This window comes from Pelodiscus sinensis, chromosome 2 (genome assembly GCF_052426305.1).
Source record: "Pelodiscus sinensis isolate ZL-2025 chromosome 2, ASM5242630v1, whole genome shotgun sequence".
Taxonomy (NCBI): Eukaryota; Metazoa; Chordata; order Testudines; family Trionychidae; genus Pelodiscus; species Pelodiscus sinensis.
The window spans coordinates 163,340,999-163,594,846 of record NC_143053.1 but is presented as its reverse complement, the minus strand read 5'-3'; the positions used below and the strand labels follow the sequence as shown (position 1 = coordinate 163,594,846).

At 42.5% G+C, this 253,848-nt stretch overlaps 2 protein-coding genes and 1 long non-coding RNA gene across 12 annotated transcripts; 1 reads left to right on the top strand and 2 right to left on the bottom strand.

The window, feature by feature from the left end:
- Positions 1 to 41,496: 41,496 nt before the first annotated feature.
- On the top strand, positions 41,497 to 135,885 carry CUL1 (cullin 1). 2 transcript variants are annotated; one of them, XM_075921712.2, is made up of 22 exons: positions 41,497 to 41,647; positions 77,101 to 77,385; positions 89,665 to 89,839; positions 91,428 to 91,595; positions 94,478 to 94,528; positions 95,469 to 95,559; positions 100,970 to 101,133; positions 107,298 to 107,460; positions 112,349 to 112,479; positions 115,321 to 115,428; positions 115,517 to 115,623; positions 117,451 to 117,499; positions 117,941 to 118,072; positions 119,084 to 119,201; positions 120,524 to 120,600; positions 122,895 to 123,026; positions 125,751 to 125,843; positions 127,330 to 127,377; positions 127,466 to 127,548; positions 132,996 to 133,101; positions 134,584 to 134,697; positions 135,343 to 135,885. In XM_075921712.2, exons 2-22 carry the CDS (start codon positions 77,246 to 77,248, stop codon positions 135,421 to 135,423), a joined length of 2,331 nt encoding a protein of 776 aa, XP_075777827.1. In that variant the 5' UTR covers positions 41,497 to 41,647; positions 77,101 to 77,245; the 3' UTR covers positions 135,424 to 135,885. The 2 variants fall into 2 exon arrangements, with proteins under 2 accessions (XP_075777827.1, XP_075777826.1); XM_075921711.2 differs by lacking the exon at positions 41,497 to 41,647 and adding an exon at positions 57,706 to 57,825.
- On the bottom strand, positions 123,588 to 124,314 carry LOC149525367 (uncharacterized). Its single transcript, XR_016348918.1, has 2 exons — positions 123,847 to 124,314; positions 123,588 to 123,752 (listed from the first exon to the last, which is right to left on the bottom strand). It is a non-coding gene; the product is annotated as an uncharacterized LOC149525367 (long non-coding RNA).
- A 3,373-nt stretch (positions 135,886 to 139,258) lies between the features above and the next one.
- EZH2 (enhancer of zeste 2 polycomb repressive complex 2 subunit) lies at positions 139,259 to 212,785 on the bottom strand. Of its 9 annotated transcripts, none has more exons than XM_075921706.2 (21): positions 212,214 to 212,773; positions 210,559 to 210,624; positions 194,317 to 194,440; positions 192,149 to 192,277; positions 185,649 to 185,765; positions 179,271 to 179,391; positions 171,390 to 171,533; positions 167,272 to 167,374; positions 166,197 to 166,360; positions 158,143 to 158,234; positions 156,609 to 156,849; positions 156,041 to 156,210; positions 155,568 to 155,662; positions 150,379 to 150,419; positions 148,729 to 148,854; positions 146,128 to 146,306; positions 145,404 to 145,499; positions 141,942 to 142,023; positions 140,612 to 140,692; positions 140,344 to 140,428; positions 139,259 to 139,569 (listed from the first exon to the last, which is right to left on the bottom strand). In XM_075921706.2, exons 1-21 carry the CDS (start codon positions 212,522 to 212,524, stop codon positions 139,509 to 139,511), a joined length of 2,628 nt encoding a protein of 875 aa, XP_075777821.2. In that variant the 5' UTR covers positions 212,525 to 212,773; the 3' UTR covers positions 139,259 to 139,508. The 9 variants fall into 9 exon arrangements, 8 of the variants coding, with proteins under 8 accessions (XP_075777821.2, XP_089632627.1, XP_089632628.1 ...); XM_089776501.1 differs by having other exon boundaries at positions 192,176 to 192,277; positions 212,214 to 212,770; XM_089776502.1 differs by lacking the exon at positions 148,729 to 148,854 and having other exon boundaries at positions 212,214 to 212,778.
- Positions 212,786 to 253,848: the final 41,063 nt, after the last annotated feature.

Below are 253,848 nucleotides of genomic sequence, written 5' to 3'. Positions count from 1 at the left end.
GAATCAGGACACCTGGGGCAGAGCAGATGGGGTGCTGCTGGGTTGGTCCAGTAGCACCGAGGAGCGGCGCTACTGGAGCAACCCAGCAGCACCCCAGCTGCTCTGCCCCAGGCGTCCCCAAGTCAGCTTCTGCTGAAACTGACCAGCGCTGACTACAGGAAGCCCGAGGCAGAGTTGCTCTGCCCCGGGCTTCCTGGAATCAGCTGCTGATCAGTTTCAGCAGCAGCTGACTTGGGGACGCTTGGGGTTCTTAAGTTGAATCTGTATGTAAGTCAGAACTGGCGGTCAGTTTCAGCAGCGGCTGAATCTGGACGCCAGTTCCGACTTACATACAGATTCAACTTAAGAACAAACCTACAGTCCCTATCTTGTACATAACCCGGGGACTGCCTGTATATAATGTGTAATTTCAATATTGCAAAAGCGGAAGGATTATACTTGAAACTATATGGGCAGACAAGGCCAACAATGCGAAGTTTCAAGTGTCTGATCTCCAGAAACCAGGAAAATAGAGGATGAAATTAGAGCTAGGATAGGAAACATCTGGCTCAGATGGGGAGAGGCAAGTGGTCTAGTATGTGACAGGAGAATGTCAATAAGATTAAAAGGGAAAGTATGTAAACTAATGGGCTGGCTAGTTTCAAAATATGATGCTACGTGTTGGGCAGCAAAGAAGAATCCTGAGCAAATTATCAGTTCCACAGAAATGGGACTGCTGAGGTGGATGAAAGCTATAATCAAGAAAGACCACGGGAGGTGTGTGTATATATCAGGGACATGCTCAAAAAGAGAAAAATGAGGGAATGCAGGGTCAGAGAAATTTCACATGGAACCAAAAACTATGTCTATCTACCCCCAAAAAACACCTCTGTTGCTTAATAGCAATGGTTACCACATAGATAACATACCTACCAACACCACAAAAAGCAAGAAGATGAAGAGTTACCGTGTATACATAGTGTTCATTCTCTACGTTCCTTACTACTGCCAAAACTATCATATACCACCTAGTCTTAACTCTGTCCCCCAAGGGATGTGAGCTTCCCAGCACCACTTTTTGCCAAAGCAGCAGCATAGCTGAGAATTGAATCAGGCTCTTGCTTATTAGTATCTGTATTACTGTACAAGTGCCATTTTCCATTAAAGAAATGAGAGTTCTGGGGTCTCAACATGTCAAAAGGGTAGAGTCAGCTCCAGCCCAGCAAATAATAATGACTTCTCGAGTCTGGTTAGAAACCCCACTAGTAAGTAAATAGAGCATACAAGTGTCAATGGCACAATGTACATTATACAAAAGTAGAAAGCAGCATTCTGGGACTACTTTTAATAAAGCAAATGTTTCAATGAGTCTCCTATTGTTGCCTTTCAGTTCCAATAAAGGGCTAGTACAAAGAAATAAATGTCTGAAACTCCTTTCATATGCCTCCCCGATTTACTGACATTAATAAGCTCCACATGGATATCAGTTAGCTCTACACAGGAAAAAGAACGCAGAATCTGATGTAGCAAAATAAATTGCATTGATTATTTTTTATATTTGGTTGCAATTGATTTCAGAACCTAACACACACTAACAATCCCCAAGATATCACCATAGCAGTTGAATTACCTTTTGAGTGAGAGTAAAAATTATAAATGATTTGATCTTGCCCAGGCAACACTGATGTTCTCAGCCCTGCATAGGGAAAGAATGGAAGTCTTGCTTGGTTCTATAAATTAGGCTGCACTAAAGTCATTGATGCATTGAGATTGCTGGATTCTTTTCACCTCTTCTTTTTATTATTATGACATTTATTACTGAACTTTGACATTTGCACATTGCTTTGGAGAGTTTAAAATAGGACAGACCTAAGAGCTTACACTCTCAGGGCCAGATTCTGCCTCTCCTATTCATATTGAATAATACCTCATTCCGCTAGTAGATTCCATTTATTTCCATTCACACAGAGGAGGAACTAACAAGTCAGCATGAATAAGGGTTTCAAAACTGGACCCCCAAATTAGACACAACTAGAAAGATGAGATAACAGAAAAAGGAAGGGTTTGCAGTACAAAGAAGGCTGTTGTGAGTCACACTAGCAGGCTACGTCTACACTGGCACCCTTTTCCGGAAATGCTTAAAACGGAACAGTTTTCCGTTATAAGTATTTCCGGAAAAAGCACGTCCACATTGGCAGGATGCTTTTCTGGAAAAGCACTTTTTCCGGAAAAACGTCTGTGGCCAATGTAGACACACTTTTCCGGAAAAAAGTCCGAGCGTCATTTTCGCAATCGGGCCTTTTTTGCGGAAAAGACTACTGTGCTGTCTACACTAGCCCTTTTCCGAAACAGTTTTTCCGGAAAAGGACTTTTGCCCGAACGGGAGCGGCATAGTTTTTCCAGAAAAACACTGACAATTTTACAGTAGATCGTCATTGCTTTTCCGGAAAAGCAAGTGGCCAGTGTAGACAGCTGGCAAGTTATTCCCGAAAAGCGGCTGCTTTTCCGGAATAAATGGCCCAGTGTAGACACAGCCGCAATGTTTATTGTGTGTTTTATAAATTCTGGATTCTTTTTAACCAGGGATAGGGCAAGAAGAGAGGCTCAGGTAATAGAGGTCTAGCAGGCATTGTGGCAAAATGAGAAAGGGCTTGAAAGTGGAGAGTAAATCTGCCTTGTGCACAAGAAGTGGGACTTTGTTTTGGATGTAAGGATCAGCATGGAGGAAAAAAAGAAGGCAGAAGGCAGCAAACACAGAAGCAACTTCTTGGACATATCTTTAGTAGATGTAAATTGTCATTATGCCAGGGATCTCAGTGGACTGGCTAAGAATTCAATCCATAACTATAAAATCTATTTCTTAGCTAAGGGGTCATTGAGACACCCAAAAACTTAACAGATCATTTCCTGTGAAAAGAAATTGCCGATGATGGAAAATTGTGGCATTGGACTATTTCTGCATCATGAGCTCTATACATGGAGTTGATGGCAAAGCACAGTTGACTAGAAATGAACACTGAGTTGGGAGCTGGGAAGGATAGAAAGTGATGAATCTAATCATTTTCTTCTGCTATCAGAACGAGCCTTTACACTTGACAGGTACTGTAAGAGAAAATGGCTTTGGATTCTAATCAACTTCCTTTTGCTGTCTGTCTGTCATATGTAAAAGGTTACTGACCCTGTGGATATCATAAAGTTGAGTAGGGAAAGGCTTAAATAGAGTACAAGATATAGGAGAGGGCACAAGTAGAAAAGATAGGATTTGCTGCGATAAAAAGAGAAAATTAGGAGATGAGTGGAGAGAGAGAGAGAGAGAATAGAACAGAATAATCAAAAGAGATAGAAATTGGCTTTGAATGTGCTCTGGGGTGAGTTCAGAGGAGCCTAGAGAATATTTAGAAACTAATGGAGCTGTTTTGCAGCACCAAATCACCTTCACACCTCTGGTACTAACGTATCAAGAGACAGGTCTTCTCACCAGACTTATCCTCAGCGTGTTCAGCTCTGTCAGTCCAAATATTTCTGTTAGTCCCTCCATTTGTAGCACAGAATGTTCCTAAGATCTGAAGTGGCATAGCAATACCATTTCTGAGAGGAACTGTAGTTGAATGATGAATTCTAAGGCAAGTTTAGTGTGGGAATAATTAGCACTAAGAAGCTTAAATGAAAAACTTCCTGTAAATTAAAAACCATCAAATATCACTCAAAAAGTGACTGTCTCCAGTATCTACTGCATGGGTTCTCAACCTTTTTCTTTATGAGCCCCCTGTCCCCTTCCCCCCCCTCCCCCCCCATTCACACACACATGCTATAAAACCTCCATGGACCACCTCTGCCACAATAGATTTCCTGCAAATAAAAGACACGGCCAGATTTAAAGAGTAGCAAGCAGGACAATTGCCTGGGGCCCCAAACAACAAGGGGCCCTGCAAAGCTAAGATGCTCAGGCTTTGGCTTCAGTACTCATTGGTGGGCCTTGGAACTCTGGGTCTCAGTCCCATGTGGTGGGCTAACGTGGCTGTAACGTGCCCCGTCAGGGGAGGGGGGGGCAGGCTGCTGGTTGAGAACCACAGATCTACTATGTGCTAAGGATCTTGGGTAAATTCCTAGCCCCACTAATCTAATGTTAGTTTTTCCATTTATTTCACTCCTTGGCTACGTCTACACTGGCCCCTCTTCCGGAAGGGGCATGTAAATTTCAGCAGTCGTCGTAGGGAAATCCGCGGGGGATTTAAATATCCCCCGCGGCATTTAAATAAAAATGTCCGCCGCTTTTTTCCGGCTTTTAAAAAAGCCGGAAAAGAGCGTCTAGACTGGTCCCGATCCTCCGGAAAAAGTGCCCTTTTCCGGAGGCTCTTATTCTTACTTCAAAGTAAGAATAAGAGCCTCCGGAAAAGGGCACTTTTTCCGGAGGATCGGGACCAGTCTAGATGCTCTTTTCCGGCTTTTTTAAAAGCCGGAAAAAAGCGGCGGACATTTTTATTTAAATGCCGCGGGGGATATTTAAATCCCCCGCGGATTTCCCTACGACGACTGCTGAAATTTACATGCCCCTTCCGGAAGAGGGGCCAGTGTAGACGTAGCCCCTTGTGTATAAAATACATAGACCGAATACTGTCTCAGTTACATGTCAATAAACCCAGAGTTAAATGGAATGAATTTACACTCACCTCGATGAGAGCAGCTCTGGGCCCTAATCTGTGCTTTAAAGCAGCTATTGTAATTTATATTTCAGCACTTTGCTTGTCTTTTAGCAAAGTAAGAGCAAAAAGATCTGAGTCTCATTTCATTTACCTCTAACTTCACAGACCTGGGTGTGAGTGAAATCAAAACAAAGCCATATTCCTTCAGAACAATTACAATACTAATATAGTCTTGCTCGCAGTAAGCACTGCGTTGCTAATCACTGATGACTGTACTAAATCATGGAACAATAACACTTTGGTTGGAGTAAACTTATGATATACAATATCATTGACGTGCTCTGATCTGCATGCAAGATTTTCTGTAGTAACAGAGATATCAGGTTATTGTTCCACAAGCCATTGATTTCCTGAATTATGTTTTAAAAACATTACATCTCTGCATCATTGTGTGGCAGTGCAGAGATAAAATGCACAGTTTCAAATAAGAAAAATAATTTTGGTGGGCCCATCTGCTTTCCTTATTTGCTAGGAATTACCCACAGCACACCAAGGTATTCACAGCACAGCAGGTGCTTTTGCATGAAAGGCAGAATGAGAAAACTGTGACATGGTAAGTGGATGCAACAAGCTGTCTGCCATGTTGGAGATCCAGAAGGTCACCAAAGAATCTCTAAAAGAAATGATCAGAAAAGTCGCATTAGGAAAAATCAGTATATTATTCAAACTGCACTGTGATACCCTCACCTCAGGTGGGTTGCTGCCCATAGGCACTGCTCTGGGCACATACCTCTGCTAACCAAGACTGTTGCTGATTCAGCACTCTCTATATGTGGCACAGCTACCACTACTGTGGAACAAAGTGCCACATTGAACAGATGTGTGTTTCTGCAGCACCTTAGGATGCTTTAGGAGCCATATCCAATTGCTATACCCCATAAGCTGAACTGAAGAAACACTCACAGTCCATATCACAGGGTGTGCTATCCCTTTAAGAACAGGTTTGGGCCTGCATATGTCTGCTTCAGTGTCTAACCCTTTAAGTACTGGCATCTTGAGAATTTATCATTGTGTGATTGTAAGCTGCTGCAGGGCATTCTGGGAACGAGTACCAGGAAATAAAAGGAACAGCCTGACATCTATCCAAGAAGAGATTCAAGTTCTTTATGAAGCATGCAGGGGAAATGCTCACTCACAGAACAACTACTGGAATACACCTGTGAGGATATGGGATATGGAAGGACCTAAGAAAGGTGTAGAAGAAAGGGGGTGGGGCATCATAGTTTTGGTGTGAGCTTTAAGCCTGGTGTTGGAACCTGGTCATGCTTAGGAATCCCGGGCTACGTCTAGACTGCAGGTTTCTTTGGAAGAAACTTTTCCAGAAGAGATCTTTCAAAGAAACGTCTTCCGAAAGAGAGTGTCCACACTGCCAAAGTGCATTGAAAAAGCAATCTGCGTTTTCAAAAGATAGTGTCCACACTGAATGGACGCTATCTTGCATTTAAGCTAGGATTTCTATGGACGGGGTGGCCACCAGGGCACCTGTGCTTTTTCCTCTTTCCTCTTCTTTCAAAAGAACTCCCTCTTCCCCGTCCACACACGCCTTTTTCTGAAAGAGCTCTTTCGTCAGGAAAAGGCTTCTTCCTTGTAGAAAGAGGTTTATCAATGTCGGGAAAAACCCTCTATTCTTTCTATTTTTGTTTTCAAACGAACGCAATTGCAGTATGGATGTAAGTGAATTTGTGTCAGAAAAAACGGCTGTTTTCCTGAAAAACTTTATAGTGTAGACATACCCCCCAGTCTGTAGCTTTCAAAGGCCGTGTCCAGACTCAGGGGGTTTTTCGGGAAAAGTAGCCTTTTCCCGAAAAAACTTCCCCTGCATCCAGACTCAAGCCGCGTTCTTTCGAAATTATTTCGAAAGAACGCGGCTTTTCTTTCGATGGCGGTAAACCTCAATTTACGAGGAAGAACGCCTTCTTTCGAAAGTTCCTCTTTCGAAAGAAGGCATTCTTCAATGTAAAGAGGCCGTCTTCGAAAGAGAGCATCCAGACTCGCTGGGTGCTCTCTTTCGAAAAAGCGGATTTCTCTTTCGAAAGATCCGCCTGCAGTCTAGACGCGATCTTTCGAAAGAAGCCTGCAGTCTAGACATAGCCAAAGAGGCTAGAAGGAAGCTGATAGCCCTCTCAACACCCAGCTGACAAGATTGCCCTGCCAGTCTAGCAAGACCATCTTTGAGGAAAAACAGAAAGCAGATGCAGCTCCATGTTAGAGAGGTAAGAGGGAGGGAAGGGGTGAGAAAGAGGGATGGAGGCAAAATGACAAAAACTCCAAAAAACTCTTTTCCTTTGTGTCATTTAAAAAAATAGTAAAAAAAGCTTTTGGAACAATCACAAAGTTATTTCTCCCACTCCCCCGCCTCCCCCAACCTGAAACACAGCATGTCTCTGTCAGCTTTGCTGTGTATATAATGAGGTAGCTAATCTAAAGGGTGCCATCTACTGGCACAAGAAAACAAGTAGTAGCATTTACAAGGTTCAATGAGACCATTACATGGAAAAGCTCCCTGGATGCAGCCAAGGCTTGCCTTAGGGGTGGGTGACTGCCCAGGGCACTGTGGTCAGAGGGGGCATCATGGCTTGTGCAGTATCCCAGGCTGGCAGAGGGGCCAGGTGGGTCAGGTCGGCTCCCAGCCAAGGCAGGGACTGAAGTTGCAGGGGGCACAGTGGCCTGCATGGCAGAGGGGGCAGGTGGCCTGGGCCACTTCCTAGATGGGGGGGAGGGGACACTGACATTGCTTGGTTTCACCCACTTTCCCTAAAGCCAGACCTGGATACAGCTCTCACCACTGTGTCAGAAAGAAAAATGCTTTGTCCTGCTCTAATTCATCCATGTGGCTGACCAGAGTTGCTGCTACAAATGTTGGGGGCAATATTTTACTCCCTTTTGTGATACAAAAAAAGGGGTTACATCTATGAAAGGTGCAGCTTCTTCAGTATGGCATGAACTAACTCCGACCCTAACTCATGCCCCGTGCAGTGCAGCAATGATGCTTATCCAAAATGTGCTTTGTAAGGTACCACCTGAAAAACGAATACCACACTGGTCATTAATTTTAGGCTACGTCTAGACTGGCATGATTTTCCGGAAATGCTTTTAACGGAAAAGTTTTCCGTTAAAAGCATTTTCAGAACAGAGCGGCTAGATTGGCACGGACGCTTTTCTGCAAAAGCACTTTTTGCGGAAAAGCTTCCGTGGCCAATCTAGACACGCTTTTCTGCAAAAAAAACCCAATCGCCATTTTCGCAATTGGGGATTTTTTGCGGAAAACAAATCTCAGCTGTCTACACTGGCCCTTTTGCGCAAAAGTTTTGTGCAAAAGGGACTTTTGCCCGAACGGGAGCAGCATAGTATTTCCACAAAAAGCACTGATTTCTTACAGTAGGAAGTCAGTGCTTTTGTGGAAATTCAAGTGGCCAGTGTAGACAGCTGGCAAGTTTTTCCGGAAAAGCAGCTGATTTTCCGGAAAAACTGGCCAGTCTAGACACAGCCTTATTGTATGTGGAAGTGTTAACTTCATATGTGAAGGTAAGAATTTCCTCTTTATAACATTACTAGCACATGTATAAGAAGACAGCCTAGCCTAGAAAAAGTGGTAAAGTGTGTCCTAGATAAAGGCATATAGGTTTATCTCAATTCATATATTAAAGCTATCAAGCAAAACACTGGGTATTGTCTTGAGCCTGAACATGAGACAGAGAATTAACATGAAGTTGTGGAATCTCCATCACTGGATATTTTTAAGAGTGAGTTAGACAAATACCTGGCAGGGATGATCTGCTGGTGCTTCCTCCTGCCATAAGTACAGGGGACTGGACTTGGTGACCTCTTGAGGTTCATTCCAGTGCTATGATTCTATGTCTGCTGAACACCAGAGAGATATAAGTGACTGAATTCCCAGGGTTTTTTCCTAACTTTAAGACCAAAAAAATTATTTGAGAATATAAGAAACAAAAGTTGCAGTCAAGTGAAAAGGCCATCAGTAGTCTCTATGGCCCTAGCAATCTTAACTAGTCACTAACATCCGTGAAGCTCATCACAAGCCATACTATTCTACATCAGCTTCTGTTTCTTAGGAGCCTGGCCCTCTCAGTGCATTCTAATATATATATTTTCTCTGGGAATCTCCAGTACATCTGGAACTACATTATTTGAATATAATAAGGAGGCGTACGAGATGTGCAAACATATGCATTACAAATATCAATTTACTTGTTAAACCATGTTATCATCATTCATGTGTAGTGTATTAGATGAAATTCTTCCCTGTGTTGAGGGCCAGTACAATGTCATTGTGACTGAATGTACCCCTGTGTCCATACCCTACACACTATTGTAATAATATTCATACAAACTATGCCTTGTCAGGTATCATTTAAAAACTCATATGCCCATGTAACCCTTCTTCCAGGTAGCGCCAGCACCAGCCAGGGCCAGGTTCAATATCAAGGGGTTCCTCTTCATCCATCCAACACAGAACTGGCTCAAGCACTGACCCAGTAGCGTGGGACATTCACACAACACCCCTGGGCGCCTGTGAGAGGCAATGCTTCCCCACTCACAAGCAGAGTCTGAATGTAGGAAAAGAAAGGAGAGGGAAATAACGTGGCATTAATTTGGGAAAACACAACAAACAGTTCATGGCCCCCTCAAGTAGGTTGGGCAGTGTCTTTTTCCTCTCAGGTTCTTAAGTCCATCAGTGTAAATGTCCCCTTCATAGGTCCAACTCTTCTCTGCACCCCACTCTAAGTTGATGCCCTTGGTCAGGGCAGGCCCAGAGTTCAGAGATGCATCTGTGGAGTTCACCTCCCATCCAGAGTGGGGGGGGGGAGGGTAAGGAGGCATCTTACTCGCTCGGCTGGTCATTTGCCCTCCACTGCTCACTGCTGCCTGGTGCCACACTGCTGGACATTCATCTCACTTCTCCAGCCTGGCTGGCTGCTCGTTACACCTTTCCACCACTGCTCTGCTGGCTGTGCGTCACAGCTCTCTGCCAGCTCTCAGTCACCATCCACTCACTGCTTCTTCTGGCTTGTGGTGGACTTGGTTCTGGGCCAAACGTAATGATTTCAGTTCTCAGTGATCTCAGCTCTTGGCCCAAAACTCAGTCCAGCCACTAGGAATTCCAGCATCCACTGGAGTAAATGTAAATAATAGACGAGACTCCTTATGGAGCCTTTCTTTAGCTCTAGCATTGAAACAGTGGGGAGAAACAGGTTGAGCCAGTGTTACAACTCACATTGGTAGGGCATGCAGCCTGCTGACTCAGAGTCCTGCCCTCCCCATCTTAATCTCACAGGACTCTGGAAGAGGAGCCTCTGTCCATCCAAGTGTATTTATGCTGAGAGCGTCTCTCTCTCGTGCCATGTTAAGCACAGACTTTCTTCTTTTGTAGTCCACAATAATTATAGACATTCCAATTAGCATTAACACAATTTGTGACCCAACACCAGCCACGTTAATTACAATGAGCAAAACACTATCCCATCAAATGAATATCTAACACATCTAAGCAAAGCAGGGGGAAACCTTATTTTCATAGGGATAGCGTACAATGCCTCCTCCCTCTCTCCCCCGGGTTCAGAGCAGAGAGGAGCTAGCCTTTAAAGCAGCTATGGCTGCCTTGTGCTAAGGGTCCTGCCAAGGGACCCGTGGGCCAGATCTGGCTGCTTGGCATGGCAGATGCACCCCGCTGACTGCCTCTTGCCCCCCTCTGCTCTAGCATTATTGTACTAAGGACACAAAAACACTATGTTATCTAGCTGACTAGTAACCAGAGTTACTCAAATATCACCACATGTGTTCTTTTTATGTGTACAACCTATGTAATTATCATATTGCAGCCTCCATGTTGTCAGCCTAATTAACATGCTGCCTTGTCACACTTCAGAGAAACTGCACCTGTATTTACCCTCGATGGTCCACCAAGGACACTCCTGAGATTTCACTCAGATCAGAGGCTCAGACTCTCTCTCTCTCTCTCTCTTTTTCCCCTTATGAGATTTTTCCAGCCTGCAGGGGTCCCTGTCTATGCTGTGATTTCTGCAGGATATTCAGCTGCCTAAGAAGGCCTGCTTTGCTTTCTCCTCAGACATCATAAACAGCATAATTGCCCAAGCAGCTCTTTCTAAGCAAACACACTTCTTCTGAAGGTGAAAACATTTCAGAGCAAACATTAAAACAATGAAAGAATATATATACAAGCTAATAAGCCTTCCTGGGATCACCCAGGACCAGCTAGGGCTCCAACAGGTGTCAGGCCTTCAAATCCCAAGGGCTTTTCTGCAATACCCAGTGTACCAGCTTTTACTCAGAATAAGTATCCCCCTGTAGCTGAGAGTCACCACTTTATACAGTGTGGTCCCCTGGCCAACAGGCAAGGGTCACCTTCTCAGAGTGAAGCTTCAAAAGGCTAAGGTTAGCATGGGGGGCGGGGCATGTTTGCAGAAACATTGCCCAAGAGATTTCCTGGGAAACACACAATTGTAAACCATTTATACTTGTCTAGCCCTTTGTTTCAGATAGTTCTTTGAAGCGCACACATTAGTTATGTCTCCTTTGCCCAGAGAAGTGATGCACAATAATACATACTCATACTACAATTCCACAAATAACACATTCACTTTCCATTTACAATACAATGAATGCTCAAGCTACTTACATTTAATTCAGTATGGCGTGTCCAGGAAATTGCCATATATTGCTGCAGCTGTCATACATCTTATATTTTGACTCAATAGCTGTAAGTCTGTCTACACTTACAGACACATAGAGCGTACACACAGAGCACATGTCCCTACTATAGTATAAATGGCAGTGTAGATTGTGAGGCATGTAAAGACATGTCAGAACCTTAGAGTATGTGCCCTCTCCACCCACTCAAGTAGTGCCTTCCCTGCCTACACTGGTGGTTTCAGCAGTACAGGCAGTCCCCGGGTTACATGGATCCGACTTACATCAGATCCCTAATTACAAACGGGGTGAGGCAACCCTGCACTAGCTGCTTCCCCCCAGCAGACCAGGGAGACGCGAAGCTAGCGCCCCTCCCGCCCCCCCCCCCCCCCCCCCCAGCAGACCAGGGAGACGCGGAGCGGCTTTTTTCAGCAGATACCTCAGCTTGAGAATAAAGGACTGAGGGAAGTGAGGTGTGGGAGAATAAAACTGAGCTCTGGAGAAATGTTTGGCTAGAGTTTCCCCTACAATATGTACCAGTTCCGACTTACATACAAATTCAACTTAAGAACAAACCTACAGTCCCTATCTTATACGTAACCCTGGGACTGCCTGTATAGCGATTTATTGCCAGAGCCTCTACCTATCATGGGGAAAGGCTCTCTGGTGGGTAGGGAGGCAGCCAGGAAAGGCTCCAATGACTCTCTCTTGATGAAGCCTTTCACAGCCTTATGTAACTACACACTGAAGTGTTTTCTATTAAATGGCACATTAACTCTCAATGGAGCATGTTAGCCATGTGCAGCTCAGAAAGTGAATGAGACCAGAGATTCAGAACATCTCTGGGCAGACTGTGTTTGCAGTGGTCCTGTGGAGCTCTATGCATGAGCTATGGCTATGTCCTCTCCTGGAATTTTCCGGGGAGCAGCACATTGCCTGCCCATCCTCTTGACTTGACATTTTCTTCTAAAATTACATTTTTGGCAATTTACACCCCCCTGTGTCTGTGGTAATAAATCCTATCCTGGTGGCAGAAACGTAATCTCTCACTAAGTGTGTAGTAACTAGAGATGAGCAAATAATTGTGGGGTTTGAGAGTGTGGTTCAGTGGCTGAATAAAAAGATAGTTTGCCTCAAATCAGAACTAATTGTATTTGTTTTGTTTTTTTCCAGGTTCCTGCCAAAATGAAAAAATAATCTTCTAGTCAAAGCGAATATTTCAAACTTCAATTTGAGTCAATATTTTATTTCTGAACAATTTTGTTTGCCAATGTCAAAATACAAAGTTTTGACATTTCAGAAAAAGGGGGGGGGGGGATTGGACAAAACTACTTGCTGAATTCAACTGAACTTTGACAATGGTTTCCATGCCCCCCAAAATATATATTTCAACAAACTTACTATTAGACCTCCCCCTCAAAAAATCCCTATTAGTAGTGATGTAAGGGTATGTCACTTGGTGTAATTTTCTGTGCTGAATGGGCTGAGAGAAGCTATTACCTATTCAAAGTTAGAAAAACCTCTGAATATGCCCTAAGGTTTGAAGTAGAAGGAAAGTTTAGAAGTTTTTGGTAACGGCACAGAAAGAAGAGGAGTGTGTCTAGTTAAATGCTGACCAGTTACGGTCCCTAAAATGCCTGAAATATCACCTGGAGTGATGGCATGACAGTTATTCTGGAAAGATGCTGCAGTGTAGACATACCCTTAGCTTCCCAAGGGTTTTCCACAGATATCAAAATGTGGGATCCATTCTCATTGGCAGTCTCTCAGAGGTTAGGAATGTTGTGGAGTCTTCACTTGCCTGTGAGCCTTGATGTTGATCAATATATACTGGGCTAATCACATTACCAATATATATTATTCACACCACATATTAATAGCAAAATACAGGACTATGTAGCACTTTAAAGACTAACAAGATGGTTTATTAGATGATGAGCTTTCGTGGGCCAGACCCACTTCCTCAGATCAAGTAGTGGAAGAAAATATTCACAACCATATACAGGTAGTCCCCGGGTTACGTACAAGATAGGGACTGTAGGTTTGTTCTTAAGTTGAATCTGTATGTAAGTCGGAACTGGCGTCCAGATTCAGCCACTGCTGAAACTGACCGCCAGTTCTGACTTACATACAGAATCAACTTAAGAACCCCAGGCATCCCCAAGTCAGCTGCTGCTGAAACTGATCAGCAGCTGATTCCAGGAAGCCCGGGGCAGAGCAACTCTGCCTCGGGCTTCCTGTAGTCAGCGCTGGTCAGTTTCAGCAGAAGCTGACTTGGGGACGCCTGGGGCAGAGCAGCTGGGGTGCTGCTGGGTTGCTCCAGTAGCGCCGCTCCTTGGCGCTACTGGACCAACCCAGCAGCACCCCATCTGCTCTGCCCCAGGCGTCCTGATTTCAGCCTGATTCAGCTGAAACTGACCAGCAGTGGCTGAATCAGGACGCCTGGGGCAGAGCAGCTGGGGTGCTGCCGGGTTGGTCCAGTAGCGCCCAGAGTGGCACTGCGGGACCAACCGGCAGCACCCCAGCTGCTCTGCCACAGGCGTCTGGAGAAAAGCCTAGTCTGCTGGGGGTGGGGGGCTGTCACATTACTGAGTTGGAGGGAAGCAGCCAGATCGCTGCTGCACCCCTAGGTGGGGGTGTTAGCCCCAGAAATTGGTGTGGGGGGAGCCATGTGGGGTATTGAATGAGAGATTATTGTTTGTTGATCGTATGTACGCTATTTATGTGAGTGTATAATGTCTATGTGTGTAGGTAGGAATCTAATCTATGTGGAAGCTGAATATTTCTGTGAATGTGGTTAAGCATTGCTATGGACAGGCTGAGTAGTGAAGCCCTGTGGAACAATGACCCTTGATGGCCCAAAGACACACCTAAAGCAGGAGGGCGGAGACCCAAGAGCTGCCAGCAGAGAGGCTGAGGACCAGGTGACCTGCTACATACTAGAAGAGGCCAGGAAGGAGTATAAAGAGGCCATGTGGTCGATGCCATTTTGGTTCTCAGCTCAGCACTTCATCCCAGAGGCAGCACTGCAGGGATTGAAGAGCCCGGAAGACCTGTGAACCCATCCTGATCGTAGGATGTGCAATAAGAACTTTTAAACCAGCAGCTGCAACATCTCTGCTAGAGCCTGCATCGAGAACTGGGAGATTCGGTGCATGTAACGTACTGTACTTTAATAACCTTACTCTCAGGCTTTTCTTTCTTGTGACAATAAACCTTTAGATATAGATTCTAAAGGATTGGCCCAGCGTGATTTGTGGTAAGGTCCAGAGGGTAAATTGACCAGGGATCTGTGGCTGGTTTCTTGGAACCGGACAGAACTTGTTCGGGGTAGGTGGGATTGGGTGCTAGGACCCCCCACCTGTGTATAGGCCCGGGGCCATCTGGGGCACGGATATTGCTGGGGTGTCGGAGGGGTTTTGCTCAGGAGGCTTCAGGCAGGCTGCTGAAGCGCTCTGTGAGACTGGTTTGTGGCCTGTTTGGAGAGGTCGCCAGTCAGGGGGACTGTAAGGAGCCCCGGATTCGAGCAATTCGCCCTGAGCGGACGCCCTCAGCTGTGCCCAGAGACGGCCCGGTCCGTCACAGGGGCATACTAGCTGCGCTCCCCCACCCCAGCAGACCAAGAAGACGCGGGCGGCGGACCGAGACGCACCGCGGTCCCGCCACCTGGGTCCTCCGCGGCTTTGCTCCCAGTCTCCCTGGTCTGCCAGGGAGACGGGGAGCAAAGCCTCTGAGGACGCCAGCAGTGGGACAGCCTCGCTGCCCGAGCCCCCCTGCGGGGAAGCCAGCAGCGGAGCAGCCCAGGCGCGCCTGGGCTGCCTCGCTGCCCGAGCCCCCCCGCGGCTTTGCAAAGCCTCGGGGAAGCCAGCAGCGGAGCAGCCCAGGCGCGCCTGGGCTGCCTTGCTGCCCGAGCCCCCCCGTGGCTTTGCTCCGCGTCTTCCTGGTCTGCAGACCAGGGAGACGCGGAGAAAGCCACGGAGTACACGGGCGGCAGGACCGCGAGGTCCCGCAGTCCGTGTCCTCCGGGGGAGCCCCGTTCGTAACTGCGGATCCGACTTAAGTCGGATCCGTGTAAGTCGGGGACTGCCTGTATACCAAAGGATACACAAAAGCTCATCATCTAATAAACCATCTTGTTAGTCTTTAAAGTGCTACATAGTCCTGTATTTTGCTTCAGCTACACCAGACTAACACGACTACATTTCTATTACTATTTCACATATTAATAGGCATTAAGTACATAGTATCAATACAAAAGTTTGTGTGTGTATACACAAAGACTTCTAGTGGATACATGGCCTGAATTATTCTATATCTTTCTATAATCCTGTTTATTTATGCGAACACTTTGAAAAACTAGAATCACATTTAAAGCAAACGTGTCAAAAGAAAAATACATTAATGTTCTGCCCAACTACAATCTGGGGAGGTTTGCTCATGGACCAGTACCTGGAAAGCTAGTATCCAAAGCCAAGATAAGGAAGGTACAGAGCAGCAGTTTAAGGAACTGGTACAAATTGATAGGTTAGATTTTAATGACATGGAAAGAGTTTTTAAACTTGTAAAATCACCCTATAAATATTCTTAGGAAGCACACCTTCTGTGTACAGTGAATTTAACAAGTCTGCATGAGACAGCTTCCTGGAAACTTGTATCATATTGAAACTTTTGTCCTGTATTATGCTCCTATTGACTTTTAGCAATAAATCTGATATTGGTTATTTAATCTCTTGAGTATATTTCACGCTGGACCAAAGTATGGTCAAGCAATTGACTAAACAATTTATTAACATAGATAAGCAGAGTTTTCAACTTAGAAGGGGTGTCCCTTCCACTCTGAGGCTACATCTAGACTGCAAGCTTCTTTCGGAAGGAGTTTTTCCTGAAGAGATCTTCCAGAAAATTTGTTTTTGAAAGAGAGCATCTACACAGCAAAAGCGCAACAAAAAAGCGATTTGCTTTTTTGAAAGATAGAGTCCACATTGATTGGACGCTATCTCACGTTTCAGTTATGATTACGGAGTGGCCACCAGGGCACTTGTGCTTTTTTCTGGAGGCTTCTTCTTTCGAACAAACACTCTCTTCCACGTCCACACACGCCTTTTTCAGAAAAAGCTTTTTCGGAAAAAGGCTTCTTCCTCGTAGAAAGAGGTTTACCGATGTCAGAAAAACCCCTCTGTTCTTTTGACTTTCTGTTGAAAGAATGCAATAGTAATGTGGATGAAAGTGTAGTTTTTCCGGAAAAAATGGCCGTTTTTCCAGAAAAGCTCTTCACTGTAGACATACCCTGACTTGGCTAGAAGATGTCGGATACAATGTGGGTGGAAGATGGCAAACCTGAGGGGACATGGAATCTAAGGGAAGCAAAGAAAAATAAACCCTAATACGTAAGAATTGTAAGCACTATATTTGAAGGAAACCCTGGGACCAATCAGAGGATCAATAAAATCCTTGATAACAGAAACAAACTGTAAGGTGATAAGAAAATATAATCTAAAAGACTACTTATTTATTTATTTCCCAGATGTGATCCCCGGCATTAAATCACGTGCAGTCTGACTTATATGTATAATTAGTAGTTTTTCTCTGACTATTCTAATTTTTAAAGCAATTTAGTGTACAAAACAAGAATTGCAATTTTGAGTTTAAGCTACTTTCACTTAATATGAATTTAAAACTATTTTTATTGTATTTGATTTCTAGTAAAGCTAAAGAAAGCTGATCTTTTGAGATGCCGTATTATGGTAGCAATTATATGGTACATCACCAACCACAAACTTTAATTGATTTGTATCACTTCGTCATCCTGGCGAATCCCAAAGGGCCTCTCTTCCAATCAAGTGCCACCCAGATAAATGTCTGGCTAGGCCCTTAACATGGCCTACCTGAATATTTAGTTTATGCATGGGTGGTGGGTGAACCTAGGGCTGCGGGAGGCAAGCCCAAGGTGCTGTCCCTGCCACCCAGAACCCCGTGGGAGCCAAGCACCCCTACCCCAGTATAGGGTCAGGCCACCACTGCCCCAGCAGATGGTGTGGGGCCCAACCCTGGCCAGAGCCAAACCCTCATTCTGTTAATTTTGTTTGTATATTATATCATTTTCCTCCATCTTTGGCTGTCTTGTCCATGAAGATTGCAATCTTTTTTAGAAGGAAATGATCTATTAATATATTTGTACTGTACCTTACACTACAGAGACCTCAGGCCTAGGTGCTACTGTAACAGAACTAATGATACTTTATTGGGCTTCTCAATATCTTGTCTCTTCATCAATACTCATTCACACAGAATGTAAGTGATTCTCAGATTTTAACTAGGGCTTGGATACTGTGGTGATGGATGTGATAGATACAGGCAGTGGATACATTAAGCTAGCAAGCCAGATGTGATACTCCTCACCAAACTCTTACTAAAGACTTCAATTACTTTGTGCTGAAAAGACCAAAATGATTCCATGTACAGAAACTATATGGATGCTAAACAGGTCTCACTGTGATATCTGCTACAAACCAATTCAAATAAAATACAATCAAGACTAAGAAAATAGTAAGATGCTGTAATATGAATCTTAAAATAAATGCCAGACCCCAGCCCTTTTTTAAAAAAGGTATTATTTTATTGAAGAGCAGTTGTTATTTTTAGTCCCTATCAACCTATTTATTTGCAATGATAGATTAACCCTTTCCAAGCCCTTAAGAAATACTGATCAGTGGGTGCTTGGATTCCAGTTCATCTAGCGAGGAAAGAGGTCAGTAAGAGATAAACACACTTTTTCCTGTAATCAGTGGAACCTAGGTAACTACACGGAGTGGTATTTATGGAGAGGAGAGTTTCTTTTTCAGAGTTTGGCTACACATTGCTTAGAAACTGAAGGTTACATTATCAAGTCAAACTAGACTCTTCTTACACTGTCAATTTTGTAGACATAAATAATAGTAAGAACTGTACTTCAGTCATAAGCACAATATGTGACGTATAAGAATGATCAAATTTTGGGTACGTCTAGACTACATGCCTCTGTCGCCAGAGGCATGTAGATTAGGCTACCAGACATAGGAAAATGAAGCGGCAATTTAAATAATTGCCGCTTCATTTAAACTTACATGGTTGCCGCGCTGAGCCGACAAACAGCTGATCAACTGTTTGTCGGCTCAGCGCGATAGTCTGGACGCGCGGGTGTCGACATCAAAGATATTTGTCGACCACCCAGGTATACCTCATCCCAGGAGGCTTACCTGGGTGGTCGACAAATACCTTTGATGTCGACACCCATGCGTCCAGACTACCGCGCTGAGCCGACAAACAGCTGATTAGCTGTTTGTCGGCTCAGCGCAGCAGCCATGTAAATTTAAATGAAGCGGCGATTATTTAAATCACCGCTTCATTTTCCTATGTCTGGTAGCCTAATCTACATGCCTCTGGCAACAGAGGCATGTAGTCTAGATGTACCCTATGTAGGCATCTAAATGACATAACTTGCCTTCACAGTTACTTCTTTTCTTAAACCAAGAGAGTGCTCTTGTGGCTAGTTACACTGATTTTACACCTAATTTGCACCACCAGAACAGAGAGAGAATCTGGCCCAAAGTGCAGCTTTATTCTGTTTGTAACTACATGGAAACAAACCCTTCTTACTTATCAGTTCTGCTCTCAGACTCTACTCAATCATATTTGCTGACATTAGTGACAAAAATGATTGCTACTTCTGTTAGCACTGTAAGATGGATTCTAATTCCTTCTAGATAGATCAACTCTGTCTTGAAGCTTTTTCCCTGAGTTAAGAACAGCCATTTAAGATAAGAATCTACATGTAACAAGTTTCTTAGTGGAGTAGAACTAGCCAGCATTTTTTGTTCATTTTTATTTAGAAACTTACTTTGATCTGTCTGTTTTCACTTGCAACCAGTTAAATCCTACTTTTTATGCTTACTGAAAACATTTTCGTTTAATATAAAACCCAGTATAAATAACTGTTACCTTACAGAGGAGCATCCACTGTGCATATCTCTCTTTCATTGATAAAGTGGACTGGCCTTATAAGATTTCTCTGTGTAACACTTTTACAGAATAAGATGGATTTATTTGGGGGTTTGATCCCTTTTGTGGGTTGGTTTCCTGAGTGCTGACCATTATAGCCGAGCCCTCACAGAGCTGGTTCAGTGCCTGTGTTACTCTAAAGCAGTGTTTCCCAAATGGTATTTCGCAGAACCCTGGGTTCCACGAAAAAATTCTGCTCCCCCACCCCCTGCAGAATCCGTAGGCAACTCCCATTGGGGCTTTGCTGGCAAGGACTGGCTTCTGGGGATGCATGGCTTTGGCCACTCCACCACCCACTACAGCTGCCCCACCCCTGAACATGGCACAGCCCCCTCCTTGCCCTGCACAACTGCCCTATCTCGGTGCCTTGTGTGCAGGCGGCAGCTTTTACAGTGGCGGCGGTGGCGGCAGCGGCGGCGGCTGCTGCTGCTGCTGCTGGGAGGGGGAGGGTAAGGAGTGGCCTGGGCCAAGGAGCCACTTTCAGACCTCGGCATGTTTTTTACCGCCTGCATGGAACCCAGCTTGGACTCTGCTGCTCCCCCCTTGAGGTGCGCTCAGGCTCGCTGCCCCCATGTGCTGCTGCTCTCTCTCTCTCTGCACCCCTCCCCAGCCTGCTGAGGAAGTGGCAGAGTTTGATCTGGCGGGGAAGGTTGGGGTTTCTACACTCTCCCTCCCCTCTCGCCCTCGCCCTCGCCCTGCCAGTGGGAAGTATGGCCTGTCAATGGAAAACCTGGGGATTCCAAGCTGTAAGCAACTGCATCTTGTGTCTTAGGAATCTTCAGCCTGCTTGTATCATCACTTAGGCTATATCTAGACTGCAGGCTTCTTCCGAAAGAGAGCATCTACACAGCAAAAGCACATCAGAAAAGCCATCTGCTTTTTTTGAAAGACAGTGTCCATACTGAATGGACACTACCTCACATTTAAGCTGTGCTTACTATGGCAGGAGTGGCCAACAGGGCACCAGTGCTTTTTCCTCTTCTTTCGAAAGAGCTCTTTTGGAAAAAGGCTTCTTCCTTGTAGAAAGAGGTTTACCCATGTCAGAAAAACTGCTCTGTTCGTTCAATTTTTTTTTTTTTTTTGAAAGAATGCGATTGAGGTGTGAACATAAGTGACTTTTTTTGGAAAAATGGCTGTTTTTCTGAAAAAACTCTGCAGTGTAGACATACCCTCTGGATGAGAATTTGCTATTCATAGCCAATCTCTTTAGTACATTAAGTTTAGTTTGTGTTATTTGCTAGGTAATCTGCTTTTATTTGATTTGTTTGCTCTTCCTTAAAATATATTGTTTGTAGTTAATAAACTTGCTTTTATTTTGTCTAAAACCACTGTGTGAAAGTCATAACCAGTGTTCCCTAGGCAGGGCTGATTAATCACCTGTGAAGCTGTGCTGCCCGCACAGCTTCCCAGCATCACTGGTCATAACTCAGGCAGAAAGCTGTTATATATTACACTCCACATTGAGGGGGAGGTGAATTTCAGGAGCTTATACTGTACAATTCCCTGCACAAGACAGTGTAATTTGGGGTTCACGCTAGGGATAGTGTGCCTGCCTGAGTACCTTGGACATTCCTTAACAAGAGCTTGATGCATAGCCATGCGCACGGGGTGTGCCGGGTGTGCCCAGGCACACCCTAATGTCTCGGGCCTGCTAGCCCAATCCATTTTTGCGCCCTGGGCCCCACCCTGCCCAGCAGCACCGCGTGGCCCAGCAGCAGGACGCAGCGCCCCTGAGGTGCCTGGGAACACCCCCACCCAGCACAGCAGCATGGCACGGTGCCTTGGAGGTGCCTGGGAGCACCCCTTCTCAGCACAGCAGTATGGTGCAGCACCCCTGAAGCTCCCGGGAGCGCCCCCGCCCAGTCTAGCAGTACGGTGTGGTGCTCCTGAGGCACCCTGGGCCAGGGCCCAGCCAGCCTGTATCTTGGGCTGGCTCTAACTCCAGCCCTGCAACTAGGAAGGAAGAAGCCGAAGGTAAGGTAACGGAGGGGATGGGAGAGGAAGGGGGAAAAATAAGAGGAAGGGGTGGGAGAGGAAGGGGCTTGTGCTGAGGGGAGGGGGCAGGTCAGGGGAAGAAAGGGGAAGGCAAGGGACAGGGTAAAGAAGAGACAAATGCCAGGGGGCCAAGTGGAGATAATGAGGAAAAGGGCAGGAGGGGAGGTGTCAGTAGGGAGGGGGATAGGGTGATGCTGGGAGAGGAGAGGGTAAGGGCACTGAGGGCTAGAGGGGGAAGGGAGAGGTGCTGGGAGAAGGCTTGAAAGAAGGAGTGGGCATGAGGAAGGCAGGGATGGAGCAAGACGTGTGAGGGCACGGGCATGAGGGGAATGTGGGCACCAGGGAAAAAGGGGGCAGGGGCAGTGAGGGAAGGGGGAGGCACCAGGAGGATGCAGGGCTAAGGGAAGGTGCCAGGGGATTCTGGGGGTGAAGCAGAAGGGCAGACACCTGCAGGGGAGGGACCAGTACCAGAGGAGAGAAGCAGGGCAGGTGTGTAGAGGGAGGTGTTAGGAGAGGGGATGAGGCGGGGTAGCTCACATGATCAGAGTGGGGCTACTGGAAGAGTGGGCACAGGGGGGCAGAGAAGGGCTGATGGAGGGGGGCAGGTCTCAGGAGGGCTGAGGACAGTGAGAAGGGCAGGAGTCAGTACAGCAGAGGCGGGTGAGGGGTTGGGAGGCAGCAGGCACCAGGGGAGCTGATGAAGCAAGGGGAGGAGACATGGCAGCAGAGGGAAAAGGTAGAGGTTTATGAGATATTTATTAATAACTTGGGTGCCACAGTGGCACATCCAAACAAGCCACATGCACTCACTACTGGTGCACAACACAAAATACATTCTGCTCATGGGAGGAAACTCTGAGGGAACACTTCCCCCAGCCTCTCCACCCCTGAGTTAATGTCACACATGCTGGGTTAATGCAACTGCAGGATAGTTGCATGAGGGGGGGTTGGTGAGGGCCAAATTAATCCCTGTTGGTAGGAGGATGGTGGGAAAAGTCCTTAGAGGGGGGGGTCACATGACACCTTTTACTTCTGGTTATGTGCTCATCTTGCCCCCAGAGTGTTACCTCCAGAGGTGTGGCCAATGGGGGTCAGGGGCGTGGTTAACAGGGGTCAGGGGTGTGGCTAATGGGGGTCAAAGTACAGTTAAAAAACATTCTTTGGGTGCACACCCTAATGAAATGTGCTACGCACGCCTATGGCTTGATCATGCAGTGCTGAGCACGGCATCTGCATGTAACTGCAACTGGGTGTGTTCCTACATGTATGTGTGCTGATGAAAGTACAGGCTAGTCATAGTACAGTGTAAGGGAATTCAGGGTGGTAGGTGAAGGAGACTCAGTGGTACCAGTTTCAACTGGCATCTCAGTGGGGGGAACTTTTCACAATTACTACTTTCAGGGTGACCCCAACAATGCCTACCCTCCTGTCCAGCCCTCTGCATGAGCCAAAAAGAACAAGGTTTGAATCCAGATTCCAGGTTGAGTTTATAGAATTGGTAGTTAAGAAAAATCCTTATTTATATTTGTCAATGGAGCAGATTCTCTGTGGAAAGAGGTGAGAAAATAAACAGGGTACTCCATATTGCTAAGTGTAATTGCTTTTCAGAGAACTACAGCTTTACGGTTTTATCCCATTTACAATTTAGTTTGCTGCTAGTAGCATCGCTACATCTGTTATTTCACTTGCATGTCCTGAAGCAGTTTGCCCCCAACCTTTCTAGGCCTCTGTAACCTTTCAGGTCTCTGATTTGTCTTCTCTACCTCCGAGTTCCGCCTTGCTTAAAAAGGCTATGTCTACAAAATCAGACACAAAAATACAAAAGTGTCATACCTAATAATACCGAAAAATTGCTTTATTTCTCATTTTACTATATAATTATAAAATACATCAATTGGAATATAATAGTATATTTCAGTGTATAAAGCAGTATGAACAAGTCACTGTATGAAAGTTTAGGTTGTACTGACATCTCTGGTGTTTTTATATATTCTGTCCTCGTAAAATTAGGCAAATATCTGGAGTTGATGTACTCCCTGGAAGACCTTTGTAAACCCATGGTTGACAAACACTGTACTGGAGAGGAAGGTAATGTGCACAAACATGGAAGTAGAAAGAGCCAGATCCTGTGCAGACAACACCGTGTAGGCATAGAAATAATTTTAAAATTTATCAAGTATTTATTCCAAAAGGTCAAAGATCCTGAAGCACAGGTTATATTGGTTTAAACAAATGCAACATGCTGCATGGTAGTAACAAGAACAACATTGCTATTAGTCATGGATTTAAGGTGTTGCTGTGATATAGAAGAGACATGCGGGTGTACTTAATGAGCTAAAACTTTAGCATTTATAATAGGTGGATTATTATTCTTATTTAACAAACAATAGTTTTGAGTCTGTCTTCAATTAGCTTTAATTACTTTCCTTGCAGCTTTCAATTAATGTTGGCTTTTAAAGGAGGAGCCCTTTTGTTACATTTAAGTTACCTTCCCTCTGCCTTGCAAGATAAAGGAAGACCTTTATAAAAGATAACTAGTAAACAGGGTTGGCTTTTAAACAAACAGAAAGTGGCTTAAAATTTCACACAGATAGCACCTACTAAGGGTTTGTTTTACATCTCCTCTGCAGACTTTCATCATTGCATGCCATTGATTTTTCAATTAACCTAGTGATTCATATAGGTAAGAGTAGAATTAAACCTCTATTTAGTGATAATTTTTTGTTCATTGAAGTTGCACAGCCAAATGTCTGCATTCTGCTTCGAAAATTGAGGGTTAAATAAAAGAAACCTTTCACAATTGCAGGTGTTGCTATGAGAGGATTGAATGTGACTTGAGTTATGTGTCCAAAGGTAAACTTTCAACAGTTATTTCAGAGTAATGTCCTCACGAATGGAATTGAAACCCTGTGGATCCCATTTAAAAAAACATGTTAAGAGTCTGTCTACACTTGGAAATTCATCTAAATAGCTATTTGGAACCAGCTGTGTTAAATTTTTAATGTTCTGATTGGATGCTTGACACCCCCCTCACACACACACACTCTCTCCCAAGCCCTTCCTGCACTCCATCCCTACCACCAAATCTCCACTCTCATAGAATCATAGAACTGGAAGAGACCTCAGAAGGTCATCAAGTCCAGCCCCCTGCTCTAGGCAGGACCAATTCCAACTAAATCAACCCGGCCAGGGCTTTGTCAAGCCGAGACTTAAACACCGCTAGGGATGGAGACTCCACTGCTTCCCTATGTAACCCATTCCAGTGCTTCACCACCCTCCTAGTGAAATAGTTTTTCCCAATATCCAACCTGGACCTCTCCCACCACAACTTGAGACCATTGCTCCTTGTTCTGCCATCTGTCACTACTGAGAACAGCCTCTCTCCATCCTCTTTGGAACCTCCCTTCAGGAAGTTGAAGGCTGCTATCAAATCCCCCCTCACTCTTCGCTTCTGCAGACTAAACAGACCCAAGTCCCTCAGCCTCTCCTCATAAGTCATATGCTCCAGCCCCCTAATCATTTTGGTTGCCCTCCGCTGGACCCTCTCCAATGCGTCCACATCCTTTTTGTAGTGGGGGGCCCAGAACTGGACACAATACTCCAGATGCGGCCTCACCAAAGCCGAATAAAGCGGAATGATGACATCTCTGGATCTGCTGGCAATGCTCCTCTTAATGCAACCTAATATGCCATTAGCCTTCTTGGCTACAAGGGCACACTGTTGACTCATATCTAGCTTCTCATCCACTGTAACCCCCAGGTCCTTTTCTGCAGAACTACTACTTAACCGGTTGGTCCCCAGCTTGTAACTATGCTTGGGATTCTTCCGTCCCAAGTGCAGGACTCTACACTTGTCCTTGTTGAACCTCATCAGATTTCTTGTGGCCCAATCCTCCAATATGTCTAAGTCATTCTGTACCCGTTTAGCTTTTCTAAATAGTTTCTAACCTGTTCTTTACCCACCACGGGCTGTCCATCTTCATCCCATCTTGCGTCACTTGGTGCAGAAGTCCAGGAGCCGACCTTGTCCATGAATACAGAGGCAAAGAAAGCATTGAGTACTTCAGCTTTCCCCACATCATCTGTCACTAGGTTACCTCCTTCATCCATTAGGGGCCCCACACCCTCTCTGATCACCTTCTTGTTAACATGCCTGTAGAAACCTTTCTTGTTATCCTTCACATCCTTAGCCAGTCGCAATTCCATTTGCGCTTTCACCTTCCTGATAACCCCCCGGCATTCTCGAGCTATACCTTTAAATTCCTCCCTGGTCATTTGTCCAAGTTTCCACTCTTTGTAAGCTTCCTTTTTGTGCTTAAGTTCACCAAGGATTTCCCCTGTAAGCCAGTCCGGTCTCCTACCATGTTTTCTTCTCTTGCTACACATCGGGATGGTTTCTTTCTGTGCCTTCAATAAGGCTTCTTTAAAATACTGCCAGCTGTCCTGGCCTCCTTTCCCCTTCATGTTAACATGCCAGGGGATTCTGCCCATCAGGTCTCTGAGGGAGTCAAAATCTGCTTTTTTGAAGTCCAAGGTGTGTACTTTACTACTCTCTTTTCTTCCTTTGGTCAGGATCCTGAAAGCTACCATCTCATGATCACTGCTTCCCAGGTTGTCACCCACCTCCACTTCCCCTATTAGTTCCTCCCTGTTTGTGAGCAGAAGGTCAAGCTGCACATGGCCCCTGGTCGGATTTCACCCCCTCCCACAAACACACCACTTCTGTCCTTCTTCCCGATATGTATGCTGCTGAACCACTGATTGCAGTGGTCAGGAAGTGCTGGAGTGGGAGTTGCTTATCGGAGGGGCTGCTAGTAGGTGCTTAGCACCCACCATTTTTTTCCTGTGGGTGCTCCAACCTCAGAGCACCCAGGGTATGTCTACACTAGAAAGTTAGTTCGAACTAACGGACGTTAGTTCGAACTAACTTTCCTATGCGCTACACTAGCGCTCCGTTAGTTCGAACTTAATTCGAACTAACGGAGCGCTTAGTTCGAACTAGGTAAACCTCATTTTACGAGGACTAACGCCTAGTTCGAACTAGCTAGTTCGAACTAAGGGCTGTGTAGCCCTTTAGTTCGAACTAGTGGGAGGCTAAGGCTTCCCAGGTTTCCCTGGTGGCCACTCTGGCCAACACCAGGGAAACTCTATTGCCCCCCTCCCGGCCCCGGAGCCCTTAAAGGGCCACGGGCTGGCTACTCACTTTGTGCCAGTTGCAAGGCTGCAAGCACCCGTGCCTGCACAGCCTGCACCTGCCACACTATGAGCCAGCCATCCGAGGGCTCCCAGCCCTCCACTGCTCCCCACGACCAGCCTGGCGGCTCCCGGGAGCCTGCCCGGGGGCGCAAAAGGCGGGCGCCCGCCTGGTCAAGTGCGGAGATCGTGGACCTCATCGAGGTTTGGGGGGAAGCCTCAAATGTCCACGATCTCCGCACTAGCCACCGGAACGCGGCCGTCTACGGCCGCATGGCTGCCAGCCTGGCCGCCAGGGGCCACCAGCGCAGCCGGGAGCAGGTGCGCTGCAAGATTAAAGACTTGCGGCAGTCCTACTCCCGGGCCTGCCTGCCAGGGGCTGACCCGGAGGCCTGCCCCCACTTCCATGCCCTGGACCGCATCCTGGGGCCTCATGCCGTCCCTGCCCCCCGGGACGTGATTGACCCCGGGGCAGAGGGACCGCTCCTGGACACCGAGGAGGAGGAAGAGGGCTCTGAGAGCCAGGAGCCTGCTGCCAGCCTTCCCAGGACCCGGGACCCCCGAGGCACCCCACAGAGCCGCTCGCCTGCATCATCAGAGGCCGGGGAGGCGTCCACCTGTGAGTACCCTCGTGTTCCCCTTATGTGTACGGGGGGCTGGGGCGAGAGGGAGCCCCGGGACCGTGCGCCTGGGCCTTGCCCACTACGGAGCAGCAGCTGGGGATCCTGCAGGGGCCCTGGCCTTGCAGAGGGGAGCTGGGTTTCACACACCTGGGCCCCTGGGGTAATTGACCGCTGGTCTTCTTGCACCACAGCTGCAGCACCGGGGACTGCAGGGCGCACCACCCCGCCTGCAGCAGCCGCCCGCGCCCGGGCAAGCAGGACAGCCAGGAACCAGGAGGACTACCAGAGGCGGCATCTCCGGTTCCTGGACCGACAGCTCCGTCTCCAGGACCACTGGGTCCAGGAGGACCTCAGGCTGCGCCAGAGGAGTCTGGAGGCCCTGGAGGAGCAGGGCCGTGCCCTGCGAGGCCACCTCCAGAGCCTGCTAGACCGCTTCCCATTTCCTCCTCCCCCTGCTCCCCCTCTTGCTCCCCCTCTTGCTCCCCCTGCTCCCCCTCTTGCTCCCCCTCTTGCTCCCCCTGCTCCCCCTCTTGCTCCCCCTCTTGCTCCCCCTGCTCCTCCTGCTCCTCCTGCTTCCGCTCCTGCTTCCTCCACACCCCCTGTCCTCTCTGCCCCCCCCTCCACAACCATTCCCCACCGACGCCCCCGGACCCGCAGTGTGGCGAGACGGGAGAGGCACCCAGACTCCCACCCCTGAGCTTTCCTTTCCCTTCCTCCCTTCCCTCCCCTCCCCTTCCAGCTCCCTCGTCCCAGGTTTCCCCCTCCCTTCTCCCACCTTCATTCCTCCCTCCCCCACCCCAGTTCTGTGAAATAAACAGACGTTTTTGTTGGAAAAACAGGTGTCTTTATTGTACAGTAGGTAGGGAGGGGAAAGGGGAAGGGGGGGGGGGGTAGGGTGGAAGAAGGCCCCGGTGGGGCATGCAGGGAGAGGTCAGTCCTCCTCCTCCTCCACCTGGAAGCTCTCCCGCAGGGCTTCCCGGATCCGGATGGCCCCCCGCTGGGCTTCCCGGACGGCGGCGGTGCGGGGCTGACCGTAGTGTCCAGCCATGCGGTCAGCCTCAGCCATCCAGGCTGGCAAGAAAGCCTCCCCCTTCCGCTCACACAAATTGTGGAGCACACAACATGCCGCCACCACGGGAGGGATGTTGTGCTCGGCCAGGTCCAGACGGGTGAGGAGGCATCGAAAGCGGGCTTTCAGTCGCCCGAAGGCCCCCTCCACCACGATGCGGGCCCTGCTCAGCCTGTTATTGAAGGCCTGGCGGGAGGGATTGAGGTGTCCCGTGTAGGGCTTCATGAGCCAGGGCTGCAGTGGGTAGGCGGCATCCCCCACCAGGCACACGGGCATGTCCACGTCCCCGACCCTGATGTGGCGGTCGGGGAAGAAGGTCCCGTCCTGCAGCCGCTGGCACACGGAGGAGTTCCGGTACACCCGGGCGTCGTGTGCTTTGCCGGACCAGCCCACATTTATGTCCGTCAACTGTCCCCGGTGGTCACATACGGCCTGCAGGATGACGGAGAAGTACCCCTTGCGGTTCACGTACCGGGACGCCTGGTGTTCCGGGGCACGGATGGGGATGTGCGTCCCGTCGATGGCCCCCCCGCAGTTGGGGAAGCCGAGGGCGCCGAATCCCCGGATGACGGCATCCGGGTTGGCGAGGCGGACCACCCTGCGGAGCAGCACCCGGTTGATGGCCTTGACCACCTGCGGAGAGAGACACAGCAAAGCGTCAATCAGTGGGGCGCCCGGGTGGCTGGGAGCGTGCGTGCCCTGGCAGTGCCCCGCGCCCCACTCCCGGAAGCAACCCCCCTGGCGGCGTGTAGTACGGCCGGGACAGCCCGACCCCTCCGGTGCGGGGCGCTTTCGCCTCCTCCCGCCCCCCCCTTTGTCCCTGGGGCGGCCCATCCCCTCCTCGCAGCCCCCCTCCCCCCCGGCTCGGTGGCCGACGAGCGCCGTACCTGCATGAGCACTGCTCCGACAGTGGATCTCCCCACGCCGAACTGGTTCCCGACGGATCGGTAGCTGTCCGGCGTGGAGAGCTTCCAGAGGGCGATGGCCACCCGCTTCTGGAGGGGGATGGCGGGCCTCATGCGAGTGTCCCTTCTTTGCAGGGCAGGGGCGAGCCACTCGCAGAGCTCCAGGAAGGTGTCCCTCCTCATCCTAAAGTTCTGGGTCCACTGTCGGTCGTCCCAGCGCTCCAGGACGATGCGGTCCCACCAGTCGCTGCTGGTGTCCAGACGCCAGATGCGGCGGGGCACGCCGGTGCCGGGGCGCCGCCGCGGCTCCTCCACGGCCCCCAGGGCGGCCAGGCGGAGAGGCAGGGGGCTGACGTTCCCCAGGTGGTGCCAGGCAGCCTCGAGCCATTGCTGGCAGGCTTGCAGCAGCAAGTCCAGAACGTGCACCAGAAGGTGCAGGGCGAGCCGTGGCTCCATGTTGCCACCTGCGGCGGCCCCCCCGAAGGGAAGCACCGACACAGACGGGCACAGAGACCGACGCTTTGCTGTCCCTCGGCGAGGTTGGCAAGCAAGCAGGAAAAGCTGAGAACCGGCTGTCCAGGGGGGGTCCCTTTAAGCACGAGCCTCAGATAGCCTCAGACAGCAGCCACACAAAGCAACTGCTGACCTGATGCCCTGCCAGAACCGGTTTCAGCTGCCCTTAAATGCCCCCCTGCGTCCAATCAGTGTGGACGCGCTAGTTCGAACTAGCAAAACGCTAGTTCGAACTAGTTTTTAGTTCTAGATGCGCTAGTTCGAACTAGCTTAGTTCGAATTAACTAATTCGAACTAAGTTAGTTCGAACTAGCGCTGTAGTGTAGACGTACCCCCCCTGAGTCAACATCTATTACTTTTCCAGAATGATTATTCTGTTTAATAATTGTTTGCTTTCGTGTAGAATTCTTCAGAAGAAAGCTCCTTCTACTATTTTACAGTGGGAATCAGTTGCAAGGGAAAGCAGAAAGCAATGGAATTAAGAGACTAAAGACTGCAAGCAAGTTACTACTGTGCTTTAAAGAGATTTATAAGGATAATGCATCCTGATTATATAATCTAACTGGGAATGCTTTTCTCTTTCAGCAATTAAGTAAAGGAAAATTACATGTAAATGGCTACTTTTAGGTTGAAAAGACAGGTTAGTACCAGGCAGCATGTCTAAATTGCTATAGTGAGCAAAAAGAGTACCATAAACCAGTCTCTCTATGAATGATATTTAAGGGCTAGTCTGCATGCGAAGCATTACAGATGCACCGTGTGTCCACTGATGGGAGAGAGCTGGTACAATAAAGCCACCTCTGTGAAAGGTGACACATAAATTAAATAAAGCCACCTCACCTGCAAACATAGCACTGTCCACACCAATGCTTAGGGAAGTGTAACTTCAGGGAAAAGTCTTGTTCAGCCCTGATAATAGAGATGGAGTCTTTGGAGATTCCAGCTGTGAGGCTCTAAGGAACGTGTGCAAACTGTTATTTTTCAAAGGCTTATAACTTGGCCAGATTTAGGTGCATTTTCACATGAATGGCAAAAGGAACATCTCTGACAAAAAGGTCACCTCCCTGCCAAAATCCAAGTCCCTTCTCTAAAGCAAAGCCTTTTAGAGCTTTTCAAAATGAAATGAAATTAAAATAAAATAAAAAAGTGTCTGGAATTTTTTAGCACAGGCAAAAGATTTTTTCCCTAGACTCATTCACAGGAATGTCTGAACTGTGAAATGGGCTTGACTGAACTTTTTTTTAAATCAATCAGCATGAAGCAGACAACCAGGCATGGAAATTGCAGCATACATGGCTGCATTTGACTACGTTTCATAAGTCTCAGACAAGTAGCCGTGTTAGTCTGTAATTGAAAAAACTTAAAAATAACAATTGGTCCTGCAGCACCTTAGAGACTAACAAAACATGTAGATGGTATCATGAGCCTTTGTGGGCACAACCCACTTCTTCAGAAGTATGAAGCAAAGAGTCCAGGGGTACAAATAAATAGCCGAAAAAGAGGGGATGGGGAAGAAAAAGAAGAAAAAAATGTGTGTTGGTTATAGTTTCCATGCTAAATGAGGCTAATAGAGTGGGCCTAAGTGTCCGATACTTCATTTTTGATGTCTTTAGGGTGTTGAATGTAGCAGTCTATCCAGTTCAAGTCTTTGTTCAAACCATAATTAAAGGTGTCAAATTTGCAAATGAAAGCAAGTTCCGCAGCTTCTCTCTCCAGCTGGTTTTAAAAATTGCTTTGTAATAGTATAATCATGTTTAGATCCATTTATGAGTACCCAGGAAAGTTAATATGCTAGGAGTAAGTTATCAGGTACATAGGTTCCAAAAACCTGATCATCCCAATTAGGAAAGGAGCATACTCTACGCCTCTATGCCACCCTTCCTTGTAAAACCAAACGTATGGAGCCATCCCGCTCGTCTTTTATTCAATCAATATGAAGTGCAGTTCACTGACTACTATATTCTTTGAAGAACATGTGTATTAAACATTATACCACTAGATGGTGTCTCTCCACACTTTTCGATCATTCCGTCTCTTTAGTCTCTGGCTTTATTACTGGGTGGAACCATCTTATCCGGTTTTTACAAAGTAAAACACGGGTAGAAAGCTGAATTGAGCAAACTGATGTTCAGGTACTGAAGATGAGTTGGTTCTGTGTAACTGCTCTTGCTTTTGAAAAACAGTTCTGTGCTCCTGTGAAAGATAAAAATTACATTTACCAGAAAACATTTTCCTGGGAGGGAGGAATGCATCATCGTGCCTCAGTTCTGACAGATACTATGTATGTGATGAGACAATAATTTAGTCTTCAACTCCATTTAATCCTTGTCCAGTTTCAGCTAGCTACAAGGGTGGTAATGTAAACTTCAGTTTGCTATAAAACTGACATTCAGTTTACATAACATAGACCATCACAGCCATTGGCTCACATAGTAATACATTGACAAACTACAGTTTGAACCTTCCAGATCTGGCACCCTCGGGACTGGAGTGGTCCCAAACAAGGGACTATGCCAGACCAGGGGAGGTCAGGCTTCCAGGCTTTCCTAGGGCTCCCCTCCTGGCTGCTGCCCTGGGAGAACCTGCAGGCCTGATCTCCTCCGGCCCACTCCCAATGCTCTGCTCCCAACCCCACATGGAGCAGCAACTGCTCCCAGGGTTCCCCGCCCCCAGCCCTTGGTGCAGCAGCAGCAGCTGCTTCTGGAGTTCCTCGGCCCATAACTGCTCCCAGGATTTCCGAGACCCCGGCCCCGTGCACGTGACAACAGCGGCTCCCAGGGCTCTCTACCCCCAGGGGCACTGCCCCTGCAGGCTACCACCAACCAGACCAGCTCTACTCCCAGATGCTCTCAACCTCTGCAGCCGGAACTCTCTTGTCTAACAACATTTTTGCTCCTGCCAGACCACGGATGTTGCTGGACCAGGGAATCCTGGACAAGAGAGGTTCAACTGTATCAGCATTTTAATAGAACACTTCCACAAAAATTCCCACCTCTTAATTTCTGACATCTCCCCAACCCTTCTCAGGGGCCCGGACTTGATGATCTCTTGAGGTCCCTTCCAGTTTCTATGATTCTATAATCACACACAGGAGACAAGAGGGCCTGGAGAATCTATTCATTTGCTTGTCCATTTAAAACAAATCATAACCAGGAGAGGGCGTTTGTGTAATGGGAAGTCTGAAAGGGAGAGTGAAGCATGTTCTCCTCCACTGTTTCGTGGAAATGGTTTTGAAAATGCCTGACACACTGATGTGGTTTATTTCATTCTAAAGGGTTTCAGAAATATTTTCAGGTGTACCAGGAATTAGAGAAGACCTCATCTGGACCTCTCTGGAGCACAACCTGACCAGAGAGTGTCCAGTCATTTTTAAAACTGATCTGACTCCAACACTTCTCCCTACAACTTCTGTCAGTGCTGTCCCCACCTTATCCGAGGGGCTTTGTCCTGATGAGGATTTGCTGTTCTCACGCCCCATGCCTGGGATCTGTCTTCAGTCACCTCCACTTGGCCAGCTCCCTCTGGGCACCACAACCTTCCTGAGCTCTGTACACTGTCGAGTAAGAGGCACTAAGACTTGCTGGCACACATGGCTTAGTGAGGTTGCAGCCGCAGCTGACAGGAGCAAAGCACGAAGCTGCCACTGCCTACACCAACCCTGTGGGTAGGAGGAGGTGTTCAGCGATGACCCAACGCAAGTCTGAGAGTACAGGGCTGTTTTCAGATCTGAGCTGATCAGACGCAGATACTTGAGTCCCATTGGGTGAGGTTGCAAGGCTTTACCAGGGATAAGTCCCACGGACAGATATCATTTAGCAGTAACCAGGGTGATGAATTCTAGCTTACTACACCTAGCAGTGCATCCTGTGTAGTATGTGGTATAATACAATTAATAACTAAGAAATGTGGTAGGGTAGTCTCTGCAAAACAATATTTTACACTACGCCAAGAATTTTGGGGGAGGGGTCTCCACGCTTTAGCCAAAAGTAAAGTGGTGAGTCACCTCAGAAGAAAGCAATGCAGAGCAGGGCCAACAGACTGGCGTATGCCTAGGAAAGATGGAGGGGCCTGGCTCCACACGCATGGAAGGGGCAGGGCCCTGGGCAGAAGGGACAGGACTGGGGGCAACCAACCCTTAGTGCCTCCCTGACCGTGTTCCGCTGGCCCCCTGCACCTTCCAGCCATCCCTGAAAGCCACCTGGAGCGTGCTGCATGGTGCGACAGTGGCAATTTAAAGGGCCCAGAGGTTCAGCTGCTGCTGTGTCTGTAGTAGCAGTGGTGGCAGCTGGGGCTACGTCTAGACTGCAGTTTTCGCTGGAAAAAGATATGCAAATTGCCACTGTCGCACCATGCAGCACGCTCCAGGTGGCTTTCAGGGATGGCTGGAAGGTGCAGGGGGCCAGCGGAACATGGTCTGGGAGGCATTAAGGGTTGGTTGCCCCCAGTCCTGTCCCTTCTGCCCAAGGCCCTGCCTCTTCCATGAGTGTGGAGCCAGGCCCCTCAATCTTTCCTACGCATACACAAGTCTGTTGGCCCTGCTGTGCATTGCCTTCTTCTGAGGTGACTCACCACTTTTGGCTAGAGCGTGGAGACCCCTCCCCCAAAATTTGCATACCTTTTTCTGCTTTTTTTTCGGAAGAGGCTTTTCCGAAATTTGGCCCATCTACACAGGGTAAAATTTTAGAAAACTCTCCTCTTTTGGAACATCCCTTATTCCTCTCAGCAAGAGGAATACAGGGATGCCGAAAGAACGCGCCCGCTTTTTCAGAAACTGTTCTGAAAAAGTAGACATGTTCCCTTGATGTGGCAGCATTTTTCCTGGATACCTCTGATATCCCAGAAAAACTCTGAAGTATAGACACAGCCTGGGAGCCCCAGGACCTTTTGAATCACTAGGCTCCAAAGCAACTGTCCCCAGCTATTGGGAAGCCTGTCAATGAACATAATTTGGAAGCTAGGAATTTTCAAAAGAACAAAAAAAAAAAAAAATCCCCAAGGAAGCAGCAGTTATCCTCTACCAAACATGAACGATTGAGAGTAAATCTGCTCTGTTTTGACAACAGCAACATGAATGATGGCCCCTTAGGTGTGTAGTGAGCATGGTGAGTTATAAAATTACTCAGAACTTCCAGTCACAGATTATTTGTGCTTTAGATTGCCACTGAAACAAAAATGGTAGAAGTAAAAGCCAAGTACATGGACTAAATAATGTCTCTGAAAATGGTGATGCAATATGGAAGACAACAGATTACAAGTCTTAGCAAGGCCACCCACCAAAGTATGCTGAAAGTACACTTTTTTTGACAAATTTTTCACTGCAATGGATTCATTTTATACCTGTCTCCGTGCCAACAGGAGGACTTTAGCCTATTATTTTCACCACTACACTTCCAAGTGTTTCCCCTCACTGGACGACTCAAGAAAATGAGACAAACTAAAAAGAATGTCAGCAGAAGTACATAGAGCGAGACTTTCTGCAAAAATGAATTTTAGGTTTCTTTACCTTCCATGTTATTAACTGGCTTTTTTTTTAAATGGTGAATTAATCAGCTTTATTTTAAAAGTTATCTAAATTGCACGTTTTAACAGCCCTTCACTAACTTTTAGTTAAGGAACTTTACAACATTTTTAAGTTTGATTTATTTATTATTAGTTTCCAGAAAGCTGTGAGAGAACTTGTCTGTACTTCAGGTCACATGGGCGATACTGTGAGAAGGTACTGAGGGACTATCAGATTGAAGTGGTTTAATCTGTGTCCTCACTTCAAAGTGGGCAGGTTACCAGCTCACATATTAGCAGTTCTTGAACTTTAGCCGGTAGGGCAGGCCACCTACCCTCACATTTCTGCCAAGCAGTTGAGGGGCAACATCTGTATAAGAGCCTGCATTAAATCCTCAATGAAAACACGGCCCAGGGGTGGCCCGTGCCTATAGGCAAACTTGGCAGCCACCTAGGGTGCCAAGTTAAATGGGGTGCCAAATTCTTTGCCACGTCCCCTTCCCCTTCTCGTAATGCCTGGCGTCGGCCCCGGAGGAGGAGTGCGGCGACTTCCCTGCACTGCAGGAGGGGTGAGTCAGCCCTGGAGGAGGAGCGCGAGGAGTTGGCCTCAGGGAAGCACGTGCCAGCTTCCCCTGCGCCGCGGGAGGGGGGGTCAGCCCCGGGAGAAGCGGTGTGGGGGGGTTTCCCCATGCCACGGGAAGGGGGGGTGTTGGCCCCAGGAGAGGCGCACACGGGGGTTCCCTGCACCTTCGGGGGGGGGGGTGTTGGCCCTGGGAGAGGTGCGCGCTGGCCTCCCTCTGTGGGGGGGGGGGGAATCCTGGGAGAAGATGGGTTCAGGGGACTCTCCCCCCCCACTGGCATCCTGTTCCCTCTCCCATCTCCCCATGCTCCTCTCCCCAGCCACAGAACTCTATCCCCAGCCCCCCTCTCTCCAGCGATGTGGTAGTAATGGCAGTTAAAGCAGAATAGCGTAATGGATTATTTTGGATTTGTAATAATAAACATTATAATTAACATTTGTAATGCATTTTTATTTGAAATCATACTGAAATATTGTCTACCTGTCGTGTACAAATCTATTCTGAAAATTTCTTGTCTCTATTTTAATCTGATCTCAGAAACATTGGTTGGACGGACAAACCGAATAATTATGCCTGTTTAAATAAATATGCTTAAAAAACATTAAATGGAAAATAGGGGCAAAATGTTTCCCAGTTTACCAAAAACCTCAGCCTATATCTGCCCTTGGGGTTTGGGGGGGGAACGGATGTCGCCGATTGCATGGTTTGCCTAGGGCGCCAGTTGCTGGCAGCTAGTCTAGGGCCACCCCTGACAAGGCCTATGTATAACAAAATCCAAGCACTTATTAGAAGGAGTCTGTAATAGAGTGTTCTCAACAGCAGACCCAAAGCTGTGAAACGCCTTGTCTAAAGAGAGTTCAGGAAGAGTTATGAAATATTCTCAGTTGATACTACAAAAATTACCCTCTCATCACAGCATTTCTGAAGCAATGGAATGTTAGATAAACTTGATCACACTCAAAGCAAGCAGCTCACAACTAACCAAGAGTAGGGTGCAGAACTATCATTTTGCCCAGTTTATTTTAAACTAATCCATGTACAGGGCCCAGACACTACTACTGTGGTTGACACTTTAGAATTATAAATTAATTAAATTGGATAGATCTGAGACCAAAAAGCCAATACGTTGTGGGCTTTACCTGGGTCATCAATATAAACTAATTTCATAGCTCATGCATCAGGCCAGGGGAGAAGTCATAAGCTATACTGAAGTCAATATTTTATTAAAGAATGACCATTTGAACTCTTCTCCTAATTTGATGATCCCACATGCGGTGAGCGATCTTTTATATTAAAAAAATATATTATACCAATAGCATTTATTATATTGAAATCATACTTAGATTGCTGGAATCTTACCAGAAAAGTTTCAGGTGGTAAAATTGGTAAGCTATAAAGAAAAAATATACTTGATAAAACCTTAAAATGTGTGCTCATTCAAATGTAACTATAGATCTGTAGGAAAACAATAAAGAATAGGTGTGCAAAGGCTTGACTATTATAGAGGGAATCAAAATTGGCAGCAATCTATAAGGGAGGACACAGCAGAAAGTAGTTATTTTCTTTTTCCTTTTTGCTAAAACACAAATGCTGAATGTACTGAAATAAAAGATTGTTTCATAATACCATAAGAAAAATAGATGAATTAGATCCCCTAATTTATTATACATAATCTATTATTTTGTTTTAGTTTGAATTTTAAATCTTGCTGTGAAAAGATATCTGACTTTCTTGATGTACTCATTCTCCAAGGATGGCTAAATGAGATTTTAGAGTAGCAGGACTAATGGGCTTCACATGAATTTGCTTGTAGCTTTTTGTTCTGAATTATCAATGTTCCCAATAGAGAAACATAAATAAAAATACAGCAGTTAGCAAAGTAACCACAAGTAAATCCTGGCAAAATGTAAAGGCATAATCTAATCATTCATCAAACAAGCTGGTCTCACTGGCCCATATTTTACTGAAGCTGGAAAGTAGCCCAAGTACAGTTTTGATTTATCCATGGCCAATAAGATATTCCTTGCTGCCTCTGAAGGGTTGTAATAGTCCCCTGCTCTGTGTTGCTTGGGAATTCTTGCAGTCCAAACTCTCTGGCTGCTCTGGCATGCTTAAATCTTCAGACTATTCCTACCAACAAAAACAAGCCCTCCATCTTGGTTATCAATCTACATTTATGTATGTAGCTGACAAGTCACTCTGGGTACGTCTACACTACAGCGTTAATATGAGTTAATTTAATTCGAAATAGTTAATTTGAATTAAGCTAATTCGAATTAACGCATCAACACACAAAACATATTTCGAAATAGCGTTTTGCTATTTTGAAATAGCGCTTGGACCCTGAACCGAAGTTAAGGCTGGTTGCAACCAGTGCTGGCAGAGCATCAGGTTAGGACTGAGTGTGTGGGGTTGCTGCCTGAGGTTAACTGAGCTCCGTGCTTAAAGGGACCCTACCCTCACCCTGGACAGACAGTTCTCAGGGTTCCCCACTTGCTTGTCTACCTCGATGAGGGACAGCAAAGCAGTCCTGTCTTGGAGTGCCCTGAGTGCCCGCACTAGGGACAACACAGCACTTGGCCACATGGAGCCAGAGCTGCCCCTGGACACGCCAGTGCATCTCGTGGGGTCATTGCCATCAGCCCGGCTGCACTTGCTGCAGGCTGCCATCCGGGGGAGCCCATCGGTGGGGGGGGGGCTGTCAGGATCCAGGAGGCCCTGAGGGAGAGTGTCCACCCCTCAGAGCCCTCAGAGCCACCCCAGTCCTCCCCACCAGGGGCTTGTGCCCCATTCCTCCCTCACGTCCTTCCACTTACCCCTCCCTAGCCCTTCTTCGTGATGTTAAACAAAAGACACGTACATTCAAAAATAGAAACTGGGTTTATTGAACAAAACTGGGGGGGGGGGGGCAGATGAACCTCTGGGGAGACTGGGAAAAGGAGGTGGGAGGGGGAAAAGAGAGGGTGGAAGAGGGGAGGGAGAAACCTGGGAGGAGGGAGCTGGAAGGGGGAAGCAAGGGGAAGGAGGGGAAGGGAAAGCTCAGGGCCCAGGGTTGGGAGTCTTGCCAGACCAACTTGATTTTCATGCAAACCTGCTCCTGGGTTCGCATGTGGCCTTTGGTAGCCAGGCTGGAAGCTATCCTGCCATAGACGGCCACATTCCTCTATCTAGTGCAGAGATCATGGACATTGGGGGCTCCTCCCCCAAACCTGAATATGGTCCATGATCTCTACCCTGGACCAGGAATGTGCCTGTCTTCTCCAGCCCCTGTAGGCTCCTGGGAGCTCGCAGACTGCTCCTGGGGAGCAGTGGAGGGTCTGGTTGCCAGTGGCTTGCTGGCTTATGTTTTGGGACCGCTGGGTCAGGGGCAGTGACTGTTGGCTCTGGACTGGCAGGCTTGGAGCTGGCACAGGCACTGTGGCCAGGGTCTACCCCTTTAATGGCTCCATGGCTTGGGAAGAGGAGAGTAAGTTTTCTTGGTTGTACCCAAAGTGGCCACCAGGGCTCCCTGGGAAGGACTGGAGGCCACCTATTTTGAATTAAAGTGTCTACACAGCACTTAATTCAAAATAGCTATTTCGACTTTGGTATTACTCCTCATAGAATGAGGTTTACCAAATTCGAATTAATTTTGAAATAGCAGTTTGCATGTATAGATGCTATTAAAGTTAATTCGAAATAACGGCTGTTATTTCAAATTAACTTTGCAGTGTAGACATATCCTCTGAGCTCTTTCTAATGGTTATTTTAAATTATTCACACTATCAAATAAAACCCTCATTGTAACAAACTAAATGGACTAGTCATCATAAAGTTAAAAAAGTCAACATCTTGAACTATTTTTTAGATACTCAATATAAAAGTATTTTCCACTAGGGATGTAATAGTCCATTAACTGATTAGCAAAAGCTTATAGGTTAATGCTATAGACTACACACATTTTCCCATCCCTTGCCAGTAAATTTTTTAGCAGGCTGGCCAACAGCCCAGCTCAGTACCGTCTTGTGCCAGATCTGGGACCTACCCCTCCTTCGGTTCTGCATTTGAAGTGTATTAAGAGCCAGGCAGGCAAGCAGCCTGGATCAGTTCTGGCTCACGCTGAGTCCAGGAGCTCAGACCACACACACACATCCCAGAAAGGGGCTGCTGCCACCCTGAGCTGCTTCCTCTGTATCGGGACGACAGGCAGCTGGTCTGCGAGGAGAGCAGGTTTTTAAATTGGCTCCCCTCGTGGTCCAGCTCCCTCCTGGCACCCCACACTGCTGCCTCTGATACAGAGACAGCAGCACAGAGTGCAGGGGACTCCTCGGGAGTGGGCCGCCGGCCCCACCCCCGGGGACTATAGAATAGTCAAGTAACCAATAAGAATTTATGAGGTAAATCGACGAGTCAGTTAACTGAAATATAACATCCCTATTTTCCACACTTATTCTGCTTCTGTTGGCATAATTAGAAAGTAAATTTATAGTAAAAAAAGGTAAGATTCTGCCTACTCTTTCCTCATCTATGTATGTGGCTAAAGAGAGACCAGACAATGAATTGCAGGATACCCTGGATCCAGGCCCACCAACAGAGGGGTGGAGAGGCGACTGACCGGAGCCCACTGATTCAAAAAGGCCTGGAGCTCCTGCAGCTCCCAGCCCTTTAAATCACTGCTGGAGCTCCGGACAATGCTTTCTGGGCAATGCTGAGGGCTGGCTGCCCAGCTCCACTCCTCTGCCTAAGGTCCCACTTCTTCCAGGAGCAACAGACCTACCCCTCTCTCCCCTCCATCCCCCGCCTTTTCCAGGGGCCTGGGGCTACTGAGTCTGTCCGCTCTCCTGCTCTGATCCTCACTCTCCTGAAGCCTGATATTTTTAAGCTGAATAGGTTTTCCCCTTCCTTTGTTGTTTTACAAGGGCATTCCAAATTCAAGGTGAGATTAGGCACAGACTCCTTGATCCCTAGGGGTATGTCTACACTACCCTCCTAGTTCGAACTAGGAGGGTAATGTATGCATACCGCACTTGCTAATGAAGCCCGGGATTTGAATTTCCCGGGCTTCATTAGCATAAGCGGGGAGCCGCCATTTTTAAATCCCCGCTGCTTCGAACCCCGTGTAGCGCGGCTACACGGGGCTCGAACTAGGTAGTTCGGACTAGGGTGCCTATTCCGAACTACCGGTACTCCTCGTTTCACGAGGAGTAACGGTAGTTCGGAATAGGACCCTAGTCCGAACTACCTAGTTCGAGCCCCGTGTAGCCGCGCTACACGGGGTTCGAAGCAGCGGGGATTTAAAAATGGCGGCTCCCCGCTTATGCTAATGAAGCCCGGGAAATTCAAATCCCGGGCTTCATTAGCAAGTGCGGTATGCATACATTACCCCACTAGTTCGAACTAGCGGGGTAGTGTAGACATACCCTAGGTGAGTATCCTGCTGATGGACTGAACACCTCCTTTCCCCATTCAGATTGCTCCTGCTTCCATTTTTCTTCCTTCCCTCTCTTATAGACCTATGAAAAGCTTATTGTTGGATTATGATCTCAGAGGCAAAGCTCTCCCTTGTCCTTCACCCCATTCCTCCTCCTCCTCCTCCTCAGCTATGCTCGGCACGGGTCTTTGTTCAGTTATGGGATTCTGACATGCTTCCTCTGAGGTTATGACATCAAAGGTAAATCAGCCAATCCCTGCTCTTTCCCTCTTCTCTATCTCATCTCTCTTACTTCCCCTCAGTCTTTATTCATGTGCCTACAGCTCTCTTGCTGAGAGCCAGCATGACTAGTGGACCAAGCATCAGAGTGAATAAGTTCTCAATTCAATTTTCGATGCTAGTAACATCTCATCCTATGTTGTATACAGTGTAGATTTAGCCATGTTGGTCCCAGGATATCAGAGAGACAAGGTAGGTGAAGCAATATCTTTTATTGGACAAAATTCTGTTGGGGGGGGGGGGGGAGGCGAGAGAGAAAGAGACAAGCTTTCAAGCCACATGGAGCTCTTCCTCAGGTCAGCGAGAGAGATTTGAGTGTCACAGCTAAATGCTAGATGGAACAGACTGTTTAGCATAAGTAGCTAGCACATATTATAAGGGACCTTTCAAAGCTTTTTTATAGCTTATTACAACAATCTGTAACCCTGTAGCTTACTCTTTGTGTACTTTTGTAGAGGTGTTAATGGACCACTCTACTTTGAATGGTTCTTTAGAATAGCTTTATCTTGAATGGTTCTTTAGACCAGGTTTTCAATCTCAAACTTATTTGCTCCCACCCTGTGTCATTGTGTCTGTAGTGGTTTATGCCTCCTCTACCACACAGGTATAGATACAGATATATGTGGCAGCAGTGCTTCATTTGAATTAATATCTGCCGGGGCATAGCCACAGGTGGGCCTGACTGGGCCTTACCACCCAGGACCTCTGAACCTGCGTCTGGAGCTCTCGAATCAGAGGCGGAAATTCCCAAACCCAGCTTGGTGTCCATCAGTTCAGTCACATGACATGTCACTCTCCTACCAGTGCCACAGGATGCTTCCCTGGTCTCCTGCCCCAGTGCTAGTGCCATAGTGACTGTTCCTAGTGGGGGGCATGTCTAGACAGGGCTAGCACTGGATCACTCTGCGACTGACTCCATGACTGCTTTCACAGGATGTGGGTTGAATCCTCCATCCAAAGTTATAGCTACCCTACCTGGACAAATGGTTCTTCATGGCTCTGGGACCCAGAGATGACCTGTTCAGAAGCAGTTAAATGAATACTCTTGAATAGCAAATGTGATATAACTAGATGCATGAATCTGCACAAATGGACTACATTCCAATTCTGATGCACCGCCAATCATGTCAAGGCAATGAGCATTCCATTACCACTTCTTCTGGACTATATTGTACAACTTAAAAGATATGAGTTATCCACTGGCTCTGGGAACTTGGCAGCGATCATGGTCTTTCACCCTGTGATAGACATCTACTCTGTGTTCACCCACCAGTTCATGAAAAGATTCCTGAAAGGTCTCTAAAATCTTTACTTTCATATACAGGATCCCACTCCAGCATAGGACCCTAGCTTCATTCCATGTTTTCTTATTAAACCACCTTTTGAATCAAAGCCAGTGGGCTCTGATATGCATTATACATGAAAACAGAATTTCCTGTTGCTATTGTCTCGGCCCAATGAACTGGTGAAATTGGAGCACTCATGGCATACCCCAGTAAATGACTTTGCATGAAGAAAAGGTCATGTTATATCCATAGCCTACATTTTTACCTATGGTACCTTCCTCCTTTCCATCTCAACCAACCTATCCACCTACCTGCTTCTTTCCAAAGCCAAATAACAACCAATAGGAAGTGGCATTAAACACCCATGATGTCAGACAAGCATTATCTTTCAATCTGGATAGAACTAAACCTTCCAGACAATTATCACACTTATTCCTATCAATGGCTAAAAGATTGAAAGGCATGACCAATTCTAAGCAACGCCTTTCCAAGTGTATCTCAAAGTGTAAATACCTGTGCTACCAACAGCATAATCAACAACCTCCCCCAGGAACTTGAGCACATTCCACCAGCTCACTCACCTCTTCAATCGCCTTTCTCTATGATATCCTGATTGCTGACATTTCCAAAGCAATCACATGGGCATCCATAGACACTTTCAGCCATCACTATGCCATGACTCATGACACAGCATAGGTACTCTAGCAGGACATCCACATTACATGCTGTCCCAAAATCTCCCAGAGGAAAAAAGGGTAACCCTGAACAGTAACTGAGGTTCCTTGAGATGTTTCCCTATAGTACTCCACTACCTGCCCTCCTCCCCTCTGCTTCGGACCTGAAAGTTAAGTTTTGTGGCAAAGAAGGAACTGGTCCGATGGCCAGATAGGCACTGCCATTGAAGATCACTGATCCCAGGTGCACGGGGTACTGCCACACCCACTTACAGTGAGGCATCCAGGGGAACACACATCTTGAAAAACCTCAGTTACTGCACAGGGTGAGTAACGTTTTTTCCTTTGGGAGATTGAACTACTGGATGCAATAATTTGCAAAAACTGTACAAAATGATATGACATTCTAGGATAAAGTTGGGATGGAGGTATAGCTATGGATTAACAGAAGAAAGAGTTTCTCATGATGAATGCGCAGGACTGAGTGTCAGAAGCCCTGGGCAGGGCTGGATGGAGGCATGGGTGAGCTGGGAAGCTGCCCAGGGCTCCAACCCACGGGGGGCACCTGATGGCAGCTGTAAGGGGCGCACGGTGTCCCTTGGGGCTGCCATCAGGAGCTACGCGCCCAGCTCCCACAGTGCCGGCCCTGCGGCGCCGGACAGCAGCGCCCTTGCCCCTACGACTGCGGGCGCGTGCGCTAGCAACGCTGGCCGGGTTGAGCTGGGCAGTGCATGCACCGTGCGCCCCAGGGGTAGGCTCGCACTTCCAGGGGTGGGCAAGCCCACGCCCCACGGGCGGGCCTACACATGTGCCCTGCGCCCGGGGGTGGCACCACACGCCTGGGCCCAGGGCGCCAAAAGGGCTCGGGCTGGCCCTGGCCCTGGGTTGCATTCTATGTTCTTCTGGACTTTCCTTGTTACTTTGGATAAACCAGCAATGACAAAATTCATACATGTGGATGTTTAACTTTAGCCACATAAATAAAACGCATCCAATTTTCACAGATGTTAATTACCAACAGTTCCTGTTGATGTTTGCAGGAACTCTGAGTGCTCAACACCTCCAAAATCAGGCCAGTTTTACATAGGCTACTAAATATGAATTTACCCATCTTCCTTTAGGAACCCAACTTTGGAAATGTTGGTCTTACGGGTCTTACGAAAATCACCCTAGTATAAATGTCTGACAATCCTACTTCAGCACAGGGAAATTTGTGGTAATGCTATACTTAACAACATTTTATTTTCCATACCCCAGCTTTGATTGTGATACAAATACTTATCTGCCTCATCCAACATCTTGTGAAGCTTAATTCAATAATTTTTGTACAGCAGTTTGAGATCATCAAGTAGAAGATGATATATAACAGTAATGGCAAAACATCATTGTTATATTGAACATATGTGTGGACTTTAAGTTTCACATCAGTGCTATTTTATTTTGTATATTTTCAAAGAGCCCTCTTCCAACTTACATCATCCCTTGAAATTACATTGAACCTCCTGTCATGTTTGTGCTGTCTCATTAAGGCTTCTGAAAGGTAAATCTCAAAAGGTTCTGGGCCATAAAGGAGAGAGAGGAAGGATGAGGAGATAAGAGATAGTAAAGAGGAAGAGGGACATGGAAGACCAAAGGAAAGAGATGTGTTCCACAGGAAAGCGATACAATAACAAATCACGGAAGTTTCTTGAAGTGAAAGAATTGAAAGAAAAATATGTAGGGGCATTTTAGTTAGTATGGCATAAGTTTGTAAATTTTAATAAACAGTAAGGATGGAGACATTACAGTAGGAAAACAAGAAGAAAGATGAAAAAAGAAACATAAAAAGAGAAACAATGAAATACACACTCACCTTTATTTTCATGTGGTCCAATATACTTTAAGAAATAGAAAATTAAGTCTTGGATTTCAAATTTCTTGAGGGTCCTCTCCAAACACAAACCTATCTATCTCTGAAAAAATTTATCTTGCCTGATGTGTAAATATTGCCATATATGATACTGTTCCCAGGTAATGTTGTTTCTAGGATTATGGAGACCACCCATGTAAAACATCCTGAAAAAACTAATTTGTAAGTTATATGTAAGGTAGAGCTAGCTTGATAACCTAATGTTAGTATTGCCATCACTGAAGATAGGAAGATTGCAGGACTGAACACTTGGAGATTGGGGAAGGGCTAACAGTATAATTTGTTTTTTTCCAAGTCTGAAATAGGCTGAGACTGATTCAGAGGGCTTGAGTAGTTCAGGTAGCTGGACAACAAAGCAAGAGTACTTACACAGACTAAATATGGCCTTGCCAAGTATAGGTGCATCTAGATAGCACCCTTCTGTCGGAATAAGCTACGCAATAGCTTATTTTGGGAAATTTCAGGAAATAGCAGGTGCTTTTAAAGACATGGTGTTGCTATTTTGGGATACTTCCAGTATCCTGAAGGAGCCATGCAGTCTAGCTGTACCCTCCTTCTTGGCCTCAAATATTCAAAGAAGGAAAGCACTTACGTTAGAAATATGTGGCTGAGTCTCAGAATTCTGATAGGAATGCACTAGACTCCTATGGGGAAAGGATCTATCATAAACTTGCCAGTAATTGACGGCTATAAATGTGAAGTTAATAATGCATAGAAATGATTAACACACACAAGAGAAGCAATTTTAATAAATATTAAAATTGTGTCCCCTCTGAAGGTTATATATATATTTGGCAGTCTCGGTAGAGTATAAGGGGAATTAATTTATAAATATAGCCATGCTATCTTCCCATCAGCATTTGTAAGGTAAGGTAGAGAACTCACTCTAGCCATATGTGGAATTAAAAGCACAATGATTTTAGATTGTCGGACAACAAAATGAACTCTGCTTATTTCTGTCCAATAGGAGGCAGATTAAGATTGAGATAAAGAATGTTTCTTTCTTAATCAGTATTGTGCTTTATAAAAGCAAAGCTCCCATCTGCTGTTACATGGGCTGCTAATTAACTTAATACATTTCCCCAATGGTTCACTGTATTTCTCCAACTGTTTTCAGTAATGCCATTTTTTTTCTCTGCGCAAAATAAATCCTACAGAACTAGGGATGATTAAGATCAATTCCCGTGTCAAGTAAGCAAGGACTTTAGAACCTTCCTGTTTTGTATTTAAAAACACACACAGAGAACAAGTTCTGCAAGGATGCATAAGAGGCAACGAATCCTGATATTTGTGGATGACAACTGAACAGACCTAGCAGGGACTGCACAACAGACGCCCACTCTGTAGTTTATTAGCTATTGGTATGTTGATATACAATGTTTCATGCAAGCAAGACAGGGACAAACTGGCCTTTCCTGCTCCTACCATCTTAATCACAGCAGGAGTCTTCATAGTCAGGAGACAACTCAACCACGTTTTGACTTCTCACTTGGGGTGCACCTACACAGCATGCTACACTCAAAATAAGATACACAATTTGCGCTACTCAAATTGTGTATCTTATTTCGATTCTACTTCAAAATAGTTTATTTTGAAATGTGATGCATCAACACAGTACCAAATTTTGAAATAATGCACTATTTCAAGACATCCCTTAACCCTTGTGGAACAAGTGTTACAGGGATGCCGAAATAGCGTGACTGTTATTTAGAAAAATATTTTGAAATAATGGGAAGCTTGTTAAGACGCGGGGTAGCTATTTTGGAATACCTCCGGTGTCTTGAAATAGCCACGCAGTGTAGAGGTACCCTTGGAGTATTGTCTTGTAGCAGAATTTGAGAGACAGAGGCAAAGCAGGGATCCCAAATTAACTATATTGGCATTTGCATTAATAAGCATTACTAGATAAAATACCTAAGTCAGACTGTGGCAGTTAAATTGTGTACTACTTTGGGAGAAACACATTACCAATAGATGCCCAACTTTCCCAATGTTTGGATAATCCACCTTTAGAAAGGGTAATGCAAGGTAGAGCCAAGACTTTGCTGCCACTTTTGGAATGGCTTGCCCAGCCAAGCAAAATAAAGGGACGATGCGGTCAGTCCTTTTGGCAAATACATGGAAGAGAGGGAGTTCCTTGTGCTTCCTTGCCATGAACCCACAAAAATCCAGTCAAAATCCAAATATAAATTAAAAAAATGAACATGACTATGAGATAAATGCTTTGTGAACCACATAGTCCGACTTGCTTCTGGGCTCTGGGATGCTCCACAAGGTTGAGGGAATCAACTTTCCTCCCAAGTCGTACAATAAAATTGTCTGCATAGCACAATCCTCACAGTGCAGTATTGCCCATTCTCCTCCCACTGCTCTTCAGAGAACAATGGCCACTCAATATTGGTTATTAGTGGGAGATCTCCCATCCTCATTTTTTCTTCCCCAGGTTCCATCCATTTGTGCAACAGTACATGAAGAGCTACATGCTCTTTCCTGTAGTAAGCATGAAGTTTACATACTCTGTGGCCCAAAGTTTAACAAGAGGCTTCTCAGTATAATTGTACAGTGACAGGAACCCTCAAGTGGTACCTGGATGGATGGAGGATGGAATTGTCATAAATAGCAATAGACAATTGAAAAAATTCTTTTCCATCTTGAGGAGGAGGGTGGAGAAAGAGGGTGTGAATATAACTGTTCTCTCTTGAAAGAGGGTGTGAAATACCTATTCGTTTTATTCATTGCAACAGTTTCTAAAAAAAAGGTTTCCTTGTTTTAGTAAGAAAAATATTTTGTTTTTAAGTGTATTATTTATCTTAAAAGAATCAATGTCTATCACAAGAGAGAGGTAAAGGAGGGGAAATTAAATTAGTAATGACTAGTTTTATAGATTTCCTTTTATCAAAAAGCCTCAGAGTTCCAGACCAAAAATGAAAACATTCAACCTTGCACAGCCCCTGCAAAGTTCATAAGTGTTGTTATCAAAAAATAAAATCAGATGCATGAATCACTGAAAAGTAGTGTGTAGTCAGAATGGTTTTACTGTTTATTTCATCTGAGGTTTGGAGCAGTGTTAGACAAGCAGTTAACACATACGAATAAGATAACATCAAACGTTTTTTGGCTGTGCAGTTTAGTGACTGTGTACTTTATTTCCTCTTTACAATATTAATTTACAAAAGAAAAACTGCTCCTTAGACATTTATAACCATTAATATAAGTACCTCAAAATACAGGTACGATCAAATAGGTATGTATCAGGATCTAGTAAGATATTTCAGCTAGTATTTCAATACTTGGAATATTAAGCACAATGGGTATGTCTACACTTCAGGCTTCTTCCACAAAAGGTCTTGTGCAAGAGCGTGTCCACATTGCCATGTGCTTTTATGCAAGAGATGCTTGTGCAAGAGTGTCCATGGCAGTGTGGACGCTCTCTTGCGCAAGAAAGCTCTGATGGCCATTTTAGCCACGGCAGTTTCTTGCGCAAGAAACCCGTTGCCTATCCACACTGCCTTCTTGCACAAGAGTTCTTGCACAAGAGGGCTTATTCCTCGTGGGGAGAGGAATAACTCTTGCGCAAGTAGCCTTCTGTTCCAATACTTTATTATAAATTTTCTTGCACAAGAACCCGTGTGCAGTGTAGATGCTCCTCACGTTTTTGTGCAAGAACAACTGTTCTTGCACAAGAAGCCTGCAGTATAGACGTAGCCATTGAGTCTGCTGATAAAATATGCAATTGTTTTAAAGCTTCTGTGCTTACCGACCAGCTTTACTATGTGAGATATTTCATCTGTTACAACTTATCTATAGGGGAAAATTGCACTGTGTTAGACATGATAATCTACACACATTTTAAATACTAGATGTAGCTAAGTGCTTTCTTCTCCTAGCTTCTGAGTGGTTTCTCTCATTGAGGTTATGTCTTGATTGCATCCCTCCATCGACAGAGGGATGCAAATCAAGCACATCAAAATTGCTAATAAAGCAGGGATTTAAATATCCTGTGCTTCATTAGCATAAACATGGCCGCCGCTTTTTTTCAAAATGGAGTTTTTGTGAAAAAACGGCAGTCTAGACGCGGATCTGTCAAAAATAAAGCCTTTTTTGACAGATCCTGTATTTCTCAAAAAATGAGGTTTACAGGATCTGTCAAAAAAGGCTTTATTTTCCACAGATCTGCATCAAGACTGCCATTTTTTTCAAAAAAAACCTCAGTTTCGAAAAATACCAGCGACCATATTTATGCTAATGAAGCGCGGGATATTTAAATCCCTGGTTCATTAGCAATTTCGATGTGCCTAATCTACATCTCTCTGTCGACAGAGAAGTGTGGACTAGACACACCCTGTATGATCAGAAATAGAGGTTTGAGCAGAAAGTCCAGCATTATCATGTTTGAAACATGTTATCATGTTTGAAATAATTTGTTTCGATTACTGTGTTGCCAGCTCTCATAGCATTGACGCAGAGAGCATAATCAGGATGACAATTAGCAGTTAGAGCCAGATAAAAAATAAGGGTTAGACCCTGTTTAGCATCGGGTCCAGTTTCAGCCTGTATTTAATAAGTTGAGTTCAATCATTCAAGGTATGTGCTGTGACTGTGTGCAATACTGCGTAAGGTTTATTGACCTTGGTCTGTAGAAATATTTTTGGAAAGTGTTTTAATGTGATGTTCCTGAGTATTCTTAGGGGTTTATTGCATTGGGAATCCCTTTTGACTTAACATTTTCTATACTGGAGGTAGTGTGATATTGAAAAGGTATGGGGGGGGGGAGAATTACTTTTCAACTGTAAGATTTATTTAAGGGAATTAAGGGAATTGCCAACTACGTAAAAATATCAGTCATAACTCTCAAGTATACAACAGACTGTATCAAACTCTCAAATTTAGGTTCCATTTTTGCCTCTTCACCTGAAAATGAAGCTAACTCAGAGACTGGCAAGTGCTCTGAATGGACTTCAGTGGCCATAAATATGGTCTGATACAGGTTGGACCTCGCTGGTCCAGCACCCTTGGGACTCGACTGGTTCTAAACGAGGGGATTTGCTGGACTAGGGAAGGTCCCTCCCTTCCTGACTTGTGCAGAAAGACCGGTCATTCACTCTATAGAGTACGGGTTTGCTGATCTTTTTTCATGAGTCTATGAAAGCAGCAAATGTTGTCAAGCAATAGGACAGGTCCTTTGAGATTGGGATCCTATTTTCTGTCTCAATGGGAAAAGTTGACCAAGACAAGTCTTACAAATGATTAAAGACAGTTATGCTACAATAATTCATGAAACCTTTCCAGGTTTCTAGACTTTCCTTCAGATAACAACATTAGAGAAGACTGGCAATTCCCTTGTGATTCAGATTACTAAAAACCAACTGCTTTACATAGAAACTTTAGAGGCTGTGCAGCATAATGAGAAATTCCGGGGTTTTTATCAGTTCTATTTGTAATACTTTAACAAAGTAAATGAACTCAAAATGTCAGAAGAGATAACAACCTGCTCATAATACGTGTCTGCATCGTGCTGGGAAATTTCCTGACCTCTGCAAACAAGAAGTGTACCTGGATAAAGCAAGGTTTGTGTACAACTCACAACAGTACCGGTACAAAGCTCTCCCCCTTCAGGATGTCAGCCTGTCAGAGGATTAACCAAAGCATGCATATACAGACTATACATCCATTTTTAGACTGCATCCCTTAGCCTTTGCTATTGATCTGGCATCGTCCCTCATTCAAAAGCAGAATTATTAACTTTTGAGAAGAGTAATGTAATCTCTTCATAATCTATTATTTGCCTGAGAATGGTGAGAGTACAGTGCAGGGCAGAGGATCATTTACCACTGACGGACTTCATAGGCACAAGTGATAGATCTGTGTGTCAGCTAGAAGAACCACAATTAAAAATATTTCAATGGTTCCAAGGCCAGAAGGGACCATTGTGATCATCTTGTCCTACCTCCTATATAATACAGGCTATAGATCTTCCCCAACATAATTCCTAGAGCATATCTTTTAGAAAAACCTGACAATTTGATTTAAAATGGTCAGCGATGGAGAATCCAACATTAAATATTGGAACAATTTACCAAGGGGTCATTACTCTCACTGTTAAAATGTACGCCTTATTTCCAGTCTGAATTTGTATAGATTCAGTTCCAGCCATAGGATTGCATTTTACCTTTCTCTACGAGATTGAAGAGCCCTTCATTAAATATTTGTTCACATGCAGGTACTTATAGACTGTAACCAAATTACTCCTTAAAATCTCCTTGTTAAGCTAAATAGATGGAGCTATTTGAGTCTATCAGTATAAGACATGCATCTGAAAAAACTTTTTCTGAAAGACAGCATATACATGCAAAAGCGCATCGAAAAAACACAACTTTTTCTGAAAGAGAGCATCCAGACTGATTGGAAGCTTTCTTGCATAAAAGGCTCTAGTTTTCAAGATATGCTATTGGGTCAGTATATACGACCCTTGACTTGTGAATGGCGGAGGATAAGTGAGTTATAAAGGGAAGAGATCTCAATTTAAACCAGAAATGACTAAAATACATCTTTGACTGGATCTATGAATAAATCTATGACTGGATTTGGACAGTATTTGCTTTTTAGGCAAAACAATGAATGATGCAATCTGAAGTTGGTATTGCATCATACATTATATGAATTGCATCATGTTATTCTTAGACGTCATGGATGTTTTGCTGCATAATGGCAATGTTTTGCCATCAATTCCAGTTGGTCATGCAGTCCATATGAAGGAAACCTATGACAACATGAAACAACTTTTGAGGTGCATAAACTATGATCAACATCAGTGGCAGCTTTGTGGCAATTTGAAGGTTGTTGCTCTCTTGCTTGGTCTGCAGACTTGATACACAAAGAACTGCTGTTTTCTCTGCGAATGAGATAGTCATGCAAGAGATTCCCACTACATCAAGATAGATTGGCCACTCTGACAGTCTGGGAGGAAAAGTGTTCAGCATCCACCACTTGTTGAATCAAGGAAGATTTTGTTACCACCCTTACACATCATGCTGGGTCTGATGAAGAACTTTGTCAAGGCCATGGACAAAACAATTTATTCCCTTTTTATAGCCAAAGTCCAGATACAGGCCAGAGGCTGAAACCAGGTGATCTGAGTCTGAGAACAAGCCAAATTGATACTGTAACGCTAACAGACCATCTCAAATAAAAGCCATAGGTCAATTTACTTGTTAGAGTAGAACAAAGAGGGATGTCAGCACATTACAATTATATGGCATATGAACTGGTAATTACATTTAAACTAAAGTTACCTGTTGACTGCTATTGCTTTATATTATGCATATTCCTGTACTTAACTAAGCATTGATCAAAAGTGTGTGTCAATGTGTAAACTTCATGCAAACTAATGAAGGATTGTTTGAATTGCAGTAACTAAATGCATTGTGTATATCTCTGCAACTGGATTGCACATCAAATGCAATTGGAGCTTTGGAACTATAAATGAATAAGCATGTTAACTTCAAAGCAAGCATCATTATGCTCGATGATGGAAAATCTGCAGACCCATTTTGCATTTAGTCTAGAAAGGAAAAGCCCATGCTGTGACAGAAGCAATTGCCAGATTGCTTTCAGAGCAAACAGCTATATGGATCTAGGTGTGATCTTGTATCTCTAAGCTGTTTGGATACTTTCAGGGAGCATTCCAGATGCAAAACAGAGATCCCCAGAAAACCGGCAGATTACACTGGTCTACAATTTTTAGAAGTCGTCTGCTTCAGAGATAAAATGTGCTATTTATTAAGTATTTTGATGTGCTGAATTCAAATATGACAATTAAAACAACTGATTGACTACTGTTGCTCTGCCCCGGGCTTCCTGGAATCAGCCGCTGATCAGTTTCAACAGCAGCTGAATCTGGACTCCTGGGACGGAACAGCTGGGGCACTGCCAGGTAGGTCCCCGCAGGACCAACCCGGCAGCACCCCAGCTGCTCTACCCTAGGCGTCCCGCAACAAAAGCCTGGTCTGCTGGGGGGGTGGGGACGCACTAGCTGCGCCCCCTCCCCCCCCAGCAGACCAGGGAGACCCGAGCAAAGCCGCGGAGGGACAAAGGAGCAAAGGAGGCAAAGGAGCAAAGCCGCAGAGGCGGGGGATCCCGCCGCCTGTGCGGTTTTGCTCCGGGGCAAAGGAGCAAAGCCGCATGGGCAGCGGGGTCCGCCACCTGTGAGGCTTTGCTCGGGTCTCTCTGCTGTGCTGGGGAGTCCCCGCCCAGCACACCAGGGAGACCCGGAGCAGCTTTTCTCGCCCCGGAGGATGCGGTGGCGGGACCACTGCCCGCGAGCTCCGGGGCGAGAAAAGCCCTGTTCGCAAGTGCGGATCCGACATAAGTCGGATCCGCGTAAGTTGGGGACTGCCTGTACTCAGTTTGGCTTATCTATGGTCACTGATTTCAGTTCTGCTACTGGTCCAGATCTCGGTTCCAGCACTATCTCAGCACAGTCCCAACCCCCTGATTGGTTTCTAGCTCTACTCCAACCTCTGTAGGCATGACTATCAGAAGACGGAGCCTGATAGTAATGTGCACTTTTGCATGAAATTCCCTGCCTTTTTCTGTTATCATTGGTCCTGAAACCGGAATTCCTTCAGCATGTTTTTATTTGAAACGTATATGTAGCAACATCTAAATCCTCCAATGAAGATTTTTTCAGTCTTTCTCTTCAGTACACTGAGCATTCTATTAACATCATGATTAAAGTTATGAATCCATGATTTGTCCATGTTCAAGTCATACACAATTCACAAAAAACAATTATACACTAGTGACATTTTTTTCTTGCTGGAATACCGTGCTCAAATTTCTCTATGAACTCAAGTTTCTGTTAAAGGATTAAGAAAACTTTCTTTTTGTCATGCCATGGGACAAAAAAAAAAAAAAAATAGATGGTAATAGTTTGTCCATAATTCAGGCTTTTTCCTTTTTTTACTCCTTCAAAGATTTTACCCCCTTTTATATCTTAGGTATGGCGTGATCCTTTTCTTGGTTTAGCACTTGAAAACAATGCTGACTTTAACAGTGTAAGAATTTAATTAAATGCTGCTATAATATTACAAAATGCAGTTAAAACAAACCTCGAGAGACTTACCATTGTTGTCCTCATTTATCAATAATGTCCCTCATTGGTTTCCTCCTTCCTCTGATAATCTTTTTCCGGATTCTACCATGGAGACAGCGTGTTATTCATCATGTGCTTTAACTCCACCCCTAATATATAACTCCTACTCTGGCAAATGAAAAGTGTTATGTCATGCTTAGGGACAGAGATTATAAAGCAATTTCTTCATGGACAAATTTAGTGCATGATACAATCCTTCACAGTTGTCAAATAGGTTATGTCTAAACTGCAGTTTTTTTTGGAAAAAGGTACGCAAATTGCAAACTGCAATTTGCATACCTTTTTCCAATTCTTTTTTCGGAAGAGGCTTTTCCGACATTAGGCCCTGTCTACACGGGGCCAAATGTTGGAAAAACTTCCTCTTTTGGAAGAGCTCTTATTGCTTATAAAATGAGAAATACAGGGCTTCCAAAAGAACACGCCTGCTTTTTTGGAAACTGTTCTGAAAAAGCAGACACGTTCCCCGGATGTGGCAGAGTTTTTCTAGGATATCTGTACCAGGAAACTCTGTACTGTAGACATAGCCTACGGTCCATCACATCAACTGATCCTACTCCCAATGTGGTGCTTCTTGATTGCTATGCAGCACTGTTTTCTTAAGGGAGCTCTCTCAATGAATTTGATTATGTTCACTTCAGTGAATGGTTCTGGAGATTTTATTGTATAAGAAAATAATTCTGTCTTTGTTGTGGGGGCAACAACTAACTGTGGGGAGTTTAAACTGCCAAATTTTGAAAATGGTGCACAGCCTATGATGCCAAAATGTGAGCTGATACTTTCTGGGTGAAAAGGAATATGCTCTCCTAGCCTGTAATTCTACTTTTTGCGCAATTTGTACCATAATATACTCTTGAGTGTTGCACTCCCTGGGCTAGATTATGATGTCCTTTACACTGGTGTAAAAGCAGAGTAATTACATTGACTTCAGAGAAGTTACTCCAAATTTTCTTTCTCAGATCAGAATCTAGCCTGCTGTCTGGAGAGAAAAATGACCAGTGGATCTGTATTTGAACTGCTTGTAATGAAAAGGTGCAGAGGCCTCCCAAAGCCAAATTTTCAGGTGCACAGAAGAGTGTGGGTACCCTGAATCCCTAAATCCTGTTCCTTCTCCTTTTTCAGTGGAACCTCTTTAATTACACTGAATTATGGCCTTCAGTAGTTCATATCTCTGTTATTCTTCAGAAGAATGCATTTAATTATGCAAAATTATATAAACATAATTTTATATATCTGAGTTATATAAAAATTGTATCGTCTTGGTGTATGTAAAGTTATTTAATATATTTAAAGGTTTTTAATTGATTAACTCTAATTTTAAAGGCAATGTAGTCCACTTGATGGGACATAGAATTGGGAGCCAGAAGACCTGGTTTCTATTATCAGCTCTACCATTGATCTGCTATGTGTTCTTGGGCAAATTACTTTGCTAATCTATGCCTCTGGCATCCCATCCACCCTTTACCTGTCTTGACTGTTTAGATGATAAACTCTTTAGGAAAAGACTGTATCTTACTATAAGTGTGTATAGTGCTAAGGATAAAGAGCCTCTGAGCTCAGTCTCAGTAGGCTGTAGGTGCTTCTGTAACAGAAATAAGAATATTATTTTTCTATCGCCATTCATGGTACCAAGGAAGCTTGATTTCAAAGAAAGAGTAACAAAAATAGCATCACTACCATTTCCTCTCAAAAATATCCACACTCTCTATTTTATATAGTATGGAATAAACAAAATGCATGAGTTTGACAGTATAATATTTTATTGACATTCATTTTGGAGGAGCTATATTGCAGGGTTATGTAGCCTCCTCAAACTATGCTAGTGAGCATAGGTCAGTCACAGCAAGTAACAGGAAACAGTTTGGGACAGACGGTGAATATATGATACCCAACTGAAATGGTATGGGCGCTGCAGGCAGTCAGTATATTATCCAAACTGACACTTTCTCAGGGTGTTCTCAATTTTGCAAGATATGCTCTACAGTTATTAGTAACTGCAGAGGGGTTACTGTCTTGAGAAAGGCAGCATAATGCTATCAATGATGTGAGAGGGTATCATTTATAGGGAGCAAATGACAACTGCTGAATTAAGTATCCTCTTCAAACACTGCTCAGGTTCAATCCGACTTGCAATAACTGCAAACCTTACAGCCCAATGTCATATATCAACACCAGGCCTTCAACGTCTCCTCCAATAATTCCTGTAAGATGACTTCTACATTTCTACTTACCCAGTGAGGCAATACATTCCCCCTACCCCCATCACATCCTCTAGAGCTCACTTCACTGTCTGTAAACAACATACGGAGCTTCAGCATGTGCCCCAATCGACAGGACAGGAGAGAGTCTCTCTCAAACAAACCTGTGGCCACTACCGGACTTTCGCCACTTTGGCCCAACTCATCAGTTAATAAAGTAACAGGCCTGAGTTATAGCCACCTCCCCCCCGCCCCCCGCACCCCCAGTTTCTATGAATTTGTGGACACCGGCTATTCCCCACGAGTCATACTGATGGCAGATGCGATAGAATCATAGAATCATAGGACTGGAAGGGACCTCGAGAGGTCATCGAGTCCAGCCCCCCGCCCTCAAGGCAGGACCAAGCTCCGTCTACACCATCCCTGACAGATGTCTATCTAACCTGTTCTTAAATATCTCCAGAGAGGGAGATTCCACCACCTCCCTTGGCAATTTATTCCAATATTTGACCACCCTGACAGTTAGGAATTTTTTCCTAATGTCCAATCTAAACCTCCCCTGCTGCACTTTAAGCCCATTACTCCTTGTCCTGTGCTCAAAGGACAGGAAGGATGTTCCATCCACCCTTCACTGGAGGACTCTAGGACCAATATGACCGATTCACTGGGGGAAGGGTGGTTTAGCCAACTCCTGCCTCGTCTCTCAGGCTGGCTGGAGGGGAGGGGGGGAGTCAGTCTCCAGAGTGCGGTGTCTGGGCGGGAGTGCACTTGCTGAGTTAGTCCCCCCCCCCCCCACCTTCTCCCTCCCGCCTATTGCGATGGGGGGGGAGGGCTCCCCCCGCTCTGTCCACATCGGGGAGTGCGGCTCGGTCTCGCTCTGGGATGAGGGGTGAGCGCTGGGGGGGGGGGGGGTCGGCAGGTGGGTGCTGGCTGGGGGGAGGGGCGCCCCCCGCGGGTGCGGAGCGGGGCCGCGTCCCGCTCGCTGGGGCGGGACGAGCCCGGAGGCGCGTCTCCCAGCGGGGCGGGGCGCGTTGTGCGGCGGGGGCGGCGCTCGGGGAGGGAGGGAGGCGGCGGATCCGGGGCCTGGCGGAGGCGGAAGGGGCGGGCGGACGCGGCGCGGCCGGGCCTGACTCTGCGGGACGCGCGATGCTGGTGAGTGCCGAGGCCTCGGCGGCGCCGCGGTGTCGCAGTGAGGCCGGTGGCGGCGGGGCGGGCCGGGCGGCGGGGTCCTTCCGCAGCCGCTGCTCGCTGCGCTCTGCCGGCGCGTTTTGCGCCCCTGGCCCGGTAGGGCCGAGCCCGGGCCAAGATCCGGCTGCTCTGGCCCCGGCCCGGCCGCTGCTGAGAGGCCTGGAACTACGCACTGGAAATGCCTTTCCCCGGGCCGCCCCGCTTGCTCCCCCCTCCCGTATCGCCCCTGGGATCCCCGAGCCTGCCCCTTCTCCCCGCCCTGGCGGCCGCAGGAGCCTCCTGCTCAAGGGGGCAGGTGCCACAACGCCTCAGTATTGTTCCTGGAGCCTCCCCTCCCGCAGGGGCAACCTCAGTGGCTCCCTCCTCGCCCCCTGTGGGCAGGCCCTCTCACTCCCAACATTATCCCAGTCCCTCCAGAATATTCTCTTCCACAGCTCCTTCCTCAGCCCAGCCCTCAGTGACTGCCAGACCTCGGTATCAGCTCGATTATCTCTGACCCAAGTACCATCATCCCAGTTTTCTCCACCCTCCTTCCACTCCTAAAGCCCCCTTAAAGACTTTCCCCAAAGCCCCCGACTTTTCCTATATCCCCAGTGACTGACCTTTAATATTCTGCCACTAGCCAGTGGCTTTATCCTTACAGCCCTCTGTGTTCCTCACTGATAACCCTAAAAATGCTCTAGTTCACATTCTGCCACCCACTACCACCTCTGTATCACAGCCTTACAGTAATTTATTTTTCTTTAACTGGGATCCTTTCCCCTATCCCTTTAATCACTCTTTGCCCCTCAGTGTGAAGGAGTCATTCATAATTATTCCCCCCACAACTATTTCTTGCTCTGATCATCTTATTTACTTACTCTCATCTTTCCCTAAGATCCCTCATTATGGTCCCATTACATTTCTTCCTTCTTTCTGTAAAACTGTATGCCATCTTCCCCTATTTTGTACTTGTATTCTCTTGCCTTGCCTTTTTTAATGTTGGCTTAATTTAACACCTTTTTCTATCCAGTCTGTGCACACCAATTTCCCTGTCTTTTATATTTGGCCCAAACTATGTTTTTAGTTGTTTTATAATAATAACTAACTAGTTAACTAGTTTAACCATTCCTTCCAGTACTCTGAATCAATTTTTAGTTACTGCACATATCACTTTTCTCTTTTGTATCACTTTTTATCCGGAGATAATAATCTGGTCCATCTGGCACTTCTGTAAAAATCTGCTATTTTGGAGAAGGTGGGGGGGGGGGGGGAATAGTGAGAAAAATTGAGAGTTAGTATAAAATACCAACTCAGAAATTATTTCTATTACCGTATTGTGATTTTGGGGGAAGGAGAGATGTTCAGGAGAAAAAACTTGTTGGACTCTTTTCTTCTTCAAAAGCAAATGTGTAGTAAATTGGCCCACTTTCACTATCTTTAACCTGGGTATTTTTTGTAAAGAATGGGATTTCATAGAGTTGACCTGAGATGAACCTCTTACAAATTGGTTGCTTCTTTGATTTTGTGGTTCAAGAGATTCATAGATGATAAGACCAGAAGGAACCACTCTGATCATGTACTTTGACCTTCATTATATAGAACTTCCCTGAAATAATTCCTGTTTGGACTAGAGCATAGCTTCTAGAAAAACAGCCAAACTTGATTTTAAAATTGCCAATTGTTCCTCTCTGTAGTTGACCACTTTGCCTTGCTCCTCTTTTCACTGTTAGTTTCCTAATCTGTTAACCTTGATTGCTTTAGCCTTGTAACTTGAATATTGCAGACAGAATTAAGCATCATGCATGATTACATTAAAATACTGCGTGTGTGGATAATGTACAAAAAGACAATGGATGAACTTGCTATATAAAATACTAACAGAATTTTGCTGTTTTTATAATGTAATAATTAAGGAGATATTAAATATGTTTTATTAAATATTCATCAATTACATTTCTCTGGTGCTGGATTGTTAGTTTGAGTACATGAAACATAGGCATATTCTACTAAGGAATGATTCACTGGTGACGGTGGTTACCAGCATAGGGTCCGCCTGTACTTATCTCTGCTGGCACTGGATGTAATTTAACTGCTAGTCGACAAAATGACTTTTAACATGCCTCCTTTATACTCTCTCTAGTATTACTGAAAACATTTTGTTCTATGTGCACCAGCAATTCAATTATTTTCAACTAGTTTTAGAGGATGGGGGAAAGGGAGACATATCCATTGCTGACAACAAAGGGTAATTTTCCTGCCATAGATAGATATAAATGCCGTGTGCAACAAGTTTGAGGATTTTATAGTCAGTTGGTGGCAGGGATGTAAAATCCTGTACAATTGGTTAAATGGTGAAATGTGGCATTTTAACCGATTACAGGGAGCCTGGGTGGGGGAGGCCACTTGAGCCCCCTAGGATGGAGCAGTGCCACCCACCCACAGAGGCTGGACTGGAACATCTACCCCGCCCTTCCCCTCCTTCCCCTCCTCCCCCAGCTCCAGGCAGGGGCTGTTCCAGCCCAACTTTGTCCATGGATAACTGGAGCAGCCCCTGTCCAGTGAGAGTGCTCCCGTGCGGCTGGAGTAGCCCCCTGCCTGTGGCAGGTGGGAAACTGCTCTAGCCTCCACTAGTTAATGGTTAGCTACAACCAGTAAGCATCACCTATTAAGGGTGATGCTTATATCCCTAGTTTGTGCCACAGTCACATTACTGACGTTAGAAATAAAAGTTCTGTTTGTACCTGCACAGCTTTGCTCTATTGCAGCCATGATTGAGAGACTGTATTTACCACAATGTATACTCTTGTTTGTATCCATGAATTCTAGGAAAAATTTGGGGACGTGTCTTATTACCTCAGGAAGGGACACAGAGTCTGAAAGACATGCACACAGAACAATATCAGCGGCACGTGGGGTTGTGTATTTTTAGGGTTTTCCGCTGTAGTTTGAGTACATGAAACATGGAAAGGAACTAGTGAAACCAGTAATAAACTTAGTTATGGAGTTCCTGGCACCACAATAAAAATGTGTACATCAGTTGCAGAAAGACAACTATGTGCTAATCTAGGCCTCTGGTACGGGCAAAACATAGCTAATTGCCACAATTCATGAATTTCACAGATAAGGTAGATGAAAGCAAATGGCGACTTGAGCCAACTGTGCCAATAACTAGTACCAAGCTTTTTTAAAAGTTGTAGTCTTATATTAGATAGGTATTGCATAGGGTTTCTTTTTAATCCGTCACTGTGATCACTCTGTTTTTTTCCATTTATTAGCAAGAAATAAAAGGAAATAGCTTAAGAAATGAGAGAGAAAGCTGTTGAGTTAGTCTTTTACTAGCATTTTTTTGTAAAATGTTTCACTGTGATTGTCCACTGGGAGAACTAATACAGATTGGCTACTGGTGTGTGAACTGCTGTGCAGCCTAGACTTGTTGTGAGCAGGGTTAAATAACATGGAGGTGAAGTTGTCAAGGTCAGTCTGCTCTGGGGTTCCCGCTGGTGGAGCGACACTGGCACTAGTACAGGAGTAAAACAACATATCTGCATCAGGCTTTTCACAATACCATTTAATGTAGCATTATAAGATGTCTTGGCTATCTCCAGTGCTTGCGGGAGGAAATCTTGTTTCATGAGATGGAGTGGGGGCTGCCCCGTGAGGCCGAGAGCCCAGCAGAGGAGCTGTCCTTGCAGTGGCAGGGCTGCCACGGTGAGACCAGGAGCCCAGCATGTGGAAGGGCCAGCAGCAGGGGGAAGCTGGCCGGGAGGCTGGCAGCGAGGCCATGGTGGGAGGCTGGTGGCGAGGCGTGGGTGGGGTCTAGGCTTATCAGTTAATCCAAATGACTGCATGGAACTCCCCCCCCCCCCCGCCACCTGCTAGTAGCAGTGTGGGTGGCATGGGGCTCGCCGGGAGTGTACTGGCTGCAGGTCCCACCTCCGGGGAGTATTTTGGTAACTGTGTAACTGCTAAAAATTGTTGTGGCTACATGATTACTAAAATACATGGTATCTAGCATCCATAATTCTAATTCTAATTTAGATTTTACACTGACTTGTTAATATAATACATTCTGCATCCATGGTGTTTTATATTTGAGAACCGTGAAGGGTTTACAAGCCTGAATTACTTTTCCAACCTCTAAGTAATAGTATTAATCCTGTTTTACAGATTAGGAAACACTGGCACAGGACGTTTGTGGCAGAGCCACAGATATCTGATTGCTTGGTACATAGCATTGTACCAGCGCCACACATCCTTTCTCATGTGAATATCACAATTTTTATTTGCTATTTTCAGAATCTGGGACAAAATTACTGTAGTTTCCCCATCCCCTCATCTTCTACTTTGATTAGTCTGCTTTTGGAAGCATTGTCAGTCAGAAGGTTCAGTGTTAGATGGTCAAATGGAATTTGTGTAGTTTGATAAGTAGGGATGTCAATGTATAGTCGACAATTAACAAGCGTACGCTTGTTGGTTAATCTTGTTGACTACTCGCATTCTTCCCCTTGCTGCCTCTGATACAAAGCTGCTTTCCCCCAGCACTGGCTCCGTGGTCCTGCCCTCCCCCCCACCGTGCTGCAGTACAGAGGTGGTAGTGCGGGGGACGTGGAGAGGAGGTTTCTGTGAGGCCTGCCATGGGCAGAGGCTGCTTTGAGGTACCAGCCCCTGTTTGTGGGGGGTCCAAGCTTTACACGGACAGCGGCTGTTCCGCATCTCCCAGAGTAGCTTCTGTCTACGGTGAGCCTGGGCCCACTGTGAGCAGAGGCTGCTTCACGGTACCAGCCGTGAAGGTCCGTGGAGGGTCCGAACTTAGACCTCCCATGGATAGGGGCTGCTTCTGCCCTGCTCTGCTGCCTCTGTGTCTGAGGCAGCAGGCAGCTGGTGTGTGAGGGAGAGCCTTTTTTTGAACTGCCTCCCTTCGCGTACCCGTTCCCCCTGATACAGGCAGCAGTGCAGGGTGGCATGGGACTCCCCAGGAGTGGAGCCGGGAGCACACTGGCTGCCGGCCTTGCCCTGGGGACTATCAAATAGTCATGTAACCGCAAAGATTTCATGGGGTTACACAACTGTTCAAACACCTATTATCTAACACCCCTACTGATGACGTTTTAAAATCTCATACAAAAGGTAAAGGATTGGAACACATTTAATCTTTTGTAACATCTTTCAATTTGTACAAGGGATGTTAAATAGTGGTTAGTAAGCTAATTGAGTAGTCAATGGAATTTCCTTCAGCTACTCAATTAGTTGATAAAGAGGTTCACTGCAGCTCATGCCTGATCCCAGACGCTATGCCTGGTCCCAGATGCTGCACCTCTGCTTTTTAAATGTAGTAAGAGCCTGGTATAAAAGGCAAATCCTCAGTGGTCTGGGACTGGGCACAAGGCAGGACTCAGCTGTCCTGGCTCCGTGCCTCGTCCCAGAGCACTGTGGATCTGCCTGGCAGCTCTTACTTCATTTAAAAAGCAGAGGCATAGTGTCTGGGATCCAGTGTGAGCTGAGACTGCTCAGGGTCTGCCGCTGCACCTGTGCCTCCCCCTGCATGGAGACAGTGCTGGGGTGAACTGGCTTTTAAGCCAGCTCCCCAAAACACTGGCTCCTGCTCCTGATACGGGGTAGCTGCAGGGGAAAGTGACTAGTCAAGTCACTATATCCCTAATTTGTACACTTTATTCTAGAATTACTTGAAAATGTCACTATTGGATCTGCTTTTTAATTAAACTTATATATACCTGCAATAGTAATTTCTCTATATATAAAATAAATTTTCTGCGGGATGACAGAGTGATGTTATGATGTCACTCTGTGTCCCCCTGCTCCCTCAGCCACCCTGCCTCCTCTGTGCTGCAGGTTGGGAGCTATGTGCCCTCCCCCCAATCCTTCCCTGGGCAGCTGAAGCCGCGGGGCCTCCCCCTGATCCTGGGTTCCCCGCTGGGGACTTTTGTGCATTTGAAAGAAGGCACCTGTGTGCAGCCCAGACTTAGTGGGCCCTCCTGCTGGCCCCAAGCTGTACATGGAGTTCCGCATTCCTCCCAGCGGGGGCTCTTGTACATTTCAGAGGAGGAATGCGGAAGTGCCTATCAACTAGTCAAAAAACTATCTGATAAGCAAATGCACATGGGATAGTCGACTAGTCTTTAACTTCCTTAACATGTTTACATGTAGAGGGCCAGGCAGGAGTGGTACTCATGAGGAGCCAGCTTTTAATCCGTCTCCCCATGAGCAATGGCTCCCGCCTTCCTTCCCACCTCTGGGATGCAGTGCGGGCGAGGCAGCTCCTCAGGACCCCCACAGAGGCAGCAAGGGTGTGTGTGCATGTAACCATTAGAATTAATCAATGAGCCCAGGCTTATTGGTTAATCATGGAAATGGCTACATGTTGGCATCCCTAATATAGACCTCTTCATGACAAGAAACAACAGAAAGTACCATTAGTTCTGTTCTTTCCAGAACCAAAGTCCTGGCTCCATGGCATAAGTGTTCCACATATCATGGTGGAGCCATCTGATATGTGTGTTCCCACCCTTCCTCCAATACACGGGGTTTTCCTCAAGATCTTGAGGACGAGGTGGTGCTCATTTGCATAGCACTACATAGTCCTGGCAGCATTGGTTCACAATGTTGCTGAGCCTGTTGGTAGACAGGCCAATACCCCTCCATCTCCATTTTGATCTCATCACTGAAGACCACGGCCAGTTGCAGCACCCCAACCTGGAGTGTCTCCCCTCATGGCATAGAAACGTCATGGTTAAACCAGCTAGAACACCAGTGTTTGGACTTAGATATCCTGTGGGGCAGCAGGAAACCCTCCACCTGGGCAGCATGCATAGCAAAAGGGAAGAGTTTCTCATTTTGGTCCCTTCAGGAGGGCATTCGCCTACAAGAAACCACCTCCCACTGGTCTGGCATTTCAGGGGTAAAAGGTAAAGATGAGTGCTATTATCCATTAATTCCACTTACTGGCCAGACCTGTGGTCGTGGAGCCTTTAGATAAACAAAGTGAAAGAGGCCATTAGCAGCTCTTTCAGGCTTTGTCTACACTACAAACTTTTTGTGGAAGAGGCAATGCAAAGGCAGTGCTCATTAACAATTCGCACACTTCATTTGCATAGTCTCGTCCGATCTTTATTGCACAAGAGGTTTTTGCGTAAAAACAAGCAGTGTGGACGTGTCCGTTTTGTGCAAAACCCTCTTTTGGCGCAAGATCCTTATTCCTCTGTTTTACAGGCATAAGGATCTTGCATAAAAAGGCTTTTTTTGCGCAAAAAGGCTTTTTGTGGACATGTCCTCACTGCTTGTTTTTGCACAAAAACCTCTTGCGCAAAAAGGATCAGAAGAGACTATGCAAATGAAGCGCGCAAAGTTGCTAATGAGCACTGCATTTGCATTGCCTCTTCTGCCAAAAAAAGATAGTGTAGGCATAGCCCCAAAGCGGGCCTGCAGCCCCCTTTGAGAAACACTGGCATAGATGAAAGCACTATAAGTTGAAAGAACACCCTCAAAAAATAGAAAATATCAGTGATTTTCTTCAGGAGTCAGTACTGAGTCCTGTACTAAGGATGTTAACTATCGATTAATTTACTAGTCTAGTGGATGGAATTTCCTGGGATTAGCTCCATGCAGTGTTTCAAAGGGGCAGTACCACGCTGTGCAGTGCTGGTGCTTCGAAGTACCCTCCCTCTCCCCCCTCCTACACCCCATCTGATAGAGGCAGCAAGGGGAGGAGGGAGCGACTAGTCGACTTGATAATCCGATAAGCATTTGGTTATCGGATACTTGATTAGTCCTTTACATCCTTATTCTGTATGGTTACATATTTTCATTAATGTCTTGGATAATGATATGGAGAGTGTGCAGGTATCCCCAAGCTGGACAGGAATGCAAATGCTGTGAATTAGAATCATAATGACTTTGATGAACTAGAGCAGCATTTCCCAAAGTGTGGTCCACGGCCCAATGCCAATTCTTAGAAAAAAAAAAAAATACCCGTCCTCAGAAAAATGTTTGTGCATGATTCTTGGGTGAGAGCCCTCTGCCGGGGATGCTCCTGGAGGTGGGGCTAGATCAGGCAGGCGCTAGGACCCAGGGAGAAGGCCATGCGCCATGCACACTGATGCAGAATGTCTGGCGCTGAACGCAGCTGGGGGAGCTAGCACCGGCTGATATAGCGGCCGCGATTGGGGCCGGGGGACAACCCGCTGTGATTGGGGCCGGGGGGGGGGGGGGGACGGAACAACCCGCTGGACAGCTAGGGTGAGTGACACGCCTGGGGCAGGGTGCGGCCTGCGGTTTCACCCACAAATGCAGGCACGACTGGGGGAGAGGATACAGGGCTACTCACCTGACCTCCAGGGCCCATATAAGCCGAGTCACCGAGCAGACCTGAGAGGGACCTTCCAACCTTACTGATCCCAAATGGGGGTAAAGTAGATACCTCTGGGTTGGGATCGGGAAACCGCCCAGGGCAGTCAACTGGGCCTGCTCCTGTTGGCACTGTGGATTTGGGGAGGACCAGAAACAATTTCTTTGCATATTTATTATTTGCTTAATGAATATGCAAATAAATGTTACTGGTCCTCCTAAAGCTTGTGAATGGGTTTACTGATCCCCAGTATCAAAAAGGTTGGGAACCACTGAACTAGAGAATTGATGTGAATTCAAAAAGATGATATTCAGTAAAGATGGAGATGAAGTATTTTATTTGGTGCATACCTTCACTTAAAGCACAACAGCGGCACAGCTTCAATGTAGTAGCTGTGATGCGTTAGTGATTTAAGTGTAGATGATGCTCACGCCAAAGGGAGGAGTCACCTGTTGGGATAGGTAATCAGTGTTCCTGAGACGACATAGCAATCAATGTTGAAGGAAGAATTCTTCTGTCACCCTAGTGTTATCCCACTTGGGATTAGGTCAGTATAGGTGTGTGGATTTTTCACACCCCTGGGAGATTGAGGAATGCTGATGTAAGTTCCTAGTACCCTTATGAAGGAAAAATTAAATGTAGAACACAAAATTGGGAATAACTGGCTATATGGTAGTATTGCTAAAAAGGATCACAAAATGAATCCGCAGTCTGATGCAGATGCAAAAAAATACACCCCAGAATTATATAAGCCTTCACCTTTCTTGCCTTACATGACCCGAGTGAGTTGAAAGTCTCTCTGACTTTTGAAAGCATCCGAGTCATCTCTTGTGCCGTCCTTCCCTTTATGAGACAGTCGTCCAGATAAGGGAATATGATGTCTCCGAGACGACGAAGATGGGCGGCGATCTTCTGCTTTATTCAGCGCTAGTTAGCCTCAGCTGGAGTTTGTCCAGGTCCAGGTGCTACACTTTAGGAAATATATGAACAAATTGGAAAAAGTCTAGAGGGGAGAAACGAAAGTGATAAAAGGTTTAAAAACCTGACTTAAGTAAAGATTAAAAAAAAAAAAAACACCCAGGCATGTTTAATCTGTAGAAAAGTCTAAAGCAGGGCTACTCAACTTTGGAAGCCCCGGGGACCACAATGATACGGCACATGCCAAGGGCCGCAACTTAAGTGTGGTTGCATATATGACAGGCATAAATATAAAGTTTAAGGCAAGACTACACAACACACAGACCCCATTTAAGTTGGTTCGGCTGATATTAATAAAATGCAGTATTTACCCGATTTCCATCTATAAGACAGGACTTTTAATGAGCAATGACAGTCCAGGAATTCAACTACTAAAACACATATCAATAGAAGACCATTATATTGACTACTTTTTTGTTTTGGGTCCCACCCGCGGGCCACATGTTGAGCCCTGCATAAACCCAAAGCGTACTGCGGGCCACAAAGAAATGGCCCACCGGCCACATGTGGCCCACGTGTTGAGTAGCCCTGGACTGAAAGGTGTCTGATAAGTCTTCAGTATGTTAAGAGCTAGTATAAAGAAGATCATAATCAATTGTTCTTTGTTCACTGAAGGTAGGACAAGGCAGTATGGGCTTAATGTGTGGCAGGGGAGATTTAGGTTAGTTAGACATTAGGAAAAACTTTCTAACTATAAGAATGGTTTCTGGAAGAGTCTTCTAAGGGGAGTTGTGACATCTCCATCATTGGAAGTATTTTAAAACGTTGGACAAACTTCTGTCAGGGATGGTTTAGGTTTCCTTGATTCTGCCATGCTGCAGGATGTTGGATTTGGTCATGTCTCAAGGTCCTTTCAGCCCTACATTTCTATTATTCTGTATGCAACTGCTTCTGGTTTCAGTCTCTGCTGTTGATCTAAAAAAACCTAGCATGGGTCAGGGAGGCTTCCTAGAAGCTGAGAGCAGCAGATGAATTCAGTAGAATTCTTATCTGTAAAATTTACATAATGAAATTGTTCAGAAATTAGACTAAATAATACTGAAGTTCAGTTTCAGCTATAATTCAGCAAAATATAGAGAAACAGGTTGAACTAAGGACCTCCTGAGGTCTCTTCCAGCTCTGATTCTATGAAGGACACAATTTCAACCTTAACCGAACTCAAATTAACTTTTTTGTGCATTTAAGTTGTATTTAGTATACATTGGTGTAAAATGGATTTTTTAAATCTTTTGTGTTTGTGATGAAATAAGCTCTTAAGTGATGTTAATAGGACTTAGTATTGAGGCTACACTTCTGTGCTTTTAATGCACTATGTTTTGCTTGACTATTTAAATGTAGAATGTAAATTCATGAATAGCTCTGTGGTCTCATGTCAATGGAAAATGTCTACCAAAGGAAAGTGCCGTGGTTTGAGTTTAAAAAAATATATTGTGCTTTAATTCAGGAGACATTAACCTGAGGCAGTGGATATGGTTGGTTTAGGAATTTTATGGTTTTGCTTCCACACATTCTGAAAGTTCCTGTGTTGCTGCTCTTGCATTTAGTATTTACTGACTGGTACCATCAGGAGCAGCAAATGGAAATTGCAATTCTGCCCAATTTAGTAAAGCTGTGGGGAAGTGCTGTGTTATAGACCAGCTGCACAGATGTGGTTCTCTCTGGGAGAGAAGAGGTACCAAACACAAAATGTGGGCTATTGAGTGACATTAAATGTGCAAACTAAGTGATAGATGTGCAAGCCAAATGTGTTGGTAGTGGCTCAACTCATCCAGTTGTCTTTTGTAGATCATCAGAGTTCAATACAAGGCTTAGAACATTGCTGCTTCTATTAGCACAGGCTTGATATGCTGTTAAGGAAACCTACTCAACTTCTGAAGGAAAGATGTGCCTCATTTTCTGTCAAATACCTACCTGAGGGGAATTGAAGGAGCTTTGAAGGAAGTCATGGTTCAGGCCTCTTTACCAAGAAAGTTATTGAGATACATGAATTTTTGAGGTGGGGGGAAAAGGGAGACTTGAGAAGACAAAAGGATTTTTGGAAGATGCCTGAAAAAGCAAAGATTAGAAAAGAAGCCAAAACAGAGAGGGTGAAAGAGAAGAAAGGGGGACACATACAGTTAAGAAAAAGGAAAAAGATGACCAATTTCTGCAAAAACTAAATTATAGAAGTCTGGCTTTCTAAAGAGAACTTTAGAAACATTATCTTTCAAAAAACAATTCTTCTCTGTAATATGAAACCACTTTGGGGAAGATCTTGAAACACACACAAACAAAATTAAACACCTGAATAATCTTTGAGAATAAAAAATTCATGGTTCAGGATCCCTCATGGCTCTGTTGGAGTTGTTAGCAATAGTGAGAATAATTACATTAACACTTTAATTGAAGCAGGGAGCTGCATTTCTTAGCCCATTTTTATGTGCTAGTGATGTCATAAAAATACTTTCAGCTCATGTATTGTTAGGTAAGAAATGGGGCCACAGCTGAGCTTCTTCATTCAAAATACTCACCATTTTTAATCTGAACACAAATTACTCTTTATTACATGTATTTTTCCAAATTCCTTTCTTTTCTTTGCACATATGTCCCTGCTAAAATCCTTTTACTAGTATAACAAGTTTAATGCAAAAATGAACCTGTTTAAGTAAATCAATTTAAAAATCAATGTAGTTAATCTCTGGTGCAGGCTTAATTTACACTGTCTATACTACACAGCTTTTAGTGTAAACACAATTTGTGGGCACTTTTGCCAACAAAATACCTAAACCTCCTTCAGCCAGTGTTTGTGTTGTCAACAGGGGAACACTCCTGTATAGGAATGTAAATGACTAATCGACTAGCAAAAGCTTATCAGATAGTCAACACACTAGTCGACTAGTTGCTTCTCCTCTCCCCCCCCTCCCCATCAGAAAGAGGCAGCAAGGGGGGAATTTGATTAGTTGATTAATCTAATTTTAACATCCCTACTCCTGTAGACAACGTGCTGTTTGAAGTGCCACTTGCTGCTACAAAATTTTTTACCCTTTTTTTGAGGATGGGGTGGGGAATGAGGTGTGTAAACACCTGTGAACAATAACAATTTTGCTGTTTAATTGGCAATGTTGACAACATCTTAGTGACATAAACAGGGTTTAAGGGTGTCAATGTTGACAATTTGCTTTGATTTTTCTTATAAACTGTTTTAGTTAAAATGGTACACTTTTTTGGTATAGACAAAGTGTAGCAACAGTTAGGAGCAGTTGGAAGGCAAAGATACATTTTAAAAACAGCAAGAGTTGTTGGAAATAGTCATCTGATCTTATAGAACAAATGATATTTTTGTCAGATATACGTTCTGAGCCATGCAGAAAAGTTAAATTTGGTTTATTAAAATGTAGGGATGTAAGTGACTAGTCGATTAGTGACTCGACTAATCACTTCTCCCCCGGCCCCCCAGAACCTTTTCCGTGGGGAAAAAGGGTAGGGACGCAGCAGGGAACTGGCGGTGCTTCCACCTTTGAAATGTAGCTAGAGCAGGGCTCTTCCTACATTTTAAAAGCAGAAACGCTGTTGGGAGCCTGAGCCTGGCTGGGGACAGTCCCCCACTGGTCTCCTGCTCCTGGTGGAGCTTTGCTCTTGAAATGTACAAGAGCCCTTTTGGGGCTCTTGTACATTTCAGAAGCAGGGAGCATGGGGCCAGAGGGAGACTCAAACAGTCCCCCACTGGCCATGTTCCCTGCAGTGTTTCCACCTTTGAAATGTAGCAAGAGCCAGTAGGGCTCTTGCTACATTTCAAAGGTAGAGGTGCCCTTATTGACTAATTGAATAGTCAATGCAAATTACATTGACTATTCGATTAGTTGATTGATCTAAATTTAATGTTCTTATCACAATTAAGGTATCTGGCTTAAGCTGGAGGGAAATGCAATGTGTCAGTAATTTAAGGATTTAATGCCTTAGCATTGCTCTGTGTCAATAAATGTAATTGTGTGGCATATGTTTAAAACTGGAAACACTAATTTACCATCAAATATAGAATGGAATAAAAAGGGAAGTTAGTCAATGAGTGATCTTTTTTTTTTTTCATTTATAAGAAATTAACAATTGTATTCCTGTAAAACATGCTTCATTTCAAAACATTGCATCATTAACTTCTTTGGGTGGGCTGCATTAACTTATACTAGGAGCTGGCATGGGCATGGAAGGGAGTGGAAGTGGCAGCAGTGAGGCAGGGCAAAATTTAACTGTTTGGATTATTCCTACTTGAAGGAATAAGAGATCCTCCGGAATAGGGCTTTATTCCGGAGGATCGCGCCAGTCTGGACGCTCTTTTCCGGCTTTTCCCCAAGCCGGAGAAAAAGCGGCGGCCATGTTTATTTAAATCCCACGCGGATTTCCCTATTCCAAAGTTCGAAATTAGCATGCCTATTCCGAAGAAGGGGCCAGTCTAGACCTAGCCATAGATTAAAATGTATTTACCAGAAAAGATTACATGAAGATTGCCATCATTGCTCCCTTGCTTTATGTATAGTCATGGAAGGAAACTAACAGAGAAACATCATTAAATGTTTATTTTGTTTGTTCCAATATTTAAAACAGATTTTTGTCAGGTGGTGAGTATTGAGCCAAGCTGAAGTTGTCATAAAGGTCTGTAGAAATGAATAGATAGTGCTTTTAATGAAAAGTGCTGTGTTGGCGTAAAGCTGTGTTATAAATTGTAAAGTCAAAACTTATATTGACTTTAGTAATGCAGAATCATGCTCCCAAAATGCAAATTAATTATCTTCAGTTTCCTATTTTGAACCATCGGGATCATTATTTCAGGTAGTGTCTAACTTTTTTTTGCCTTTGTTTTGTCTTTTATGCTCATGGTAAAGAAGGTACTAAGCTTACTTTGACAGAATATTATGGAACTTAATCTCATAGGATTTTTTTATAGTTCTGCGTGTTAAATTTTTGTCAGTGCAGCCAGCAGACAACATATGTTAGAGTCTGAAAAATTGTTCCAAGACATGCCACACACAACTCTGAGTTGGCTTCATTGCATCCTTAGCATACACCAAGAGGAGTTGCTTTACCGCTTCATTAACATGAATAGGAGCTTGTACTCAGTACTGGAGGAAGGTGTGGCTGGAATCTAGATTCTGTATGCCAAAGCCACACAGCAATTTAGTGGTCAAGATAGTGTTTCAACTCAGAAGTTCCTGGTTCCTACTTTTAAATTCGGTCCACCAGAACATTTTTTCTGAGGGTATGTCTACACAGCAAAGTTATTTCAGGATACCAGAGGTAACCCAAAATAGCTATCGCTCGTATTTTGAACACATCCACGATTTCAAAATATAGCAGATGCACTATTTTGCCATCCCTGTAAATCTAATTGTACGAGAAGTAAGGGATGTCTTGAAATAGCACTCTATTTAGAAATTTGGCAGTGTGTGGATAGCGCCAAATGATGAAATAAGCTATTTCGAAATAGACTCAAAATAAGCTATGAAATTTGCGTAGCGCAAATTGTGTATCTTATTTCAAGTTTCCAGTGCTGTGTAGACGCACCCTAAGAAAGAACAGTGATGGTTTAAGACTGATAGTAGTACTTACCAGTCTGAGAAGTCCAACAGACTAAGTTTATAATATTGAGCCTTTACTTTTAAACTGGCAATCTGTGCTTTCTTGGAATGGCAGCATGTTTTGGCGAATTAAAATAGGATTGGAATCCAAGAACATCAGATTTCTAATTCCAGGTCTGTAATTGCCTTCCTGAATTATTGCCTTGAGGAAGTCACTTTGAACTATTTCCCTATCTGCAAAATGGGCTGATGCAGCATACCTGTGAAAATTTAATGTTTGTATAGCACGGTGATAAAAAGTTCAGAAGTATTATAAATAATTATGTTCTGGTACATGACATAGTGTTTTTTCCCTGCCATAGTTTATTTCAAGGGCTTTAAATCTGAGTGAAGCTATCTAGAAAAGCAGGGTGAATTGATTTAAATCAAGCCATTTTAAATCATCACAAAAAAGATTTATATCAAATTTCCCCCAGTACAGCTTCACATATTTCTTCAAACAATAGTGGAAATCTGGTCACTGTTAATTTGCAGCTCAGTACAGCATTTTACAACATCTAAGAGGGCAGGGCATGTTTTGTGTAATTTTTTTGTAAATAACTTGATTTTTATTAATTTAGGAAATACATATAACAAGTATTATGTGCTATTAAACTGCATGTGCAGCAGTAGTACATTAGGAATGGTAAGAATGAAGTCACACACACAAACACAATAACTCTTATATTTTATTGAACTAAATCTTAAATGTTACATAAATGTTTCACATTTACAGTTGAAGCAATCGTCCGGGTTTCAGGCTAATGACTATCCTTAAACTCCTTTATTTTTTTTTTAATTTTCAGATTGTATTCACGCCAACAGACAAGTCTTCAGAACATAAAGTGTAGGGTGTCCTTGAAACTTCTACAACTAGTTCTCACCTTCCTTACTCCCATTATCATTTTAGTGCAGATCTGGATCCAGAAAAGCTAAGACACTTATTGAAAATAATTGAAAATAATTATAGGACGGGATTCCTTTGGGAAAGCTGAGTTATGGTGAAGTAAAATGGGGAATAGATTTATGACATCATCGTTTCAGTCTGTGACAGTGATGCTCAAAAATAAGAGGCATGTATTATATAATATAAAATAAGAAAATGACACTCAGGCTACGTCTAGATTGCAAGCCTCTTTCTAAAGAGGCTTTTTCGAAAGATACTTTCGAAAAAGAGCATCTAGACTACAATCAGTACTTTTGAAAAAGCAAGCTGCTTTTTCGAAAGAGCACCCAGGCAGTCTGGATGCTCTCTTTCGAAAAAGCACAGTTTGCATTACATAGCGCCTTTTTTCGAAAGAGCACTTTCGAAAAAAGGCGTTATTCCTTGTGAAATGAGGAGTGCTGCTGTCGAAAGAAAAGCCGTGTTCTTTTGATTTAATTTCGAAAGAACACGGCTGTAGTCTAGACGCAGGTGAAGTTTTTTCGAAAAAACCCTGCAGTCTAGACACAGCCTCAGTTGCCACTCTAGATTTCTCTTACTGAAGCTTTCTGTACTATAGACTTGGGTAGTAGATTCTAAAACTAGTTAACTAATTAAACAAGTCATAAAGATTAGCTAAATTAACAGAAATTGAAAGCCCAGAACTGTCAAGGAGCAAGAGCTGGTTGTTAGAGCAATTAATTGATTTTCATTGGACAGTAAGTCTAGCAATAGCATGTTTGTGATCAGATTTCATTGTAACTGTTCTTTTAAATGAGAAATTTAAATTAAAAATTCTGATTTTTATGTTTTTAAATCGATTTTTATCATGCAGGAAAGCCATGCATGTACAGCTCTAGTTTTTCTTCTCTTTGGAATCCTAATCATTATCATTACCTTATGTGAGAGAGAAACTTAAATATAAGGAATTGTGGACTAGATCATACCTTGCAATTTAACACAGGGGCCCTCTCGTATGAATTTTAAAATAGACTTGAGTAGTCCATTCAATAACTTTACATGTAGGATAAAGCTTTTACATTTTCATAGGAAAAAGTTGTATTTAACAGCAACCTTGCTTCATAGCAAAATCTGATTTTTGCTGTACATGCCGTAGCATTGTGTATGTTGTTATCAGTAGGAGTGGCTACTTTCATAAGAAACATGTAGGCCTGTGTGTTGATAAAAGCTAGTCTTTGTTCCTTTTAAGTCAAATAACAGCTCATTCCACTTCTAGCTTTTCTATGAATGAGTGATATGTGGAAAGATCTATGCAAGCAAAGAGTAGCGTTATACATCTGTTTTTCTTTCCAGTTTTGTGCCAGATAACTAGAAGAGGCAACTCTCTTCAGTCTATAAAGTCAGTAAACTCAATTGATGATAATGCTATATTAAAGCATTTAATTGCGAAATTCAAGATAGAAACTAGCCAAGTTGTACTGAAATGTTATCAAATACAGAGTATGTAGGGCAATTTAATGCATGTAAAGAGCAGACACTTCAAGTTGATAGGTGCCTGAGAAATAAGTTATACAAATATTTGGAAAACCATTAACCATTCACATCTCTAATGGATATTTCTTTTGATGTGTGGTTTTTAAAATGGCCTTCTAATTTCAGGTATAAACTTTATCACTATACTGTGCAGTATTATTCAGAATGATGTGCAAATATTTTCAGCAGCAGGTTTTAAGACTTTCATCTTGGGCCACTTAAATTCAGAATTAAAAATAGATATACAATTGTCCTACTACATCATATGTAAGAAATAAAGACTTCTGTTCATTACTCTGGACTAGGATTAATGAATGCCTAGGAGAAATTACTAGCCATAGGCCAATGATAACTTCTCATGGATTAACCTCTATAATTGTTGTTTATTACTTTCTGAAAAAAAAGGTCTGTTGTGGATCTCCATGGTTTGGTATGTACTTTGCATTCTATAAAAGAGAGCTGATAATGAATATTATAAAGAACATTAATACTCATCTGCAGCAACCATGTATACTAATCTCTATATATTATATAGAAAATTTTCCTGTAAAATGACGAAGTGACATCATCATATCACCAGCGTTGACCTGCCCCCAGCTAGAAGTTTTGTTCCAGGCATCTCCTCTGGTCCCCTTCCCATAATCTCAGTGTTCTGGGGAGATGGTGGTGCTCTGGGGAGGTGGGAGACATACTGACTCCTCCCTTTCTCTTCCCTGGTGCTCGGGGAGGAGGGAGCTGCGCAGCCTCCTGTCCCCCCACCCCTTGGTGCTCCGGGGAGGCAGGAGTTGCATGGCCTCCTCTCTCTTGCCCTCCTTGGTGCTCTGAAGTGGTGGGAGAAACATGGCATGCACAGTGATCCCTGCACCTTGACCCTGCTTACCCAAGCCTTGGAGCAGTGGTGAATCCATGCCTATCTTACATGCCTGGGGGGAGTTTTAAATATGTCTTCAGCAGAGCGGACTCAGGGTATGAGTCTCCACTTCCCCAAGCTGAGACCTTGCACCTCCAGCCCCCTCACCCACCACCTAGCTGATCCCCCTCCACCGAGATCCCTCATCCTCAACTCCCCTCTGATATTCCCTCAAGTGGAGACCCTGCACTCCCAGCCCCCTCACACACCCTCTCCACCGAGACCCTGCACTCCCAATCCCCTCACGCCTCCCCTCCACTGAGACCCCACGCCCCCAACCCCCTCATTCATCTTCCTGCCGAGACCCTAGCCCTGCCACTCATCCTCAAGCTGAGACCTCCACACTCCCAGACCGCTCCCCCAAACTCTATCTGGCCATGAAAGCTGCCAGGGAGACAGGTGTTGGCAGGTGTAGCAATATTTTGGTAGTTTAACAGTGTGGTTGTCTTCCAAATTCTTATTTTAAGGAACATTGCTAAAGTGATATGGAAGGTACATAATAAAGTCAGTACTCTTCAATGTATATATTTAAAATTACAGACTTTTTATACATACATTGTAGTCCATTCTTGATTTGCATTTCTAATATGACACACCAAGTAACCATCAGATGTACAGCCGGTCATAAAAAGCAAGGAAAATATTGCAAAGCTCCTAAAACATGCACATTGTTCAAACTTTTCACTATAACCTGGGCCTCACCTCTCTTTTTGTCATTGTCTTCTTTTTTGTGAATTTAGGCTGCAGGAGCTGTTGTATTTGTTTGTCATATTTGTTTATAAAGCACCAGACAAGCTTACAGTTATGTGAAAATAATAGCCCCTAATTAGTATGTTCTGTTGTTGAAGAATATGTGCTCTGATGATGTTGTTAAGCAGGCAGTACTCTAAATATGTAATGTTCACTTTTGAATAATTTAATGATCTATCCCTTTTTCTAGCCCCTCGTGGAAATTGAATCTAATGTCTGTGAATGTTAACTAATTGCCCTTCTGTTTTTTTAGGTTATCTTGCAAGGGGATATCATTCTTCATATGTAAAGAACATCTTTTTGAGTCCCTGAATTTGGAATGTTACTTTACTTGTGAATCTGATGGAGGAATAGCCATCTCAGATTGCTACTCTGGAAGACTTTACAGGAAATTCAAAATGTCGTCAAATAGGAGTCAGAACCCACATGGACTTAAACAGATTGGTCTTGATCAGATATGGGATGATCTTAGAGCTGGAATTCAACAGGTTTATACCAGACAAAGCATGGCAAAATCCAGATATATGGAACTCTACACGTATCCTAATACATAATTGAAAAAAGTTGGTAAATATTTTTACTGTCAGTTAAGAACTAAAATCAACTTAAAGTAAGGTTTTTTTTTTTTTTAAAGCATTTGATGGTGTTTTTTGTTTTTAAACTTCATTTTTGGAAAAGTTACCCTTTCTCATTTCGCTGTGACAAAAACAAATAGTAGCATCAGTCACTGGTATAAATAAAAATCACAAGTGAATGTACTGAAAATATTTTTGTTCTTATTTATAAAATGTCAAGTGGAATGCTATTAATTCTATGACCGCAACACTTAAAGGTGATTTTGAGTATATAATTTAATGTTTACAAGTTGCACCATGTAATTCCTCATTACTGATCAGCACTATGGAAATATTTTTTCATTCCATTTTTTTCACTTCAACACTTTGCTGTAAGGCTTTTGTAATGTCCAGTTATCTACTTGGAAGTAGTGGAAAAATTTTCCTTTGCAGTAGGGCTTGTCCAGCCATAGGGTTAGCATCTTTCTCTGGAGAATACCAGAATCAGTTTCAAAGCTTTCAGTCTGGAGTACTGACTAACTCTTTGAACTTCTCTCTAGGATTACTGGCTTCCTCTGAGACAGCAGTTGAAATTTTTGAGCAGCTCTAGGGTTAAAATGTAGAAGGATTCTAAAACAGCGTGGTGTTTTTTGTTTTCATGTTCATGTTAGCCTAATACAAGGAAGTTGTTTTCAAGGAAATTGTTCCTGTTCAAAGACTCTTCTGTCAGATCTGTTATTTGTGATGGAGAAAAGCAAAAAAGCATCAGAAAGGTGTACATCTCATTCTAAATCTTCAAGCCTTTAAAGAAAAAGAAGTGACTATGCAACTCAAGAGTTCATAAGATGGTTTTCACAAAGGTCTAAAAAAACCCTTTCTGCTTTGCACTCACCTATTTCCTCTTTTTACCCTTCTAAGAACCTTGTATGTTTTCTGTAGGGCAGGTGCTTTATCACAAGAAAACACTGTTGTGAAGTTGAGACAGAATAAAGAAAAATGTTTTTGGGAAGTGAGTGTGTACTCAATGAATTTTTAGTCTAGTTCTGTTATGCTCCTTGATGAATAAAAATGGCAGGTCTAAACAGTTGGTAAGCAGATAGGTATAATATCTCTAAATTCAGTTTTTTTAAAATAATATTGGAGTCTCAGGAAATTGTAAATCTGTCAGATGGTAGTCTTATTTTTAAGATTGAGTGAGTAGATAGGGAATTAGTTTCAAAACTTGAAGAAAGTGTGTGTTTAAGGGGGTAGAGGATGGTTGGGCTGAAGGCTGTGTAATATAAGCAGTCCTCTAAATTTCACAGGAGGGTAAGGTGATGTATGTAATTTATCAAATGTTCTTCAGATATACCTTCATAGAATGTGCTCATAATCAGGGCTTGACAAAGTATTGAATCTACTTGCCCGTGGCGAGTAGATTTCAGCCGGGTGCCCTGTTCATTTGCAGTGCACGCGTGCCCAGTGCGGGTCTTATGCATGCGCAGTGCGGGGCTGGCGAGTGGCTTTCGCTGCCGTTCGTCAAGCCCTGCTCATAATAATCTTCTGAACTGTGGATTTAGATTCCAAATCAGTAGAAATAATCAATGTAGTCTTCGGATTTGTATGGAATGCTCTTTCAGTAATAGTTGGGAATGTGTTGAATTCTGCACTTGATGCTTCAGGATCTGGTCTTAGACTTTTGAGAGCAAATAAAATAGGCTACACTTTTTTTAGCCCCATATCTAGGAGGAGTAACGTGTGCTTGAATTAGAAAAATCTGCAACATTTAAATGAGTTCTAGAAATCTTAAGAAAGTGCTGTGAAGTAAGGGTGTGAAAGTTCAAGAGGTGGGCCTAGAGGAGTTGCTCACCTGCCGTGCACAGGGCGCTGTTCCAGCTGAGTCCCTGCTTACGGTGGTCCTGGGCTCCCCACAGGCCGGGACTGCTCTGGTTGGGATGCAGGAGCAGCCCTGTTTGCTGGGCATCTTGGCCTGCCACAGGCAGGGACTTCTCCAGCATCCTGTCTGGAGCAGCCTCTGTCCACAGTAGGCCCGAGTGCCCCTCGGGTAGGGGCTGCTCCTACCAGGTCAGCAGAGCAACCCCTGCTTCTGGGGTGCCCTTGCCCGCCTCAGGTAGAGACTGTTCCAGCATCCCGTGGAGCAGCCTCATCTGCGGCAAGCCTCATCTGCGAAAGCAGCCCAGGCCTGTGGTGGCGGGGGAGGGCAGTTCCGAGTCCTCCACCCTCCTGCTTGTCCCCCTTTAATCAGTTAACTAGTTAAACAGTATGTTTATCCAGCTAGCCAATTAAATGGAATTTTACATCCCTATTGTGAAGTAGAAACTTAGCGATCACGGAGTCAACTGTATTCAGTTTCAAGAGTAGGTATGTTGACATGTAGTCGACTATACGATTAACTGATAAGGCTAAGCTTACCAGTTAATCTTGTTGACAACATGCATTTTCCCCTCCCCCTTGCTGCCTCTGTATCAGAGGCAGCAAGGGATGGGGAAACAGGAGCCTGTGTTTGGGGGAGCTGGCTTAAAAGCCAGTTCCTCCAGCACCAGATCAGAAGTGTCACCCACCGCCCCACGCTGCTGCCTCTTACGGAGCAGCCTCTGTCTGGGGCAAGCCTGGGTTTGCCGCAGGCAGAGGCTGGTCCTCAGCAACAGCCTCTGTCTGTAGGGGGTCCGAGCTCTTTGCGTACAGAAGCTGGCCATTGTTTGCAGGGAGTTTGGATCTTCCTCCCCCCGCAGATAGGGGCTGATGCCAGAGCAGACTGTCCGCTACGGATGTCAGTTCGCCATGGACAGAGGCTGCTTTGCTGCTGCCTCTCACTCCTTCCCGGCCCACAGCGGCCTCTGTCTATGAGGAGCTCGTAACCCCTCTGTATCAGAGGCAGCAGTGTGGGGCGGCAGGGTGCTCCCTGGAAGTAGGGGCAGCGTTCACTGGCTGCTGGCCCTGCCCCCAGAACTATAGTATAGTTGAGTAACTGATAGGAATTCATGCAGTTACTTGACTGCTTAACCAATATCTAATATTCCTATTCTAGAGTCTAAAAATCTCTTGAAATATAAAGACTTGTGGGAAAACCAATCTGCAGGAGTGGCAGATCTGTGTTTTTACTCTTAGGTTGTTTATTTTTCCAAAGCAAATAGAGTACAAGTAGTACAAAGTAAGTCATACAAGATGAGATATATTTAAAAATATAGTTTGAGGATAATCTTTTCTCTGTTCTATATCTAGATGTGTGGTAATGCTAGGCACCCACCATGTGTTAGTGTCGCTGCAGGTTAGTGAAACAGTATCACATACGATATATGAGATTCTTATAAATGCAAGATCTGAATTTACCCTTTTGATAGTATTTAAGGTATAAGAGCCACTAAATTCAGATCTTATTGCAGTTTACTTTTTAACATTTTTTATTACCTTTTGCTATTTTAAGGCAACATCATCTTGTAGACTACACAAATAAAGTTGTTTACCTCAATAGCACTGGTTTGCTATAAAATGGTTTGAGACAAGTTTGCATCTATCCCAGAGTTTTAAATTTCATTCAGCAAATAAGCATTATGGGAAAGCTATCATGTTTCAAAGAAAAGATTTTTTTTTAACAAGATATCAACGATAGCTTTACCGTCAAAGGAGCTTGGTAGAATATCAGTCAAATTTCTCTTAAATATACTGAAAAAGGCATTTTTAATGAGAGAATTACATTTGAGGATATTATAAATAATGTTAATTTAGTCAATCTTGTACGAATTCAATGATCATTAGTTGGTTGAATAACTTGGTGTTAGGTTCCATTACTCTTGGAATCACTAAGCAGATCTGAAGAGCTCTGTGTAAGCTCGACAGCTTCTCTTTCATGAACAGGAGTTGATCCTATAAAACGTGTACTACTTCTCCCACCTTTTCTCTCTAATATCCTAGGGTTTATGGCTACAACAGTACTACCAATATAAATGAAAAGTAATTCAGCATTTTCATCAGAACAAAATAGTTGAAGGAGCATCAGAACTCACATTGGAAGCCTTCTTATTTTTTCCATCAATCAAGGAAATCCAGCGTGTGCTCCTTTTCTGTTTAGCTCCTCAACCATGATACAAATATAGTGCAAGGTGGAGCTACAAAGATTTTTTTTCCAAAAAGGATTTTTAGAATGATTTTTCAAAATATCCGCCTTTTACCATTTATCTAAATTCAGATGGCAGTTTCCAAATGATAGCAGAATTATGTTGCCAAAGCTTATGTAATGAAGAGTGTTTGGCTGCCATATAGAGGAATAGGGACACTTGACTCTCTAGAGTCATTACCATCCTGAGTGACCAGGGCTTCAGCTTCTAGGAAGAAAACATATAGACAGCAACTATGTGATCTAGTATTTATATGCTGAAAAAGCACAAAAGATTTATGTTGTGTTTGTAATGTGCTCACCTGATTGAGGGGAAAGTAAATTTCCTCTTTGAGTAGTGTCCTCTTTCAGCTCTCAATCACAGATATTTTTCTGCTAACAGTGCCATGTGCGTCTTTGTGTCAGACACAGAGCCTATATAAGGAACCATGGGCAAATTGCCCTCAACTTCTTCTCATCTGCTTCGGCCTGAGACAGCCCTAGCTGCTTATCTTGAGCATGCTTTGGCTAGTTTCCTGTTGTTGTTGCTTGTTAAGATTAGTTAGTTATTGATAGTAGTCAGAGGATTAGGTTTTAGGTTTTTCCCCTCCCTCACCCCTCTTTCTCAATAGGAAATCTAGTTTTCCTGACAGGTATGCCTGGCTTTCTAGGCTTCAAACGCTGTTGCTCCTGCTGAGAGAGACTTCTTGTGCGTAACAGCCACTCTGAGTCCATTGTTTGGGGAGTCCTGTCTCCTAGTAGTGCAATTTCTGCCTAGCCCTCAAGTTCAGCGCATAAAAAAACAGAGCGACTAAGCTCAGACTTCTAATCACTGATGCAGATTCCCCTTCCTCTTTGGTGCAGGCTTTTTCTAAGGAGAGTTTGAGAGGCTTCTGAAAGGGTTTCCTGACAGAGAAGTATGGCTTCTCACCTGAAGGAGCCAGCTCTGAAAAAGCCCATTTCCTCTTGTGGCTCGGTACTGTTTCAAAGGGCTCCTCCTGTACAGGACCCTGAATTTTAGGGACAGATGGGGGTTTGACAGGGCTTTGATACCCTCTACTACAGACAAGGAGGGCAAGCCTAAGCACCCTGGCCTGGTACTATCAGGCTCAGTCCCGCTGTCCATACTTGACCATTTGGTACCTTAGGTACCAAGCAAGCAACACTGCTGAACTCTGTCAGTGCCTACATCAGTGTGTCCACCATCAGTGATACTATCAGTATTAGCACCACATCCTGTTACTGTGTTGGTACTGATTTCCTACTCCATCTTGCAAAAATCTAGTTATATGTGGCACCATCAGTCCTTAATGGATGAGCTGTAATCCCTGCTCCTCGTGGGTACCAAGTGACTTTTGGTACTGAGTAGGGATGCTAAAATTAGATTACTCGTTAATCGAATAGTCAGTGGAATTTCGAGTGACGATTTGATTAGTTAATAGCCAGCTCTTCTGCTTTGAAATGTAGCAAGAGCCCGCTCTGCTCTTTCAAAGATTGAAATGCCGCATGGAGCCTGGGGCTAGCGGCGGACTCTGATCCCACACTTCATGCAGCGTTTCTGCTTTGAAATGGACAAGAGCCCCAATGGGGACTCTTTTTTACATTTCAAAGTTGGAACCCAATGCTGATCCCCTGACCCCTTTCCCCCCCCAATGGAGCTGAGGGAACCGACTTTTAAACTGGTTCCCCCAAGCATCCCCTCCCTTCACCTCCCTTGCTACCTCTTTTTCTGATAGATGCAGCAAGGTGTGTGTGTGGGGGGGGAAGCAACCAGTCAACTAGTGTCGACTATCCGATAACCTAGAAGGACCTGGGGTGCTTCACCTGTGCATCCCTGTGTAGCTTTGGTCTGGTATGAGGAGGCCTAGGATGTATATGTGGGCTAAACAGGCACTACTAGTGGGAAAAATCTCCAGTATACGGTTTGAGATTAACATCCCTAATGCGCATGTGTAATATCAGTTAATTGAATAGTCGATTAACCTCATGAGTTGTTGTTGGTTACTCGACTATTCTATAGTCCACGGGGGTGAGGCTGGCAGCCAGTGCATTCCGGCCCCACTCTCAAGGAGCCCCCTGCTATCCTATGCTGCTGCCTCCGTAAAACCAGCTCCCCTCGTGGACCAGCTGCCTTTGGCCCCACCCTGCTGCCTCTGATACAGAGGCAGCAGCATGGGGTGGCAGCAGCTCCTGTCCAGGAGGGTGGTCTGATCTCCCATATCTGGTGTGAGCCAGAACTGAACTGGGCTGCCTGTTCACCTAGCTCCTAATACACTTTAAATGCAGAACCGCAGCAGGAATAAGTCCTGGACCCGGCGCAAGCTGGTACTGAGCCGGGCTGCTGGCCAGCCTGTTAAAAAAAATTTCCTGGCAAGGTTGGGGGAGAAATGTGTGTAGTCTATAGCATTAACCTATATGCTTTTGCTTATCGATTGATCGATTACACTATTAATCTCTCTTCTGTCGGCACCTAACACAGAATGCAAATATAAATAAATAGACCAAGAAATTAACTGATGAAATAAGGATGGAAAATCCCATTTAATTAGTTACTGGTTAAATGCATTGTTTAACTGGTTAACCTGTTTAAAGGTGGGGAGGCATGTGAGGAACTGCTCCAGCCCCTGTTGGTTAATGATAAACCGGAACTGCTAAGCATTACCTATTAAGGGATGCTTACTGGTTAACCTTTCACATACAAGTTTTAAAATATTGAATTTCTTTGGAGTTTTAGCATAAGTGTACGTTTTACTCTAGGTAAAAGCATTCATATGTTTTCTTTTCTTCAAAAATAGCAATTCGTTTTTCTGCATTTTTTTTTAAATAAAATTTTATGGAATAGCCTTAGTCTCCTGCTTCCCTGCAGCACTAAAATGTAGTCTGAGAATCATTGTTTTCAAGGAACTCTCTAATGCACTTATTCCTACACAAGTGAGAGCAATCGTATGGTTCTAATTTTAAAAACAAAATCTGGCTACTTTCATATCTTTAATAATCTATACTGTTTCAATATTTCAAAAGCTATACCTTTATAATAAATACTAATTCTACTTACACAGAATGCACATGCAGCTTTAACCTTTTTCATTTGTTATGGGAAAAGACAGGAAGTACACAATCTGTAATTTATTCAATCAAGTAATTCCTATTTGAATTGATACTGGCATTTAAGAGACTTTCTAATGTCATTTGGTTAAAAAGAAAAATAAAAACAAAGGTTACCCATCTTGTAAGAACATTCAAAATATTTGTTTAGTCAGTATTCCAGTCCTGGGGGAATTCTGCAATTTTATTACAGCTCCAAATGCAGCAATTGTAGAATTCCCCCAGGACTAGTATTTGATTAATATACATTTCACACAGAAATTAATTTAAAGGGAACTGTCCAAATTTAGATTGATCTGAAATTTACATAAACATTGGTCCAATAAGCCTGGTACTCCAGAAGCTATTTGTTACACTAAAGTACTCTGATTAACAATTTACATATTACTTTTAATAAGGATTTCCCAGATAGTGTATTTTTAATATTTAAATTTAGGAGCTTTACTAAATATGGTTTGTGGCACCTTCATTACCTACTGCATAATCTTTTCCTTATTTGTAAATTTGTTTTACTGTGATTAAAATTTTTGTTCTACCAATTTCTGCTTTATTCCTAATTTTTTTTTCTTTTATCACTTTTTGGCATCTGGTAGAACTAAATATTGGCATATCTTTGGGCATAATTAGACACATTCTAGTATTTTTCTGATGAATTAGTTTTACCTACTATACTCATAAATAAACACATCTACCTACCATCATGAACTAAAATAACTATTAAATGCAGGATGATTGTTACTTGTTAACAGGCAGACTGGGGTGGTACTCTGCCTCCGCCCATGTTAAATTGTTAATCAGTTAAACGTAACATTTAACTGGTTAACTGATTAAACAGGATTTTACATCCTTAACAGTCTATAAACTTAAACTAACTTAATTATAAATTAAAATATAAATACATGGATAGCTCTAGCTATTTAGGCTGTAGGCTTTTCTATATTAACCAAAGACAGCTGCACAAAAGTCTCCACTGGGATACTTGTGACTAGAGATGTGAAAGAGTAGTCGAGTGTTTAACCGATAAGACTGGGATTATCAATTAATCTAGTAGACTCCCCCCATCCCCATTGCTGCTTCTGTATCAGAGGCAACAGAGGGGGGAGCAGAAGCTGGTGCTGGGGGCAGCTGGCTTAAAGGCTATCCTAATATCTCCAGATTTACACTTCCAGATACAGATTGAACCTCTCTAGCATGGCACACTCTGGTCTGTCAACAGCTGTCTGGCATGATTTTAGTTAGCTGGATGTCCACTTATCATGGGTACGGCCAAATTTCCAATGATTCTATAAAGTGTATTTACTGCCACCAGTCCTAGCACTCAGCATTCTGTGCTGTTCTTTAGCTCTAATTTACCCCTAAATGTCTTCTAAGAGCCTTGTAAGCAGTGGAAGTGTTGGTAATGTTGCTAGACAATACTGATCCCCATAGTTCGGCAAATTCTCTGCTTCGGCACCAGTCAGGTCCCAAAGGTGCCAGACTAGAATTCAACCTGTACAACATTCTATTATTATAGAAATTTTACTGTATTCGTAAACCTCTGTATGTTTTATGTATTTATTAGGGCTGTCAAGAGATTAAAAAATGGAATCGCGATTAATCACGCGCACTACCCCTTGGAAATACTGTGGCGGTGTTTCAAGGGGGCAGCATTGCGTGGAGCCGGGGTTACCTGGGGACTCCAGCTGATCCCGGGCTCCTGCGGTGCTGACCCTTTGAAACGCAGTGGCAGCATTTCAACAGGGCAGTGCTGCGTGGAGCCTGGAATCAGCTGGAGTCCCCAGCTGACTCCGGCTCGGTGCAGCACTGCCCCTCTGAAAGGCTGCCCCAACCTTCAAAAGGGGCAGCGCGGCGGGAACCTGAGATCAACTGGAGTTTCCAGTTGATCCTGGGCTCTGCATTGGGCTAATCTTGGAAACAACGCCCTGCCATTTCAAAGGGGCTGCGCTGTGGGAACCTGGGATCAACTGGAGTCTCCAGCTGATTCTGGGCTGTTTTGCACTGCCCTTCTGAAATGCCAGGGCAGCGTTTCAAAGGGGCAGTACCACTCAGCTGACCCCAGGCGCTGCCCCTTTGAAACACCAGGGCAGCTCTGCCCGGAGCCCAGAGTCAGCTGAGGACTCCAGCTGATCCCAGGCTCCTACTGCGCTGCCCCTTTGAAAGTGCCGTGGAAATGCCTTTGATTAATGCGTTAATTGTGCTCTGTGTTAATCGCAGGCGTTAACCTGTGTCAATTGACAGTCCTAGTATTTATATATGTGTAATTATAATGTACTTGTTGCACTCTTTCACTACGAATGCCTGTGGTGAGGGGCCACTTCATCTCGGCCTTGGGGAGGAGGGGTGTGGTATATGGACGTTAAGGATTAGTTGACTAATTGACTCTCTGATAAGCAAATGCTTACTGGATATTTGAGTCGATTAGTCGATTCTCCCCCCTTCCCCCTTGCTGCCTCTGTCAGACAGAGGCAGCAAATTTGGAGGGGAAGATAGAATACTTCAAAGTGGCAGCGCTGCATGGAGCCCATACCTGGGCTCCATGCGTTGTTGCACCTTTGACACACTGCCGTGGCGTTTCAAAGCGGGAGTGCTGCATAGAGCCTGGGGTTAGCTGAGGACTCCCCAGCTGATCCCGTGTTCCAGTGTGGCATTTCAAAGCGCGCATAGCCCAGTGTCAGCTGGGGAGTCCCCAGCTGACCCCAGGTTCTGTGGAAATGCCGTGTGGAGTCCGGGGTCTGCTGGGGAGTCCCCAGCTGATCCCAGGTTGCATGCAGCATGTCTCCAGCTGACCCCAGGTTCCACATGGCATTTCAAAGCGTCAGAACAGCATGGCGCCTGGGGTCATCAGGGGACACTGAGTCCCCTGCTGACCCTGGACTCCGTGAGGGCGCTTCCTCTTTGAAATGCACAAGAGCCCCTTGTGGGGCTCTTGTACATTTCAAAGGAGGAATGTGGAAGTGCCAGTCGAGTAGTCAGTGAAAATTCCATCGACTACTCGACTAGTAAATTACAATTTAGTTAACATTCTTAATGCAATACAGCACTCCAACCCTTCACATTTAATAGACTAACCATTTAAATGAGATTTTACATCCTAATAGACATGGTATATGTCTGGTTAGACTAAAGCTATAGAAGAATTACCACCATTCTGTTTCTTAACTTGATGACTGTTTGCAGCCCAAAATTGCTTTGGCTTTTTTATTTAATCATGTTACATTGTAAACAAATGTGTACTTTGCTGTTCATTAGTGATGCTGGGTCTCTTTCCACATAACTGCTTCATATATTTCTCTTTCCCTCTGTGTGGGCATGCACTCTTACTTGTTTTTCTCAGCTAGTATTAGCTTGTATACTTCAAAATTACTATTGTTTTATTTTCAGCCCATGTTTCTGGTTCTTTTCTTTGTCTGTTCAAACTGGGGATGTTAAATATCGGTTAATTAAATAGTCTACTAACCTCGTGAATTCTTATCGGTTAGTCAACTATTCTGTAGACTCTGGGAGCAGAGCTGGCAGCTGCTGTATCAGAGGCAGCAATGCAGGGTGTCAGGCGGGAGCTGGTCCACGAGGGGAGCCCGTTTAAAAACCAGGTCCTCTTGTGGACCAACTGCCTGTTGCCCAGTGCTGCTGCCTCTGATAAAGAGGCAGCACAACAGGGTGACAACAGCCCCTGTCTAAGGTGGGTCTGAGCTCCTGTACCTGGCATGAGCCACAATTGAGCCAAGCTGCCTGCCTGGCTCCTAATACACTTTAAAAGCAGGGCTGCAGCAGAAGTAGGTTCTGGACCTTGAGCGAGCCAGAACTGATCTGTACTGCTGGCCAGGCTGCTAAAAATGTACTGGAAAGGGTGGGGGGAAGGAAATGCATGTAGTCCATAGCATTAACCTATAAGCTTTTGCTAATCAGTTAATCAACTATACTGTTACATCCCTAGTTCAAACTAGTGCTTAAATTCCTTTCAGTTCACTAACCAGAATTTCACCTCTGCGTAGCAGGCCAGCACAATACCTATGTATCCATTTAAAGTTTAATTGGTGTTTAATTGGTCTCTGGGCTTTGAGCTACTCTTTTCCCCTATTTTAAAAGATTAGTATGGTTTACAGTATCTTCCTGTTTATTAATAAAGATGTTAATTAAGATTATTCCTACCTAGCATCAATCCCAACAGTGCTCTCCTAGATCCCTCTGTGCATTTAGATACATTTTATTATTACCTCTTAGGATTTTGAGACTTTTATAAATGGTTTACTAAAATATAAATGTATTCATAGTGTTTCCCCTTTATTCATTAATTTTGTGATTCTAGCAAAAAGTGAAGGCAGTCAGATTAGCCTGGAAAGTTTTTCTTTATGTAACCTTATGGTTGCTTTTCCTGATAGGTCACCCTCTTAGGCTACATCTATACTGCAATCCTCTTGCGGAAGTGCAAATGCAAATGGAGCGCTCATTTGCATATGCAGCACTCTCATTTTCATTTCCTCTTCCTTTCCCTTTCGCGCAAGAGGTTTTTGCGCAAAAAAGCGCTGTGTAGACGGCGCCTTTTTGCGTAAACTTCCCCTCATTTTTTTGAGGAAGAACAGCTCTTGCGCAAAAGGGAAAGGAAGAGGAAATGCAAATGTGTGCTGCATATGCAAATGAGTGCTCCATTTGCATTTGTTCTTCTGCAAGAGGCTTGCTGTATAGACGTAGCCTAAATGTATTTCATTACGTTTTTTCTCTTAATATTATTTTCTTTTATTATTTTGCTGGGAACAGAAACTAAATTAACAAGAAAGCAATTCTCAGGATACTTTTGATCTTTTGAGGAATGTTATTACATTAATTTAGTCAGAAATACTTTGTCCTGTTCTCAGCTACACTACACACTGAAATACTTTGGACAGATAACGTAATCTGTCTCCTCTTCAGTTTTTCCTGTGGGGATGCTCCTTACTGACACAACAGGTAATCCTCACAGGAGGAATAAATCATTGTTTATAAATGCTTTTTCGTGTTCATATGGAATTCCTAGAATTTGCATAGCCCATTTATCATGCACACATATATTCCTTAACTTTTCTGTCAGTCATGTTTATAACTACTGTACTAGTGTACACCAGTCTAATCAAGCACGAGGAGCTGGAGTACCTCCTTCTAAATCTAAAAAAGGCCAGACACCTGGAGGAGCTCAGTTTGTTGGCTTAGAACTGTACAAACGGCTTAAAGAATTTCTGAAGAACTACTTGACAAATCTCCTTAAGGTAAGGTGGCATCATGTCAATTAAATGAATAACTACATGAAACTCAGGTGGATTGGGGTCAAAATCCTTACTGTATATTAAAGAAAACTTTTCCTGCGGGATGACAGAGTGACAACGTGCATCACTCTCCATCCCCGCAGCCCCTCTCTTCTTCCCTCCCCTGTGTTTCAGGGAGCCACGAGCCATGTGGCCTGAGGCCTACCCCTTCTCCCCTCCCCTGTGCTCGGAGGTCCAAGGGGACAGGCCTGGCCGTGCGTGGCTTTGAACCAGACCAGCCACTCTGTGGCTGGGGGGTGAAAGACGGACCTGGCTGCGCTGCAGCTTGGGAGGGGGTGTAAGGGAGAAGGGGGGCCTGAGGAGGAGAGGGAGGAAGAAGGGGGAAATGGGGGAGGGGAGGGAGAAGGGGCCCAGGGTGGCGCAGCCCCAACCCAGCTCTCCCCAGTGGCTGGGACAAGAGTCGGGGTTGCCTACCCTTTGCAAGATGGGAATGGTGAGCTCAGTGAGCAGGGGACACAGCCCCCCAGTAGTACATTAAAGCTAAAAATATCAGAAAACATTGCCAGTAAAATTGAGTGATTTGATTTGTAGGAAATCATGACATTTAACATCTTAATTCTTCCATTAACCTTTGACTCTTTACCTTGTACACTGTGAAACAAACACACACATCACACCATTTGCTGGTGCTCATAATCTATCTGTGAAACTTTAGTTTGCTGTGAGGGTTGCTGAATTTTGTTTATGTAATGCTAACCTCAATATTATCTCTACTGACAAAAAAAAAGAAAATTGTTCATTCGGTTGAAAATGCCCTCACAGCAATTATCAATGATATACTAATAGGACTAACAATTTTTTAGGAAAAAAATCCTAGTTGTTTTTGGAATCTTGTTCAGTATTAAGATAAACCATTGCTTTCAATTTCTTTTTAATTTAAGCAAGTATATAAAGTGTCTAGTGGCCCCAACAGTTAGACTTTGTAGTCATGCAGTGACAATCCAGAGTATCCCATATTGTATCCAGAACATTCCCACAATCCATATTAATCTAGTATAAAGAGATACTTCAGTTTTCCCTGTATCCAGTTACATTTTTCTTACCGTCCAGACTTCAACCCCACATTAAAAGCCAGGTCTAATGCTTTACCTCCACCAAGGTAGCAATTTTTAACTGCAGCTATATGCAGGGATATCAAAGAATGAGACAGTATTCACTCTTGACTTTTGGGTAGCAGATATACTTTAGAAATCTAGCACGTGAACTTTTCCACTGTTCCAGGTATCTAGGTGGTATTAATAGTGGAGGCTGTAGAGTAGATCTGGCTCAATTGTTTTTACTAGATATCTAACCCATAACTTTTAACATTTTACTAGGCCACTGTCAAGGAAAGAATGGATTTACTAATACTTTGTTTCCTACATGCAGCCATACCCATTGCTATAGTAAAGATCTTACTACAGGCAACAATGTATGTTCTAAGTCATGGATTTTGGTTTATAGTAGATGATTACTTTTGTGTCTACATAGCTTATTTTTTAATAAACAATACAATGCTGTGTACAGTATTGATGGACTTGCCCTATTTCAGGATGGTGAAGACTTGATGGATGAGAGTGTGCTGAAATTTTACACTCAACAATGGGAAGATTATAGGTTTTCAAGCAAAGTTTTGAATGGTATTTGTGCCTACCTCAATCGACATTGGGTTCGTCGTGAGTGTGATGAAGGTCGTAAAGGAATATATGAAATCTACTCAGTAAGTATTTTATACAACTTCAAGTAGTTTATTTGGTTTGAATTTTAGTAAAAACATTCTGATGGAAATATAAATGTATCCCTACTCTGTTCCTACCCTCTTGCACCAGTCATCTGCTTTCTCTTCACACAAATCACCCCTTAAAACTCACTCTTTGTATGATGCTCATCAGAATTTGACAGAATTGCAAGCTTATGTGATACCTTTTTCCTTCTCCATGTCTAGACAAGCTAAATTGTGCCATTTTATATGTCCTCCAAAATTCATGTCCTTGCTCTTTTTGCCCCCAAAATATTGTTCTGTGCTCTGGTGGGGACTATCATCAGTATTGTTTGCACTTTTTTTTGCCTGGACCTTTCTTTTTCATGCAATTTAATATGATGCTGCGCAAAAAAAAACAACAACAAAAAAACCACACACCATATTTTCCTCTTCTTCCCATTCACTGGTTTTTCATCTTCCACAAAAAATGACCTTTTTCTCCCACTTTGAATGCTATTTGTGACCGCCTCCTGGTCTGCTTTTGTTTTATTTCAGTATTTAATTGATTGTATTCCATCTAAGCCTTTTCCCTGACTGTATTCTTCTGACACTGCCATTTTCTGGGGAGCAGTCCAGACTATTGAGAGGCTGTCACTTCCAGCCTTGTAACACTGAGTGCCTCAAAATTCTGTGCTGCTGTAGCTCCTTCAGGTGGATGCTTCTAGACCAGTGTTTCCCAAATGGGGTTCCGTGGAACCCTGGGGTTCTGCGAAGTGAAAATAAGGGTTCCGTGAGAAAACTCCATGACAATAATATTTTATGATTAAAAATAATATTTAAGAATTTATGAATTTTATTGAAAACAATTTTCATTTGTGCCACGATAAGTGTCCCTGTGTAATGCCAGCTAAGCCAGAGAGTGGGGACAATGATGTCACTACTCAGCGCTGTGCACGCAGTCAGTCAGTGGTGCAATTGCCTGTTATATATCATATATAAGACTGTTTTTAGGGGTTCCGCAAAATTCTTTTGAGTTTAAAAGGGTTCCATGACCAAATAAAATTGGGAAATACTGCTCTAGACAGCATACAAGCATGCACTGGTTGTGTCTGTTTTTAGGAACTCTTACTCAGCAACTCTGATTCCAGCAGGCTTCTTGTTATACCACTGCCATGTTGTGGCCTCCACCAGCCTTGGTTACACCTAGAAAGGTGACTCAAAACCCACCAGTCCTAAATTTACCTAAAATCATGTGTTCTGCGATATCCAACCCTCTTCTGGACCATTCAGGGAGAGATTATGGTTCTTTTGTTTTGTTAACATTCACTTTTGATTACAAGTAAAAACAAGATTTTTAACAAAATGAGATAGCATTTTGAGTGAGTCAAGTAAAAAGGATAGTTAGAAATAGTTACAAGAAAATAACAGTGGAAAAACACTTCCAAGGGGTTAAGATTAAACAAAACAAGCTACAACCTTTGATTGTGGTACTTACCTTACCAGTCTACTTTCCTGTAAGATGGCTGACCATTCCCTTTGCGTTTGGTTTCTTTGCCGTCTTAAATGAATCGTAACTTGGGGTTCCTTGCCCCTCTCTTTTATAGTCCAGTACATTTTTTGACTGGATTCTTCTGAAGTCTGCTCCCCAAAGAAAGCTCATTCAAGCTGTAAAGAGAGGGACATGGAATCTCTTGGTATAGGGAGGTCTTATGTTTCTTTCTTTCCCCCAATAGTGTTTGTTAAAATACAAATCGATCTGTTCCTGCAATTTCTTCTCCCTTCCATGCTGCTGAGTAGATGTATCTTTCCCTTGTTGGGTTTTTTGGTTTTTTTTTTGGTCCTATTTGTAAATTGGTCCTTCTGTATAAATTGCATTCTTATTTTCTCTTAATGTAGCCTAATGTATCTTAGAAAACCTTCAAGATGGCAGACCCACATTTCTTTGTCAAAGTTGAGGTAACTTCAGCCATGCCCAGCACCCACTCTTTGATATGAGCTCCAGTATGTTTGTAACTTTGAATTTGTCCTCTATACATACGTCATGCAATAATATAAGTGATCATCATGTCATTCGCTTTCTATTGCTATCTTGCATGACATGGTCTAGATACAGGTTTTTACATTAGTGAGTTGGAGAACAGTAAATTGCTCAGGCCAGCTGAAACTCATTACTAGATGCTAATGAGTTCTTTGCCCTCTTTCATTAGGTTGCTGTTAGACCACAAGCTACAAATCCTCTTCTATTTTATTCCTTGTATTTGAAACAGCCACTCAATAGATATGCTCTGGGTACTCTACATTTCCTCTGTATTACTTCTAAAAATTAGCCTAAACTGTCATTTCACAGTGTTCATATTCTCCCTTTCATTGAAACTTGGACTCATTGGTGAATTTAGATTGTAATATAATGAAGGAATCTTTTTATTTTAGTTTCTGTTTAATAAATATGTTATTGAACTATAAAATAATTGTATATTAAATGGGAAGATAAAAAGAGAGTTTAGGAGGGTGTCTTCAGCGAGTGTTCCTCTCCTAGCTGCTGTTCCTCTGACTGTTCGAATTCAAAGACCTTACGTCAGCCTGTAGCAGAAAATCCCATTTTTTGGTAAAATTTAAGAGTGGAGTATTTATTAAGGTAAGTGTTGGGCAATCCCATTCCTCTCTGGAGAATGAGGAAAATAGGAGTTCATAAATATTGCTATCTAGTAATTTAAATTATAGGTATGGATTTAAAACAGGCGAGCTTTCCCTGAGATAGCTTAGCTAATTGAGACTTGCTGCCATAACTAAAAGCTTCTTAAAATTAAATTCAGAATAATACATTATTTCAGTGTGCCATAAAGGATTATTCTGTGTATATATAACCATTTTCTCTTTTCTTCTTCCTTCCCCATTCTTAGCTTGCCTTGGTGACCTGGAGGGACTGTTTGTTCAGGCCGTTAAATAAGCAGGTACATATTTTATTAATACTGCATTATTTCATAAGATTAATATTGAAATGTCACAAGTAATTTTTCCAAGGTAAACTGCAAAGAGGAAGAGAAAAGGCTTCTGCTTCAATGAATTTTTAGTAATATGGGACATCAGTAAGACTGTTACATATGAGGGAAGCAAAGAGGCTCTAAATTTGTATGCACATTATAGGTATAGTTTAGCACAGAGGTTCTCAACCTTTTTTTCTTTTTTTTCCCCCTGAGGCTCTCTCCACATGCTATAAAAACTTCATGGCCCAGCTGTGACAAGACAACTATTTTTCTGCATATAAAAGCCAGGGGCAGCATTAAAGGGCAGCAAGCCGGGCAAGTGTCCGATAGACACACTGTGATGGTAAATTGCTCAGACTTTGGCTTCAGCCCCTGGTGATGGGGCTTGGGTTCTTGGGCATCAGTCCTGTGCATCATGGCTTTGGCTTTTTTTGCTCTGAGTCCTACCAAGTCTAATGCCAGCCATCCTTGTTAGACCCCCTGAAACTCGTCTGCAGCCCCACCAGGGAATACTGGATCCCAGGTTGAGAACCACTGCTTTAGCGAAGCATGGATTGGCAGGGTTCTACTATATATTTCAAATACAAACAAGGAGAATTTATAAAACCAAAGTTTAGAGATTGCTTATATGTTATAGAAAAACAGTTTAAAAACAAACAGATGCCTTTGTATTTTTTTGCAGTTCGTTAGCTGAAGTATTGAATTATAAGTTACTGATGCGCACAACTTTCAGTTAAGTTTTCGGGAGTTAAGAGGGAGTTAAGATTTAGCACATTGCCTTAAATCTTTTTCAGTCGTTTGGATTGTCCTGAGTGTGGAAATACATGTCTGAATAATTATTGTATTTATTGATGAAGTAGTTGGTTTTTTTAGTGCATGTTGACTCATTTTAATCCATATTTCAAAGGTAACAAATGCTGTGTTGAAACTGATAGAAAAGGAAAGAAATGGTGAAACCATCAACACCAGGCTGATTAGTGGAGTCGTACAATCCTATGGTAAATAAATTTTCCTTAATGTTTTATTGTAATCACTTGGAAAATCTTCCACCAGAGCCCTGAAGCAACTTTTTTTACCATAGCTGATTAAGAAAGGTTTTTGCAGTAGAATTAACTTTTAGTAATGTAATTTGCCACGTGACAATTTTTAACTTTTAATTCTATCTGGGTGTGGGGGAAGTGACAGATAGTATATATCTCTAAAACAAATTACTCTGTCCCAACTAGTAATGCAACCTTTTCTGTTTTCAGGGGCAAAAATTCATAGCTAGGAGTAATCAGAACTCTAAGCTTGTAGATGTTCTTTCAGTGATGGTCCCTATCTGTATTTCAGTCTTGAGATAAGCATGTGAAATGTGTGTTTAAGTCTGTAATTTTTGCAGGCAGTGTCCATGGATCTGCTCATGTGCTGTAGCTCCTGTTGTAGATAGGGAGGTGAATGATTACCTGATAAGCCTCGCCCTGAATTGCTCCTCTTCAGAGAAGTGACCATCAAAACTGCCTATAGGGCCTGGGTGAGGTTCATGTTTCTGCCTTGTGTAGCTCAAGCTCAGAAAACGTCTCACATAGCACTCAATAAGGCCGTAATCAGATCCAGGCTAGGAATCACCCTCTGCCTTCATACATCAGTTTCACCAGGTAGGCAGTGCCCCTCTGAACACAAGCTTGGGAATGGAGGCTAAGTCTGTTAAGCCTTAGCAGAAGGCTTCACATGAGAACCAAGGGTACTCTCACAGACTTAAGAACAGCCATCTTTGTTTAAAACCACGTCATCAGAGTAGGGATGTTAAATATCGGTCAGTTGAATAGTTGATTAACCTCATAAATTCTTATTGGTTACTCGACTATTCTGTGATCCCGGGGGGTGAGGCTGGCAGCCACTGCATTCTGGCCCCACTCCCAAGGAGCCTCCTCCCACTCCGTGCTGCTGCCTCTGTATCAAAGGCAGCAGCACGGGGTGCCAGGCAGGAGCTTGTCCACTAGCAGAGCCAGTTTAAAAATCAGCTCCCCTCGTGGACCAGCTGCCTTTTGCCCCTCACTGCTGCCTCTGATGGTTTGGCTCTTGCTTTTTTGTTCTGACTCCTTTCAGAAGGCTACTTTGTTCCATCCAAGAAGGAAGAGTTTTTGTTCTCAGCTACCACCTAAGGCTTTGGTGGAGCAGGGGACTACAGAGAAGTCCAAGCAATAGCAAATGCTGCTATTTCTCATAAAAGACACTGGTGATTTGACCTAGGTACCAAAGGTCTTCTCTTACATTGTCCTCTACTTCACAATCTCAAATTATCAAGGCTAATTCTGAGTTTTACTAATGACATGTTTTTGGAATTTGACCAGCTCCCAAGGAGTTTAGGGTTCACTTACAAGACTTAGTGGATGAGTTCAGATTGATGGCAAAAAACTTCCTTTTAAGCTTTGATGGATACAGCAAATACTGCATCTAAGAGGGTGGCTACTGCCATTGTTATAATGAGAATCGTGGTTGCCATTCTCAACTTCCCTAGTGAGGTGCAGAATACCTTCCAAGATGTGCCCTTCAATATCATCACAATAAGATTGATGAGTGTCCCTACTAGCTCAAACTTGAGGACAGCTCTGCTCACTGGGCACATATAGCTCTTCCCCCAAGAGAAAACACTGTAGATAAGCATAGCTCCTCAACCATTATACCACCATTGTCCTCAGGAGGCACCATGCAAGAGATAGAGGGTCTCTAAATCCAGTAACCCAGCCTTTGCTACATCCATCGTATCTTACTCTAGCCCCCAAGTGAAGAGTTTCTTTTGATGGAGCTGTCAAGGGCAACATCAGTTTATTGATACCACTTAGTACACTTCCACTGATATATGAGGCTGCCTTACTCAATTTTCCAAAAACTGGAGGGCCCTAACAACAAACAAATGGTATTAGAGATTGTTTGTGGCTGCTGTTTGATGGTTTCTAGTACCTCTTAGCCATAAACCCCCTTCCTAATTCCTTTTCAGGGCCCACTGTCATAAGCAGATTCTGCACCAAGAGGTGAATTCCATTCTCCCACCAGAGCCATAGCAAGGGTTCCATCTCAACATCCAGGGAAGAGTTTCTATTCATCTTATTATTTGATCCCTAAGAAGTATGGGAGGTGGAGGCCAATTCTCAGTTTGACACAGTTGAATAGGTTCATTCAAAAACTAAAATTCAGCATAATACCTTTGGAATCCATAATTCTCCAGTTAACGGACACATGGTTTATAGCTCTTAACATGTAGTCCCCATAGGAGTTTCCTTGGGTTCCTCTCTGATCACGAACATTATGAATTCAGAATCCACCCTCTTTGGTCTTGTTTCAGCACACAGGGTTTTTACAAAGGTTTTTCAGTTGTGGCCGCTTGAATGAGAAGAGAGGGATTTATAATCTTTCCTTACCTCAGCAACTGGCTTCTGATAGGTAGTTCCTACAAGGAAAGTTCAGTGGGCAACCGTTGTTGTGCTCAGCCTTCTGCCTTTCCTCTGATATGCCACAGGACTACTAATTATTAACAACGATGAGATTCATACATTTTATGCATGAGATGTTGGCCTCGACTACAACAAAAATGTATTGACATCTCGAAAGATTCAGGCAATGAGTGCTCTGATCAGGTCACTCTCAGACCCAGATCAATCAATCAAAACTTGCCTTTCCCTCCTTGGCCACATGACCTTATTCATATACTTGATGCCACTTGCCAAGATTTATCTTTGCTGCATACAAGCCTGGCTTCTCTTCATGCCCACATCAAGAAGGGTATCTTAAATGGTAGATGACCGTTCCATCCCAAGTTTTTTTTGGTGAACAAAACAGGAGAAGGCTCAGGTGGCAAATCCCTTTCCTCACTCAACCTCCTGTGGTAACCATTGTTAGCCTCCCTTTGGGTTGAATAGCTCACATGAATTATCATATGGAACAAAATATCTAGGCTCTATGGACGTCCTAGAACTGGGAAGTCCATCAACCTTGCAAACCCTTCCTCTCACTCACCCAATCCATAAATGTCCAACTAATATCAAACAGTATTATAGATAGTGGTATTTTATGCAAGTAATTGTGTGTGTGTGGTGGAGGGCAGCAGCCCATGGTGATATCTCTCCCTTTGTGTATTGAAGTAGTCCCTTCTTTGGAATTGGTGCATCAACAATCACATAACCTTACTAGCAACATATTTACCAAAGGTATAAAACTCTTTAGGGGACAGGTTAAGCAGACATTTTTTCCTCAGTCACCAGCGGAGGAGTCATAATTCAGTTCTTGAAGGCATCTTCATCCAGAGGGCAATTCCAGTCTAAGAACTTTTTGTCTACTGAGAGAACAAGAAAATTTCTCGGTGCTATTCCAGAGCAGCCCTGGGAAAGGGTTTAATGGAAGATACCATACTGGTATCCTGGAAGGGTCTCTTTGGGTATGCCTTTTCTATCATCCCATTGATATCACAGGTTCTACAGAAAATCCATGAAGACAGTGCTTGAATCATTCCCATTGGGACCAAATGGCTAAGACAGTTTTGAATTATGGATCTGGTTAAGTTCTCAGTTCACTTACCCATGAACATCCTCACATTGCCAGACTTCCTAATCCAGAATAAGGAAAAGTTGAAGCACTCCAGTCCAGGATTGATACAACTCAAAGCCTGGCATTTAATGGGTATCAGAAATAGTGTGCTCGTGTTCTAAAAGGGTGCAATCCATCCTTATTCAAAATAGCAAAGACTCTACAAGAAGCTGTTACTCAGGAAAATGGAAAAATGTCTTAATTTGAACTCTCAAATTCATCTGCAAAATCTGCTAGATCTCTGCTATCATAGTGTATCATCTTATGCTTAAATCTTCAGATTTTCTTCTGATTCTCTGCAAGTGTATTTAGCAGTGATTGTCACTTTCTCTCCTCCAATCAACAGCCATACTATATTCATTCATTCTGTCACAACTGAATTGCTGAAAGGGACTATTAAATCCTTTACACCATTGGTGAAAATTACACCTTGGTGGGACCTCAGTTTTGTTTTACCGTTGCTCATTAAACCTCCGTTTGAGCCACTAACCTCGTGCTTTGTTGTCCATCAGTCCATGAAGCTGGCCTTCTTAAAAGCTGTAATGTCAGCCATAGAGCTTGGAGCATTTAGGGTGCACCCACCACTATAGCTCTTTCTGTAGAGAGAAGATGGTCTTGTGACCTCACCCTAGATTCATTCCTAAAGTAGTTTTTGAGTTTCATATGAGTCAGGTAATCCACTTGTCTCAGATGAAAGGTGATATTCTGTAGGCATCTGAAGGCTTTAGCCTTTTATCTGCAAAGAAGAAAAGATATTAAAAAGATACCTTAACTATTTGTTTCCATAGCAGAGTGCCACAAGGACTCCTGTGAAGTAAGCTGATCAAGACCCAGATGATGGGGCTTGCGGCCCCAGCAAGTCTAATGCAGGCCCTGCTTGTTGGAGCCCCCAAAACTTGAGATGAAGTGGGTCTTTCCCACGGAAGCTCATAACACTATATATTTTTGTTAGTCTCTGATATGCCACAGGACTACTAATTATTTTTAATGTTACAGGCTAACATGGCTGCCCCTCTGAGATTTGTTCTATAGTACAGTCAGCAGCTTGGAGCTGACTGAGGCATACAGTCCTGGCCAATTTTTAATCTGCTGTCTTTGCCAGCTTCTCCAGAAAAACACATTTGTTCAAGGCTGCACTCTTTGTGGAGTTCTGTTAATTGACTTAAAAATGTGAAGTGTCATAAGAGAATGTGATGATTCTATTCTGTTTAAATTCCTAATAACTGCATGTCACTTTATTTTCATACTTTGGGATAGGTTAAGGACATTTCAGCTTCAGTTCTGATTTTCTTTGTACAGCGTATAGTATTTGTCAGACTTCGGAACTCAGCCGAAGTTCATGTTTCTGTGAAATAACATCAATTTTCAGGACCTGTTCTTTGTTCTCTCTTTGTGTAATGCCTCGTATAATAGGATACTGTTCCATGACTCGGGCTCTTAAATGTTACAGTAATTCAAATGAGTAATAAAATAAAGACCACTTTATTCAGTAGGTGAAATATATACCTGTTTGAAAGAAGATGAGCAAGAAACTAAATGGATACTTTTGTTCCAGAGATCAAATTGTGAAAATCAATTTATTTTCATGAGTTTTTATTTAGATGAAAACTGTAAGCACACATTGTCAGTTTCATCTATCCTCAGTAAAGTTGTCTGAATTTTTTTTTATACAGAATAGATTCATAATTAATTGGGGGGGCGGGTCTCTTGGTGCACATCATTGGTTTAGAATTAAGGATGCACTTCTGTGATTCATAACTAATTGCGGAGAGAACTAAACATTCAAAATGTATAGTAGATCATTTAATGGAGGGTCAATTAATCATTGTGTACTTTGGTTTTTAGTGGAACTGGGACTGAATGAAGATGATGCCTTTGCAAAGGGACCTACGCTAACAGTGTATAAAGAGTCTTTTGAATCTCAGTTTCTTGCTGACACAGAGAGGTTTTATACGAGAGAAAGTACTGAATTCTTGCAACAGAACCCAGTCACAGAATACATGAAAAAGGTGAGCTATTATTAAGTAGCTGGAGTTCAGTGCTTATTTCCTAGATCCAAAAATCCATTGGAGGTAAGCACTGATAAAATATTTGAGTTCTTAAGATGATAATTATTGTAGTAAAGCAAAAATACTTGCTGTCTTTCCGCTGCATTTTCAACAGAGGTGTTCTTATTCCTATCTCTGTTGCTCTTAGTTGGTTTGAAATTCCTCCCCTTAAGTGTTTTTACAGTGATTTGAAACTCTCCTTTCTTAATGAGCATAGCAAATGAAGTGATTGCATACATTCAGGTACGTCAAAGGCCTGTCAAATTTCCCAATGAAAAAGCTATTAACTGTTGTAGTGGCTTACAGGCCCCAGTTTCCATTCCAGTACTAAGAGTTGGGCTTGTAAATGGTACCAAAGGGCCTCACTGCCTTTGTTGGTTAGACAAAATCCCCTTTTCATCAAGAAGCAGATTTTAGGAAAAGTTCAGCAGAATTCTCTTTGAGAGCATTTGTTGTTCCAGCATGAGAGGGAAAGGTCTTTTTTGTTTGGTTTGCAGTGCAAAGGTATTTCACTTGCTGCTTCCCCAATGGCCCAGCTGTATTGGAGTAGACAATAGATAGTCTCCTCTTTTGACATTAAAACAAGTCAGAGACATTCTTTTTGGCTTTTGCATTTTTGCTTTAATTGATGCCTACCATCAGCAATCTCTTTTAAGCACTTTTTATTCTGCCAAGTTTCAAAGAGTGATTGTGCAAGCTATGAGCTCTTACATGCATCGGAATAGCAGATGTTAATGTACCCCGAATCTGGTGACCATTTTATTGTGATGTAGTTTGCTCAGATCCTTTGTCCTGCCTGTGGCTGAAATCCATATAGGCTTCCAAAAAGATCAAGGCACGTGAAAGAGTGTGGAGAATTAATGTGATTGCAAACAGGAAGAAGGCTGAGTACTGCACACTAAAAATTATTATTAGATTTAAGAATTGAAACGATCTATACCAAACCTTGCCTGTCTTGTTTTTAAGAGACAAAGGCCCAGATCCTCAAAGGTACTTAGGTCTTGATCTATTCATTGGTGTTATCCTAATTTCAGGGTATCATTTGTCTTAAAGTAGGAGCCAGGTTCTCTATGCAATGCAAAGGGAGACTTGTGTGCCTAAGAAAGGGATCCTTGGATGCCTGCAGGCTGAGCTGTGAGCCCCCTAACTTAGCCAGAGTGAAACTGAGAAAGAGGGGCTTATGTGCTAGAAGCTGACCAGGAGCACCTGGCTAATGGGCCACAAATAGTCACCTTCCCCTGTTCAGGACTCTCAAATACAAAGACTCTGAAGTTAGGCACCAAATCCAAGTTAGCCACTTAAGTAACCTGTGTTTTCTGCTGGATTCTTCTGTCATTCTTGCCCCACATTCACTGTGTCTCTGGCCATCTTATATGTAGGTGCTGGGCTGCCCAGATGTCTCAGTGATCTTCATCTGGACTTGCTATTCATGGTCTGACAGATGTCAGGACTTAGGTCTGCTGACTTAGGAATGTGATGATTGGACTGAGCCTCACTGGTGAGAGAGGTGTTCCCTTGCCTAGTTTGAGAAAATCCCAGGGGGCCTGCAAAATCTCAATTTACCTTGAGCTCCAAGTTTTTCCTTAACTGTGGGAAGCATCAGAGCTTTGCATATGCCAGCTAATAGAAATGTAGATGGCATGGGGATTTAGTACCAGTGGCACCTAAATGATATATGTAGGCCCTGGAGACCACATTGCAAAAAACACAACAAAAACAACCATCAGACCACTTCCTTATCAAACTGGTCCCCATAGAAGTGGGGATAGATTATTTAATCTATCTCCTCTGGATCTTCTAGGGCAGTGGTCACCAACCAGTAGATCAGGATCTACAGATAGATCTTGCAGCCTCTGACAGGTGATCCTGACTGGTTTGGCCAGGGAGCTATCAAGTGCTGGCACTTCAGTTGCCTCTCCACCCACTGTCACGCTTCTCCTGCCCTCTGCTTTGGAGCTGCCCTCCTGGGAGCCTCCTGCTTGCTGCGCAGGGTATTGGAGGGAGCAAGGAAGTGCTGATGTCAGGGCTCCCCCCACTTCTGTACTGTATCTCCACACAGAGAGAATGGGATGGAGGGATTCAAATCTCTGTCATTCTCTCACACTGTGTGTGTCTGTCATTCTCACAAACACACTCTGTCCTTCACTCTCATCTCCTGACCCAACATACATGGGGGGTTGCTATTATTTGTTTTACTGCTTGCAAAGTGGGTTTGTTTTGGTTTTTGACTGGTCTGTGTATTTCATAATTTTCATTTCTCTCTCACGCTTACATTTAATTCTATTGAGTAGTGAGTTCTACAATGCCTAACCTATTGTGGCTGGAGTAATTATTCCTATGGTAAATGCTGCTCCTGAAAGTGGCTGTCATGTCCCTGCAGGCCCTGGGAGAGGCAGAGCACGAGGTCTCTCCACATGCTGTCCTTGCCTGTAGACACTACTCCTGCAGCTCCCATTGATCAATAACGGGGAACCTTGGCCAGTAGAAGCTGTGGGCTCAGTGTCTGTAGATGGGGGGCAACACATGGTGCTACAGAGCCATTGATGTACATGCCAGCTGCTTTCAGGAGTGGTGCAGGTTCAGAGCAGGATTTATCCTGCCTTAACCCCACTGTTCCACCACCTGGAAGCTGTCTCAGTTAAACGGTGCCCAGCCAGAGCCTGCTTCCTGAATTCCTGTCCCAGCCCTGAACCTTCTTCTGCACCCAACCTCTTGCCCCAGACGTGAGTCTCCCTGCACCCAAACTCCTTCCCAGAGTTTGCACCCTGAAACCCCTCCTAGATCCCAATCCCTACCCTGGGATAAGCCCAGATCCCCTCCCATACTCCAGACTCCTTGGCCCAAGACCAAAGGATGTACCCCTACCCTAGCCTGGTGAAAGTGAGTGAGGATAGAGGAGGATGGAGTGAGCAGGGTGAGGCCTTGGAGAAGAGGTGGAGCAGGGGCGGGAAGGAAAATGGGGCAAGGGTATTTGGGTTTGAGGTAGACCTTACCTTGCACTTAAATTGAAAAAAGTGATTGTGTGGTTAAAAAGTTTTAAGAACACTGTTCTAGGGTAATGAACCCTACTAAATAGCACTAGGTAAAAACTGAAATTATTGGATAATTTCATTGGCAAGTCTCTCTGACAATTAGGAACAAGTTGGTTAAAGATTATTTGACAACTTTGAGCCTGATTCGTTGGATCAGTTTTATTGTATGCAGAATAAATAGATCTTGTTTATCTCAGATAATGGTCATTATATACATTTTCAATAAATTCCCTCTTCAAAGTGATTCCATCTTCCTTCCCATTTGATTTGATGAAAACATGGGCTTTTTGTGTACTCTAATGAAAACATGATTACATGCTTTGCAACTGTAGTCCTAGAGCGCTCTTGATGCTGTTTCATCAGACCTCAAACTAGAAGGAGCTAGCTTGGAACTTTAAAATATACAAAAGTTTTAAGGGTACATTAAAATCCATCCTAACATAATTGAATTTGAGTTATTTACTGAGTATCAATCAATCTCAGATATATCTAGCTTTGTGTTCCAATAACTGTTGAATCAGCAATTCTTATTTCCCTTTTGATTTATTGCTCTGGCTTTTTCTGTCCTCTCAAAAGAGAAAAGGAAGAAAACCTTATCACACACAAACAAAAATAGTCAGTATTAGCAACAGCACTGAAAAGTGAAGGAATCCCAGTACCGTAAATCCCAATCCAAACGTTGGGTTCATCCAGCATTCATCCTCAAATGAATTCAGTTGAAGCGAACAAACAAAAAAAGCTGTGCATTAGACACCAGTCTAAAGAATATGGGAACACACAGAATACACGGAGACCAAGGGATGTGGGCCTTCAGGAAAAATGCATGCAGTGGGGCTAGATACTAGATAACTGAAACAAATTTCTTCTCCGCTGATTCTTTTCTATGGTCTCACTACAGTGGTAGAAATACCCACACAAGTTAACCTAACTGTTTAGTTGCTATTAGGTATTAAATTATTTCTCCTGCTTTTTCCTCTTCAGTGTGCAGATAGTGTCGGTCGGGTATTTTGAGTCCAATATCACAGGATGTTTAATTTTTCTTTGGTTTCGTAGACAATGCTTGTGCTCATACATTGTGGTGATCTGTACAATATAAATATCTGGAACAGAATTGTTCTCTTCATCAGTATTAGTAAAATGAGACTCCAAAAAGCAAATTGCACTTGATTGACTCCAGTGGCTTTCATGCCAGGAGCTAAATTCTTGGTGACGAGAGAGGGTATTTATTGCACAATAATTTCTTAATCCATACTACTTATGGTACATGATTGTCCAGAACACTTTTAGCTCTGTATAAGCACATGGAGGTTCAAATATGATTTATGATGTAAAATGGCTATAGTCAGTTTCTTACTTGAAGTTCAGAAATGGACATTAGCTATGCATTGTAATATATTTGCTGAATTAAAAGGAAATATGCTCTCACTCCATGGGAGATGGGAAGGAGTAAAGGTGTGATAGTCTGTGTAGCCATAGGTAAAGGATGGATTCATAGAGACCCATCAAAGTGAAAAATCACAAATTCTGGCTGAGGTTTATTATCTGTTATTACTCTAAACACCGAAGAGTATTTCAACAGGTTAATATTGAAATTTACTTTTTACTTTTTCCTGTTTTTATTTCTTTGTGTATTTCTTCTGTATAATCAGTTGGTTTCCAATGTTATTTTTGAGGTATCTCTCCTCTTGCTTTGTGAAATGCTTAATAAAATAGAATTTTGAAAGCACAGAGATTGGCAGAGGAACTTGAGCAAGTGCCATATGAGAAATTATTTTGAGCTAATTTTTTGGAAATGAATACATTTCAAGTTGAGTGTTTCTCTTTTGACCAGTACATTTCTTGATACTATCTATAAGAAGAAGGGGCTAAGCAATGGAGTCTCTTGACTCATAGAAATGTAAATATTGCTGGGGACTAAATCAGTTCTCCTTCTAGTCCAGTGCTATGGACACTGGCCAGTACCAGATGCTTCAGAAGAATGTGCAATAAATCTTGCAGTGGGCAATTTAAAGAATAATTTGCTTGTAGGGAAGGTTGATTCCTAATCCCCACAGTCTTTTCCCTTGAAGTATGAGGCTATATATCGAGATTAACCAATAAGATTAGGCTATCCATTAATCGTCTAGTTGACTACTTGTTGACATCCCTAATAGAAATGAATTTAGCTAACGATTAGTGTCTGCATGATTTGAAATTTTTATTTTGTGCAAGGCCTTTCTGTCCATCTAATGTGTAGGTTTTAAAACTCAGTGTGGGCTTATCCTTAATGCTTAGTTTAACAGTTAGGAACATGAATAAACCTGTGTTCTAATTTTCTTTATCTTGTGATGGATTTTTTTAATAAAAATATCCGTAGTCTGCAATGTGGGGCCCCTTGTGCCCCTTCATCTAACCCTGCTGTTTTTACAGATCATAAAGAGAATTGTTAGCATATTCTACAAACAAAATTTAGACAATTGGTGATATACACATAAATTCAGTTTTAAGTTTTGCAATAAACACTAAACAGTTAGGATTTTAGATCAGCAGAAATATATATATGTAGGTTTCCAAGGATTAAAATAAATACTAATGCAGTTTGTGAATTTTGGAGAGTTTTTGTATGTAATCCTATATGCTGTATTTATGAACCCCCTAACCCATGTTGTGCGCATACTGTAAAATTGTTTACTTTTGTCTGTTAATTTTAGTGTAAGTATACAGGACCTTCTCTTCATGTTTATTTTTAACTGTACACTGGAAAGCCTGAAGTCTTAAATGCCGCAGATGCTCTGCCATGATTGATTTCTCATTTATTTTGAAAATATTGCTGTTCAGAGCCATAGGATGAAAATATTTTTCAGTGATGTTTTGCTGTTTTAACAGATTAAAACAGGAAAATTAATGATGTCGACACTAACACAAAGTATTACATATAAACAAAAAGAAGCTGCACTATTTTTCCTGTGAGAACAATATTCTCTGTATTTAAATAGACAGCTATAATGTTACATCAACAGATTTTTTTTTTAATCAGTTTATACTGCAGCCATTGGTTTTACTGCTGTTCCATCTCAGCTGTTATACATTAGTACATGGATCTTTGTTCTGTAGGCAGAAGCTCGTCTTTTGGAGGAACAGCGTAGAGTTCAGGTTTATCTTCATGAGAGCACACAGGATGAATTAGCACGAAAATGCGAGCAAGTACTTATTGAAAAACACTTGGAGATTTTTCATACAGAGTTTCAGAACTTACTGGATGCTGACAAAAATGAAGGTGAGTTGGTTCAAATTTCAGTTTTGGAGTTTCTCAGAGATGATGCCCCTTAATAGTACTAATGATCATAATATTGCTAACTTTGATATCTTTGGTGTGGTTGCATCAAAAGGTGCAGTTAATGCTGGATAAAGAAATTTAAAATCTGAGAAATGGGAAATTTTTAATAAAAGGAAATCCATAGAGTCAGCTCAGTGGCTACTCAAAACACTGGTGTGAGATAGATGGAATGCATAAGAAAAAAGGAGGGGGAGGGAAAAATTGCATTGGAAGGTACAAGTAATTTTAATTCAGGCAAAAAGAGATCCATTTTATTAGAGAAATAGGTCTTACTAATGGAAACGAACATTTATTTATTTATTTATTAGATATTTTTTGCTCCCTTCTCTCTTTAAAATATTTGAAGCTGCTTACCAAAATTTTAAAACACTATATATATATATATTATTATTTTATTTTTATGTATAAAATAAAATTGTATAAAGAAAATAAAAAACAAGACCGCAAAAGGGGGGGGGGGGACATAAAACCTGCTAAACCACCTCAGGAGGAGGACACACGCATGTGCGCGCGCACGCCAATAAAAGCATGGGTACAAAAGGTTAGCTTTAGCTTGGCAACAAAACAGTGCCAACTTTGGTGCCAGGCTAATATCCCGGGGGAGAGAATTCCATAGCTTGAGAGCAAAAACTGAGAAGGCCCTACTCCACGTAGATGTTAACTGTATCTCCGTAAGTGGTGGAACACAGAGCAAAGCCTCCCCAGCTGACCTCCATCCCTGGGCAGGTTCGTATGAGAGGAGATGGTCTTTCAAATACCCCACTCCCAACCCATTTAGAGCTTTATAAGTCATAACCAAGACCTTGAATTGTGCCTGGAAACATACCCGAAGCCTGTGCACTGGTATAATGTGCTCTGTTAGTTAAAACTCGAGCAGCTGCATTCTGGACCAGTTGAAGCTTCTGAACTCTCTTCAGAGGCAGTAGTCCAATGGGGATGTGACAGGAGCATGAATTACCATAGCAAGGTCATTCTTATTCAGGAAGGGTCACAGCTGGTGGATCAGCTGAAGCGGCCCAAAAGCACTGATTACCAAGGAAATCTGGTTCTCAAATGTTAAAAAAGGGTCCAGGAGGACACCCAAGCTGCATACCTGTTCTTTGAGGGGAAGTATACCCCCCATTTAGAACAGGTAACATATCATATTCCCAGACAGATGGCTTCCTGTTCTACAGGACCTCGGTCTTACCTGGATTCAGCTTCAGTTTATTTGACCTCATCCAGTCACTGCCTCCAAACACTAGTTCAGATCCGTCTCTGCCACACCTGGATTTGATGTCACAGAGAAATAAAGTTGGGTGTCATCTGCGTATTGATGGCACTGTCCTCTAAATCTCCTTATGACCTCTCCCAGCCATTTCATGTATATGTTAAACAGCATAAGGGACAAGAGGGAACCTTGTGGTACTCTGTAGTACAGTTGCCATGGGGTCAACCAGAAGCCCCCAGCTCCATCTTCTGAGAGCGTCCCATCAGCTAAGACTGGAACCACCACACAACAGTGCCTCCGATACCCAACTCCGCCAGGTGCTCTAGAAGGATGCCATAGTCGATGGTATAGAAAGCCACTGAAAGGTCCAAGAGAATTAACAGAGACATACTCCCCCCATCTGTCTCCCGGCGTAGGATGTTTACTAGAGCAACCAAAGCTGTTTCTGCTCCAAAACCAGGCCTGAAGCCAGACTGAAATGAATCAATATAAATGGATCAATGGAGAATATAAACTTCAGTAGTTAATATCTAAAATGGGGGCTAAAAGAGCTTAGAGAGAGAGAATTTGAGGAATATATAACTAAAGGAATATTTATAAGAAATTGTTTGAAGTATAGTAGGCACAAGACTTCTGTGGGAGAGACAATGGATCTGCTTATTGCCACGATTGAATGTCTTTCAGAAGGCACAGGCAAAGATAGGGACAGTGAAGTGATTTGATTGTATAACGATAACATTAAGAAATAATTACAAAAAACAACTGTAATGGAGGACTAGAGTGGCCAACACTACTTATTTTTATCAAAGGTACAAAGGATTATCCTACAGAATTAGGCCAGCAATCTCCTTCATTCACTAGCAGGAAAAAGAGCTAAGAAACCATTTACTGTACTAAAAATACCACTGCCGAACAATAAGAAACTAATGCTTTTAACTAACTTTTTAAAAATATAGTACTATGCATATAATGGTTCAAGTGAGCTCTTGTGTGTACCATATAATGATAAATCCCTTAAAACATCTGCCCCTGGTCTATACTAGACCAGTTCTACAAAATGCATAATGGAGTCAGCTTACCTTCAGCCGAGCCATAGTGACGGGAGCAAATGCTCTCTTGGGCTGCCCTTACTCCTCGTAAGCAGCAGGACTACCCAATGTTGGTGGGGACTGCCCTCAGCGTTTGATTTATAGGTCTATACTAGACCTGCTAAATTGAATTCTTGAAGATCGACCTCTGGAGCATCTGTTAAGTATAGACGTGCCCTTAGTGCATCTTTGTCCACCTCTCCAAGTCTCTGTGCATTAATTTTACCAATGTCTATGATACCAAATCTCTGAGCAGCTTTTTAAATAGCCACTGGTTTTGTAAAAGTTTCTTTCCTCTTAAATTGTTTTCACTTGCACAACTGGCAGTAATTGTTCCTTGGTCATTTTAAGTACCAGTATCTTATAACTCAACATGGCTAGAAACAGCTGCTTTAACCTATTGCCTGGGAATTCAGTCTTAATATAAATCATCTGTATCTAGTCTTGAGACCTCTGTATCTAGTCTCAAGTCATTGGAACTAAGCTCATGAAGCATTGAAGTAAATTATTTTAGATTATTTTAACTCCGCAATGAAAATGGTATATAGTTACATGCAATAATATATTATTTATAGCTCATCTGCCAGAAATGTGTTGTCTTGTGATCCTCCATATATAAGGTACATTAGGCACGCTGTATTACAAACCACTCGCTCTTGAGGTATTGTGTAATTGCTTAAGCATATTATGCAATAATAATAATATAGGAGACTGTGTGCATTAGTCAGCTGGTATCTAAGCACATCAGTACAATTAATGCCAGGAATAAATGTCTTTATTAAACATTGTATAAGATGTCTTAGGAAAAATTACCTTAGAAGACAAATGCAACAAGCAGGCTGAAGCTTTCATGGATTTCTAAGTATAACTAGGCTGATTCAACAATGCTTGTTCCTTCACTTTTGAGATATGGCTAACAACCACATGAGTTACATTCTCTCATAGAATTACTGTTCAGGAGATTTTACCAGGGACCTGAAACAAAAAGAGGGAACTGTGGATCAGATAGTCTTGATGTGTGTGTGTGTATATATATAAAACTACAGAAAAAACTATTTTAGAAAAAGCTTGAGGCAGTTTGTATATATCATCCTGAAAGTTCATCAAGTTATAAGTGACTAAATTTAAAAAGTTAGCCAATATTAATGTAGGAGTCACTAGTGTTCCGTATTAAAAGGCACCATTTTTGTGTGGTTTATATTTTGATATAGTGTACTGCCTTTTATTTAACATCCAGTAATTTGGGGTTTCTAATAAACTACTCATAGGCTATACAAAAAAGTCCCACAACATTGAATGGTAGGATATGACTGAAAAATCTAACATTACCGTATTGGATTATCACATCTCATGGTATGTAGTTCATGATGGTTAATTTTGTCCTTTACCTGAACATTCGAGTATCTGTTTATTAAGTCCAAGACTTTCTATGGCAACTAGTGATTTTGTGTGTTTCATTTTTTGGGTGCTCAACCTGAGACCTTGAAAAGGGCCTTATTTTTAAAAAGAGCTGAGTACTTGACTTTTGACATCAAACTCCTTCAATTTGGACACTGCAAAATCACTGAGAAATCCTGGCTGCAGCCTGTTGTTTTTATATGTTCAATAAAGTTTTTCATCCTGTGACCTTGAGTTTTGTAGAGGAACTCTTGTCAATCATCCCTTTCTTTTTAGTTGGGCTTATAAAACAAAACAGAATTTGCTAAAACTTAGCAGTCATTGAATATCATCTCCTCTACCCCCACGTCCCAAAAGGTTGATGAGGAGGCAGTAGCATTTCTCCAACAAAATTTGCAGATATCACACTTTTTGAAGTTTCTCTCAAAGGCCACATCTGCACTTGGTTTTTTGCCTCAGATTTCCCACGGTTGCTAACACTATTTTATTTCCATCACTGGGTGAAATAATGTGTGCGCTTGTGTGTCTTTGTTTTAAAGAAAGCTGCAGGTGGTTTCTGAGGTTTCAAGTATTGTGTTATGTGTACTTGCTCTGAGAGGATTACAGAATACAGTGGTTATGTTGTTGGCCAGCTGGAGCCTACGCTACATTAGCACTCCCACCACTATTACTGCTGGTGGTGCTGAAACAGTGATATCAGTTATAGAGGACTTGGAGGCAAAAATCCTAATTTACATACTCAAAGTTTAAACTGAGTTGTATGACACAGCACCTCCTCGCAAATGTGGGAACTTTATGAAAACTAGAAATAAGTTATTATTTACTGTAGTTTAGATCTTGGTTTTAGTTTCTTGATTTGTGTACCGGAAGTAAGAAGTGATTTAATACTTAATCAGAATTTTTTTATTTTCATAAGGTTTTGTCCTTTAGTGCCATCTAGTTCTTTGTATTACTCTGCAATTGTTTAGTGTAAATTGTTTGATTTGTTATGTAATAATACTTGCAATTATGCATATGTTGATGGATGTGTGGCTATGTTCGTTGGCCACTTAAAAAATGCAGCATTGGAGTGTTGGGAGAAAGGAAATCCTAGTTAATACAGATGAGAGAGATTGGCTTTCTTTTTTTCCAGACTTGGGACGCATGTATAACCTTGTATCTCGAATCCAGGATGGCCTTGGAGAGCTGAAAAAACTCTTGGAAACGCACATTCATAATCAGGGTCTAGCTGCTATTGAGAAGTGTGGAGAAGCTGCTCTAAATGCAAGTATCTTTTTGGATATAGTTTTATATTTGACTGTTAACAGTTCATTTTGTGAGAGGTGAATGCCTCTGAGGCCTTTATAGTTAACTGAGAGGCCTGTATATTTCCTTGGGAATACAGCAGCTGGGAACTAAGTGGTCGAGGTCTACTGACAAACTATTCTTTATTCTGTACTGCATCCTATGTACTTGTCTCTTGACTTGTTTTAAATCAATTTAACTTTTATTACTTCAGATACAATATTATGTATGCTGAATATGGCTGCATAAAATTGAGACAAGAAGGCTGAGGTAATACGTTTTATTGGCCAACTTCTCTTGATGGAAGTGACAAGCTTTTGAGCGTCAGAGTTCCTTTTCAAGTCAGTGGCACTCAGAAGCTTATCCTTTCTACCTGTAGGAGATGGTGGTTAGAACATAGTGCAGCACACACTTCACCCTTTCATATCCTCTCATCTACAACAGTTCTGCAAACTATATACAGCTGCTTCCCGAGTTACGAACAAGTTATGGACCAACACTTGGTCGGTAACTCGAAGTGTTCGTAACTCGGATCCCATAGAGTTACATGGCAACTGTGCTGTTCGTAAGTGTGGATCGCCGTTCGTAACTCGGATCTGCATTTACGACCGCTTTGGTCGTAAGTGTGGATGGTCGTAAATGGAGGTGGTCGTAACTCGGGGAGCGGCTGTACAATTATTTTCTAGTACAATATTTTTATTATTAAGGGAAAGTAGTGCTGATTAATTATAAAAGAATTGTAATGAGGTGCCTCACTTTAATCAACAAATATTGAGGTTGCCTCATTGAACAGTATTTAAATAATCTGCAACGTGTGTGTGTTAAAGTTATCAGGTGTATTATTTTTGTTTTAATTTTATGGAGAGAAAAGGGAATTTAGGAAGAGCAGAATATATTCTCATAATGGAACTGACTATACAGTTGTGTGTTTTTAAACAAAGAAGTGGATGACTTTCAAGCAGATGATAAAGTGAAAGAAACATTGCCTTTCTCTTCTGCTGCTTTCCCTCCACAAATTACTTGCATCTGTCTCCCTGTTCATCCCAAGCCAGCACCTACATTACATTCCCTTGGGAACCATCACACCTACTTCCCTGAATATACTTATACAAGTATATACAGGCAGTCCCCGGGTTACGTACAATATAGGGACTGTAGGTTTGTTCTTAAGTTGAGTCTGTATGTAAGTCGGAACTGGCATCCAGATTCAGCCGCCGCTGAAACTGACCGCCAGTTCTGACTTACATACAGATTCAACTTAAGAACCCCAAGTCAGCTGCTGCTGAAACTGATCAGCCGCTGATTCCAGGAAGCCCGGGGCAGAGCAACTGTGCCTCAGGCTTCCTGTAGTTAGCGCTGGTCAGTTTCAGCAACGGCTGACTTGGGGACGCCTGGGGCAGAGCAACTGGGGTGCTGCTGGGTTGCTCCAGTAGCGCCGCTCCTCGGCGCTACTGGACCAACCCAGCAGCACCCCGGCTGCTCTGCCCCAGGCGTCCTGATTCAGCCGCTGCTGAAACTGACCAACAGCGGCTGAATCAGGACGCCTGGGGCAGAGCAGCTGGGGTGCTGCCGGGTTGGTCCAGTAGTGCCCAGAGCGGCGCTGCGGGACCAACCGGCAGCGCCCCAGCTGCTCTGCCCCAGGGTCCACAACAAAAGCCTGGTCTGCTGGGGGAGGGGGGGGTCACACTAGCTGCGCCCCCTCCCCCCAGCAGACCAGGGTCACGGGGAGCAAAGCCGCAGCGGCTGGGTGCCTCGCCTCTGAGGCTTTGCTCTGGCGCGGGACCCGCTTTGCTCCCGGTGCCCCTGGTCTGCTGGAGACGGTCCCCAGCAGACCAGGGGCACCGGGAGCAAACCCGCAGCAGCGGCGTGTTCCCCCGCTTCTGAGGCTTTGCCAGAGCTGAGGCTTTGCCACAGTCCCCTGGTTGGGGACTTATACTTTTATGCTAGCGATGTGAACAAACAACCGTTTAGTTAACCAATAAGTCTGGTCTTTTCGGTTACCATTAATGGTTATACGCAGGCTCTCACCTCAGGAGCTGAATTCCATCCCACACTGCTGTAACTGCTGAGATTTTCAGCAGTTACACGGTTACATAATGACCTGCTTTTTAACATCCCTATTAAATACACCTAGATTATTTATCTCACCTGTACTCTTGTGACACTTAGCACCTTCAGAGAGACACCACGTTGAGCTCACGAGACTCGGTTTTTGTCTTGCAAGGTCTCCTGAGAGTCTTGTCTCAGAATGTTTCCTGTCTGAACCTTCTTGCAATATTTGTAGCTGTTCAAGGAGGAACCTTTTTATTAATTTCTGGTTCTATCTTGGCTTACTTTATTGGAAATTTTAATAATAATTTTCATTCTGGTAAAGTATTTAGAAGTAAGATCTTATTACTGGAAAACTAATTGCATGGTTTCATCTTAGAAATTGCCATGTTTTGGTTTATTGAACGACAAAGTGTTAGATATGATTTTTAATTAAACTTGTGTCTTCAGAATATCTCCTTGTTGGATATCATTGCTTTTCCTTTTATACTTTATATAGCAGCAATAGTCATTGTACATTTGGCATTCTTATGTATGTATAAATCAACCACGAGGAAGTTACGTATCTGTTACTGTAGTAATGACTAGGACAAGTTTTCCTTGTCACTTAAATGCATTTAATAGTCTCAAATCTACTTCTGTTTTTTTTTTAAATACTTCTAATCTCCCTTTTTTTAAACTTTCACTCTGCCTAAGAGGACATTAGTCAGTTGCATTTTTTAGAGAAACTTGCAAAAAGTTGAACAAGCAACAGATTGTTTTCTCTTTCAGGATCCAAAAATGTATGTACAAACAGTGTTGGATGTCCATAAGAAATACAACGCTCTAGTCATGTCTGCGTTCAACAATGATGCTGGCTTTGTGGCTGCATTAGATAAGGTAAAGTTTGTTTAATGTTTGTGGTAACCATTATATTGCTTTGATTTGGGGGATTTCCAAAACTTTAACTTTCTTGTGTAATTTACAGGCTTGTGGTCGATTTATAAATAATAATGCAGTGACAAAAATGGCTCAGTCATCCAGTAAATCTCCAGAATTGCTGGCACGATATTGTGACTCCTTGTTAAAGAAAAGGTATGTCTTCTAAGGAAAGTTAAAAATCAGTTTTCTAGCATTTATTTTTTTGAAAAGCTATAATAATCATCAGGGGGTAGATGAGTTAGTCTGTTACAGAAAAAAACAAAAAATGGTCTGGTAGCACTTTATAGACTAACAAAACATGGAGATGGTATCATGAGCTTTCGTGGGCACAGCCCATTTCTTCAGATTACTCTGAAATGCTACCAGGCCATTTGTTTGGGTTTTTTTTTTTTTTTTTATAATAATCATAGTTGTGAAGTAAAATTATACATTGCATTATAGAAACATGTTTAAATAGTTAAACATTTAATTCAAGCAAAAAAGATACCGCAGTAATGGTTGCTTGAAAATTCTATATACAAAATTGAATAGGAACATTTTCTAAAATCTGTTATCCAAAGAAAATTCCATGTTGCTCTTAAGTTTCAGTTCACAAAGGAAAAGAATCATTTTCCTTTTTTACTTCAAAACTCTGGTATTTCTTTTTAGTTTTCTGTGTCTTTCTGGCCACGTGATTGCAAATTAAGGACAAAAAAGCTTCCTTGTAAGATTTTGTGGTTCATGGTTTGATTAAAGTATTTGTTATTTAATGGTTCAGCAACTTGTGGATTGAGTTGAAATCATCCCTTTTCTTAAGGAACTTGAGTCAATATTGGCACTGATTTGGCAACCCTGATAACTGGTTCACTGAGGGTATGTCTAGACTACATGCCTCTGTTGACAGAAGCATGTAAAATAGGCTACCCGACATAGTTAGTGAAGCAGGGATTTAAATGTCCCCTGCTTCATTAAAATAAAAATGGCCGCCACGCTGTGCCGGATCAGCTGATTGTCGGCACAGCGCGGCAGTCAAGACGTGGATCGGTTGACAGGGGAAGCCTTTGTCTGACCGCTCCCTTATGCCTTGTGAAATGAGGCTTACAGGAGCAGTTGACAAAGGCTTCCCCTGTCAACTGAGCTGCGTCTTGACTGCTGTGCTATGCCGACAATCAGCTGATCCGGCACAGCATGGTGGCCATTTTTAGTTTAATGAAGCCGGGGATATTTAAATCCCCGCTTCATTGACTACGTCAGGTAGCCTATTTTACATGCCTCCGTCGACGGAGACATGTAGTCTAGACATACCCTGAGAGATAAATATTGGCTTAACCCTTTAATAGCAGTGTTTCTCAGAGTGGTTTCGTGGGCCACTTTGAGAAACTGCTTTATAATAGGATGCTTGGTTTTTCTAGGTTAGGGTACGCTTGATGAACATATGGTGTGAAAATCTTCCTTTGTGTTGTCTGCTTACGTTCTCAACCTACCAAGATTCAAATCTAAAACATCAGTCTTTTTTTAGAATGCAAGTGTAAAAATTTCAGAAATTCTCTTAGGCTGTGTCTAGGATAATCAGAGAGTGAGAGAGACCGAGCGAGAGAGCACTCAGTTGCAGAGAACAGCTTGAAATTCTGTACAGGGTTCATTTTTTCCATGTGGACATAGCTCTTTCTTAGCCATTGTGGAGTCCAAGCATGGTCCACTGCAGTCTTGAGGGCCATAGTCTGCACTTCAACTAAAAAGCTATTTTCTTAATTTAAATGCATTAGTTTATGTAATCTATATATTAGCATGTGGGAAAACCGTGTTTACTCCTTTTGAAGGGAAACTCGCTGGTAGATTGAAATTCTCCGAAAGAAATAAAAATTTTGAGCCGCTTTGTCTTTTGCTAGCACTCTTTGCTTATTAAATAAATTTCCATATATACCAAGTCATTAATCTAGAATGTGGCAGGGTTTTCATAAATTAATAAATTTGCTCAGTAGTGCACTTCTTTGACTGCAGCTCTAAGAATCCAGAAGAAGCGGAGCTAGAAGATACACTCAATCAAGTGGTAAGATTTTTAAATGGTTTTTTTCCCCTATATAATATAAGCTTTTTAATTTCACAATCATTTGAAGGTCATCACAGAAGATTGTAGACCATGTGCAGTCAAAACTTTTAATTTGTGTATTTCATTATTTTCTTTTCTATTTAAGATTAAAGTTTTTGGTAACATTCTTTTGTTTAAAAGTCAAAAGTCTTTGTTTTTTGGAAAACCTCTTCCTTCAATCAATATTATACCTTAAAAAGCTGAACAGAATCACCATTCTCTTTAATTTATATTATGGCATAAAATCATTTGATCTCTTCTGAACTACTTCAAAGATTAAAAAGACTGCATTTTTCAAAAATAATTAGCATTAAATTGTATGACATTTTAAACAAAATTTGGACTTGATACAAATTTTCAAGTCTGTTCCTTTTGTAAAAAAATTTTTTTTGGCTTTTACAGATGGTTGTATTCAAGTACATTGAAGACAAGGATGTGTTTCAAAAATTCTATGCTAAAATGCTGGCAAAGAGACTGGTACACCAAAACAGTGCTAGTGATGATGCTGAAGCAAGCATGATCTCTAAACTTAAGGTAATTCTTCCCTTTCTTAGCAGTGGCTTGGGAGGCACTGCTGAATATAACGTTTCAGTTCTATAATTTTACAGCTTTTTAATTTTGATCATATTAACTTTATGTTCACAAGTAATTTAATCCCATAGGCTGGCAATTAGTATGTCTCTTTTTGGAATCTTCAAAGGGGTAGCCAAGTCAGTCTGTAACTACAACTTAAACAACAAATCATCTAGTAGCACCTTAAAAGACTAACAAAACATGTTGATGGTATCATGAGCTTTCTTTCGTAGGCACAACCACTTCTTCAGATGACAGAAATGTTGGAAGTGTTGGTTCTTGGATCTGGACTTCCAACACGCCTGTCATCTGAAGTGGGTTGTGCCCACAAAAGCTCATGATAACATCTACATGTTTTGTTAGTCTTTAAGGTGCTACTAGACTATTCGTTGTTTAAGGGGTTTGTTTTAAATAAGATCTTTAAGCTGTCGTCTTATCCAAGCAAACAGCTACAAACTGTTCCCCAGTCTGCCACTTTTGGCCCTGAAGCTAGGAGAACAATTGATTTTTTTTTTTTGTGCGTGCTGCAATTGGACAGTGGAGATAAGTGTAGTAATCATTAATCAATACAGTTGGGTTCATAATCAAATTGTATAACTGCTGTTTATTTCTGTGCAGTTTTTTGAAGGGGGAGTAAAGTGCCAATAACTTTTTCATTTTGATAGTTGTTATAAAGGGCTACCAAATAGACTGTATATTGAGACTAGTTGGTTACATTTTCATGACAGTGTTTCCTAGCTGATTCATTTTATTTTTAAAATGTTGATCTCACAGTTTTGGTGACAGAACAGCTACAGAAAAAGCAAATAAAATATGTTACTTGTCTAAATGGGTTCAGAACTTTCAGAGTGATTTTGATTGGCAGGGAATAAATTGATTCCAAATAGAGAACCCCTTATTTTCTTGTTGTGTTGGTTCTCCCTGTGTCAAAATACATGGTCTTGCAGACAAAGTTGTGTTGTTTAATTACAGCAAGCTTGTGGTTTTGAGTACACCTCTAAACTTCAGAGAATGTTCCAAGACATTGGTGTAAGCAAGGACTTGAATGAACAATTTAAAAAGCACTTGACGAATTCAGAACCATTAGATTGTAAGTATTAAATTTAATATAACCTTTCTCTTAAAAGCTTGAGTAACTGTTGAATTAGCCACACTTTCCCTTAATTGTAGTGATACAAAGGGAAATGACCAACTGTTGAATGAGGGAATTGTTTGATTCATGTAGCATACCAATGAAAACTAGAGTTATTAAAACTTCAGCTTGGATAGACTTTTTGGATTTCCAAACAGCATTTTGTGATGCCTGATATGATACAGATCACAAGGAGATTAGTTGTGCCAGTGAGAAGATTCATCTTAGTTTATCCACCTCTGCTCAAAGTGAAACCTGATGTTTTAAATGTGTTTTTTCTTTGAGCCAAATCATTGCTTAAATAGGAATATTTGTGTAGGATAGTACTGAAAAAAGATAGATTCTCCTTTGGCTCATTATATAGGCCTGTTGCTTTCAGAGTGAGAGGTCTCTGGTTTTTTTTTTTTGTTGAAAAATGCTTTAACAGAATCATCACTTGAGTTTTTACTTTATTACAGTCCTGTGTTGTGCAAGGTCAATTTCAGGTTTTACATAATTTTATATTATAATCTATATAATGTATTCACTTCTGCCTGTCATCTGAGAATCTGTCTATGCTGCACAAACAGCCCTGTGGCAGTGAGACTCAGATCTCCTATCAAGAGGGTTAAAAATATCAATGAAGACATTCCCACTAGTTCTGTGGCCTGGGTTCCAAGGACTACACCACCTTGCTGTGGCTAAGCACCCAGGCTTCACCCTGAGTGAGAATGTCTACACTGGAGCACGATAAGCTCCATAAAAGAATGGAGGGAGTGGACCTCCACTGGCACCCAGTCCACAGCCCTGTCCCCCACTCCACTTCTTTCCTCAGAGGCCTTTCCCTTCACTCATCCGTCCCCCTGTTGCTTGCTCTTAAAGTAGATAAGAAGTGACTGGGCCATGCCCCCCCTACTATAGCACAAGGGCTGTTCCATCATGTCCCCATTAATCAGTTAACTGGTTAAATGTTAAGTTTAGCTGTTAACAAATGAAATGAGATTTTACATCCTTACTAATTAATGAGATTACATTTATAGAAATGTCAGGGAATTCTGAGTTATATTTGGAGTAAATAGAAATTTGAACCCTCGACCCACAGTGTCTTTAATTTTAATAATATGTTTTCCAAATAGTAATACCCACGGTCTTTTGTATTAGTGTCATCACTCTTTCTGGTTAGGCAAGACAGAAACTTCTCCTGTTTGAGTTGGCTTCTCCCAAACTGCACACGGACAGGTCCATAATAACAAAGGAGAAATAGCTGATAGTCTATTAATCTATGAACATTTCTTTTCCAGTGGATTTCAGCATACAGGTTCTCAGTTCTGGATCATGGCCCTTTCAGCAGTCCTGCACGTTTGCTCTACCTACTGAGGTAAGCCAATATGCTTTTAAATCTTATATTAAAGCTTAAAGTTTCAGTTTACGTTTTTCATGGAGGACCTAAAATGAACTCCCCAACGCTTTCTAACACAAAATGTCATGACTTGATCTCTTTTGCCTTTGGTAAAGATGTCCTGCAAAAGATTTATTCAAATAAAATTGAAATTTTAAGTATCTCTTCTTTTACGGTATGTAAAGAGAGCATGAAATGTTTTTCCTGTTCATTTTTTAATTTTTGAAATATCAGAAATGGTAAGTCTTGTCTTCCCTGGTTGTGCTGGAGGACCTTTCAGGGGGAAGGTCTGAGGTGTGTGATGCTTTTTTTTTTTTTTTTTAATTGATTGGACCTGAACATCTTTTACCAACATGTCCTTTTTCCAAAACATTCAGTAGTCATTAAAGTAAAATAGGTTCATGCTTTTAAAGCTTTTGTTGTAGTTAAGAAACAGAGACCCTCTCAGTTATTCAGCTTTCATTCTGTTGATTCTTGAGATTACATGATGACCAGCTTTCCAGTCACTGTTGTCCTCCAGCTAGTCCAGACCTGAATTTCTAACCTAAGGGTATGTCTAGACTGGAAAGTTTTGGCCATGCAAGTACTGTCGACATGCGAAAGTCACCAAGTCATGTTTAGACTGCAACCTCTGACGACATACTATGGACACGTTGTTAGCTTCCCCATCGACAGAAAGACCAAAGCAATGTGAGTATGCATTTCATAGTGCCTGGTGTCACCTTCAGTCACTAGGCACTGTGGAAACGCACAACGTAGTGAAAGACATTTTGGGAATGTTGAAAAAACATCCTGTCTTCCATCTCTTTGCTTCACGGGCTTCCGGCTTCCTTTGGAGTTATTTGAAACCGCCAGTCCTTACTGCACACTCCAACATCTGCTGTGAGAAATCATGGATTCCAGACTTCTTTCCTGTGCTGTATTCAGTGCTCTTAGGACATTATGCATGACAGCAGAGCTACTGTTGAACTTACTGTCAGAAGACGACTCAGATGCGAATGACAATATAAGTGACACGAACAGCAGCAACTTGGCATTTTATTTGGCTGCCACAGAGCACCTGTGCAGAGTAGTGTGTCACTTTTGAACTAGGTAAATCACTACTCAGTGGTGGGATTACATTGTCATGCAGGTGTGGGGTGAAGAAAAGTGGCTACACAACTTTGGGATGTGTAAAGCAACCTTCCTGAAGCTGTGTGCTGAACTGTGGTGCAAGAACACCCATTGAGAGCTGCTGTCTTGGTAGAGAAGCGTGTTGTGATTGCTTTGTGGAAGTTGGCAACTCCCAATTGCTACCGTTCAGTTGCACATCGGTTTGGAGTGGAGAAGTCTACCATTGGGGCAGCACTTCTGCAAGTGTGCAAGGCACTAAATCACATTTTGCTGCATAGAACTCTGTTTCTGAGAAATGTGTATGACATAGTGGCTGGCTTGGCTGACATGGGCTTTCCAAACTGGTGGGACAATTGATGGCACACACATTCCCAGTGTAGCACCACCCTATCTTGCCACAGTGTACATCAATTGGAAAAGGTACTTCTTGATGGTGCTTCAGATGCTTGTGCATCATTGTAGGTGTTTCATAGACATAAATACAGGTGGTCTAAAAAGGTGCATGATGCACACTCATCTTCAGGTACAGTGGCCTGTACAGAAAGCTGTAGATTGGGACTTTCTTTCCAGACCACAGAATTACATTGGGGGATGTGGAAATGCCGATAGTGATCCTCGGTTACCTGGCTTACCCATTGCACAAGATACCTGGACAGCAATAAGGAATGGTTCGACAACAGGCTAAGCTGATGCCTCATGGTTGTTGAATGTGCCTTTGGAAGGTTGAATGGGAGAGAGGTGTGTCTTTGGCACGCTCACCTTATGGAGCATCATATCCCCTTGGTTGTGGCCGCATGCTGTTGGGGTTTTTGGCGACAAAATTTGCCTGTATAGACGTGCCCTAACTAGTGAGATGGGGAGGAGAAGTGAAGGGAAAGGAAATGACCTTTCAGGCCTTTCTTAATACTTTGCAAAGAAGCAAAAGAACATAAGCCTGTTTTCTTTTCCTTTCCATATGACATTTAAAATGAAGTTGATCACAAAAGGAAATTTGTATGCAAGTCTGAAGAACCTTTTAAAAAATGTTCTATCTAGCTCGTCTAGCAAAGGGCATGCTTACATGGGGTAGTCTGGATTGATCTATATGCTGTCGATTCCAATACACTTACAAGTGTGAAAATACAGTGGTGGAAATATTATTATTATTTTTTTTTATGCAGTTGGAACGCAGTTACCAGAGATTTACAGCTTTTTATGCCAGTCGTCATAGTGGAAGAAAATTGACCTGGTTGTATCAGCTATCCAAAGGAGAACTGGTTACCAACTGTTTCAAAAATAGATACACATTGCAGGTAAAAATAACTTTGTATTAGGGAAAGGTTTAGTGAATAACTGAGTAATCTAAACATTTTTTTAAATGAATTCTTCCAAAGTGTAACATAGAGGAACCTTGCTGTTGGAAGTTCCTACCTCACTCTATTTTTTTTAATGTCAAACAAATGACAAAATATATATGTAGGTCTGTGTGCTAGGGAGAAAAGTTTCAGAACAAATGTTTCACATACCTTAAAAATAAGAGCCAAGCCTTCATGGCCATCCCTGCAATAGCAAAACATGAGTGTGCAATAGTTGAGAAGAAGTTAGAAACTATGTTTTAACTTCAAATTTTGGAGGTGGTTAAACAGCGAGACAAAATAATTTAAAAATGATGCATAATCACTGTATTTCTTTAAAGTGTTTAAGGCCAGATTTTCTCAAGAGTTTGGCAGCCACTTAGACATAAGAAATGAAAGGGGCAAATTTTAAAGTGCTCAAAACCTTGACAGGCTCCTTTTGGAAATCTTTCCTGCTTTATTTTAGTGCCTAAACAGGATCTGAGCTCTTTAGAAAATCTGGTCTTAAAACATTTTCTGTTGTTTTTTTCCCCCAAAAAAACTTTTCAGCTTGTGTCAATCCTTGATATAGTCATTACAATAAGATAATTGTTTAAAAAAAATTGAGATCACTGGGTTAAAAGTTTTATAACCTTAGGACCTATTTTATGCTCCTTTTTAAAATGGCGGAGTGCTTACATTCTCCTAGAAGTATTCAGTATGATGTAAACTTCTGAGTTTTAGGAAGGGACTAAATCTGACTTAGACTCTCCTGTGAATTAAAACAGTGCCTGCCTACCTATGTCAGCACACAAACAACCTAATATAAATATAGGTGCTGTTCAGCTCTATTTGGTACTTTTCTGAACTCTGGAAGTCAAGTAAACACTATCTAATAGTATTTGATATTGGCATTTTAAATTAATTTTGTGTTTTCTGTAACTTCCTAAGGCAATGCCTACATTACTACGGGTGTGATTCCCAAGCTCATTGAGCAGCAGTGTAGCAGCAGGAGCATGTGTGTGCATAAATGTGTGCATTATGATTTGCAGGGTCAGTCTTTTATTAGAGGAACTAAAATAAACAGATTTTTGAGTTCACAAATGCCTTACTTGGACTATTTATTGAATTTATGCATTTATGGTATTAATTCTACTAGAGGTAAACTTGAATGAAAACCATTGGTCTGTAGGGTTGCCAGGTGTCCGGTTTTGAGCTTTCTGTTCAGGAAACAAATTAAGAAAATGTAAATGTCCGGTATTTTCTAAATAAGATGTAGATTGTGATGTAATGTCAAGCATGTCCGGTATTTTTGTTGAAACCATCTGGCAACCCTATAAAATGGTCTGAGCACTGTAGTTCATTAATTTACTATAGATCTTGATGAAAAATTAGTCTTACAGTATGTACAATTGTATTTCAAATGTTTCTTATGTCAAGTAGTGAAAACCAATAAACTGTGTTTAGGTTTCATATTAAAGGTAAAATGGAAATTACTCTCAGGGTATGCCTAGACTGGTGGGTTTTTCTGGGATACTGGAGCTATCCCGGAAAAACTCCGCCACATCCAAGGAATGCGTTTGCTTTTCTGCTTTTTTGTGGAAGAGCAAATGCGCTCTTTCGGGGAGCCCCTGTATACCTCGTTCTACAAGAAATATGGGCTCCTCCAAAAGAGGAGGCTTTTCTGTCATTTGGCCCCCCTCTAGACGGAGCCAAATGGCAGAAAAGTCTCTGCCGGAAGAGCAATCGGAAAAAGCTACCCAAATTGTGGAGCGTAATTTGCTGGCTTTTTCTGAAAAGATGAGGATAGTGTAGCTCTAGCTTCAGTTGAGTAACAAACTGAAGGGAAATATTGTGAAATTAGAAATCGTATGGGTAAAAGACAAAGCTTTAGCTATGACACCAGGATACTTGGAAGGAACTGTCTGCATGTAGTTCAACTGGTCACAAGCTTAGGATTGAGATATAAAGAATACTGGAACATAGGCAATACAATGCTGGCACATGTGAAATAACATACAGAGAGTTTTAGTGAAGATTTATCTCCCATTTTAAATAGAAAATTGTGTTTTATTGGCAGTCCCATGAAGCTCTTTAAAGAACGTAGTCTGAAAGCATGTGGCCTAATTTCTCAGTTCTCAATTATCATTCACACATTCAAGTTTGTGTTGTGTAGACATATCTGAAGGCATGAATGTCTCACTGTTTTTAGTTGTATTACAAACATTATGCCTCTTTGCTTTCTCATGCTTAGGCATAGAGAGAATTTTACTCATAATCTATTTTAAAAAAAAAAACCTGTAGCACAGTTTCTAACCCTTATTTTTTTTAAAAAGTACATCTTTCAGAATTGTTTGCTTTAAACATCCATTCAAAATGTTGTTTAATAGCAGAGAAGAAATGGTAGACGTGAGTACGAAGGGTCATTGAAAAGTACATCTCGCATTTACTTTTTTAAAGTGATGATAATTTCAAATTGAGTATTATAAACCTTTTCCTCCTTTTAGATTAAATAGTTATCGCTATCAGGCTTCATCAAGGTTTCAGTTCAGTTTGGTGGGAGAAGGAGTGAGTTTGCATGTGTGTGTATTCATGATTCATGAATTTTCCAGGGCTTCAAGTTCAAATACACATTCAGGTTATGTGTACTTTCACTCAGATTTTATATTTGGCCTTTTCTTTTCTTTCTTTGGTGTCTGGAAGGCATCAACATTCCAGATGGCAATCCTACTGCAGTACAACACAGAAGATGCCTATACTGTGCAACAGCTGACAGACAGTACTCAAATAAAAATGGTAGTGACTTAATATATTGTATTATACTAGTTTTATGTTATCATTTCACTTACTCACTACCTCCCTTCTCAGGTCCTATAACTAGTCATTGGTTTTCCAGTGCATGTGTTTTTGTTTTAAAACTTCTGTTTTGGGGGAAGGTGCTGGTTTCCCTTTATTAGGTTCCTAGAGGTTTCCATGTGTTTTATATCCTGAAAGATTAAGAACATGAATGCATTGAGAACATAGGTTCATTGGCTAAGTGTTTGTTTTACTTGGAGAGGCAATTCCCTACTGTTCCTTCAAAAGCAGATGCTATACCCCAACTGTTTAAAAACTAGATATTTTTCCAATAGGTTCACATGAGGTCTGCTCTAAAGCATGTTAAGAAAAGGCAAATTATTCCTGGTCAGCGAACTTAAGTGACCTGCCAAAGAGAGAATAAATTTGTGAATACAAATTAGAGCTGTGGATGCTCCATAGAAAATTCATAGGGTGATGTCTGCATTGAATAATTGCCTCTGTTATGGACATTGTCAGCCACCGATGTAGCTGCACCTAGTGCAAACTCAATACTGTTTGCATGGATGTAGCATCTATCTGCTTCAGACTGGGTTCAGTTTCAGCAGAGGAATTAGCAGCTTCACATGTACTTGAGAGAGGCACTAGTGCAACTTCCTCAGGGCCTGGCCTCAAGTGTTTGTACTTAAATATAAGCCCCAATGTAGATAAGACCTAAAAAATGTTCAGGAAGCTGCTATGGTGCATTTTCTGAGTTCTTACTCAGCATGAATGAAATAGTCTTTGGCCAGATGCATCCCTACATGTCAGCACCATTTAGTGGGGAAAGGGTCATTAAAGGGGTAATTGGAAAGAATTGTTCTTTGAAATTGGCCTATTTGAGAATCCTCAGAGCAGTCTGGCACAAAAAAGGGGAAAATCTACTATTGTGTTGATGCTAAAGTGGTGGTATTTGTCTGTAATCTGGTAAAATTAAGTCTTTAATATTTCCCATATGCTTTTATGGTATTTTTCAATCACTAATTATCACTGTCTTGATGCTCTATATGTGGAGGGCTGCTGACCCACATTAAAATCAATCAGCTCACATACCAGAGCCTTGGGAGCTAGTAGAATTTGTGTGCTCCAGCCGTGTGGGGGGATGGCAGGAGACTGGAGCACCAGTATGAGTTCCCCAATGCTGGGAGGGAGCCCATGCCTTGGAGGCCAGATCCAGGCAAGCTGGGGGCCGCATCTAGACCCAGGCCTTAGGTTCCCCACCCTTGCTCCTTGTGTTCTATTTTTGCAATTTTTTCCTATATTGGTGATTTTTTTTTTCAGTTTGGCCTACAGTACATATTTTTGTAGCTATGAAAAATGAAACCTGAATAGCTCCAATGCATGCAGAACTTGTCAGCTATTTTGTTAACTCATTGTCAAAATTCATTTGACATTTGCACAAAATGTATTGTAAATTCACATTGATAATGTTTCCTGTAACTTGTAGGATATCTTGGCACAAGTTCTACAGATTTTACTGAAGTCAAAATTATTGGTAAGGTCTTTTGCTTTCTTGCATATTTGATTCATTCAAACACAATTTAGCAAATATATATCTTATAATAATGTTTTGTTTCTTGTAGGTTTTGGAAGATGAAAATGCAAATGTTGATGAGGTGGAGTTGAAGCCAGATACCTTAATAAAACTATATCTTGGTTATAAAAAGTAAGAAAAATATAATAGAATAAGCCTGTTGTGTATAAATGGTAACAACCTGTTTCTCTGAAGCATCTGCTATCTATAGTGTCACTTTGCTATAGCTATAATTGAGCAAAGATCCTTAAAGCAAATAAGCTGGTACTCACCAGCAGTGTCAGTAAACATACTCTCACATCTTCAGCTCTTGATTCTTGTTAGTCACTGGGGCATAGTAAAATCTGGTGTAATTTAGACAGACATTGATCAAATAGACACATTTAGTTTGTGTGCCATCAGTGTGGGTTTTGCCATTAGTCCTGACTCTCACATGTCAAGTAAATTACATGTAATTTAATTATTAATTTTTTTTTAAATAAAAGCAAGCACCAAATTGAAAGTTTTAAGTACATGGCCATTAAAAACAGCCCCTGAAAAAAATCAGCTTCTGGAAAAAGATCAGTGTGCTTATTTAGAGATTTAAACTCTGAAGTGTCTTAAAAATTAAGGTTCTCTTTGCAGTGTCTTTTCGTTAGCTCCTCTTACTCCAGTGTCATATTTATAGTCATATGTGTCAACAGGGGTGAAAGGAACAGGTACTGTCGTATTACAACCCTTTCTCCCCCCACCCCCTCTCGTGTTTCAGCACAGAAGTGGTTCAGTGCAGGGGTGTGGGTTGCATTACAGCAGTACCTGTAAGAAGTTTAATTGTGGGAGGGGATGTGGAGGACTCAAGATGAGGGGTTAGGGTGCAGAGGCACAGAGTGGGGAGGGAGGAGTGTGTAGAGGGCTCATGGCAGAAGTTTGTGGGATGTGGGGAGGCTCAGGGCCGGGAGTACAGATACCACACTGCCCAGCCATTGGGGCTGTGGTCTGGGTCTGCTATGGCTCTGCTATCCAGGGGCTGTGGATGCTTGCTGGGGCTTGGGATTTTGCAGAAGAGAAGGGTAGAAGAGGGGGAAGAGAGCAAAAGGGAAGGGGTGAGCCACCTATGCCAAGCACTGGCATGGGAACCCTATGGTAGTACAGCGGCTGGTGTAGTAATAGCATCCAGAGCCCCTCTCCCAGCAAGTCACTCTCTTAGGGTACGTCTAGACTACCGCGTTTTGTCGACAGATACTGTCGACAAAACTTCCGTCGACAATTTGCGTCCAGACACATGGAGTTCTGTCGACAAAGCAAGCTGCTTTGTCGACAGAATTCCGTAGTCTGGACGCAACGTTACAGGCAATAACACCTTCTGTCGACAGAAGGTGTTTTGCCTCGTAAAATGAGGTTTACCAGCGTCGACAAAACCGCGGAGTTCTGTCGACGTTATGTCGACAGAACTCCGCGGTAGTGTAGACGCTGGTATTGTTTTGTCGACAAAAGTCCACTTTTGTCGACAAAACTAGGTAGTCTAGACACACCCTTACTTTCACCGTTGTATCTCAAACTACCTATAGTGGTGATTTTTGTGTACTTAGTCAAGGGGTATATTTAATCTCAGGTATGAAATCTACACTGATGTTGATGTATTTAAGAATCCTTTTAGTTTAGCACATATAACTTAATCCACGTGCTAAAAAATAAACCATTTCATGTGAAATGAACATTTTTATTGAGAAATCCTGCCTTGTATTTAATTTTTTCCCTTCTGTATCTAAACAATGACTAGAGCGCTGAGTATTCTGTTTTGCGAAAAATCATAAGTGATTACACTTGAACCTCTTTAATCCAGGAACGGTGGGAAACAGGGTATGCCAGATTAAAGATTTTGCCAGGTCAGGGAGGGGTGCTGTGGGGACTGGGCATGAGGGGCTGGGGATAGGGCACTTTTCTGCCACCCCGCTCCTGGGGGCACACGTGGCTCCGTGCCACTACGGAGCACTGCCCCCAGAGCAGCGGGGAAAAGCCTCAGGGGAAGAGGTTCTGCATGCTGCCATTCCCTCAGATACAGGGGAGGAGAGTGGCAGCACAAGACTAAATAAACCCAAATCCCTCTGCTCTCCTCATAAGTCCTGTGCTCCAGCCCCCTAATCATTTTTGTTGCCCTGTAGTAGACTTTCTCCAGTGTGTCCACATCTTTTCTGTAATGGGGGACCCAGAACTGAACGCAGTACTCCAGATGTGGCCTCACCAGTGCCGAATAGAGAGGAATAATCACTTCCCTGGTTCTGGTGACGATGTTTTCGCTCTTTTTTAATACTCTTTTTTTCAAATCAACTACTTTTGTTTGAGTTTCAAAATCAGTGGAATTGATAAAAATCTGTTTTCAACAGTGCAGTGGATTCACAAGGATGCTTATAAAAATGGCAAAACCTAAAAAACAATGAATGGTCTCGCAGCACCTTAAAGACTAGCAAAATATATAAATGGTGTCATTAGCTTTCATGGGTACAATCTTACTATCTACATATTTTGTTAGTCTGTAAGGTGTTGCTAGAGCATTTGTTGTTTTAAGTTTTTTCCAGTTACAGGCTAACCCTCTGAAGCTTATAAATACGGCTTATTTGAAAAGTATAAAACTTCAGTCGTTTTTTTGGGTCACTTTCGACAAATATTTACAATATTCAAATGTGTAATTGCAACAGTATCCCTACTTGGGGCAAAATACATCTTATGAAAGATTAATTTTGGGATTTTTTTTATCTCCTCGCTATGAGCAGAATGTAATAAGTACACCAACGCATTGACTTTTCTCCTAAATGTCATTTTTCTATTGTCCATGTGTGTATACTCATATAATTGGAGCTCAGCATCGATTTCATTTCTCTCTTACTAGAGGCAAAATTCCAAAAATAACTTGGAGGCGTAGCTGTGTTAGTCTGTAATTTTAAAAACAATGAGTAATCCTGTGGCACTTTAAAGACTAACCAAATATTTTGAAAACCTGATCTTATCCATGAAAGCTCGTGATTCTATATATTTTTGTTAGTCTCTAAGGTGCCACAGGACTATTTGCTGTTTCATATTTAATGTTGTATTTGACCAGATGAGGCCAAAAGTCTGTGGGGGTAACTAATTGCACTTGATGTGTAAATAATCCAAATTGTTCACAGCTTGTTCTTGAAGAAGATGAAGTACAGGCAGTCCCCGGGTAACGTACAAGATAGGGACTGTAGGTTTGTTCTTAAGTTGAATCTGTATGTAAGTCGGAACTGGCATCCAGATTCAGCCGCTGCTGAAACTGACTGCCAGTTCTGACTTACATACAGATTCAACTTAAGAACCCCAAGTCAGCTGCTGCTGAAACTGATCAGCAGCTGATACCAGGAAGCCCGGGGCAGAGCAACTCTGCCTGGGGCTTCCTGTAGTCAGCGCTGGTCAGTTTCAGCAACGACTGACTTGGGGACGTCTGGGGCAGAGCAGCTGGGGTGCTGCTGGGTTGCTCCAGTAGCACCGCTCCTCGGCGCTACTGGACCAACCCAGCAGCACCCCAGCTGCTCTGCCCCAGGAGTCCTGATTCAGCCACTGCTGAAACTGACCAGCAGCGGCTGAATCAGGACGCCTGGGGCAGAGCAGTTGGGGTGCTGCCGGGTTGGTCCAGTAGTGCCCAGAGCGGCGCTGCGGGACCAACCGGCAGCGCCCCAGCTGCTCTGCCCCAGGGTCCACAACAAAAGCCTGGTCTGCTTGGGGGGGGGGGTACACTAGCTGCGCCCCCCCCCCCCCCAGCAGACCAGGGACACAGGGAGCAAAGCGGCAGCGGGGGGTGCCTCGCCTCTGAGGCTTTGCTGTGACCGGACCGCTTTGCTCCCGGTGCCCCTGGTTTGCTGTAGACGGTCCCCAGCAGACCAGGGGCACCGGGAGCAAACCCGCAGCCGCGGCGGGGTCCCCGCACTGCTGCGGGTTTGCTCGCGGTGCCTCTGGTCTGCTGGGGACCGTCTCCAGCAGACCAGGGACACCGCGAGCAAACCCGCAGCAGCGGCGGGTTCCCACGCTTCTGAGGCTTTGCTCTGGCAAAGCCTCAGAAGCGCGGGACCCCCCCGCTGCTGTGGGTTTGCTCCCGATGCCCCATGTCTGCTGGAGACGGTCCCCAGCAGACCATGGGCACCGGGAGCAGCTTTTCTCGCCCCGGAGCTCGAGGTGGCTGACCGCTGCCTGTGAGCTCCTGGGCGAGAAAGCCCCGTTCGTAAGTGCGGATCCGACATAAGTCGGATCCGCGTAAGTCGGGGACTGCCTGTAGTAAACTGTCAAAGTTCTGCTTTCAAAAGTCACTTACAAGCCTCACTGTGAAGTTTACCTTTCCAAGTCATATTTGGAAATACAGCTTTGGCTCTTTTGAAAATGTTATCCTTGGTACCCAGATTAAAATTTTAGCTTTGTATGTTTTAGTTTTATATACATTTAATATGAATAGAATTAAAATGTAAATAGTAAACAGATACTAATGGCAAAAATAAATTCACTTTAGAATTCAGTAATTTAGGTAAATCATTTTGTATTTTTGTAAAAGTAAGTTCCTTTTTAATTTTGCAGCCTGTACGCCTTTAGCAGTCAGTGCACAAGTAGTCTTTGTTTGCATTTTGTAACCAAAATTCCTGTTTCAAAGGTTACATTTTGTTGCCTTAAATATTTTTAAAACAAATTCATAATTTGAGATGTTTTAATTTTCTACTTGAAACTCAAAACTAAATCTAAATATGCAGTTCGTGTGTGTGCTTTTGTACCAGGATTTGTCCAATTGTGGTCTGATCCTGCAGACTCAGTGGGACCATTCACATGAGGAGTTTTTGATGGCTAAATCCCATTATTGCTTGGACAGATCACTGCCCTTTGTAGTATTAACCATTTTGTGGAGATTATGGTATTTTGAAGCTTGTTTAAATCAGGCATGTAAAATCCCATTCAATTGATTAACCATTAAACACAATAGTTAATTGTCTGACTGCTTAAATGTAGTGTTAAAGGGGAGCGGGGGGGGGGGGGGGGAGCTGGCCCTGCTGCAGCCTGGCAGGGCTCAAGTGGCCCCCCCCCGCATGTGCCCAGAGGGGCTGGTGGGGGCGGGGGGAAGGCCTCTTCCAGCCCTGCGTAGGGGCCCAGTTGTGCTGGAGTTGCCCTCTGCCTACAACTGGCCATTCCCAGATACCGGTTAACTATTACCCGGTAAGCATAATCCATTATGGGTGATGCTTACTGGGTAACCAGTTACCTGTTAACATCCCTACTTTAAATTTAGTGCCCAGTTGTGCCTGCACACTCTAGAGTACTATGAATTGTATTCCATCTGGCCTGGATAGCTCTTACGATGAAGAATGTCACAGTGTTAAGATCTTTTAAAGATCACTGCCCTGTCACGTTTGGAGAAGGGGAGAAATTGTGAAATAAATGGAACCACCACGAATTCCTCTCCTCTCCTAAAGAAGAAAAGCTGTGTTGTGAGCAAATGGGCAGGGAATTTATTCTTTTTGGAAATAGGAGGAGTACTCAGATATTTCCATTCAGATTTCCTTTTTGAAATTAGACTAATTATTTACTTAACTACCTTTTCCTGGCAGCAAAAAATTGAGGGTCAACATAAATGTGCCAATGAAGACTGAACAGAAGCAGGAGCAGGAAACTACACACAAAAATATAGAGGAAGATAGGAAACTACTGATTCAGGTGGGTTGGATAGTGATGTGATAATATATTGCCTCCAATGGCATGTGGTCAATATCAAGTCCTACTGTCAGAGATTCTGGGAGAAAGGGGATTGCCACCTTCTGTAGTGTGCGGGATGGGTCACTTGCTGGTTTACCTAGACTAAATAGTGAATTCTTTAAAACATGAAGTCTTTACATCATGACTTCAGTAACTACATCAGAGGTTACAGGAGTGGGTGGGTCAAGTCCTGTGGCCTGCAGTATGCAGGTGGTCAGACTAGATGGTCACAATGATGCAGTCTGGCCTTAGTCTGTAAGTGTGAATCTATTTCAGCCCCATGAGTTTAAGTTCATTAACACTTCTGTATTTCTGCAGAAGCTTGCTTTTAATATTTATGCCCAAGAGAACATGATAGTGTAATATTCCTCTGCAAAACAAACTTGAAACAAAACATAACAGGGTTTTCAAATAGATAGCTTTTATATTTATACATAAAAACAGACATAGGAGGGTGTCAAAGGCTTTTTGTTGTTGCCGACATTGAAGAGCATACTAAGGAGGATTTAGATTCTGGGGATTCATGCACTGATTTTGCTGAGCACCTAGGTGCAATGTAAACTTCAGGATGTTGTTCAGATTTAAAATAATCACAGTGGAATTGATTTATATTGTACCTGTTACAATTCTGAATCCACCTCCAGAAGAAAAAGTTGTAAGCCTCATTTTGAAGTTTTCTGGCTAATATTGCCATTGATGTCCATTACTAATACTAGCCTTGTACAAAACAGTTTGTAATCTGGTAGATTAGCAAGGGTCTAAGAACAAGCATATAATGAGACACTGAAAGTTCTCAGTAAGAACTCTGTGCATGTTCGTTCCACCACTAGGCAGTGCTTACATCCTCTTTAGCAGGTACAAGCCACTGGTAGCTGCATGATAAAGCTCTGAAGACCATGTTTCCCCAACAGCAGGTCACAGAAAGGTTTTAGATGGGTTGTGGGCCAGGTGCAGGAGTGAGCCCACTGTTCAGTGGTGACTCCAGTTCCATAGGACTGAGCCCAGCTCCAGGTATTGTGATCTGATGAAACTACTCTCCCTAATTTGGCTCAGCTGTTTCTCAGTTATGACAGAGGAGAAGTTGGGTCAAACCTGAGTGGCGCAGTCACCCTGTATGCAACATTGCAATCCCCATAGTGAGGAGCTGGCCCTAGCCCCATGGGACAGAAGATGCTGCTGTGCTACACTCAGACAGAATCATGGTTTCAGTGGAGGTTGCTGCTGGTTGGTATCCGTGGCTGGGTGAGGAAGGAGGAGGATTTTGATTTTGTCTTCTGATTTTGCTCCCACCCTCCCCAAACAAATTTGGATCTTGGCTAAGTCTCAGAAAGAGACAAAAAGTAATTTGTGGATTGTCTTAGTGAAAACTTTGGGAAAAGTGGCTTGATCCAGAATGGCAAATTGTATCTTCCTAAAAAGGTCTGTTTCTACTTTGCTATTTAGGCTGCTATTGTGAGAATTATGAAAATGCGAAAGGTTCTAAAACACCAGCAATTGCTTGGAGAAGTTCTAACCCAGCTGTCCTCAAGATTCAAACCACGAGTTCCAGTAATTAAGGTATGTCAAAATAGCAGTAATATATATTAACTCAGATGCTTGTTTTCTAAATTCAGCCTGTTAATTTTTTAAGGTTTAAAGAAATAAATTATTCAACTATTATACTTTAAGTAGGAAACATTTAATTTAATCCCTTACAAGTTCTCAAAGACTAGTCAGCATATTGATATGATGAGGCTAAATAATAAGACCTCATCATGTGCCAGTAAGCATGCTACAGTGTTTATTGTGACATAATTTATCATATCATTGTCAAAATAAAGGAACCACGTACATTTTGGCTTAAATGTTTTATTGCTCACTTACAGAATAATAATGTTCTAGGGAATTAGTAACATTTGGCTGTGTTCAGTCATCGTTACTCCCTTGAATAGTGTTTGCGGAGTGGCCTCTTCTAGGCATGGTCAAAAATTGAGTAAATTGCCATTGTTTGAATAGTCTGTTTGTTTATGCCATTTCCCTGCATAATATTTAATGCAAGTCTTTGAAATAAACATGTATTCAGCATGATATTTAGTAGCCAAAACTGTTAAAAAGCTTTCAGCAACCAAAAATTGTTTTATTGCTCTTAAAGTGCCTACCTGGGGTTTGTTTTATTAAATACTATGAAATGCATTACTTGCCTTTCAACGTTTTCCCCTACAGAAATGCATTGACATTCTGATTGAAAAGGAGTACTTGGAGCGTGTCGATGGTGAGAAGGACACCTACAGTTACTTGGCTTAACATTTTTATTAGCAGTTGTCTGACTGTGTGAGACACTCAGCAGATAGATATGTGATGGAAAGAATGAAAACAACTGAACTTCATAGCAGCCCGTCTGCTGCCATTTGGACCTCCCTTTTTAATGACTGAGACAAGGACTCCCATCAGCCAGTCTCAGATTTACATCGGAACTGCTCAGGATTGATACATTTCAAGTATGTAAATATGGACACCAATGCCATTTAACCTAATTTAAGAACAGAAAGGAATCAAAACCTTCTACCCTGAGGGTTGCATGCTACTGCATTTAAATCAATACATTGGCTATATGATAAATAGCTGCCACCACAGGCAGCACTTAGAAATGTTGGCAGCACTTTGAGAGCGAGTCTGAATGGACGTATGTGTAATCTGCTATGAAAAACCATTTGTATAGTGTGTTTCATTTTTTAATGTGTGATAAATAAAAAAAATTAAAAGATTTCTGTACAAGTTGCATTTGGTTTTATTGTTTTAAGTTTCACTACTTTCTAAATGTAAATAAAAGGTATAATGATTATGAAAGCTACAATAATTTGTTAGTTTTGCTTTCTTCCTTTCCTGTTTTCCAGTGATCATAGCAAAACACTTCCCAGGATTGAAAAATGAATCTGTATTTGTGGCTTTTTGGAGGAGGGAGTGACTGAATTCAGGGAAGTGTTCATTGAATTGTGCATACTGTTTTTTTTTCGATATATGCTAATAAATCTCAATAGCAGATACTTGGAAAATGTGCACAAATGTTTTGGCATTGCAGTTTGCGTTTCTCAAAATGGATACAACAGATGCTAAACTCATCTACTTAAGCGGTCAGGTAATATTTTTGCACGAGGTTAAGCAAATTAGGCCACTTTTATCAATAGTGTGGCAGTACATCTTGGATGCACGTTCTTGGACAAAACTGTGTACTTAACACACGTGCTCTGAGATTATTCCCATTTTAACAAAGTTTTTTTCTCATTTTTGAACAAGTGAGTTCTAGTTCTTTATAACTTGTATGTGACTGAGCATTGCTCCGAGCTGTGGAAGCCTGATTGATTAAAATGAAAAAGTGAAAACCTAATTTCATAATGGTGGAAGTGCTGTACTCACTATTGGTACAAATGTAAAATTCTTGCTTTTAGTGTTTCCAAATTGTCATTGTGAGCAGAAGCTCCATCTTTATTTTTATGATGCACATCCGGCACTCAAAGACACCACAGCATTAAGCCATTGTTTTCTGAGAAATACCCATTCCTCTTTGAGCCACCTTTCTTCATTTCCCATAATGATGTGAAGATATTGTCCTAGCAACTCTTTTTTTTCTGGTCTTGCTTTGTTGAAAGTGTTGCTTTGCCCTAATGAAGGCTTAAACAAATTACCAGAAAGGATTTAAAAAACACCTTGTGTGCATTGGGGGGGGGGGGGGGGAGAGAACTGGCTTAGTTGCTTCCCCAAGGGGGAGGGGGGGCGGAGGGAAGCTTAAAAGTTCAGGGACTAATTGACTTAGTTGCTTACATCCCTACCTGCGACCTGACTGGTCCCAAATGAGAATTTGCCAGACCTGGAAGCTGGACCCCCTTGCCACCTGAGTCCCTGCCAAGCCCCTGTGTCTCACTGGGGGGGGGGACACACACTTTGTTACCCCAGCCCAAAGGTTCCTGGGCCACACCACTCAACTCTCTGGTCTAGGAACATCTGTGGCCTGATATTGCTGGACCAGAAAGTCCTGGTGCAACCTGTACTAGGTCTGTCAACAGACTGCCCTTACAGTAATAAAAACTGTTGTGAAAGTGAATATGTTTTGTATTTTAGAGACCAGTGATTGCTGGACACCCACTCCCAGTTTTTGACACAGTCTAGAGACACATCATCCCTGCCCATTTTGGCTAGTAGCCATTGATGGACCTGTCCTCAATGAATTCATCTAGTTCTTTTTTGAAAGCTAACGTCTTTGCCTTCACAATATCCTCTGCCAGGGAGTTCTACAGGATGTGCTGTGTTTTAAACCTGCTGCCTATTCATTTTATTTGGTGAGCCTAGTTCGTGTTCTGGGGAGGAATAAATAACTTTTCCTTATGTACTTTCTTCACACCAGTCATGATTTTTATAGACCTCTGTCATCATAATCTCCATTACTCATCTCTCTTTCCAAGCTGAAAAGTCCATTATTAAGCTCACCTCATAGCAGCTGTTCCATTCCCCTAACCATTTTCCAATTCCACTAACTGAGATTGGGGGTGGGTGCAGTATTCAAGATGTAGGCATACCATGGATTTATATAGAGGCAATATATTTTCTTTATGTATCTCTTTCTTGATGATTCCCAGGTTTGTTTGCTTTTTGACTTCTGCTGTACATTCAGTGGGGCTACGTCTATACTGGCATGATTTTCCGCAAATGCTTTTAATGGAAAAGATTTTCCATTAGAGCATTTGCGCAAAACTGCATCTAGATTGGCACGGACGCTTTTCCTCAAAAGCACTTCTTGCGGAAAAACATCTGTGCCAATCTAGATGCTGTTTTGTGCAAGAAAGCCTTGATCGCCATTTTTGCACAAAACAATACTGTTGTCTACACTGGCCCTCTTGCGCAAAAGCATTTGCACACGAGGGCTTTTGCCCGAACGGGAGCAGCATAGTATTTCCGCTAGAACACTGACAATCTTACATGAGCTCATCAGTGTTCTTGCAGAAATTCAAGCAGCCAGTGTAGACAGCTGGTACGTTTTTCCACAAAAGCAACTGCTTTTGCAGAAAAACTTGCTAGTCTAGATGTAGCCTTGATGTTTTCAGAAAACTATGCACACTGATTCCATGATCTGTTCCCCCCACATCATTTTATACATATAGTTGGGATTGTTTGCCATGTTGTTGCCCTGTCAAGTTTCCAAGATCCTTCTGAAGCTCTTCTTACTTTGCACGTAACTGTCTTAAGCAATTCTCTCTCAGATGCAAGTTTGCCACCTCACTGTTTACCCCAACCATTTATAAATATGTTGAAGAGGACTGGTCCCAGGTACACTCCTGGGGGGCAATACTAGTTACCACTCTCCATTCTGAAAATTGACACTTTATATCAGGTACCAGTTCATGAGGATCTTCCTTCTTATCCCATGACAGCTTATTTTACTTAACAGTCTTTGGTAAGGGACCTTGTCAAAGGCTCTACAGGTAGATACAGTATATCAAGTGGATCCCCACTTGTCCACATGCTTGTTGACCCCAACAGAGTCCTGGTAGAGTGGTCAGACAACTGCCCATTACAAATACCATGCTGACTCTTCTCTGACACATTATGTTCATCTATGTAGCTGAGAATTTTCGTCTTTACTGATGCTGGACTTGCCAGCCTGTAACTGCCAAGCTCACCTTTTTAAAAATTGGTGTCACATTAGCTGTCGCCCCCAGTCATTTGGTACAGAAGATGTTTTAAAGGGTAGGTTACAAGCTACAGTTGTTCTGCAATTTTGAGTTTCCAGAACTCTTGGGTGAATACCACTTGGTTCTGGTGTCTTAGTACTATTTAGCAGTAGTCAGAGAAAGTGGCCAATGGAAGCTCTGTGTTTAAATATACACCTTTATTTAACTTTGAGTGTCACTCAGAAGGCAAATAAGTTGCACATTGGAGGCAATAGATTAATAAAGGCAGACCATTTTTCCATTCTAAAGGCTTCCAACTTAATCAGTTTAAGTGACTACATAAGGTTCAGGTACTAAGTTGTCCTTAAACCCCTGGTGCTGATTTACTTTTGCATTAATCCCACTGTATCCTCAAAAGCTTCACCACCAATATCACAGTTAGGTGAACTACCATAACTCAAATACACTCACAGTGAAGCAGTTCAAGTATCCTTTATTCAAGGTTGAAAAATGTACCACACCGCATTATTGCAAAAGTTCATTGGTACAAAACACTTTGCAGCTGGTGACAAGGCAATAAAAAGTTGATTTTGAAATTTACTATAAATTACTGTTACAGTACTTTGCAAATTCAGAATTTCAAATTGCATCATTTTTCTAAATTGCCCACAGTACTAGAAAATTCCTGGAGATAAGGCAGCTGTTCAGCAGTAGAGGTAGCTGGTATCAAGGGATTTCCATTTCTCTTTCAATGCCTACATATTTAAGTGCATCGGCCTGGCTATATCTGTGGGGGAGGGGAAAAGACATCCATATCAATACAAGATTAAAAAAAGTTGTAGCATGCTGTGCACCAGTTGATTTGGGGAGGCTCAGCCTCTCACAAAGATCCAATCACAGAAAAGGTTGAACACAATTCTATCACTTATGTGCCCTTGCATTTGAAGTTGTTTCTCTAGAAAAAAAAAACACAACAGAAGCAACCTTGTTTTTTGTAGAAGTGTTGAGAGGCAAATTCGCATGAAGAGACACTAGGGTAGAAATTGGTATGCATAAGGTTGGAAGTCCATTCAACTGATAATGCTTGTTTTGGAACATTTAGTTACGTAACATAAGTTTTCAGCTGTAGGAAATGAGGGGCAGACAGTGTCTGCTTATCAAAGTAACTATCCTGAAATCAAACACGGTCTCAAGCAGCCTTTTTTCTCTCTGCGCCTATCTGGGAATTTTTTCTCAACAGTTTGTGTATGGACATACAATGAAATACTTACTGAAATTTACCAATAAGTAATAGTTTCAAGCCTGAATATAAACTGATCATGAAATTTAGACTGGACATTAGATGGTTTCTAAACATTAGAAGAGTGAAACAGCCCTGCACTAGCTTGATACATTTGTAAAAACAGGACAGATGATGGCATTCCCTATGTATAGCAGGATACAACTTGCTAACCAACATTGTTGTTGTTTTGTGTTCTTGTGACTGGCAGTCAGTGAGCCATAAAATCAGGCTTCTCCAATGTCCCTAGAATGAAAGAATATCTTGCTATACTCTACCAACCTGTAGTCAAAAAACAGCTCTTCACCCGTCTGAATGGCTCTCTTAGCAAATATACCTATTCTGTGATCTCCATTAACCATCATAACTGTTTTAAAAAGAGGAAAGAGAGAGAGTGTAAGTATACTGTCGGGGCCTTACGCTTACATTTGAATGACTTATTTGTATTTACACATTCTGCCACTACTTAAAAATGTGTCCGTAATCAGCATTTTACAGTAATGTTTCACATATTGTTTGACTAATCCTAGGTTTAACTGTCTGATATTACCTTTTGCATAGCAGTTCGGATTTACTGAATGGTTTGCAAATCGGATTTTGTTACCCTTGCGTGTTGCATCAACCACAAAATCTAGAAAAGAAAGCAAGCAGTTAGAACAGATTGCCTCTAAAGAGCTTTCTAAGCACCTCTGAGAAAATGCTATTTTACTTACCTGCCAAGTAACCACGTTAGTGTATTCAGTTTTACATGTGAATATCATTTTGGAAAAACCTCAGATGTTCATTTTTCCCTCAGAAAAGCCTAACAAGTTGCCATATCAAAACAGTTGGTTTTGCAGTTCTAAAATTGGTGTTTTCACTTGCTGAGAATGCTAATAATTGACATCATTTGGGCGGGAGATGGAGGTGGAATGTAACAATGATGTTTCTAAATTAGATGGAACTCTTTTCTTTCCAAGTACATAAGCTATCTAAAAATGTGCTGACCTTTATGTGAAAAAGGGTCCTGTATAAACTTTTTGTAGCACTTAAGACTAGATCCACAAAGGGACTGACGCAGTACAACAGTGAGAATTGTGAAAGCTAACATTTAAGCACCCTACTGTAGAATCTCCAGCCACGCTCCCTATGCGGTGCACAGGAATAGTAAGGCTCCTAATAGAATTTCTCAGAAGCCAGCAAGCTGAGCAGGGAGGGGCCTAAATTAGTAGGCAATTTTAAAGGAATAGCCCCACCTATCACAGGATTTTAGGCACCTGAGTCTTGGACAGACACTTGCACAAAAGACAGTTTCAGATGACTTTCTGCATGCATGTAAGGCCCAGCATTGTAGGCATGCTCTGAGAATGCCTACTGGATCAACGCCAGCAGGCAAGAATCACTTACTCAGAATCCCATATGGACAAAACAGTTAACTTCTGCACTCAGCTGTCACAGAACTTAGCAAGTTTTGTGTATGCCCGCCAACAAACTCAGGTGCCTGGAGGTTAGGTGGTAGCTAAGTGGAGATTTTGAAAACCTGTGGTGTCAAAATATTGGACTTAGGGGCCTATGCCCTTTTTTGGATCCAGCCCACAGAGTATATAGATTTTAATAACAATGTTTTATTTCCCATGTGTAAGGAGAGCCCAAATTATCCCAATTTGCTTTCTCCTCAGCTACAGTACCTTCTCTGTGGACCCCAATGGGTGAAGGGAGCTGCATGCCATTATTTTCAATGTACTTCTTGTCAATTGATTTTGACAACCTTGTCCTTCATGCCTCATTGACACTGTTGTGTATGTGGAATCATGGGCCAACTGAAGTCAATATATTTAATGGCATCTACAGGCACTTCTTCTACAGTGGCAGTGTAAATTAAAAATAGCTAAAATACGTACCATTATTCAAATTGAATAAAAAACTGCACATGTACTTGTCATATACCTTCCCTCGCCTATCAGCCTCATCCTGGGAAATAATCTGAAAGAAAAATATTGCATCAGAAAAATTGACTTTCTTCTGGTAACAGACCCAGGCGATGTCTAGATTATGGGTGTTTTCCAGGATACCGAGAATATCCCGGAAAAACTCTACCACGTCCAGGGAACGCATCTGCTCTTCTGCCCCCCCCCCTTTTTTTTTTTTTTTGCAGAAGAGCAGATGCGCTCTTTCAGAAGCCCTGTCTTCCTTCCTCCTCCCATGAGCAAAAAGGGCTCTTTCGAAAGAGGGGTTTTTCCAAAAATTGGCCCAGTGTAGACGAGCCAAATTTCAGAAAAGCCTCTTCCAAAAAAATATCGGGAAAAGGTACGCAAATTGCAGAGTGCTATTTGCGTACCTTTTTCCGATAAAGCCCCATAGTGTAGACATAGCCCCCAAGTATGCCCTTCTCTCATACCCACTCAGACATTGTCAAACTTGCTCCACATTTAAAGTCCTAACTTTTCGAAGACATATTCCATTCTGGAATGAAGTTTTATACTGTAAGGCTACGTCTACACTGCCATTCTTGTGCAAAAACTTACGGAGCGTCTTCACTGCATGCACGTTCTTGCGCAAGTAAATGTACAGTAAAACGTCATAACAGAGGGCTTCTTGCACAAGAGTTGTTCTTCTCCCCACAAGGAATAAGCCCTCTTGTGCAAGAAACCCCTATGGCTAAAATGGCCATTCGAGCTTTCTTGCACAAGAGAGCGTCCACACTGCCATGGACGCTCTTGCGCAAAAGCACATGGCAGTGTGGATGCACTCTTGCACAAGACCTCTTGTGCAAAACAGTTCTTGTGCAAAAAACTTGCAGTACAGACATAGCCCAAGTGAATTTTAAGCTTGGGAAAACTTTTTAACTATAGCTAAGGCTGACAAATGGTTATAGACAATGACTGCAAGACTAATACAAATCTACAGTTATCATCTTAGAGCTCTAGTTAATATAACTTTTTCTGAATTGGAAATGTCTCCCTCTTATTTAGTACCCCAAACCAGTAAGTGACACTCACCACTCAGCCTAAAAGGGAAACAATTTCATTTAACTAAAGATATATAAAGTACTCCTGTCAAGTGATCAATTTTATAATCGCAGTTAATCATGTGACTTTTTTTTAAAATCACAATAATGCAATTAGTTGCACTGTTAAATAATAAAATGCCATTTATTTAAATATTTTGGATATTTTCTACATGTTCGGATATACTAATTTCAATTACAACATGAAATACCAAGTGCATATAGTGCTCATTTTTTATATTTGCACTGTAAAATAGTAGGTTTTTTCAATTCACATCATACAAGTACCTAAGTGCATTCTCTCTATATTGTGAAAGTTAAACTACATTTGTACATAACTGCACTCAAAACAATGCAAAACTTCAGAGCTACAAGTACTCTGTCCTATTTGTTCAGCAAATCACTAGACTAACAACTTTGTTTACATTTACAGGAGATAATACTGCCCACTTCCTATTTACAATATAATGGCAGCTACAATGGTTCCATTTTTGTTCTGATTTTTGGATGACAAAGTAATTTACATGCCAGGTGTTAAACCTTCGTATACCCCTTTATGCTCTGGCCACCATTCCAGAGGGCATGCTAATGACTCCTCTTAAAATAATTGTGTTAATTACATTTGTGACTGAACTCCTTGGGGGGAGAAGGGAGGGGAATGTTATGTCTCCATCTACTTTACTTGTATTCTGATGACTCAGCATGTTTGTTTCAAGAGCTTTCATTGCAGATCTGACAAAACCCAAAGGTTGGTAATCCAAAACTCTTTAATACATTTCAATTGGTTTTTATGGTTTAAGTGTGATTAATCATGATTTTTTTTTCAGTTAATTGACAGTCCTAATATAAACTTACAGGACCTTCATGTATAAAAAGTAAAGATTTTTAAATCACAAACCAAATTGTATTTAAACAGATTTTTCAATTCAACTCATTTAAAATTAATGTTGAAGTAGATATTTTATTAAAGTCTAAGCTTATAATTATTTAAATACATAAAATAATATTAAGCAGTACATGTTTGCTCTCACATGTAAGGAAGGTCAAATGACGGAACTGGCAGAAGTCCCTAGCTAAGTATTTGGAACCCATTTATTGACCTGCTATTCTAGCTTTTATCCCTAATAGTATCTTCTACTATTGCAGTTTATTCAACTAATTTAGTTCAATGACAGGTTCATTCAAAGTTAAGCTTTTCTGCTGTTTCAGCTCCCAATAGGTTTCTTGTTTTCCTCTTCAAGTCTATGAATAAAATCTTAAGTGTGAGAGGATGTAATCTATTAAGTTCTGAAAGCTTAAAGGTCAGGGCCATCAATCAGTTTTAAATACAAAATATGTTTTGATACATTATGTGCACTTTCAATCAAATCAGAAAATAGAGCTAGATATAAAATTAATGATGTAGTAGAGCAGAAATGCATTTTTAACATTTTCTAAAAGTATTAAAAATCTAAATGCAAGTTAAGCTGCATAACTGCTAAATAAATGTGTACAGCTATAGTGTAATTTCCTAGGTAGCCAAAAAAGCACTAAACTGACAGATAAGATTTAGTTACAAATCAATACTTTACATTTACCAAAAAAGGAGAATCAACCTCTCTTTAAATCGTGTTGTACTTTAGTTTTTTTCCTAATCATATTGTGATTGAGAATGACAATTTAAATTGCTTTGATATAAATCCATTCACTCACTTCTGGTCCTTAGCTCTCCCTTTCACATAGTGGGATATCTGCATTGGGGTAGGCTTCCCTACTGCATTCTGGCAATGTGTTATGCTGGAAGTCAAATGATTTTGCAGGACGCTCCAGATATGCTTGAACTGGGACTTGCTCCTTTGAGCCACCCTGTCTTCTAGCCTCATCCTCACAGGCACCCAAAAGTCAGGAAAATATCTTGCCAGTGGGAAAAGCCAGTATCAGCTGTGGATTCAGCTATGTATACTAGGTGCTAGGGAAACTTATTCACTTGGCACTATCAAGACCTTGACACCGGCTGTGAATTACTGTGTAACATTCCTTTATTCCAAAGAAGGCTGCTAAGTCTACAAACAAGCTAGTTCCCAAGCCTGGAGGCATTATTTAACCAATTTTGCTGTATAATTAGTCAAGGACACAAACTGATACATCGTTGAAGAAAGTAACCTTGAATACTTCAGACACACATGTATGTATAAACAAAATTTCTTCCTCTTTTACCAATGTACAGCTGTAACAATAAAACATACATTTGAAGCAGCAGTGTTCAACCTGTGGTCTGTGGATTATTTTAAAGATTTACCACATCTGAAATTTTGTATGGGTCTGCCAATAAAAAAGGTTGAAAACCACTGGGTTGAAGGATACGATCTTTCCTCACCTCACCACAGTACTCAGAGATAAATTCATTCTTCTGTACGGGATCTTTGATGAAAATTCCCCAGCCTGCCACATCAGAAGGTGCCAACAGCAAATGCTACAGGAGGAAGATATAAGAAACTTATCACCTGACCTGGGTTTTCGGGAATGCTCAGTTTAAATGATAAACATGCATAATGCCTAAGATGTGAGATGGGATACAAAAATATTTAAAAAAACTACAAGCTGCACACTATCATTTGGGAAGGAGGCAAGGAGGGAAAATATGTACATAAAGGAGGCCAGATACTTTGCTAATGAAAAAAATTGATCAGATATTTTAGACTGCACAATTCTGCTTGTACAAATGCAATTTTTACCATTTAAATTATATGATTAATTATCTGGCTTGTCAAGAGAGAGTATGGCAATTTTTTTCCCCTCAACCTACAAGACAAGGGGTGAGAGGCTCAGCTTAAATGAACATATTTTGCACACAATTTAGTATTGAAGAAAACAAGAGTTGTTCCATTCCATAGTAGTCAAGAGGAGTAAAGTGGTGCACAACTCAAAGGCAAAATTGGTGGAAACCACAGCAAAGAGAGAGATTAGTTTAAAAGGCAGAGTGCAAACTCCAGGTTATGGGATTTGTAGGCAAGAAAACAATAGTAGGCACCCTTCATCATTGCAGAAGGCAAAAAAAGTGGATCCAGGAAGAACTGTGTGTAGATGGTAAGCGCGCACACCTTTTTCGATCCCCTCTGAATGCTGCAGTTCTTGCAAGAAACATTTTTGCTGTCCCAGTGATCAGCTGCTCCACATGTTAAACAGAGGTCTGGATCACATTCTCGTACAGCCAAATAGCAAGGACACTGCTTAGTATTGCACTGTGCTTTGCAACGGCATCCAGGAAACCTGTTTTGGCCTATGACGAGCAAAAATAAATAAGTAAACATGAAAAAAGACTCCATATACATCCTAAAATTTAGCAAATATACATTGATTCCTTTCTCCTGCTGTCAATTCCCCAATACTTACAGCGAACAGTTCAGGCCTGGGTACATCTACACAGCATGGAGCTGCAAGCCTCCCAGCCTAGGCTGACAGACTCATGCTAGCGCTCTGAAATTGCAGGATGGGCTCTAAAGCCAAGGGAAGGGAGTGCACTTCACAGCCTGATCTTGAGCCAATCAGCAACCTCAAAATACAGTCTCCCTAGCTATTTTTGAAGCAAAATGCAGGACAATGTAGCACTTTAAAGACTAACAAGATGGTTTATTAGATGATGAGCTTTCGTGGGCCAGACCCACTTCCTCAGATCAAATAGTGGAAGAAAATAGTCACAACCATATATACCAAAGGATACAATTTAAAAAAATGAACACATATGAAAAGGACAAATCACATTTCAGAACAGGAGGGGTTGCGGGGGGGGGGGGGAGGAAGGAAGGTAAGTGTCTGTGAATTGATGATATTAGAACCCCCAACTTAAACGTGTCCAACACATTATCAATAAACTACAGCCTATACTGGAACAGGATACCATACTCCAAGAGGCTCTGGGAGACAGACCCATAGTCTCCTATAGACAACCACCTAACCTCAAGATGATTCTTACCAACAACCACAGGACATACCATACTAATACCAACCCTGGTACCTTCCCTTGCAACAAACCCCGTTGCCAGCTTTGTCCACATATTCATTCTGCTGATACCATTATTGGACCTAACCAAGTGAGTTATAAGATCAAGAACACATATTCCTGCGCATCCAGAAATATAATCTATGCTATCATGTGCCGAAAGTGTCCGTCTGCTATGTACATTGGACAAACATCTCAGACACTTCGCCAAAGGATTAATGCCCACAAAACAGATATCAGACAAGATCACAAAGAAAAAACAGTTTCTTGCCATTTTAACCAGAAAGGACACTCTCTCAATGACTTAACCACCTGCATTCTGCTACAAAGACCTTTTACATCTGCACTTGAAAGGGAATCCTCTGAACTGTCATTCATGTTAAAATTCGACACTCTCCAAAAAGGAATGAACAAACACTCGAACTATCTTACCCATTACCAAGATAGCTTCCCCAATTATCACCTCTAATACCATTAACTCACAAACATCCCACTCTCCCCAGCTCTAATATCATCAATTCACAGACACTTTCCTTCCTTCCTCCCCCACCCCCCGCATCCCCCTCCTGTTCTGAAATGTGATTTGTCCTTTTCATATGTGTTCATTTTTTTGAATTGTATCCTTTGGTATATATGGTTGTGACTATTTTCTTCCACTATTTGATCGGAGGAAGTGGGTCTGGCCCATGAAAGCTCATCATCTAATAAACCATCTTGTTAGTCTTTAAAGTGCTACATTGTCCTGCATTTTGCTTCAGCTATCCCAGACTAACACGGCTACATTTCTATAGCTATTTTTGGAGCACTAGCTTGAGTCAGTTAGCCTAGGTTGGGAGGCTCATTGCCATGGGCCAAATAGACATACCCTCTGGGGTTTTTCCCTTTGCAGTCTTCTACTAACTGAATTAATGCTCACTACATGTACTAGTTTAGAAACTTCTTTTAAATATAGATACGGTAAGTTACTTAGAGGTTTTACATGCAAGAATAACCAACTCACTGCTCCTTAGTGTCCCCATCCTCGATCATTTAAACAAGTTTCAGAGCATGCAGTTTCATTAAAGTCTACATCATAAATATGTATTTGAAAGATACTTTGATGTTGCAGTACTTGGTGCTGGTAACGCTTAACTCATTCAGAGTTTCTTGCATCTTTATAAATTCTGAGAAGGCTCAGAAAGCCAGGGTAGGGGTGTGCGCGCACTCTTGTTTCTTATCTTAGAAATATCAGTAAGGCAAAATCCGGTCTTTTCTGGTTTTGCTGGAGGACCACTTGGAGGCAGAATATTTATTGTGAGCTCTTACCTCCCTAGTTAAATGGGTGAGTGTGCTGAATTTCTAATAAATATTCAAAGTGTAATCAGTCATTAAAGTTAAAAACAAAAGTTAACATAACCAAATATGTTAACAGCCTAACTAAAAACCATTTTCACACCTTTCTTATAATGTCATTCATTCTAGCTAGCCTTCTGGTCACTTAGATGTAACCTCAAATAATTCTTTAAAAAGGGGGGGGAGGGAAGGCTCTCTGAAAAAACTTTCCAGGCCTTTTTTAAATGTCAAAAAAAAGCAAAAAAGGGCATACGCCTTTTTTTGACCCTGTGTAAGCCTTTTATTTAATATTAGCAGTAAATGTGTCTACAAATAAAATTAGTCTACAAAAAGACACTCAACTGCAGCACCTTCCAAAATTAGTACTTACATTCTGAGCTGCACTGACAAAACTTCTCACAGAAGTTCTGAGCAATTACACAAGGACATGAGCTGTCACAAGGCTGACGAGGATGATCACATGGCTGGTAGTTGTAAACATGATTAGATGACCCATCTGAATAAAAATAGTAATAAATTTGAAAAGATTTAATCAAAAATTTCAAAATTTCAAAAGGGAAGCCCTTTCTTAAAATTCACTTAAATGATAAAAAAACCTATCCAAGCCTACTCGTAAAGTATTAATCATAGAAAAGTACACTAACCAGAAATAGTGGCATTAACAAGATGCACTTTAGCTTTCTTACTGAGTTGCTTTGCTCGTGTTGCACCTGACCCCTCATGTTACTCATCTGTTCAGTGTATTGAGAATTTAAGAACTTATCTACAGTGGAAAGTGACAAGCAAAACTATAGCAATATAATAGTATTGGCATAGGTGCTGAGACTGTGGGTGCTCCAGGGCTGTATCACTCGTGGAAAGATGCCACACTCCCCTTCCATGACCCCCCCATCAACCAACTTCTCCCCTCCCTCCTGCACACCTTGGAACAGCTGTTTAGTGGCATACAGGAGGCACTGGTAAGGAAGGGGAGGAGAAGAGACAGAGCACCCCGGAGCAGAAAGATGGGGGTGGGAAAAGGCAGGACAAGAGTGGGGGCACTAGTGAATGGGTGGAGTGGAGGTGGGGCAGAGCAGGAGTTGAACACTTCTGGGGAAAATTAAAACAGCAGCTTGTTAATACTATGTCGCTCTGTGTGGACTGTCTAAACTAAGGTCATTTTTATTCCACAAGGGGAATTATACTGCTTAGCAATATTATATTCCTATATTTCTGCTTGTCAATTTCCCTGTGTTAACAAGCCCTAAACTCTGAGGGCAGCTGGGTAGACTTTGGGTCCTATATAAATTAATACCTGCCTTCAATCCACTAGTATTTATGCTGGTTTAGATGCATTTGTATAATGTTATAGGCCATCCTTGTTATAAGTCCAAGATACGTCCCAAAAAACGGATAGAGAAACAACTTAAAGCAGGGATTTTTTTTCCCATGGCTGACTTCCATTCATGCAAAATGGGGTTGGCTTTATTTATTTATTTGGCGCGACTTACAGGGGAATAGGAGGACTTATAATGCATCAGTTCCTACAAGCGTCCATGACATTAGTGCGGAATGGATATATACCAGGGCAACTGATAGCAGGGACACCCTGTACATTTGTTTCAGTTAACAACCAAGCAATAATAATACATTAAAAAATAATCTGTTCAGAGGTGGATTTATTTTATCACAGTATCTCCCATCCCCACAAAGAGAGCATATTTCAGAATTAAGAAAACAAAAAGGCTGCAAACATGCAGCTCATCACAGTAGGAGTTGTGCAGTGTTATTCCAAAGCCTTCCTAAAATGTTATGAATTCACAGCCTCCTTCCTATAATAAGCAATGTTTTTTTCTCAACAGCTGCATAAACAATGTGGAATATCCCCTATCCCTGCCGTATAACTAACTTATGGTTACTATTCTTCCGTCTCCTTGTGACCGCTGGCTCCCCACGAAAAGTATAAAATGGCCTAACTTCATTCAGAAAACAGTAGGATCTTAAAAATTCAGGACAGAAAGTTGAATGGAAAGATGCTAACCCTTTTTCAGCTGTATCTTTCTGCAATGAGCAGCCCATAACCTGCAAAAACACAAAACAAACACAAGAAAGTTGACAGGAACTCCTCCTGTAATGGGCTGTGGAACTGGCTGCCGTTCTAGGCACCTACAAAATTACTTTTAACTGGGAAATTCTTCTGGAACAAGAATTCCTAAACCTTTTAAATCAAAGTTTTACAGACGAACCTCCACACTAGCCCAGGTTAGTAGTAACATTTGGCGATAACATGCTTCAGACAATTTACAACCTCTTAAAAATGATGTTAGAAACCAGTGTCTTTACTTTTGCTTTAAAGCTATAGTTCCAATATATAATTTTCTTTAGCAGTTAAAGCTAATTGAAATACCAGGTTTAATAAATCCTTTCCGGCCAAGATTTCCTAAATTTATGTTCCCACACAGGTAATTCGTAGATTTAATTACCAACATTCAATTTGTATTGTTTAACTATGGGACAGATTGTCAATTTGTTTCTGTACAGATGTCCATTTCTAATTACTGTAACCGGCTCAAATAATGCAGCATATACTATGTAGTAAGAAATTCTCATGTAAGGGTCAAATGTTTCAGAAACAGAACCACGTATCTGCATTTTTTTCCTAGTGACTACACCCAGAAGTTGTTCTTTAAAAACGTAGAAATATTTAAATATATGTTTAACCGAACAGGAATTTCTACACCTTTTTAATTTCCTTTCTGCATTAGGGATTTTAAAATGTGTTTATTTGTGTAAACATGTAACCACTGAAATTTTCAGCAGTTGCACATTTACATGCCTGGGCCAGGAGAGCAGGGAGAGAGGTGGGAGCTGGTGCTGCCCGTTCTCCTTGAGTGCCACTTCTTGTTCCCCTACCCTCTCCCTGTAATGGGAGAGGGGGGCTCCACAGGAGTTGGCATGTGTGGGGGCTTAAAAGCTGGCTCCCCACGTGTACCTGTCCCCCTGCTGATACAGAGGCAGCAGCGTGGGGTGGGGTAGAGGGAGCTGCATGTAACTGTGTACTTGGGTATTCGTTCACATCCCTATTCTGCACAGCATTACATCAAATTGGATTCTAGAGGATTCATATTTTTTCAAGTGTACCCAGCAGCTTTAAACAAACACAACACTATTCTCCGTACAACTAGCTCACATTAAATACATTTCTGAAGTTAATCTGTTCTCCATCCATTTAGACTTTTGTCAAGGTAACTTTATAACTAAAAGTTATCTTTTCTTCAAAAAGTATTATACAAAATAGATTCAATTCCTTTTCAAGGTGGAATACTCCAAGCAGGTATACAGTAATGCTGCAGCAAAAGGATACTAACAGGTAAAAATGCCTCCCTCTGCACTGTATTACTTAAATTCATAGGCATGAAACCTCTCTAGAAAACTACTTCTCCAACTACTTAAAGGGAGAAATAAGATTTCACTTCAGAAAAATGTAATATCCCTCATATGGTCACATTACATTCTCCAAACTCTCCAGACTAGTTAAAAGTAGAAAAGACTACATAGCTGAACAATACTTCCTCCACAGAAGCTATCCTTCCATACTGTCATCTTGGGCCAAAATAATAAATAAAACTCTTGAATGCACAACTTAAATCAGACCTTTGATCATCATGAAATGTCAAAGAATTAAGTAGTTCTCCAGTTTTAACATACTGCAGAAGTATGCCACCTTCTTTCTAAAGGTTAAGTCAATTGTACACCATTTGGCGAAGAGAATGGATTCAAATTAAAGATAACACTTTGGGCAAGAAAATCAGAACCAAAATAAACTGTATATGGTAGAAAATCAGATATAGTAGTCGTGATGAATTCTGCAAGTTGACTTTTCTCAAAGAGACTAGGGCCATCAAAAGAGCACTTGGAGAATAAAGGTATATCGTGACAATAAGTTCAGAGGGGGAATTAAAGATGACATTATGGACTGAGTGAATGCTTCAACGTTAGTCAACTGGGATAAATAGAAGTCTGATTAGTGCTCTTGGCTACTGGCAAGGTGGCAACATAAACCTTAAGATTAGCATGTGGCTTTCAGAAATTGTCTGACTAAGAGGTGGAAGGTTGCCTAGAAGCACTTTGCCTTTCCACTAATGACCTCAATGAGTGAGTGACTGATGCTAGGGGAAGTGGTGGGAGTAAGATTTCGCTCTTTTCCCATCCTACTTAGTAACACAACACAATGTTATAGTTTCAACGACTAGGAAGTAAAAAGGCAAATGCGTCAAATGGGAGAATTCCACAGCAATGTACTAGTAGGATAGTATAAAATAAAGAAATGTCAAGTGACATGGAATGGAATAAATATTGAACCATAATAAACACCCTATGTGCAATTTCCCTTACTATTCATGCCATTTCTCCTTTTCTCCCCAGTAATAGTCCAGAGATGTTGCAAACATCAAGCCAGAAGAGGTAGGTTTACCAAAAAGTGGTATTTGAAGAATCTTCCAGGCAAAAGCAATTTCAGTATATAAATACATGTTGGAAACATTCACAAGACTTGTTCCTGATACCTGGATTTAGGAACAATAGATCAGTTAATGATGACTAATCTCCCATAAAGTGGGAGATTAACTGACCTCTACATCTCATTCCTGCCTGCCTCTGTGCATTTAATAACTGACTGCTTCTGAATTACGTTCACTTCCAATAGCTGAAATTGTCTTACATATGTGTTGACCTTTCCTGCTAGAAATCCAGAAGTCAGATAGCAACGATAGGCATTTCTTAGGAAACTGCTACAATCTGTCCTTAGTAAAGGTTTGAGGATATCACGAGTATATGAATCTGTCTCTTGAATTTAGAAATGAAAATTCAACTGATGTATGCAGTTTGATCTGTTGGAAAAGCAGGTTTTTCCTACTGTTCTCATTAGACTCCTTAAAGATGCCTTGTCTAGGCTCTCTCTAGAGATGCGGCCTTTTACAGTGGAATGCGAGTAATTTATGTTAAGACTTCAGCCACTCTGCTTGCCATGCTATCATGATACTAAGATGCCTTTGAACCAAATCTTATATTATTTTGGACAGCATAATATAGAAAAGCTATAATTAGATGCTGTGAAGAACCAGTCCCTGAGGAATGAGGGCAGAAAGAAGAATTCAAATGAAGCTAACTCATAGGTGGATAAAAAAAATCATCAAGAATATTTCTCCCCTAAAGTGAAAACAAGTCAAAGGAATCAAGTCCCATTTAATGAGGAAAAACTCATTACAGCTGTAATTATTGATTCAGTGAGATCAGAGGGAGATAACTATCTCCTAGATATGAAAGACAAAAGTATCAATTTTTTCTCTTCTCCATTTGTGATCACATTTTTTTCAGAGCTGGCGGAATTGTTGCTCTTTAATTGTTGCAGTCTGGCTCAGTATGGTAGAGTCAGACTGTAAACAATGTAACACTTTTTGGTCTTCCCTCTGAGTGTTTCAGCCATTTGTAAACCTCTCGCTGCATCTCTCCCAAGGAGGCAAAGAAATAGAGAGACCCACAAGGAATAAGTGTTGACAATATTATTTTGTTTTACTCAAATGCTTCTTATATAGGTCAAAAAGTATTCCATTAGTCTGATCTGACAAAGTAAAATGCAGATTCCAGTGAGATGTTATAAAACTTTAAAGGCATCTTGCAATAATCTATTACTGACACAGTAACTTTGATATTGGCAACCTGTCAGAAAGAACACTTTGGTACATAGCACTTCCCTTCTCTCCCCTCTGTCTTTCCAAATTAACCAGAACATCACAGAAAACCAAAACTCAAAGATAACAATCTTCCTAGGCCTAGCTGCCAACAGGACAGTTTGGCTGGACAATTCCAGGTTTGGAAAATCTTGCCCAACAATTGCCCCAGGACAGCTGATAGCTATGCAGGAAAGAGGGAGCAACAGCACTACCGTGATTTGAACAAAGCAGGATTTCTTCCAGCAGCTCTGACTCCCTGTTCTACTCTGCACTGATTGTGTCTCTACACTATAAGCAGTCTATTCATTTTATCCCTGCAGCAGCTTCTGCACTAAGATCAATGGAAGGCTCTCCTTGAGCAAGAAAATTATGACACAGATGGATAGGAACAAAAAAAGTTATACGAATTATTTGTTGGGAAAATGAGGGGGTGGGGAAAAGCAGGTGGCCATTTGGGAAAAAGAAGGAAAATATTTTCAAAGATTTCTTGATTACTTGTAGTAAATGAGAATTTTTCCCTTCCTTCATTCTCCTTCTGGGAATAAATACATTCACCAGAACACAGAGAACAGTCCCATGCTTGGGGTCCTACTGGACCCCAGATTTGAAGTTAAGATATTGTCCCTATAAAAAAATGTTCGTATGTTATAAAAGACATAGGGACTGGGCATTTTTTAAAATGTATAGAAAGTTAATTTTGGATGAGCTTTTTGCCCTCAGAATGAGCCTTTTAACACTTTTCCTTGTCAAGAAATGTAGAAAAGCTGCCATATGATCTTTGCCTTGTACTGGAACTTTAGTAGCCTGACTCTTCAACTGAATAGCTTGTGGGTAAATAAGCTGTGATGTATGAATCTATGTAGGTGGTCAAGAATTGTTTGTTTTTTAAGGGAGGATGTCTTTCTCCTGAGTATTGTGGTTATTGCTTCCAGTGCTTCAACAAAGTCACACATTTTACTATATGGACATACTGTGCATAGTAATTTGCAAGAGTATCTTCTATTCACTACTGATTCAGTTTATTCTTAAGTCATCTATTGAAGTCACATGACTTCATTAGTGTTATTTCTAAAAAATTACCCATGGTATCCATTTTTGTGGAAAAGTAACCAAAATAAAATCTTAGTAGTAGTATCTCTTTTTGCCTCTTATTCAGCAAAACCTAACCTATTCTACACTAATGTGATTTTTTTAACATTATAACCAATTGTCTAGAGTAATGTGAATCTAACTAACTTGAATTTACTTGTTGCATTTAGCCTATAAGCAACTGTGAAGAAGTTGACTATTTTTAAAGGTGGAACAGATTTGTTTTTGAAGTGCTGTTTGAGGCCAAAACATTTGTTAAGTTGGGCAATTTTGTTTCATTGAAGCAGGTTTTGCTTCTTTGAAGAAGAGACAAGCAGCCTTTTCTTAAGTCCTTATTTTGCATTGCTGGTTCAATAAGTCTCCTATGGCTTATGTTTGGCTTCTAAAGGTTATTTAGTAACAGATTTACCTGTGTTTCCTCTTCTTCTTCCTTGGAGGGGTATCAACATCTTCAGCAGGAACTGGAGCAATAATACTAGATTCTTTTACTCTAAACTCATACACCTAGCAAGAGATACCATAACATACATCTCACTTACAGAAAATAAAGCTTTCTATTATGTTAGAATGATTTCCTCCAACACCTTACAGATTATAAGCCACAACACTCCTTCCCTTTACAGTTATTGCTCTTATCTTATTTGATCTTAAGTGAACAAAAACAGCTGTGCATTTTAAACTATATGTAAACTGAAATTTCAATGATACACTGAAAACACTAAACTCCATTACACAAATTTATAAAAATCAGAGAAGACAGCATTCTCAGAAAAACCAAGTTGGTTAACAACACTCATTTTAACATGACAATTTAATATATATTTTCTCTCCAGTTTTGAAAATAGCATCCTGCCACTTAAATAAGCACTTTTCACTTCTTACCTGCCTACATGTTTTGGTCCCAATTAATCTAGCAATTGCACAGAAATTATCATAGTAGGTGCCAATGAGAACTCTGAACATCGAAGCTTCTGCACCACTCCATTCCACGTTCTCAGGAGGCTCAATATTTGGCTTCATCTTTATTGGTGTCTGACACCTGGAATTTGCCTCTGCAACATCAAGAAGATCTATTAGGTTGAGATTTCTCTCTCAATTTACCTAAGTTCCCATGATCCTTAAAAGCACTCAGTTATGTGTGAAACTATAACAGAACAAAGTTCTGTTTTTTTTGGTGGGGAGGAAAGAACACCATTTACAGAAGTTTTTACACATCTATAGACAAGAAGCTATAATCAGTGGGAAGAATGCAGATAGTATAGTCTAGCTTCTGAAAGCATTCATGAAGTTTCATTATCATGCTCTGTGATAAAAGCACTACTCCATATAATCTAACTAGGTCCAAATACACTCAAAATATGTGCCTTCTAAAGTTGCTTGCTTAGACTTTGAGCCCTCTCTTTACAATCACTACAATTCATTTCTTATTTAAAGCAATGATTGGCCTCACCAGAAGAACTGGATGTTTCATCTTTCTTCTCCTCTTCCTCTTTATCATTATTTTCACCTCCAGTTTCTCCTCCTGCTTCCCTGTCACTATCTGTGTCCTTGGATTCCAACACATTTATTGTTGGTGTGCTTGGCCTGCTGGTGTTATTTGGAAGTCTTCCTCTTCGGCGGCCACCTGGGCGCTTTGGTGGTGTCTTTATTCTCTCAGCAGTCAGAGCAGCTGCAAACTCCTTTGCCCCTTCCTAAATAAAAAATACTAGCATCTTCAATACATGGGTTTGAAATGTTTTAATTTGGGTAGGTGAGAATGGATGCTCAGTCACTCGAAGCCAAACCCTGACATATGAAAAATGCATAATTTGCACAGCAGGTGTCCGATAAAATATCCTATTTACATATTTTAATTTTATCCATGATATTTTATGAGTCTTTTCACGCTCATGAATTTTACTATGTGCATCAGTAAAGTACACACAGTTTGAGATCAATTTATTTAGCTTTGATATTAGTACCCAAATTCTATTTCTCTTTGACTGAAAAGAAATGAAAAACTATTTTCATCTTCTTTGTTGATGGCAGAAATGCACAAAGTCCATTGCCAAAAAAAAAAAAAAAAAAAAATGTTGGGAACCGTTAAGATGTAATAGAAAAGAGATTTAGTAGTTCAGGGAAAGATGAATACAGCATAGTATTTTCTCTCATTTTCTTTGAGACGGAGATGGTTGAGAGAACATATAGCAAAAAAATTTTTTATTGGAAACAGAGTTTGCTGTTCAAAGAACTGTTTCCACATCCCAACAACCACGGCTGCTGGATCCTACCCAACCAGGTCCCAGCTCCCAGCCCTGAGGAGGGAGAGAGGCAGGAAGATGCAGACAAAGTGCAGGTGCTGTGTCCCAAGCCTATGCCAGCTGACTGCCACCATTACAGGGAAAGACGCAGCTCCTCCCCTTCGCCGCCGCCCCCTCCCCCACACCTGGAGAGTGAGATCATAGGCATCCTCTCCTAGGACTCACACACCTGCACCCCCCAAATACCCATCTCTTAGTACACATACACCCCTACTGCATCCTCAAATACCCACTCTTAGTATACTCGCCCTTTCAACTCCCTCCTCCCCTTCAGTTCTGCCTCTAGTAGCGTCTTTTTCTGGGGAAACTGACATAGTGCAAGTACAGGGTTACCATGTTTGAGGTGCAAGCTTTCATATGAAATAATTCAACTTCCCAATTTGAACTTTGGCCTGGTCACTGGAGTCACTATCCCTACTTACTTTGTGAAAAGTACTATGAAAGTGTTGACTACAAGTTGCCAGTACCTAAATGTTACATTTTTAATAACACAAGATCTGTTAACATGATGTGGGACATTAATTACTAACAGAATTTCCTATAGTACTGCATAGTATAGCTTTAGTGAATTCATTTAACTATGGGTTTAACCTGTTTCAACACTTGATTTTTCTTTTTTGCTAAATAGAAAGAAGTACAAAAACTCTCAAATCTCCATCTACCTAATGAAAGAAATTATCTTACCAGATGCTGATAACAATGCTGCCCACAAGGCTTATTATCTATTGCTGTTTCTGTATTCTTCCGTTTGTAAGTGTTAGGAGTTGCATGGAATGCTGTGAAATAAAAATATTTTCCAAATAAGCATTTTAAAATGTGTTTCACAAACAAATACTTGCAAAATTAAAAACGTATCTGAATTTTACTAAAAATAGCCTGATGACAACCATAATAATAGCGAAAGAAAAACCTAATGACATTTTTGTCATTTAAAACATAACGGAAATAGAGTGTACAAGTAAGACTGTGCAAAACAGATAACTTATAGTTTCTGTTTCCACCTGTTCAGATAACTATCCTACGTAAAATGGATTAATTATCCTTTTCAGCCTATCATACCAGAGGCAATTTTCTGGGGGAGTTGTGTTTCTATCACACTCTTTCAGACGTAGCATTGGTACAACCAGTGGGATTAAAACTTCTTAAAATCAAGGACTCTGTACATCAAAAACATCTTACTTCAAGACCTCAACAAATAGTAACTGTTACCTAGTCTCATTTTGTCAACTGTAAGTCTAAATACAATAAGAAAGAAAACCCTTTCAAATCTGTCTGGATTCCTAGCTATCAAGTGTACTCGACACTTCAAAAGTTAATGATAATTTTTTTCTGGCATGCAGCTAGAAACTTTTTTTTTTTTAAATATAAAACTTGAAACTATAAATAGTGATGCTAGCTTCAAAAAGAAGGCAGTCTGGACTAAAACAAGAGGATTAAAAAGAAAAACAAATCAAGCCGATAATTTGCATTCTCTTCTTGATTTTCTTGTGCCATTCCAGACATTTGGACTTCCCAAAGTAGCATTCTGATTACTATAGTGTGAAACTAGCTTCCAAAATAGGCTACTAGACGTTTCCTTCAAAAAACGCATCTACTGAAGCCTGGACCTCATCCTCTAGTTTTCAGCAAAGGTAATGAAGGTAGCACACAAGGCATTTTAACAAACTTATCAGAGATTCACCTGCTTTCTTTGAGAGGCAAATCATTCATATTGAGTAGACCCTAAACTCTGCCAACAATGTCTTCTCACTACTGAAGTAAACCTTGCCAATTAGCAGTTTATTCACAATTCAACAAGGCTAGGTGTCCTTTTTTACTACCTCCATATAAAACAAAAGATGTCTCAGACAATCTGAATTTCTGGATTCTTTGAAAATACATTTTCAAGTTTGTATTGTTTGCATAGAACTAATCTTTGTGGTGTTGTTGCTGGGGGTATAACAAGGAAAGTAGCAGTACATCCTGCTTCTAAGGGGGGGGGGGGGGGAGACACTTCATTAAAAAACACGTGATACGATCATAAATGCTACCTTGTCCTGATAAACTGTGCAGGAAGGAAGCTTTCAAGGTAGGCTTTGAAGCTCTATGCTTTGCATAGTCAAATACACATCAACTAAAAACAGACCTTTGAGGGATAAGTGTCTTAGTAAAATCCTTCATAATGGCTCAAACTGATTTAAAGAGGTCAGGTAAGACCAAATTACACTTTCACAATGGCTTGATTAATGCCTCAATTTCTTCAGTCTTCTAAAAAAAATCCCAAAACTTTGTAACATGAGACTCCAGTGACATATCAGTATGAACCTGTAATATTACAGTTCCTGCTGAATTAACTTTCAGCAAGCCAGCATTCAATTCCATGTTCCAACTTTCCTGCAAAAATTCCAGAATATATGATCTTCCTAAACAGAAGACACATACCATTTGTATTGCCACACTGCCTTCCAAATTCTCATACTCTTACGTGATATATTGTTTATCAAGATTAAAATTGTATTACAGGATATTCTAAGGCTTACAGTCATGCCATATCCTTGAAATGAGTTTGATCACTATGGGTGACTGGAGATTTATTACTGGAAGCCAAAATGATAATTGCAGATTCATTCAGACTATGAACCAGTATCATTTTGGCCAGTCCTCACTTATGTGAATAATGCTGTGGTGTCCAACCAATTCTGAAGCAGTAGCCACTATAGCGGCTACTGCTATAGCAAACTAGACACACTGAAACAGCCAACTAGCCACATTGTTCAAGACAACTAGCCACATTCAACTGGCCAAACAGCCACACGTGGCTAGCAACTAGTGCACAGGTAGCCAACCCGTTAGAGACAAAGAACCAAAACAGCGGTGGATAGAGTGCAAAGACCCATGTACCCCAGGGCGGACAATCTGAGCAACAAAACAAAGCAAAAAAACCCACACTACCGCGCCAAGGGAAAATAGGTGCCGGTACACTGTCCCGGGGCATACCATCACAAAAAAAGTACTGGGAAGAGATGAGAAGTGCAAGCTCTGGGAGGGAATTTAGGTGCAGGAGGAAGTAGAGAAGAGGTTGCTGGATCAAGGAGGGGGCTCCCAGCTGGGGAGTGTTGGGATCAAATGGAGAGTTGGGGTGCTGAGCAAGCTGCAGGCTTGTGGCTGTGAGCGTGCAGAAGTTTGGTCTGGGGTGCATGAAGGGCTCAGGGCAGAGAGGCTGGGAGTACGATGGGCACAGATTTTCAGTGTGTGGATGGTGCAGGAGTGTTGTGGCAGGAGACTGGGGATGTGGGGGTGCAGGAGTTTGGGGACGTGAGACGCTCAGGACAGGGGGTTCCAATGTATGATAGGCCCAGGTTTGGGATCTTGGGGGGGGGGAGCGCAAGGGGTGCAGGAGTGTTATGATGCTGTGGCCAGATGGGGGCTTGTTGGCCAGGCTTCACTTTTAAATAAAGTATTATGTCAAACACAAAATGTTTCAGCGTTGTCTTTATTTATGAGAGGGGTGGGAAACCTGTTTGGAGTCAGGGGTCACTGACCCACAGAAAAGTCAGTTGGGGCCACACAAGTGAGATGCAAAAAAATAACTGCTCCAAAACCTCCCAAGCTTCACTAATGTGACCCCAACTGTGCTGGTGGGGGCAAAGGACAGGGTGCTGGGGCAGGGTACTCGGGGGGGGAAGGGGGGGAGGGAGAGGGGGGAGATCTGGCCAGGAGGAGGGGACAGAGACAGCTGGGGACAGTATCTGGCGATCCCGGGTCTCAGGGAGCGTGCTGGCTGCTCTTCCCCTCCCGTCCCAAGGGCATTCCCCCTGCTCTAACCCAATCCCCCTCCCCTTCCCCAGAAGCAGGCATATCCCCCAACCCAATCCCCCTCCCCTTCCCCAGAGCCAGACACCTCCCCTCCCCACTCTAATCCAATCCCCCACTCCCACTAACTTTATGCCCAAGTCCTGGAGCCACCGCTGGCACCATCACACCTTGAGCCCCTGCCGCTGCCTGCGCTCAGCAGCCGGCTGCTAGCACGTGCAGGCTGGGACACTGTGTGCAACCCAGCCTGCACATGCAGGATATGATGCAGTGTGCTGGGGGCCGTGAGCGGAATGGCGCGGGCCATGAGCACGCATGAGGCTCACAGTGCCCCGGCCGTGAGAGCAGCTGACCTGAGCAGTTCCGGGTTCTGTCCCAGTTCTGTCAGGAGCCACAATTTTATCTCTTGGCAAGCCGCATGCGAAGGTTGGCCACCTCGGACTAGTGTGTTGGACACCATGAGAATAATGTGTTCTATGCATCTGGCTCTCTCTTGAAGTACCTTCCTCACCAGGAGCAAGAGTGAGAATTCCTATGTCAAGGCAAACTCAACTTTTAGACATCTATTATTTCAAAACAGAATACGGAACAGCAAATCTCTTCTCAAAACTTCTGGAATACTCATGACATCCTGTTGCTCTGGTATTAATTAGATCAATATTTTGTTTTCCATATTGCCCTGAACAGCTTGTGGCTTATTCCTCATTCCACTAGACATATGTTTTCTGCTTAGCTAGTCTTTCATGTTGTTTCCATTCTCTGCGAGGAGAGTGTCTAACAGTTCTAGTGGGTGTTTTTCCCACATCAACACTATATTCAATTCTTTGGCCATCTTTTTGCTTCTTGTATCTCACCGCCTCTTTATGTATGCAACTGTGATTGTGCTATCAAACTGCACTCCAAATGGCTACTTGGCAAGGTTGTGTATCAGTAGTCTCACCAGCTTCATACTGAGGCAGTCTATTAACCACGTCTATCAACTTTCCCCTTGGAAAGATGGGCACAGTAGCACATTCCAATAGACTCAAGATATATTCAAAGGTCTCCCATGGGAATGAGCCAGACTACATCCCTTCCCTTCCCCTAAGTTAATGTTGTCAACCAGCACCTAAGAGAGCCACAGCCAGCATTTAAAAAAAAAAAAAAAAAAAAAAAAAAGTTACATTCTGCTCTCTTACAGGGAACCAGAAAGCACTGCAGCACTTTTCTACAGAAGCAGGCTCAAGCACCACTTCCATCTTCACCACTATAGACCCCAGTATGTGCAATGCTACAACCAATGACTGAGGTTTAAAAAAAAAAAAAAAAAAAAAAAAAAAACACATGTATCTGAAACATGCCTATCCTGTGCTAAGAGAACACTTCCAGCTTCTGAGCTGACTTTGGTTCCCAGGCAGACTAACTGCTGAGATAAGGATAGGGGCCTCTTTGTTCAAATAATCCAATTATGTTTCTCTAGGAAGGTGTACAACCTGGCAATGACAATCTATTAGTTTCCTATCCTAATCTGGTCAGCTAGTCATCCCAGTATATGCTTTTCTTTCAAGGCTGCTACAAGTACCATCATCACCTTGGTAAATATCTGTATGATTGTTTACTATTTAGGAACATAAGTGACTTGAAAATTTTAGAAGTACAGGAATCGCTGAAAATGTAACAGAAGTTATTCTGAGTTGATTGAATGGGCCAGTGACTTCAGGAAAATTTGCTACATTGTGTATAAATTGTATTTTTCTGGAAACTAAAATGTTTGACTCCATACTGGGTTCCCCTTTGGTCTGGGAAAACAAGATTTCCAACAGGTGAGCCAAAGTGTTGTAGAAGTTCTGCCTTTCTGTGAGGCAACAGCAAGTGAACTGGATAAGGTATCTGGGTTTGGAACTACTACTACTACTACTTGCATATAAAAAATGTGCTGAGATAGTACATATCCAAGATTCATCACTTAATTTAGTCTGCTGGCTGGATCATCATCTTCTCTGGCCCAGGTGATAAGGAGTGTGATGTGAATGCTGATCCACTCCCTTCCTACCCCATTCAGAACTTATGTCTATTGAATAACCTATTTTAAAGACAAGAGAGGTCAAAAAAGTCATGTTGGCCAATCTGCTGAGGATGAGACAAAAGCTACCAACTATGGTATCTGGCACTGCATGGATCAGCATATTTTCATGCCAGTCTGACCGAAGGTAAACAAAGAGCTCCTTAAAGGCAAAAGGAATTGTCTTTACCCGGACTCCTTTTTTACTACATTGAGCTCCCTCCTCTGCATTGCCAACAACTACTTAAGTTTAGACTGAAAGAAGTAATGCCATTTCTGAAGCTTGTTTTGTAGGGAACCCAGATTTCATGTACCAGAGTTCTTTGTCAAATAGAAGTGGCCACTGAAGGGTAACAGGTAGATCACAGCTTCAGCCAAAGGAATTCCTTACAACTGATGTGGCCTCTGTGATAGAAACAAGTGATATCATACATAAATTGCACTGCTACATCTAAAAGAGCCTAGTGCACAACAACTTCAGTGTTCATCTTCAACCTTAGAGGTTTTGCAAGGTTCCACAGCCATCTAAGTGCTGCACTAGATAATTCTGCTTGAAGATGGGTAGCCAGAGTACCTTGATTTCTCAAACATCTATTGTCCCATCGAGAAAATAGCCATCTTTGAATGTCAACATGTACTTCGGGGGCTTCTCAGTGAAGACCTCTGTGTCCTCTCTAGGTAACACACAGTATTTTCATGAACCCATTCAGAAAAGACTTTGGGAATTCTCATTTCTGGTCTATCAGTTCTTCAACATGTAAGCGCAGAGCTAATGATTCCAGTGCTCATTATGGACTCAAAGAGGCACTGGATCTACTGAATTTCCTGCTTTAGTTTTTTCTGTTTTTAGTGATCAATCTGATCAGACAAATCTTTTTTTAAAAAAATATAATGGTCTCTTTTCCTGTGGGGTTAGAAAACTATTGGCCTAATCCTCCATGATTTCACCATCCTCAAGTGGGTCATGTCCTGAAGAGAGTTTCTCAAAGCTACTGGCTAATGAGTCTCTTTTCCTCAGTTGACTAATAAGTAGACTGTATATTGGAAGGCTGGACCAAAAGAAACCTGATGAGGTTCAACAAAGACAAGTGCAGAGTCCTGCACTTGGGATGGAAGAATCCTAAACATTGTTACAGGTTAGTGACCAACTGGCAAGTAGCAGTTCAGCAGAAAAGCACCTGGGGATTATAGTGGATGAGAAGCAGGATATGAGTCAACAGTGTGCCCTTGTAGCCAAGAAGGCTAACAACATATTAGGGTGCATTAGGAGAATAATTTCCAGCAGATTAGAGAAATTATTATTCCCCTTTATTTGGCACTGGTGAGGCCACATCTGGAGTACTGTGTCCAGTTTTGGGCCCCCCATTATAAAAAGGATGTGGACTTACTGGAGAGGGTCCAGCGAAAGGCAACCAAAATGATTAGGGGACTGGAGCACATGACCTATGAGGAGAGACTGAAGGATTTGGGCTTATTTAGACTGCAGAAGAGAAGAGTGTGGGGAGGGAAGGGGGGTTTGCTAACAGCCTTCAACTTCCTGGAGGAAGGTTCCAAAGAGGAAGGAGAGAGGCTCATCTCAGTAGTGACAAATGGCAGAACAAGGACCAATGGTCTCAAGTTACAGTAGGGGGAAGTCTAGTTTGGATATTTGGAAATACTATTTCACTAGGAGGGTGGTGAAGTACTGGAATGGGTTACCTAGGGAACTGGTGGACTCTCCATCCCTAGAGGTTTTTAAGTCCTGGCTTGACAAAGCCCTGGCTGGGTTGATTTAGTTAGAGTTGGTCCTGCTTTGGACAGGGGGCTGGACTAGATGACTTCCTGAGAGCTCTTCCAACTCTATGATTCTATATTGTTCACCCGTCAGTGTCAAATTCAGACAGTCTAAAACGCTTTGCATTCATTCTCTAGTTGCTTCTTGCATTCTGAGCCCTTGACGTCAGGATGAAGAAATAGAACAGGGATGGCCAACCCATTCCGGACGAAGAGCCAAGATCCAGCGTGAAGAGCCGGGGCCAAAAAATGGTAGAGCAAAAAAAAACCAACCAACCAAAAAAACCCAATAGTGACTGGCCCTTTAAGAAGGCTTTTTGGCCTCAGCAGGCTTCCGTCCGCAGCCACCATTTTGGATCCAGACAGCTCCCCTGCCCCCGGTGAGCACAGGGGAGCCGGTGGAAGCGCCTGAAATAGAAGATGGTTCTCAGGAAAGTTCTTCATTGTTTCCACTTGAAAATGGAAATTAACTGTGTCTCAACACTTTACTTTTGAATAAACCTTTTACAACAGGCAATAGGAATTATAACTGAAGAGGACATTCTTTCTGAATGATTTCTAAGACACAACTGTTTAATTTCACTCCGTAGGACTAAGATGGCTAGGAGTACCATCTGGTGCATTCTCAGAAGGAGGGGGGGGGGGGGGGAGAGGAGAGAAGCAGATACTTGTTTCCCTAACTAAGTATCAAAAAATCTTAACGGGAAAAGAACAAATTTCTCCAACACAAATCTGGTCAGTTTTCAATCTCTCCATGATTTAAAAAAAAAAGGGGGGGGGGGATAATGTATGGAATAGTATTGAAAAACAAAACAGGGGTTTTTTTGTTTTGTTTTGAGGCTTTTTTAGAGAAAGTAAAAAATAAACAGTACTATAGGATGGTCCAGGTCAGGTACTCTATTTAAAAATGCAAATGGAAAAAAATAAATCAAACTACAGCAACAATATAGCCAATATTTTAAAAATCAGAAAATTTCTACACCACAATGATATTAGCATGTCTATTGTTAGCAGATGTTATTACATCTATTGTTCTCTTTTCTTATTCTGTATTGTACTCTGTGACTACTTTAAAGTTTCTTACAGTCTCCTAAAATGAAATGCAGATTTACAAAAAGGCTATTGAACTTACGATGTAAGAAGCAATCATATTTAAAACAGCGCCTACAGAAGAGCGTATGAAAGGAGTGTAGACTCTGCTCCCTCTGAACAGATTTTGCATTTGGTCCATCTATGTTTGGTGTGCACTCAGGAGGAAGAGCTCCAGGAAGCTGCTGCTCTGTGAGTTCTTTGTATCTTCAAAAGCAAAGTAAATAAAAAACATTGTTTATTCTATTCATAAAGGGTCACGTTTTGCTGTATCACCACTGTAAATCCAAAGTAACTCCTGATTTCAGTGCGTCTATTCTGGACTTACCGGTGTAACCAAGAAAAGTCTGACACCAGATACCTGCAATGAACTCTGCCTGCTTAAAAATATTGTATTACATGATTTTTCTTAACAAAAATGTGACGTTATCTTTGCTCTGTAATACTAAAGCAAACTACATAATATTTGATTTACATAATTTTGCTTTTAAAGTATATCAATAATGACAACATTAAAAGGCATGGAAGTAACTCTACTTATTAATCCTGGGAGAGGCAGGTGGAACACAGGAGAGGGATGTGTTTACTTTTCGATAGGGATGTTAAACATTTGTTTTTCTAAATGTGTAACCACTGAAAATTACATGCAGGGAATCAGGTGCAGAGGCAGCAGAACAGGAAGGAGGCAGCTCCGCAAAAGACAGTATGAGAGGGGAGTCTGCTGGAAAACCGGCTTCACGTGTGTACCAGGTCCCAACTGCCTCCACCCTGAAGCCTCTGTGGGAGGCAACTGGGGGAGAGGCCAGGGAGGAAAGCACACATGGGGAGCCGGCTTAAAAGCCAGTTCCTCGCACTACTGCTCCCCGGGGCCGGAGCGTGCAAGGGAAACCTTGGTGCTCTGAATTGCACGAGGGAGTTGCATCTCTTTTTTCTACTTCTTCCTTGGGAGCTAGGTCAGTGAGGGTTTTGGTTTGGTTTTTTTTTGGAGGGGGGGGGGGGGAATTCTCACTTCTGTATAGCTCCCAGCCCCTAAACTATAGCTCTTTTCTAGATGATACAGAAATCCAACTCTGCACATTATGCAATGCACTAACACTTCTTAAGAAATTAAATCTTACTTCTCTTTCAATTCCTCTGCTGTACCCTTGTCCGGAAACATTGAGGAAATGGCTTCAAATATCTTGTCAGAAGGAAACTTTCGAGGTGGATGGCTCTCTTTGTCTGCAAAGAGAAGCAGAAAAATATGAAGATTAACAAGAAATATTTTCTGAATAATAGCTGCTTCTTTGGTATTTCGCACATAGATTAATAAATGTTAATCTACTTGTAAATGTATCAGTTATATAAATATTTAAGGATGAAAAAAGCTGACCAACAACCTAAATTACAAAGCAAATAATTTTAAAAAAATCTTAAGATTTTGGTTTATAATTTCAGAAAAGTTAGATTAAGAACTGTGGCAAATCTAGTATGCTTTTGGGATCAAGAAATAGCAGGTATAAAATCTCTATCCTCTGAAAATCTGAGAAACTTCCAACTAGAGTAGATCTTCTAAAGGAGAACTTCTTTGTAAGAGTGGTCCCTGAAAAAAAGGGACAGGAAAGATGGAGAGGGGAGCAACAGAAACATACTGAAACTTGTATCCTAATTCCACCATGCTTACAGCAAAGCAGTCCTTGACAAACAACAAAATGGTTGCTCAAAACTCCCAAGTTGTCTAGACAAACTGGGTGTTAGTGTAAAAGAAGGTGGAGAGGGTGGTCTCCTCCTATAACCTCCACCCTTTTTCCTAAATAAATTCTGGTGTCAAGGTGTAAATGATGGAAAGTGGTGTGACTGCTGTTTTTTAGTACAGATGTATAAATGCCCTAACATCTGAGGGTAGTCCTGGAGTCCTTGAGGCTATTCAGCTTGTTATTAGTCTGCATGGAGAACAATGACAGCCCCTCAAAAAGGAAGATCATGAATGCTTGATTGGTTATCTTCAGGAAGACCTGATTAACTAGAGCCACTAATGTGTGCGTTGAAATGGCAACCACTAGTCAGAAGCAAAATTCATCTAAAGCAAGGTACTGAGCACCAACTTCCTTTCAACCACCATAGCAAGGAATTCTTCCCCTCTTGTCCTCTAGCAATCAGTCCTTAAAACTTTCAGCTATCACAGAGGTAGCACCCCAGCAATGCCTGGTGATTAGCAATCCTCAGCCGCAAGCCAACTATTCAATAACATTTTCTGACAAAGATCAAGGGTTATTATGTTATTTGTTACGGGATATATGTCTGCTGACCCTCGCAAACTCTGAATGGCAACCGAGAACACCACTGATGCCAGAAGGGAGTGAGTGAGTCAATGCTCCACACCTGTGAGGAAACATAAAACCTGCACTCAGCCTGTTTTGCAGTGAAAAAGGGAAGATGGAGTCTGTTAGTGCACTTTAGTGGTCTCCAGAATAGGTTAAGTAAACGGAAGCACCACTGGAGGAGGTCTACAGTGGCTAAAACATCAGTCGGTTGAAGCCTCTATTTCCACGTGGATAGCCAAAGTGTAAGTCATTCTCTTTAAACAGTCCCAAAGGGCTCGATAATCATCAGGGGAGTCAAGGGAGCACCTGCTCTGTCACGTAATGAAGAAGATGAAAACAAGGCTGCATGTGGTGGAGCCTCCTCTGATATCTCCAAAGGGAGATTCACCTGCTCGGTATCAAGCCCAATACCAGGAGCTGCACTTAGAGTGGGTCTCTGGCCAACTGGCCTAGGGCCAGACGGCCCGCCTGAAGCTGTCTAGACTGCAGGCTTCTTTTGGAAATACCTTTTTTCGGAAGAGATCTTTGGAAAAAACTTCTTCCGAAAGAGATCATCCACACAAAAAGCACATCGAAAAAAGCACATCGCTTTTTCAAAAGAGAGCATCCAGACTGCTTGGACTATCTCTTGCATAAAAGGCAACCCGGAATCACTTCAGGCAGGGCTTTGGGGTCACCAGTTTCTTCTGAGTGTTGGTGCAGAAGCCTTGCAGAGAAACTCACAAAGAGACACCTCACCCCCACCCCTCCACAAGATAGTCGTTTCTCTGCTTCTGCTGCATGCTTGCCTGCCTTTTCGAGGGACAGCAAAGCCTTGGTGTCAAGTGTATTTTACTCCCTTTCTCAGCATGCTTGCTAGACTTCGGTGCCAGGGAACTCAATCTTCCATATTCTGAATATTTCAAGACCACCTTCCAGTGCTTCTTCCTTGGTACCAGAAAGATGACAAGCATTGGGATACAGCCAAAATAGGAGAAGATATCATGTTTTTGATATCTGCTCCGAGCAGTGTGGTTCTGATGATAGGTACAAGGCCTCAATCAGAAGAAATTTACGTCCGGATTCCTTATCTTTCTTGGTTCTATATTTAAAGTCCCTGCAAATTTGGCATTAATTCCTGAAGCATGATTCAATGACACTTCATGAAACTGGAGGGCAGGTCGTTCGTTGGCATTGGTTTCTTGAGAGAACAGGAGGTTTTGAGATCCAGCGACCGAGGCATATACCAGCACCAGTACTGCTGCCCAGCAATGAGAACAAAAATATAAAGAAAACACTTTAAAAAAAAAAACCACTTTGACTAGAAGCACCTAACACTAAAACTATGGAGAAAACCAAGTATCTATAAAAATCGACAATTTAAGAAAAGCTTGCAATAGCAAGATAACACACTCAATAACCATCATGAGTAGTTAAGAACCATCAAGCGGAATCAGGAATGGCTCTGCCCTTTACACCACTGCACATTGGCACAAGACAGCATACAGCATATATGCTGCCTCAATGCACAACGTTGAGGAAAAGCCTCCCACAGTGCACTAGACATGCACCCCTGAAGCAGAATGGACACATGAAATCACTAGAAGAAATGATATTGTTAACTGCACTGAACACAAACAAAACAAAAACGGACTTCTCATCCATGTACAGACAGTCCCCTGGTTACGTACAAGATAGGGACTGTAGGTTTGTTCTTAAGTTGAATCTGTATGTAAGTTGGAACTGGTGTCCAGATTCAGCCGCTGCTGAAACTGACCAGCGGCTGACTACAGGAAGCCTGAGGCAGAGTTGCTCTGCCCCAGGCTTCCTGGAATCAGCCGCTGATCAGTTTCAACAGGCTGAATCTGGACGCCAGTTCCAACTTACATACAGATTCAACTTAAGAACCCCAGGCGTCCCCCAAGTCAGCTGCTGCTGAAACTGATCAGCGGCTGATTCCAGGAAGCCCGGGGCAGAGCAACGCTGCCTCGGGCTTCCTGTAGTCAGTGCTGGTCAGTTTCAGCAGCGGCTGACTTGGGGACGCCTGAGGCAGAGCAGCTGGGGTGCTGCTGGGTTGCTCCAGTAGCGCAACTCCTCGGCACTACTGGACCAACCCAGCAGCACCCCAGCTGCTCTGCCCCAGGCGTCCTGATTCAGCCGCTGCTGAAACTGACCAGCAGCAGCTGAATCAGGACGCCTGGGGCAGAGCAGCTGGGGTGCTGCCGGGTTGGTCCAGTAGTGCCCAGAGCGGCGCTGCAGGACCAACCGGCAGCGCCCCAGCTGCTCTACCACAGGCGTCCTGAGAAAAGCCTGGTCTGCTGGGGGGGGGGGGGGGGGGGAGGGGGGGGGCGGCGCACTAGCTGTGGGCCCCCCCCCCCCCCCAGCAGACCAGGGAGACGCGGGCGGCGGACCGAGACGCACTGTGGTCCCGCTGCCCGGGTCTTCCACGGCTTTGCTCCGCATGTCCCTGGTCTGCTGGTGCCGCTGTCCCGCTGCCGGCGTCCTCTGAGGCTTTGCTCCCTGTCTCCCTGGTCTGCTGGTCTCCAGCAGACCAGCAAGACGTGAAGCAAAGCCGCGGAGCACGCGGGCAGACCAGGAAGACTGAGAGCAAAGCCTCGGAGGATGCCGGAAGCAGGACAGCCGCAGCGCGTCTGGGCTGTCCCGCTGCCCGCGTGCTCCGCAGCTTTTCTCAGCATCTTCCTGGTCTGCTGGGTGGGGCTCCCCCCCCAGCAGACCAGGGAGACACGGAGCAGCTTTTCTCGCCCCGGAGGACGTGGGCGGCGGTACCGTGGCGCATCTGGGCGTCCTGCCGCTCCCATCCTCCAGGGCGAGAAAAACCCCATTAGTAACTGCGGATCCGACATAAGTCGGATCCGCGTAACTCGGGGACTGCCTGTACTGAGGAAATAAATACAGGAAAAACTGTTATAATAAAATCCACTGGACTGACATACCCATTCTGCTGCCTTCTCGGTCTTTCTGTTTTTCATCTTGCTCATCAGGATTGTCATCTCCATCATCATCGTCTTCATCGTCACTATATTGACCAAGTGCATTTACCAGCTCCACAAATATCTCATCATTGATAAAGCCGCATTCTGAAGTTCGGCAAGATTGGAAATGAACCAAAAAAGAAGGAAAGTGCACACAAAGTATTTATTTCTACCCATATTTCAGATTTTTAAAACAAACATGTTACATGTTTAGTTATTAGATGCTGTGCTCAGAGCACATGATAATCTACAAACTCAGTACAAGACAGGAGGTGCTCAGCAGGAGGATGAATGGGCATCAACAATTTCTTAATTGTTAATTTTGAGAGATTTTTTTCCCCAAATTTCTCTATACCATCCAAGAGAGAGAATATAAATCATTTTGCCAGCGAACAGGAACAGAAAAATAAAGTTCTAGTAAAGTCACACTTCCTACAAGATAAAAGGACCGAACTGGCTGGGTGATTCAAAGGGAAGTGGTTGGTAGTTCACTGTTATCCTCTCCCCAATCATCCACACCACCTACCAAAGAAGTATGCCAGAGTAATTTATCCTAAGCTCAGGCTATGAAGGTAGATATTTTCAAAGGGGAAACCATTATATGACATTCATCTGGGTTGTCAATATCTTGGTTTAGTGAGTTCTTTCCTCCCAAAAACAGCTACAGCTCTTAATGCCAACTGTATTTCTAAGCCTGTTGAAACATCCACAGAGAAAGAGCCACGGTCTTCTCTGCATAAGACAAAGAAAGAAGGTATCAACACAGGTATTCTGAAAAGGGCTTCCATACAGAAACAGCATCAAATACTCCTTTGTTGAACAAATATTTTATTTAATGAGTAGCACACTAAGTGCTTGTAAAAGTGGTGCTTACTTCCTCCTCAGAGTTCCAGCCAGAGGGCTTACCTTTCCCAGATATTTCAGTAGTCATAGAATCATAGAATACTAGGACTGGAAGAGCGGCAAGGAGTCCTGTGGCACCTTATAGACTAACTGCAGTGTAGGAGCATAAGCTTTCGTGGGCAAAGACCCACTTCGCCAGATGCATGTAGTGGAAATATCCAGAGGCAGGTACAAATATGCAGGCCAGAATCAGGCTGGAGATGACGAGGTAGATCCAATCAGGGAGGATGAGGCCCACTTCTAGTAGCTGATCTGGAGGTGTGAATTCCAAGAGAGCAGAAGCTGCTTTTGTAGTTAGCAAGCCATTCACAGTCTTTGTTTAATCCAGAATTGATTGTGTCAAACTTGAAGACGAACTGTAGCTCAGCAGTTTCTCTTTGAAGTCTGGTCCTGAAGTTTTTTTGCTGCAGGATGGCTACCTTTAGATCTGCAATTGTGTGTCCAGGGAGATTGAAGTGTTCCCAGGTTTTTGTATGTTGCCATTCCTAATATCAGATTTGTGTCCATTGATTCTTTTACGTAGGGACTGTCCAGTTTGGCCGATGTATATAGCAGTGGGGCATTGTTGGCACATGATGGCATATATTATGTTGGTAGATGTGCAGGAGAATGTACCAATGACAGTATGGCTGATCTGGTTAGGTCCTGTGATGGTGTTGCTGGTGTATATATGTGGGCAGAGTTGGCACCGAGGTTTGTTGCAAGGTAACCATCCGGCAGCAAAAAAACTTCAGGACCAGATTTCAAAGAGAAACTGCTGAGCTACAGTTCATCTTCAAGTTTGACACAATCAACTCTGGATTAAACAAAGACTGTGAATGGCTTGCTAACTACAAAAGCAGCTTCTGCTCTCTTGGAATTCACACCTCCAGATCAGCTACTAGAAGTGGGCCTCATCCTGATTGGATCCACCTCGTCATCTTGGGTTGATCGGGCAGAAGCGGGACAAGCAGCTCTTGTTGCTGCTAGGTCCGGTGATAAAAGCACAGCGGCAGCAGGGGACACGGGAGAGGGATCTTGGGTTGATCGGGCAGAAGCGGGACAAGCAGCTGTTGCTGCTGCTAGGTCCAGTGGTAAAAGCAGAGCGGCAGCAGGGGACGTGGGAGATGTCTGAAAGGGAAGCGGGGAAGGAGCCAGCGTCTTTGCGCGCCGGGCTCCTCTGTCTCTTTATGGGCGGGGGGAGGGGAGTGTTCGGGTTTTCCCAAGTGTTCTTGGGAAACACTGGTCTACACTACAAAGTTTATTTGAACTAACAGTCGTTAGTACGAATTAACTTTAATAGGGGCTACACATGCAAACCGCTATTTCAAATTTAATTCGAAATAGTGGAGCACTTAATTCGAACTAGGAAAACCTCATTCTATAAGGAGTAACGCCTAGTTCGAATTAAGGGCTGTGTAGCCACTCAATTCAAACTAGTTGGAGGCTAGCCCTTCCCAGGTTGCCCTAGTGGCCACTCTGGGCCAAACCAGGGAAACTCTTCTACCCCCCCTACCAGCCCCGGAGCGCTTAAAGGGGCACGGTGTGCCCACAGTGCCCATGCCAGTTGCAAGCCTGCCAGCATCCAGCCAGCAGACCCTGCACTTGGCACGGGATGAGCCAGCCACCCGCTGCCACCCAGCCCTCCACCTCTTCCTAGGACCAGGCTGGAAGCTCATAGGATCCTGCCCCGGGGCCGCAAAAGGCGAGCGTCCGCCTGGTCTAGTGTGGAGATCGCGGACCTCATCAAGGTTTGGAGGGAGGTCTTCAGCATCCATGATCTCCACACTAGGCACGGGAAGGCGGACATCTACAGCCGCATGGCTGCCAGCCTGGCCACCAGAGGCCACATGCGGACCCAGGTGCAGGTCTGCATGAAAATCAAGTTGGAGAGCCTAATTCGAACTACAGTACCTACTCCGTGCCGCGTGTAGCCGCGGGCACAGAGTCCGCGCTAAGGGGGATTTAAAAATGGCAGCACCCGGCAAGATGCAAATGAAGCCCAGGATATTTAAATCCCGGGCTTCATTTGCAACTTCGAATGCCTACATTAGCCACCCTAGTTCGAACTAGGGTGGCAGTGTAGACATACCCTCAGATTGGTTTGACTTGATTTCATAGAATCATAGGACTGGAAGGGACCTCGAGAGGTCATCGAGTCCAGCCCCCTGCCCTCAAGGCAGGACCAAACTCCGTCTACACCATCCCTGACAGATGTCTATCTAACCTGTTCTTAAATATCTCCAGAGAGGGAGATTCCACCACCTCCCTTGGCAATTTATTTCAATATTTGACCACCCTGACAGTTAGGAATTTTTTCCTAATGTCCAATCTAAACCTCCCTTGCTGCACTTTAAGCCCATTACTCCTTGTCCTGTCCTCAGAAACCAAGAGGAACAAATTTTCTCCTTCCTCCTTGTGACACCCTTTTAGATATTTGAAAACCGCTATCATGTCCCCCCTTAATCTTCTTTTTTCCCCAAACTAAACAAGCTCAGTTCATGAAGCCTGGCTTCATAGGTCATGTTCTCTAGACCTTTAATCATTCTTGTCGCTCTTCTCTGTACCCTTTCCAATTTCTCCACATCTTTCTTGAAATGTGGCGCCCAGAACTGGACACAGTACTCCAGCTGAGGCCTAACTAGTGCAGAGTAGAGCGGCAGAATGACTTCACGAGTTTTGCTTACAACACACCTGTTGATACAACCTAGAATCATATTTGCTTTTTTTGCAACAGCATCACACTGTTGACTCATATTCAACTTGTGGTCCACTATGACCCCTAGATCCCTTTCCGCCATGCTCCTTCCTAGACAGTCGCTTCCCATCTTGTATGTATGGAACTGATTGTTCCTTTCTAAGTGGAGCACTTTGCATTTCTCTTTATTAAACTTCATCCTGTTTACCTCTGACCATTTCTCTAACTTGCTAAGGTCATTTTGAATTATGTCCCTATCCTCCAAAGAAGTTGCAACCCCACCCAGTTTGGTATCATCTGCAAACTTAATAAGCGTACTCTCTATCCCAAAATCTACATCATTCCCAAAACAGACCCTTGTGGAACTCCACTTGTTATCCCTTTCCAGCAGGATTTAGCACCGTTAAAAACAACTCTCTGACTACGGTTATCCAGCCAATTATGCACCCACCTTATCGTGGCCCTATCTAAGTTATATTTGCCTAGTTTATCAATAAGAATATCATGCGAGACCGTCTCAAATGCCTTACTAAAGTCTAGATACATGATATCCACAAGGCTCGTTATCCTATCAAAGAAAGCTATCAGATTAGTTTGGCATGACTTGTTCTTCACAAACCCATGCTGGCTATTCCCTATCACTATTACCTTCCAAGTGTTTGCAGATGATTTTCTTAATTACTTGCTCCATTATCTTCCCTTGCACAGAAGTTAAACTAACTGGTCCGTAGTTTCCTGGGTTGTTATAATTCCCCTCTGTAAAAAGGGAAACAAGATTTGCCCTTTTCCAGTCTTCTGCAATCTCTTCTGTCTCCCATGATTTTCCACAGATGATAGCTAGAGGCTCAGATACCTCCTCTGTCAGCTCCTTGAGTATTCTAGGATGCATTTCATCAGGCTCTGGTGACTTTCAGGCATCTAACTTTTCTAGGTAATTTTTACTTTTTTTTTTTTTTACTGTATCTGCTAGTGGGAAGGGGGTAGGTTTAGAATTCACTATGCTAGGCATTCCTTCTTTGTTTCCGTCTTCACCGAGAAGTCTGAAGTCATTAAGCATCTCTGCCATTTCCAAGTTTCCTGTTACTGTTTCTCCTTCCTCACTGAGCAGTGGGCCTACCCTGTCCTTGATCTTCCTCTTGCTTCTAATGTATTTATAAAAAGTTGTCTTGTTTCCTTTTATTCCTGTAGCTAGTTTGAGATCATTTTGTACCGTTGCCTTTCTAATCTTTCCCCTGCATTCCTGTGTTGTTTGCCTATATTAATCCTTTTTAATTTGTCCTAGTTTCCATTTTTTAATATGACTCCTTTTTTATTTTTAGATCATGCAAGATCTCGTGGTCAAGCTAAGGCGGTCTTTTGCCATATTTTGTATCTTTCCTACGTTGCAGAATAGCTTGCTTTTGGGCCCTTAATGTCCCTTTGAAAAACTGCCAACTCTCCTCAGTTGTTTTTCCCCTCTCAGTCTTGATTCCCATGGGACCTTACCTATCAGCTCTCTGAGCTTACCAAAATCTGCCTTCCTGAAATCCACTGTCTCTATGCTGTTCTCCCTTCTACCCTTCCTTAGAATTGTGAACTCTATGGCTGCGTCTAGATTGGCAAGTTTTTCCGCAAAAGCAGCTGCTTTTGCAGAAAAACTTGCCAGCTGTCTACACTGGCCGCTTGAATTTCCGCAAGAACACGGACGATCTCATGTAAGATTGTCAGTGTTCTTGTGGAAATACTATGCTGCTCCCGTTTGGGCAAAAGCCCTCTTGTGCAAAATGCTTCTGCGCAAGAGAGCCAGTGTAGACAACGCGGTATTGTTTTGCGCAAAAAAGCCCCAATCGCGAAAATGGCGATCGGGGCTTTCTTGCGCAAAACTGCGTCTAGATTGGCACGGACGCTTTTCCGCAAAAAGTGCTTTTGCGGAAAAGCATCCGTGCCAATCTAGACGCTCTCTTCCGCAAATGCTTTTAATGGAAACACTTTTCCATTAAAAGCATTTGCGGAAAATCATGCCAGTCTTGATGTAGCCTATGGGGTGTGTCTAGACTACAGGGTTTTGTTGACAAAAGTCCACTTTTGTCAACAAAACTATACCTGCGTCTACACTGCCGCTGAGTTCTGTCAACATAACGTCGACAGAACTCAGCAGTTTTGTCGACGGCTGTAAACCTCATTCTACGAGGAATAACGCCTTTTGTCGACAGAGTTCTGCCTACAGAAGGTGTTATTGCATCTACACTGTCCTTTGCGTCTACACTGTCATGTCGACAAAGCGGCTTGCTTTGTCAACAGAACTGGAAGTAGTCCAGACGCTCTTTGTCGACAGAAGCTTTGTCGACAGTATCTGTCAACAAAACTTCTGTCGACAAAAGCCTGTAGTCTAGACGTACCCTATGATTTCATGATCACTTTCACCCAAGCTGCCTTCCACTTTCAAATTCTTTGGTAGTACTTCAGTATTAACCTGAAGTACTACCAAAGAGCAGCTTTCAAGACATTACTGGGTAACAAAAAGAGGAAGGGAGAGAGAGAAAGAAGGCTTAACAGCTGTGAAACCAGTGGATCATACAAGGAATTTACTATGGGAGAAGAGCCACTGAATACATCTTTACCCCACAAGCTGAGGCTCTGCTCTTAGGATTTAGTAGAAATCAAATATGAAAGGAAACTTTGTTACAAGAATAGTAAAAAACTAAGAGAGGCAGAAGACATCACAGCTAATGGATCAACTCCCCAGCTAAATACTCCTGGAAGTGAAAGAAGAAAAATACTACAGTAACTTCTCGCTAAACTTAGTAATTATGTTCCTGAAAAATGCTACTTTAAGTGAAACAATGCTAAGCAAATCCAGTTTCCAAGAATTTATGTAAATAGGGAGGGTTAGGTTTCAGGGAAATGTTTTCTGCAGAGAAAATACAGTATATACATGTACAGTACAAGTTTTAAACAATTTTAAACAATTTAATACTGTACACAGAAATTATGATTGTGAAGCTTGGTTGAGTTCATAAAGCCAGAGGATGGAATATTTCCCAGGGAATGTCTTGCTACTAAATGACAAACTAGCACTATGTGAACCCTCAAAGATTAACACATTGTTCTTAAAGTCGCCTTACACACTTACAAGGCAGCATGGCCGGGACAAGGAGGGAGGAAACAACAGACCTGTTTTGTGGAGATGAGGCATAAAGTAAGAGGGCTTGATCAGGTAAAGGGTGACATCCTCACATCAGCACCCCTCTCCACTTTCCCCTCCTCCAACACACAGCAAGCAGGGAGCTCCCACGAGCAGCTTGAAGGCAGAGGGCAAGGAGAAACACAGAAGTGGGGGGAGAGGCAACAGAACTGCTACTGGCAGCTGTCTAGCCACATATAGTACTTTACAGGGAACTTAGGGGAGCTGTTGGGAAGATAGGGGCGTTGCCAGCCTATTCTGGTTCCAAGCCCCAATAAAGGCAGCCTGCTTTTCCAGAAAATCCTGCAAGTAGTCGGCCAAACAACATAAGCAAGCATTACGTATCTTTAAATGAGTATGTGCTCTAACAGATAAGCAATGTAACAATGAAATAATAACCGAGCAACATTAAGCAAGGAGTTACTGAATTACAGAGCACTCTACACATTAAAACACTATGCAAAATACTGATAAAAGGACAGAACTAGGGACGGTTTTACCTAAAGGGAGACAAATGTTATTAGAAACCCAAACATCCACATTAGTCACAGAAAAAAGTAATTTCCTCCTTGCAGAAGAAAACATTTTAACTGCCTTGACCGCCCATCCTCATTTGCAAGTGTTATCACCACAGCTTTGCCTTTTTATTTGGTGGGGGGGGGGGGGGGAGCTTCCATATGCTAGGAAAAGTGGACTTAAGAGATAGTATATTTTAGTGGCCTAACTGCAAGACCATGAACTTTCTTGCTTTCAACCCCAGCTTTTACAATAATTAACTGTATATATAGGCAACAAAGTCACCCTCACTATTTCACCTCTGTAGACTGGTGTGAAGATTAATTTTATATTTTCAAGCTACTGCAAACATATTAATCCATATACAAATACAAAAGTTAAGAACGATTGTTATACTCGCTATTTGGCATGGCACAGGGGGATAATAGAGAATACAGTAAATAGTATATCTTCAGGAATAAGACTTCAATTTTGATACTTAACTCAAACAAAAACGTACACTAAAACTAATTTCTACATAAGCAGCTGTTAATCATGTTTAGGTAGGAGGAAGTGACAGATATACATGGTGTGTTAGACTCACCTCTGTCTCCATGTACTTTTCCATCATAGTTTTTGATCAATTCTTCAATAAAGGTTCCATCCTGATCAAGAACTTCATCTCCCATGTAAGGAATGTTATGTAAAACCGTTTCATCCTCTACCTAAAAGTAACATGGGAAGGTTAAGGTTACAATAAAAGCAAAACCAAAAAAAGCAGTTATGTAGCACTTTAAAGACTAACAGGAGAGTTTATTAGGTGATGAGCTTTCAAGGGGCATCATAAAAGCAAAGACATTTTCTCAGGGAACACACAAGAAAAATTACTTGCAAAAATTACCAGTCCCCCGTTTCAGCAGTGTGACTATCCCAAACCTCTGATGACATGTGGCATTCCACATAAACATACAATTACTCTGAAATAAAGTCACTTTTTTCTGGACTACTATATTCACATGGGCTGTTATTATGGTTATTGTTATTTCACCATAACAATTTCCTTCTTCACCCCTCACAGAGACAAGCCCTTATCCTTGACAGAACACTCATGTTAACAGATTAAATATTTGTTGATAAGAATCCTTTTACAATAATTTAAATAAGATAGACCTATCTTACCTTTGGTTTTAAGGGATAGAGAAGTGAAAGCAAGTTCCTCACCCTGTGCAGTAATGATTATTCTTCAAGATGTATGTCCCTATGGATGCTCCACTGTTGGGTGACAGATCATCCCGGAGCCGGAAATTGGAGCTTTTCAAAGCAGTTGTCAGTTGGGCCACGCATGCGTGAAAGGTGCCTTACGCACGCAGCTCGATCTTCCTTCAGTTCCCTGTCTATGCCCAAGTAAACAGGTACTCCAAAGCAGAGGGGAAGAGGGTGAGTTGTAGAGGACCCATGGGGATAAACATCTCAAACAACAGTCAGTACTGCACAGGGTGAGGAACTTACTTTTCTTCTTCGAACGTGTCCCCATGGGTTCTCCATGGTTGGTAACTATAAAGCATTGACCGATCTGGGCGATGGGCTTCAGTCTCACCACTTGATGGCCGAGGATAGGACCGCTGTGGTCAATGCATCATGAGATGGTAATTGAAATAGGCATAATGTTTAGCAAAAGTATGCTTGGCTACCAGGTGGCTGCCTGGTAAATACCCTTGAGGGCAACATTATAAAGAAATACTGTGGATGCAGTAGCACAGATGAAATGTGCTCTTGGAGGAACTGGCAAAGTCTTCACAAAGCATACCATCTCACTATACATAAAGATATCCAATTGCAGATGCGTTGTATGGAGACTTGCATACCCTTCAAGTGTTCTGTGATAGAAACAAAAAGATGCTGAGACCTACAGAAATCTCACGTTCAGTCTACGTAAAAAGCAAGAGCTCAAACATCCAAAGTATGTAGAATAGCATCTGAGGGGAGACACATGGCTTTGGGTAGAAAGCAGGTAACACACTGGGTTCATTGATATGGAATGAAGTACATACTTTTGGTAGAAAAGTAGGATGAGGTCATAAAGTATCTCTGTCTTTTGCAAAATCTGTAAGGTGGGTCGACAATCAGAGCCCCGATCTCACTGACCCTCCTGGCAGAGGTAATTGTGACCAGAAATGTTACCCTGATAAAGAAAAATGGAAGGGAGTAAGTCTCCATAAGCTCAAAAGGAGACTGCATCAGGGAATCGAAGATTAGGTTTATATCCCATGCAGGCACTGGGACCCTCTAAGAGGAATAAGAGTTCTGAAAACCCTTAAGGAACCTTCTTGTAATCGGGTGCAGGAAGATAGAAACTCCTTCAACTGGTTCATGAAAGGCTGTAATTGTTGCCAAATGAACCCTTATAGATTAAATGGATAAGCTTCCAGTTTTTTGTTTGAAAATATAATTGAGGAGGATATGAAGTGGAGAGACGCAAGGGTCAATCTGTCTCTGCAGGCATCAGGAAGACAAACGTAGCCATTTGCAGAAGCAGGCTGTGTGAGTGGAGAGCCTCCTGCTATGTAGGAAAACATCCTCCTGTTTGAAACAGGAATCATGGAACCTGATAGAAGCCAGGTGTTTAGGTGAAGAGTATGGGGTTGGGGGTGCAGGATTGTCCTGTGACCTCAAGAGAATAGATTGTGGCAGTCTGGAAAAGGGTATGGCAGTAGAAGAGACGTGTGATGGAGGATGGAAACCAGGTCTGCCTGGATCACAAAGGAGCTATCAAGATGACTTGAGTGCCATCCAAATGGATCTTGTGCAGAACCCTCAGGTTAAGAGGGTCAAGGGGAAAGCCGTAGTGAAGTGGTGCATCCCATGTCACCAAGAAGGCATCCCCCATAGATCCTTTGCCCAGACTCCCACGAGAGTAAAACTGGGGGCACTTGGCATTGAGGTGTGATGCAAACAGATCTCTTGGTGGGAAACTCCATCGCCGGAAAATTGAAGTGAGGACCCGAGGATGAATTTCCCACTTGTGATCCGTGGAGAAATTGTGGCTGAGGGAATTGCCATAGTATTGTTCACCTCGGGTACGTACAATGCCACAAGGAGTGTGACCTGATATCAAATGCACCAGTTCCATAGGAGAATTGCCTCCGTATACAATGAGCAGGAACGTGTACTCCCCTGTCTCTTTATATAAAACATTGTGGTCATGTTGCCCGTGAGAACATCCGCTTGCGGATGTTGGGAGTAAAGTGGATACAGGTGTTCCTTACAGCTCTGAGCTCGAGAAGGTTGAGATGCAATCTGGCCTCCTGTGGTGACCACCTACCTTGAACCACGTGAGGTTGTGGATGAGTTCCCCAAACCAATAGGGAAACAACAGTTGTGATCTGGCCTGAGGACTCAGGTTAGTGAAAAGGGACTCCAGCAAGGAGGTTGACTGGGGATGCCCACTACTGAAGTGAGGTGAGACGGTCTCAAGGAACAGTTATGGACTTGTGCAAAGGGTGGCAGGATGGGACAGACAGATACAAGCCAATGCTGGAGAGAATGGAAATGCAAGTGAGTGTGTTGAACTACATATGTAGTTACAGCCATATGACCCATGACCTGGAAACAGATAAGAACTGTAGTGGAAGGGCTTGAGGATAGAATCATGAAATGATGGTGAGATAAGTATGCTTGAGCTGATACTGAATCCAGGAGCTCCAAAGAACTCTATGGCTTGAGCAGGTTCGAATGTGGATTTCTGTTCATTTATGAGAAAGCCTAGCTGACTGAATAACTGTCTGGTTCTGTGAACCATGTTGGCAGGATTGTCCTTTTATAAGGCAATCATCTAAATAGGGAAAAGTGATAACTCCCTGCCTGCAGAGGTAGGCTGCAGCCACTGCAAGAACCTTTGAGAAAACCTTGGGGACAAAGGATAGTCCAAAGGGCAGGACTGTACTAAGGATGTTAAAATACAGTTAATTGACTAGTCGATAGGTACTTGTACATGTCAAAGGAGGAATGCGAAAGAGCCCCTGTTGGGGCTCTTGTACATTTCAAAAGAGGAATGCAGAACTCAGTACAGCCCGGGGCCAACGGGAGGTCTTGCCGACTCTGGGCTGCACGCAGATGCCTTCTTTGAAATGCACAAGAGTCCTCACCATGCTGCTAGAAACCCGGGGTCAGCTGGGACTCCTCAGCTGATCCCAGGCTCCGCATGGCATTTTGGGTTCTGGGGAAATGCCACGGGAGCCCGGTGACTAGTGAGTGCCATAAGGGCAATTGTGTGGCCTTCATGACTGTTAGTTCTTAGGATCGGTCTTTTGCCATCAGTTCTGCCAGTTTGGAGTAACTGTCAAAATCATGATTAGCTAGTAAAGCTGAGTAGTTCACAATCCTCAGCTGGAAAGTGAAAGAGGAATAAATTTTCTGACCAAAAAGATCCAACCTTTGGTTCTTGTCATTAGCCGTTGCTTTGAACTGTGGAAACTTAGCCCTGTGCTGGGCTGCTTCAATGATGAGGGAGTTTGGCTGCAGGTGTGAGAACAGGAAGTACATATCCTTAGCAGGAACTAAATACTTCCTGTTTGCCCTCTCGGCTGGTTGGCTGAATGGAGGCAGGGGTTTGCTATGTCTTGTCTGATGCTTCCACTATCACCTCGTCAATAGATAGGGAGATTTTCCCACGAACCGTAGGCTGGAGTATTTTAAGGAGCATATGCTGCTTCTCCTGCACTTCCTGGAGGGGAACTTCTTGACTAGCGGCTACCGTTTAAAAAAGTTCTTGAAATTGTTTTGAGTCTCCTGCTGACCCATCCCCAGCAGATATCACCGCTTCATCAGGTGAAGAGGAGGAACTGTCAGCCAGCAAAGCTTGTGGGTCAGCGGCCTCCTCCTGGATTTGGCCTTCCTCTACCACTGAGTCCTTCGTAGGAGGAAGATAGTGGGGAGACAGCCCTCCTCTTAGATGTTTCAGACTGGGCTTGAGGCAGCTGTTGGGGCTCTGAAAATTGCATAGCCTTGCCCAACAGCATCATTCTGAGCTGTGACTCCCTGTCTCTCCTCACTCTGGCTGTTAGGCTGCAGCAGTGGTCACAGTTCTGAGAGACATGAGTGCCCCCCAGACATCATATACAGGAAGAATGGCTGTCCAAAATCGGCATGGAGTTGTAAAGTGTGTCACATTTCTTAAACCCGGTGAGCCTGGTATAACTGTGGGAAGGCTTCCAAGATCTTTGCTTTGCATTTCCTTCTGTTGCTCCACTCTTTGCTGTTTTTGTTGTAAATGTTGAATATTAACAAGATGATTGATTAGATGACAGATTTTGTCAAGAAAATGTTTTTGTTGTAGATTGAGTTTCTTGTTGATCAATGACTGATTGTTTTTTTCCCTAAAAATCACTTCTCATAATAGTAAATCACTTTGAGACACAAAGAGTTATTTGTAGATTTTGTACGTTTAGTGTAATCTAAATAAAAAAAGGTGCCTTCAGTATATTAAAAATTTTAAAAATAACTGTCGAAAGTGCAGTTCTGAAAGTAATTTAAATGTTTGTTTATAAGTAGTCAGGTGATACAATAAATCCTGGATCTCTGATGGAATTAACATATAATGGATACAATAAGAGCAGATTATGCAAGAATCATCACTAACTCATTAGAGCTTCCTTCGGGACACGTAAGGCATTAGTCCTAATTTCTAAAAATTTAGTTCAGATTTATTTAGATCACAAAAGAGATGTTCTGGTGAAAATTTAGACTTTACCTGACGTCTGTCCTCAACACTTAGCAATTGTACATAAATCAGGATTTCTTCATTGGTGAGGCAGAGGATTAGAATAACTTTTCACTTTGCAATACCCATGTTATGGAACACTGGAAGATTTAGGTGGGAAAAGATAAATCTATGAGCAGTGCTCGAGCATTAACACTCATCAAACGTAATGACAAATCTTTAAAATGTCCTCTTTCTAAAAATGAATCAGTACTAAAACTTTTGTCTGCTCAGAAAAATCTGTCATCCTATCACCTTTTTAATATTTACTTCATATGTTTTCCAAGTTCACGAAATAACTGGGAAAAATAAAAGAGGCAAATGGATACAGCAAGAAAACAAAACTGATGCAAAGTAGTACAAAAAGCAATGTTTCAGATATTTTATATAGATCAGAGTATTTAAAAAATCTGTTGCATTTGTTTTTTTCTTTTGGATATACTAGTTTACAGTTTAAGTGAAAATGAACATTTATCTCCTCAAATGTACACAGTTTCTATTTTTTTTAAACTTACTGTAACAGATATTGCAACTCCATGCATTATCTTTATTAAATTTATGAATGGTTAATGTATCGTTATGTTTTATTCCATGGGAGAAGGCTAAAAACTCCTCCATGAGCTAAAATACAGTGAGCACTAAGACTAACCAATTCCATGGAAGTTCCAACCCTCCAGGTAGATTGCATATTCTAGACCAGGGTGGGTTTTGCAATTACTAGGAAAGAGAAAAAGGGTTTTTGATATAAAAAGAATGAGCTTCAACTGGTTCAGCTGCTTCATTTTGATTGAGCATATGGACATAACTGTCCAAAGGGAAGCCTCAATTCTTGCTAAAGGGTTAGAAGGAATGCTAGCCTATCCCACTCTCCATATGGAAGATAGGTGGTATATTTAATGTGGATTTAAATCTGGTATTGTTTTATCTGTAATGCTTTTGCTCTTTGAATAAATGTGCTTGGTTAGAAGAACTATATAGTCACTGGGAAAAACACTATCAATTGTCATCTGAAAGAAAGCCATGCAGGAGCTGACCTTTAACTACACTGGCTTGCTAGAAGTATCACAGTGGATAGTAGAGATCTGTGTAGTCATAAAAACCCAGTCAGAAAGTGCAAGAAAGAGTCCTACCAATAAAAGGGAGATAGAGACCTGAGTGCCATTCCTGGAGTGGAATGCAGGAGCAGTAATACAGGTACACTTAACCTGAAACCATGACACTTACCATAAAATTTTGCTGAAGGGGAGACCAAGAATACATTATGGGTACTGAAGCAACAGCATTCAGAGTCTTGAGCGGGATGACTTGTTTTGGAAAATCTAAGTCACTGGTAACAGAGCACTGAAATGAGAGGTAGAAATTACACTTCTTTCCTGGTAGCAATTTTTGACAAAATACAAAAACATGTTGCAATGCACCAAATTTAAACAGCATAATTAGATAAGTCTGCCTTTGGAAAAATGCATCAGTTTTGGGTGGTGGTATCAGGAACAGGTTTAATAAGCAAGAGCCATATTTTATTTGCAGAATATTTGCTAATAGTTTCTATAACATGGTGTTTCTGTTTCCCATCAAATGCAACGATATCCAGGCTCTCATGTACCAGCCATATACTCAGCCTACTTAACCAAATACAATCATGTTTTTCTATCATCTAAAACAGATTTAATATTTGACGATAAATTGTCTTATCTCTCATTTACAGTGTATTAACTGCAGGTTGAGCCTCTCTAGTCTAGCACTCTCTGGTCTGGAACCATCCATGGTCCAGCATAATTTAATTAGCCAAAAGTCCACTTATGAGCATGGCCAATTTTCCCACAGTCCCATAAAGTTTGTTTACAGCCGCTAGTGTTCTGTGCTGTTATTTAGCTCTAATTTACTCCAAAATATCTTCTAAGAGCCAAGTATGCATGGAAACATAGGCAATGCTAGAAAATACTGACTTCCTGAGGTCCAACAAATCCTCTTGTTTGGCACCAGTCAGATCTGGAGGATGCCGGACTAGGAAGGTTCAACCTTTAGTTAATAAATTGTCTCATCTGGCATCTACAGCGCATCATCAAGTATTAAAGAGAAATCATCCGGGTTTCACACTAAAGCACAGCTGAGATCAAATAAGAATTGCTTTTTACAAATGTTGATATGTTGAGCTTTTAATATCAGAGAGCTTACTTCAGCAAGTTATCACTTCAACTTGTCTAAGTCTTGACCTGCATTAAATCTCGATCCTATCCCAAACACTTTGACTATTTGTATTGTGTGCAGGTCCACAGCAAAGTGAAATTTACTCTAATACTGAACTCTGGATTGACAAACAAGGTTTTTAAATGACATTCTTTTAAGATTCACTTTTCTGCAGAAAAGTATCTTTTCCCAAAACAGAAAAGAATAAATACTACAAAAAGGGTGAGAAAGGACAGAACATTCACAATGTGAAGTGAGAAATGGTTTTAAAAACTAAACCATTTGGATAATTAACAAATTTGGTTAGCCCTAGAATACATAATCATTCTAAGCCAGGGCCTGAAAAATGTATTAACTCTTTTAATCGGAGGCACCTACATAGACAATTTCTATAGGCTCTATTTTTAAAAAGTTTCTAGCCCTTATAATTGCAAAGGTACCCCAATTATAGGCAGAGATGGTAACACTTAAAGCTGCTCAACATTTCCCCTTTGGGAACCCTGTTTAGAACTGCTTATAACTTTACCAAACTTTAATCATTCAGGCTGAATTTTTTCATGCCAAGTATAAGCCTGGCTGAAGGACTGCTGGTTTGTTTCAGCTCAAACAATTCAGCCATTTGTCAGAACACATTTAGAGAAAAACACAGAGTTTTGCCCATGTTAAATTACCCCTCCCTCCCCCCACACACACACACACAAAAAAAGCTTCATTGAGAAGCTGTAAAACTTGATGCCACAAGCTGACATTCAGCAAGGATAGAAGGGAAGGGATTCCTGTGTGTCATCGTATACCATGTACATTCCAGATTGAATGTCCCAAATCTGGGACTCTGATCCAGCAGCATCCATGGTCCAGCAGGGCCAGGGATGTTGCTGGACCCAAGAGCCCTGCAGCAATGGAGCGGCTGGGCTAGGTGACATCTGGGGAGCCCCCGCCCTGACCTGGAACCTCCAGGATCATCAGGGCCAGGCAGTGACCAGGGAGCCCCATACCCCGGCCAGGGAACGCACAGCAACAGCAGGGCCAAGCAATGGTCGGGAAGCTCCTGCCCAGGCTGGGGAACCCCCAGTGTTAGTTGGGCCACATGGCTCAGGAGTCCTGACCCCAGCCGGGGAACGCCCAACTGCAGCTGGGCTGTCTGTGGCCTACCAGCCCTGGCCAGGAACCCCAGGAAATCCCCAGGGGCAACAGGGCTGGGATGGCCAGGCAGTTTCTGCTAGGAAACCCCAGGGCTGGTGGAGGCAGGCAGCTGTAATCCCCAGCAGCAACAGAGTGGCACTAGGATCAGGGTGGGGAACCTCCAGTGGCTGGGTGGCCTCCGACAGGAACCCCAGAGAACATCCTGTGGCAACAGTCCCCACCAGGAACCCCTGGAAACCCTGAGGCAGTGGGTGGACAGGAAGATGGGGAGCCCCGTGGCTGGCCAACCTTAGCATGGTCGGCGGCAGGGTAGGGAGACCGATGGAAAGGAGCTACTGACCTCCCCTGATCCAGGACAGCTCAAGTCCAGAGGATGCCGGACCAGGGAGGTCCAACCTGTACACAAAAGACTCTCCCCCCATTATATAAAAGCACACATAAAATAACTATGTTTAAAAATACCTGCCTTATTCAGTATACAGGACTGGCAATTCACCTGGAATGGCTAACTATTCAATATTTTGTTTTATTTTCAGTGTCCCCGTGCCTTATTTACTGCACACTATTCAAACACTGCTTAAAAGACAGCAATGCTAATGTCCTCGCAGGCTTTCCTATGGCACTCCTCACTACATTATTTCAGTGCTTCACAAACATACTTTTTTTCCCAAAAAATACACATTGAGTCCAGTTGTAACTGCAAGTCCTCAGCACTTCTTCAAAATCAAACCCAAGATCTCAAGCTAGGAATCCAAAAAATGTGGAAAACTTCATCATCAGCCTCTTGTGAAGTGTAGCACCATACAGGAACTTTGCAGCACAGACAGGGACAGAGTCCAGTTTTTCAAAGGAGGAATGCAGAAGTGCCTATTGACTAGTCGAGAAGTTGATGGAAATTCCATCGACTACTCGACTAGTAAATTAACCGATATTTAACATACTTAGTCTGGGGCAAAGTGGCAGAGAATCATAAAGGGGATTTAAAAATTGACTTCATCCTCTGAGGCTCTTGTGGATTTCAAAGGAGGAATGAGGAACTCCACATGAAGCCCAAGGCCAGTGGGAAGTTCCGCTGATCCCGGTCTGCATACAGTTGTGCCAGCTTTGAAATGTACAAGAGTCCCTAGTGGAGGCCCTAGCGGGAGCCTGGGATCAACTCCTTGCAGCGCTGCTTTGAAATGCTGCAGCGGTGTTTCAAAAGGACAGCGCCAGACAGCTGAGCCCAGGATCAGCTGTGTGGTGCTGCTGCTTTGAAGTATCCCCTCTCCCCCCCCCCCCCTTGCCGCCGCTATCTGATTGAAGGGGTGGGGGGGAAAGGGGAGAGAGAAATCCACTAGAGAATCTCTTGTTAACATGAGTCATTATGCCGGGGTCAGAGAACCTAACCCATCAAGGGGCTGGGGCACACAGTCTACTAGCTGGGCCTCCTTAGGCTCAGTCAGGGGCCAAATCAGTGAAGGGTTTTTGAGGGGTTTCCCCCCCCCCTTCTCACGTTTGTGCAGCCCCTGACGGATTTTTGTGGTCAAAAGCCCCCAACCCAAAAAAGATTCCCTACGCCTGCATTATTCAAACCAAGAACAAGGCAGCAGGGTCATATGGCATACGAGATGTACATGTTTGGAGGTAAAGAAATGGTAGAGGAAGCACGACAAACTTTTTTCTTCATATCTACTATAACAAGAAGATTTCAGAAGACTTGAGAAATGTTAACATTGTCGTATCTCCTTTCTTAAAGATTGTAACAGTGTGTGGAAACCACCATGTCATCAAAACTGGGACTACGCAAGGATATGTTACTGCCTCATTTTGTTCCTTGCTAAAGATCATCTCTCCAGTGGAGATGACATCCAATATATAATGGATGGGCAGCTCTTTAATCTTAGAGGTCTTCACAGAAGTATAAAATCTTCAGGGCATCTTTTACTCATCTTCAGTATTCTGATGCATACTGCTCACACACACTGAGAATGAACTTTAGTCCATACTAGATTTCCTTACACAAGCTTACCAACATTTAGTAGTCTCAAAATTGAGAAGACTAAAGCGCTCTATCAAATCTGCTTTAGGCTTTGCACATGAGCCACCACAAATCACCATCAAGGGTCAGACTTTGGATACAGTTGAGTACTTTTGCTACCTCAGCACCCAAATTTCTCAAAATACAAGAAACAGCAGTGAGGTCCCTATGTGATTCCTTTCGAAATTACTCGGTCGTGTTTTCATGGACCGTGACCTATGGCAGGGCACCAACACAGAGGCTCTACAAGACAACTGTTGTTCCTATACTCCTGTTCAAAACTTGGGTGACTTAACAGCACCTCAAGAGTCTGGAAGGTACCATCAACTATGCCTCCAGAAAATCCTCCATCTCAAGTGGCAATAAGATGCACTAATGCCAGAATCCTCTCTGAAGCCAATATCATCAGAAATGAAGCAATGATCCTCATTCACCAACTACCTCTGAGCTACACATTTTGTGCAGATAACAGACTTTTAGCTCCCCAAAACAAATCCTCTCCTCTCAGCTTACCCATGGTCAGAGATCCAGTGGTGGTCAGAGGAAATACGACAAAGACACACAAAAAATATCTGAAAAAAACCTGATGTGGACATCACCAACAAACCCCTGTGGGGAAGGGAGGGGACTTTCTCCAGTTGGCTGCTGGCCTGTCATGAAATGTCTAACTATTGCAGGCAGAACTGCCCCGACGCCATGCAGTACTTCTGCTTTGAAGATGGGGAGCCCCATGGCTGGCCATCCTTAGCATGGTCGGCGGCAGGGTAGGGAGCCCGATGGAGAGGAGCCACTGACCTCCCCTGATCCGGGACAGCTCAAGTCCAGAGGATGCCGGACCAGGGAGGTCCAACCTGTACACAAAAGACCCTCCCCCATTATATAAAAGCACACATAAAATAACTATGTTTAAAAATACCTGCCTTATTCAGTATACAGGACTGGCAATTCACCTGGAATGGCTAACTATTCAATATTTTGTTTTATTTTCAGTGTCCCCGTGCCTTATTTACTGCACACTATTCAAACACTGCTTAAAGGACAGCAATGCTAATGTCCTCGCAGGCTTTCCTATGGCACTCCTCACTATTATTTCAGTGCTTCACAAACATACACCCCAGCACCCTCACCACTCTCCCCCCACCTTGCTGCCTCTTTCTGATAGAGGCAGAAAGGAGTGGGGTGGAGCAACTAGTTGACTAGTGTGTCAACTATCTGATAAATTTTTGCTTACTGGATAGTCGACTAGTCGCTTACATCTCTACTCTCCTTTTCATCAAATCATTTCACACCATAAAGTCAGCATACTAGTAGGGATGTAAAATACCGTTTAACCAATTAAACTACATATTTAACAAGTTAACTGGCCCATGTGGCATATCATGAGCAGCTAGAGCACTCGCCACCCACGGCACCACATTATGGGCCCAGCTGGGCTGGAAGGCTCACTGCATTACAGGCAGTGGCTGTTTCAGCCTGGTCAAGCACAGGTTAACAGTTTACACTGATAAGCATGTCAGTAAGGCAATGATTACTGGGCAATCAGTTAATCAGTTACCCCTTTACATCCCTAACTACTATTTTAAGTACGCTGACATTATAGTTTTACAGTTCAAACTACACTCATTTTCAACTTACTTATGTCAGGTCTACACGAAAGGAGAAGGTTGAATCAAGATATGTAACTCCAACTACATTAATTATGTAGCTGGAGTCGACATACCTTGATTCGAGTTTCCCTGCTGTTTCTACAACAGGAGGCCGATGGGAGTAAACACTCCCGATGGCTTCCTTTACTCCTCATAGGAACACTAGCCACCAACAGGAGTGTCCTCTGAATTCGATTTAGTGGGTCTTAACCAGACCCACTAAGTCAAACTCCAGAAGATTGATTATGGCAGTGTCAATTTTCACTGAAGTGAAGCCATAGCCTTAGTTAAGCCAGTGCAAATACTGTAATAGAAGCAAGGGTTATACAAACTAATCTATTCACTATTTTCTTTTATTTTATGAAGCGTAGCCCTGATACAGTTCTCATTTAAGCCAACAGTTTTTCTACTGACGTTATTGACAGCTAGATCACATCCCAAGTGACCATGAGACAAGGCAGCCTGATTAAAGAATGGTAATATGTGGCCTAAGCATTTTAAGCAGCAAAACGAGTCTTAATTTTATGTATGTTAGGATCTTAACTAAGTAGCATTGTATTGATTCCCTCTCAGGAAGCATCTGATAGGAGTAATAATCAATAGTTCTTAGAAAGGAGCTAAGGTTTCATATGAAAAGAACATTAATGGCTACCACATGCTCTGCCAGCTGACTTTTCACCAGTAAAAGCTCACAACCTTGTAACTAGAATTACCACAACACGTTAACCAACCTCCCTGGTCCCACGCAATGAGCTCACAGAAGTCATGATGTGTACAGGCTGTATCCTACGTAGTTTCCATTCTTGATTTAAGATTTCTGTTCTTTCCAGTATCTTCTGACGATTAGAATTAAACATACTCTATTAATGAAAAAATTGTGAATGTTGTAAGCAAATTAAGAAAAAAGTCAAAATTCATTTAATAACCTCTTCAAGTAGTATCAAATCTGCTTTATTAAAAAAAAATACATATTTGAAAACACTAAGAGTACATCTAATCAGCAGTGTTATTTCAGAATAACTGATGCTACAGGAATTCCTCATTTAACACTGGAGATATGTTTCAGAAAATGATCGTGTTAAGTGAAAATGTGTTATGCAGGGTCAATTTTTCCATTGAAAATAATGGAAAAGGTGGGGTTTGCGTTTTAAGCGGTGGTGTCTGTTAGGACCAGGACATAAGGTTGGGGGAGAAAGGGGACTGGGTTACAGCAGGGAGGGGAGGTGTTTGGCTCTGGGGAAGGAAAGGGGAGGGGAAGAGAAGGGAGGGGGATTGGGTTGGGCGTATGCCCCTGTGACAGGTCTGATGGGACCCGCACTGCGTCTGGCGACGGGGGGGGGTTGCTGGGGAACGGCATGGTGAGCGGCGAACCCTCCTCTACTGTGCAGGGAGGCGGGGGAAGCCCCGCGCAGCTGCCAGCAAAGGGATGACTGGGGGTCACCCAGTCACCAGCCTGCAAGCGGGGGCGGAGGAGAGGGGACAAGGCGACCGGTGAGGGGGAGCAAGCGGCGAACACTCCACCGCTTTGCAGGGAGGTGGGGGAAGCCCCGCACCGCTGCCGGCAGCCCCGCACAGCCGCCAGCAATGGGCCAGCTGGGGAAATCGTGTTATTCCAGTGGCAGTCATGTAATTCAAAAAACGTTTCAAAAAAATCGTGCTATCGCGAAAACGTGTTAAGCGGGCACGTGTTAAATGAGGAATTACTCTATTTCAAAGTAACACAGACTACATCTACACTACAAGCAGTTATTTTCACATAATGTCAAGATAATGTCAAGCTGGAGGACTCATTTTATAACCCCCATTTTACGAGTAGTAAGGGACATAGGAGGAAGAGTGTTCTCTCAGACTTCTGCTGTGTAGACTGTGCCAAAATAAGCTATTGCAGCTTAAGCTATGAAACTGACATAACTCAAGTTGCATTGCTTATTTCAGCGTTAGCCCTGCTGTGTAAACATGCCCTAACTACACTAAGCAAGAATACATAAAATTAACACCACTCATTTTCAGCACTTCTATCTGTTTTGAGAAGTATTTTCCTCTAAAATATCTAAATAAAAAATTATTTAAGTTATTTTTCTTTAAAGTAGTCATGTTCACCAGCCTATATTCCCATTATTAAACAATACAAAACCACAGAGAAACTCAATTGTAAGTTATTCAGGCTTGATCTCAACCATGATATTGGGTTTGGGGTTTTGGTTTTTTTTTAATTGAAAAAGGATAGTCAGTCATTTCTGAATTATGGGAAAGTGTAAAAAAATTGAAAGCTTTTATTTATTTTATTTTTTTGTTAAAAGGCCAAGCCATCTCAGCCCTTTCCCCCTCTACATTAAAGGAATTAAACAAAAAATGGGGGGAGAAAGAGCATGGTACAAAAGCACCGAACCAGTTCAATGTTTTCTGTGGACAAGTACTGAAACTAACTGATGTTTATCCCTCTTTCCTTCTCTTCCATGCAAGCCATTTCTGAACGTTTGGAGATCTGGAGTTTCACAGTGGTGCTGGAGAGCAGGGAGGATATGGCAACTCTCCACAGAAACAACTCCCCTAAAACCTGCAAGAATTTTTCAAGCAAAAATGAATACTGATCTTTGGCATATCTAGATTAAATTCAATGTGTAACTAAATTTGTTATGTAATCATCTGCCTACAAATTCATAATTCTACACATTAACACAATTTTTGGTAGTAGCTAGTTCATGTTAATTGAGATGTGAAATACCTTTTATTTAAAAAAAGTGTTTAAATTTTGTTAAGAAAAATCATATTTTCCAAATATATACATATAATATATTGCTATGTGCACAAGTTTAATTCTAATTTATATTTCAGAAAAAAAATCCATTCCAATGCCTACCATATAAAGACTTCAATGAAGGTGATACCGTTGACATACCTTAACTTCATCTGCCCGGCGGAACCTCTTGAGCTGTCTCAGTCTCATGTATTCCGATTTTACACGCTTCCGCCAACAAATTGGTCCCTTTTCAGATTTCTTTCCTGTCTGACCCATGATTATCCTGTAACCAACGATGTCACATTAAGATTCACTGACCTAGACACTATAATTTCGATAGCGTCTTATAGATAATTTTAGAGTGATGAATAGATTGACAACAGTTAAGGGAAAAAAATCAGACATTTACAAAAAAGAGTTAACCTTTCAGGACTTGATCCTGTAACATGCTATACAGTCTGGCCCCAATGTAGCAAAGCAGTTAAGCATGTTTTTAATATTAAGCATGGGAGCAATTGCAAAGGAGTTACTAATGTGCTTACAGTTAAACACATGCTTAACTGCCACTCTGCTCAGCACCTTGCAGGATTGAGCCCTTATTCAGGAAATCAATGGGAAAGTACAGATGCTGAAAAAAAACTCTTCACACTATGAAGTAACTAAAGTTTTTGGAAGTTAAACTTTCTAGTTATAATTCATATTTTAGGTAAGCATGTCAGCAGTTAACCGGTAAGAATCTCCCCTATTAGGCAATGCTTAGCGGTGAACCCAGCCAAGCCCACCATGGCTTGGGCTATAACGTTCCAGCCCAGCTACGCCCACTGCACTGCATCGCAGGCACTCCAGCAAAGCTGGAGCAGCCTCCTGCCTGCAGCAGGCCCAGACAGGCTGTAGTAGACCCCCGTCTGTGCTGCACCACAGGCAGGGACCCACCCCAGCCTAGTCCCTTACCCACAGGATCCAGTTTAACCGCTTAACTGATTAAACGAGTTTACATCCCTAATTTGAATATCAAGCTGGAAACCACGTTACTGCAAATATCACCAAAGACAGAGGAAACCAGAATAAGCTATTTAAACTACTTACCACTGCAAAATGTTTTAACTATAACAGCATTATTGTATAAACACGTATTATGGAAATAAGAGTTTAAAGGTGAATAAATCCACAAGATAGACAAGAAAAATTCTCCAGCTATAGTAAAGGAAGCTATTTACAACAGGAATGTAAAATCCTAGTTAATCAGTTAACAGATTAAATGTTATTTTTAACCAGTTAACTGCTTAAATAGGGTCAGAAAGGGCTGCTCTGGCAGGGCCGCCGGTAAGTATCACCCAGTAAGAGTGATGCTTACCGGTTAACCATTCATGTCCCTAATTTTCAACTGGTCCTAAACAGTGTCCCCTGTAAGCTAGGCATTGTGTGGCCACTTAGGAAAGATTCAAATGCCACCGTGCTGATAAAAAGAGCTCCCACTGCTAGGTTTTTGTTTCTACTGGTGGTGCACATTCACACATGTCTAAGTGCACACAAAATATTTATTCTTCAAATGGGTGGAAAAGATTGAAGGGAACATTGGTTCTAAATCCTGGATAGAAAAAGTATCCCTTTAATTTATAAGATTTTTTCAAACAAATATTAACAAAACGAAAAAAAAATGAGATGTATGTGTGCTCTATTAAAACAAATGTGCACATTTTGCCAATATACCCTTGTAATGGTCTCATAATGCCAAATACAGCTGTCATCATTTAAAAGTACATTGCGCTTCCTGGCTACCAACAGTGCTAGAACTTCTAAAATAAAGCCATTCCCTCAAGACTTACATACACTAAAGAAATGAATTGCTACAACCTATTGTATTTTATTTGAAGTACTTTTTCTTGCAGCAGTCCATTATATTGACAATAGACACCCTGTCCAGCAGAGCTGAAAAAAAAAAAATCTACTGACCTGACAAAAATAGCAATCTCTTTGGCAAGTGTCATCAACTTCTGCAAAATCATTTCTAGCTTTTGTGGTTGTGAAGATAACCTTCTAAATGTAAACTAATGCCAGGTCTACATTAAAAAGTTAGGCTGCCCTTGCAATGTCACAATGAGATGTGAAAAAAAAAATTGACCACATTAGCTCAACGGAAGAATTCTTTCGCTGATCAAGGTATCGCTTCTCAGGGAGGTGGATTAACTAGAGCAGCGTGTCAACTTTTTTTTTTTTTTTAATAAAGTATCACTTAAAAAAAATATTATAAGTATCCCCAGTACCTACAGTTTTCAGAGACACAATTTTTTTTCTACCATTGCAACACATTTGTTTAAACAACTTAATCATAGCAAAGCAGGCGATGAAATTTTTGGGTGTAAAAAGTACAAAAATAAGAAAGCACTGTAAAACTTAAAACAAAAATTAAGTTTTCTTCAAATTTCAGTTGTGTTGATGTATCCCCCCAGACTTCTACTCTTATCACTGGTTGAGAAATACTGAACTAGAGGGATGAGATCTCTTTCCATTCCTTTAATGTGCAGCTGCACCAGGGGTCAGCAATCTTTCTGAAGTGGCAAGCCAAGACTTAACCCTCCTACCCTGGGCCATGTCCCTCTCCCAGGAGGGGTCCTCTCCATTACGCACCCCATGGACCACTTGGGTCAATGCAAACCTTTCTACAGACTACCAGTTGCTAATGGAAACACACTGTTAATTACATAATTATGCACAAGCAATTGCTAGTGTTGCATCTGGGGAGAACGGTTTAATTTAAATTATTAAACAGATTAAGCATTTTAGCTTTCTCATGTTAGTTTATTAAAATTCATTTTAAATAAAGTTAAATATGTCCAACACAAAAGATTTCAATGTTTTGTTTATGTCTGGCAGGGGCGGGGAAACCATTTTTGGGTAAAATTGTGTCCACCCCTCACATCTTCCCTCTGCTCCAGACTCACTATCCTCAGCCCTATGATCCCCCCGCCATCAGATCTTCTGCATCGCCCCATGCCCCTCAGTGCAACCCCTACCCCCTCCCATCCTGCCCCCGCATCCTTCTTCACCCCGCTCCTGCCCTCACAACCCTGGGTCCCCAGCATACTCACCAGCAGGCCAGCAACGCTGGATTGAGGAAGATATTGCATAAATGAATAGTAGTGCAACAGCATGAAATCTTAGCAGTTACACGACTATTCGATAGCCCCCGGGAGATAGCAGCGCGGGCTGTCTGGGGGCTCCCCAGGAGTGGGGCCAAGAGCGCACTGGCTGCCAGCCCCACTCCCGGGGGCTATCGAATAGTCGTGTAACTGCTAAGATTTCATGCCTCTGCTACGGAGGCAGCAGTGCGGGGTGGCAGCAGCCCCTACCAGCTGCCTCTGTCTGCGAGGAGTTTGGACACCCTGTGGACAGGGGCTGCTGTCGCAGACTATCCTCTGTCGTAGACTATCCTCTGTCCACAATGGGCCCAGGCTTACCATGGACAGAGGCTACTCAATGGGCTGCCTCTTATACCATGTAGTTAGCAAGATTAACCAATAATCCTAGACTTACCGGTTAATCATGTAGTCTATTACACGGTGACATTCCTAATGTCAAGTTTAAATTTGTCTCCCACTACCACATGCTACTTTAGTAATTTCCTAACCATCTCTTTTGTAAGACTATCACTTGACCCTCATTAAAACTTTAGATGAAATTGTATTCGTAACAGGAAACTAAAAATCGATTAAAGTGCAGTTACACCCATCCTTCTTCACAAACACACTGCAAAAATAGTATCCATGGTGAACTTCCAGTTAGTATCTAGAATAGTCTTTTGTTCATGGCCCTTGCCTTTACTTCAAGAATTTGGCAAGCTGCTCTCACAATATATGCAGCAGAGCATTGCCCAAGATGCTGAGATGTTATACATGTTATGCTGAAACATTCCCATGAGTATCAAAAAACTTCCCTCTGCTACATCCTCAAACAATTCAGATACTGGGAGAAACGGTGGGAAGACTGGGAGCACAGTTTCCCACTAGCATGTGGATAAAAGAGTTACAATAGAGCGGTCCAACGAATTATGCCAAAGCATACCTTTTCCTTGGCACATCTTTCTGGCCCCAAAACCGTTCAATTTTTATTTCCCTTCACCTTTTAATCTCTGCTGTGACTGTTAAAGCCATCGTACCTCTCCTCTGCCTTTCTTAATATCAGAAGTAAATTCCTTTCCCTCAGAATATGAAAATAACATGTCACACTCTAAATTTTCTTTTTTTTTTAAATTTAAAGGCAAATTTAAGACTCATACAATAGTAAAAAAAAATACACCTAAACAAACTAAAATTGTATGTATAAAACACTGAGACACTGTAATAGTAGAGTCCTCTCACCGCTCTGCAAGCTTGGAAAGTGTCTCTCCTCTCACAGGTTTCTCAATGTCTTTTCTCTTACCATAAACAAGTAAGAGAAAAATCCACGTTTGTTAAGCCAAACCCACACCTCTCTGGGTTGTCATTATGCTAGAATATGCTGTCAACCTGCATCTCTTTAAATGCACCTCCTTTCTGGCCCTTGGGTTATTGTCATAGTGAAATCCTTATTGTGACACTTTCTGGGATAAGAACCCTTTGGTCTGTGCACAAAACCTCAAACTATAGATAAGGCTCCAAACCAGGGATGTGACTGACTAGTCGACTATCCGATAAGCAAATGCTTATCAGATAGCTGACATACTAGTCGACTAGACACTTTCTCCACCCTTGTTGCCTCTATCAGAAAGAGGCAGCAAGTGGGAGGGAGGTAGCAAAGGAGGAGGTGCTTCAAAGCAACAGCACCATATGGAGCCCAGGTGCAGCTGGGGACTCCCCAGCTGACCCTGGTCTCCACCCAGGGCTGCCACTTTGAAACACCACAGGGAGCACAGGGCCGGGGGAAATGCTTAAGTCCCCCGCTGGCCCCATGCTCCCTGCAGCACTTTCGTCTTTGAAGAGTAGCAACAGCGCTGGGATTGTTGCTAAATTTCAAAGGCAGAGGCACCCTTATCGACTAATTGAATAGTAGATGCAAGTTGCATTGATATTCAATTAGCCAATTAATCTAAATTTAACACCCCTACCCCAAACACCATTTCCCCATCCCTGTAAGTCAAAAAAGATTTTCTCTGAGTAACATACATTTGGGGTAGCAAGAAAGATATTTCCTATGCATCATCTACTCTAACCCTTTTGTCAGAGACTAACTGTCAGGAATTAATTTCCCTCCCTTAACTTCAAGGGTCTCTCTAATTCCTCTTTCCTCCAGTCCATAGTCATATTTGCCTGTTTGACACTGTTCAAAGATGGCTTACCGAGTTCTGATTCATTATACTAAATTATCTTTCCTCTACAGTCGCTTATAGGCCACCAACTTTTATAGGTGATATCCATCACATTTTTTCTTATGCCCATTCTCCTGCTTAAATTGATTTAAGGAGACTTCTTGGTTCTCTGGTTCCTTTTCCAATGCTTATCAGAAGGGTCTAGTCACTACAGTATATACAGTCCATGTTTACCTCTTATCTCTTTCTCTGCGTGATTTTCTTCACCCTGTGTTTCAACAGTTATACAAATTCATTGTCTTACAAGAGACTTTTTTTCCACCTTTTAAACAAATCAAAGTTACTGATAATTATTGTCTGGTCTACGCTTACAAAATTAAATCAACCTGGGTGTAAAAATTTAAAAATGAAAAAATGAAAGACTGAGCCTTGAATGATAGACAGGTTGTCCAAACTCCCAATATAGTTATTTCTTCTACCTAGCTAGTGCTTCTGGAAGAAGTAGATTAAACATAATAATGGAAAAAACACTTGTAGGAAGTATTTATACTATGGCACTACAGTTGCACAACCGCAGCTTCACCATTACAGGTTGCACCTCCCTAAACCAGAACTGACTGGTCCAGCAACATCCATGGAGGTGAGTCAGGCAGCAGAAGGGCTGGCAGCTGGGAGCCCTGCTGAGCTGGGAGCCCACTGCTGCCAGCAGCAGCAAGGCAGTCGGACAGGGGCCATCAATATGGGCAGGGTGACCAACCAGAGAGGAAGTGGATCTGGTGGCAGGGGACCTCCTCTAATCCAGCAAATTCCCTCATTCAGGACCAGTCAGGTCCTGAGGGTGCTGGACTAGGGAGATGCCACCAGTACCACCATTACACTAAAATCATTTACTGGAGAACAATATTAATTGAACCTTTGAAATGAAGAAGCATCTGAGCAATGCTCCTTTGAAATGAAGGAGCAAATGTCTGACATATTTACGAATATACTGTACCTTAGACAGTGGAACCAGCCAAAAAATGGTTATTTAGCCAAATCACAGCCTAAAGTTTTGAAACACAGACTAATACATGGCATTCTGTTCATACAAAGTATGGGTATAAGCCTGATGGATTAAATCCTTCTCCCTCCAAAATTCTATTCTCTCTCTCTCTCCCCCTCGTATGTTCAATATTTACATAGACAAATAAGGAAGAATTACTTTCCTCCAAAGGAAAAAAGAAACACTTTGCTCAAGATGCTCACTTTCTCAAGCTGCAAAACTAAATTACCAATAGTGGGAAATCCAGGTGAGCAATTATGTCCCAAAAGCATGGTGGAAGACAGCTAAACCCTGCTCCATTGTACTTAAAATAGATCTTTTTAGGCAGAAAGGCCAAAAGTGATTATATATACTATATTCAATAGTAGTACTGTATACAGAAGTTTTCATGTAGGAACAAATTCAGTCGTCATTAGTTTCCCTTTTGTTGACTGATCTAAGATTACAGGAGGCCCCCCCCCCCCCCCCCCCCCCCCCCCGACTCACGACTGCCTGAATTTCAACCCCCCACACTTACAACCATTTTTTAAGTGTGCAAGGGGCTGGAAACCCCCGACTTACGTCTTTGGCCCGCACCTATCATAAATGAGGGTTCGAGTTACAATGCCCCCGACTTGCGACGCTTCCTCTGAACCAATCGCATCGCAAGTTGGGGGCCTCCTGTACTTATGAATTTCCAGTTATTGCCTTTAGGATTGACAAGTCCTTTGTCCCAGGATCAGTCCTAGTATAAGTATTCTAGGATTGAAACCTTGATGTTTACAGTAGTGTAGTCAGTTTGCCTGTCCGGAGGGGTTCCTCCTCCTCCGGCTCAGTGGGCGGCCAGTCCGCCCCACTGCGCTGCCCCTTTAAGGCCGGCCCCGTTAGTTCACTGGGCACAGTCCAGCCCTTAGCTCAGGGGGTGACAGTCACAAACCACCATTGTCAGTTTATAAGGGGTGGTCAGACCCTTGGTGCTGGGTGGGGCAGTAACCCAACACAGTCAGTCATAAGCAGGGGCCAGGCCCTCAGTTCAGGGCGTGGCAACAAACACTCAGTCAGGTAGCTCCTTGTTCAGGAGGGGTGCAGACGGATCGCCTGTGGCAGTGGCGAAGGGGGAGGCTGCCACCCAATACATGGGTGGCGGGGGGGCGCAGGCCCACCCACTCCACTGCGCCCCGGCCCAGGGCCCTAGGGCAGCAGTGCTGGCTGCTTTGGCTCAGCGGGGGCTCCCGCCCGAAACGTGCAGGCCTAGGGGCCTTTAACAGCCCCTACTATCCTGGGCCACTTCTGTTCTCCCCCTCAGGCGGTACCTGGGTGTCAGGCGGTGGAGGCAGAGAGTCCAGGAGAGTCTCGTCCCACCGGGGCGGTCCGGTCCGGTCTGTGGCCGCTTGCAGGTCACCGGGACTCAGCTGGGCTCCAGATGCGGGCAGGGTCGGGCGGTTGAGCCAGGCCTCTCGGTCAGGGTCCGTGGAAATCCTCAGCGGCGCCTCCAGTCGAGGTAGCCGAGGCCGTGGCTGGTGCCGCTTCTCCCGGTCCCGGGGCCGGCACTGGGGCACAGGTTTGGGCTGGCCCTGTGGCTCCGCCGTGGCGTCCGGGCAGGTAGGCTGGCTGTGCTGGGCCTCCGCTTCCCAGGCAGGGAGCCAGTAGTCTGCCTCTGGGCCCCGGCAGGTAGGAGGCCCAGGCCAGGCCTCAGTCTCCACTCCCCAGGCTGGGAGTCCAGGAGAGGCCTCTAGCCGCTTGGCAGGCTCAGCCCTGACTGAGGCTGCTGTCTGGGCTTTTATAGTCCTGGGCCCGCCCCTTGGCTTCCGGTCAGGTGACAGGGCGGGGTTAGCCTCAGCCCAACATGGCATCCGGAGGGGTTCCTCCTCCTCCGGCTCAGTGGGCAGCCAGTCCGCCCCACTACAAGTAGCAACACACACTATAGGAACTACAGTATATTTACAAATATAGTGTATTGATACATTTAGCACAGTCACTAACACCCCAATTTCGTAAGATATATATAGGCAGGGCTCAACAAATCACATAATCTACTCGCCCATGACAAGTAGATTACAAGCCGGCACAGATCTGCGCATGTGCAGCTCGCAAAACCGCACGGCTGGTGAGCAGGGCTCGCCGCCGCTTGGCGAGCCCTGTATATAGGGACTGTATTTCCATACCATATACTGACACCATTCCTTCTAGAACAAGTTGAGGAATTAGCCATCGTCCTCACCACCTTCATCTTCCCCATTGCAACAAGTAGCCATCATTCTGGCACCTCTCAAGGACTTCTTCATCTTCTCCTATAGCCCCTAGGCTGGGATATCACTTTTGTAATATTGCACTGGCGTTATGTTTAATGCATATTCAGCAGAGGATATTTCCCTTTTCTCATTATTTGTAGTTTCTTACCTTACTAATGATAAACTTTTTTCTATAGGTCAATATATCACTGATCTAAATTTATTATCATATACATCAATTTGTTACTGTGGGCCTTTTGTGGTTGTCTATTACATTTGTTATTTCTCTCCTACCTGGTTATTCAGTCTGGTCTTAACCAATTATTTTGGATATTTCAAAGTAATGATGTACCTGCTAAATTTGAGGGTCCTCATGGAAACCTCTATGCCACTGAAGGCTGCTTTATCTAGATCAGTGTTTCCCAATTGGTGTGGCACTCTTAAAGTGACAGTCTATTTTGCGGGCCGTGGGATTGGGTTTTTTTTTGCGCTCAACCACCAATTCTGGCAGGGCTTTTTTTGTTTTCTCGATAAAAATTCTGAAGAGGGTTCCGTAGCCAAATAAAATTGAGAAACACTGATCTAGATGAAAGGTCCCAAATACATGTACACTGACTTTGCTATTTGGGTGAAAGGTCTCAGGTATGTGCATGCTAGCTTTGCTTTAACTCTGCATACAGGATGTGACCTGTAAGTCCCTTGTTATATCCAAACTGCCAATATAAACTTACTCTAACCTACTAAAATGAACATATCATCAAACCCATAAGGAAATAATAAATCTAAGTCCATATTTACAGCACAGTACAGTATGTATGTGTGTGTATATATGTATGTATATACAGAGAGAAAGAGACAAGCAAGCAGGTTAGCCTTCTAGGCTACACTTTCCCATGGTTATGGTTAAATCACGTTCTTCGGAAATGTTAATTTTGTCCTACTCTGACTATACCAGTCACATGCACCAGCCAAATACAGCTGGTTGACTTTCAGATAGAGGAAATTACCACACAGACTAGAAAAAAATAATTTTAAGCTGCACTTCAGAACCTGGAAGATACAATTGCTTCAAGCAATCTATTTTTTTGAAATTCAAACAAGACTACAGTACTTACTAACAATTGTGACTAACAATTTGTCTCAAAGTACAATTTTGTTTCTTTAAGTTATATCAAATAGTTTTGAGGGAAGAAAGATAATGAAAAGATGTACATTTTGAAGAGAGAGGTTGCAATGTACAGAAATTGTTCCAAACTTAGGAGAGACATCATGAGAAAAGGAAATAAAGGCAACACAAAGTGAAATTAACAGAGCAATGGTCTTAGATCGTAAATGAAGATGTAAACATATAAAGGAGAATAATCAACTCATGTGTTTCTGGTTTAACATTTTAATTTAACTCTAACAGATTTTTAAGTGGAGTTGGGAATCTCTGGCCCATGGGCCAAATCTGGCCCAATATTTCAATTCATCCAACCAACTGCAAATCTCTGTGCAGCAAACCAGAAGCTGTAAACCTGTCCCTGCAGTCCTTAGGCAGAGAAGTGATCACAGAAGTGTCTGTGCTGTCCCTTTCCCCACAGGACTAACTCCTCAGCCCATGACCCACTGTGAGTTAAGTGTCCTTTTGACTGGGCACTCAATCTGTGCTGGCTAACTTGTGACCATTACCCCAGGAGCAAATATCTAAAATATGCATAAAGAGCCAGTACTCACAATCTATTATATATTTGAGTTTGTCCGTCTGCCCATCTGTTTGTTCAAGTATGCCTCCTAGACACTAAGAGCTAGGACCACCACATTATGTATATAGTTTCCTCTTATCCAAATGTAAAGCAAGGTCAGGGTTTGGTTATGTCAGGCAAATGGAATGTACCTAAAATGGGATTGCTTCTCATAAAAATCATACAGAAAAAAGAAAGGCTCACCAAGCAGGTGAAAGAGGCTGGCTGGGGGCATGCCTTGCCTCTGTCCAGCACTTACTCAGGCATCCTTGGGGAGGGGGAAGAGGGGCGGTTAAATACAAATAGAATAATCATATTCATCAATAACAACCATTTCATAGACCCATTACTCAACAACTGTTACAAGATTGGTTGCACACTAGGGATGTTTAACTGATTAATCAACATTTATCTAGTAGTCGATGATGGAATTTCCATCAAGTAGTCGATAAGGGTATACATTTCAAAGATGAGCAGCAGGGAACCTGCACCAAGGGGGACCAAAGCAGTCCCTGCTCACACAGGGTCCTCTGCTGAACCTCTCCCTTTGAAATGTACAAGAGCTATGGGAAGCTCTTGTACATTTCAAAGGAAGAGGCGCAGCTGTGGGAACTGGTATAAGCAGGGACCACTCTCCACCCCCTCCCCTCCCGGCTCTCCCTGCCCTTGCTGCCTCTCTCTGATGGAGGCAACAGGGAGCAGGGGAGAGCAACTAGTCAAATCACTATTTGACTACATGATAAGGATATGCTTATCCAATAGTCGACTAGTCGCTTACATCCCTATTTGCAAACATATAACAGTGGCTACAGCAATGGTCTATCTAGTTATATTTTAATTTGATGTCACACGAATCCACATTTGACACCTCCTTATTTGGCTATATATTCTCTACCAGTCAGCCAGCCACACACTGAAATAAATTGCTCTAAGAACTGTTTAGAGAAGTGAAACAATAATTAATACTTTGCTGGATAGATTACATAAATTCAATTACATAAATTAAAAAATTCTTATCTACAGTATTTACAGCATTAGAGTAGGTTTCAGTGTGGAGTCCAGTCAAACTTGTAACATTAGAAGCACTGTTGACATTACCATTTAAGATCCAACATTACAAACATGGGTAAACTGACTAATCCTATGTGGGATGAACATGGAACTTTTTTATCTCATGAATGAAGACCTTTAATGTTTGACATATTATAAGTAAAGACCAGTAAGAAGAAGTTTGCTACAAAAAGTTCATATTTCTTGATCATTTGGCAATTCCATGGTGATTTTGCTCTCTAAGGAAAAGATGTATTTTTTTAGAATTGGCAACTGACACATTTACCATTAGATGTCCCCAATATGCTTTTCTCAGTCTCTCTTCTGTTTCTCACACAAAAAATCCTTAAGGCAGTGGTCCCCTAATCGTGGAACATTCCTCTGTGCCCTCATAGGGAGGTATGACAGGGGTGCACAGTGGGACGTAGACCACACCCACAATGGGGCAGAGAGAACACCGTTCAGTCATGTATCAGAGGGGTAGCCGTGTTAGTCTGAATCTGCAAAAGCGACAAGGAGTCCTGTGGCACCTTATAGACTAACAGATTTATTGGAGCATAAGCTTTCGTGGGCAAAGACCCACTTCATCAGATGCAGGTAGTGGAAATTACAGAGGCAGGTATAAATATAAGAAAAGAGTACCCATCAAGAGTAAGCCTAGCAATAACGAGGTCAATTCAGTCAGGGAGGATGAGGCCCACTTCTAGCAGCTGATGCGTCCACAAAAGCTTATGCTCCAATAAATCATTCAGTCATGTTCTGCCCCCATCTCCACCTTGACCCACCCTAAGCTGTAGCCTCTACACATGATTCTCACCACCTGCTCCCAGCCCCACTCCTCATTTGGTGGCTGTCTCAGTAGATTGATAGCAATTTGGTAAGATCTTATACTGAACTATTATCTAATCGGAGAATTAGGATCTTCACTTCTTGGTGGAATTACATGGGCAAGAAAATGTCCATGTGCACCTGTTGAGGATAATTAGAACATGAGTATCCTGGTCTGAAAGCCATTAAGATGAAACTTTCAACAAAGGTTTTTATTTTGTTTGGTTGATTTTTTATTTATTTTGTCTGTCTTGAAGTTTGACAAAAAAACCCATAGATTTTACAGAGGAGGAAAAAAAAACACCCACATTCCTCAGTCTGGATGCACAGTGATAAAATACAAGACCAGAGCGTCTAGACTCATCCCGCTAATCCATTAGTTCTGCCTCCACCGCACCACAGGAAGCATGGATATAGGATTCCTGGAAGGCTGAAGAGAAGATCTGAGTGTGACTGCCATTCATCACACTGCATATGCAGCCGCAGCATCTCAGAGGAGCTGTAGCCACCAATGCAAAAGACTGGGGGAGGTTTTGGACTGGCTTCTACATGCAGTCCTGACAGTGCATGGTACCCAAACACCCTGCACATGCAGACCCAGGGTGAGGAGGCGGGCCCAAAGAGCAAAGCAAGGACCACGTGGCTGCCCTGAAGGGAGGAGAAGCAACTGAGGTGTTTGGGGTCACTCAGCCACTCTGCCATTACCCTTCCCTGAAGGCCAGTCGATGAATCCACACTCCACTCTCTGGGCCTTACACTAGAATCTTGTGACTAAGCAGCAGCATTCTTTCAAAAACCTCTTATGATCATTCTCCTTTGAAATCTCGCAGGCACTCCAACGGTGTACTTGCAGACGGGTGTTCAGAAGACAATGTACTAACAGAGAGCTAAGCTGCTGCCATTTGCAAAGGGAGGTGTGGCTTCCGTTTGCAATAGTCTGCACCACAGATTGTCAGCATAGAGAGGACTAAGGAAATTACTAAAGAACTGTGGGATACATCTGGAAAACTTCTGGGACCCAAGCCAAGCTGGTGCCACGTGCACATAGGAATACAATAGGGTTTGTACCTTAATCCCATTTAACAGAAGCTTAGACCAATGTTCCCTCTAATTTTTTTCATCCATAAAGTAATTAGTTAACTGATTAAAAGATAAGTTTAACTGGTTACCTGATTAAATGGAGGCAGGTGGAAGAGCTAGAGCAGCAGGCCACAGGCAGAGGACTGCTCCCAGTAAAGGTTAACCATTACCTGGTAAAGCATCCCATTATGGGTGATACTCACCAGGTAACCAGTTACCTGTTACATCCCTAGTAGAAACACATTCTGCTGACTGTGGGTGCTCTGCTAATCAGCTGAGTGGCATTTGAATCTCTCCTGTGTGGTTGCCCAAGTACTCAGCTTACAGGGAACACTGGCTTGGACCCTCTTGCCCAGGGTCCGGTGACCCCAGGTTCAAATAATTGGTGAGTGGAGCCGGAGGAGAAGGGCGAATTGGAGAGAGCTTCAACTTGAGCCTAGGATGAAGCCCAGGTTTTGGATACATCTATACAGCAATGCAAGAGACAGCTTCAGCTCCTCTTGCCTAGACCCCAATTGATCTCTCCTGTCCAGTCTCAACTATCCAAATTAATATATGCCTACACAGTGTAGCAATTCATTTTAAACCATTCACAGGAAGATAGTGCCACCTACAACCTCAAATCTTCAATAACGGTCCACGAGGACAGACAGAATATCTATTTCAGAAGCTAAAATAAAGTTTCCTTCTTGCACCCTGATTCAGCAAAACTCTTAAGCATGTACTTTAGCAAGTGTTATGCATATACTTAAATTATGGCCAGTGTCTTCAAATTCTTCCATAAACTTACCTCCTCTACCATCTTTCTATTCTTGCATCCATTTAACACTTTTCACATCAAACTTTTTTCCACATCAAGATTTTTTCTTTCTTGCATCTCTCTTCAAAACGTATAGTAAACCCTACTTGTACTGTCACCTCTCCTGCTCTTTTTTCTTCTTCTCTCCCTCACCCTATTATTTGGAATTATCTCTTGCACCCTTAACAAATTTAGAGTAACTCACCATTTCAAATAATCATTTGGTCTCCTAGAATAACTGTATGAGGATGTAAAGTTTTATAAATGTTCCAAGTCACAAGGGTCCCATATATCATCGGTATTAGGATTACTGCATACATTAGTGGCATGGGGAACAGTGCCTACTAGCAAAAGTACAAATTGCTTAAATAATTCCTTGATAACTCTACAGAGAATTCACTACTTCTGGAAGCTATCCAAGGACCACTAGGACAGGCACACAGTATACTAAACTTGAACATCACTAACATGGATTCAGGGCAAAACTGCAACTGATCAGAACCAGAATCAGAGAGGCTACTATATGCACACAATAATGTTTGAGACTTATAACATAACAGTTCTTAGAACAACTTTTTGATATGTTGGAAAATCAATTTAGATCCAGCCATACTAGATAAGAACAACTTGCTTGGAAACTGCTGATGTGAACAAAATTAGTCTTCAAAGTTAGCACCTGTGTTTATTCAGCTACACGATGACTTAAGAACACAGTATTTTTATTTTATGTACAGGCAGTCCCCGGGTTACATGGATCCGACTTACATCGGATCCCTACTTACAAACGGGGTGAGGCAACCCCGCACTAGCTGCTTCCCCCCAGCAGACCAGAGAGACGCGAAGCTAGCACCCCCGTCCCCCAGCAGACCAGGGAGACGCGGAGCGGCTTTTCTCAGCAGACACCTCAGCTTGAGAATAAAGGACTGAGGGAAGTGAGGTGTGGGAGAATAAAACTGAGCTCTGGAGAAATGTTTGGCTACAGTTTCCCCTACAATATGTACCAGTTCCGACTTACATACAAATTCAACTTAAGTACAAACCTACAGTCCCTATCTTGTACGTAACCCGGGGACTGCCTGTATTTATTTTACATTGAAGGTTATCTTCACAACTAAAAGCCTAAAGCTTCAGATGTTTCCAAATCAAATCTTAGGGCCTAACACATACTAATTATGACATCACCTTCAAATCCAAGAGATCTGCTGTCTCTTTACAGCAATTTGCCTAGATTGGGATTTAAAGGTTCCAACAGCCTCCTCACGGAACATCAGCTTCTGGAAGACTATGTAAGAGCAAATGAGACTGAAGCAGACCTGTGGCCCAAATGCCTAAACATCTCCCTGAAGAAGGGAGTCCCCCCACCCCGTTTGGGGAGTGTAATTTCAATTTTTTCCCGCCTCCTCCCGGGGAATGGAGGGTTTTGCTGTGCATTTTGATCAGGCGTTTTAAAACCTCTTTTGCCTTGTGATGGCGTGAGGGGACATCCCCACAGTCAAATTGCCCCTGCATCCACCACTAGCCTGAAGTTAATCAATGGGAGGTCAGGGCACTGGGTTTAAGGAAGGGACAAGCTGTACTCCAAATGCAACAGTAAGGGCCTTTAAATCCCATATATATGCTGATTATATGTAATGATTACTATATTTCAGTCCTCTGTTTCTTATTGAAGAGAACTATTTTCTATTGTCAACATTGCTAACTAAATTCCACTTGAAGTCTTCAGTAGTTCCAATGAGAAGCAGAAAAGAAAACAACTTAACCTTCAAATTCCCAGCTTCAATTTACAGGACTAAGTTAAAGATATATATAAAAATAACAGCTCATTTGATTTGCCTGTTAGTGACAAAGAGTTCCACAAAGTCACTTTTTGAAGCAGTTATCTTTTAATATCCCTGTGACAAACCCAAATCCTGCAGATTGCGGTCAACCTAAACTAGTGACTATTGAATATGGCATAGTTTTAAGACAAAATAATTGTTGACACCTCATGGGAAGCTTTAAAAAAATGTTCATGTAGACACTTCCACCACTGCCTTTCAATAACTAGGTACATTTTCATGAAAACAAGAGGTGTCTCCTAAGAATTTGTCTCATCGTTTAAAGATAACCCTTTATTTAATGTCTCAAACATCTTCAAAACAGCTAAGCAACAGAGGATTGTCTCTTTAGGTGAGTGAATAAAAAGTACATAGAATTAAAAAGTTAACATATTCTCTAATATCCTATTCACATGCAAGATTCCACACTAAAATAATAAAGAAAACAAAACCAAATAAGAGTGCTATATTGCAGGATTGCTCATGAGGTATCAACAGGTCTTGAATATTCACATTTTAAGAGACCAAATTGAAAGTACTTACAGTACAGTGCTTACAAGTACTCACCCTTCACAACATGCTTTCTGGTTACCACAAATAAACATTCCAGGGGCTCCCAATTTGATATGGACACTTAGAATAAACAGAAAGAGTGGCCTTTTAATTAACTCTTACAAATTGCATTCAGACTCTAGAGCATTACTCTCTAAAACTAGATAACGAAATCCCAGGTTAGAAATTCAATAGAATCCCCAATACATACTTCTGATCCCTTTACATTTGTATCCTGGTGTAAACCTATACAACTCCATTCAGTGGAATAGCACAAAAGGTGAATTTTGCAAACACAAATCTAAAAATGAAGTCTTTCAAGGTCTTCATTTCTGAGAGGGAAAAGAAAAGAAATCTGAACTCCCAACTTTCTAATGCTGTATGGTTTCCACTCCAGAACAATGTGGATAGTATTTCAGAACTAGAAAAGAAGCTACTTGAACAAAATCCAAATTAATTTACATAAACACACCTACAAGCTTCTTTTCTTCTTCTCACTCCCAATAACTTCTGAATCACCTGCAGGCAACTATTAAACATTGAACACTACAATAATACCAGATTACACATCAGTCTTACTGCATCATATTTACCAGCCACTCGTTGACTCTTACAGTGTGAATAAATAGGCAGCTTCCTCCAACACCACCCCCTTACACCTACCAAAAATGACTCAATAAAAAACATATTTTTTGAAGTGTGCTCATGTTCAATACACTTTGTTCTAGAATCACAGTCTTCAGCCTATCTGAACTTGGGAAAAGCCAGGCAATGCTGTGGAAGACAGGGACCCAGTACTGAACTTTAGAAATTCGGAAGTTCACTCGAGTTGCTTTCAGGTACGTTTGTCAGTAACACGCCCCCACTGCCTTTGCATTTAACACCTTTGCTGCTACACCCAAGATTTGCGTATACATAGAGAAGGGGAATGTAAGGGGAGACTCAAAACAGCAACTCGTATGAAACAGCAAAAGGAGGAACAACCCAGAGACAGCTCAACAGCCCCCGCACGGAACATCAGCTTCCGGGAGACTATGTAAGAGCACATGAGACTGAAGCAGACCTGCCCAAGTGCCTAAACGTCTCCCCGCAGCAAGGAGCCCCCCGCCCCGCGTGGGGAGCGTAATTTCAATTTTTCCCGCCTCCTTCTCGGGGAACGAAGGGTTTTGCTGCGCGTTTCAATCAGGCGTTTTAAAACCTCGTTTGCCTTGTAACCGGGGGAGGGGGGGAGGGGGTTCCCCACAGTCAAACTGCTCCTGCACCCGCCACTAGTCTGAAGTCAATCAATGGGGAGTGAGGGAACTGGGTTTAAGGAAGAGACAAGCTGCGCTCCTCCTCGCGCCCGCCCTCGTTAGGGGTCCCAAGCCCTCGGCTCTAGTCCCGTCTTTGTCTCAGTCGGGTCGGTCCAGGGGAGGGGATCCCCTCCGCCGGGGTGGGCAGAGCCAACTTAGACAAAGGGCGCTTCACGCTCCGTGTCTCTCTCCAGCTGTCACCGGCCGGCAGCGCGCGCCCCGCCACCGCCCGCTCCCCCGCGCGCCCCGCCGCCCTCTCCCGCTGGGGGGGGGGGAGTTTCCTCGCGGCTGCCCCCCCCCATTCAATCCCCCAGCCACCTCCCCCCGGACAAAGGGCGCAGGTTAGAAATAGCCGTTCCCGCGCGCTCGCTCGCTCACCCCCGCTCCCCAACGCCCGCCGGTGCTGGTGCTGCTACCGCTACCGCCGCCGCCTCCGGGTCCCCGCTTCGCTCTGCCGCCGGATTCACCCTCCCGGACCGAGCGCCAAACCCGGCGGCCCAATCGGCATCACGCTCATTGGAGAGAACCAAGCACCGCCCCGATTGGACGGACGTGGAGGGGCCGCCTGAGCCAATCCGCCTCGGCCAGAGGCGGTGCCGGGGGCGGAGCGTTCGCGCCCCACGTGTGGGGGGGAGGAAAGAAGAAGGGGGTGGAAGGGCGCTCTTTGTTCTCGCGCTGGCTGGGGACATGGCGAGTTCCGTGCTCCCCTCGCGCGCCCCTCAGCCCCCCCCCCCGGGGCGCCCGTAGCGGCGCGCGCGGGCAATGGGGGGAGCCTTGAAGTCCCCGTCGGCTGCGGGCGGCGAAGTCTTTGGGGGTTGGTGGAAGAGGAAGCGCCCGCGGAGCCCGGGAAGGGAGGGGCCAGGCTGTTGGGCGCTGCTGAGTTTGAATCAGTTCGAAAGTGGGAGCGGTAACGGTTTTAACTGTCATGCGGCTCCAGCGCGCGCGGGCAGCTCTGGGCGGAGACTAAGGTTCAGCCGGCTCCACTCAATATCCCTCCCCTTTGCCTGTTGCTTCCCGCGGGCGGGCGGGCTGGCAAGCGGTCCGGACCTTGACCCGCTCCGCCCTGCCTCGTTCCCAGCCCCGCCCCCAGCCTTAGCTTCGCCGAACGAGTTCCCAAACCGGCTCTGCTAAACCGGTTGTAGCGCCGCCCGGGACCTGCCACCTTCCCCACGCAGCTTGCGTCAGTAACTGCATCGCTGCCCTGACTCCCGGGGCACGGAAATTGCCAGGCGGATCAGAAACGTGCCCAGCGTGGAGGGGCCCTTCTCCCTCCCCACCATGCGTGCTCTGTGCTTCGCCTACGCCATACAGAGAACTGCCCCCTCTCTGGCTTCAGGGTCCGTCCACATCCCTTTCCTCTGCTGCGGGCTAGGCGTGTGGAACCGCAGCCCTAACACAGCCCACCCACTCCTCTCGTACAACCACGGAAATCAGAGCACCAGCAAGATGTGCTCTGTCTCACCGGTCAATCGTGTCTTTTAGGTCTATCTCCTTCATGCTATTGCCGACCCATAGTCAAGTTGCTATTGTCCCTACCAGATTTTTAATCTGGCCGTCTGATTTAATTTGCCATCTCTATAGTCTCACATCTAGGCTGTGAGAATCTAGAGAGGGCAGGTTAAGGCTGATGACCAGATTATTGATCACCAGTTTATTGATGACCAAATTATTTAAATCTAGCTGATTTTTTTTTTCTGCATCATATCTGCAAGATAAGACCTTTAGTTTCAATCCATCCTGACATGCTCTTTGGAGAAGGGTCTGGTCCATGATTATCATAAACTCTATGATAATTTTAAAAAAGTCTAGGTTCCCATCAACTTCTGTCTCAATTACTGCAACATCTTGTCTCTGGCTTTGACAAATACAATCTTGCCCCATTACTGAGTGAAGATTATTTTCCTAAATAGGCACTTTGCCACTGCCAGCCCTGCCTTTTTTTGTGTCCCTCTACTATAATCCAGTGGTGGGCATATGTGTGGCCTATGGGGTAAGCCACTAGCAGGCTGCCAAAAAGGCTGGTTAACCTTGCACCCCCAGATATTACCATCCAGAGCTCTCATTGGCTACAGCTCCTCTTTTGTCATTGCAACAAACTTAAGCTTCTTGATTTCATTTTGTAGGCCTTTCATAACTAAGATGAACAGATGTCCCATTTTCAAAGAGACAGTCCTCTAAAAGCCCCCTTGAAGGTGTTCCTACTTTTTCTTTAAAATTGGCAAATTGTCCCATATTTTCAGTTTCTCCCCTCCCATCAGTACTAGTTGGTCTTACTGCTGATCAGATACTTGCTCGTCAGCTGCCCATCTGCCAACAATTAGTAGTTTTTTAAACTTTTTGAGCTGAGCCCCCCACCTCATTGAGTTATAAGTTTGGGCTCCCCCATTATTTGCAAAAAACAAACAAACCCTAGAATGTTCAGGTACCTCGTCATTTTCCTTTAAAGAAGGACATTAATAAACTGGACAAGGTTCAGAGGAGAGATGAGAATGATTAACGGATCAGAAAACATGACTTAAAATGATTGCTATCCTTGAATCTATCTGTGTAGTTTAACAAAGAGAAGAGTAAGGGGTGACTTGGTTACAATCTATAAATAGCTACACAGGGAACAACAAATATTTGATAATGGGCTATTCAAATGAGTAGAGAATGGTATAACATGATCCAAGGGCTGGACGTTAAAGCTAGACAAATTCATACTAGAAATTTTTAACAGTGAAGGTAATTAACCATTAGAACAATTTACCAAGGCTCTTGGTAGATTCTGTATCACTGGCAATTTTAAAACCAAGATTGAATGTTTCTCTAAAAGATGGTAAGTATGCTCCAGGAATTATTTTGGGAAAGTTCTATGGCCTGGACACCTGCGGCCTTGCAATCTGTGAAACTAGAAATCCTTTTTTAACACCCTCCTTTAAGATATAATAAATAGAATTAGGTAGTTGGTATGCTGATATCACAGCCAGTCATATTAACCAGCACTGTCTCATTGTTTTCTTGTGTTCCATTGTTTGTTTATCTCAGTGGTCACCAACTTGGAGATCGGGATCTACCTGTAGATCTTGGAGCCTCTGACATGTGACCCTGACTGGTTTGGCCAAGAGGCTATCAAGTGCTGGCACTTCAGCTGCTCCTCCCCTCACTGCTGCTCATCTCCTGCCCTTTGCCTTAGAGCTGCCTCTCCCCCTGGGGAGCCTCCTGCTTTCTGTGCAGAGAAGGGGTGCAGATGTCAAGCTACCCCCTGCCAATCTGTATCCTTTCTCCACAAAGCAGAGAGGGGGCACAACAGGACTTGGAATGCAGTTTGTTGGCTGCTTTAGGGAGTAGGCCAGGGCAAGGGTGAGCCTGCTTTAGCCCCACTGCACCATGAACCAGGAGCCACCTGAGGTAAGCAGTGCTCAGCTGGAGCCCACATCCCGAAACCCTATCCCAGTCATGAATCTCCTACACCCCAAGCTCCTGCCCCAGCCCCAGCCCCGAGCACTCCTGCATCCAAACATCCTCTGAGAGTGAGGTGTCATTTTCTAGGATAGGCTGTAGACTGTTGATGCTGTGTTGGAAGGGTTTAAGTTGAGGACTGTAGGTGATAAGTGGAATGCTGTTGTTTTCTCTTCTGGGCCTGTCTTGAAGTAGTTCATGTCTGGGTACTTTTTTGACTCTGTTGATCTGTTTTTTTCACTTCACCAGTTGGGTATGTCAGTTTTAAGAATGCTGTATATAGATCCTCTAGGTGTTTGTCTCTGTCTGTGGGATTGGAGGGCTTGGCTGTATACGGTTGTATCGGAGGGCTTGGCTGTATACAATACATGGATGAGTAGAGGCATGAAGGTAAGTGTAGCGGTCAGTAGGTTTCCGATATAGGGTGGTGGAAATTTGTCCATCATTTAATAGTACTGTTGTGTCAAGGAACTGCATTTCTTGTGTGGACTGATCCAGGCTAAGGTTGATAGTGGGATGGAAGCTGTTGAAATCTCTGTGAAATTCTTCAAGGGTTTCTTTCCCATGGGTCCATATGATGAAGATGTTATCAATGTAGCATAAGTAGAGTAAGGGTCTTGGGGGGGCAAGAGCAAAGGAAATGTTCAAGGTCAGCCATAAAGACATTGGCATATTGTGGTGCCATCGGGTGCCCATGTTTGTACCTCTGACTTGAAGATACAAATTGTCTCCAAACTGGAAGTAGTTGTGGGTGAGGACAAAATTGCAGAGCTCTGTAACCAGGTGTGCAATGTTGCAATCAGGGAATATAGCCTATAATCCATCTTCATGTGGAATGTTGGTGTAAAGAGCTTCTATGTCCATGGTGGCCAGGATGGTATTTTCAGGTAGATGACTGATGTTTTGTAGTTTCCTCAGGAAGTCAGTGGTGTCTCAAAGATAGCTAGGAAGTGCTGGTAGCACAGGGTCTGTTGTAAGTGTACCAATGCTTAAGATGATGGGTCGTCTGGGATTTCCAGGCTTGTGTATCTTGGGTAGCAGATAGAAGACTCTTGGTCAGGGATTGGGGGGGTTGTTAGTATAAATTTGGTCATAAGGGAGTCTCATGAGCAGCTGTTTCAGGTTTTTTTGGAATTCTTTAGTGAGACACAGGAGAGAGGCTTGTAGAATTTGGTGCTGATGAGTTGTCTGGTCACCTCCTGTTCAGTTCATGATGACTACAGGGCCCCCTTTGTCAGCCTCTTTGATTATGATGTTAGAATTATTTTTGAGGTTGTGTATAGCATTGCTTTCTGCATGGCTGTGGTTATATGTTGTTTGCTGACAATGTCAGCTCAAGCACGTTTGCGAAAGCAGTCAGTGTAGAAATCAAGATTATCGTTGTGACCATTAGTAAGGGTCCACATAGAAGCCTTCCTCAATCCACTAAGAAACTTGTTACATGCAGACTCTTTCCCTAACAGTTGTTTTCTTATCTCAGGTAAAATGTGCAAGCCAGAATTGATCTTTACTCTGGCCTAGGACTACAGCAGGGCTACTCAACACATGGCCTGCATGCGGCCCATAGTCTGTTTGTTTGCAGCCTGTGGTGTGGTTTGGGTTTATGTGGGGCTCAACATGTGGCCCACAGGTGGGATCCTTTGAACACAGCCTCCACTGGGAACACTCTCCACAATGGCGAGGTGCCTACCAAGTGGGGTGAGCATTGAAAGAAGCAAACAGACAGGCTGGCTGGAACAGATGGGTACAAGGTTTCGGTGTTTCTAGCCCCCAAGGAGGAGGTGCCGGGAGCACTAGGGCATTGTGGGAAGTGCTTTGTATTCATGCCCATTAGTCTGATAGAAGCTATTTGCACGTTTGCATATATATTTGCATGTATATGCAACCACACTTAAATTGCGGCTCTCGGCATGTGCTGTGAGTATCATTGTGGCTCCTGGGCTTCCAAAGTTGAGTATCCCTGGTCTACAGCTTCTTAGAGTTCTTGAGAATTCTTTGTTTTCAGATTTCTTCATGTGTGTCCCCTCTCGTGGATGAGGCAGTTTCAAAGGCCAGCCAAAGACCAATAGCTTTCCTTTCCTTAAATAGACTTTCCCCAAGGCAGAAACCTTTTGTTTAGCACTCCCCATTCCCAGGGATTCCAGTACGAAGTGGTATGGTCATATGTCTTTCTAGGAGAAACCACAGTTTGAGTTTACAGGACAAATAAAACCATTCATGGATCATTGTTTTGAATACTGAACCAATAAGTTCCCAAAGTATAACTTATGTCCTTCATTAGCACATTTAGAATTAAAAACAGACGCAAACTTCAAATTCCTAACTTCACATACAAAAATGCTACATGCACAAAAATAGGATATAGAGATTCAATAGATTGGAACTTTAAAAATTATATGTTACATGACCTGGTTTGCAGATAGCATCTTCAAATTATGCATACTTATATTTATAAACCAATTTTATAAAACATGATGGTATGACAGTTTGCATATCTGAGAATAAAATATTGCTGCTGAATGCTGGATTATTAGATATGAGGAATAAGAGAGGCCTCTCAACAATGCACATAGCCATAAAACACAACTGTTTTTAAAACAAGAAAAAAATCCTATATATGATAATTTATACAGTAAAATACAGATATCATATCTTCACTTTTTTTTTTTTTAAAGCAGCACATACTTCATTCTAGAGGATTACCATCTTGTAAAGGATGTTATTACAATCTGGAGGTACTTTCATGAAGAAATTCTGTAAAGTCTAAGTAAATCAACATTTTTAAAACCCATAGATTGTTTTCTATAGAAATATATTTATAATTATTCACCTAATAATTTCACTACTGATCTCTGCACAGAGGGCCCTAGGTAATGTCTCTGCCTGTCTGGGGTAACTCAGGGATAGCCTTACCTTGAAAGAGCCACAGTTTATTGAGGGTGGGGCAAGAACACTGTTTGTGTGGACCTCACAATTCATATAGTGCTTGGTGCCTGGCTAACAGGGAGCACATGAGGGCTACCTTGATGCCTGATGTGATGAATGACAGTAGGAGTATTCATAGCTTATGTTATTGCTCTTATGAAAAAGCACAAACTGTTTAAATGATTGCCGGGTGAATTGTATCACAGCCCTTCTGTCTGCTTTGAGACCTGGTTGCATGTTGTTACAAAGTTGAGTTTATTTAGTTTCTTTTTCTGATGGGTCTATAACAAGGTGGAACCTAGTGGACTTGAAACACACTAGGTCAAGTTCTTCTTTTGAAGTTGATTGCAAAGTTTCTATTAATTCAACTGGAATAGGATCAGATCCACATGAACACCAGCTACTTTTGCTCATCTAAACTGTCATTATTTTGTACAGTAAGCAGCCGATGGGTATAGCTATCTAAATAAATTGTGCTGTGTATTTGTACTGGTGAATGTATCCCAGACACACCAACCATTCATTTCATAGTACTGTTCTACACATTTTCTGACATGCTGGATTTAAATATGCCAATTTATAGCTCAGGCTGAAAAAGTGAATCTTCCCTGTGAAGTTATTGGTCACATTTTCAGAAATTGATGTTTTGTATTAAATCAATCACTGAAACTGTGCACTTGTGGATGTGTTTGTATAGAACCAATGGCAGGATTGGGACTTAAACCAGTAACAGCATTATCTTAATCCAATCCACCACTATTCTATGTTTACAAGGTAAAATGCAGTGTACATTTTCCCCCTCTCACACAACTGCAACCTGCAGTTGTTTTTATAATCTTCAAATCATTTGACAATTAATCTTTATTTCATTAAGTGTACTAACTTTAGTAATCAAGTTAGTATTATACATTTAATAAGTAAAAGTTTTTTTTTTAAATTACCCATTTCAAAATCAATTGTTTTACAAAATAATATTCCTGTTTCAAATATTTTTCTATTCAAACTCTTATGTTACTAGGTATTATTTTCCCTAAAGGAAATCCAATCTTATACATAGTTTCAAAAATTAATTCTGCAATTTCTATATTTTCACATAATGTATGTTTTTCTTTAGAAGTTAATTTAATACTGATAATGACAGTTATGTTTTTCGAGACACAAAGTACAATCATAGTTTTAGTCACAGTGACATTTAGTTTAGATTAAGAGAACATGAAACCAAGACAACTAAAGTCTCCATGTGAGGATACAATGTGTGTTCACTGACTTAATCATCAAACTAGGAAAGTAAAACACAGCTAAAAAAAATCAAGCATAGACATACCCACTAGTTTTGTGAGCCAACTCCAGAATACTCAAGGACTTAAGGATGTAGTACACAGGGCAAGAAGAAAAAACATGTCATGATTACATAACTAATGCACCATTAGGGTTGCCAGGACAGTCCAGTATTTGAGATTTCAGTCCAGGAAACAAATTGAGAAAATACTGGACATATAAATCTACGGTATTTTCTAATTAAGTGAGTTTTATTATTATCATGAGTATCAGTACGTAGTTGCGTACTGCGTGAGTGTGTCTACCAGCCAAGCAGTACACAACTACGCAGTAGAGGGTAGGGGCACTCACCCATGCACCCTGCCGGAACCGTGTGCAGGACAGGCAGCACTCTGGGATCTGTGTGCACCCAGGCCAGCCCCGCTTCCCACCGGCAGGCTCTCCCCCCACTCCCTCCGACCACCCCCCGGCCAGCCCTGCTTCCCACTGGCCTGTTCCTCCCTCCCCGATCTCCCCTGGCCAGCCCTGCTCCCCCCAACCCCCTTCTGGCCAGCCCTGCTTCCCACCAGCCAATTCTGCCCTCCCACCGATCTCCCCTGGTCAGCCCCGCTCCCCCCAACCCCTTCCCAGCCAGCCTCACTCCCCTCCCAGCCAGTCCTGTCCACTCCCGATCTGAAATCAAGTGTGTCCGGTATTTTTTTCAAACCATCTGGTAACCCTGTGCACTATAGGTTAGCGTTGGGGTGCTACATCAGAATGCATACTTGTCGTGCAATTTGAGGGCCTGAGTCTCATACTGTAGCTGACATCAGACATCTAGTTTTCAGTTTTTCAGTGGCATTAATTTTATTCCTTAGTGATATACAAACTATCGGGTCTCTAAATCATTACGTATCTTATAGTAAATTGAGTGGTACTGTGGTACCATAGGGTATGTCTAGACTACCAAATAGGCTACCCAACATAGTCAGTGAAGCGGGGATTTAAATATCCCCGGCTTCATTAAAATAAAAATGGCCACCGCGCTGTGCCAGCTCAGCTGATCGTCGGCACAGCGCGCGAGTCAAGATGCAGATAAGTCAACAAGGGAAGCCTTTGTCGACTGCTCCCTTATGCCTTGTGAAACGAGGTTTACAGGAGCGGTCAAGAAAGGCTTCGCTTGTCGGCCCATCCACGTCTTGACTCACGCGCTGTGCCGAAGATCATCTGAGCTGGCACAGCGCGGCGGCCATTTTTATATTAATGAAGCCAGGGATATTTAAATCCCCGCTTCATTGACTATGTTGGGTAGCCTATTTTACATGCCTCTGTCGGCAGAGGCATGTAGTCTAGACCAGGGCCGGACTGAGCCATTCCAGCACCCCAGGCAGACAGTTTAATTGTGCCCCGAGTTGGGGGAGGGCACATGCGCGGCCCCACCCCAGCCCGATGCGTGGGGGAGGGCACGTGAAGCTGATGGTGGCAGGATGCACGTGCCCAGCCTGGCCCCACCCAGTTACCGCCGCTGGTGCGTAGCCGGGGCCACCCGGGGCGGGCCGGGCCAAGCCAAGCCTGGCCATGCAGGGCCCCACAACCGCAGGGGGAAAGGCGCTGCTGGCCGGCACTGCGGGGGTAAACGTGGCCCCCGCCCCGGGTGGCCACTGCAGGGTGGCCGCTGGGAGCTGCTGCAGCCCGGGAGCTGGGCACACGGTGCCTGATGGCAGCTATAAGGGGCATTGCATGTCCCTACAGCTGCCATCAGGCGCCCCCAATAGGTTGGTGCCCCAGGCAGCTGCCCAGCTAGCCCATGCCTTAATCCGGCCCTGGTCTAGACGTACCATAGAGACTAACTAAAATATATAGAATCATGAGCTTTTGTGGGCAAAAGCTCAAGATTCTGTATATTTTGGTTCATTTCTAAGGAGCCACAGGACCTCTCGTTTTTAACATGACTAACATGGCTACCGCTCTGAGATTTTTTATCTCATGATAATAGAACATATTTTATACAGAGAATTTAGCTGGTAAGCCAAGATGCTTCAGTATCCTGGGCCAGTTCACATCTAGGCACATATACAGAGAATTCAGAGAAAATGTACCAACAAAACCTCCTGTTGCAGGAAAAGAGTTGTACAACAAAGGTGGAACTAAGCAATACAAAAAAATCACTCTAAGTTAAGGCATTACCACAAATCAAGGATAATAGATTCTTGGTTTAAAATTGTGGAATTTAAAAGAAAATTCCAGTATTTTTCCTTCTGATTTCAGAATCATTTTAATTTGTAACACAAACAATGGATCTGAATTCCCTTAAAAATTGACATTGTTAATACCCTCAGTGTTCCCTCAACATTTTAATTGTTAAATGGCATTTGCCCTCCCCACACCTCTTCCCCATTTCTCTCGCAGGTGTCAGGCACCAATGGAAAGAGGTAAAGCTTGCTGCATGGGATCATGCATTTCCAGGTGTGAAGTCAGCTGTGAAAGGGGAAAACTCACTCCCATCGATTTCAATTAGGAGATTATTTTGATTTTAAAAGCTGGCTGTAGGTAATTTTCTAAAGTGTATTAAATAAGCTTTTTAAAGTATGTATAATTTTATTTTGAAAGGATCACTTGCAATTTGTTTTACAGTCTCATGGACTCATAAATATGTAGAACAAAAATAACCCTTCATTCTTTTAAAAACTAACCTTCATCTCATTCCTTGTCCTGCAGTTTGCAGACTCAGACTAGCAACCAGTGTATTTTGTGAATTGCCTCTATTATTTCAGTGGTATATATCGGATGGTTGACTAGTCATTTACATCCCTAACCTGCGGATATAAAGCAGATCTCCACACATTTGCAGGGGTCTAGGAATAAAGGTGCAGTTGCCCTGAATAGTGAGAGAGGCCACAAAGGGGTCAGAAGTGCAGTGATCTCGGGAACTGAGACACTACATCTTTATGGATTTCCTCACTATGGGACATACTTCACTTTTGTCCCTCTCATGCCTTCTCTGCACTTATCCTTTCTCTGAAAAAAACATTCCCGCTGTTGAGAATACTAGTTTAGACAAGACATTAGTTCCTAAAGCTTTTTAATTACCATATTGTCTAGACCTTCTCTAACGAGAGCTTTTTATTATTGTAAACTATTCTAGATTGACATTAAGGGAAACATATTTATGTTAAAAGTTTAACCTCTGCTTCCTTTCAGATTTTCTCCTCTTAAGCTAAATACGCCACTTTAGCATTTTTCTGATCCTAAGCCAAAATCTTTCCTCTGATCTACTTCAAAATATTTCAGTAAATTGAGAAACTGGCAGTGTTTTTTGCCCCTGCATCTTATGATCTGACAACATTTTGCCATTCGTAGAAAAGCAGGGATTTTCAACTTTGCACGTCCTCCAGGTTTGGGATGGCAGATCTCCAGAAAAGAGACAGGACTTGCTCCCCTTCCCCTGCCAAAAATGTAATTAGCAAAATGCTGATGTTCTTGATATGCTACCATTTGCCCATTTGGATTTAGTCTTGATTTTGAATGCTTTAATTTATGTTGGTAACTTTGGAGAGAGGAACTCTTTTGAATCTTCTTAGATATATGTGTAGCTGAAATGCCTATCTGATTATATAGGCAAAATTTATCCTTAGGATATGTTTTAAAACTTCATGGCTTGCGCTCTCATCTCTTCTGATGAATATGTTAGTTTCCTAATTACTGCTAAACACAGTCCAGACTGGCATGATTTTGCGGAAATACTTTTAACGGAAAAGTTTTTCCATTAAAAGTATTTCCGCAAAAGAGCGTCTAGATTGGCAAGGATGCTTTTGCGCAAAAAGTGCTTTTGTGCAAAAGCATCCGTGGCCAGTCTAGACGCGATATTGCACAAGAAAGCCACGATCGCCATTTTAGCCATCGGGGCTTTTTTGCGCAAAACAATTCTTCCCTGTCTACACTGGCCCTCTTGCGCAAGTATTCTTGTGCAAGAAGACTTTTTCCCGAGCGGGAGCATGAAAGTATTTGCACAAGAACCACTGATTTTGTACATTACAAAGTCAGTGCTCTTGCGCAAATTCAAGCAGCCAGTGTAGACAGCTGGGAAGTTTTTGCGCAAAATCTTGCCAGTCTAGACGCACCCAGGGTGAGATTTCATTAATATAAAAAGGAAAAAAATTATCAGGGCCATAGATAAACAAAGTACATTTTGAGAATATTCCCTTAAAATGTATTTCCACTGATTTTAGAGATGTAGGGATTATGGGTGTCTGTATTATATTGATTGGTAAACAAGAGGAAATGTTCTCACCATTATTTTCAAAGTAAAGAAGTATGTATTTTGCTATTATCTCTCACATAGAAATGTATGTGTTACTATTATATAGGATGCATATTTACCTGTCATAGCATTGGCCATCTAAAGCTATGTCTACACTGCAGAGCTATTTTGGGACACCAGAAGTATCCCGAAATAGCTATTCTGTGTCTTTTGAGCAAACCTGTTATTTCAAAATATAATGGGCTCACTCTTTTGATATCCCTGTAAACCATGAGGAGTAAAGGACATTTTGGAATAACACTACTTCCAAATTAACTCAAAATTATTTTGAGCTCCGAGTGCAGTAGACACCTTTTATGACCTGTTGCTGAGATCCTGGAGTGTGAGATAAACATGATATAGTGATTACAGAACAGGACTGGGTCTTTTGGTTCTTCTTCTAACTTGCTATGTGACATCTGGGAACTGCACTTCCCAGTGCCTCAATTTCCTCATTTTTAAAATGAGGATCATAATTACAGATAAGAATTTAGGCTTAATGAATGTTTGTAAAGTTCTTTGAGATCCTTAGAATTGCAAGATATCATCATTTGAGAGATAACTGCTGTCACTATAAATTGTAAATGTTATTACATGTAAAATGATGTGACTAATAAGACCATTCTGTAACCGAAAGTTTAAAAAACACATTGGAGTAGAGTGACAGGGGACATAGTAACAGTTAAAAGCATGCCATATTGGTCCTGTATGTTTAAATATGTGGACAGAGTAACTCTCCCCACAGCTGGATCAACAAAAATAGCTCTTCAGATAACAAAGGGCACGCCGCCATGTCAATACAACTACAAAGCAAGCAAATGTTTGTGTAATTCTTGCAGATCTAGCTGTGAGTGATGCTAGAAATACATCATAGATCAGTGCCTAGGCTAGTGAATGGGCCTCAAGATTTTGTAACCAAGACAGTTTCATGGGATAGGGTAATTTTGCTCACTATCCTTGTGTACCTGGAATTTGCAGGGTGTACCAACTGAAGCATAGCGGCATTTTGTTTGGCTGCAGAGGGAGCACTTAGCTCTCACAATGCTGTGTTCAGTCAGCACGCACCTCACTTCACTTCACTTCACATCACTTCACTTCACATGCCCTTGCTTTAAATTCATGTCACTTTTGTAATACCAATAGGAAAAAACTACATGGATGAAACCCAGCAGAATCTGGCAACCCTGTGCATGGGCAATGATAAACAAAATGTCTTGTGGGCCACACATAAAACCCCAATGAGCTACATGGGGCCCTGGGTCTCAGGCTGCCCACCAATATTATGGATGGTGTAATTTGCTTACATGCACCCAATGTGTGCCACGACTACTTTGCAGTCAATTTCTTGAAATACTCATTTCCAACCAACAAAAGTAAGTAAAAATATGAACAGTTTATAAATGCCAATGTGGTCAAATTATCTGTCTGAATTTTTCCTCACTGCTGTTTTTAAAAGGATAAGAGAATCTATTAATTTTCTGTGTCTTGACTACTTGATTGTTTGGGGGTTTGGTAGTTCATTAGTGTGACTACAGACAAGATTGATAATAAGGAAGAAGTGCTAGCATATGACAGCAGTCCATTGTCCTATATGATATATCAGGCCAATTCTACCTCAATTGCAATAAACTAGCACTCTTGTTGGAGTTCCCAAAAGAGAGGCCCAAAGGGCCCGGAAACTTACTTTCTCGCCATCAAAGTTGCATCTTTAAAACTCAGTTGAAACATTGGTGTGGCAGTATTCAGTATAGAGGAGTCTTGTATTTATGATGTTTATACTGTGGATGAATAGAACACCCTTTTGGCACAGTGGATCAATTACCTTTCCTGTGTTCTGTAATATGGGTTGCTGAGAAATCACATGGAGGCATATCTGTAGGCAAATAGAGACTATATTAAAACTTTAAACTCAAGTTACACATCAAGGACTGTTGCAGCTCACAGGTACTTCATAAGCCATAGTGGAAGAACATATAATTATTCCTATGTGCCCAAACTACCAAATGGAGGGTGCCACATAAAACACACAACGTTTACTTAATTATACTTGATAAACTGAGGACTTCGTTTTTGTCTAAAAAAAACACACACTAGGAAATTACATCCAAAATAAAGGGGCAAAATCCTATATTCATACAAAGTTACAGTCAGGAAATGCAAAAGTTAATGTTATTGTGTCAGCTCTATTGGATTGCACAGATATAATCTTTTCAATTCCTGTATTTCTTTTTTTTTTATTTCAAATTCCAGGTGCTCCTATTTTTAAACAATATTTTAACGTTTATCACAAACTTATTGAGCTGCAGGCTCTTTCTGTAAGATCTAGAATCGGAACCCTACATAATAGTAAACTAAACCCCATTAAATCACTTGCTATCTTTGTATAGCTCAATGTGTACCATAAAACATACTAAATATACATTGTGGCCAAGTTAATGTTACTGTAGAGACTTAATATTTACATTTCCTGGCTGATTACATTGTTGAATTCCAGACTTAGTGGAATCTATAGGCTTTGTTTCAAATATATCTGACATTGATTAATAGTCCCAAATGAACAATTCCCAGGAAGTTATTAATATAAATTCCCTGTGCCTCTGTCATTAAGTAGCTGGTATAGTGATACTTTTCTAAAAGTTACTAAAATATCTGACTTAATTAACATTCAGTTCTTCATTAAATATTCATTGGCATTTCATATGCTATAATCTGTACACGTTTGCATATAAGGGAAGATACAAATAAAAGTTTTAGGGCCATATTTACCTTTGATTTAAGGGGTAAAACCAGTGTAGTTTCACTAAGGTAGAATTTGGTTCCTGGCATTTTATACTTTGCCTAGGATATAACTTAGGACTGAACTCATTTGATTCTGTAAGTAATAATCAAAGGACCTTCAACTAAATGTTTTTTATCATGGTGAAATACTTAAACAACATTTATTTTTATACTTCTGCATTCAAGAGAGGATAGTAAATTAGATTGCATAAAAATATTGTATTATGATAAATGTATAAAAATAAGTGTTGGTAAGTTACTCCATTTTATTTCCTGGTCTTGCTCACCTGACTCAAGTCAGGGTTACAAATGTGGTTACTATTATATTTAAAATTTTAAAAAAAGTAAATAATTTCAATAGCTATAATAGTCCTTAAGCTAATTGACAGTTTTTTACTGACACTACAATAATAAATATGGCCTTAGAATCTGAATAATAAGAAAAGTGATTTGTGACTATAAGTAGTGAACTTGATTAGCTGTTATTTGTAGGTGTATAATCACTGCTTATGTGTCATTCTTTTGTTTAAAATGATTCAGTCATTCCAATCAGGGAACATAAACTCTGTCGTGATTACCTTTTGGGATCACAACTCTCACTGGTTCTGCTCTCAGGAACCAGTGACGTATCTATCTAAAAGGCAAAGTTTGTATGGAGATAAGGCTTTGTTAGGGGATGGTTTGGGAGTAGACTGGAATCATCTCTCACATGAACTGCTACAAGCCAATTCATAATGATGCATTTCTCAATCATATTTTCCCTATTATAAATATAATTTTCTCTGGAGAAGAGGGGATTATAGGGGAATGGAGATCAATCTTTGTCCCTTTGTTGAGTTTCCTGATTCTGGAATGTGCTCAGATACCGTGCTGATGAGGACAATATAAGAAACTGTCTGTGGTGAACTGAGAAAACACTCACCCCTGGATAAGTGTTGTCGGAATAAAGAGAATAAAAAATAGTTATAGTTTATTAATGTGAACAAGAATAATTAAGTATGCAACATAATTAGGTCAATAAAAATGTTAAATATAGACCAGGACTCAGACACAGCACTGAGCTGTGATCCTACCTCTCAACCTAACAATTTCCAAGTGTGAGATGCAACATATGGAAAAGATCCTGTTTGAGGAAAATGCAAAACTTTAGTCAATGCCTAGAAAATAATGATAGAAATGTAGCCGTATTATTCTGGTGTAGCTGAATCAAAATACAGGACTACGTAGCACTTTAAAGACTAACAAGATGGTTTATTAGATGATGAGCTTTCGTGGGCCAGACCCACTTCCTCAGATCAAATAGCGGAAGAAAATAGTCATAACCATATATACCAAAAGATACAATTTAAAAAATGAACACATATGAAAAGGACAAATCACATTTCAGAACAGAAGGAGGATGCGGGGGAGGGAGAGGTAAATGTCTGTGAGCTAATGGTATTAGAGGTGATAATTGGGGAAGCTATCTTTGTAATGGGTAAGATAGTTAGTGTCTTTGTTGAGACCGACATGTAGAGTGTCAAATTTTAGCATGAATGACAGTTCAGAGGATTCCCTTTCAAGTGAAGATTTAAAAGGCTTCTGAAGCAGGATGCAGGTAATTAAGTCGTTGAGACAGTGTCCTTTCTGGTTGAAATGGCAAGAAAATGTTTTTTCTTTGTGATCCTGTCTAATATCTGTTTTGTGGGTGATCCTTTGGTGAAGTGTCTGAGATATTTGTCCAATGTACAAAGCAGACAGACACTTTCGGCACATGATAGCATAAATGATATTTCTGGATGCGCAGGAATATGTGTTCTTGATCTTATAACTCACTTGGTTAGGTCCAATAATGGTATCAGCAGAGTGAATATGTGGACAAAGCTGGCAACGGGGTTTGTTGCAAGGGAAAGTTCCAGGGTTGGTATTAGTGTGGTATGTCCTGTGGTTGTTGGTAAGAATCATCTTGAGGTTAGGTGGTTGTCTATAGGAGACTATGGGTCTGTCTCCCGTGATTCCCTCTCTTAAGTGTAAGTGACTCTTTTTGTAACCTTCATTAAATGATTTCTCCTTCTGATGTAAAAATAATTTTCATGAATAAAAGTTAAAAGACACCAAATATATTTGATATGGAGCTGATTTTGTGACTGAGTGATTTCCCTTGAAACAAAAGTCATTTGAGGTTGTGACAGGGCCTAGAAAAGCTGTACACTCTGCGTTCCTTCTTACTCTTCAGTTCAGAGTAAGGAATCTGGCTTGTCCCAATGACTGGTCAGTGCCAAAGAGCAGGGACCGAGGCATCAATGAGATTACTATGTATTGTTGGTTGAGGAACTGCGCCAGTGCCAGTCTGGTTGGTGCTGTAGCAATGCCACATTTCACTTCATTCAGCACAGTTGGCACCGTGCCAGGACTGGTTCCTGGTGCCGAATGGTGAGTAAGTGCTGGTGCAGGTGGCATTGGAGTTGGTGGTGTTGTCAGGGCCAAGCTCCATACCATATTGGTCAGTGCTACAGAGGTGACTGAGCATCTTGACTCTGATTTGGTACTGTCCAAAGCCAGTACCGGAGTGGTTCTGGGGGTGTCCCATTAGTTCTGGAGCAGTTCAGCACTGCAGGTAGCAATTTTGCCGGGGATGCTCTTTTTTTTGAGACTCCCTGGCTGGAAGTATGCTAGCCCACTTCCTAGCAATTTTGGAAGTCGGGGCTTTGTCTTTAGCTGATGTATGCCTGGCCTGGTGTATATGCTGAGGCAGTTGAGGAGACTTCTCCGTTAACATCATTTTGAGGTAAAATTCCTGTTGAGCCTGGCTCTCACTTTGAAGTTGGTACAGGGAGAGCACTTGTGGGGAATGTGTGTTTCCCCCAGGCCACGGACACAGAACAAATGGCCTTCAGAGACTGGCATGAACAAATATCAATTATCTTTGTTACCAAACAATCAATACCTGCCTAAAAATGCAATTAAATACTTAATATATCATAATGGTTTGGAAGAGTTACAGTTACAGCTGCTGTCAATTAATTTTTCTGGTGATTTTTTTTTAAAATATGCTATAATAAAACAAAGTTGCATTCCAATATATTACACTGGAATGCTATCTAGAACAATTAATGGGTGATAAATGTAATTTTAGGATTAAACAGATTTATGGTGCCCTTCTGAATATATTTTCCTTTGTTTTTGTGGGCTTAAATCAGAACCATCCAGTTATTTTCATGCACTTTTTTGTGACTATCACATAGTCCACCAATATGATAAGGATGTATTTAAGCTTTGCAGGCTAGATTCAGATGTTACTTAAACTGGCTAAAATCTTCTCCTCTTCAGTGGCCCTAAAATGTTTAGTACTAGTTGTTTAGTGTTAAATACTAGTACAGAGCAAGTAATTTTGCAATAGATTTGTGTGTGGATCCAATTCCTATTTATGTTAAGCCAAATTATATACAAGACACACACTATCATGTCTTAAAGCTTTAGTTTACACCTTGATTCAGCAAAGTACTTAAGTAAAGCCCTTAAGAATAGAACAAAACGTGTGTGTGTCTGGCCTCTGGAGTTTTGTCACTCAGTTCAGAGCACATGGCTAGGATCGGTTGATCTATTCAATCAGGCCTTAATCTTTCTCTGCTAAGAGAGGCTACTTTCCTATATAAAACTAATGAAAATGTAACCTTCTCCTTCCCACTCCTTATGCATATATGTCAATGGAACCTGAAATTATCCACCCTATGTTGTTAAAATTACTAGAACCAGACAAAACCACAATGAAGTAGAGTACAAAATGTTGCATTTGCGGCTGTATGTTACTGGGTTTTTCATTTTAAATACTGCAAAAATTAAAATGTTTTTTCATTATACTCACAAGGTAGGCAGTTGATAATGTATTTGTTTAGTTATTGAAACGTTTCTTAAAGTTACTTAAACATAAGAGTATATACACAATCATATTTAGCTACATTATCAATATGACTTCCAATTTAATATAAGTGCATATTTGTTGCAATCCTTTCATTGACAGAAATGGACTTTTTGGCTTACGTGGCCAGTAAATTTGGTCCTCTGAAAATAGGAAAGGACTTGTGTGTATTTTAAGTGTGAAATTCATGCTAACGCACAGGCCCATACAAGACCTAGCGACCATCAAAGTTCACAGAATCTTCTGCAACCATCTGAGGAGAATTTTACCCCTGCAAACAGAGATTAAGCAATGAACTGCTGTAATTTGAGGTTGCAAACTTCAGATTTGTGTGGGTTTTTAAAGTCAATATAGTATACTTGGAAGATGCTAGAGGGTGAATGTTCTATCCACAGAACAAATACATGAGAGATACCTCTGTCCTGGCTTCACCAATGTGCCTCAGTTATGGAGAGGCTTCTCTATGGCTTTGATGCTAATTTCATTTATACCTATTCATTCTTATTTCACTCACTTCGCTTACTGAAAGGGCCAACATTTGTGAACGGTGTGGTGGTCTTCTTTCTTTTTCTTTTGTGATGTGGATCACTTCCTATTATGAGTTAAATGGAGATCATCAAGTTGTTTTTCATAGATTAGCGATCAATTATATAATAGGTAACAACCTTCAATCACTGCCAAGCTGCATTCAAACCAATTTATGGTAGTGAGAGAGCCACAGTTCAATTACAGTTCTCCCTTAATATTTGTAAAGCTTGATGATACAACAGGAGACCTGGATTTTGTTCTTCACTTTCCCAGTCACTGTGTGATAGTGGGGACAACTCACTTCACCCCTCCTATGTCTCAGTTTCTCCATTTATTGAGATTAATGATACTTATATGTCTTTTTAAAGCACTTAGAAACCTTTGTATGATGCCACTCTATTTAAGTGAGAAGTATTATTATTATCAACCTATTAGGACTCCTTTATATTTCTTTAAAGCAATACCACAACCCTGTTCCACACACACCAATGTAAAAAAACCAAACATACACGTATACCACACATCTTGGTTGCTCAGTTACTCTTATTACAGGCAGGAAATATCTAATTCCAGTAATTTCTTCTGATCAAAATCAGCACATAAGTAAACTTCAGAAAAATCACTCTTGTTTCATATTAGATGGGCCTCATCAGTTTCCTGTAATTGTCATCTACAGGAAGGTAAAGTCATGTTTTAAAGTGGTCTGGATTATGTGGAATTTTAAATGAGTGAAGGAAGTCAATGAAAGTTATACAATAGGAATAATATAACAAGGACAAATAAACATAAAATATTGCTAGGGTCAAAATACTGGGTTAAATTTATGTTGTTATTTTATATTCTGAATTCCCATAAAACAGGCACAAACATTACTGATGAAAACATAGGTTTTTGTGTTGAAAAATTATAGTTACGAAACACCTAAATTAAAAATACTGCTATTATTAATGAAAATATTAATAAAGATTATAAATAGATAATGTTTTACTTGTGCTTATAAAAATGTTACCTTCCTACACAACACATTTGCTCTATCACTGACTCTCACACTCTTGCTTTGCTGACTAAAACAAATTCTTCCTGTTGGCACTTCAAAACCAGCCCAGTTAATTTCTATTCAGGCTTGTGAATCATCAACAGAATTGTCATCTAAATTATAATTACAGAATCTTTATTACTAATGAGGGGGTCTGAGGCAGAAAAAAATCCAGTTTCATTATCAGATCACGATTTGCATTGCTAGGTGGTGACAGGGTAGCTTTAGAGATGGACTTAAGATACTTGACTCATTTTGGAAGAAGAAAAACTTTGGATATAGCTTTCAGCATTTTCTGTCCCATAATGATGGAGAGTGGAGCACCATTGTAATTTGCTTACAGAGTTTCTTGCCCTCTTGTACAACACAAAAAACATATGCAGTTGCTGTGAAGGAAGACATTGCATAAAGGCCATCCAAAATCCCAAAGTGAGGGAAAGCCTTGTCAATCCTATTTTGGCCTGAAGAAAACCAAAGTCATTGTCTTCAGGGGGTTAAGAGAGTCCACCTGGCATAAATCCAGGGGAGAAGAAGATTAAAAGGGCCAATGGGCACTGGGGCAGGGCACCCAAGTGGCACCCAAATCTCTAATGCCCCCATATAGAAAATCCCAAACCTTCTGTACCCTTAGTCCTTGTTGATTTCACTGGAATTAAGTACTGAACTGTAATTAGTATCTATACAGAAACTCAACTCTCAAAAATAAAAGGTCCCAAACTTTTAAGTGACTTTGTTCTCCATGCTGAAAAGTGTTAAGATTCCATCCTGGTGTATTGAGGCTCAGCCTTGACTTTCAATACTATTTAATGTACTTATATAATGTGCTGTCTTTTCAAGTAACTGTTGTATACTACATTAGTACTGTGTACTAACATAACATAGCAATACTGTAGCTATCGTCTTATTATTTATTTATTCAATTGTTTTAAATATTGTTACTCTGCCTCTCTATTTAAAATATTCAAGGTGGCTTACAATTTTTTTAAAAGACTGTGTGTGTGTGTGTGTGTGTGTGTGTGTGTGTGAGAGAGAGAGAGAGAGAGAGAGAGGGAGGGAGAGGGAGAGAGTGTGTGTATGTATAAAATACAGAACCCCAAAGGGGACAACGACATAAAACTTGTTTATAAATACCTCAAGTCACACACCTAAGATACTCTTGGAATCCACAGAGCAAACTAAAGATTTTATTTCATTGTAATCCAGTGAAAAGACCAATGTTACATTTTTCCCTACTCCCTATCAAATACGAATATATAAGCCTGTTTGAAAATTGTGTAACTAGAAATACACAGGACTGAAGCTAGAGCAACCTTTAATGAAGCTGCTATCTTTTCTTCCTTTTCCGCATTTTTATCCTTCATGACTCTTTTGCACTCTCCTCTCTTCAGCTGCTATCTTACCCTTTTGTTTCTTTTCATTTTGTCTTCTTTCCTAATTTTCTTCTATTGCATGATTCACCATTTCTTTTTAATCATTCCTCCTCTTGTAGTGTCACGCCTGCAATAATAGGGAAATTGAGTAATGCCTTGTTCTCTACTCACAAAAGCTTGACCCAAAGAGCTGGCAGGCCATCTCTATTTTACCATATTTACAGACAGAATTAAACTGCCAGGTTTGGATTTCAAATATTCAAAAGTTGCAGATACCTTGGATCCTAGGTTTCAGTTTAGGCCTCTCTCTAATTTGTTTTGCATTTTAGAAAACATTGTGTAATAAATTATTTAAAAAAAAAAAAGTAGGAGATATACTATAAGAAGACATTAAAAAATGTTGCAGTTCGAGTTTAAAATTAAAAAGCCATAATATACAATAATCATTATTAAGATCTTTTCTTAACACACCTGGTGTCATGTTTTATGCTTTTTAGAAGCCTGCAGGCAATGGGAGATTATTCTCTATGTTCTTCAAAGCCTAGGCAAAAATGGGTGGAGGAGGAAGTAAAGTTTTTGCAGTTTCATACTCCAAACACGATTTCTCACTTATATTTAAAGAAAATTAAGCTGGAGCATTCATCTTTATTTATCTTCTCTGAATTGGTGTGGCTCATATAATAGTCTCTCTGGCAGAACAGCTAGTGTCCAAAGTCTTCACTATTGTGAAACTTGTAGCTGGTTTTGCTTTCATGTTTAAATATTCATTATCCATAATTCACTAGTAGATAAATAAAGCTCAAAATATGGTCAGAACCTTATATAATTTTAACTAATATAATTTTAGAGGCAGCAGCATGCCCTTCTTTCCATTACATTGTTGATGGAAATCACTGTTGTTTTTTCTCTCATGAGTGGAAGCAGCATTGCAAAATATCTCTAACTATAAAATATTGGTAAAGTGAGTGACATGTATAGACATTAAATCAGTTTTAAATGTGTTTTGTCAGCTACTTGTGGATTATAGTCCCAATGCCAGCATCCCTTCCACCACTGTTATCGACTACTTTATTTTAAAAGTTTTTCTGTGTGAGCAATGTTAATATGTGAAATATGGTGTCATTTAAAACAAACCAGCTGTTTATATTATTAAAAAAAGAAAAGATTGACTTGCTTTTATGAAAATACCTACTAGCAATCTGAACAAAGGGAAAAGAGACAGAAGAAAATACTCAAGCATTGTCTTCAGAGGGGTGCATTGAAGCAGATATGTTAAGATCTCGCTCATCTGTAATAATGACAACTGCTGTATCTCGGGGCAAACATTACAACACTCTTGCTAAGTTGGTATATATATTGCTAAGTTATCTCACTGTAAGTAACTGATTCATACATACAGCCTTAATGTCACTTTCACAATATTTTTTCCCTTAATAGTTCATCTAGACTATGTATACACTAAAGAGTTTCTGTGGGAAAACGGCTGTTTTTCCACAAAAACTCTCAGAGCGTCCACACCTCAAGCGCGTTTTTGCACAAGTAAATTGAAAGATCAGAGGGGTTTTTGCACAATTGGTAATCCTCATTCTACAAGGAAGAATGCCTTTTTGCACAAGAGTTCTTGCGTAAAAAGGTGTGTGTGGATGGGGAAAAGGGGGTTTTGCACAAGAAAAGGGAAGAGGAAAAAGCACAGGTGCCCTGGTGGCCATTCTGTCCATAGCAATCACTGCTTACTTTCGAGAGAGCATCCAGGCAGTCTCTTGCACAAAGGCACATGGCTTTTTCGATGAGCTTTTGCAGTGTGGACACTCTCCTGTGCAAGAAGTTTTTCCTGTGGAAGATCTCTTCCAAAAAAAGCTTCTTGCTCAAGAAGCCTTCAGTCTAGACGTAGCCCTAGTCGTCATCTTGATCTGATGGCTGTGGACTCTTCATTGATAAAACATAGCCGTGGTTGAGACTAGTGTCTGTTCATGTGCACATTCCAACCACTGGTTTTTTTAATTATTTATACCATAGGAACAAATAATTTGTTTGTTTGGAATAGGACTGATTGTGACAGTGATTTTACAAAAAATGTAGATTTAATTTTAAAATAAATGTTACCGTCTTCCATTTATAAGTGAATGTTGGCAAGGTTAGATAGTTTTGGAGTGGGTGATTAATATAGGTAGTTGGGAAATATTACCATATCTTTTAATATAGCTCAAAGATGTTTGAAGAAATTACTGTTAGGGATTGAAGGGAGTCTAGTATTGTTTCCAGTCCAGTGTAGTTAATTACCTTTGTCAAATACTGGCTCATTGATGGTATTCTTAAAAAATACAGCAGCCTAAAGAAAATCTTACAACTGAAGTCTCTGACAAGAGAGGCTAGACTTTTCTAGTTCTCAATTCCTTAGCTAAAATAACACAAGAAAATACTTTGAGATGATGTGATCACAGGAGAATCTCAGATTCCTTTTTAGAAAAAATAAGTTTCGATCCCTCTTGGTTGCAAACAAACAAATGAACAAAAAACATGTATCCAAAAGGCTCAAAACCCAAAAGGTACATCAAAAGAAACCATCTTGTTTAACTGTTGAAATCTCATGATTTTGTGGTGCCTGACTCATGATATTTGAATCTTTGCATTTGACAGTTCTGGCTTTGTCTCTAGTGTGATTCCAGCCATCAATATAGCTGTATCTGTACAAAATCGCTACTGTATCATGGTTCAGACTAGTTCAGAATGATTTACAAAGATGGAAATCAAGTGTTTTCTAGAGTTTTGCCCTTGTGGAGCTATAACAATAGCTCAAATTCTGGTGTAGCTAAGGCCATAGTTACATGTTTGCTGTAAAAGGGTATAATGATAGAAACTAGGTCAGGTATTTTTAACTATTTTTAATAGCATAAAAACCATTGTAAATAGCTATAAATATAGCATAAAAATTCAATTTGGACGTTTAAAGAAATAATATAAGAATATATTTGTTCATGAGCCACTGCAGTTTTAAAAATTAAACCATTATCTCTTGAAACTTTACATAAAGATTAAGCATCTTTCTAGAAGGTATGCTCTAGTTCTGCCACAAGTTATTAGACTTAGTGCAAGAATTACTGGGTGGAAATTCCATGGCCTGCATTATACAGCAGGTCGGAGAGGATCACAGTGATCCTTCTTGTTATAGTATTGATGAATCCATGAAACAACTGAACTGTCAAAAAATTGAAATTGGAAATGTTTTACTGAATCCCTTATCTCTAGAGCATGTATTGTAGGAAGTGCCTAAAATTTAGTTAAATTGACATTCTTATTCTGAGTAGGTATTTATTTAATAATAAATATATATTTATTTAAAAATAAGACATTGTGATAGTATCTAAAATATGTCTTTTTGAGCTAGATAGAAGCATGTGGCTTTGGATCTCTGAGCTTAAGACACTTGCTGATAATATACTGAAACAGATAAAAACCTAAACAATAAAATGGAGACTTCACCTGCTCTGTGTGAAGAGCTGTAAAATCCATATGCTTGCATAATCCTAAACTAAGAAACACATCATGTTTTCTTTGTACATTACTGCCATCTGCTGTATTTTCTCAAACCAGAATTTTTCAAAATGATAGCCAGGAGCAATGGAGAAAAAGACAAGAAGCCCTTCAAAAAATGTTTTGGCGTCAAATCCAGATGCTCATTAACTTTGTTATTAAATCACTGAAAAATAACGCACAGTGATCTATCAACTGAAACAATATTTTAATACAAGGGAATAGGAAGAGACTACTGCTTAGTAATTTGCTTATATTTCCCATCATGCATATTTGTTGTAATGCGAGATCTCATTCTGGCTTCTAAATTTTCAAAGAAATGAAGGCAGATGATGTTATAAATGTCTATTGCTATTTGTGACACAAAATGCATAATATGTGATGATAATTTGCTTTGGTTATGTTATTTAAAAATCATGCTAAGTGAATTGACATTGTGGTTTGAGAGATTTATATATAAGCAGAGAAAGGTAAAACTTTGGCTGGTCCGATGGTAGTGGGTTATCAGAAATTATTACTGTTAGTGTAACTAACCTTTCTATATTCCACCCCACTGCTAACTTTGACTGGTCTTTTTCAGTCCAAGAAAAAAGAGACCCAATGCAGTATAGCAGGGGTGGGGAACCTTTTTGGGGTTAGGGGCCACTGACCCAAGAAAAATCGGTCAGGGGGCAGCACACAAGTAAGACGTACAAATCATCAGTGACATGGTCTCTGACTGAGAAGTAGGGTTGCCAGGTATCCGGTATTGGGCCGGTTTCTATCCAGTATTGCGGCCTCTGTCCGGTAAAAAAGAAAAACACATGTCCGTTATTTTCTGTTTTTCTCAGACAGAAGCCCGCCTGGGACTTTTTTCACTGCTGCGTCTGGTGGGGGCGAGGAAGCAGGAAGCGTGGGGATTTTTTTGGTGTGGTTTGGTTTTTTTGCTCAACAACTTTGGTCCCCCGTTTTTTTTCTCAACCAATTTTTTCCTTACCATGTTCTGAATTTTTTGTGAAAGTATCTGGCAACCCTACAAGAAGCAGAAAGACATTCCTACATTTCCCTTGCACACAAGAGCCTACGGGGTCCCAAGCTAGTAGATTTTGTGTGCTCCAGTCCCCCGGTAAGATGGCGGTGGGGGAGAGAGGACTGGAGCACCAGCACAGGCTTCCCTATGCTGGTGGTGGGGCTCTGAGCCTCAGGGGCTGGATCCAGGCAAGCCAGGGGCCGCATCTGGCACCCATAGGCCTTAGGTTCCCTATTCCTGCTCTGTTGCCTACATCTAGTGGTCTGCAGTCATGCTTTGCGCTGCAAGCTTGTTAGAGCTCACTTTGGGCTCATTTGGGGAACTCTCACAGTAGGTACTAGAGGATGGTTAGCTGTGATTCAGTAGTTGGCATTTTCCCCTATGAACCAGCAGTGAATCATTACCCTCCATATGATTTTTAGGTGGCCACTGAGTTGCACAAATTTCATCTTTTGAAAGAGACAAAAAACCCAGGTCCTGATCAGTTGAAATAGTAAATCATAACACAGAAGACTTCATGAAAACTGGAACAATAAACCTGGTTGTGTGGTCAAATTCTAATCTAGATAATTATATCCTATTCACTCAGTTTCTCTTTGCTTTAAAACAGATATAAGTGGCGAGGAGTCCTGTGGCACCTTATAGACTAGACTAACAGAAGTGTTGGAGCATAAGCTTTCGTGGGCAAAGACCCACTTCGTCAGATGCATGTAGTGGAAATTTCTAGAGGTAGGTATAAATATGCAGGCCAGAATCAGGCTACAGATAACGAGATGAATCCAATCAGGGAAGATGAGGCCCACTTCTAGTAGCTGATCTGGAGGTGTGAATACCAAGAGAGGAGAAGCTGCTTTTGTAGTTAGCTAGCCATTCACAGTCTTTGTTTAATCCTTAGTTGATGGTGTCAAACTTGAAGATGAACTGTAGCTCAGCAGTTTCTCTTTGAAGTCTGGTCTTGAAGTTTTTTTGCTGCAGGATGGCTACCTTTAGATCTGCAATTGTGTGTCCAGGGAGACTGAAGTGTTCTCCTACAGGTTTTTGTATATTGCCATTCCTAATATCTGGAATAATTGAGCAAAATCAATTCAACTGTTTTTGAGTTTGATAAACGTGAAAAACAAAGACTCTAGTCTCATATGTTCCAACCAAAAAGTTTGCCTCAATGAAAATAAAAAGCTCATATTAGAAACAAAAAAGACCACATTGAAACTATCCAAGTTTGAAAAAAGTAGGTATTTTAAAGTTATGAATGTTTAACATCAGTCATTTAATGCATGAATGTTAGAAAAGCCCTTTGATTTTTGTTGTTAACATGCAACTTCTATTGACTTCAATAGGATTCAAGTGGATCCAGAGCCTTCAAATCTCTGCACAGGGGCCATGACAGGTCTGTGGTAACTACTATAATTCATAGACTGGAACTGATGCTACAGCATACAGCCTGGGGATGAGGAGTAATGGATTATATTCCTCCAATCCCCAGAGAGTTGGTTCACTTGCACAATATCTCATTACAAAGGCATTGTGCAGGGCAGGTAAGTGCATGTGAATAGTTCCCAAATGTTGATATTAAGTAATACAGGAAGTTGCAAATGTTATTTTGCCATCTTGTTGGTGATCATAAATTGCACAACATCATCTGCTTCTGCGTGTTCTCTGGACTCTTTATATGTATCTCTCTACTAAGAAAGTGTCTGGTGCCATGTTGCTTTCTGAAAGCAAATTACAGAAAATGGCCAATAGAAAAGGCATTTATAGACGTATTTGTTATTGTGATGTTGCATCTCATATTCTTTATGGAAATATGCATAGGAATATGATATAACTTGAATATGCTTTATGCAAAATCCTTCATGTAACATATTTTAAAATATATTATTTTTAAAAGATGTGAACTTTCTACTTGTGCGAATGTACCATTCCTGTATTTTAAGTTAGAAATATGAAGTATAAACTGCCGAACAGCCGGCTTCAGCTCTGGCAGCTGCTGCAGCCTGGCAGCCAGAGGTTTGTGGACCGGCACCAGTCTGTGGATCAGCGTTTGGGAACCGCTGCACTAACCCACTCACCCACTGACCCCACCTTATCATTGCACAGCCATCTACCTCCAACCCCAGAACACTCTGACCCCGTCCAGCCACTGGTCCACAGCCTGGCAGCTGGAAACCACTGCTCTTATAGATAAGCAACGTAACAAAAAAACAATGTTAACTGGGACAATGTTAAGTGAGGAGTTACTGTAAATTTAAAACCCAAACCATTATTTCAGAAAATTATTGTCTTTATGGATATAAATATCTCATCAGCACTTGCTAGTCCTACTAAACAGAAATGTAATTCCTATTTTGGAAAGTACTTTTGCTCACATTCAATAAATTGGGAAATAAAATTTACTGAACATCCAGCCGCTTCTAATCTAGGTAAGAAAATATCGCCGGGCCTAGAGTCAACCAGTGACAATTCCAAATGAGCTCATCTCTCAATTAGGTTTCAGTGAGTGGAGAGAAGGGCAGGAGGTCAGTATCTATTTTCTCCCCTACCTTATATTTCCTAATATCAACACATAGGTTATTTTTGTTAGGGTGGCTTCTAAAGTATGCTGGGTTGGGTGTATGTATTAGAAGGAGTCTGTATCACTGCCAAAGACAGCATTAAAACACAGGGTACACCTACAGTGTCTAACAGGATTTTTAAAATTTAAATCTCTTCCTTATGGATACACTTCCAATTTAAAAAATCACATTCCGCCCCCCCTCCCCCCAAAAAAACCTCCTTTGCAAAATCTCTCTTATTCATGAATTGACTCAAGAGCCACCCTCTGATGATATAAAGGGTCTAAGTTTATATTACCCGGGGTGTAGGCTATATGTTGCCTGTGTTTTCTTCCTATGAACTTTAATCCCAATAACTACATAATGTGCTAGACGTGTCAAAATTAAATACAGAAGGAGGGAGTACAAGCAGCAGAACAGCTGCATTTATAAATGGAGCTAGACCTAACCCTGAATTTCGCTGCATGTCTGGACATGAAGTCATAAAGGGCAGCATTTTCTAGAGGTTGAAATTGATCAGGTGTACTCTCAGGACATAGTTAGGTGAAAGGTCTTTCGGTTTTTTTGGTTTTGTTTTGTTTTTTGAAGGAAAGTCTACACATTGGCATTAGTGTAATTGGAAATTTGAACAGAAATATAGTATTATTATTATTACCTTTTAGACTTTTAATTATGAGTTTAAGGTTTACAAAGGTGTCACAGCAGAGGCCATGTGGGTTTGTGAATAACTACGAACCAGAGGGGAAGAGGGCATGGTGCTTCATGTGCTGCCTGTTTTTCAAACAAGTACCTCCTATTGGTCTAAAACTGGCCAGTGGGATTGTGCTGTGGGCGAAGCAGCTCATGAAGCCTCCCCCACTTTTGGGTTCACTGCTGTGAAAGAGAAATGGCCTAGCAGTCGCTTTTCTGAGTGGTGTGCAGATGCAGTGAGACAAGCAGGGAGCCTGCCTGGGGCTCCCCGCTGCGTCTGCAGGCTGGATCCTGTGGCTTGGCAAGCTGGATCCAGCCTATGGGCCATATTTTGCCCAGCCCTGGTATAGTGTAACGTACTGAGATTAGCGAATCTAGCCAGCTGTACCATCGAAAGCAAAAGACCATGGTGTGAATATTTAAAGACTTTTGATTTTCCATGTTCATAGTATCAGCATATAATCATAGGCTAAAGTCAGGGTTTTTTTCTTTCTGTCTAGCCAGCCTTAGCAAATATTTTTCTGAAAAATTAAGTTCTAACAACAAAAACAAGAAAACTCTTTGGCTATGTCTACACTACCATGTTATTTCAAAATACGTTATTTTGAAATAATAACTCCCAAAGTAACTATTTTGAAATAAGCTTATTCCTCTTCACAAGCAGGAGTTATTATTTTGAAATAACAATAACAGACTTGGTAGTGTGGACACTTGCCTTGTTATTTTGAAATAAGGGGAGAAACATACCCTCTTTCTATATACAGTGACCTGACAGCTGTGACTGCTTGCATTTACAAAACTTTGATTTCAGCAGAAATACTCTGAAAGAGCCTAACAATAAATGTACCACTATCTCCCTCCCCACTGCATTTTTCTAAATTGACATGTTTCTGTAGAAGTAGGTTAATGTTTAACTTTCCCTAATTTATGAGCAGTTGTCATATGTTTTTCTTTGACATTTTTCATTCCTCCTCTTTTCTTCCACCCTCTTCTTTTTATTTCACACAATGGACACGTTTAAGACTGCTAGTAATACCCAAAGCAAATGCTTCACTAACTATAATATACTAAAAATATTTTTCCCAACTTCCAAAATGTACAGCCTAATAAATGAAGTGTATTATATACACCTTGTCACTGGGGATTTGCAACAGTTAAACAAAACAGAGTGTACTAATTTCCTTTTTAAAATGAAATTCAATTTACCGTCACATTTTGGAACTTATGGATGATTTCACAGTGATAAGCTGTGCCTTATATCAGTTCTTGTATATCAGTTCAATTTGCCATCTGGAACATCTATTTTGACCTGTTCATGATAGACCTGATCAGGGAATGGAATTTTATCATGGCGAGGCCAAGGTTCTAAATATAAAAATATATATGAGGGCCATGAGTGTTAGCAGGAACATAAACTAAAAATACTTCTCTTCTGATTAATAATGATTTAGAACCACTCCTGAGAGATGCTGAACATATCCTATTAATTATAATGGATATTTTTACATGTGCTTTGTAGAACCAGGACTTGATCTTTAGTGTGACCTTTTTTTTAATTTACATACTCTGTGCAAGTGATTTAAGCCTTGTCCACACAACAACTTTCACCTAAATTATTGTATAGTGGATTTATAGCCACACATAGTATGAAACTGTATCAACTGATCTAAAAAAATTATAAACTCTTGTATACCTATAAGCAGGGCTCGCCAAGCTGTGGGGAGCCCCGCTGCCATCCGCGCAGTTCTGTGAGCTGCACATGCGCAGATTGCGTGGCGCCGGCTATGCCGGCTTGTAATCTACTCGTCATGGGTGAGTAGATTACATGATTTGTCGAGCCCTACCTATAAGTACATGATTAATCAAAATTACTGTACACGTGCTTTAAGTTTTGCAGATGTCATGGTTTTCTGGATCAGGGCCTTATCATGTCTCACCCATGCCAGTAAACTAAGCTGGCCTATAGGTGTGGTGTGTGGGTGTGGGTGTGTGTGGGTGTGTGTTAAGCACACACTATATCGTATGTCTACACTACACACTTATTTCAAAATAAGTTATTTTGAAACAATAACTCCCAAAATAGCTATTTCTAAATAGTACGTCCACACTACAAATGCCCATCAAAATAGCACAGAGCTATATCAAAATAGCATGTCCACACTAACTGGAGCATGAATTGAATTTAAGGCCCCGTGGAAGCTCTCCAGGTAGGGCATCAGATCAGCAGTCACTGGGCCTCCCATTATATCAAGTGGAAGGGGTACTTTTCAATGGTCCTGCAGACCCTCATGGACCACTGAGGCCGGTTCACCAACATCAATGTTGGGGGGTCGGGGAAGGCGCACAATGCTTGCATCTGCAGGAACTCCAGCCTGTTCCAGAAGATGCACACCAGCACTTTTTTCCCCAACCGCACTATCAGGGTCGAGGACATAGACATGCCGATGTGCATCATGGGGGATGCAGCCTACCCTTTGCTCCCATGGCTGATGAATTCCTACATGGGAACATGTGTGTGAGCGGCAGATGCCGCTTGCTGGGGACGATGCTTCTGGGGTCCACTCCACTTCCTCTCCCATGCAGCGGTTCAGTGTCGTCCGCCTTGCCATGCTTGCATGGGAGCAGGTGCTGCCCTAGGAGTGTGGGCATGACCGCATCACCCACATCCCCGTCAGGGTCCCCAACCATTGGGCATCTCTCTACATCCGTGGTCCCCAACACGGTGCCCGCGGATGCCATGGCGCCCGCCAGGTGCTCGGGGCTGGCCTGGCCCCGGGCACATGGCGCACACGTGCTTGGCGGGGGGAGCGCCGGGCGCGCGGCACTCAGCGGGAGGGGGAGGGGGGGAGCGCCGGACCCCGGGCGCGCGGCGCTCGGCGGGGGGGAGCGCCGGCCCCGGGCGCGCGGCACTCGGCGGGGGGGGGGGGAGCGCTGGCCCCGGGCACTCGGCAGGAGGGGGGGAGCGCCGGCCCCGGGCGTGCGGCACTCGGCGGGGGGGGGGGGGGCGGGGAGCGCCGGCCCTTGGAGGGGGCCCTGCCCCCGGGCGCGCAGCTATGGGGGGGCCCTGCTCCCGGGCACGCGGCTGGGGGGGGCCGCCCCCGGGCGCGCAAGTGTCCCCGCCCCCTGGCGCCCGGCGGGCAAACGGCCACGCCCCCTGGCGCCCGACAACCTCAAAAGGTTGGGGACCACTGCTCTACATTAACAGAAAGGGCTACTTTTCCATGGTCCTGCAGGCCCTGGTTGACCACTGCAGGCAGTTTACTGACACCTACGTCGGGTGCTTGGGGAAGGCGCATGACCCCCGCATGTTCCGCAATTCCAGCCTATTCCACAAGATGGAGGCTGGCACTTTCTTCCCCGAGCACACCATCAGGGTTGGGGATGTAGACATGCAACTGTACATTGTGGGGGACACGGCCTACCTTCTCATGCCATGGATCATGAAGCCCTACGCTAGACACCTTCACCCTAGCAAGGACCAGTTTAATGTCCAGCTGGGTAGAGCCCGCATGCAGGCGGAGTGCGCCTTTGGGCGTCTTAAGGCTCATATCCAATGCCTCCTGACCAGGCTGGATGTAAGGGAGCAGAACATGTGCTGCTGGCTGGACCCGCCTGCTCACAGCATTTGGGGGCATGTGACCCCGCTCTTGCGCCTCCTACACATTGCCCCGTGACACAGAGACTGTCATGCTGATTGTGTGTGTGTGTGAGGCACAGAGACTGGGAGACAGTGCGTGGCACTGTGTGTGTGTGTGTGTGTGTGTGTGTGCAGTGAATGTGTACGTGTACGTGAGGCAGAGCAACAATGTGTGTGACAGACTGTATGCGGCACAGACACTGGAAGAGTGTGTGTATGTGCATGCGCGTATGAGTGCAAGTGAGGCAGAGAATCTATGTGGCACAGAGACTGGGTGTGTAACAAACTGTGTGTGTGAGTGTATGACAGAGTGTGTGTGAGTGAGAGCTAGCTCTCCACTCTCTCTTCCCTCCCCATAGCTAGCAGGAGGGCCCGGGAAATAGCTCATCTGCAGAAGGAAGAAAGAGCTTTGATTGTCCTGTGAGGGGCAGCTGAACACATGCTGTGGCTGCTGCTGCAGGCTGTAAGTATGCACACTCAGCTAATCTGCTGGAAAGGCAGGATAGAAATCTTGGGCCAGTTGGATCAAGTCTGCGGGACATATTTTGCCCACACCTGCTTTTGAAATTGGATTGCTTAACTGAATGCATGAATCTGAGTCCATCTTTTGCAATCTGACATTAGCAGAGTGCTTATTTGCATATCACTTACCCATAATGCAGCACTGCCAGTTATCTGAAATGTAGGCATTCACATGAAAATAAATATATTTACATTTTAAACATATTTATTTTATTATGCTAGAAATGAATGGTATAAAAATATTATTAGCTAAATTGGACCTTTGAAAAACCACTATAAGCTAAAAATATAACAATTTCTGGACTATATATACTTACTGTGACCCTTTTAGTTTCTGGCTGGTCCGATTGCAGTGGAATTTACAATTAATTGATCACAGTCAGTTACAGATTTCTTTGTTCTTTCTCCACTCCCACTGCTTCACTTGACTAGTCTTTTGCTTCTGAAGCTTGATATTTTCAATGATATGATGTATTTTGAAAGCATAAGGTCAGATGATCACAGAAAAAGTAATAATTAAACATTAGAATGCAGCAATATATCTATGCAGTGACTGTCATTTTTACCAAATTGATTATCTTAAATGATCAGTGCTTTTGAATTACCACATTTTCTGATGGCTCCTCTTCTTTTTTTTTCTTTTTTTCTAGCTCCTGATGGCCCAGAATCAACATCCACTCATGTATGTAAGGTAACTTAAAATGTATTCAAAGGGTGCGGGGGTGGGGGAAATGTTCCTTGCCTTAGTGTGGGCTATGACTCCCTATTCTGAACCCTGTACCATCTGTCATTGTCTTTAGACTATGTATATAAAGGCAGCAGGCAGGGGAAGAAGGAGAGGTAGTGAAAGATTATGTCCTGTTCTAAAATATTCTCTAACTGCTGTGTTCTTACTGCAAAATACACAGTATTTGTGTTTAAGAAGGCTGTTTGGTCACTCTCTTTTCCACTCTCCACATGATTCTGAGAGAACAACTGCAGGCACCCAATACCATAGCAACTCTGTGGTGGCTCTGGGGCTGGAGCACCAATTGGGAAAAAAATAGTGGGTGCTCAGAATGCACCAGCCATATCCCAAACGGCTGTTAAGTGGGTCCTGCCAATCAGCTCATCTCCTTCTCCCTCCCTCCCCCACTGCATCTCCTGCTCACTGCTGATCAGAAGTTTGGTGGTAGGAGGGAGCAGTTAGGGGAAGGGGAGGAACAGGAAGAGGTGGGAAAATTGTGGAATTCCACCCCAGCTGATTAAAAGGCCAAAGATGCCTGAGACTTGAAGGGGTGTGGGAGATACCAAGGAGACAACAGTGCAGTTAGCCCTGTGACTGTGACAGAGTCTCTTTCAGTGACTTACATGTGATGATACTGTATGTATCAATGGTTGTCAGACTTTTTGGCTGATGGCCCACCTGGCTAAATGCAAACTTTTCTTCAGACCACCAGTTGCTAATGGGAACTCACTGTTAATTACATAATTAAGCCTCAGTCATTTTGCTAGTGCTGCAGCTGGAGAGAATGGGTTAATTTAAATGATTAAACAGATTGTTTTAACTTTTTCATGTTACTTTATCAAACTTCATTTTAAATAAAGTAAAATATTAATTTATATCCAACACAAAAGGTTTCAATGTTTTCTTTATTTATGGCAGGGGTGGGGAACCTTTTTTGGGCTGGGGTACACTGACCCACAGAAAAATCAGTTGGGGAGCACACAAGTGAGAAGCAAAACACTCCTCCAAAACCCCTTAACTCTCACTGATGTGACCCCCAACTGGGACACCTCCTTCCTCTGGCACTCCAGCCCCATGGGTGGAAGGGAAGGGACAGAGAGGACTGAGGCTCAGGGCTTCCCATGGGACAGATTTACTTTTCTGTGGTTCTGGAGTTAGTGGATTTTGTGGACCCTTCTTAGGCTCTGGGGTGGGGACAAAAATGAGGGGTTCAGTTTTCAGGACAGGGATGCCAGTGATTGAGGAAGGGATGGAGGTGCAGGATCTGGGCAGGAGGTGCGGTGCAGGAGGGGGTGAGGGTGCAAGGTCTGGGTGGAAGGTAGAGTCGAGAAGCAGGGTGTCTGGCTGGGGGGAGGGAGCAAAAGCAAGGCAGGGTACATAGTGTGGCCCTGAGGGAGGGTGCAGGAACAATGGTGGATGTAGGAGCAGGGTGGAGATGGGGTGTCTGGCCAGGCAGGAGGGTGCAGGAGCAAGGGACAGTACAGGAGGGGACTTGGAGTAGGGTGTCTGGCTAGGAGGGAGGGTGCAGGAGCAAGGGAGAGTATAGGAGCAAGTTAGGGGTATGGGATCTTGGCAGGGGGATGAGTGAGGCTGATTGGGCTGCAGGGGTCTGAGCAGGAGGGGGGCGCTTATCAGGCTTCATGCCCCCGTCGCTCCCAATCATGGCCTCCCACTGCTTTCATTGGCTGGCCTATGGAAGCAGTGGGGAAAGCCTCCAGACAGCACATCACTGCACTGCTGGTTCCCCCAGTATGGGGGGTGTGTGGCAAATTATATAGTTTGATTACTACACATGTGTGTTTTGTTTTCTGTTGGTCTAAGTGCCCTTCTGGAAATTACAATGCCAATTTTCAGCTCTCAGAAGCCCAAGTTAATTTTGGAGCAGCATTTATTTATTTGTAGTTCTTCTAGCTGAAACAGATGGGCACCATCAGAGCAAGAGAGATATGGGAAAATATTCTAAGAAAGAGGAGATCCATTCCCTAAGACGTTACTCCACATTCCTGGTAGGCCACTGTAAAGATCCATGAGCAATGAGAGCAATCTACCCATCAAGATAGTGGACTGTAGCATATCATCAGAGCCCAGTGGGTGCTATTCGTATGTAGGAACCTCTGTGGTCCTGATGCTGCCCTACCTGGGGAAAGAAGCAAAGCATCAGCATAATAATAGAATCTCAACTTCCAGGCCAAAAGCCTCTTTGCTTGGTTTGTCCCAACCCTCTATATACAGCTAATCCCTGTTAATACCCAAGCTGACATGTATACATGCTGGTTGTGGCCTCCCCAACCTGTACCATGGAACTGCAACCATTCTTCTACCAGGTCTTTTACATCAGTGGATTTACATCAGACAGGATTGGGTCCATAATGAGGTACAGACAGAATATTGGTTTCTTGTCTACCTCCACATGATTCATACGCTCATAGCATAACTACTGGTGCATTGTCCATAATGCACACAGTAGTTTGGAATGAAATGTATACGTACTTGAGCCAAAAACAATGAACATTTATTGAAACAAACAGGAAACCTTTTGTTAAGAGAAGAAGAAACATTTAAATATGATACACTTTCAGATACTTTACTTATTCACTAGTGCTTTTTTAAAAAATTAGTTTAATACTACATTATTTGCTTGATTGTTTATTGTTACAAATAATAATGGTAGCTAAAAACTGTAGTCATCTCTATTTCAAAGACCTGAGGTACTTCTTCAGGATGAGATTCCTAAAGAGAAAAAAAGATTAGAGCTGTTCAACTATAGAAATAATCCACAGAGAATAAAGTCATTTTATTTCATTCTCAATAGGGAAAAAAATCAAACTAAAATCTCTGGAAAGTGGTTTCAGCACAACAGGCAAAAGAAAAACAGATTACTGTAGTAATGGTTGATGTGTTCACTCTTCTTTCTCCTACCAAAAATTAGATTTCAATAACAATATGAAAACAAATACCAAAAGGTTACCTCTCTTAAGATTAACAGTCAAACTTAGTACATCAAAAATTTGAGCCTGATCATTATATGTAATGTATACAAAAGCCAGGGCTGTGATCAGTAATAAATGAAATATAATCATCAGTTGTTTATAGAATAAAAATCCATATTAAAAATATTCTCTTGCCGTTAAAAAATAAAAGAAAATATATACCTCTATCTCTCAGACTCCCTGCCCAAACAGGATATTTTAAAAATGAACCTCAGTGAGTATATATCACTCCGTACAGAAAATCCACATTTCAACCTTGTATATAACCTAAGGGCCTCCTCTGATGTAAATAATCATCATTTCATTGACTGTAAACTCTTCAGGTCATAGACTGTCACTTGTTATATATTTGTCCTTTGCATAGTACAATGAGGTCCTGATCTTGGTTGAGGTCTCTATTGGGAAAAAAAACAGATAATAATTGAAGTTAACAGAGCTATGAAATTTACAATAGCTGAAGATCTGGACCAAACTATCCAAAGATACCAAGATACTATAAGGTGGGTGCATAACTGGCTGGATAACTGTACTCAGAGAGTAGTTATTAATGGTTCACAATCCTGCTGGAAAGATATAACAAGGAGGGTTCTGCAGGGGTCTGTTTTGGGACCGGTTCAATATCTTCATCAACGATTTAGATATTGCCATAGAAAGTACGCTTATTAAGTTTGCAGTTGATACCAAGCTGGGATGGGTTGCGACTGCTCTGGAGGATAGGGTCAAAATTCAAAATGATCTGGACAAATTGGAGAAATGGTCTGAGGTAAACAGGATGAAGTTTAATAAAGACAAATGCAAAGTGCTCCACTTAGGAACGAACAATCAGTTTCACACATACAGAATGGGAAGTGACTGTCTAGAAAGGAGTACGGCAGAAAGGGATCTAGGGGTTATAGTGGACCACAAGCTGAATATGAGTCTGCAGTGTGATGCTGTTGCAAAAAAAGCAAACATGATTCTGGGATGCATTAACAGGTGTGGTGTGAGCAAGACACGAGAAGTCATTCTTCCGCTCTACTCTGCGCTGGTTAGGCCTCAGTTGGAGTATTGTGTCCAGTTCTGGGCACTGCATTTCAAAAAAGATGTGGAGAAATTGGACAGGGTCCAGAGAAGAGCAAGACTGATGAAAGGTCTAGAGAACATGACCTATGAAGGAAGGCTGAAAGAATTGGCGCTGTTTAGTTTAGAAAAGAGAAGATTGAGGGGGAACATGATAGCAGTTTTCAGGTATCTAAAAGGGTGTCATAAGGAGGAGGGAGAAAACTTGTTCATCTTGGCCTCTGAGGATAGAACAAGAAGCAATGGGCTTAAACTGCAGCAAGGGGGGTTTAGGTTGGACATTAGGAAAAAGTTCCTAACTGTCCGTGTAGTCAAACACTGGAATAAATTGCCCAAGGAGGTTGTGGAATCTCCATCTCTAGAGATACTTAAGAGTAGGTTAGATAAATGTCTATCGGGGATGGTCTAGTCAGTATTTGGTCCTGCCATGAGGGCAGGGGACTAGACTCGATGACCTCTCGAGGTCCCTTCCAGTCCTAGTATTCTATGATTCTATAAGATGTAAAAGTTTAAATGGAGATTTACTGCACATTCTGGCTGAAATTAAACTGCTACTAAAACAGTAAAGTAAAACATTACTCACAGAAATGCAAACCCCATCCACTGGAACCTCATCCTTATAAAATAATCAAATAGAACTTAACTGGGGTGAACTCAGTTCATTTGCAAAACTTTCCTTTGTTATGGAAATCTCCACAGTCACCAGTAACAGAACAGAAGACTCTAGTAGTCAATAAATTCTGTCATGAGATAGGGCTATTGTATAGCAGAGCCAGGCTACACACTGGCTGTGTCTACACTGGCATGAATTTCCGGAACTGCTTAAAATGGAATACTATTCCGTTTTCAGTTTTTCCGGAAAAGGAGCGTCTACATTGGCAGGCTGCTTTTCCGGAAAAGCCCTTTTTCCGGAAAAGCATCTGTGGCCAATGTAGACGCACTTTTCCAGAAAAGAGCCCCGATCGCCATTTTCGCGATCGGGGCTTTTTTCCGGAAAAGACTACTGGGCTGTTTCACTGGCCCTTTTCCGGAACAGTGTTCCGGAATAAGGACTTATGCCCGAGCAGGAGCAGAATAGTTTTTCCGGAATAGCGTCTGATTTTGTACAGTACAGCGTCGTTGCTTTTCCGGAAATTCAAGGGCCAGTGTAGACAGCTCGCAGCTTATTCCGGAAAAGCGGCTGATTTTCCGGAATAAGTGGCCCAGTGTAGACACAGCCACTCTGACCATATTTGGTTTTCGTTAAGTGATTCCAGGAAAGAAAAAACATCTGGCGTTTACATCCACTGCCTTCTCATAAACAAGTTAAAAATAAACACTACCTCCAAACTTAAAGCTTATTGAGTATGTAGTAAAGAACAACAAAGACAATAACAATGATTGTCTTGCAATACATCAATACCTTTCATAAGAGAAAGGGAGAATAAGAGATACCAAATCTTGTTTAGGAGATCAGTGCCTTGATTATTTAGGATTATCTAGGGACAATCTTTTACTGCAAACTACTGTCTGGAAATCATGATAAAGATCTATCATAAATATTTACATTTTGGAGGTTTAAAGGCACTACAGTTCCTTCTCCAAAATGAAGTCAACTATCACTGACAGTAGCCCACCAAAACAATCTGGCATTCATCTTTAAGCCTTACTAATTTATTATGGTATCTAGCAAAATTTACTCTTAGGATTCTTTAGCCTGAGAAAAAAACTTTGCAACATGGACGCATGAATCATCCACATATTGCCATCTGCCCCTAACAGCTGGAACCTCTGGCTGACTCTTTTCTGTACTTTTCTTAAGGCTGTTGGTGGAAGAAGGAGGTACCACCCGCAAATCCTAATGCCAGATCCACAGTGTTTGTATGAGTCAGGTATTTTCTGCACAGTTCTGGGCCTAGGGAATGCTGGAGGATATGTGGTCCCAGCTGGACCCTGTTTTATTCCCAGCCCTAAGTGTAGCAGTCCCTGCATAGGGGATATGTGTAGTTGGCTGAGTGAGTCTGAGGTGTACATTCTATTTTGTATGTTGATTTTGAGTTGAAGTGGCTAGACAAAGTGCTCAGGAAACATGCTTAGACTTTGCTTTTGCTGTGGCTAATACAAATTTAGTTCTTGGAAAAAGAAAATTTTGGTTTGAAACCAACAGCCTGGTGTGACTCTCACAATTTGTCTAGGGTTGCCAAGTGTCTGATTTTCAACTGGCTGAAAAGGGAAACTGGTGGCTCTGATACTGCACCATTAAGTCTCATTGATGGAGGTGGCAGGCCCCTCAGAAGGGGCGATATCCCTCATCTTTTAGGTGGAAGAACAGACGAGAGGCTCTGCATGCTCTGAGTACTAGCTCCTTAGCTTCCATCAGTTGGAAACTGAGGCCAATGGAAGCTGCAGAGATGGCATCGGGGGACTGGGGAGAGGGTGGCAGCATGCATAGTCGCCTGGCCACACCTTCACCTAAGAGCCATGGGATGTGACACGGCTTCTGGGAAACTGCTAGTGGTTCCCAGGAGCAATGTCCTGTGCCCCAACCTCCTGCCCCATATCTGGGAACCTCCTGCACTCCAAACCCCTTGGCTCCAGCCTGAAGCCACCTCTTGCACCTTAAACCCCTCATCTCTGGATCACAGAGCAGGGCCAGCCTTAGGGGAAATCGTGCCCTGGGGGAACTTGTATTTGGCACCCCTTGAGTTTAAATATATAGTAGTGCTAATGAATATTTCAGAAATAAATTGGTAATCTCAAGTTTTCATAAATTTGATTCAATTTGATTCAATTTTATTAAAATAATAATGTGTCAATAACTAAACATTAAACTAATAAATAAGAACAAATACAAAATGTTGTTCATCGGGACGCTAAGATTCAGAAGGCAGCGCTGCCTTTGCTGCTGCAAACTGTGATACTGCTTATGACAGGCAAGATTGTGAGCCAAAGCCTTCTCCATTGACAGTGGGTAGAATTGGAGTCTCAGGAGATTAAGGGACAAGGCACGTCCTTGGGACACATGAAAGAAGCGCTTAGTCCTTTGGTCCTCTGGGTCCAGGGCCTGCTATTCTCTCTGCCCCTTGCAAAGGGAATTGTTATTTTCTGTGCTTCTTGGTCAGATCCTTCCTTTAAGAGCTACACGGAGAATTGATTATTTTAGATTAAATATTTACCCTAAGATACGAGGCACGGCGGGCAGGCTGCTATTTTTGAATGGCATCAGATTGTGAAATGAAACACTGGGTGAAAAACCTGAGTGTGTCACTCACCCGTCAGTGAGTAACTCACCCACAGTTTGAGCTGCTCTGCAGCTGCCCTGTCAGCTCCCTTGCTGCAGCTGCACTTGCCCCTTTTGCCCAGTGCTTGGCCTGCAGCTCAAGATGAGCTTCATGCTGTGAAACGGGGACTGCATCTTGCCTCAGCCCATGGCCCTCCTGCAGTTCTCTGGCCACCAGGGTGCCAGGCAGGGAGGCAACTTTAATTGTGATTCCAGAGGATACTTAGGTACCTGAAATCTCTAGGATTTTTTGTGTGTGAAAATAATTTAGAAAGTAGCTGTTGATTTCACAGTACACACAAACCCTGAAATATTTCCATCAGTAATAATTAAATTATTTGCCAATAGGGAAAGCAAGAAAAATGCTGCTGGAGAACTTGTTAGAATTAAAATTAAGTGATGTAACCTTCTGAACTGGGCTTGTCACAAATGGACAAGCGAATGAATAGTTAAATCAACAAGTCATGTCTGGTATGAAAATATTTATTTTTTATATCTTGACAT

Bases quoted from the DNA above. Each gene is read 5' to 3' on its own strand.
- CUL1 (XM_075921712.2), top strand. From the start codon at position 77,246: ATGTCGTCAAATAGGAGTCAGAACCCACATGGACTTAAACAGATTGGT. The intron at 118,073-119,083 runs GTAATTCTTCCC...GTTTAATTACAG, and splicing joins GCATGATCTCTAAACTTAAG to CAAGCTTGTGGTTTTGAGTA. The intron at 127,378-127,465 runs GTAAGGTCTTTT...TGTTTCTTGTAG, and splicing joins TACTGAAGTCAAAATTATTG to GTTTTGGAAGATGAAAATGC.
- EZH2 (XM_075921706.2), bottom strand. From the start codon at position 212,524: ATGTCCCCAGCCAGCGCGAGAACAAAGAGCGCCCTTCCACCCCCTTCT. The intron at 194,441-210,558 runs GTGAGTACTTGT...CGTTGGTTACAG, and splicing joins CAGAAAGCATGTTGTGAAGG to GATAATCATGGGTCAGACAG. The intron at 158,235-166,196 runs GTAAGTTCAATA...TTTATTTCACAG, and splicing joins ATATGATTGCTTCTTACATC to CATTCCATGCAACTCCTAAC.